We start from the raw sequence: 277,551 nt of genomic DNA on the forward strand, positions 1-277,551 counted from the left end.
GGGCCATGGACCATGGCCGTGGGACCAGAAAACGACGAGACAAGACGCTTCTCTTCTCCTAGGTCACTTCACGCCGTGCAGTGCATGCGCAGTTCGTTCTTTCCCCGGCCCGGTCCTCGAGTCGCCAACAACTCTACGCCGCCCGGGGAAATTCGTGGCCCGGCCCCGGCCCCGGCCGGACCGGCAGACAGGGTCACAGCATTCGTTTTCCATGCACGGACGTACTTTTTGAATAAATCATGCATGGACGGACGTACACGTACTTGGAAGATAGAACTTGGAATTCCGACGACGACCGGCAAGAGTAGTTCTCTGGGGGAAAAAAATGGTTCGTGGCGACCTTCGAGTGTGTGTAGCTGTTCTTTTTCTCTTAGTTATTGTGGATTTAAATTTTCTTACTTGAAAATATTACTAGTATATAATTTTGTTTCTTTGTTTGATTGTATCGGTTCTCTATCTACGAACTCTGATAGTATCCATTCACTATCAACCCTTAAAAGGAAATTTTCTTTATATCAAAGTAGATACCTATAATTTCCTAGCTAAATATTTTTGTACAATAAAAATTACCCGAACTCCTAAAAACTTCTGGCTCCGCTAATGTATCCATTGCCACAAATTTAATATAGTTACCGTCGATAGATGTATCTATTGGCACAAATTTAATATAGTTACCATCGATGAATTTCTTAGCTTTGAACCTATTAATATTTATTTCATCTTTTTTTTCCCACAACTACATCATGGTTGAGCAATTTCTAATAATGGCAAATTAAGGTAGCCTTAATTTCAGCTCCATTACTCAATAAAACTATTGTACAAATCTCCCATGGATTGGTCCAAGTCCCTCACAAACTGTTTATTAGTTCCTTGGCCCTCTTCTAAATTGAATTTTTAGATCACCTTGTACATTTTTTTAATGTGGACCTATATCTGCCCCCCCCCAACCCCCCCCCCCCCCCCCTCGCCGAAAAACATTGTGGGAATTACATCACGATGTTATTCTTGTCTATCGGAGCAACTACTACATCCAAAGTAGTGTTATTTGGATCCCATGTGCTTCAATGATTTTTTTTTTTGAACTAAAAAAAACATGCAAAGACATTGGTGATAAGTGATAGCTATGTAATCCTCCCATAGAAGATCATGTGATTTCCTTGTTTTTTAATTACTATGTCAAAATCCAATCGGAACGACTGTTGAATTCTACACAACTACTATGCTGTCTTTTCATGTATGTCCTATCTATATTGACTTTTTGTCTACATATTTTTTTCAAATACAAATTTGTATGGTCACGTGATAGTTTTTAGCCCTCGAGAGTGAAAATGATTTTTTTCTAAACTTTGTTTCAACTCAATAGTACATTAATCATTTATCTAGGTACTTTTTTCAACATATGGAAATCATTGCCTTTATGTAAATTTTAATTCTGAATTTAACCATTTAATATTTATAATTTATATGAACTACTTATTTAGTTCTTTTTACATTCTCGTGGAGACCAAACTCAGTTTTTTATGAAATGTTTTTAAAACGAATCAAGCAGAAGAGCTGCCGATTATATTGATAAAGAAGAAACCCTAGACTAGATACAACAAAAACAACAATAATTGTAACAACTACAAACGCCTAAGATGACTTTACCAACAACAACAATGGCAACAAAACCAAACGACTAACTAAGACAACTCTACCAACAACCCACTTGCAACATGAGCAAACAATGCTGAAGATAAACACCTAGAGAAAGGACATAGGAAACCTCTGCCACCATGTCTCAAAAGGCACGACCTTTTAACTCCATTAGCGACTTGAGGAGATCAGGTGGCACCAAATTCTTTAGACACTCTGCATAGATTTGTATTACATCCTCGTTGAGCTTTCCATCATTTCTAATTATACCCAAATCTTTTAACACACCATGTTGTGCAAGACGGGCACTTCAACGAAGTGATGATCTATTATAGGACTTAAGTCGATGTCTTGTTCTTGTGCTCAATGGTGAAGGGGGATGCATAGAAGAACATGCAAGGTCCTCATCCTTCCTAGGTGTAGTGATCGGAGGAGACATTGCCTCTATTTGGGGTTCCCTCGACTGCATAATATGCAGATATTTAGCTATTTTGCTTTTCCAACTTGGGTGGAAATCAAACCGTTATTTTTCATATTACATTTTCTAACTTCATTCATTGTCTAATATTTGTATTGGGTATTCCGGTTAATCTAAGCCTATACTTCATCATAAATCCAATAACCTAGGTTTTTTTTTTGATAATCTCGTAATTGTATTGGGCATGGACCTCTCATAATTGTATTAAACATGCCCTTTGGTTTAATCAAAGCCGTCAAATCATCATAAAATTCAATAGCGTACTCCCTCCGTCCCACAAAAAATTGCCATTTTATTTTTTCCCCGATTAATCTCACAATTGTATTAGGTATGGACTCCTTTGCATAATAAACCAATAGATTATTATAAAATTAACAGTGTAGTGTTTTATTAATCTGTATTTTTAGAACTTCTCAACGAACGAGGTTAATCTCACAACTATAATAGGTATGGACTATTTTGTTTATTATGAAATCTAATGGTGTAGTTTTTATTAATTTTGTAATTTGTTGAGTTCTTTTGTTGGCTAAATACTATACTGAAATAATAAATAGATGCATGGTATAGTGGTCCAGTAGAACAACCAAACACTGATAAAATTCATGGTTTCACTTACAATTTCTGTAAGAGTGAAGCACAGTACTGAACCCACAAAATAACAAGGCACGATTGGACCAAGCCACAAGCTTGTGGCGCAAAGGCCAAGATAAAACAAAAAAGTTCTGCGCCTCTGATGCCACCCCCAAATTTAGCAAGTACTGCCTCGAAAGCAGCTCGATCAACATTTACAGGCAAACAGAAAGCACTCGATCAACATTTACAGGCAAACAGAAAGCAGCACGATCAACAATTACAGGCAAGAGTTGGATACCACTAGTATAATACATTGTACGCCAACACCATCTAAAAAGCCTAAATTTATATGTAATCTTTACACATTTACAGGGTCGACAGTTAAAGGTCTATACATTTTGCAATCGAGATACATTGCTGGAGCGCACCAATTCAGGGTGTGGGCACAAATTGATAGCGCCTAGCCCCCTTAAGTTGAGAGGAAGGAAGACATTGTTCTCCTGAAATCAAACGACTTTAGAGCTGATTCTGGTAATGGGCTGCCTCCGGGCACCCACAAACCACCTCTGTGCGGCAGCACAATCTGTTTGTTGATACTCTTGTTATTGCCATCAGTCATCTCTGCTGTAGGAGATTCCTTCTTTTTCTTCACAAATTCAAAGAACTCCGCAACTTGCCGAGCATATCTTCAAGGAAAATATAAAAAAAAATACTTGAATGTAGGATTTTAAAAGCACATGGGGTGTTCAGATAAAGATGCATCAAGTTGTGAGATGGAAAAATAAAATCAAGACAAAGAAAAGTTTGTCATCACAACAATAACTGCAAGAGGAATCAGACGCCAACACGAATTCATTGCACACAGGACTTGGTCTTGAAAAACAGTTCAGATTAATAAATGGAGCAAAGCAGCATTTCAAAGACTTCTAGATTGTTTATGAAGTGAGAATCAGTATATGTTCATTTATTCATGGTCAAGAAAAGAAACCACACAGGCACACCTAGACTTCAATCAATTAGTTAGTAAAGCTTTAGCAGTCAGGACGCCAAGAAGCTAGAACTTGCAAATTAGGCCACATAAGATGGTCAAGGAACAGGAGCCACAAAATAAGCTACATTTATAACGTCACATAGAAACTTGTTGAATGTATTACAAAAATTTTCTTGTGTAAACCAAAAACAGATATCCAAAAATACGATAAGCTTAAAATTAACACATGAAACCCACTGTTAAACCACTGCGCTAGCAAATCACAGCTAGTCCTCACTACTTGTATCAGATCGTTCAATTCAAAATACAATACTTGAGTTCATTATTTTACAATTGCTTAGTAAACCACTATCTACAACAGGACAAAGAAGTTGCCAATTCAAATGCCTTAGGGCAAGGTCAATGTCTATAGCCTGACTGCAGTTTAAGGTGGGGCCCAGATAAATAGGCAATAATTATTGCATATTGGGTCTTAAGTGGGTCCCATGCTATATATAATTAAAAATCCCACAAATCTCCAATCAACTCCATCTGCACCCCATCGTCCCTTCCATTCCATCCCTTCCGTCTGTTGGCCAAGCTCGTTTCCCTCCATGGCTTGTTCCCAATCCTCTCTCCACAGCAGTGCAGTGTGCACGCGGCTATTCTTAGCTGGAATAGTGGAATCGGAGCCATTGGCTATCAAGACAGAGCCATTGATCTTCACAGCCTCGTACTAGTCCCTGCTCTGCTTACCACGCCTGTGTCTGGGCCTCGTGGAGACTAAAGGTCGCAGGCCGAGTTCGCACATCTAGCAGAGGAGGTCCTCCCCGATTTGCCGTTGGCAAACCTTTCTAGAGCTCCTCTGTCCCATCTGACCAAATCAAGTTCTCGTCCAGAGCCCTCCCTTGAGCTTGCAGAGGCGCATGGGATCAGATCTGGTGAGCTCAAGGTGGTGGCGCCAAGCCACCAGAACCAACTGCCGTACTTGAGATAGGGCGAGAGTGAGAGAAGAAAGAAATTATTTTGTATTCCTTGTGCCCGAGCAGTAAGCTTACAGTGCACCTTAAAGATTTTTCCCCTTACGGTGCAGTTCTACAATGTTTATTTCCTAGGAACAGTGCTGCATTTATTACTTTAAGTTAGATTTTGCAGGACATTGTGGATGCCCTAGACAACCTTCCAGCAAAAATTGTTTCAAAAAACCTTCCAGCTATAATGACTGGTTAACAGTAATGGAAAAATGAATAGAACATTAGCACTTATGAAGTATAGAACTTACTGCTGTTTGGCTTCAATGTCCTTGTTAAAATCAATGTCATGTTCGCAGTCCAGGACAAGAGCAGGAACCTATCCAGAAAGAGCCTCAGTGCCTCATCCATGTGACCAAATAACTACTTACTAGATCACTATAAAAACATGAAAAAGATAGGAGAAAGTTACCTTCTGAATGCTTGAATGCATATGATCTCCTTCCAAGTAGAATACCCTATCTCGTATATCCGCAGGCAGGGAGCCCTCCATATGAACTGGAAGCTGACTGACGGACAACACGCCGGAACCTCCTCCCTTGGATGGAAGTAACCAGCTCTCATGTTTCTCATGCAAACCTCGAAGGTAATCAAGAGTAACACCACCCTCCTCTGATCTTTTTCGCACCATCATTCTTTTGTGGCAAGTATCAGGGCTAGCTCTTAGATAAATAAAAGCATCAGGGATAAGACCTGGGAGTGATGACACAACTGGGTCAAACCAAGAGTCATAAATGCTGATCTCCATCTCATTCATCCAGTTTGCTTCATGCACGGCACGAACAAAAACCTGAAAAAAATATTAAATAAAACATTCCTTAAAATAGGAAGAGAAAATTACAAAATAAATAGACCAAAAGTTGAAATGTAAATTACATCAAAGCATTTGATCCGTCATCAAGGTAGTTTTTACAACAAAGGTAAACCTACCATTCGATCACTGAAAACGCTTCTTTCCATTAGCCGAAGAGGTTTTATTCCACATGCAGATTCCTTCTCTTGCATGACCCTTGTCACAAATACATAATTCTGGAAGGTGTATGCATACCTCTGTGGCTCCGCATAGAAAGCATCAAGTATATTGAAGTGTTCAGGGCCAACATCCTGCCACTTAGCAATAGGCTCAGGTACAATTTCTACAAGGTCACGTAGTTCAATAGTTTCACTGGCTATTCTTTGAAGGAAGGTAGTTTTCCCAACACTGATATTCCCTTCTACACAGAAGGTCAGCCTCCTATTTTTAGGAAGGTTAGATGTATCAGTGCCTTTCAGCTCTTCATCAACACTCTCTTTAATGAACAAAGTTATACTCTCAGCATGGTTCTTGTGAATGATGCCAACTGAATTTTGCAAGAACTCAACCATCTTCTCATTAGACTTGCCAAAGAACTGCAAAGTACTCACAAAATGTTAGCAGTTAGCACGAATCACATTGACCTTAGATTGAGTAACAAAGCAGGTTTGGCAAAATAAACCAAGAGCAAAAGATAAGCCACAAAATGAACCACCAAATTAATTTGTTCTTGCTGTTTTCTCATTCGAATTTAACCATTATACAATTAGTCAGATTTAGAAAGTTGCACCGATGAGAAAGTGCAATTCCAACATACATTCAACAAATCAATCTGTAATGCTTTTGACAGAAAAAATAAGAACACAAGAAATTAGAATATTCTAGTTTTATCTCATATACATATACTAAACATGGGAACAAACTGATTGGAAGAAAAAAAACACAGCATTTAAACCATGACAATATGGGGATGGCCTCACAAAATATAGTGTGAGTGTTGAGCCACATGAAATAAGTTTATCCCGTGATTGCTCACCATGTTGAAGGCTGGATTTGAAGCTAAAAGTAAATTGAGAGATATAATCAGGACGTGATGTAAACTTCTGGAAACTATATAATAAGAGTATAACAACTCACAAACCACATAAGGTAGTATAATGTAACATAATTCATATTCCATATAAAACAGAGCACAGAAATAGCTCAACGCACACCTTATCCCTGTAGAACTGCTTGAGCTGCGCCACGTCATCGAATCCCTTGTCCACGAGCTTCCTCAGGTTCCGTGGCCCGACTCCGGGAATGGCAAGCAGCTCCCCACTTCCCACCAGCGCATCACTCCGACCTCTCTGCTTCCTCTGCGGCGCCGCGCCACCCCCGCCACCCTTCTCCCTCTCCTCCGTATCGCCCCCGCGCCTGGCCGCCTCGGCGGAGCAGAGTCCCCGCCTCCTCCCAGCGTCACAGCGCAGCCACGGCGGCGAGCGGATGCGGCCAGAGTTTGCGCCAGAGCACGCGGGTACGAACGGGCTACCAACCAGGCACAGCGTGGGCATGCGTGGGGAGGAGAGCAGCACGGGGGCCGCGGCGTCGAGGAAGGAGGCGGCGCGTGGGAGGAGCTTGTGCATCGCTGGCTGCGGCGACGGCAGGCTCTGGGCTCATCAATGGCGCTTCGGCTCCGGTTGAGGCCGCTGGGCCGGCCCACGCGGGTGCGGCTGTGACGGCGAGTGGCGCGGGGTTAGGGTTTTGGGGATGTCATCCGTCCCGCCATGAGTCAGGTAATCAGGTTGTTGCTGCTGCCTTGTCGGGGAGCAGGAGGGGGAGGAGGAATTGGCGCACGAGTGGTCTACGACGCCAACGTGAGTCGTGGTCCACGAGAAATCGAATCGCTTATGCTATCTCCAACAATCAACATTCAAAATACAAAAAACTTTCATACCTATTTTTAGTCTTCTCCAACAACAAGACCTAAAAGACAACACTCCCTGCAAATGGATCTCGAGGAGAGAGGATAACCAAATTTAGGTGATGCCTCTCCTAATACCTAAAATGGGTTTTCTGTATGAGTACTCTGTTAGAGGCTATAGGTATTGTATTAGAGATCCATTTTAGGTTTGGGTTCTCAAATGAGTCTCCTGTTGGAGACAGCCTTAGGCCTTATTTGGATGTAGTCGGATTCACATTAATTCATGTGTGTTAGTGTGGATTATAGTGGAATTTAAATTAAATTCTACCCCAATCCACACCAACACATAGATTGAAATAAATACGACAACATCCAAACAAAGCCTTAGGCCTTGTTTAGTTCCCAGAAAATTTTACAAAATTTTTTATATTCCTCATCACATCGAATCTTTAGACGCATGCATGAAGTATTAAATATAAACGAAAATAAAAACTAATTGCATAGTTTGGTCGGAATTGACGAGACGAATCTTTTGAGCCTAGTTAGTCTATGATTGAACAATATTTGTCAAATACAAACGAAAGTGCTACAGTGTCGATTTCCTAAAATTTTTCGGAACTAAGGCCTTGTTTAGTTCATCCCGAAATCCAAAAAGTTTTCAAGATTCCCTGTCACATCGAATTTTTCGACACATGCATGAAACATTAAATATAGATGAAAATAAAAATTAGTCACACAGTTTGACTGTAAATCGCGAGACCAATCTTTTGACCTTAGTTAGTCTATGATTGGATAATATTTACCACAAACAAACGAAAGTGCTACAGTTCCGAAAACTTTTTAGTTTTGAGAACTAAACAAGGCCTAAAACAATGCCTTAGACGATACGGCCCGGCGCGTCGTTGTTTCGCCGCCCCTGGCTTCGGCCCTGCACCCGGTGCATCCGTGCATGGACTGGATCGACGATGACAGATGAGGTGGTGGTGATCGCCCTGTTGGTGTCGTGGATCGCGTCGGTAATTTCGGCCCAGGCCTCTTTGCTTGCCCTGGGCTGTAAGACTTGTCATATGGGCCACACGTCTCCGAGTCTCTGTCCTGGGAAAGCTTGGCTTCTGATGGTTAACGAAACATTTGCAACGACTTTTCAGCTGCTGAGCCTTTTTTTTTAGAAAATAGGAGGGGTTTGCTCCCTACTGGAAATTTATTAAAATAAAACTAGAGAGTCTTACAACAAATCACGAAACAAAAAAGAGACAAAAAACCAATGGAATTACACAAAAGTTTCTAGCCATTGACTGATAAGAGACTCAAATTTCTGTTTTGCTCAGCATCTCCAACAGTTATGCAATTGGACTTTGCATTCTTAAAATTTGCTAAAAACCTTAAAAATTGCTTTCCAACAGTTTTGCATTTGACTTATGTATTTTTGCAAACTTGGCATTTGATGGACCAAACTTGGTATTTTTGCATAGGCACAATGGCTTGGCAATTTTGATATCCGAGAATCTTGGACTCCTTGTCGTGCCCGTACTCCCCACGTCGCAGTAGTTTTCCGCGATACGAGTCCTCGTGCGCGACTATTCTCTTTCCCTCGCGCGCCGCCTCCTTTTTTCTGCGCGTCGCCTCCACCCTGGGACTGTTGCCTCGATCGGATCTCGACGACCTAGACCAAGCGGCGACGTGGACTTGCGGGACGACACAGACGCGCGAGAAAATTTCCCACGAAGATGAAAGATTTCCAGACAAAAATGGTTGGGTCCACTATTTTGGGAAATGCCAAGTCAAAAATGCCAAACACTTGGAGATGAATTTATATTTTCTTTGGCAAAACGTTTAGGGACTTGGCAAACTTCAACAAATGGCAAATTCCAATTACATAACTGTTGGAGATACTCAGCGTCTCCAAAGGCTTTGGCAAATTGACTTGTCATTTGTTGCTATTTGCAAACTCTAATAACAAAATGCAAAGGATAAAAATAGGTCATCTTCAAGACAATTGGCATTTGGACTTGGCAAAGGATAAAAATAGAAGGTCTTCAGGCGCGTGCGCTTTCCTCGCGCGTTACTTTGCTCGCGCGATCGGGTTTGCAAAGTCGTCCACAGCTTGGCATTTTTGCCAAGTTTGCTCTCTCATTTGCCAAGTTGTCCAAATTGCAAACTCCAAATACAAAACCGTTGGATACCTCTTTTGAAGCTTTTTGACAAATTACTCAAATGCAAACCTCAAATGCAAAAACCTTAGAGCATCTCCAAGGGTTTTGCATATTAGAGTTGGCATTTGTTGTTATTTGTAAACTCCCAAAACAAAATGCAAAGTCTAAAAATATGTCATCTCTAAAGGTTTTGCATAAATTGAGTTGGCAATTAGCCAAATAGGACCTAGCCACATTTTTTTTGCTTCGCGCGACTTTGTTTTGCGCCGCCGCGAGTTCCTGCGCGCCGCCAGACAATTGGTGTCTGTGTGTTTCATTGGTATCGTACGTAGACCTGGCCCACTATTCATACGTGAAAGAAAGCGTCGATGATCTTGACTAGTGTCTATACGTATCTTGCTACGAGAGGGATCGATTGATCGATACACATACCTGATGCTTCGTCATTCATCTGCCTAGACGGCATCCTTGAACTCTTGAACTCAGGCGACGGTTTTCTCTTCTGCAGCGGACGGCGGCGACGGAGTTCCTCACGGTCGTGATATATGGCGCGAGAAGAGTGTCCGTGCCGCGCGGGAGACCGAGACATGCGAGGAATCGGCTTTTGCCAAACCGTGAGAGACTTGGCATATATGCCAGGTTTGGTCTCTCAATTGCCAAGTTGTCCAAAATGCAAACTCCAAATGCAAAACCATTGGATACTCCTTTTTATGAATTTTGGCAAAATACATGAATGCAAAGTCTAAATGCAAAACCCTTGGAGATGAGATGCTCTAAGGATGTCCTGAGCAAACTCTTTCCTGAAGATCGTTTTGCAGTGCTGAATAGAATGCTGAACTTGAAGAATGGAGGCTTTATGTTCCCTTGCTGACATAGCAGGACTTGAAGAATTCTCGATAAGAACGTGAAGAATGGAGAACTCGCGAAAAAAACTGCACACATCTAACACGACTGCGTGACTCAGCGTGTGTTTCAAGACTGTAAATCTGCTGATTTTCTAGTGTATCAACTTCAGTATGTAGTCTGTACCTTTGCCTTGCAGTCTGGTGATCCGGTCAAGTAGGATGATGCTTCCCAGTAGCAAAGATTGGATATAGTATAGAGTAGTGGGGCTGCTAAGTGAAACCCGGAACCTTTCGTTCCCCGACTTCTCCCAATCTGACCGTATTGACCAGGGTCGTGAAACTGGGCAAAACGACTGCAGGATATACAAATGCGCAGCAGAATTGACCCTGGATGGATCATGCACGGTAATGTCCAGCTCTTTCATTCAGGCCGTGGCCTCGATCGCTGAAACGGTCAGCCCGGTTAGGCGGGCTCTGACGACTATCATCACTGTGCAGGTCATTCAGCTGCATGCGCCTGCTGCAGTGTCCTGAAATCGCAGTCGCGCGCACGTAGGATCCGGAAACTCGCACGGCTCGCTCGGCGGATGCAATAACAAACAATTTTAAGCATACCTGCGCACGTTATCTGTTCTTGGGAGAGTCTTAACAAACGCGTCCGTCGTCAGTGGTGGCGCGAAAGCCATGCATATGGCCGAACTGTAACAACTTCGACGACGCGAATATGCGCCGAAAGCAACGTCAGTGCAGCAGTTGAGAAAGTCAAAATGGCTGCAAACAGGAGATGACAGATGAGCAGATTACAGTCTAGTTTTAATTTTGATTTAGGATGGAAGTCAACTGTTGCTTATTCTGTGTTGCTTATTTACAGGAGTCAGGCAGGACTTGTTCTGCATCCATGCAGAGTTGAGTCATGTGTGGGTCATTATTTACCAAGCGTCAATGATGATGGAACAGAAACAAGAGAAACTTGGGAATATTTTAGTTAGATACCGCGTGACTTGATTTCGATTGGACAGTAAACTACTCGCGCATGTGTTTTGCAGCAGGAATCAAAGGTGCGGCCACGTTTTAATATGTTATGCAGAAAAATTTGGTCTCCTGAAGCAAAGCCGAGAGGTGGTTATGGGCTTCCCATTCCCCATATACCTACTGATGGAATCTACATTCTCCTCTCATCACGGACATCGGTCGCTTACGGTTGGATTAACAGATTAGGACATGTTGCCGATTAAAAACTCCACAAAGAAAGTTTCCTGAAATGAGAAGTCGTTCACCAAATTGTACTGCACGTTCTTTTTCTTTTGTGTATGCAAAAAGAACAATTCCATTGTATCTTAAAAATGTGAATTTTTCTTTGAAAAGCGATGCTACATTGCCTCTAAAAAGCAGCTTACTTTATGATGAACTATTTATTTAAGATGTGGAGTAGTAGCTTATAAAGAATCCCAGTTACCTATTTGAGCCAATAGAAACAAACAAACGCAGACACCATCATTTTGCAAATAAATAAAGATGGGCATAGCACTTTTAGGAGAGAAAGCATAAGGGGGGTGTTTGGTTTAAGGCAACAAAATTTAATAGGGAGTGTAGCATTTTTTTTGAAAGTCAACCGGGGGCAACGTTCCCCACCTGATTTCATATATTGGCTCAAAACGGCATGTTATATAATTTCAGTTTTACAAGACAATTTGTACAAAAGGCTGCAAAACCAAAGATACACCGAAAGAGAGAGAAACGAACAACACTAAGGCACAAGAGCTCTTCAACGATGCCTCCAGAGAGGTGAATGACGCCGCAACGTAATCATCGTCACCTAAGCCTAAGGAGGAGACTCCGCAGGGGTTTGGCAAAGCTTTCGCCCGATCCTTATGCCGAGGTGTTGAGCAGATCAAACTAGGAGACGACGGCAACAGGTTCTTCAAGGACGCCTTCAGGAAAGAGACTCGTCACTGGCCCAGACGGATCTGAGCTAGGCTTTCGGCCTGAACACTTTGTCAAAGCTCTTGTTGACCCACAGGGAATGGAGGGAGGCACACCAACTATTTTGTCCACACCTGGACCGAAGAGGGTGGGGCGCTTGCCGGGTGCCGCCACACAGCGCGGAGCCGTTCCCGGACTCGCCCGCAACAGTGTTAAGCACGCACCAGCAGTCATCCACGCCTGGACGCTGGAGGTAGTGGGGCCTTGCCGGCCGCCGCCACACCACGCGGAGCCGTTCCCGGACTCGCCCGCGACAGTGGGAGGCGCGCGCCGCCAAGCGATAACACCAGATGAAGGGAGGTTGCTGGTCGCCTCCACACTGCGTGGAGCCATTCTCGGACTCGCCCGCGATAGTGGGAGGCGCGCACCAGCCAGCATGTGACGGTTGCCGCCACACCGTGCGGAGCCGTTCCCGGACTCGCCCGCAACAGTGGGAGGCGCGCACCGGCACGATGCCCACGGACGCAGCCCCACCGCCGGCAAGCCCGCGGCCAAACAAAACGCACCGTGCTGCTGTTGGTTCCTACAAAAAAGAGCGAAGAAGAGTGGGCATGCTGCCCCGCCGCCAGCTTGCCCGCGGCCAAACAGCGAGCCCCGCTCACTAAAGGGCCAACCCCAAATCTAGTCACCGCCGCTACAAGTCTGCGTCGACAGTCAGTGCGCGAATCCGGCCTCCGAGAACAGGGAGAGGACGGCGCATGACTGCCCACACCAGCACGGTCACGACCGCATCAGTCGCCATGGCCGACCATGGTCAGGCAGCTCGTGTGCCTGGCCATCCATGGCCGATGGCCCCTGACCAAGGCGGGCGGAGTTGGAGGCGGCAGCAGCTCGATCCAGGTCCGGGACAACCTGATCTGGCCGCCGACCGCCGGTTGCGCCGCCAGCCAGCATCCCGGCGACGATGGGAGTCCGGCGTGCAGGAGCTTCAAGGGAGAGAGGAAGGGAGGAGGAGAAACCCAGCCCTGCCGCCGCCATCCTCGCCTCCAGTCGGGCATCCCGGGGCTGGCTCAGGCAGAGGCAGAGCGGAGGACGCGCGCCTTACGGCTCTTGGCGGCGGCACGGTGGGTCGCCGCCCGAGTCGCTAAAGGAGCGACGCGGGGGCTCGGGCCGATACCTGCCCTTCCTCAGGATTCTTAGTTTACTGCTCGAGTGTAGCATTTTTGTTTTATTGAACAAATTAGTGTTCAATTTTATACTAATTAGGCTCAAACTATGTTTTAAGTTTTTATAAATAGTATATATTTAGTATTCTATGTATGTATACAAACATTCAATATGATGAGTAATAAAAAATTAAGAGAAACCAAACAGACCTAGTGTATATCTGCAGTGCGTTACTGGTGCAGAAAAGATTCTTGACAGATGCCAAACTTGTTTTTATATTCAGTAGGGAGGCCAATCAGAAGCACAAAACATTATCTTCGACAAACTACTGACACTGTCCCGTACTACTAATCCGCAAATTAAGCTAAATATTTTTTCCAACTTCTCCTGAACCTAAACAACAGCATATCATCGGAGCAGAGTTTAGGTAATCGCTCGATTGATTGAATGTAGTGCCGCAAGTTGTGAAGGCGCATAGTCAGGTAGGTTGAGGCGAGGTGTACTGGTGGCGAAAATGCGAGATATAAACAAAGACAGCATTTGGCAACAACCGCCACGGTTGGGTAGGCCTTAACATCCACCTGTGTCCTCACATGACATATGATCACAAAAACTGTAGCGGCGTCGTCTCCACGCGTACATTTCTAAAGGCACATGGTGCGGTTGAGACTTGCCATTCAGAATACGTGTATGCATCTGCTGCTTTATAAACGTGACGTATGCTGTTCAGTAGTACAGCACGAAAGTGTTGTTATTTTGGTGTTCTAACAACTGTAGCGTCGTGCCTATAGCTAGTAGGCAGGGTATCCGGCCAACCGTGTCTAGGTGCAAGCATAGCTCACTCACTGTACTGCAAGGTCAATAATGGTAGTGATTTCTTTCCAGTAACTAAACAGTGGCAAAGTCAAAATGGGAACAAGTCCAAGATTCTCCTACTTCCATCTATGAGTTGATCAATTACTAGGAGCATGCATTCTTACTAGGAGTATTACACTGTCATTAGCTACTAGCTCACTATGACCCGTGCGTCATTCGCTAGCGTTTTCTATTACAGTAACCGCTGTTTGCTTCCAACTTGTAGAATTGAACGAGTAAACAACTTGACTCACTGGACTCAACCCACTATATCGATGGTCCACCAGATTCTGAACTTACTCCGTCCCCGTACGTATAGAATTTAGAAGTCGTTTAGAACAATGATATTGTCTCTAAAACACAATTTTGACCTCTTATTTTTATAAAAAAAATTAAAAAAATAATATATTTATATTTTTATGGAAGTATTTTTAAACAAATGTATTTATATAATTTTTATATTTACAAACTCAACAACTTAAAAGTTATTAATGATTTATATCCTTAAAGTTTGACTCAAATCTTGTCGCATCTAAGAGCATCTCCAAGAAATTATCTAAAATGAAACTCTAAAAATTAAGATTTAGAGGGTTTCTAAAATAGATAGCCCCTCAAAACACTAGAGCACAACAGCAGCTATTGTAAATTAGCCATTCTCCATATTTTGAAAAGTGACACGTCGTCCACCGCTCTCTCCCCCACTAGTGTCATCGTGTGCTGCAGCTGCAGAGCCTAGGCAGCAGGGGTAACGCGAGGACTCAGCCATGCAACTTTTGCTCGTCCACTGACGCAGCGCTGGAGTCGCGTCCCGTTTTGCCGCCGCCATAGCCATGCTGCCTCCTGCTTGTGCACGCAACTCGAATGAGATCGATGAGTGGCACCGCGGCTGCGGCGGCTACTGCATGCTGCTTCAAAAGGAGTATCGTGGAGGAGCTGGTGTGTTGTGCTGAGTTTCGGGCTTCCGGCAGACGACCGGCGGAGGTGAATGCGGCGAAGCGAAGAGAAGGTGCACGCTCGAAAATGGCGCTCACGGGAGAGGGCGCGGGAAACGTGTGTGGGGCCATGCATGGCGAGCGACGATGGCTCGCTTATTCTGGCGAGCGAAAATGCCGGAATAGCTGTGTAGGAAAAAAGAAAAACGAAATAGAGTGGCTGTTGGAGTCAATTTTTGCTCTAGAATTACTAAATCGTCTTTTGCGGGAGAGGATAGCTAGACTGTAGGAGATGCTCTAAGTTCTATATAGAGGGAGTATGTCTCCATTGTCCATTCTCCGCAGTACATTGGACGAGTTCACTCGGTTGATTACAAAACACCGAGACTCCAAACAAAGACTCGGTTCGATCACTGGTGCAGTGCACGTATTAATTGTTTTCACTTCAAGTTTCAGTGAGGCCTTGTTTAGATGTAAAAATATTTTAGATTTTGACATTGTTGTAGTTTCATTTTTATTTTACAAACATGATCCAATTGTGAAGTAATTAGGCTTAAAAATAAAAATATAAACATTGTCTATTCGATCAGTAGCACTTGGCCACTGACAGAAAATATGTATTCCTGGGATTTACTGGCCTTAAGGAAGCCAGTTTGCCCGAGTCGGCGATTTGCGGAAAACCGGTAAATAGCTGCTCATGTTCATGCTCACCTGGCTTCTAACTGATATCTGACCAGACACTGATCCTCCCCTGATTCGGAACGAAACGGTCGGCAGTGTCCAGCCGGCACCACGGCAATCAGCATGCGATGTGCCGTTGACTTGGGCGGAGTCTCCCTGCGCTGCCATCCCCGTGCTATGCACGCACGGACCGGGCAAGTGGGGGACAAATAAAAGGAATGAATAGTCCAGAGGCCATTTCTTAAACACGCTTTCCGTTCCAAACCCTGCTGTTTGTTCGACGGCAGGACACTTCGAGCGAGAAAACTTTATGTCGCACGGCGTACGTTAACCTGAATCCCATTCGTCGAACTGAAAAAGGGGAAGGAAATGCAGCCGTAGCGGTGTACCACTGGCGTCGTAATACCTCTGTCCTGCGTGGAGGACTTTACAGCCGGATACCTCTGTCCTCACTGTAGCGTAGGTCGAGCTCGCGAGGTCTCAAGCACAGATGCACTGAACCCGAGTGGTAAATGCGAAGACGATCAGCGCGCACGTATAGGTATAGGTGCGGTACAAACCCATGGTTGCACTAGTAATGTCACCATTGATCGGCCCTTGCTGGGGTCTGAACCGAACCACAACCATGCACGGACCATTCTGCCTTCTTCATAGGATCCGGTACCGATCAATGTAGTGTAGCAGTAGGAGGCCTTGGTACCTGTACGCGTGCATCCACGCACGTCGTCGACGAACGTACGTACGTACCCAGGACATGGCACCAACCAACCAACCAACCTAATCACGACAGCAAATTCTACGGGGAGTGCAGCCAAGTACTGGAGACTCCGCACCAACCCCCCCAGCTACGTACGTCCAGTTCCGGCACCGCGGCAGCTAGCTGCGCGAGGGCCCAACGCAGTCAGTGCACACAAACTGGAATTCCCAAGGCGCGCGGTTGGTACGCGCGTCGCGGTCCGCGCGCAGTGTGATCCAGGCGAGCGAGGGCGAGAGCCGACTAGCCGAGAGGCGAGAGCACGGGCGCGAGCGCGACGCGCGTCTGCTCCCTTGTTGGGACGCTCGCGCCCACGGCCCACCGGTCGCGCGCGTGGTGGTGGGCGGGAGACGGGGCCCGGCGCGTCACGGGCCGGCGAAGCCGCGCTTGCGAGGCCTTGACCCCGTACCAACCCGGAGCGCCGCGTGCGCCCCGGGCACCAGGGGCAGGCAGGTCAGGCACCTCGCACCAACCGATCGTCGTGCTCTGCCGCCTGGTAGGCGGATGGAATGGAGCTGGAGCTGGAGCGGATGGGACGGTCGCGTCGCACTTGCATGCAGTGCCGGGGGCGGTGCATTTGCAATCGTCGGATACGGCGGTGGTTCGTGATTTAATTGGGACATCCTTGCTGCCTTTTGGCATGCACTTAGCTGAAAGCTACGGGCGCCCGACCGCTCCGATCCCGGCGAATCCACTACAGTCGGGGCGGCCCCTAAATTCACTGTTCGTTTCCTCCAAGCCCGTGTCGGTTCCGCAGGACTGATGGCGATCGCACATCCCATGGAACGAACACAAGAACCGACACTAAATTACACAGGCAAAGATGCCAAACCTACTATTTAACTTCATCGAGATTAATCAACGCCAGGTTTATTTTGTTTACACCTTTTTAACATTTGGTCGCGACCTCATACCATCGCTTATCTACGGTCTACACAAGATGACAAAAAGGGAAGACCGGTTGGCTCCGTTCCTTCCTGAAGCCAGGCGCCGATCCAGCTGATGCGACAAGCATTCACTGCATCCTGCCTACCCAGTCGGTCCGACGACACGATCCCGACCGAATCCCTCTGCACTCTGGTAAAGCACGCCGCAGCCTGCAACTGGCAACTGCATGCCTGCAGGCGGCACGCGCTGACTTCACTGCCAAAGTGCCGGCATTCAATGCATACGGGAGATTCGCCACTGTTCCGAGCCCCAGCTGACGGCGCCTCGCCGCGGACTTTTGGAGCCGAGAGTATGCGACTGCTTTCACTGGCGGGTCGAGGCGAGCTCGCATGCTCGCCCGCCCAATCGACCTCAACTGGCTCGCAATCCTTTCAGTCGTTTTCCTCCGTAGTTAGTGCTAGTACTCTTACTAACCACCTCTGCCTATTGCATTTCCAGTTACGGATCTTCAAATGCACGCGCGAATCTGCGCAAAGATTTCCAGTTTCTAGCGATGGATTGAGGGCCTAGATACCAAATCTAGATACCAAATCTTTACATATCAAAATTTTTGGCTGTAAACTTTACATTAAAATAGGTGTTTAGATGCTTTCTAAATTTTTTTAGTGTGCAACACAAAAGACACGGATCCCTAAGCAAGTTTACACAGTTTCGGAGGAGCTCCAAGAACTCAAATTCTAAATCTTTACAGCCAAGTTTTACAAGCCCCTGTTTAGATCCATTCTTCCAAAAAATACTCATTTCTCCAAAAATTTTGACTATTTTGCTGCATCTAAACAGGGCCTGGGTTAGTTGTTAGCCCGTAGCTGACTCTCAATTTACTCCGTCCCGGGACGCCTTCTAGAAGTGTAGTAGGGCCGTGTTTAGTTCCTCAACCGAAACATTTCGTTACACTGTACCTTTTTCGTTTGTTTGTGGTAATTATTGTCCAACTATGGACTAAATAGGCTCAAAAGATTCGTCTTGTCAATTTCGACCAAACTGTGTAATTAGTCTTTATTTTCATCTATATTTAATACTCTATGTATACGTGTAAAGATTCGATGTGACGGGAAATCTTGAAAAATTTTGGGTTTTGGGGAGGAAGTAAACAAGGCCCAGGGGTAAACATGAGCTCAGAAAATATGTTATTAGCAGCCCCCCTTTTCTGGTCGCGATCAGCAATTCGACGGATCGCCAGAAGTTATTAGGGCGGTTGACAGCCAAACAGTAAGTACTGTTGGCACAGTGTACGTCTCCTACCATCGAGCAGTTCTATGTATCAAATCGCCGTCAACGTTGGTGTATCTCACGCCGGCCACGGGCGTTGGGCCGTTGAGCGAGCTGTCTACTGTAATGGCCAATGCACGAATGGAGTTTGCCTTGCTTTGCCGTGTCGCCTTTTCTAATTTCGACCCGCGTACAGTAGTACGGTGGCGCTCCGCTTTTTCAACCTGTCTGCGGTCACAGTGTCGTCACAGTCGTGTCCACTCGCTCCCTCGTAATGCTGACAGGTGAAAATGACTCGGATCAGAGAGCCCGTGGACGGATAACCTCTCTCAGCCCCAGCCATAATGCATGGGGTACAGTATAGTATGGCTCATCATATACCGCGCGGTCCACCGCGCGCGTACCCTGCTGCGTGCCGGCGATCGGACGGACGGCGGCCGTGCCGGGCCCAACCGTCCACCCGAGCAGTTCCCAACGGAAAGGGGCAACCGGGCATGTTCGTTTTGACCCGGAGGGGCACGCTGGCTGGCCTGGACCCTCTAGTTTACGCGATCCGAGCCCACCAACGCTACCAAACTCCGCAACCTACACGGCTAACTGGCGCGCGAACTACCTAATCAGGACTACTAAATTATTGGCTCTCCGTCCGCTCCGGTCCACCACAGCCCACAGGAGGAGAGATAGCCACACCACACATGACGAAACGCTACGAGCAACAGGCAGCACAGCTCATGGGGTAGCTAGCCAATCGGTGGCGGTTGCTCCACCAGAATTTGGAAACAGGTACCAAACTGATTCCCCGCCTTCTCGCGTCGCGTCGGCCTTTTTCTAATCATGAACTGAGTTTATGGCTTTCCCGCTGCTCTGCTGGGTTAGCTAACCACCGGGAGAAAAAAAGGTCTCCTGCACTAGCGGGAGAGGTAAAGTATGAAAAGAGGAGCTAGTGATGGTACAAGTGTGATGAGAGGAGTTGTGTAACTAACAAACTACTCCACCGAGGATGATGCACGGATTGGCCTAATACAATACAATACTACTACGTAGGACGGTAGAAGTAGCATGTGTAAAGTTGGCTGGAATATAGAGCCAACCCTGATTTTGGCAATGTCTAAACTTTAGCGTGCCTTCTTTGCTTCCAAAAAGAAACACACACCTTTTTAGCCGCTCACCGCTACCCATGAAGAAACGCACACGGGCGAGGTCGGCGGATCAAGCACAAGGCCCGGGCCAGCGCGGTCAACTGACACGCCTAGCCTCCTCTAGGGTCCAGTCAATGGGAGGGAGAAATCACGGGAAGATTTAAAATAAAATCCACGGTTCCTCTCCCTAGCGTCTACCAACACGCACTGCCCCCCCGCTGGCCGGCTCCCATATATACGCGCCCTCCTGCCCTGGCTATCTGGCTATCCCCTCCCGCCTCCCCTGTTGTAAACAACCAAACCAGAGCTCAGGACCGAGCTCCAGGCAAACTCGACTCGAGCTCAGAGGGCCAGAGGCGCCAGGCAGCCAAGAAACACCTGCGTTCGGCGTCGGCGGCGAGCGCAGAGGAACAGAAGGGAGCGAGCAGCAGGCATGGGGAGGTCTCCGTGCTGCGAGAAGGCGCACACGAACAAGGGCGCGTGGACCAAGGAGGAGGACCAGCGCCTGATCGCCTACATCAAGGCGCACGGCGAGGGTTGCTGGCGCTCGCTGCCCAAGGCCGCGGGCCTCCTCCGCTGCGGCAAGAGCTGCAGGCTGCGCTGGATGAACTACCTCCGCCCGGACCTCAAGCGCGGCAACTTCACCGACGACGACGACGAGATCATCATCAAGCTCCACGCCCTGCTCGGCAACAAGTAAGCGCCGCCGTTCGCCACCCGTCCGTATATATTCCCATAATGGGAATCCCATTCGCTCTGGACTCCTCTTGTCCTAGTAGTACTACTTCGATGACTGATCCCCAGTCCACGATGCATCGCGCAGGTGGTCGCTCATCGCGGGGCAGCTGCCCGGCCGGACGGACAACGAGATCAAGAACTACTGGAACACGCACATCAAGCGCAAGCTGCTGAGCCGGGGCATCGACCCGCAGACGCACCGCCCGCTCAGCGGTGGCGCCGCCGCGGGAAGCGGGCTCACCACGTCCAGCACCGCCGGCTTCCCGGCGCAGGCGCCGGCACCCACCAGGCCCGCGCGCCCGGTCATCATCATCCCGCCCAATGTGATGTTCGCGCGCCCGGCGCCGTCGGAGGACGGCCACAGCAGCAGCGGCGGGAGCACGGACGCGCCGCGGTGCCCCGACCTCAACCTGGACCTGGACCTGTCCGTGGGCCCGCCGTGCTCGCCGCCCAAGACGCCGGCGGCCGCCGTGACGACGCCCACGTCGCAGCAGCAGGAGATGCAGCGGGCGACCATCTGCCTGTGCTACCACCTCGGTGTCCGCAGCGGTGACGCCTGCAGCTGCAAGACAGCTGCGTCGCCGGCGGGGTTCCGGTTTCTCCGGCCGCTAGAAGAGGGACAGTACATATAGGTGTCGTAAAATCGCAGTAGACATGCAGACGCAAAACCTGTAAAAACAACAAGAACAGAGAGTTTCTAATGGAGATGATGACTGATGTGGATGATGAGAGCACCATTTCTCCTGTTTCCCTTTCTTCAAATCCGATTTGTTCTTCTTTCCGTTTTTTGAGTTTGTTGTACGGTTGATCGGTTGTTGTGAATTTGTGCATCCGATTCGGGCGCCTGCGTGACATTTGTGCCATGTCACCCATGTGGGATATACTAGTGCGAGAATCCGTCATGCGGTGTGCTGTTGGTAGGTACACTTTTTTTTTTATCTGGGTGCTGTGCTCCCAGGAAATAAGAAACACACAAAGCAAAATTGTATCTGGGCGCTGCTCCCTGGAAATAAAGAAAACACAAAGCTAACATACAGTATGTGTGGCAAGTTAGGCACCGGTGAATTTTGGAGAAACTGACATGGGTTTGTTTTTCCGGAAAAGTTTCTTCGTTGTTTAACCGTGACGGTGACATCAACGAAATTGTTTTTTTGTAAGAAGCATGGATGGAATCGTGAATGTGATGCCGTAGTGGTAGTTAGCCAACCAACCCAGGTAGGTCAGCTAGTAAAAGGACAGTGGGAACACAAGTAAACACACACAAAAGATAAGTGCCGGCCGCTTGCTGGATTCGAAGTAATCCTCCACGTTTGCAGTAATTTTTAATAGCATTGTCAAGTACTAAAAATGAATTTTAAATCCCTTCTCGGTGCACTCTGTTTTGGATATGGGATACAGATAGTTTGGCCAAACTCTACCACCAGTGTGGAAAATGTTCAGAGCTCTTGTTTAGTTGTTAAACTTTTTAAGGCCTTGTTTTGTTCATCCAAAAAGCAAAAAGTTTTCAAGATTCTCTGTCACATCGAATCTTGCGGCACATGCATGAAGCATTAAATATAGACGAAAGCAAAAACTAATTACACAGTTTAGCTGGAAATCGCGAGACGAATCTTTTGATCCTAGTTAGTCCATAATTAGATAATATTTGTCACAAACAAACGAAAGTGCTGCAGTACCGAAATCCGAAATTTTTTCGGAACTAAACAAGGCCTAAATTTCGCTACTATAGTACTTTCAAATGTATTTGGCAAATATTGTTTAATTATGTATTAACAAAGCTTAAAAAATTCGTTTCGCGATTTACAGGTAAACTGTATAATTAATTATTTTTTATCTACATTTAGTGCTCTATGCATGTGCGACAAGATTTGATGTGACAGGAAATTTTGAAAACTTTTTGAATTTTGGTGGAAACTAAACAAGGCCAGAGTTCGAATGGAGTTTTTGTATGGTTTGATACATGAACTTCATGCAATAAATTAGAGCAGTTCATATGGCTTGATGGAGGTTGGTGGTTTTGTGTCGTACATCACATAGGGTTCTTTCAGATGGACACGTGTGCACATTGCCACACTGCCGCAGTAACTGTTGGGAACTGTTGGCTAGAGCTCATGGGACATATTAATTTTCCAGTGAAAAGGAGATGAATCCCCCATCGGAATCTTCCTTTTACTTTTGAGCTTTCCAACTAGCAACTTGTGAGACTGGAAACTGGAGTAAGTTCTTATCCTCTTGTCACATGAACAAGAGTTTCTTGCAGGTAAGTTCGACGTGGACATGGATAAATTTTGCAAAGACTAAGGCCTTGTTTAGTTACGAAAAGTTTTTTGGAGTTTGGCACTACAGTAGTTTTATTTGTTTGTGGTAAATATTGTCCAATCATGACCTAATTAGGATCAAAAAATTCGTCTTACTATTTACAGATAAACTGTTAAATTAGTTTTTGTTTTCGTCTATATATAATGCTTCATGTATGTACCGCAAGATTTGATGTGGCGGAGAATCTTGAAAAGTTTTTGGTTTTTAAGGTGAAGGCCTAACTTAAATTAAACTTTCCCTGATAAGCTTTGTTTACTCAGCGTTTTCGCTAACAATTTTCAAAGCTTTTGACATTTTGGTCCGTATCACGTAGTACTGCCGTAGTGCTTGCAGCATACCGGTGTTTCTGTACCGAAGCATCTGGGAAGGTTGGTTAACGGGTCCCCATCCTTATCATTCCATGGGCATGTGCAAGGTCAAAAATCGATACATCGGCCATCATATTTGGAACAGGAATATTTGAAGTCCGACACCAGTTTCATTACTCGCATATCGGAAGAGGTCAGAACATAAATTATGACTCGCGTGCCTACCGCACGTACTCCGTTGATCTTGTGATTTGACCAGCAAGTTGTGCCATGTTGTCATTACAACTATCGTTGGAGTACCTCGATGTACGCAGACAACCCAGATGATTTGCCAAACTCTAGTACGTACTCTCCATGTTATTGACGGCTAGCTAGAATGTGAACTCTTCGGGTGGAATGTACCACGGGTTTCCTTTCTAATCATTGGATTTCTTTGTTTAAGTAATTTCGTTGACGAGCGTTTACACCTCTGTCATTCTCCCCTTTTTTAAGGCCTTGTTTAGTTTGGGAAAAATTTTGGATTTCGCTACTGTAGCACTTTCGTTTGTTTGTGACAAATATTATCCAATCATAGACTAACTAGGATCAAAAGATTCGTCTCGCGATTTACAGGTAAACTGCGTAATTAGTTTTTGTTTTCGTCTATATTTAATGCTTCATGCATGTGCCGCAAGATTCGATGTGACGGGAAATCTTGAAAAATTTTGGAAACTAAACAAGACCTAATTAAAAAAATTAAAAAGAAACAGGTGTTTACATGGAGGGCTTGCTTGCAACAGAGATACTGGCGCAGTGGCGCAGGACCTATCGGATTTCATTCATTTATAGCCGCCGTGGAGTTCTTTCCCTCTCTGGGGGGTTCCGTACCTTGCACACCGGAACACAGGTTGCTTCGCAGTCACCGATTAATTGGGGCGAAGCCGTTCCTTTCATCTTGCCAGGTTTTTTCATACGTTTTTCCACGGTCTATCATCCCCGTGGGGAGAGAGATACTTGTGGCAGCGACAGATTCCGTTACCTGTAACTTCGCGGACAAGTGCCCCTACCAAACCGCTTTTCCCCCCTCCTCGTCCGCGGGGTGCGGATCATTGCCACGAAGCTCACGCTTCCAAGCCCGGGTTGCTATGCGCGGCGGCCTCCCCTTTGCCGCCACCACCACAAGCTCGACAGCAAGTTGGGCGGAGGCTTTCCGTCCCGCTTGTCCACAGTGCATGCCGTCATCGCGTACAGCGAGCCATGCGCGTGCGGACACGCGCGTGCTGGTCAGCTGGGTCGGGCAGCAACGTGACGGCAGCAGGGCTGCGACGGTGCCGGGTGCCCCCGAGGCTTTTCTCGCGATGGTGAGCCGTGACGTCCGCGGGATTGATCCGTGTACCCACCCGAAACTGCCTCCACGTTCCCACCGGTAGCCACGCATCTATCTATCTCGAATGTTGAATCTCTACGCTCCACGCCCGCCGCCGAAAAGCTTGTCAGCTGTCTTCAACGGGAGATTCATTTAAAAACCCAAACATAATATATTTGCAGAGAGAGTTGCTTTTTAGATTTTTGTTGTTGAGAAGATTAAAAATAAATATAAAAAATTATAATTAAATGGATTTTGTATTCTGTGTGACGATGGTCGAAGATAATCTCACGGCGGCGCGAGGGGTTCACCACCTCAGCATGTCACTCAGCTGCAGCGGTGTCGCAGAACGCGTCGCCTCCCGTACATCTGCGAGAGCAGGGAGCGCTGCCGCCGCCGTGAATGCGTGTCACAGATTCACAGGATCTATCCTGCAAGGTATGCGGAACCCAAGCGAAAAAGCGACACATCGGCACATCGCATAGGGGGTAGTATATATATCTCATCAACCTGGCCACGCCGGTCCGAGGTGTGCTTTTGGGCTGCGTGGCCCGTCTAGCCCCCACGAAAAAATCGTTCAATCATGCTGGGGCCCCCGGGGAGCCCGTCCGGGAGGTTTGGATGAGGACAAGTCAAGTGGGCAGCATTTGCCAAGCCACGGAAGCGAGCGCGGGGGAAGAAGTTGGCGGAGAACAACGTGCGATGCGGTGGTAGTTGCTGGTTGGTGAGCGGATGATATCACCGACGACCGCCGCACCTGACCCGGACCCGGGGGGGACCTCACCACCGCTCACCGGCGCGCGCGAGCTCATTTCCGCCGTGCGCCCGCGCGTTTATGGGCGGCGATCGGCGCGAGATTTCCGGGTCGCGTTTGCCTCCCTCGTAGATGTTCCCGAAACCGCGGCGATGCTGTATAAAAAACCACGCCGTTTTTTTTACCTGACGAGCTTTAAAAAAACCGCAGCCAAACTGTTCGGGTGCTCAGGCGAACCGTTGCTGATTCGGCAAAGAAAGCTGGCCCGAATGATGTTGCTTCCGGAAAGGTACCACCACACCACAACTGTGAGGGAGCCATCGTGCACTTGGAAAGGCAGCTGTCCGATTTTGCAGTATCGCTTCCCTGATGGGTAGATCTCACCAGTACACGGCAGCAGCCTTAGCAGAAAATGAAAGCAGCTGGTTTCAAGGGTAGTATTTGTTTCTAGAATATACTCTTTACATATCTGTAGCTGTAGATGGAGTTGCCATGACGCTTTTTGGAAGCAGTCCCCATTATTGCAAGCTGGCCGGGTTAGCAGTCTTTTCTGTCGTAATTCAGGGACTATCGCTGTCGTGATAGAATCATCCAGTGGAAAACAAGGGTTAGAAAAAATTCAAGTTGACGTAGGGGGTTTGAACAGATTAATGATTAATGATAACCCGCTGTGCTGGTTGGCTCGGCCATAAATTTTAGTCCGGTGGTCTTAGGCCTTGTTTAGTTCGCAAAAACTTTGGTTTTTGCTACTGTAGCACTTTCGTTTTTATTTGACAAACATTGTCCAATCACGGAGTAACTAGGCTTAAAAGATTCATCTCACAAATTACCGATAAACTGTATAATTAGTTTTTATTTTTATCTTTATTTAATGCTCTATGCATGTGACCAAAGATTCGATATGACAGGAAATCTTGAAAATTTTTACGAACTAAACAGGGCCTTACCTACCATGTTGTCCAAACAGAGAGCGTGAGCCGTGGCATTCTGTCCAGCAGCGTGTCCCTAGCTAGCACTCTAGCAGGGCATGTGACTACCTTCGCCCAGAAGTTGCAGGATGCTGTAGTGGTTGCCACCAGTGTAGTAATGTGAGCAAACGCCAAACAGCAACAGACAGAATACTGGCCACACCTACGTACTCCACGTTGAAGAATTTGGTGCCTCTACTATTTGGATTGATGGATAGGTTAGTACGTTAGGTGTTGTGTTTCAATACTTGATGAAGAAGTTAGGGATCCAGGCTAATCGATCTGCACTTATTCATGGGCCATTGATTCTAGTACTTGCCTGCAATAGTGCAATTCATATTCTCAAAGAAGGGAAACAGTAGTAACTGGTTAGCCTGTTCGCTTGAGCCATGGCTAAAAATATCGTTTGTTAATTTGTTGTGAAAGAATAATACTGTTGAATGGCTGACAAATTCGATAGAGATTGTAATTAGGTTCTTGTTTGTTTTCCCTTTTCACGTCTAATAAAAATCCGATAAATCTCTTATCTTCTTTCTAAAAAAACAACACGGGAGATCATGCTCTCTGAATTGCTCCATTTTCTAACAATGACATGTTGGGAGAATGTAGTGATGCAAAATCTACTGTATTGTAGCCATCACTCGGTACAATTGAAGTATATGCAAAATCTAATGTATTGTAGCCATCACTCACGCAAGGATACGTCTGGGCGTTCGGTCTGACCGAACCGAACCGATCGGTTCCTCGGTCATTTTGAAAGTTCGGTCATCAAAAAACAAGGATCGATCGGTTAGTTGAAAAAATAAAGACCGAGCAATTTCGGTCTCGGTCAGTTCGGTTCGGTCTCGGTCATGACCGAACTAACCGGACTAGCAGATTTGTATCAAATTTCAGCAGCATGTTTGTATAAAATAATACAAATATTTTGGTTCTCCTTATTCAAATACTAACTACAGCAACATCTCACAACTCACAAGTCACAAATTCACTATGACACAACAAAAACAACACACAATCAAGTCTAAAAAAAAGATAAAAAAAATAGTTTAGGACTCTCAACAGAGAATTTCGGTTCTAAAAAAAGATAAAAAAAATAGTTTAGGACTCCCAACAGAAAATTTCGGTTAGTTCGGTTAGTTCGGTTAACAGACACTTATACCCGAACTAACCGTATAAAGTTCGGTTAGTTGGAAGTAGAGACCGAATCTATGACTGAAAAGTTCGGTTCGGTCTTCGGTTAATTATGCCCAGAGTGACGCAAGGAAACGACTGCATTGTAGCCACCTGGGCAGAACATGAAGGAAGCAAACGCGGAGCAGTAGTAGTTGCAAGTGGCGATGCAAAGTCGACGGTCATCTCGTCGTGGCAATCAATGAAGTAGATGCAGCACATGTTTAGATGTGAATTTTTTTTGATTTCGCTAGTGTAGCATTTTCGTTTGTTTGTGGTAAATATTGTCCAATCATAAACTAAATAAGGTCAAAAGATTCATATCGCGATTTATAGTCAAACTATATGATTAGTTTTTATTTTCGTCTATATTTAATACTTTATGCATTTGTCGTAAGATTCGATGTGACAGAGAATCTTTAAAACTTTTTTGATTTCGGAGTGAACTAAACAAGACCTAACTTTTGATGGCCGCAAGAACGTCAGGTGTGGGGAGATCGACCGTCAGGGAGACAGGAGACTGTCAGATAGTCGGCGACCTCCGCTCTCCCAGCGGCAGTGCCTTTCATGAAGAACTACAGTACCTGGCCTTGACAAAGTGCAGAAAAAGGGGATGAACGCGTCGGCCTTCTGTTTCCAATCGTTCGACTCGTGGAACGACCGCCGGCGCCTAGAACCCGTGACGAGCGTCTTCTCCGTGTGTCTGATTGGCTGATGCATCACACTCTCTCTGACGATGCTCAAGTCTGGGGAAACAAGCAACCTGTTTCACGTCCACGTCGGCTTACTACTCCATACCGCGCGGCTCGCTTCCAGTGGATCCTAACCAATCCAATCCGGCCGGCCGGCTGATCCGTGCGACGAGTCTTTGCCGTCACAGGAATTCACGGCACAGCGACGGGCCTCGCTCTCGTACGTACAGTCCTCCTGGCGGTTGTTCGAACCGCGGCTGCTAATGAAAAAACTGCCGCTGAAAGTCACCGCCAATCACCAGCTCGGTCGCCGTTGTCGTGGTCAGGTTTCCGTATAAACCGCGTGAGGTCGCCTTTGAGTTTGAGTTCGGGATTTGTGCAGTGCAAGTGTGTTCTCACTTGCCTGATTGATCGATCACGGGCTCACGGCCGTTTTCCATGTCTGTACGTACACGGTACACCAGCTCCGTCCTTGACTTCCTGGGCTGCCTCGGCCTCGGCGGCCTGGGCTCCTTTCTGCCCTTGCCGGGCCTTATTTAGTTTCAATTTTTTTAAATAGATACTGTAATATTTTTATTTGTATTTAATAATTATTGTTCGATTATGAATTAATTAGGTTTAAAATATTCGTCTCATTAATTATAAGTAAATTATATAATTAATTATTTTTTATTTATATTTAATGCTTTATGTATGAACTGTAAGATTCGATATTACGAGAAATCTAAAAATTTTTGTAAAATTTTTAGGGGAACCACGGAAGATGCTATGAAACTTTGGCCTTGTTTAGATCCGAAAATATTTCGGATTTCGACACGGTAGCAGTTTCGTTTTTATTTGACAAACATTGTTCAATCATAGAGTAACTAGGCTTAAAAAATTCATCTCACGATTTAAGGACAAACTGTGCAATTAGTTTTTGTTTTCATCTATATTTAATGATTCATGTATATGCTGCAAGATTTGATGTGACAAGAAATCTTGAAAAAATTTTGGATTTCGGTGTGAACTAAAAAAAAGCCTTTGACGTGAAACCAGTAGCTTGTGGGCTTGCCTGACGAGCTGTGTGCCTGCAGGCCGCCATACGTCGTACCGCTGCAGCGCTTTCGTCAAATGGCCCGCATTGACTGCTGTGGCTGGCAGTGAGCCCGTGACATTTTGCAGTGGTGGTTGCCCTGCTCGCTGGCTCGCTGCGGTTCTCAGGTGCGGATGCGTGCGTTGCATAACGCTGATGCTGCGACTGGGATAGAGCTGGCTTTGATCACCATTCAGAAATGACGCGGAGCTCTCTCAAAAAAACAAGGCAGAGAAAAGAAAAGGCAGAAGGCCGCCCGAAAGGGACGTGATGTTGGAAAGCACGGCTGAATGGCCAGGGTTGATCATCCGGTCCATGGCCCAAATGTACCCGTGGGCCATCATGGCCCGGGTTCCCAGCATTGTTTGACTTCCGACTGGAACTGGGCCGCCACACAAAATTCCGTTTCGATGTTCCCTGTTCGCAAAGTTTATCCTCCCACAATAGGGCCCGTTCGTTTGAAGGGGAATCTTTAAAAGACGAAATTTGCACCATTGAATTTGGCCTCTCATCGTGCCACGTCTCCAGCTCCTTAACCTGCCACGCGTCCTTCAAAACTTCGAGTACTCACGATCGTATAGTCCTGTACCATTCCAGAGAGTTCATCCTCATACTGCGAATTAGCTTCTCCTGCTGTCATTAAATATATATATAATGATTATTTATATACGAGACGAATCTTTTAAACCTAATAATAAGATAATAATTATCAATTACAAACGAAGTGCTAAAGTAGTATTTTGCAAAAATTTTCACCAACTAAACAGCCTTGAGGCCTTGTTTAGTTATACTCAAAATCTAAAAACTTTTTCAAGATTTCCCATCACAGCATATGCATAGAGCATTAAATATAGATTAAAAAATAATTAATTATATAATTTATTTGTAATTTATTAGACGAATCTTTTAAGCTTAATTAATCTATGGTTAGATAATAATTACCAAATATAAACAAAAGTGCTACGATACCCACCTCCAAAAAGTTTTTGAATATAAACACTGCCTGAGTTTGCTGCCGCCATCTCCTCATCATTGTGGGCACCAATTGTATGGAAAATGGTGGAGAGGCGGTTGCTCTTCTGAGAATACGCTCTATTTTGTAGTTTAAACTTCCAATAGCCATATGAGTCCTCGAGTACAAACTAGGTAAATGACGGTGAATCGTCTGCCACAGGCTCATTTCGATCTTACAATATGAATCGTGCTTCCGGCTCACTCTAATTAGCAACGGAAAGTGTGCTCACAAGTAGCAAAAATGGTGGCTTCAGATTCACCATAACAAACAAGTCAACAATCTAACCGGTCCAGGGAGGCACGTCTTAGAACGTAGGAGATGTGCATTGGGCACATGCTAGAGCCGTCGAGCCTGACACCCATGTCCCAGTTTTGCTCTCTCAATATTTCCGGATCATAGCTTAGGCCTTGTTTAGTTCACCTGAAAACCAGAAAGTTTTCAAAATTCTCCGTCACATCGAATCTTGTGGCACATGCATGAAACATTAAATATAGACGAAAACAAAAACTAATTGCACAGTTTAGCTGTAAATCACGAGACGAATCTTTTGATCTTAGTCCATGATTGGATAATATTTATCACAAACAAACGAAAGTGCTATAGTTCCAAAAAGTTTTCACTTTTCGAAACTAAACAAGGCCTTAGTGAATGGCATCTATGTCAATTTTGTACGGATGGACCATAGACTCTTCAGTCCTCACCATTGGCTTCTCCGAGCTTCCACGCTACAAGTCGAATCAGTCTATCACATTCACCCTATACAATTATGCTTTATATGGTGATGAACAATGAATTGGTAATGGAGTATCACAATTTAGTAAAAAAAAAACTGTCTACCTTATCAACGAAAAAAGATTCCATACATCAAACTGGAAAATATACCAATTAGACTGATACAGATAAATGATGAGATCAGGCGAGCTAAGTAATGTACCTATCTTTAACCATTATATATTTTTGTTCTTCCTTGAATTGATTCTCCAGATAGATTGTATATTATATACATTTCAGATAACATTCATGAGCTTTTGAATTTGACATATGTTTCTTATCCATTGGATGCATAAGCTGCCTCTGATCTTTATCTATAATTTTTCTCTAGCAAAACAGAGTATATGATCTCCATTATACCGCCTACTTTTTATTGTTAATAGAACCAATTAATACTACATAGTTGGACCATAAAACTGGCTTGATGACCAGATCCACGTCTTTATCTACAATTTTTCTCTAGCAAAACAGAGTATATGATCTCCATTATACCGGCTGCTTACTTTTTATTGTTGATAGAACCAATTAATACTACATAGTTGGACCATAAAACTGGCTTGATGACCAGATCCACGGTGAGCGCGGCTTTTGATGACCAGATCCACGGTGAGCGCGGCTAGTCGAGTCCTGAACTCATTTCTGGACGGATTGTTTGTTACATTTACATAAGCTATCAGCAGCTGGAACGATTCCTGGGTCAATACTTGCCTAAACGAACGGGCCCTTAGGCAGCCCAGCAGGATTCACTTGGGCTTGAGACGACCGAGCCCTGCTCCGACAAGGCACTGTGCACAAATCACTTGCATCGTCTGTCCAAAAAAGAAAGAAAGAAAGAAAGATTTGCATTGCATCCTCATGGGAAATGCGAACCCCCCTATCGCAAAGACTATTATTGTTTCTTCTCGTGCCTATCCCGAGCTCACTAATCTAAAATATGTGATGTCTTTTAAAATATGTGACGTTCTTGTCTTGTTCGTTTAACTGATAAGCCATAAAAAAAGCATTGTTGGTTGATTTTTTGTGAGAGAAAAATACTGCTGAATGGCTGAAAAATTCGGCTGATAAACTCAAACGAACAAGTTGACACGTGTCTATCATTTGCACCATTGCATTCCTGCGATAAGAGATCCATAAAAGCAGTAAGTCCATGATGCTATGATTATAAATATAATTTGTATAGTGGCAACTTAAGTTCTTCGTCCATTTCAAATTATAAATTATTTTGGTTTTTTTTAACATACATTGCTTTTACTATGTTTCTCCATATAGTGATATGTAAGTGCATAACAAAAACCATGAACCTAGAAAACTCTAAAACCGTTTTATAATTTAGAATGAATGGAGTAGTAGTTAATTACGTTCATTGTGCATCATGGAATACACTTAACCGGGGATATTTTAGAATGCTATTTTTTTATGCCCCAATAATAACATGGATTTGGACCAAAGAAGTCAAAGCACTCTGCCACTACATGTTAGTTGAATGATGCCTCTTAATTCATCATCAAACTCATATATAGTGTCCTCATTGTTTTATGCTGGTTGTTAGAAGTCTAAGATGTCCTTGGCTAATTGCCTTTCATGGTCGCTCTTAACTTATCTAGATTCTCAATTATGCTGCTCTCTTTTGTTTTATGTTGCTAAATGTCTAAAATATCATGTGACTATTGATGTACTTATATTTTTCGTAACAAGGAATTTAGCTAAAGCATATGGACGCCTATCACTGCATTTGGAGAAGGCTTACACGTCTAATATTTTGGTTGATGTAGATGTTGATAATTAATACTACTCAGTCTTCTCCCACCCATTCATCTTGTTCGTGTGATTTTTCTTGGAGATATGCTGATCTTATTAAGTTCTCTGATGGTTCGACTACTTCCAGCTTCGCCACTCCTTGTGTATGCCATTACCTATACACTACCAAAACAACAAAAATATTCAACCAAAACACTTTTTCTTCGAATGAGATTGGTGAAACAAACCACTAATTTTTATTCCGTTTTGGGTATTATATTGCGGGTGCACTGAATTGAAAACAAGACTATTTAAATGAAGCACGCTCCACCAACTACACTGGAACCAATAGATGACAACGAGTGGAACAAAAAGTACTGAATGATGATTATAATTCCAACATAGCAGCCATGTTCCGATCACCGTTTTTGGGAACGGAAACAGAAACGAGAACCTACGATACATTTTATAATGTGGAAACGAGAATATTCACGTTTCCGCAACGTAGACGCGACAGGAACGTGGAATATGGGAACCGAAACGTGAGTCATATTTCCGCTCCCAGACTGCTAAGTCCAACATATGAAACTTCTTATTCATGCACTAATATATATAAAAGAAATCACTTGGTTATAAATCCAAGGCCATGAGAGCATGTTAAAAGATAAAAAAAGGATGTTAGCAAATATGGCCCACGAGGCCCAGACCACGAGCCTTCGTTGACATGAGGGCCTGGCTAGAGATTTCACCAGTCTGGAAAAAGTCAGCTCGACTCGACCCAGGGGTGGGCAGGAATTTTCGGCCCGAAGCAGGTGGGCCTTTTTTCAGCGTAACACACGCCCGGCCTAGCTCCAAAAAAATGCCCCAGCTCGGGATCTGCTCCCTCCCAGACTGGCAGGTGCTTGCCGGTGACGCGCAATCAGCGCCCCAGCCGTCCACATTGCCACACCAGACAGGCAGACACCACAGGTACCTGTAGGCGACGAACGAGAAAAAAAGAACACGAGGAGAGGAGATACCCGTCATGTGCCGGCCGTATGTATCACCTCTCCGCTCCAACGAAACACGACAGATCGCCGTCAGCCATTGCGTTACAAGGCTCCATGCGTTCACGTTCCCCGATCTGGAACCCCAATCTGGGCTGGCGCCGGCTCCGGCCACCGCTGCGTGCCCAGTGGTAGTGGATCCGTGAAGGCCACATTTCAAATTCTCCAGTCTCTTCAACCTCCGTCCACTTGGCACCACCTTCTGTTCTGGCTGGTTTAAGGTAGCTAACTGCTAAACCAGCCAAAACGATTCGCTAAACTTGTTTTTGAATTTCGAGGATTCGCTAATCCCGGTTGGTATAGGTGGAAGGAAGAGTGTGCGCAGGATAGACATCATAGACATAGACACATGCAGTGCAGGCACGAACACGAGGGGGATGCGATACGACGACAGTCTGGTCAGGTTGGTTGGCTGCCCTGCCGCTCCCACCCGAAACGCCCAGCAGCCATCCAGTCCAGGAGCGAGCTGTACGTGGACGATGTCACGGCCTCTAATCACCTACCGCCACCAATTAACGCCGGCTGAAATTCAATCGTCGCTGTCTGTCGCGATCAATAATCATCCTGTCGACCACCAGCGCGCATTGGCTGCTCTGCTTGCCAGTCTGCCTGGATCAATCATTGCCTCTCCTCCTTGGGTTTCTCTTTAGAGCCTGTTTAGATTGGGAACGAAATTTTTTGGGGTATCACATCGAATGTGTCGGAAGGATGTCGGGAGGGGTTTTTAGAAACTAATAAAAAAACAAATTACATAGCTCGTCAGGAAACTGCAAGACAAATTTATTAAGCATAATTAATCTGTCATTAGCATATGTGGGTTACTGTAGCACTTAAGGCTAATCATGGAGTAACTAGGCTTAAAAGATTCGTCTCACAATTCTTAACTAAACTGTGTAATTAGTTTATTTTTTTTATCTACATTTAATGTTCTATACATGTGTCCAAAGATTCGATGGGATGGATGAAAAAATTTTGGGTGGGAAACTAAACAGGCCCTTAATTGTTACAATAGGATAGGAGTTGGGACCTAACCAACCATGTATCGTACCAGCATTCCATTGCAGACTTTGGTGCCTCCCTCGCGTGCACTGATAGAGAAACAATGATGGATTACCTTGCCTGTTGGATTGTCGTACACTTCCATGGGACGAGACGAGCAGGGGCCAATGCATGCCTCAGCAGTGGTGGCATCATGGAGATCGGGACACTCGGTTCTTTTTGCTCCGACTACTCGGACCAATGGCTGTGCACCGTTGCCGGAGATTAGCCAGCTGATTAGGTGCTTTTCGTTTTGCCTGTGCTTTGTGTGGGATATGCTTGCTACATGCCTTGCCTTGCCGATGCAGCAGCCAGCGGACTGCATTGTGGAGTCGTGGGCTATCGGTTAGTGGGATGCATGCATATGTCATGGAAATTTCGGTATGATGAAATGAATGAATGGTGTCTAGTTGTCATCAGCCAGCAGATGGCTGGCTGCTTCTGAGGTCAGATGAGAGAGTGTTCGTGGTGCGCCTCAACCTGGATGCGCTGTCCAACGGCAAGGATTCCTTTCAGTTCAGCGTTCCCAAATGGAGTGCTCAAACGTAGTATACTCAGTAGTAATCTCCTATGTTACACGGATACTCCAAGGGAGATGACGTATCCGTATCCGATACTCGTCGGATACGCGGATACGGATACTCAGATACACTATTTTAGTGGATTTTCTTTTGAGAAAGTATGTATCCGCGTATCCGATACGTATTGTATCGGATACTCGTACCCGTATTCGTGTAACGTAGGTAATCTCCACCAACATTATTCCTCCTCCCGGTTGGTGTAACGCCACACACAAAAAAAAAAAACAGCGCCTCAACGTTCCTGCGTGCCTGTCTGTCAACCTCTGTGTTTCAGAAACGCAATCATGCTGATGCCTTCAGTTTTGTGGCCGTTGATGCATAATAGGCAAGTGTATCAGCCGTAATACGGTCAGTAGTAGGAGGATCGATCAAGCGTTGATGGGTTCACCGGGACCGACCGTAGAAAGAAAGTGACAACCTAAGACACGGCGCGACCACCGATGATCCTTCCAACGTCTACTAGATGCTTTTGTAGGAGATTTTGGAGCGGTCCTGCATTGGATTCTTGCAGCGGCAGCAGGCAACATCACATAGGATCCGTTCCGTGCATGCCTGCCCGCGTTTGACTCGTGCCGTTGCGATGCGTGGATCCGTTGCGTCCGTATCTGAGGACAGCAGCTGCGTGCTGTGCAGTGCTGCGTCTCTGAAGAACTAGCGAGCTAGCTGCCAATCGGTCCGAAGAGAGCTAGCTGCCGAACCCGAACGAACGGCCGGGACACCTGATCAGATCTCATGGTTAATTACCGAGCCTTCACCACGCTGTTATCGCTAACCTCATGACCAACTCGCAGGTCGCAGACGTGAGCAAATCGGTGACATTTTTTTTCCTCCCCTTCGAGTGCCTCTCAAGTCAGCATTTGCAGCTGGTGGTTTGGTTTGGGTTAAAATATATGTCTGTCATCTTATCCGGACGACACCTGTTCCGAAGCGAAGGCCTTGCTGTTAGCGGCTGATTCGAAGACGCTAAACATAAGAAAACAACCGTGCTTTGTAGAAATTGTCATCTCTTGTTTTTTTTCTCTCTCTCTTTTTTTCGAGAAGGAAATCCGATGGATGGAGTGAGCACGGAGTTTGTGATGTGACACCCTGACCTGGAATGGTGCTGCTGGCAAAAGGCCAAGGACAGCTTTAGCTGCACTTAGTACTGACAGAACAATGCTTACTGGGAGCACTTAATACTAGTAGAAGTCACGCACGTTCACGTCTCTTGGTGTTTGATGCCAAAAATATCACCGTTCTGTGTTGCGACAGAGACAGAAAATCTACATTACAAACAAATTGCATGATTAACTGAATGTGATTTCTGAAATTTTCCGCTACCTAACTCTCTGCATTTTCTTTAGGCCAGTCTCAATGCATGTTTCATGAGAGTGTCATGCACATTAAATATAGCGCCATATAAGCAAAACTGCTGACTTGGCAGGATCATTAAATGAAGGAGTTTCATCAGATGAGAGAGTAGTTTCATCCCCATGAAACTATTGTGGCTCGGTTACCTAGTTTATAGTCTTGGTAACTGTGTCATGAAACTATGCATTGAGACTGGCCTTATATCTACCACGTCACCGCAGATTATCGTGCCATTTTTATTTACACTGAAACTAACACTAACTTTTTCTTTTATATAAAAGGACATCGACAAACAATAACCAATAAAAATACAAAGAAACCCCTTGAGACCGTATTTTTTCTAAAAATACAAACCTCTTTTCGGATTTTGGAAAACACACTGCAGAGATAGTAGTATGTAAATTTTCCCTCTACAATCTATTGACCCCAGTAGTTAGTCTGTTGACGATAAGATTTTAAAAACCTTTAGAAGAGAATCGGCTGGATCTTGAAAAAAAAATCTCTCACCATTTTAAAAAAATGTTGCTATAAGACTAGCTTAATTTTGATCAAATTTATAATAAATAATTTAAATACTTATGTCCCCATCCTCCATAAAAAATATTTATGTCTTCAATTAAATTGACTACAATAATATAATTTATAATTTGTATAATGTATCTTGTATCATAAAGATTAGTTTTCAAATAAATTTGACTAACCTTTAGATCATTGACTCTTTAAAAATGAGAATTGTATCTGCTGCCACCCCCAGTCCGGACTTTTGCTGAAATCGAAAGAGAAGCACAAGAAGCATCACTAAGCCTCGTACAGTTTATTCCTTACTACAAAAAAAATCTTTCTACGAATTCCTTGCAGTCTTTTTTGTTGAAATTTATAGCGGCAAATGTCCCTAGAAGCATTGGAACAAAAGGTCTCGTAACCAGAATCAGAAACAAAAAAAAAACCGTACCTTTTGCCACACTAAAGTGCCCAACATCAAGTTTTATCATTTCAATTTTTCTTGTGACCATGAATTTCCGCACAGAATTTTACCCGGGCCAAAAGGGTGGACTCTTTTTTTTTTAAAAAAAAGCCCCGCTTAATCCGTCACTAATCGAGACTAATCCGCCGCCTGGTGCGGGGCCCACCACGGCGAGCATTTCCGCCTTCCTCCGCCCCTGCCCGCTGCAGCTGCTCTGGTTTTGGTTCTCTTCCAGCCAGCCACCGCAAAGCGCGCAGCAAAGCTGGCCTCACTCTGACAGCTCAGCTCCTCCCAAGCTCCCTATATCTCTCCTCCGATCCCCCAAACCCTAATCACCGGCATAACACAACAATCTCTGTCTCTCTCTTCCCCTCACTCTCTCTCTCTGCAGCGCGCAGCTTTCAAAGCGTTGGGAGAGATGGCAGAGGAGACGCAGCCAGAGGCCGCCGCCGCCGCCGCCGCCGCCGCGCCCCCCGCGGCCGAGGTGGTCGTGACCGAGGCGGTGGCGGCGGAGGTGGAGGTGCCTGCGGCGGCGGAAGCCGAAGCCGAGCCCGAGACGGAGAAGAAAGCTGATGAGGCGGCGGTCACCGCCGATGACGCGGGGGAGGGGACCGGCTCGTTCAAGGAGGAGAGCAACCTGGTGGAGGACCTGCCCGACCCGGAGAAGAAGGCGCTCGACGAGTTCAAGCAGCTGATCGCTGCTGCCCTCGCCGCCGGTGAGTTCAACCTGCCTCCCCCGCCGCCGCCGCCGAAGGCCAAGGAGGAACCCAAGGCCGAGGAGACGAAGACGGAGGAAGCCAAGACCGAGGAGACGAAGACGGAGGAAGCCAAGACCGAGGAGCCGGTCAAAGAAGAGCCCAAGGCCGAGGCCGAGGCTGCGGCGGAGGAGCCCAAGGCCGAGGTGGCTGCGGATGCCCCGGCTGAGGAGGTCAAGACGGAGGTGCCGCCGCCAGAGGAGGCCAAGGCTGAGACAGTGGCTGAGGAAGCCAAGCCTGCCGAGCCCGAGCCGCAGGAGAAGACCGTCGTGGTCGCTGAGGAGGAGACCGCCACCAAGACGGTGGAAACAATCGAGGAAACCGTCGTGTCCGCCCCCGCCGCCACCTCGGAGGAGGCAGTGGCGCCGGAGGCGGCGGCCGAGAGTGATGCGGCCGCGCCTGAGCCCGTGCTGATCTGGGGCGTGCCGCTGGTGGGCGACGACGAGTGCACGGATACGGTTCTGCTCAAGTTCCTGCGAGCGCGGGAGTTCAAGGTGAAGGAGGCCATGGCGATGCTCAAGTCCGCGGTGCTGTGGCGCAAGCGCTTCGGCATCACCTCGCTCCTCGACGCCGACCTCGGCCTGCCGGAGTTGGAGAACGTGGTGTTCTACCGCGGCGCCGACCGCGAGGGCCACCCCGTGTGCTACAACGTCTACGGCGAGTTCCAGGACAAGGATCTCTACGAGAAGGCCTTCGGCGACGATGAGAAGAGGGAGCGCTTCCTCAAGTGGCGAATCCAGCTGCTGGAGCGCGGCATCCTGTCGAAGCTGGACTTCTCGCCCAGCGGCATCTGCTCCATGGTGCAGGTTACCGACCTCAAGAACTCGCCGCCCATGCTCGGCAAGCACCGCGCCGTCACCCGCCAGGCCGTCACGCTGCTCCAGGACAACTACCCCGAGTTCATTGCCAAGAAGGTAACTGTTCGGTTCTCATCGTTAGTTCAATTGTTGATTTGGAATTTTATAGCTGCATGATTAGGATTCAACGTTGCCATAGTGATTCGAAAATTTAGTTGGGTACTCTGAAAGATTCCGATTTCGCGCGATTGCAGTTTAACGTTTTGGCAGTGAATGATTGGGCCAAAGCTTATTCATTGGGTGCAGCGCTAAAGGCTGGACCTTTATGGTGTCATGGACTTTTTTACTCTGATCCGGCTGGTTTGAGTTGACTGTTGTCTTTTGGTGTGCGTGCTTTGTGTTAATCATAGTGCAGGTTGGGACTTTTTCACATGATCAGGCTTGCCAACTAGTGTGCTGTTGTTTTGTTTATTGTTACTGTACCGAAGAAGAGCAGACAACTTGATGTTGATTACATCTTCAGAAGTTTCTTCAAATGTGGAATGTAACTGTAAATTTGTTTGGTTCATCTTGTACAGGTGTTCATCAATGTGCCGTGGTGGTATCTCGCTGCAAACAAGATGATGAGCCCATTCCTCACACAGCGCACCAAGAGCAAGTTCGTTTTTGCTAGCCCAGCCAAGTCAGCAGAAACTCTATTCAGGTTTGACGACGAAAATTTTATGCTTGCTTTCCTTATTCAGATTTCAATCATTATGTTCATAATGTCTTGTTGATCTTATCTATCAAACTTCAGGTACATCGCACCGGAGCAAGTTCCTGTCCAATTTGGAGGCCTCTTCAAGGTGGACGACCCTGAGTTCACCACCTCCGACATTGTCACTGAGCTCACTATCAAACCATCGTCAAAAGAAACCATTGAGATCCCTGTCACCGAGGTGGTCCTTGCTGAACATCCTAATTCACTTCTCATGAACCTTGCAGAGTGCTCTTAGATCGTTGTTACTAATTATCTTTTACAACGTGCAATATTTGCAGAACTCCACAATTGTATGGGAACTCCGGGTGCTCGGTTGGGAGGTGAGCTATGGCGCTGAGTTCACCCCCGACGCTGAGGGTGGGTACACTGTCATTGTACAGAAATCAAGGAAGGTGCCCGCTAACGAGGAACCAATCATGAAGGGAAGCTTCAAGGTAGGCGAGCCCGGCAAACTTGTGCTAACTGTGAACAACCCTGCATCCAAGAAGAAGAAGCTCCTTTACAGATCAAAGGTGAAGAGCACCAGTGAATGAGTGTGAGGTCGCTGCTAGCTGCCGGGGTCCTACAGTTAAACGATCTACCACAGTTCATCTCAGCATGATAGAAGAGAGGAGAAACCTTTTGGTTTGGTTCGTTAATTTATTGGGTTTTGCTGGTTTTGGTGCACATTCTACATTTTGTTTTAAACCAAAGTGAGCTTGTTTTTGTGATAGTAGATGGGAGAAGTATAATGCCATTGTGACAGGATGGTTGTTGATGAGGGCAGGGGAGGCCAAAATGTGGGAAGGAAAGGCTGGAGAATGTCTGCTCCTCTGTAGATGTGTCTGTACATTGCATCTCTTGGATTCTCGTTGATATGTTACTTGTCGCATCATTATTCAATCCATGTTACTCTGCATGTTCCTCAACTCTCGGTGGTGTCCTTTCCCTTGTTAATGGAACGCTGTCTGCTGTCCATGGATATCAGGATCTGCCTGCTCCCACCATTTATGTGCTCATTTCCAGCAACAAGGGGGTGTGGGATGTCCTCAGAACCAGTTGCAGAAAAGAGATAATAATGGCCGTGTCATGGGCTCACAGAAACTACTATACTTTGATCATGTTCTGATGACTGACACTTGGGATGAAACTGTCTGCCTGCCATACCCTGCTTACTGACAGCAACACCTAACATCTCATTAGGGAAAGCATTAGATTAGAAAGGAAAACATGTTTCAGTCGAGTCTCCTTTGCATTAAGGAAAGCATTAGATTAGAAAGGAAAAACATGTTTCAACCTCCTTTGCATAGAGGATTACGCCACGGGTACCTGGGGCTGCCTTCAGAAAACAAGCAGCAAAATGACAAGGCTGCAGAGCAAACAGAAAAGGGCGGAGCGCTTGTGCTGCTAATGATGGGCATAAACTAGGCGTGGATGGAACATCCAGAGTCGCCGCCGCTCCTTCCAAGGTTGTCATCGTGTTTCTCAAACGACAAGCATGCAAAGTGGGAAAAAAACCAAAGTGCCAAAGTGACAAAAGGCAGGGCTGGAACAGCTGTTGCAAATAAAAGAACATGGGCTCCTGTGCAGCGGTTGCAAGGGCAAGGCAGGCAGAACTGCTGAAGACTGAAGACAGCTCCCATGTCTCATGCAATACAAAGCCCTTTGACTCCAACAGGCAACAAGCACCAGCAAGAGGCCAGTACAATACTGCACATTTCCAGAGTGGCCATGTGCTTGGACCTTGGAGGCGCCTTTAAATGGCCAAATCGCGAGAGCTTTCGTTCTGTCTCAGATAAGCTGGGACGCGGATGGACCGGGGGGCCGCCCGGTCGAGGCGGCGGGTCCAGGGCACCCGGTTTATCGGTGGACAGCTCGCATGTGCGTAGGCCGCATTTCTCTGGTGTTTTTTACCCCGTCTTTGCGCAAAGGCAGGACCGGTTTACATATCGCGGGAAAGAGAACGGGCTCATGATTAGCGGCGTGGACATGCGCCTCTATCATGTTTGACGTCTGCGCTATCCTTTATTCATCTATACTGAAACTCTGAAAGAAGAGCACATGCAATGCAACGGGCATAGAAAACTGTCGATCACGCAGAGCTGAACGACAGAGCTGTGGATGTGCAGTCTGACGACGCGGACTGGGACTGGCCTAACTACCTGTTAGATTACAAAACACGCACAAGCATTTCGCTGACAGTTGGGTTGTATTGGGTTTTAACAGCACGCGGGCTTTGCTTCGTTGCCCGAACAATGTGCCTAAATGCCGCTTGAGCTCCTTTGAACTAATATAGTGTTATGGGCGTGTTAAGACGTGAAAGTATGGTTATGTTGTACTGATTCAAAAAATATTTCGTCCCCCGTGTATTCCTGTTCCGTATCTGGTTCCACGCCGAGCTGGCTGGGAGAGCTGGGAACGTGTAGCCCGGACCGTGGCGGCGTGCGGCGCAGTGCAGGGGATCAGCCGAGGCATCCGTCCGGTCAGTGCAAGTACCATGTCCGTTGTTGGCTCACGAATCACGATCTAGCCCGACAGTAGGATCTGGACACTCGTACTCGTACACACAGCTCTCGTTCGTGCACGGCTCGCGCAACAACCGAGTTGTTCCTCCTGCGCAATTGTCTGCGTTCTCGCCGATCAATCTCAAGTCCCACAACCAGCTTGGGCGCGACGAGGGCCCTGGTCCCTGTCACGCACCACGACATCGGCGAACTGACGCAGGTCCGCCCATCCGAGGACTTCTAGTCTACTAGGGACAGGCGCCTTGTTTGGCCCGGATCCATTCTAGTGAACGAAACTAATTCAGCGAACGATCTCAGCGTCTTCCACTCCGCTGATGTCCCACTGACGTCATCTCAAAATTGATATAACTTCCAAACGGTTTATCTAATTTTCATTCTGTTTGCACCAATGTATTCTTCATGACGAGATGAACAAAACTAGATCCCACTTACATATATTTCAAAGATTTTTTTACGTAGAAATTTATATGTGTTAAATTATAATAACATATAACTTTACCACTTATGCACATAAATTATATTGATTAACTTATATACATAAGTTACATGGAATAACTTGCGTACATAAGTTAGATCTCATGACTTTTTTGTTTGTAAGTTTTGATATAAGTTATAAGTTAATTTGTTCCTTTGTATGTTAATAACTTTTGTGTTTGCAAGTTTTGTCATAAGGTATAATTTAGTTCATTCCTTTGTGTTTAATAACTTTTTATAAATAAAATATGTTTCATAACTCTTGTGTTTTCAAGGTTTCGTATAATTTATAAGTTATACATTATAAATTATATATTCTAAGTTATACTTTCTAAGTTATATCTGATTATTTGGTACACATAAGCTATTACATGTAAATGGTGTGTTCTAACTTATATGTTCTAAATTATATATGCTAGTTAGTACATATAAGTTATTTATAGAACAAAATTCTTCGAAACATATGTAAGTGGGGTCTAGTTTTATTCGTCTCATCGTGTAGAACACATTAGTGCCATCAAAATTAAAAATGGACACACCGTATATAAGTTATAGCATTTTAAAAAATGGCTTTTGTAGGTTATGTCAATGCTGACATCATAGCCAGAGAAAGAGAATGAAGCGAGAGATGCAATGGGGTTATGTCAGTGCTGTCGGAAATTGACCGTTGCTTTTGTTTCCATTGAACGTTCGTGAAATAGTGACGTCGTTGTTTGGGTCCGAGGCGTGACAGGACCAAAACCGTGTCCGTGTGCGCGGGTAAACCTGACAAAGGTTTGGGTTAAAACCGGGTTTTTTGGTTTGGTTTTACTTTTAGGTTGTATTGGTTTGGATTGAAACAGGCTGAAAAGGTTGTTGGGCCAGTTTGGTTTAGGCCCTATTAAAGTGGGTTGAACTGGTTTGGCTGTAAATAATAATGTTTACAATGATTTTTTATTCTATCTATCTATTTTTTGCTTTTGTTTATGGCTAAATATAAACAACAGCATTAGATGCTGGTGAAATGGTGGGTTGGAAATGTATTTTAATGGGTCTAACGCATAAGTGGTATGGTTTTGTGTGGATGATTGAAGTCACGGTCTAATTTGGTTTGGATTTGAGTTTCACATCTATATGTTTTGGATTGATGTGGGTTTGGTTTGGATCTCAGCCCACTTCAGGTTTATGAGCGGGCCAAGGTTCTCAAAATCCCAGCAGGTCCGTCTCGTAAACGAAATCTCCCGCCAACAGGAGCCGAGTCCGAAGGCACGACGGGCAGCTTCCAATTCCAGGGCCATAAAACGCGAGCCCCCGCCGCGGCGAGAGAGAGATACACATCACAAGACACGACGAATCCAGCACACGCTTCACGATCACGAGACTGTGAGAGTGCACGTAGAACGACGAATATATCCATCCCGAGGAAGAGCTAGTTGAACGACGTACAGGCACAGCATGGGTGGGCAGCGGCTCAATCTGACGACGTCGTCGCTCCTCGCCGTCGTCGTCCTAGCGCTTCTCGCCGCGCCGAGTGCCGCCGCCGCGCAGGTCAAGACGACCGACACGCGGTGGAGCTTCCGCCTCCCTCTACCCAGCGGCGTCAGCGGCGCCGAGAGCCTCGCGTTCGACGGCAAGGGCGAGGGTCCCTACGCCGGCGTGTCGGACGGTCGCGTCCTCAAGTGGGGCGGCAGCTCCGTCGGCTGGACCACGTACGCGCACAGCGCGAACTACAGGAAGATCCCGCTATGCACGGCGGGTGTGCTACCGTCGACAGAGACCGAGAGCCTGTGCGGCCGGCCCCTGGGCCTGCAGTTCCACGCCAAGACCGGCGACCTCTACATCGCCGACGCCTACCTGGGGCTCATGAGGGTCGGGCCGGGCGGCGGCGAGGCGGAGGTGCTGGCGACCGGCTCGGACGACGGCGTCCCGTTCAACTTCGTCAACGGCCTCGACGTCGACCAGGCCACGGGCGACGTCTACTTCACCGACTCGAGCGCGACGTACCCGAGGAGGTTCAACACGGAGATCATGATGAACGCGGACGCGACGGGGCGGCTGCTCAGGTACGACGCGCGGACGGGGGGTGTCACCGTGCTCAGGTCCGGCCTGCCGTACCCGAACGGCGTGGCGGTCAGCCGCGACGGCGCGCAGGTCGTGGTCGCGCACACCGTTCCGTGCCAGGCGTTCAGGTACTTCCTCCGCGGCGCTCGGGCGGGACAGTACGAGCTGCTGGCGGACCTGCCGGGGTACCCGGACAACGTGAGGCGGGACGGTAAGGGTGGCTACTGGGTGGCGCTGAACCAGGAGAAGCAGCGCCTGGACGCGACGTCGGAGACGGCTCCCGTGAAGCACCTGGTCGGGGTCCGCTTGGACGCTCAAGGGGTGGAGGTCGAGGAGCTCACGGCGGCCAAGGGTGTCACGCTGAGCGACGTGGCGGAGAGGAGGGGGAAACTGTGGCTGGGCTCCGTCGAGCTCGAGTACGTCGGACTCGTTGCTTGAGCGGCTGCGTGCCAAACCGCCAACGTTGGCTAGGTCATGTTAGAGTTAGGAATTATTGGATTAGCAAGTACGAGTAGCTCTGTTAGTTTCATGTCTCTCTTGTGATCTTGTGATGACAAAGTAGTATACCAACATTGTTATCGTATTGTTTGATTATCCGTTGGCTACTTGAATTCTTTGTTTGTTGATGAATCCGTCTCGTGGCACCGTTTTGCACAAGTTATTTTCCTGATGAAGAAAATAATAGTGCTTCAGGGTACGTACGTATGCCCTGTCCGTTCTCGGGTCCACGTCCATCCCTCCGAAGTTTCGATCGCGATCCCGGTGACGTGAGCAGCGGTGGTACACGCGCCGTCGCAGCAGTAAAGCAAACAGTGTGCGGCTAGTATCTGATATGGGTTTCACGGTTGACGCACATGCATATGCTCGTCACAGAGACACTGCCTCGGGTCGGGCCGGTGCTGTTGGCTGTTGCACGCATGGGGCGGCCTGGCGCCACTGTTCCTGCCGTCGGAACTCAGATGGACGTCAGGGGCGTACGTACTGTGCGACCTAGCAGGTATGTAATGTACTACGTACACGAGTACGTACATGCATGTATGCGTCATGTGGTCAGAAGAGTGAGCTCTGCCTGTGTTCAACTGAGAGCAGAGTAGCAGACACTGCTCTAATCGTAGTGTTGACTACGGAGAAGATGAACAACCGAACAGCAATGGGGAAAAAAAGGGCTGGTGATGAATAATGATCTGTAGTTTGTTTAAAAAATGAATAATGATCTGTACAGTAGTGGAGATGTTGAGTTACCATTGGCGTTCATCAGAGCAGGACAGTTACAGTAGCATCGTACATGATGTTCGCATACGCGCCCCTCCTTTGCTTAGGTTTTCTCTCCACTATGCGCTGATCAAGCACTACAAGTCTACAACTGCGTTGGAGATGCCATGTTTGTAATTGTAACGGAAATGAAAGATGGACATTTTTGTGTCTCCAATGCAATTGCATACTCAAAAGTAGCAATTGGGCTCCAGTTGGTGATGAAAGAAAGGAGCAAAAGGTAGGAACTTAAAAGGGGGCCTCCATGCTTTGGGAACAGGGAAAGCTCTGCATATTTGCCCCAAATCCTTCCTTGTCCCATGCAGGTCACAGATTACATGACCGGTAAAAGCGGCACTACACCGTTTTCAGGGTGAGTGAGATCATCAGACCACCAGATCCTCATACTCTGCTTGAAAAATAGTAGGGCGGTTCCAATTACAGTTACAGCAGACCAGAAAAGGGTCGGGGCCTTGGATTCCATTTGCAAACCAATTTCCACAGTTCGATATGCTGTACGGGATGTTTTTGGCAAGAGGCTCCCGTGATGCTCATTGCTGAATTTCAGTATCGACTACCCAGATTAGAAGCAGAACAAAGAAATCGTTCTGAATGACAGTTTAAACTACAAGGTCATATATATGTATTGCACCGAGTAAATAAAATTTTAGTAGTACAAGCAGTATCCGATGATAGCACATCATATAAGCTTCCTGTATCCTGACAAAAACGTTGGGACATCATACAAGCAGTAAATAAAATTTTAGTAGTACAAGCAGTATCCGATGTATATGTCTTAGTACAAGCTTACGATAAACTGCATATACATCAACGAGCTGCTACCAGTACAATGTACTCCATCTGTAATCTCCTGGCAACATAATTGTGGATTTTACAGGCTACGGCACAGTAGTAGTACCACTGCAGCTTGGTCCTGGTCTCCTGGATATTCTTAAGCTTATCCCGGACACCATGTAGCCACCAAGACACCTTCTATTTTACACGGCTACTCCAGTTCCACACATCACAAGCGAGAATGTGTGATGACTATTTCTTTGGAGCAAGGGTATACAGCATACGCAGTTTTTTCAGCAGCTGGCTCCTTCAACCTTTATGCATCCCTCTGTTCTGGTTAGATCATGTGGTTGGTGACTGGTGACGAACAAGTCCAGCTTGTACAAATGTTTTACTGTACCAGCTATTTAGCTTCTGCCTTGGCCATTAAATTTAAGAATGAAGTCAGCTAGAACATTGGTGTCATTGCTTGTGTTCCTCGTGGATAACCAATTATCATCAAACTGAACACTTACATCCCTGAGGCCGGAAAAAGGAATAAGTTGAGCTGTTCAGATCTATGCAGCATCATTGCCAAATACAAACCTATCCGTATCTCCAGTGAATATTTTCGTACTATTGCTTGGTGAGTGATGACAAAATGCGGCTAAGCATAGTTCAGTGTTAGACTACCAGGAATGACTTGAGCATGCAGAGATAGCACACATTAACCAAAGCACAAGCGTAGTACATGAATGATTGAATTTTTGCATATTTGTTACCATTGCAAATTGGAAATTTCGTACCTCTTCAGACTAAGAACTTCGTAATTTTTCCGTAAGTAATCTGCATGCTTAGTGAGAGCATCCTGGGCATAATCTTTGCCAACAGTTCTAGTTGCAGCTGTGTTTAGCAAGTTTTCTAATGAACCATGTTTTTGCAGTAGTTTCACTGCAGTCTTTCGACCAAATCCTGGAACCAAGTGCTGGATTCCTGGAACACCATCTGTTTCATCACCCATGAAGCACCCTGTGCAACATAGCTGGCAGTTCATTAGTTGTTCAAATATAACAGAGTCCCAATGGTTACAGAAATCATGGATCAATAACAAAGAAATATACTCACTAAGGCTTAAGTCTGCAGTTGGATCACACTTGTATTGAGCGACATAATGCCTTAATGTATAGAAAGACCATCGGCCAATCTCAGGAATGGGCATGACTAGCTGAACATCATCAGATATCAGCTGCTTGAAGTCTTTATCTGGTGAGGCAATGACAACTCTGTAACCTTTCTGTAAAACCTGTTCTGTCAAGGTAGCCACCACATCATCAGCCTCATATCCATCGACTCTTACAACCTGAATTCGCCGTTTCCAAATTGTCAGGCTCAATAATTTGACCTGAGAACAATTGAGTGACTGTACTAGTTTAAACATAGTGTTGGTTCACCCACCGGGACATTGCATTCGCGGAGAACGTTAACGACGCGCGTGTCAGCGCCAGTGCCGACTCCGCGAGCTCTATGCGCCTTGTACGAAGGCAGCAACCGCCTCCGGTACTCGTTTCCTCCTTCCCCGTCCAAAACCTAAGGCCAGAGAGAAAATCTTCAGAAAGAAGTCATCTAACGATCGATGATTCCTCCTGTGTAGAGCTGAAACAGCGAGCGTGTGCTCACAGCGACGACAGGGTCACGGAGGCTGACGTGTGCGAAGAAGAGCGCCAGCCAGCGCGCGAAGGCGCCGAGGCTGCGCTGGGAGCCGCGGAAGCATAAAGGATTGACGTCGAGGAAGAACACCCGGGGCTTGGTGGGCTTCGACGGGGAGCCGTCCCTGACCGACAGGTGCTTGCGGGAATGCCCCGCTGGTGACGCGCTGGATATGGCCGAGGTGGAAGCAGAGGGAGAAGAAGGGGTAGTGGCGGCTCGAGTCGCGACGAGGCGGAGCGGACGAGACCTGAGGGGTGCCGCTACCCCTGCGGCGGTGACCGGCGACGCGGCGCCCGCCCCCACGGTGGGCAGTGGCAACATCACCGGTACACGACGCTGGATGTTCGAGTTTGTGGATAGAGTGCCGAACGAAAGTACGAAACAGAGGAAGGATTTTGATGGGCTTCTGGGGAAGCCCATATTTGTTATTGGGTCAAAAGCCCGCACAATTTCTGACTAAATTAAGTGTGTAAGGCTCATCACAATTTCGAATTGAATCCAATTGCATTGTCATTGGCTTTGTTGCATCATCCATTGACGTGGTACTTCTTTTTTTTGTTGGTCTTGTTTAAGAGTCTCAAGCTTGTATCTCACGCGGACATCTTTTTTCCATCTATTGACCTGGCGCACTTTGGAGAAATCAGAATACTAATTCCAATCCAATTTTGTTGACACGGTTTTGGAATAAAATTCGGATATGACAGGAATATTTTTAACCACTTTATACAAATATATAATAAATTGAAGGTTTCTTGGAAATCTCTGGACTGATTCCCAATAAGAGGTTGCTTACAGTAAAGTGGCGCCAATTGTCATCCGGTGACAAGGACCCGAAGTAGATTAATGGGGATACCAATTCATGGTACGCAGGGCACATGTGTTGAGCAAAGCAACGCATATTCCAATTCCACGCCCAAATGAATATGATTGATTGGTTCCTCTGTCCAAATCAGACCCCATTATAAATCCGATAAGAAAGTGAAAGCTTTTGCAAAATTAATAAGTAAATGTAAAAGAAAACGAAAGAGGAGAAAGTGTAAGACTGAAGAAGCTCGTCTTTGTTTTTCTAAAAAACCTGTGTTGTGCATAACCAGTGCTCGGTGGCTCGGTCTGAACATCAGCATGACCCAAGCGTACTACAGGCCAATAGCTCCGTCAGAGAAGACTCTGAACGTCCGCACATGTTCATAACAAACGACCGCACAAGGAATGACCAAAGGCTCTCTGAACGCCGATTGATTACTCCGAAAGATCACCGTCGAGTATAGAGTTTCTTTCCACTTTTGGCTGGCAGCTAAAAGTTTTGCAACAGAAGATAAGATGATGCAACTGCCTGCCATCCCTGTGGAAGTCACCCAACAGCCTCGCAGGTGGTGGCGGTGCGACGACGGTGCCTCACCGTCACCGGTCACCGCACCATGTGATGCTGCCAACCGTCTCGTCGCGTTCTGCACTACTACACTATCTAGGACTAGGAAGGAAACTCAGCACATGCGTCAGGCAATCTCGCATCACACGGCACACAAGCAGCCGAAAGGCAGGCCTAAACAAATGGCGCGCGCACTTGCTCAAGCCCGGTGTCGTCGGTCCAACTCCAGCAGGGAGAATGTTCTGCCTGCCCCTTTTGCTTTGCGCTCCAGCTTTTCCATCCTGGAATCGTGCTGGACGGCCGCCGCGCCCGCACGCGCGGCATCCGCCGTGCGTTCCGCGGCCCGCCCACTACACGGGAGCTGCCAGCCGCCAGATAATCCCGCGTCGCCACCCGACGTGAAGGTGAGACGGGCGGCCGGACGTCCCGGTGGTGGCGGCGTCCGGTGGTGGGTTATGGTTTTGGTCACACAACCGTCACATACACGTACGCGCACGCGCCGGGTCGGGACAGTTGCCACTTGCCAGTTGGGGACCGGATTAAGAAAAACGTACGCCGGCGGGGGAGCGGCGGCGCGGCTAGAGAGCGCATGGCATGCACACGCGATCTTGCCGATGCTAGCTTGTCGTCGGCTACCGACTGGGCGGCGTGCCGGTGTGTGCAACCGCGATGTAGCTGCCGTACGTCGCGGTCCGACTTGATAGGTTAGCTAAGGCCTTGTTTAGGCCTTGTTCAGGTGAGGAAAACTTTTGGCTTCGGCTACTGTAGCACTTTTGTTTGTTTATGACAAATACTCCCTCCGTCCCAAATTATAAGTCATTCCAAGAATCTTTGAGAGTCAAAGTTTTTCAAGTTTGACCAAATTTATATAGCAAAATAATAACATTTTTGGTACCAACCAAGTATCATTAGATTCTTCATAAATCTTTATATTTTTCTCTATATTTTTTGTCAAACTTAAAAATGCTTTGACTCTCCAAGATTCTTGGAATGACTTATAATTTGGAACGGAGGGAGTATTATTCAATCATGGAATAACTAGACTCAAAAGATTCAGCTCGCGAATTACAGGTAAACTGTGTAATCAGTATTTGGTTTTGTCTACATTTAATACTCCATGCATGTGCCACAAGATTCGATGTGACGGAAAATTTTGAAATTTTTTGGAAACTAAACAAGGCCTTAGTTCCCAAAAAATTTTGCAAAATTTTTCAGATTCCCCGTCACATCGAATCTTTAGACACATGCATGAAGTACTAAATATAGACAAAAATAAAAACTAATTGCACAGTTTGGTCGGAATTGACGAGACAAATCTTTTGAACCTAGTTAGTCCATGATTGGACAATATTTGTCAAATACAAACGAAAGAGCTACAGTGTCCATTTTGCAAAATACTCAATTCATCCCAAATTGTAAGTCGTTTGACTTTTTTAATATCAAGTTTGACCACTCGTCTTATTCAAAGTTTTGTATAAAATATCACTTTTTTGTTTTGTATTGGTTTATTAATAAAAGTTCTTCAATAATGACTTAAATTTGACTATATTTGCATAATTTTTTTGAACAAGACGAGTGGTCAAGCTTGGGATAAAAAAAATCAAACGACTTACGATTTTGGATGGAGGTAGTATTTTGGAACTAAACAAGGCCTAAGCCACAGAAGTGGAAACGCGGCTGCAGCAATGCGTTACGTATGGGGCGGCGGCGGCCAGTTTTGGGATCTCTCGTTGTAGAGACGAGGCATTTGGGTTGTCCGTTTGCAGGGCGTTTTAATTTCCTTCTGGTCCAAGGAACCTATTGCCTTGCTAACGGCTAGTCTCTCCTATAATCCTCCCCTGCGAGCGTGTTGGTTGGTTAGCAATGCACAATAAACAATCAAAGTATTTCGTCAGAAACACATGATGAGAATTCCATTACATAAGGATTAGACCAAATTAGAAGCATACGGATAAACCATGTGAACTAATCCTCAAAATTTAAACACAAATAAACTAAACTCTATATTGATTCATTTTTCACTTAGGGGCAAAATCATCATGTCATCCTCAAAATTTAAACACAAATAAACTAAACTCTATACGTGTGTGGGCAACTCAAGGAGATTGCTTGAGTGCGGTGAATCCCTGTTCATATCTATGGCCAAGAAATTCTCGAAGACATAAGCCAATCAAATGTAGAAAGGAGCTCGATTGTACTATTGAAGTGTGACAATGATGATTCTATGCCATCGTCATAGCCGCTTCTCTATTCATGGTCGAAGACCCCACGAAGATAATAACATTTGTGTCTACTTCAGGTAAACTGTGAATACTAATATCTAGATCACCCTTCCCCCTTATTATCGAGCGTATTTACACGGGTCACTATGTAGACTCTTTAGTCGTAATAAGAAGCTATATTTTTTGTAACAAAAAAATCTCTAAATTTTATACCCTGCTTTGGCTATTTTAGGATAATAAAGTCATATACCTTTGGGAAGCACTCTTAGGCCTTCTTTGGCAGCCCAGAATCCCGCAGGGATCCCGGCCTTTTCCATGGGCTAATCAGGCCCGTGCCAGCCTCCCCCGGGCCAAAATTATGCACCATTTGGCAGCCCACGAAGTCGAGGAATGCGGCCCGCTTCCCTGTATTTTACTCGGGGAACAAATCCACGACCCTTTTGTCCGGGAGAGTTTCCCCGTGCACTCGCGAGCCGCCCGACTCCTTCCTCTCGCAACACCGCCGCCGCTCGCCCAGGCTCCACCGCGGCTTGCCCAGGCTCCGCCGCGGCTCGCCCAAGCTCCGCCGCCGGTCTCCATCCGGGAGAGCTTCACGTCGAGTCGCATCCACCCCATCATCCCTTCAACGACGCCCCGACATCCCATTTCCTCCTTCCGTCCGTTCTCCGCCGGCGACCTCCCTCCCTCCATCCTTCCGTCCGTTCCGTCTCGGGTGAGTAGTCTACACGCACCGCACCGGATCCATTTCCGGCCGGATCCGCCATCCATTTTGGTTGGTCCCGCGCCAGTCAATCGGCGGATGCGATTTGAATCTCATCATGGCCGGATCTACGCCACCTTGCCGCTGCTTTGTTTGTCTTCCCCGACGGCAGCTCAGACCCTCCTTACCTGACCCTCTCCTTTCTCCTTTTCAGTCAGGCCTTCCTCTGTATCACCAGTGAAGCAAAGGATCGGAGGCTACTCCATCCAGGGCAGCAAGGTAACCCAGCTTCTTCTGTATCTGTCTATGCTATATGCTATGCTCTAGGTTGGGATTAGTTCCGAGCTATCTCGAATGAAATCAAAAGAAAGGGATACACTGAGAAGTATATATCTAGTTTATGTAAAAAGGCGTGTATTAGAAACCCTTTCTTATTTCTAGACAGAGACTCTAGCCCTGATATTCTTGCAATCAAGTAAACATGCCTGTTGTCTTTCTTTTTTGATGAATGAATGCATGGATACACATAAGCTACTTGCTACCCTCCAAGATTCAGACTCTTGTCCCATGTATGCTTGCTGCTGTTCTGAAATTGCTACTAGTTCAACTGTTCGAAATCTGAACCTTGTGAACCATTCAAAACCAACAAGTGGTCTAAGTTTTTATAATACTTGTGTCTTTCATCGATGGTATTAGTCAGTCCCAGATGCAGCAGCAGACATAGGTTTTAGAAGTCCCAAAATCTCATGGATATTGTTTTTGCCTCTGCTTCTATTTTCAAGGAAAGATGTTGTCATTAGGATTTTTTGTAAAAAAGGCCAAACTAGTTGAGACATGCCCAGCTACTGCCACTTACTGTTGTTCATGCAAAATAATACTAGTGATGCTCTTCACAGTAGATGACGAGTTTATTTTTGTCTAGTCTTTCATTCAGAAAAAGTCTCTTTCAGTTAGATATATGCTATCTTTCAGTCAGAAAATTATGTTGGTTTTGTTTTGTGTGTCTTAGCTGCTAATGTTTGTCCTTTGTTTATTTGCAGTGCTCTTTGTGGAGGAAGTGTTGTATGATTTGAGAAGAAAAATGTTTTGCTAGCTGTAGTGCCTATGTGAGAAGCTCATGGAAAGGAGTTTTTTTTTTCTCAAACACTACCCATGAAAAAGAGTTAAACCATATATTTTTTAATTATGTCTTAGATATCTAGATGGTGACCATCTGTGATCTGGTGAAGAATGGATTGGCTGAGTTAAGTTTGCCACTTGGAACTAATTTTATATGTATTGGACTACGTCAAATAATTAGTATTGTGATTTTCCATGCATTATGCTCATGAAAAGTGCTCGGCATTGATATGAGGTTATTTCTCTATATTATTAAAAAATTTCAGTTTTTTCTTTATTTTCAAGACATTGTTTTCAGTTTTATTGCCGTACTTTGGCAGAAGTTCTCAGTTTTTTTAAAAGAAACAGTGCATACTTTCATACAAGTGTTGCTGTGCAGACAGTTCACGTTTTACTTGCTCAGGGCAATCTATTGCCAAACAACGTCAGGGAAAACCCCGCACCTGTGGAAGTCTGCCCTAGGAAGATGGGGGAATGAGGTGTTCAAAATATTTCCACGCGTAGGACTAGATTCCCAGGGAAAACTCCCCTGTGCTGCCAAAGTAGGCCTTATGGTTAATGATTTCACCTTGTCTTTGCTACTTTAGGATAATAGAGCCATATACCTTCGGGAAGCACTCATGTGGTTAATGATTTAAAAAACACAAAGAATGGCATGTCTGAGACTGGCTTTACATTTGCGAAAGGACAAACTTATAATGCAAGTTCTTCAAGATGTGGGTATAAGTCATGTTGAGATCCACTAGTAGCTATAGTTCATAGCTAATATAGCTATCTATTTTGAATATACGGGCTAAAAGGTGGATGTATTGGTGGTTTTGTCTATAATGCCCTTTATTTTCTATTTGCTATTGCGAGTCATGTGGATAGAGATAGAAAATGCAATTTTCTAATATATTAGTTGTTATTAGCTAGATTGGGATAGCTAGAGAAAGAGTTCTTAGCTTGGTGTGTCCAGCTAATAATCATCTGACTTATTAGCTATAGGTCCATTTAAATCGACCTAACTATCTTTTAGCAGTTAACTATAAATTGTGGTTCCAAACAGAACCATGGTCGTAAATGATGAGCACAATGACGCTGCACATTATTAACTTGTTAGCACAATTACCAAGGAGAGAGATGTTCATTTTATTTGAGTATATGATTCAAGCAAGTTTCCACTTTATTGCCCAATTGTGGTGACATTTCTCAATCAAAAGCCCATGTCTAAAAAAACTACTAAAAAACATTCGTGCTCAGTGAAAAATATATTAAGCAGACATATATAATTTTGTAAGAACTTTTTGGCATGTCTTGCGACTTATGAGAATATACCCACTAGTATGAAATAAAATTCTTCAGGATCGTATGAACTCAATCTCAATGTGTTAGAAACTTAGGGCTTGTTTGACACAGCTCAACATTACTAGTAAAGCTGTTTTTTTAGAAAATAGCTTCATGAGTGACTTTCTAGATGAAGCTAAGCTGTTTTGAAAAAAGTGTTTGGCAAAATAGCTTCACCAACTACTTCATGCATAGTTGAGAGAGAGAAATGAGGGAGAAGCTACAATAAGCTATTTTTTTCAGCTTCATCCAACTTTGTGAGAGGAGGGAAAAAACAGCTTCACCCATGAAGCTGTTTTGGAAATAAGTGTTTGGCAAAAAAACAGCTCACAACAGCTCATGAAGCTGTTGTGAGCTGTACCAAACAGACCCTTAGAATGAAGGTCGAATAGAATCTACCACACCCGATTATGATATTTCAGATTTACGTTTACTGGATGAAATGCACTAATCTTGCCGAGAGAGACGAGCCGCGATTTTATTCGGAAAGCCGTGACCCATGCTGACTCTCACGACAACATTGGTCCGCGCCTGCCATGTCACGCAAGCATTAACTGGACCGTATATATGCAGGCTACAGCTCATCCAAGCCACTCCTCCCATATTTGGCTGTTTCCGTCCCCATTTCTCCTGTTCTTCCCGTTTCAAAAGCGCGTCCAATTTTATCACAAAAATCCCAGACATCGAGCCTTCGAATCCAGCGGCTTTTGGATTCATTCATTCATCCCTTCCCTTCCGTCTTGCTCTCCGCCATTTCGGAATCGGGGGGCAGCGAGCACCCGCCCGCGTGTGTCGAGGCTTTCGGTGGGCGTATTCACCCCCGGTGGATTTGGAATCGTGCCTTCTCGGCACGCACAAGTAAGTTTTGATGCTTTGCCCTTCGTCTCAAATCGCGTTGTTTCCCGGGTTGGTTATTTGACGATGCGAGACAATCGGGGAAACCTGTCAAAATTCTCGAGAGGCGGCGGCGGCGGCGATCGCGAGGCATTTGGCCATCTGCGTGTTTTTTTTGGGCGCTGTTTTGGTTGTCACCGCTTCCTCCGCCGTAGCCGCGCGGCGTTGCCTGCTTGCCGCCGCATCGTCCTCCATCCTCAGCCGTAGCCTGTAGGCTCCCTCGTAGCGCGCGCCGCTAGACTTATCGTCGCCTGCCGCCGCCGGAGCGTCGCTGTAGGCGGAGGCTGCTGCCCGCCCTCCTCCCATCAATAGGTGAAATACAAGTGAATCTAGTGTTTGTTACTGCATAAATTGGGAGGCATTTGGCGTTAGCTGCATAATCTTAGTTGTTCAGCAAACATTTATTATTTCCATCTTGTATATTATCTCCGTAATTCTCATGATGTCTCCGAGTGAACTTGTGATGTCAAATCCCTGGTTCACCGTAATTTTTAAGTGTTTTTCCTGTCATCATTACAGTTTCAGTTTGATCCTCTTCAGTGCGGCTTTTTAGAATTTTACTAGAATGTGTGCAATAAGCTCAGAACTTAACATCATGACATATGAGTATAATATAACAAATAATTCTCGTCCCCATGTGGTGGAACCTTTGTAATAGCTTAGGCAGTCATGATGTTTACTTGGCATTTAGCGATTATTCTCTCAGGTTATGGTTTACCAGAGTGGATGGCTCCAATGTTATTTTTATGTGCAGGTGGCATGCTAGCATAATGCAGTGAAGTTGTGTCATGAGTAAAATGTGTCACGCATGTGCATCAGAAGAGACAACCATGGATGAAGCTAATATCGACCTGACCTGCAGTACATCTTGCTGCAAGATGTGTGACCATGGTGAGGGATCATCAATTGTTACTGGTGAGATCAACTGGTTGACCATAGACTCGAGCCCTTGCAGCACTCCTTATGGCACCCCTATTTTTACCCGAGAAAATTCTTTCTCAAGCTTTGCCAGTTGCTTTTCAAGCCTTGGTGAGTGTTGGAGCACTCCTCTCTTAAATTAGTGATATGATTATTTGTATCATTTAACACCATTTTCTTAGATAACCATAATTTCTCTATGGTTTTTATCTTCATCAACAGATTCTGATTCTGAAGAGGAGATTGACCTCCAAGATACTGGTCAATTTCATCATGATAACCTGTTAAGCAATGATTTTATGGAGCAAGAAGGGAGTTCAGTACGAGTGGAAGAATGTCAATTCAAGGATATTGCTGATGACTGTGCTATTTTTTCCATTCCAGTAAAACAATATATTTCATCTGCTGAACAACAGTTGGAGAGACATGAAGACTCCACCAAGGGAAATTTTGATGCCATTAATATTTCATTGGATTCGGATGTATCTTCTGAGGACAGAAAAGATATCCAATCCGATGATCAACTGGTAAGAACGGAATGTGGTGTACCAGTGGAAGATATTAATCATAAACAATCAGGTGTGATAGTTGTTGAACAGATCACTAGCCTTCCCATGCCAGGTGGTGATATTTTTCCATTGAATGAACAAGTTATGGATGAACCTGGCAGTACTGCAGAAAATGCAATAGTTTATAACAATATATCGAATACCGAACCTGAAATGAAACATGGTACTCACTTTGAAAATGAAAATGAATGCCTGTACCCGCTATTATTGCCCAGTTTTGATGCAGATCCTTTCATTTGGTTACCACCAGAACCAGAAAATAAGGAAGATGACTTTGATACTGTTTCTAATGATGATGACGAGAGTGGCACTAACAGCACTGGGTGGGGTAGGTCAAGTTTCAAGGTTAACTTAGCAGAGAGAAACAAGGAAAGCCGTGAAGACCAATTGCAGAAAGTAATGTCAGAAGTCATGAATGGGCAATTCAAGATCCTAGTAGGTCGCTTCTTGGCTGCTGAAGGGCTCTCTTTATCTGATGGAGGCACCGATAAAAACTGGCTTGATATTCTTGCGTCATTGTCATGGGATGCTGCATTACTTGTCAAACCTGATGCCAATTCCGGAAATGCAATGGATCCTGGTTCGTATGTGAAGGTGAAATGCATAGCTTCAGGATATTACCAGCAGAGGTAACAAATTCATATTGTAGTGTTCTTTTCTTATCCTTACATTGTCTCTCAATTTGGTTCCCTTTCTTGTTCCTTTGATAGTGAAGTGATCAAGGGTCTTGTTTTTAAGAAGAGTGCTGCACATAAACAGATGCGTGCCAATGTAAAGCATCCAAAACTGTTACTTCTTCAGGGTGCCCTTGGTCATTCGTCAACAGGACTATCATCAATAAATTCGATGAAACAGGTCTGCATTCATACGTTTAGGTTCTTATCCAAAGTTTTTTTTCATTGCATAGATAAAACAACACATAGTAGGTGAGTTTTACAAAATTCTTCTTTGTCTACATTGACCAGGAAAATGATCAGCTGGAGAGAACTCTTTATGAAGTGATAGTCAAATGCCAGCCTGATGTTATATTGGTCGAGAAAGCAGTTTCCCGTAACGTAAATGAATATATTCAGAAACAAGGAGTTACGGTTGTAAGTGACATGAATACTCGTCGGCTGGAAAGAATTGCTCGTTGCATTGGCTCTCCAATTGTATCGTTGCAGAGTGTTCTTACGAAACCCAGTCTTATTAAGCAGTGTGAGTCTCTCCATTTTGAAAAGTTTGTTGAAGAGCATAATATTACTGGAGAAGATGGAAGGAAATCATGCAAAACATTTTTATTTCTAGAGGGTTTTCCAAGACCTCTGGGATGCACGGTATGCTCTCTTTCTTACTTATTTGTGTGTAGTCTTTTCGATTTATGTAGTCTGGGATTTTTTATTGCTCGAGTGCATGGATTGGACATATCTTTTAGTGGTCCCCTCGGGCTGCATTTGGTTTACAGATTTGGTTTTTTCCACTGCATGGGTTGTTTTTTAAAGAAGGTTCGCTGGTTTGCTTGAGATATTTTCTGAAAAGTTGCTTATGTTTCATTTTTGCTTGTTTGGTGATAGTGAAAGAAGCTACCCATAGTCGTCAGCCTCCACTTGATATAATCATGCTCACACATCAGGGTAAGGATAAAAGATGATTTCAGCTGGGGTTTTAATAAAATTTTCCATCAAAACAAACTTTGTTTCATGTTTTCCAGATAGCCCAGCAAACTAGTGCTATCCCAGATGTGTGTACTTTGCTCCTATTAGGTAACCAATTCTTAACCCAAACCCAGCATTGCGCAAGGTCCGTTGGTATGTTGTTAGCACCAAAACAATGTGCAACAACACTCCACACCATCTTTGCCACTGGACATTCAAAGAAGAGGTGAAATTGTTTCATCTTGATCACAACATTAACAGGAAGGCTCCTTTCATTCTGGTTTCTTTTAATCATGCTATCTTTGGTGAAAATTGCATTATTCTCCATCAACCAGATATATTTGATTCTGAATGGAAAGTTTCTCACTTTCTCACACACAGCATCCCACTGTGACCTGAACTATTCAGAGAGCCATCTCCTGGAAGATAGATGCATATCCCTTGAAAAACAACATTCTATGCTGATATCCTGTTGGTCACACAATTGTTACATGGTTTGAAATTTTACACATAAATGCTCAGGATAGAGCAAGGTGTCTTTCTAAAACAGAGTGTTTTGGCCATTTCAGTAGCAATTGTCCTCCCCTGGAGGTGCAGCTCCCTTACTTTGAGCAGGTCTGCCCACACAGGGGACTCCTGCCTGTGTTTCACAGTGCATATGGACTGCCCCTGGAGGTATTTAATTTTGATAATGTCCTGCCAAGTTTCTTCTCCATTTTCAAGTCTCCACCATCATTTGCAGACTGTCATTCAATTTCCCAAATCTTTCACACCCAGATCCCCTTTTTCTTATTATTACAAATTTTAGTCGATTTAGCCAGATGTTGTTTTCTTTTTGTGCTACCACTTTGCCTGATCATACATGTGGCAAATAGGGGTGTGTGATTCTTACCTTGGCATTTATTGATGTTCTATGACTTAGTGAGATGGGACAAACTAATTTGCTGTGTGTATTATATCTAGAAGAAGCTGTTCTGGAGTAGAATATGGAGAAAAAAAAATCACTGTTAGGTACGAGTTGACAAGAGCTCACCCATCTGTCCTGACACCTATTTCTTTTTTTTTTTTGGGGGGGGGGGGGTCTCTCGAATCTCTCGATGGCTATGCTATAAGCTAACAGACCAAAATTCACTGTTGGCTAACACCATTCAGTTGCACTCATTTTACTCTATTTGGAGCTTTATAGGTTGTGCTAGTGCAAATCATATCATCTTTTGTCCATTGTATATGTTTTTTCCCCATTTTGCTCATGACTCATCGTGTTTATTGTGCTCCTTCTGTTTTGCTAATTCTGATTAGTTTGACTTGTTCTGTAGATATTGCTGAAAGGAGCAACAAGGGAAGAACTTAAGAAGATTAAGCGTGTGCTTCATTTCACTGTCTTTGCAGCTTACCATTTGATCCTTGAAACTTCATTCTTTGCCGATCAAAAGTTGTTTACAACAGACAAAACTACCACAGGGAAAGAGAAGTGCTTTAACACTAATCCACAACTGCTTGGTCCCAGTTATGATAGTTCAAAAAACAGTGACACCATGAATAACACTCCAACTTGTGATGATCAGTATCCTAATCAGGAAAAGCTCATTCATACTGAAAAATCAATACCATTGCATCTTCATGTTTCCAAAACTATGACATCTGAAGATCCTGCTGGTGAAGAACATATTGACAGCAAAGGTATTCAGTCGTATTCGTCCCTGCCTGTTTCAGATCTCTCGACAAATTTTATGCAGGACATGTCATCACCAGATTGTGCCGAGCCAAACACATCTGATGGTTTTGATGGCTCACCATTCACTGATACTTCCAAAGAGGTGCAGAAGAAGCAATTGTCTAGTGACAATTTTCAGGGAACTTTTGATGTAATTCGTGCTGAGAGTGGAGCTGCTTTGAACACTCAGGACATCTTGATTTCAATGTCTAGCCAACATATCAGGAACCAAGCTGTTTGTGAGCAGAGTCACCTTTCGCGGATAACTTATTATGGGTATTTTGATACATCTCTTGGACGATATTTGCAAGATACTTTACTTAATGAGGTCATACATCTTAACTATTTGTTAATTAGTTTAAGATTCCTTCATTTTACTTGCCGTGTCTTCCAATAATAACTAAACTGTTTACAGAAACACAATTGCCTATCATGCGGTGAATCTCCAGAATCTCACATGTACTCTTATACCCACCATAATGGTACTCTCACTGTTCTTGTGAAAAGACTTCCCTTGGAGTTGACACTTTCTGGTGAAACTCAAGGAAGAATTTGGATGTGGACCAGATGCTTGAGATGCAATGCTAAGCCGACCCATAGGGTTATAATATCTTCCTCTGCTCGGAATCTGTCGTTTGGGAAGTTCTTGGAACTCAGCTTCTCAACCCAATCTGCTGCCAAGAAGCTACCAACATGTGGGCATTTGCTTCATAGAGACTGCCTACGTTTCTTTGGGTAAATGTCTCCTATGCTCCTATACATATGAACATGGATTTTTTTAGATGAAACAGGTTTTTTTTCATGGTTTCACTGATATTCTTCATCATTTTATGCCTTGCAGATTTGGATCCAAAGTTGCTATGTTCAGATACTCATCTGTAGAAATATATTCTGCTTGTAAGCCTCCATTGAGTTTGGAGTTCAATAACCAAAACAAAAAGGATTGGCTTGATGTCGAAGTGAATAATGTATGCTTCTGCAACATATTTGCTGCTGCTGCTGTTTATTTTCCTTTAGCCATTGCATCCTAACATCATTCTATTCTTTAAGGTTATTCTTAAATGGAAGCAACTCTTCACAGAAATTGAAAATGTAATACAAGACTTAAGATCAAGATACTCTAGTCAAGCCATGGGGGAAGCAACCAACGTTTCAGTAGATGAGGGATTACTTTTGGAGGTGTCTAGGATTCTCACACAAGAGAAAAATGAAGTTGAGGTAATCGTCCTGCATCAATTCTATTTTTCTGTCTATTAGCTGATTTCCTTATGCAAAATATTTCAGATTATTTTTTGGTATGTTAACATATCCTCTGTATACAAGGTTTCTCTGAGGGAGTTTAGCCAGATTGCCGTATCCGAGAGTTTTGCTCATGGGATCCTTGGTTTGAACTGGCTGTACCAGCAACTTCTTCTTGGGTTCCACATTTGGGATCTTCGGTTGCTTCATATTCTGCAGTACACTAAAGTTAATACTGCATCTTCAGACAATTCCATTCATGACAGCACAGCAAAGAATGAGCTGAAGAGTTTGGGAAGTATTGCAATCCAGGACACACCGTCAGTGAAGAAAATTGGAACAGAAAGAAAGGAAACAATTATAAATTCTTCTGACGGCTCTGAAGATCCATTTGGTGATACAGTTTTGGATAAGGTTCATCTTACTGATAAACTAATAACCAAAGAGCACGATTTGCCCATTTATCAAGATCATGATGTAAGATCAGACCTTTCCTCTGTAGGCGAAGCTGCTGATAAGTTCGAAACCTCTGTGGAGATTGCTAATGATAATTGTTCAGAGAAATTAAACACTATACCATTTACAAATGATGAACAACCTGCAGCATCCAATGTAAATGAAATGCATCATGTTGTCATTCCAAGTGATGATGCAGGAAAATGGATCTGGAATCAATTTAATCAATTGGAAATGGAATACAAGAAAGAACTTCAAGGTGGTTCTTTGTATAAATTCTACCTCATCAACAAATACACCCCATGTTCTTCATCATTGGCACAATTAAAGCATCAGATGGACTTGGGGCATTTTATAGCTGGCCGTGGTGGTAATATTTTTTCAATTTCTGAGGAAGAGGTTTCTAGCATTATTGCTTACGCTCTAATTATATCTGAACAACAAGGGTTCTATTCTGAAGCTGCATCTAGCAACTTGGATGGAAATGCTTCTATGCTGTCATCCATGTTGTCTCCAAATGAGTCGTTAGAAAACAACCATAAATTTTCAAGGTTTGCATCTCTAGTATCACCTGAGGAAGCAACATCAGGGTTTTATGATTCATTTCTGTCATCTTTAAAAGATCTGCATCACGAAATTGATCTGAATAATGAAAAGATAGCTCTGAGAAACACATATACTGTCGTTTGTATATATGCAAAACAATTCCATGATCTTCGGAAGATATGTTGCCCATCAGAACTTGCATATATTTCATCAATAAGCCGCTGCAAAAACTGGAATGCGCAGGGTGGAAAGAGTAAGGTTTTCTTTGCGAAGTCAATGGATGACAGATTTATCATAAAACAAATCAAGAAGACTGAGTTTGACTCGTTCTTAAAGTTTGGTCTTGAGTACTTCAAGCATTTTGGTGTATCTCAGGTTTCAAGCAATCCTACATGTCTTGCGAAAATTCTGGGAATATATCAGGTACGTCAAATCTTCCATGAACTCCGTGGGATAAACTGCTCCTAGCATATTATGATGTATTTCTTTCTGATACTATGTAAGGTTAAGGAAACTAGGAACGGCAAGGAGACAAGGGTTAACTTCATGGTTATGGAAAATCTTTTGTTTGGACATAATATAATACGCAAATATGACCTGAAGGGTGCTCTTTTCTCACGGTATATTCCTGATTCAGAAAATCCTGAAAAGGTGCTGTTGGATCAAAATTTTATTGAAGACATGCGTACCATGCCAATCTACATTGAAGGAAAAACCAAAAACTTCATGGAACGCGCTATTTGGAATGACACATCTTTCTTAAGTGTATGTGTGCCTATTGCCATGAAATAATTTTCATTGAGTTTATATACTTCATTTTATAGGACTATCTATAATTTTGCCCTCAAACTTATATTTTGTATTTCCTTGTGCTTGCAGCGCATGACTGTCATGGATTACTCCCTGCTTGTTGGAGTTGACAAAGAGAAGAAAGAGCTTGTATTTGGAATTATAGATTATTTGAGACAATATACCTGGGACAAACAGCTGGAATCTTGGGTGAAGACATCTCTTTTTGTTCCAAAGAACCTATCCCCAACTGTAATTTCCCCTAGGGAGTACAAAATAAGATTCAGGGCGTTTATGTCACAATACTTTCTGTCAGTTCCAGATGCTTGAGTCTTGAGGCTCAATCATTTTCTGGCACTGGTGGCAGAACTTATCTTGAGTTAGGAGATCATGTTGCCGATGGTTATTTCCATATCCAGTAAGCAGTACGGCATGTCGATCAGCATCATATGTTCTGAGCATTAGATTTCCCTTAGTTTCATTGCTTTATTTTTGTGTTGTGTGTGTTTATCCTTGTCCATTTTCCTTCTCAGCAGTAGTGTACATAGTAGCAGCTAGGACACCAGGAAAGTGCAAATTTTAAGCAAATGAACGGTTATTGACACACAAATAACCTAGGTTTTATTCTTTATTGATGATAATTAGGGTGGAGATAAAGGTTTGTAGGGCTGAGGAGCATGTAATGTACTCCCGTTTGTGTTTATTGGAATATATTGCTGAAACTTAAAGTTAGTTTAAAGATTCAGCTTTTTTGTTACTTTATAATAAAATTAGTGGCAAGGTTTATCATAGCAGCATTTGTGCGTTGAGCATTACCGTGGCATGACAGGCATAGACACTATCACTGCCCAGCATAGGTACAATACTGTTGTCCATCACTTCGTCAGGTGAAGATATGTCAATTATAGGGGCACCTGTCTTCTACCTCATCAAAATGATTTTATTACTTTTATGACTGTTTTGCATGGAGTCTGATATACACTATACAGTCATTTTGAAGAGAAATATGAGAGAAGATGAATTATGCATAAACTTATCATGGTTTTTTAAAGATCTGAAATGAGTGTTATACTCTTGTTTGTTTTTGTGGCTCTGTTCTGTCCGGTTACACAATGAGATTTTGGTAGATTGGGCATGGCTTCTCTTCATGAACTACCGAAGAGCCAAATGTGATCGGTTTTTTCTCTGTCTGTATGCCGTATGAGGCAGTTGGTATGTACGCCAAATTTCAAGCCATCAAGCGAAACTCTTAACATCCAGGTTTTGCCTTATTTAGGCCTTGTTTAGTTCGCAAAAATTTTCAAGATTTTCCGTCACATCGAATCTTTGGTCGTATGCATGGAGCATTAAACAAAGACAAAAATAAAAACTAATTACACAGTTTACCTGAAATTTGTGAGATGAATCTTTTGAGCCTAGTTACTCCGTGATTGGACAATGTTTGTCAAATAAAAACGAAAGTGCTACAGTAGCTAAAAAGACAAAATTTTGCGAACTAAACAAGGCCTTATTCTGCGTGTGTGTTGTTGGGGTGGGGGGGGGGGGGTTGTTTAATCTTTTTAATTCAATTTCACTGATCATTTCTCATGTATGTTCTTGTTTACTACACAAACAGGTAGCTTCCAACTTCCAAGCATCCTGAAATATTCTTGGTTTGTGGATCATTCGTTTCTATATTGAATATGGTTGGTTATTTGCTTATGCGCTTCTGTTATCCAAATGATGAGGTAGTAGTAGCAACAGCATCCAAGCTACTACTACCTTATTATTGTTTAGGACAAGATCTGGTCAAACTTTGAAGACTATAAACATCGAATTAATAACTATTTTATTCTATACATTCTAAACAATCCTTTTGATGAAATTTTATGTTGTCACGGTAGTAGTACTACAGTGGATGATGCGATCATGCGATCCCTGCATGCCTGAACTTTTCTCATTTTTTCTATTCCGGAGTTGCCGCGTTGGCATGAAATGAAAGCATCATGTACCGGAGGTCGGAACTCTGAGATATCCGCAGTTTGGTGGCGTAGGTTCATTGAACCTGGCCTAGACTGTCTGGCCGTAAGGTCGTAAGGATGGGGAGATTCAACGTACTACGTACTCTGTGACGTCTGTTGCGAAGCCAGACTTGAGAGTTGAGACAGATTTGTGGTAAAATACTTTTAGTACTCCGTAAGTTGCGAGTCTCTTTCTCTGTGGGCACGAACCATGACTGGTGTGTATTGATGTTACTGCTACTGTGTGTACTAGCACGAACCATGAGTCCATGACTGTTTAGTTCATCCAAAAACTAAATTTTTTTCAAAATTTTCTGTCACACTAAATTTTATGGCACATACATGAAGCATTAAATATAGTCAAAAGCAAAAACTAACTACACAGTTTGCCTGTAAATCGCGAGATTAGTTAGTCCATAATTGGACTATATTTGCCACAAACAAACGAAAGTGCTACAGTGTTCGAAAACTTTTCATTTTGCCAACTAAACAAGGCATCCACCCGCAAAAATAATGTACTCCACTCCTCTACTCGGGCCTTGTTTAATACACACAATTTTTTAGCATTGACTACCGTAGCACTTTCGTTTGTATTTAACAATTATTATCTGATTATAAATTAACTAAGCTTAAAAAAACTCGACCAGAGGGAGCGACATCCCCCTGATTTTGTCTTAAGAAGATGGTGTCGTGACTCGAACCCGGGCTGGCTCAGCCAACCGCTTCTTCGGCGTGTTGTGCTGACCAGTTACACCGTGAGAGTGTTGGCAACTAAGCTTAAAAGATTTTTCTTATAAATTATAGATAAATCGTGCAATCAATTTTTATTTTTTACTTATATTTAATGCTTCATACATGTATTTAAAAATTTAATGTGACACGGAATCTTAAAAAATTTTGTGAACTAAGCCAGACCTCAGATGCTAGTTGTACGCTAGCTATGGAGCTGGAATCCTGCAACAGGAGTTGAGAGATGGAGCCAAAATGATAGCTTATTTTAACTCTCCACTTACTTTGATAGGCCATGCATGAGATTTTATAAGAAACATGTTTTAAGAACTTCACAATTTGAGAAAAAATAATTTTATTAGTGAAATAGAGCGGTGTCAGATACGGTACAAGTGATGGGATGAGACGAGGTTCTATAAATATACACTCTGAATCTAGTTAGATGCCACAGTTCAAATCAGAAGCTAGCCTTCCAACTCAAAACTCCCCTTCGAGATTACTCAAAAGCACTCCAATGATGTCTGAGCGTTCTAGCCCAATTTTATAAGTATTACGACCACACTGACATTGTGATGCACTAGTAGCCTAGTACTAGTGCGTGGACTGTTTCACAACTGATTCCTCAAAAAAACTGTTTTACAACTTTACCGTGCTCTCTTCGCGCAACTGTTTCACCTTAAAGCCGTGAATTTCCCATTTGAGAGGAGACAAAAAAGAGAGAAATTTTTTTTTAAAAAAAAAGAGAAGTAGCTTCATCTGGCTTTGCATGCTAGCTCCCATAAGACCCTTTGCGTGAGGATGGATGGATTTGCCTATGTGAGGAATAGAAGGATTAGATAAGATGGAGAGAGAAAAGAAAGAGAAGAAAAACAAAAAGAGGAAAAATAGAGAGAAAAGGAAAAAAAAAAGGAAAGAGTATTATAAACATTTTGTTCCATTCAACAAGAGAAGTAGTTTTATGAAATACTGTTCTAAAACAACAACAATTTTACTGGCAGAGCTGTTGATGCAACCAAAGTCGACAAAAGTTGTTAGATCATTAAACATTATTCTAAAAGAGTAACGGCCTCACTTTCAAAGCCGCTCATGCAATCGAAGCCCACAAAAATGTTAGACCATCGCGAAACGTTGTTCTAAAACAGTAACAACTTCAATGTCAGATCCGCTCATGCAATGGAAGGCGACAAAAATTGTTAGATCATTACGAAACGTTATTTAAAACAATAGCGACTTCACTAGTAAAGCCGCGCATGTAACCGAAGCCGACAAAAATTGTTAGGTCATTATGAAACGTTATTCTAAACAATAGCAACTTCACTGCGCAAAGCTGCTTATGTAACCAAAGCGATAAAAAATGTTAGACCATTATGAAACGTTGTTCTAAAACAGTAGCAACTTCTCTGGCAGAGCCGCTCGTGCAACCGAAGTCGACAAAAATTGTTAGACTATTATGAAACGTTGTTCTAAAACAGTAGCAACTTCACTGGCAGACCAGCTCATATAATAGAAGTCGACAAAAATTGGTAGCCCTCTCAGGCTGTCTCCAACGGCAGACTTATTTGGGAACCCAAACCTAAAATGGGCCTCCAACACAATACCTATAGCCTCCAACAGAGTACCCATACAGAAGACCCATTTTAGGTATCAGAAGAGGCATAACCCAAATTTGGGTATCCTCTCTCCTCGAGACCCATTTGCAGAGAGTGTTGTCTTTTAAGTCTTGTTGTTTGGAGAAGACTAAAAATAGGTATGGAACCTTTTACCTGTAGCGCTACCCAAAGGACAAATGAGTCTTGTATTTTGGGTGATGATTGTTGGAGATAGTCTCATTAGGCAACTAGAAATTCACGGTTACCGACTGGTTGGGCCCACTTACAGTCGCCCACGCCTGCTCGGGTTTGGGTCCAGTCGGCCAGAGGACATGCCCAGCCGGCCCTCGCGGGCACGTGCCCGTCCTCCCGTACCGATGGCAACAGCACCCACCGGCCACCGTCTCGGGCCGGTTCCCCGTCCAGGTTCTTCCTCCTTACCCTGATGACCCGATCCCCCCCTATTCCCGTCGACCACATCTGCATACGACCACACCACACCACGCCACACCACCACCAACCCTTCCCTTCATCAATTGGAGCACGGCGCCCATTCATTCCCCTCTCCTCCGCTGCGTGCCTCCGACTCCACCGATTCCACCGCGTCATCTCGTGCTTCCCAATTCCCATAGCCCCCGGTTGATCCCCGTCCATGGTTTCCTCCGCCGCCGCGTCGCCTCTCGTAGCCACCGCCGCTGACTCTGCTTCCTCCTGCGTCGCCCACCTCCGCTGCTGCTCCTGTCGCGTTGGTTGTTGCTGTTGTTGTTGTTGTTGAAGACGCGTAGCTCTCTAGGGTTCGTTATTTCTCGCCGATCGATTCGGGAATTGGTAAGCTATGGATCTCTCGCGGCCCGCATCGTCGGACCTCTCGCTCGGGCTCCACTCTCACGGTCACGCCCGCGGCCACGCCCACGCCGCTCGCGTGCACGCGGTAGCCGCGCCGCTGCGCCTGTTCGACGGCGCGGAGGACGCGAAGCCGGAGCGCGTCGTGGCAGGGGAGGCCGACGCGGAGAGGGATGACGAGGACGGGGGCGACCAGCACTTCTCCCTCCTCGGGCACTCCCTCTGCGTCAAGCGCCCGCGTCGCGTCGTCAACGGCGGTGGGTGCGGGGGCGGAGACACGTCATCCTGCTCGTCCACGTCCGCGGCGCTGCGCCCCGCCAAGCGGCAGGCGACGGGGGAGGGCAGCGGCGCGGATCTGGAGACCCGCCGCGCCGCGGTCCGCGCCTGGGGCAACCAGTCGCTGGCGGAGGCCGACCCGGCTGTGCACGCGCTGATGGAGCAGGAGCTTGACCGCCAGGTGCGAGGCATCGAGCTCATAGCCTCGGAGAACTTCGTCTGCCGCGCGGTGCTCGACGCGCTCGGCAGCCACCTCACCAACAAGTACTCCGAGGGGGCCCCGGGTGCTCGCTACTACGGCGGGAATCAGCACATCGACGCCATCGAGCGGCTCTGCCATGAGCGAGCCCTCATTGCCTTCGGTCTCGACCCTGCCTGCTGGGGCGTCAACGTGCAGCCCTACTCGTGCACGTCTGCCAATTTGGCTGTCTACACTGGGCTCCTTCAACCCAAGGACCGCATCATGGGGCTGGAGCCACCGTCGGGTGGCCATGTTAGCCATGGTTACTACACGCCCAGTGGTAAGAAGGTGTCAGGTGCCTCTATTTTCTTCGAGAGCATGTCGTACAAGGTGAACCCACAGACTGGGTATATTGATTACGACAAGCTCGAGGAGAGAGCAATGGATTTCCACCCGAAAATTCTCATCTGTGGTGGGAGCTCTTACCCCAGAGAGTGGGACTTTGCACGGATGAGATTGATTGCTGATAAATGTGGTGCAGTGCTTCTTTGCGACATGGCACATATCAGTGGGCTTGTCGCAGCAAAGGTACATGTCTACGTTGAAGCATTTATTTTTATCTTACAGTTAGCTTATTCTATCCTGCTTAACAATGTGCGCAAGAGTAATACGAGTACATCCTAGGTCTACATTTTGATCTTACAGTTACTATGACTGTATACTGCTTAGCATCGAACGGAATTGTACCTCTTAGTGTTGTATACTTGTATGGGCTAGGATTGCAGTTACCAGCTACCCTTGTGTTCTTATTTCCAAAGGTTAGAAGGCTTTTGTTGCCATTTAGGTTACCATTTCATGCATTTAATTTGACTGTATCTTGCTAAACAATTTGGTTGAATGGTAGTCTGACGAGCTGTTTGGTTTAGTAACTGTAACGTAAATGGCAACGGTAATGATTCACACTCGAGTGGGAGCGGTAACGAGTTTGAATAGATCGGTATCAGTTCCCAACGTGATCTGGTGTGACGGCTGGACTTAAACAAACATTATTTAGGGGGTGTTTGGTTACGGGTCACGGCCAGCCACGCCGTAGGTTCGGCAGCGCCACACCTGTGTGGCGAGAAGAATGGCCGCCACATGCCACACCTTTGCCACAGACAAAACGACAAACTAGGGAGGAAAACGACAGCTGTGGTAGCCAAAGTTTACACAGCAACCAAGCAGCTGCCAAAGTTGCCGAACTTTTGGCATGGCAAGTTGCGGCGTGCAACCAAACACACCCTTAATGCCATCTGTTACCCATGTAATCGAGTCACGTTACAAATACATCAACCAAACAGCACCTTAGAGATACCTCTCATCCTAGTACTTTATTACCCTAGAGGATTTTTGTCAAAACCTAGAGTTTGTTGTGTTGATTATTTTGACTAGAAGTAAATCCTACTGTTAAAACCTTGAAGCTTGATAAAGATCGCAGAGCACAACATTCATTTTCTTTTGGTCCATAAATTTATTCTTTGAACTACCTTGGAAGATTCAAAACAAAAACTTCCTCTGTTGAATGGAAGTTACTATATTGGTCTTTCACCCTGGCAAAATTTAAGTCACTGTGATGGAAGGGAATAAAATTGGGTGGACACCAAGCCATGGTGTACCCCGTGCGACCCCAACCCAATGTATGACACGTGTACATTATAATTTATAAATGATCGTATGTCTGTTAGGAGCTGAGAGCTGCACGTGCACAACCGTGCTTATCCAAACTCCCGTGCTGTGGCGGAGGCGCCTCTCCTGGGTGGGCGCATGATTAGGTTTTTCTGCCATGCGACATGCATCCAAGGTAGGGGCGCACAGGAGTGAGTTTGCACCCAGGTCCACCCAATTTTATTCCGATGGAAGTTAGTAGTGATTCTAGGACTTCATTTTTCCCCCTTGTCCTAGTTTGCTGCTAGCCTGCTACCTTGTTCATCAGGAAATTTAAACCACTAAATGCATGATCGATCATGACACCTGGTCAATTGGTTATGTTGGCACTGTAGCCTGAATTTGATGTTTGAGTGCATAAAGTAACATTTCCATTTGAATTTGGTCCTGGGTTTGGTTTTAGTACCTATGTCAGTTGAATGTGAATTAAGGCATTGTGATTGGCCAATCCTCAGTTTACCTGAACGATGAAGATGCTTTATATGGCTAGTGTCCATTGTTGTGTTCTGTCTATGATGGAAACTAACTTGTAATTGTAAATGATAATCTAAGGTGTTTTTGAATTTGCTTACCATAGTGATGAATCATGATTCACATGCTTGTTACTTCTCAGTGCAATGAGAAATCTAACCAAATTCTTTGCGCCTCAGTAAGTTAATAGAGTCACATTTTGTTTTGCAACTTCCTTTTATAACTAAGAATGTTGCAGCTGAAATAAGCATTTTGTTTTGCTTTAGCATATCAGATACTAGAAGGATACCCGTACATTGCTGCGGGGATCATGGATGATTTGGAATGAAACTAGATGACTTAAAAGGGATGCATTATTATAAATGAATTTTAGTGGATGGTGTGGTATGCTGTCATTGGCAAATAAATGCATCTTTGTGGATGTTGTGGCTTGTTGGCATGGATAGTTTGCATGAATAGATAGATGTCATAATTGCATGTGCTGGTGGGCTCTTGATGTGGATGGCTTTCATGTTAAGAACTTAAGATAGAAGGCTAGTGGGATTCATGATTATAAAATATATAGAAATAGATATAGATATATAGATTGCTTATATTTTTATTATTCTTATTTCTTGTAGTTGTAGCTCCAAACAAGTTTGAGAAATACCACATGTGGTTATTCAAATATCTGGATCTTGATAATCTCCTTAGTCTGCAAGAATCATCGTCCAGTGAAACTAATTGAATCGAACTCCTCCCTCTTAAGACACACTTGAGTACTTAACCTCTCTCAACCATTCTTGCATGTTCCTGAAAGAGCTTAAGTGTGCATAAGTGAAAAGTGTTCCCTTGTTGACTATAGCATGTCATTTGTGGTTGTTCGAGGTGATGTAAGTCGTTTTCACTTGAAGAAACCATTCAACTTGTGTATTATGTCCTTCACTTGTACACCATGTTGATTTTAAACTTTTATTGCAGCATCCTAAATTTCATGCTTGGTTGGGTGATATATACACTCTAGCCTAATGCTTTCCTTCATATGGTATATAGATTGTTTGCCCTTTCTTTTTTTTGTATGGTTGTATTAGAGACCATAGACTGATCATTTGAGGATAACTGTCTGCTGATACTGGAGTACTGTGCCTTTGTAGGAATGCCGTAGCCCTTTTGACTACTGTGATGTTGTTACGTCAACTACTCACAAGAATCTTAGGGGCCCTAGAGGTGGTATAATATTCTTCAGGAAAGGGAAAAATTTAAGGAAACGAGCTGGATCTTTTTCTCAAGGAGATGACAATGAATATGACTTTGAGGATAGGATAAATTTTGGTGTTTTTCCTTCAATGCAAGGAGGACCCCATAATAATCATATTGCTGCCTTGGCTATAACTCTCAAGCAGGTAGCAACTCCTGAATATAAAGCATACATTCAACAAGTCAAGAAAAATGCTCAGGCTTTGGCATCAGCTTTGCTCAGAAGAAAATGTAGATTGGTTACTGGGGGCACAGATAATCACTTAGTACTTTGGGACCTCAGAACTCTTGGCTTGACAGGTATAATTCTGCTTCCTTTGTGTGAGCCCATTGCCCATTCACATGTTTACTTTCGTATAAATGTTTCTACCTTTTATCTTGTGCACTTTTAGTTTATATTTTAGGTTATATATCATATGCGAAGTGCTGGTGCGTATTGGTTATGATGTTATTCTTTAATTTTGGACAGGCAAGATCTTCGAGAAGGTTTGCGAGGCATGCCACATATCTATCAACAAGACACCAATTTATGGGGATAACGGCTCGATATCGCCTGGTGGTGTGCGGATTGGTTAGTTCTTTCAACTCGATATCTCTATTCTTTTTAGCCTTTTGTTCCTCTCCTTATATAAATGCAGAACTGGCAGTACTGATCAGCTTGATATCATGTTGCTATAGGAACACCTGCAATGACTACTAGAGGTTGCTTAGAAGAGGACTTTGACGTGATTGCAGACTTCCTCATAAGGGCTACTCATATTGCTAGCAATGTTCTGAAAGAACATGGGAAAGTGCAAAAGGAGTTTCTAAGAGGCCTACAGAACAATAGGGATATTATAGAACTCCGAAATCAGGTTGAGGCATTTGCGTCACAGTTTGCGATGCCAGGTTTTGATGTATGAATGTGCATATATACTGTAGTCAGCAGTTATCCAGATTCACAGCAACATTGCCATCCCTTCAGTTCCTCCAATACTAGCAACTATTGCTTCCAACTGCACAATGTCTAGGAGAGTTTTTTTTATTAGCTGTTGATTCAAACAATTATGTACAGCAGGTTGTGTTGAGTTATAATGTAGTGAACCTTGGTATGACGGGTTACTATAGGAGATATTTTCTTGTCACTACAACAGAACCTTTTGTTGCCTTTGGAGACCTGTTGTTGCCGAGGCTGAAAAAGCTTTAACCATATGATTTCTGGCTAACTATTAGACGATGGGATGTGGTAAATTGTACCGGGCCGTACAACCAGTTTCGGAAGTTTGCAAACCCACTTAAGTGCTCATGGCTTGTCGCATCAATTATTATGATGCGACACTGTTCAGATTTTTCTGCCTCTATTATTCTTTGTTTCATGGCCTTGTTGGATGCTCTGCACAGGGACGGTTTGTTTACTGACGGCAAAGTCCACACTGAATGAACCATGAACTACGTGTTGGAGTATAGGAGTGAGTATTAGCCCATGTGGCTAGGCCTATGTATGCTATACTATATTGCTACCCTCCTAGGGTTAGTCTAATCAAGGGAAATTAGCAGTTTAGCACTACGTCGCGGCATGAAGCCATGAAGAGTTCACAAACATAGCGCTTGAGGAAAGAAAGGGCCATTGGGGTAGTCAAGCTTACCGAGGGCTTAGTGTTAGGGGTAAGAGATTAGACAGAGGGAGAAGAGAATGGAGAGAAGGCGAGGATGGGTTGAAAGAGAGAGGATGAGATAGACAGAGGGAAAAAAGATTTGAGAGAATATGAGGATGGAAATGAGGGAGAAAAAAAATAATGTTATATCAACCACTGCACAGGCGGCTTACTAGGTATAAAAGATTCTATTTATACTGATGACTTAACATACCGTTAATATTTGATGGTAACTAAAGTTGAAACCATGCCTATATTGTCACCTGCTTTTATGTACCGCCGGTAGGAAAATACAGTTGAAACCATGATGGATAGAAACCATTTGTGTTCTACAACTGGTGTACATTTGGGCAGCAGATTATTGTTGACTTACTTCTTGATGTTGTCAACATTATCTTATGCGTCTTGACTATGGCCTAGCTAGGAGAAGACAAATTTTGGTGGCCTAAGTACCGACACAGTGTCACGGACATCATCAGTTTTTTAGCCGCTGACATCATGAGGCTCGTTGTCTGTGAGGAGAAAAAGAAAAACATGATGAAACTTTGGTGCCTAGCTGCCTAATTCCGGCTTCAACCCAGACCGACGCGCCACCTCGTTCGTTCTCCGTGACCTGACCGCGACACCAAGCTCCTCGTTTTTCTTCTGGCAATGATCCGACTCAGTTGCCGCCGATCGATGGATCCATGGGCAACCTTCCACTCCCATCTGCTTCTCGTTCCTCCAAGGAAATGATGGCCCGGCATGGATCCATGGACCGACGCCGACCGACGGGGGCCGGGCAAGGGCGAGGGCGAGCGACGACACAGGCGGCAACGGAGGTCCTTTTCTTGAATGCGCAGCAGAAAGCCGCGCTGCTCCCCGGGTCAGTCCAGTTCCAGTCCCCGCTGCTGCCGTTCCAGAAAACGCTTTAATCATTGCGATCGACCGTCCACTGCACTGCAGCTTCCCCGGCCCGGGACACCGCCGGTCGGTCCAGCCAGCCCGACAAGCAGCGTAGTACGGGGCGGAAGCCAGCCGCCGGCCGCGCACATCCACAGTTTTTTTCGCGCCCGTCATGTGTTGCGCTGCCTTCCCATCCGTCCATGTCCATCCATCGCCTCGGCAGGCCGGCCGGCGCTCGGCGTCCTCGGGAGGGAGGGGTACAAGGAATCTGACGGCGAGCGCGGCCTCGCTTTTCGACACCCCCCCTATTCTTGCGATGGTGGAGGCCGTCATGATGGGCGAGACGGAAGTGAGGTCGCCACTAGCAGAAGTAAACAAGTGGCGAGATCCTCGGCGTTTCACACATTGCTTTCTTTCAGGTTTTTTCCTAACGAGAAGGAGGAGGAGGAAACAGTGCTTGGACCCCCCCGAAGCGGAAACGCGGTGGATATGAAATGGCGCTAAGCCCTACTAATAATGCGCACGCCGGCCGCTCGCTCGGCTTTTGTTTCCTACCATACCGGTAGCTTGATTGAGCGAGAGCACCTGGCCGTGGGAAAGGAGGCCATGATGGCTCGCCTTTTGCCGGCGAGGCGAGGGATAATGGATCCATATATGTCGTGTCGCCGATGATCGAGGAGGTTGTTAGGCTCTCTGTCAAGATGACGAACCCAAAGGCGTGCCGTGTCGAGGAATGGCTTGGCTGCCGTGGTGTGGACACGGCATCGAGCTGCTACTGATTGCTAGGTTAAAGTAATGTCTTGATTAAGCAGTGTAGTTTTCGTATAGATGCCGTGCCAGGCAGACAAGAGCCGCTGGGTTGGACTCTTGAGGCTGAAGCTGAGAGCTTTGAGAAAGCGAGTGAGTGAACGGGAAGAAGTGTAAGGAGGACAGAAGCAACCAAAGTTTTCCGCGGGGTCGGTCCAACTCCAACCTAGGCCAGCTTTCTGCGCGCCCAGCCCAGACGAAGGCGAACAAACAAAAAGCCACCTTTCGATTCGCAGCTGCGAGTGTGCCGCCGATTCCTCCTGAGCAAAGATCTCTTGGCTCTTCCTGTGGGTAAATGTGATCGATGGATCGGTTGCCTACTTGCCTCTCCTCCTCTTCGTTCCAAAACTCCAGTACTCATCCCCATCATGCCTCCTCCTTTCATGGCAGAGGCCGCAGACGCAACAACGAGACAGGAACAGCATCATGGCCAACCAAAATGCTGCTGCGACACCACAGGAGGCTCCATCATCCATCACTCTCTCCATCCCTAAACACGACAGAGATGGAGATTGAGCAGAGGGACAACAACAGGCTATTGCTAGCTAGGGACACTGCTAGTACGTACGTATTTGACTTTGCTTGTACTACCATGCAAGCAACGCAACGCAAGCAACGAGCATCATTCATTCGTTCATGTGATGAATTTGTGATGATGGTGGTGATGACGATCTTTATGCTGGGACTGGTGGAGCTCCGAGGCTGGCTCGATCGGGGGGCACGAGGAGGTGTGTGTGTGTGTGTGTGTGATCGATCCATCAATGGCTGCACAGGTCGGAGAGCTCCTTCCTGCCCTCGACAATGTCGTCCAGGAAGTCGTCCAGCTGGCACACCAGGCTATCGGTGCCGGTCCGGAGCACGTCCACCCACGCCTTGAGCTCCTCCACCTTGTCCTTGACGACGCCGCCGGTGGCGCCCTCGCACTTGCGGCCCGTCGCGGCGACGCGTTCCACCTCCTCCCGCGCCGCCTCCACGGCGGCGCGCGCGCACCGGAACTCGCACATCCTGATCCCCGCCGCGCCGTCGGACTCGGCCTCCTCCGCCATCCTCTGCTGCAGCATTGCGATGGACGCCATGAAGCCGGCACCGGCGTCCACGCCGCCGCCGGCGGTGTCGTCCGCGGCGCACGGTCCGCCGGCCGCCGCGGCCGCGCAGGAGACGGCACCGCTGGCGAGGATGAGCAGGAGGAGCGAGCTCGCGTTGTGCAGCGCGTACAGGAGCCCCCGGAAGCCGTTGAAGCCCGTGAGCCTCGCGGCGTCCGTGGCGCGCAGCAGCAGCCGCTCGTCCAGCTGCAGCGACAGCGGCGCGATCCTCGCGTCCGACAGCGCGCGGTTCTCCTCCTCCGCGGCCATGGCCTCCCTCCTCGACACGGAGATCGCCCGCAGCACCTGCGCGGGAAGCGCCAATCAAACCATTAACCATAGGCATGGATGATGATTGATGAACGAAGATGATGCGCACCACAAACAGAGCCACGAGCGTTTCGGAGAGAAAGAAAGAAACAGAGCAGAGGCATCAAGGAAACGATCGATAGCTTCATGAGACACGAAGAAGCGATCGATCGCAGGACGTTTCAACAGAAGGTAGAAAGGAAGGAAGACGAAGAACCAACCTGGCGAGTGGAGAGAGGAGAGGGATCCTGGAGCCAGTCATCGAGCGCGGCGGCGGCGCAGGCGGCCGCGGCGCAATACCGCTCGACGGAGGCGAGGCCGAGCTTGACGGCGAGGCAGGCGTCCCAGAGGCGGGCGGTCTCGTCCATGTACTCGTCGAGCCAGCGGCCGCCAGGCGGCAGGTGGAGCTGGCCGACCATGAGCGTGAGCTGCGAGTGCAGGCCCCTGAGCAGCGCCGCCGCCCGCAGCAGCGCCGGCAGCGACGACAACCCGCCGGCACGGCCCAAGTCGTCGAGCCCGCGCGCCAGGGACGAGAAGAAGGCGTTCATCGCGTCGTCTGCCTCTGCCTCTGCCTCTGCCGCCGTCGTCGCCGCAAACGCCGCTGCACTGTTTGAATTGGGAAAGGAAAGCCTGCTCGGCTGGCTATATATAGCTAGGCAGCAAGCAAGCTAGCTAGCAAGAGCGCGGTGCACCGGCACGGCAAGCAAGAAGAGAAGGAGAGGGGGAGCAGCGGCCAGCGAGGGAGGAGAGAGCGGAGCACGAGAGGGGCAGCCGAGGCGACAGCAGACACGGGAGGGAGGGAGGGAGGAGTGCAGCGCGGAGTAGCGCAATGATGCGTGTCTAGACGGGAGGGGGAAGGGTGATGATGATGAGGAAGGGGAGGGGCGGAGGCAGTAGCAGCGGCAGCGGCAGCAGAGCCATGGTCGCGGTCGCGGCTGGCTGCTCGACTCGATCACTGCCGCTCGCTCTTGTTCGCTGCTGCTGCCTCGTGCTCGCTAATTAACCCCGTCCGTAACCGCAGTCATCGGTTTGTTTGACCGCACCGCGACGCAGCTGTTTACCACCAGAAAAGCGGTGGTGGCTCCTCTCCTTTTCAGCCAATTGGGTCCCTTGGAGGTTTCCTGCTGGCGCCACTCGTTGAATTTCCCTGTCCTCTTTCCTGCTTATTCAGGTCTCTGTCTCTGAATCTTTTGAACTTTTCACTATTATTTATCGTCAGGTTTTTTTCTTTTTCTTTTCATTGGAAAAAAGGGATTTCACTTTCTTAAACTGGATTTAGGAGGACAACAGGTCATGTTTATCATAAGAACTATTGTCCTTCTGAAATGATGTAAAATATAGGTCTCTCCTGCACTTCACCGATTCCTGAAGCTCCTTGGATAGGTAGCTAGGTTTCTCTGGACCAGACTTGTCCAGCAAGGTTTATTACATTAAGCAATGCGATATTTAGTACCATCAGTCCAATCAGTCCCCCAAACCTTGCGTTATTCGATTCTATCTCTAATCTTATACATACTACCACCCCTTTATTCCCTTAACCCCCTTTCCAACTCAGAGATGCAAATCTTATCCTGCCAATGCCACCACCACCACCAAAATTCCTCCACGGTTCATTACGGCTCCTGTTGGCAAGGAGCTATACTACTTGTAGAGATGTAGTGATCTCCAGAAATGCCGGGGATGCCGATCGGATTAGCCCAAATAAATCATGCTTATCGTCGAAGTTTTCTTTTTCTTTTTTCCTCTTACTGAAAGACTATCTTCGAAGCTGCCTTTCACAAAGGGACTTGCATGCAGTGCCAATTTATCAGCCAATTCTCTCTTCTTCCGCATCAAAACATGACGGATCAGTCTTGTAGGAAAAAGAAGGCAACAAAAAAGGAGGGGTGGTAAAGCTCACTGGCAGAGGGATGCCAATGGCTTGGCATGGTAGTGTTAGGTGCCATTGAATTCACTGGGATTTGGTCGTCAGTGTTTGTTGCGGCCACGGCCAGAGCACTAGCAGCTGCAGCTCTCCCTGTCTCCCCCGGACTGGAGGAGGAGCAGTAGCCCGACATGCATGGGATTAGCATGCTACTCTGGTCTCTGATGTGAGCAGCCCCAAGAGTTTTCGTGATGCGGCAGCTGCGCTCCGTGTTCCCGTCCCGTCAGGCGCGTCACACGCGCCTGCTTCTATGCAGTTGCAGTGGTAGTGAACACTCGTAGGTACTCCTCCTAGACCGGAGCAGCGGACACGCATGATCACGGCGCACGCCATGGCAGGGCAGGGCACGGCAGCGGAGCTCCCGAGCTTGAGGACCGGGACTGGACGGAAGGTTTTCTTGTCCAGGACCGTACACCTTGTCTGTGCCCGGCTCCCGTATCTTGTAGGCAAGGCAATCGATCATCACCGCCCTAGTTTGCGGCCAATTTATTTGATCATTTCTATATAGGTTTGTTTGATACCAGGACTAAACTTAGTAAACTTTAGTCCTGAAGAACCATCCAAACAGTTGAACTATTTAGCTATGCACCGTTTGTCTACGAGGAGGCCGGTTATATATAGGAGTATACAAATTGCTCTGCTCGCATCAGCTGAATGGATGACGTGATTTGCTCTTCTCTTGAGATAAAAGATCTGGAGGCCGAGAGAGACCAGAGGATCAAAGATCGGTGCAATGGTCAATAGGTATCGAAGCCTGAGGTCCCCCAGATCCACGCTTTTGACTAATAAGAGCGGCATCGGAGCAAATCCATCTTTCCACTTGATATATTCCTCTTTTATACTTTATAGTCAATCAACGCTTCCCTTTGTCATTTGATAAACAAACATACAAGAACCGTGGTGTTATCATTCATATCAGCAAGCAGGCAAACAGATGGACGGACACACATGTAATCGCACACCACATGGATAAATCTTGGCAAAAGCAGGAGAATTTTCATTTGGGTGTGGTTAGGTTAGGGCGCTAGCTATGGATGATCTTTGATCTGCCCGTGGGATCTCGGGGAATGTGGTGCTTGGGGGATCAGCGAAATTCTTAAACAACAGCGTGCATGCTCCTCCCCATAAACAAACCACCTTTTGAGTGGTGGACATATGCTCAATTGCTCATAGGGCAAACAGCCTGATAAACCGTGATCTCGCGTAATCTAATAGAAAATTATGGCAATGCTAACATGTGATAGGTGTCTTGTGTCTAGACTCTAGAAGCTTGCATTTTTAAAATCAGGGGGAGATTGAGTTGTCTGTGCCAATGTGATCCAAACACGAGAATATACGGTTTGTATTTTTCCTATAATTTTAGTGCATTTGATACGCCAACGAGTAATGAGCGAGGCGCTTGTGCTTAATTGATAGCCAAAATGACATCCGTGTGTTGCCAATATGATCCGCTGCAAGCTAGATCAATGTTTCTTTTCTTTTTTTAAAAAAAAAAACAAAACGCATGAGCAGATCAGCGTGTATGTATGTATACAATGCGTCCTTTCTCTTTTTGGCTCTAGGGTGAGATTATGAGAAGATGCATGGTGCCGAGTGGAGCCCTAAGATTTGGTCATCTGCACCCAGCTAGCAGCCACATGGATGAAGCGACAAAGTCTGCTGCTCGCTCAAGTGAGTCCCATCATGGTCACTCATGGCAGTAATTATAGCCGCAATTATGCCTGCCCAAAAGCCCAAAGCAGGCAAAAGTCCTTTTCGAAAGAAAACGTTAATGGAGGCCATATCTATCGTCCACAATTATTAACTCCTGTCCAAAATATACATGTGCGGTTAAATTTAATAAACGAAAAAACATGAGAAATAAGAAAATTTTGTTATGTGCAAATAAAGGATCATAAATAATGACTGGCAATCCAATGTGTGTTCGTAGAAATAAAAAAAACATGGTGTAAATTTTTTTTTAAAAAAACACACCTTTTTTATTCGAGGCAAAGTAAAGGAAAGGAAAGGAGTGCATGATTAATTTCAGTTTTCAGATACAACACCACACAGTCTAAATTAAAATCTACTAGCGGTCCGATCAGGCTCTTAAAAATTCATAGGCAGGCAGCAACAGCAATAATGCGCTCATCCAAGTCTCGAGTCTTGACCGGTAATCAGCACTAATCAGAGAGCTAGCGCGGGAGTGGAGTGGCGGTACGAGGCGCTCATGATGGTGCTGCGCTCGTAGGGCGCTCGTCCTAGACAGCTGCCCCAAAAGGCTGCCGCCTGATTATTTGCTCTGATCCTTTTTGGACATGGCATGATGGCTAATGCCCCGGCTTAACTCAGCCGGCCCCGATTTTAATACGCCCCCCTGTCCCTGTACCTGTCCCGCTCGGTGGGGTGGCCAACACGATCTCAGAATCAGTAGTACTAATGATCTGCGCCGGTCGCCAGACGCCAGGGGCAGCGAGAGCAAGCTGCTGCGACTCGCTCGCCGGCTCGCCCTTGGTCGCAGACAGTCGCGGGCAGGCAGCTGCATGCATGGCTAGGCTGTAAAGATCGATCACGGAGCACGAGTAGGCCGGAGACGCGACGCTTCTGCGTGTCAGGTGGATCATGGACGGAACGGCCGGGTGCAGCAGCCGCAGCTTGCCGGCCGGGCCATGATGCGGTTCGGTATTGGGGCGAGCGAAATCTACCTTCTGTCGGAGCCGGAGGGGGTGCTGGCAGGAGCAGGACGGGGACGGGGACGGGGACGGACACGACACGCCAGGATGCCTGCGTGGACGTTGCCGCAGCGTCCGACGACGGCGGGGTTGGGACGAACCGGGATCGGATGGAAGGCGCCGCGTGATCGGTTCGCTGCGTGCTCCGGTGCGGCGGGGATACGCGGCCATGATGCCGGTCGCCGCTGGCTGCCGTTGCATTGCACTGGCGAATTTGGCGTTAGCGCACCGCATCCCCCCGCGCGGCGCGGTAGCGCGCATCGTTCGTGGTCGCCGCGTTGGTCTGGCGCTTGTGCGGCGTGACTGCTGAGAAAGTGTCACGCCGCACGCAGCGCATGCTTTGCCAACTGCCAACCTTCAACTCCTGTGCAAAGATCCTGATGCAAAGCACTTGACGACGACGACTACTGCTACTACTTGAGTGTGTTGGTGACTAGCCTTGTTCAGTTCGTGAAATTTTTTGGCTTTGGCTACTGTAGCATTTTCGTTTGTATATGATAATTATTGTCCAATTACGAACGATTCGTCTCGCAAGTTACACGTAAATTGTGTAATTAGTTTTTATTTTAATCTACATTTAATACTCCATGCATACGTACAAAGATTCGATGTGATAGAGAATCTAAAAAATTTCTAGAAACTAAACAAGGCCTTGGTAGTTGGTACTACTCTCTCCGGTTTGACCACCGTTCGCATCTCTCGATTGACAATCCTACCTGCAACACGCTGCAGTGGTTTGCTTGCAAGATTCCGATGCTCCGGTTCAGTGAACAGCGACACGAAGAATAAAGGACGAACAAGCAGTGCAGCAGACAGCAGGCCAAGTCGTAAAAGTTTATGGGCCAACATGGCCAGGCCCAGAGATGATGATCCGCGTTTCTTTTCCTTTCCTCCATGGCACCGCACAGCGGCCCGTATGATAGACGGACGGCGGAGTGGCATGGGCCGACCCTGTCGCCTGTGCTACCCCGCTCCACGCAAGCCTGTGGTGGTGGGCTGGGACGTTGCGGCCCAGAACGGACCGACCAAAAGAAAGCAATGGGAGGGGCCTGCCGCACTGCAGGCCCGTCGTTCCCTTTTTTTAACACACAAAGCGAATCCAATCCTTACTGGCACGCACGAGCACATCACTCCCTAGACTAGACATGTCGGTTTCACTCGCCATTTTCTGGACTGCACATTGAAGGATTTTTGTTTGTTTTCCGTTCGTCGCGTTGAACTGTTAACTGAGGCGCACAGAAGAGAGAGAAACAAAACGATGGCGTTGTTTAATTCTGAAAAAATTTCGGATTTCAGCATTATAGCATTTTTATTTTTATTTAACAAATATTATTCAATCATGGATTAACTAGATTTAAAAAATTCATCAAATTATTTACAGATAAAATATGTAATTAGTTTTTATTTTCGTCTGTATCTAATACTTAATGCATATGCTCCAAGATTTAATAAAACGAAAAATCTTGAAAAGTTTTTAATTTTTAAAATGAACTAAACAAGGCCGATGTTGTACCTGCACTTTCTGCTTCCCCGCTGTCAGGCATTTGAAAACAAAACCCACGGTACACGTACTAGCGCGGTACAGCTTGCCAGCTCGCACCGTGACGCGCCGGACGTAACCAACAGTGGACGCAGCCTGCAGTATGGGGCAAAGCTGCAGGTCGAAACAGTGGTGAACTCGAGTACCATTGCCCGTGACAGGGCCACGAGGAGTCGAGAACCAGCACCCATCGATGGGCTCCGGATGAGCGGCCGGGATGCCTGGCGCCGGGACCCTAGGCAAGGCTGCGCGATCCGGGACCGGTACTGGTAGTCAGGACCGGAGTAGCGAAATACCCGGGGTGCATTCAAGTCCGCTGCTCACCCTGTCAGGCCCTGCCGCCGTCGCAGGCTCCGCTCCGCTGGCCGCTGGCGGCCGCACGCTTCCCTTCCTCATCGGCTCCTCCTATCATACCCCCGTTCCGTCTGTTTCTGATAATCTGATCTGAGGACGTGCATGCGGCGATGGTCCCCCGCCGTCCGGGGTCCGGCCCCCCGCTGCCGGAGCACGGCGACGTCGAACGGGGGGCTCTTCCGCTGGTACGCTGCGGCGCACGGACGCGCGATGAGGGGAGGGGAGGCGAGACGCGGCTGTCGGTTTCCCCTGGACGTGATGGAACGCATCGGGTGCTTCTTGTCGCGCGCCGGCACGCTGTCGGTGGGGGTGAAACCGAGCGTATTCACCGTTTCACGCCTCGAGTATTTGTATTTCCGACCTGCCATTGTTTCCGTACGCACTACAATGGCATGACAAAAAACCATGCTGATAACTGTGTATTTCCGCGGTTCAAACCACGGCCTTGTTTAGTTCCTAAAAAGTTTTCGATACCATAGCACTTTTGTTTGTTTGTGACAAATATTATCTAACCATAGACTAACTAGAATCAAAAAATTCGTCTCGTGATTTACAGTTAAACTGTATAATTAGTTTTTATTTTCGTCTATATTTAATGTTTAATGCATGTGCCACAAGATTCGATTTGACGGGAAATCTTGAATTTTTTTTGATTTTCAGGTGAACAAACAAAGCCCACGTACGTATAGTAGTAGTACACGGTTTACGTACTGGCGCGGCCACGCCCGCACTGGCGCTGTGGCGCACACGCTGCATGTAGCGTTGGTCGCAGAAAAGCTGACCTCAAAATCATTATTACCGCCAGTGGTGTTTGTACGATGCGAGTAGAAAATCAGCAAGACGACAACAGCCTTTCAGGCGCAAAACGCGATGCGTGCGGATTCAATCCTCCAGGACACACGCCCCTTAACCTGGGGAATTTGCCGATCAAGGTCAGACGATTAGTTTAATCAAAGTGCAAGGGGAGTAGTTAGCATACAGCACCGCCTCTCACGGCCGGGCGTGTCAGCGTGTGGTTTCTGGCGTGGCGCGACGCCGGGAGCTTGGCACACAAACACGGGCCCTTGAAATGATTGCTTGTGCCGGTAGAAAATTCATAAATTAAAAAGCAAAAATCTAAATTAAATTGGGCCACGGGGTAGCACTGTTACTTAGGCTATCTCGAATAGAAGAGGCATTTGGAACCCAAACCCAAAATAGGTTTCCAACACAATACCTATAGCCTCCAACAGAGTACCTATACAGAAGACCCATTTTAGATATTAGGAGAGGCATAACCCAAATTTAGGTATCCTCTCTCTTCGAGACCTATTTGCAGAGAGTGTTGTCTTTTAGGTCTTGTTGTTGGAGAAGACTAAAAATAGGTATGGAACCTTTTACCTGTAGCGCTACCCAAAGGACAAATGGGTCTTGTATTTTGGGTAACCATTGTTGGAGACAGTCTTACTGTATGTTGTGGCCGTCTGTCAATATGCATATAAAATTTCAGAAGTTTATAAGATTTTTCATCGTATCGAATAGTTGATGTATTCATGAAACATTAATTATAAATAAAAAGTAATTAATTATATAGTTTGTTTATAATTTTCGAGACGAATTTTTAAGTTTAGTTAGTTCATACAATAATTATTAAATACAATAAAAGTGTTTAAATAAAAAAACAGATCTAAACGGGCCATACCTATCCAGTCCTCCTCCTGATTTGACATATGATTCGTAGGCTTCAGATCTTCCATTATTAATGCCAGTATATACAGTACTCCACCGTACTGTTACGCACATGTACACGCCACACCCGCACGGTCCCGGCCCTTTGGCTGCACGCAGGCACGCAGGAATCGTTTAGAGTCTAGTACTCCGTAAGAGAGATGCTCCAAAAGCTCCTGCAATATACCGAAAGAATCGTCTAGATAGATACACCATCTCAGCCATTGTAATTGTAATCATGAGACAATAATACACCATCTTGATTTCTACTCGAGGCCTTGTTTAGTTCTAAAAAATTGCAAAAAATTTTTAATTTCTTTTCACATCGAATTATGTAGCACACCTATTGAACAATAAAAAAAGAAAAAAAACTAAATATATAGTTTATATATAATCTATGAGACGATTTTTTTTTTAATTTAGTTAGTTTATGATTAGATAATATTTATTAAATACAAACGAAATTGTTGTATTATTTATTTTGAAGAAAAAATTAGAACTAAACAAGGCTTCGAATCACAGGATTTGTGAAGGTGGAACCCCGACGATATAGTAGAATCCAAGTCACGGTCACGGAGATGTGGCATTAACGAGCGAGTGTCGTCAGCTCTCGCTGCAGTCCGATCCGTGCACCCACCGCCACCGGTACACCACCGCATTGCCCGCGCCGTCCCGTCAGTTTCCACAGGAAACGCACAATGCCCTGACGCATCGACGGGGACGGGTCCTGGTTCGCGCACACGTGATCGCTCGCGCCCGATCTCTGGACGGCCTCCATTTCTGGTCTCCCTCTTGGTGCTCTTTCTGAGGGCCCCAGAACCAGAAAAAGGACCGGCCGGTAGGCCGTACCGTAGCCACACTCTGGAAATAGTATGGAATAGGCCGTAGCTCGTCACGAGCAGATCAACGGAGCATTGTGAAATGTAAACCCCAGCGTACAATCGTAGGCCTCGCTCGCAATAGCCTACTATTGCATGGAATAGATGCCCGCTGGCCGCTGCACCCCCGCATCCGCATCCACATGCATGCGCTGTGCGCAGCACCGGGGGGCACGTCTCGGGCGCTAGCTTTTCCGGCGCCATTCGCGATGGATGATGATGCTCTGCCCGGCGGATGTGGCCGTCCATGGCGCGCCGCCCATCTTTTGCAGGTGGCGCGGAAACATCATGTCACGCTCGGCAAATGATGAAACAATGCAATGCTCCTCACTCCCAGAAAGTAATAAAAAAAATGGTGAGAGGAACTTGAGAATCCGCGCTGTGCCACACGCTGTGAAAGCCATGCATGGCCTGCTGCTGCCACAGCGGGGGAGGCATCCGGCCGTGCCACGTTCGTCCATGGGAATAGAAAATAGAATAATAGAATAGATGCGCGTCGTGTGCATGCAGCTGCAGCATCGTGCGAGAAATGTCACTGACGTTAATCTTGCGTAGGCTGGTCCCTCCAAAATCTAGCGAGGGCCGAGGAGGGTTATCTCTAGGCAATTTCGATCTGTTGAGAACAGGGTCTATTCTTCAATCCTCTGCTAACCTGGCCTGAAATTCCTGAAACGCATACGTAGCCGGTAGCCATGTAGGTTGTGTAGCTAGCTAGCTGCTACCACATGCACATAGAGTAGAACTGTATTTATCTGGAGTACTAAGACTGTAGAGTAGTATATCCCAGTAGTAAAATGACATTTTGGAACGCATACATACGTGTGGAGATACGGCCAAGAATCCCGCACATTGCGAGCCAGAGCGAGCGATTGATGCCGTATTGACCAATCCATCACCGTTTTGGAGCTAACAATACTTACGAAACCTGCCGTATTCCCTCGGCAGGCACCGATCGAAAACATCCGTACGCATGTGAAATTGGTAGGCCAGGAAGAATCTACCCTCAAACACGTCGGTTTTGTTCAGTTCACCCCGAAAACAAAAAATTTTCAAGATTTTTCGTCACATCAAATTTTTTATCACATGTATGAAACATTAAATGTAGACAAAAATAAAAACTAATTGCACAATTTACCTGTAAATCGCGAGACGAATCTTTTGATCCTAGTTAGTCCATGATTGAACAAAATATTTGCCACAAACAAACGAAAGTGCTACAGTAGCAAAATTTAAAATCTTTTCGCATCTAAACAAGGCCGAAGCACAATTTATGCATTGTTATTGAAAGTAAATATAGAAAGACACAGATATAATTCACAAGTGTCATTTTTTTAGATAAAGGATAGAAACTATCCGGCTTCATCTACCCATAGGTAGAATCAGGCCAAATTACGCCTTGTTTAGTTCGCAAAATTTTTTCGTTTTTGGGTTCTGTAGTATTTCGTTTTTATTTGACAAACATTGTCCAATCACGGAGTAACTAGGCTCAAAAGATTCATCTTGCAAATTACAGGTAAACTGTGCAATTAGTTTTTATTTTCGTCTATATTTAATACTCCATGCATGCGGCCAAAGATTCGATGTGACGGAAAATCTTGAAAAATTTTGCGAACTAAACAAGACCTTAATACAATGGGAGAAAAAAAAGAAGATAAATAATGGAAAAATTACATCCCCAACAAGGACTTAAGTAGTCCTATGCAACAAACCGCCTTGATTCAAGATGTCAACTCCTCTGAAATAGGATCACCAGCGTCAAGATAGTCGTCGAAACACGTTTGTCACACCTTAAAAAAGATAGTGAAAACGTTGGACACCGACCACCATTGAAGATTGGATGCTTCTTCTAAGGCAACAGCACAAAGAACTTAGAACAGACATAGACCTGCCATCCAAACTCCGAGCAGTTATGCCAACAAACACCTCCTTCGACGAGAACTGCACATGTCTATAACAAGGTATTCCATCGTAATTACTCTACCAGCGAAAGCGAGATTCTGCGATCTGTCCCTCGTTCTACTAAATTTTACTGCGTCAGCTGCAGTAAATAAACAATAAAATAAATCAAGCCAGGACTGAGAAATCACAGCTGATGGGTCAATTGAAAATGCAAATAGTACGATAATATGCCAGTACGACGAGTAGTGCTTTGCATTTCTTCTGCTTACCCATGCTTTCTCGGCTGATACTACCTCCTCATTCTCGGGAAATAAAAATCTTTATTCTACTTAGAGTTGTACATTTTGATATTATATATATATCCAATAAATTCAATCAAACTTACAGGCGGTTTGATTTTGATTAGACTTAAAACTGCATTACTCCTTCTATCCAAAAAATAATAATCTAAATTCTAGATCCAGAACAAGCTAAACTATATCTTAAATTTAACTAAATTTATAGAAAACATTATCAACATTTTATGTTCCTAAATAGGTTTACTACAAATATTTAGTATAATGCTGTTTATTTGGAATTGTAATTGTCATTGCCTTTTATATAAATCTTAATTGAATTTAAAATTATTTGACTGCTCGAAGGTGAGATTTTTGTGACAGTTTTATTTTTGAAGCACTGACAGAGTATTTTTTAGACGGAGGCACTTTTTGTTCACCGCCAACTTTCTCTTAGTTCAAACTTTTTAAGATTTTTTATCACATTAAATCTTACGGCACATGTGTGAAACACTAAATGTAGATAAAAATAAAAATTAATTATACAATTTACTTATAAATTGCGAGATAAATCTTTTAAGACAATAATTACCAAATAAAAATGAAAATTCCACCATACCAAAAACCAAAAAAAAATCGTAACTAAGGCCTTGTTTAGTTCCGAAAAGATTTCGGATTTCGGTACTGTAGCACTTTCGTTTGTTTGTGACAAATATTATTCAATTATAGACTAACTAAGATCAAAAGATTCGTCTCGCGATTTCCAGTTAAACTGTGTAATTAGTTTTTGCTTTCGTCTATATTTAATGCTTCATGCATGTGCCGTAAGATTCGATGTGACGGGGAATCTTGAAAATTTTTTGCTTTTTGGGGTGAACTAAACAAGGCCTAAACGAGGTCTAAGGTGAGGTGACTAGCATATATACCGTGTCTGTATGTAGCTTGGAGTACTACTAGTATTTAATAAGGTTGCAGTGGCGCTGCTAGTCCAATACGCTCGTGACCACCTCTGCTTTACGCGGCCTTGTCCTTTGCTCCACCTTGCCATCCATCCATCCATATAGCTAGCTCTCCACGATGCGCTCTCCCCTGTGCTCTGCACGTAGCCATATCACACCGCACACGGTACTCGTCCTCCTCCTCGCAGAGCTTGCACCAGCACGCCACCTTAGCTTGCTGTGCTCGCACTCGCACAGTTGCGAGCGCATTGCATTTGCGCAGCACGCAGCTAGGCGGCCGGGAAGCATAGCTGGCAGATGGCGAGCAGCGCGGGGGACCGGTTCCTGAGGCAGCTGAGCGCGAGCAACGGCGGCGACGACGAAGGGGTCTGCGGCGGCCTGCAGCTGGACCAGCAGGAGTACGGCGGCGCCGGCGCGGGGAGGAGGGGCTCCCGGCGGTGGTCCAAGAAGCGGGCCGCCGCCGCCGCCGCCGCGAGGGGCTACGGCGCCGGCGCCGGCGGGTACGGCGTGAAGCAGCAGGCGGAGGCCGCCGCAACTGCCGCGAGGAAGCGGGTGATGGTGGTGGTGGATGAGACCTCGGGCTCCAAGCACGCCATGATGTGGGCGCTCACCCACGTCGCCAACAAGGGGGACTTCCTCACGCTGCTCCACGTCCTGCCGCACTCCGGCAGCGGCCGGGGCGAGGAGGCCTCCTCCCTCGCCAACTCACTCGGCACGCTCTGCAAGGCCTCCAGGCCAGAGGTGCGCATCTGCAACACCTGCATTTGCATTTGCTAGCTGATTAGTGAAGCTTAGTTATAATTAGCTACTACCCTGTAACATGTTACTCGTAAGCAGTGCACATTTGAACCAACTTTGGTTACAGTACAGCTAGCCTTCTTTTGGTAGCATGTGCTTGGAGCCATGCACAAGAGAATTACTAGTAGTTAATTAACTACTGGAAAAAACTACACCAACAAGAGAATACTAGGAGTTAATTAAAAACAATGACACCAACAAAGGGATTCATGGGTTCATGACAGTTCTTGTTAAAAAAAGGGATTCTGTCCTGGTTCCTCGTCAAAAAGAAAAAAAAGGATTCTGGTTGTTAGGTAATCTGGAGAAGTCACTCATCACCTGACGTTTTAAGATTGCCTTTTTAGACTTGTAACCAGTTGGGGAGATCATAGAAGAGATCAGAATCCACTTTTGTGTCTGCATGGATCAGGATCTAGATCCCAGACAGATAAAAAAAGGCCAGGGCACCATATATATCAATCGACCTGGGTCTCCATTTCTACTACAAAGGAAGTAAGCAACAGACTGGGGGGCTCTGGTCCCCTAAAATCTGAAATCATAAATCAGGGCATTATGAAATGCAATCTCATCATGTCTGGTTTTTGTTTGCTTCAATCCAAAGCCTTAGTTATTTCGTTGTCTCTGCACTTGCCTGCTTAAGTGTGACAGTAGAGGTGCATCAACTATTCCTTTGTCTTTGTTGTGTTGTGGCCTGTAAATCAGTAAATGTAAATAAGGTCATGATGGCTCACGAAGAGAAATGTGAATGATGGTGGTAGGTGGAGGTTGAAGCCCTTGTGATCCAAGGGCCCAAGCTGGGCACCGTGCTCAGCCAGGTGAAGAAGCTGGAGGCCTCCGTGCTGGTGCTCAGCCAATGCAAGCCATCTCCTTACTGCTGGCTAAGCTGGTAAGGCACTCCGCACCATACCCCTTATCCATTCTGCATATGTCTTGGAAATGTGAAGCTCTCAGAGGTCAACTATGGACAGTGAAATTGTGGTAAGAGAATCTCTCATGATGCCAATCCGTGGTGTTTCGTTTAAAAATGAAAAACTAAGCTTAGACTTCATAACTACTCCAGTAATTTATATATCTATACATGCCAGCAGAATATTCGACTGTTCTCAGGTTTAGCTTATCCTCTTAGGTAAACAATTCAAAAAACGCTAGGTCAAGGTTGTGGAGTGAGCTGATTGGCACTTGGTTAGTTGGCTTCAGTCTCAATGTATACTCTCTGTAAGATACTACCATTAAAAAGAAGGTAAAAAAAAACGTAATTATGAGAGGCCCTACTCACAAGTGGTGGCCAAACTATTTGTAAAAGAATCGTTGCTCACCACCGTTCAATACTAGGGTCCATGCCTTTGGGTGAAAACAACGCTTTATGATGCAGCGGCCATGTGCAATCCATAAATCGCAGATGCCATGCTTGTCCTTCTAGATACACCTCTCCTAAATAAAGCAAGAATCATACACACAGCTACCAGCAATACTATAGTACTACCCTTTTGCTGCAATGTCACATCACATGTGGCGTGGCATCTGAATCTCGGTAGTTAAGGTTGGATTAGGGAAAATGTACTCGTTCACCTCAGTGATAACCAGCCGTCGTTTGAGCAAATTCCAATGCTGTAATTCTTTTTTTTTTCAGTTTGCTACGGAGCAGCAGCGAGGAGTTTGTGGAGCAATGCATCAACCAGGCGGAGTGCCTGACGCTGGCGGTGAGGAAGCAGAGCAAGGGCGTCGGTGGGTACCTCGTCAGCACCCGGTGGCAGAAGAACTTCTGGCTGCTGGCTTGACGACCATTTTACCTAGTTGCGGCTGCTACTACTCCACGATCATGTTTTGTGTAACCATAGAGTGTCTGCTGTCATTTCGTGTAACCAAGTGCATCACCAAAAAAAAACTTCTGCCTCTCTCTCTCGATCTGTATTCTGTGGCATGTCGTGTATGCGTCCGTGGATCGTCCTGCCTCCTTCCTGTTGTAAAGCCAAATAGCCCCCCAAATCTGACCACCCTCTCCTACAAACCTGTATCTTCCGTCCCTGCGAGTCTTCAGCGTTCGTGTAATCTGTACTGGACAATCATGTAAGGCTGCATAAATGACCAATTCTGTTGTACGGTGCTTCTTGTTTGCTGGAATTGACTTAAGGTTGAGGCTGCCTGACTGGCTCTTTGTTTGCAGATTACGCTACCGGACGAGTCTGATTGCGTAACCACGACAGAAGAACAGCGCAAAATCGGGATGAAAACATCGGCAAGACCATGGCGACGTTTCCAATGCAGTAGCTCGAAATTGGAAATACGACTCGCGCTCAAGCTCGGGCCTTGTTTAGTTCTTGAAATTTTTTTTCAGATTCCCCGTCACATCGAATATTTAAACGTATACATGGAGTATTAAATATAGATAAAAATAAAAACTAATTGCACAGTTTGGTCGAAATTGACGAGACGAATCTTTTAAGCCTAGTTAGTCTATAATTGGACAATATTTGTCAAATACAAACGAAAGTACTATTATTTTTATTTTATAAAAAATTTTGGAAGTAAACAAGGCCTTGGGTGCGACAAGGGAAGTTCAGTGACATTTGGTATTTCATATTTGGGTCCCGTTCCGCCTGCCACTAATATCCTCTGAAGCACAAGTGAAACCAGTGGGCACCGCTTTGATGGTCGCAGGGTTGGGAAGCAACGGGGCAAAGAATTAAAACGGTTATTATTACCGATGGCAGGTGACGACGCAGATGGCAGTGCTGAGTGCTGCGACATCATGGATCATCCACCAAAAATAAAAATAAAAATGCAGCGTCTCATGCAAGAATTCAGGCCTTGTTTAGTTGGCAAAATGAAAAGTTTTCAGACGCTGTAGCACTTTCATTTGTTTATGACAACTATTATCTAATTATAGACTAACTATACTTAAAAGATTTATCTCACGATTTACAGACAAACTGTGTTGTTAGTTTTTGTTTTTGATTATATTTAATGCTCCATACATGTGCCGCAAGATTCGATGTAACAGGGAATCTTGAATTTTTTTTTGTTTTTAGAGTGAACTAAACAAGGCCTGAGGGTGCTGAAATTTTTCAATACTAGCAATGTCCAATAGCGTTGTTCATCCCTCCCAAAGTCCAAGTACTGATGATGCTACCATTGCGAGTACGACGTGTTCCCAGACATGTTACCTTGGGCAGGCCTCTATCTAACAAAATTCATGTTTCAGAGTTGCTTGGTTGTTACTCTCACAAACTTTACTGTGGAGCAGCTCCACAAAAAACTGAAGTTTGTAGAGTATCTCTTTAGGTGCTCTCACAACTCCATTTTTCTTCGAACTGAGTATGTGGAGCTGAAACCATTTGGCTGAAAAACGTGGAGCAAAGCTGAAAAACAGGGAGCAGAACAGTCCCAAACAAAGAGGTGCTCTCACAACTCATTTTTCTTCGAACTGAGTGTGTGGAGCTGAAACCATTTGGCTGAAAAACGTGAAGCAAAGCTGAAAATTTTCAGGAAACAGAACAGTCCCAAACACCCCCTTAAATGGCCACAGATGGTTCAGCACCGAAGCTCTAAAGCGGGCATATGTTGCTAATAAGAATATGGCATTTGATACGAGTATTAAACCCCAACTACCCCCACTTTGATACACACACTTTGATACAGTTGTCACACCAAATACTACCAGAGGTCTGCCTCTGCCCAGTAAATACTACCAGACTCCAGTACAGCTGCCCCTATCAGCATAGCAAGCAACGAGTATTTATCAAGGCGGTCCTCGCGGCTACGGACACGCTGAATTATGAACAGACAGCGGCACGCGCTAGACCGGGACCATAACGTTCACTGTTTCCTACACACATGTCATATAGCCTGCAGCATCAGCACCATCATCAGATATTATGGCCTTACAAGAGCCAGAAGCAGCTAGTCTCATCAGAAGAAGACCCCTACTACTAAGTACACCCAATTCAGCCCAGTCAAGGCCCCCATCATAATCCAACAAGGACCATGCTGATAAATGGCTCAGCAGCCTAATAATTGTTGCAGACAACTGCAGAGGCAAGCTGGAATGGAAGTCAGCGTGGGGCACAAAGATGGGCAAAAATCAGCGTAAGATTCAGGTTTAACTGAGCAGAGAAAATGTTCTAAGTAAATACTGGGGTTGTCCCGGTCATTCCGTTACTCTAATCTGAGTGCTATCCGTGGCACTGAAAACAAAACAAAATAGGCGTTCTGTTTTTCTTTCTGAAAGTCACTATACCGAAGGAAGCTAAGAGCGCTTGCGTCTCTTTGCGCTCTCATCTACAAAGGACTCCCATTTACCGTGGTCCAGCTTGCTGAGATCTTCTAGGTCTCCTATCGAAAGCAGGTAGTGTGTAAGCTTCACCAGCTCATGATCATCATGCCTGTTCGAGTGCGCTTTCCTGAATGGCTTGATCACAAGACCATTCTGTGGATTCATGACAAAATTCCTTCTCAGATCATCAAACATGATGGTGTTCTTTTCGTTGTAGTACTGCATATGGAGAAGACACAATAGAAGTGGATGAGAACCCAACACAGTTTCACATTAAATTGGTAATACAAGAAGCACAGAAATAGAATACTAACCTCAGGAAATTGAGCCCAAATGACACCAAGAGGCTTGCAGTCAAAAGTTTTCTTCCTACTTTGATTTTCGGATTGCACAGTTATCATAGCCAAGTGATCCATAAGAGCAGTAATTTTGTAGTCAGGGTTGCCAAGAACTCCAAGTTGTTCCATTTTCAACTCCACCCATTTCATACTGCGTCCAAGGGTCAAGGTATTATTATTATTATTACTAGTACCTTGCCTTAGCAGTTTCAAATCAGAATTATAACCAATTAGTTGATAGACGAGGGTGCCAAAAAGCTTACCTAGTTGCTGACCATATCATGATGTCATATTTTGAATATGCAGCTGTGAGGAACTGGTGAAGATCTGTAAAGAGGATTATGGCACACAATTTAAATGACAGCACACTAGAGGAAACGTAGCAGATTAACAGCGGTGCTGAAACATCCCCTTACATGGGCGCATGAGTTCCATAGGATTCTCAGCTGTTGACTTATGGTCAAACAGAGTATAGTCAATGTCAAGGACAAGCAGCTTCTTTCCTTTGCGGCATGGATTCAAGAGCTTGATCTATAAGAATATACACCAAAAAGCATATCAATCACTGCCTAACTTTTTTTTTGTTTTGAAAGAATGGCAGGAGCTCTGCCTCTCAATTAAGGAAGGAAAGAAACAAGGGTTTATAAGGCGGGAGCTCTGCCTCTCAATCACTGCCTAACTTTAACATTGTAGTAACTAGTAAGAGCTCAACAAGCAACAGCGTCAACACAAAAGCAACATCACGCACTCCTAACTGTTCCTTCATGTTGTTGTCAACACCAGTAAAGTAGGTAGAGAAAACAAGAGAAACTTAGTTCCGGCTAAGTAATCATTGCTCAGATAACATAGTGAATATATTCTTTAAAATAGGTAAAAAAATGTAAACCACGTAGCATTAACCTGAGAAATAATAAAATGTACCTTATATTGACTTGCACGCCGCTTTAATTTTTGCTTGTAGACATCTTTATCCTTAATGGCTGTAGCTTCATTCTGCTCAAAGTCAAAATCATCAAGTAACTCCGGATCATCTTCTTGTCCGACAAATATTTCTTCTTCAATAGTACTGAAATTTAGAAAAGGCAACTTTAAATACATACAAAATACTATGAGGAAACAATGACAACCTTCAAAATATAGGGAGGAAACCAAATAGTATAAAATTTGATATTTCAAACATAAGTACATTGTTTGAGATATATGGTCACAGTAAAGGAATGATTAAAAAGCTTTAAATGAATTATATCACCCTGCTGGGTGTTGAGTAAAGATAAGACAACTAGACAACTGGTCCGTTGTGCACAACAAATACTTCACTATGACAGGATGACCACTTAATTGATTATTACTGTTCAGAGAGACTCTTTAGGCATCAATATGATTCACTAAAAGGCATAGGAATAACTACAAATCAGATATTTTAAAAATTAAAAAGGATCTCAAAATCGAATTTGGGAGTGGTATTCAAGTGAAAATTATGCATTATCTTACCAAATTAGCAGGCATGAAACCTAGCTGCTACACATATGAAGGTTTTCACCCAATAGTAATGCACACTTATGTGAGCAAATATCTCACTGCCATGAACTCAAGATGCATCTTTATCCTCAAACTGTCTCATCCCACCCACTATACACTAAGAGTCTAAGATAGCGATGAACTCATGGTCCACCTCTGTCATAGAAAACTCAAAAACAAATTTACCACAAGACAGTCCAAACAGAAAACAAAAGCTTCATAGGATAACTGTACAAATTAGGCATAAGGTGCAGAGCACAGATGCATCTTAACAAAATTCAATGGGCAATGGTCTAAATTTGGGAGATTTGATGAAACTCTGTGACTTAGTAAGTTACACATGTAAACAGAATCTGTATAGGGAGTGACCAAAATAAAATTTGTTTGTTTGAGAAGTTTCTACTTTTTAATAGGAAGTGCCAAATTATTTTTGAGATTAGGATGTCCAACGCCATCTATCAAATTTTAAACAGATTAGATTTCTCTGAAATAAGAAATCAGATCATATTATCTATGTAACATGACAACTGAAGACAAACATTACTATAAGCCTCAGATAACCACCAATATGGTATGTAAACTAAAATCCAGAAAGTTCTAACTAAGATTTGTAGGATTTGGAGAATTGTTCATCATCAAAAAGTAGTAACATCAAATACTACACAAATGGTTTGATCATTGGTGCAGTCAAGCTAATCCAAAGCAAAAATGAACTGCTCGTCAGTCATCACATTAGAGCAAAATGTAATGTGAATATGTAATCAAACTGCAATTTTTTATGCCAAACGAACAAGGCGTTAACATCTCATTCCCATCTCTGTAAGACCAAAATGAACCTAGCATATGCTTCTGCCATCATCACCGATCCACTTGAACAACCCACGAAAAAGGTTCCCAAATCACAAACACAAAAAATGGAAGTAGGGGACTGGAGGTTTCCATAAATCTCCAAAAAAAAACAGAAAATTCCACTTCACTATCTCAATTCACAGACCTAACCAGGCACCACAATTAGATAACGAACACCACGACGAAGACAAATCAACCAAGGAGTCCAAACAAGCTAGGGTTTAGCGATCGGGTATTCTAGCCCCAGCCGTCACCACTCCCGTCTCAAAATAAGAGCACTTGCCCACGATCCACACCAAGTGTACCTCTCCGAACTCCGATCCATTCGGCAACCGGTACCCAGCAGCCCGGCAGATATTCACAGACCAACCCTCCAATTCCACGCCAAGCACAAGTTGAACCAAAAATCACGCAAGCGAGGAGATGGGGGAGAATCGCATCGCTTACCCGATCATGCTGATCTTCCCGTTGGGCTTGAATGGGATGGAGGAGAGGAGGGTGGAGTCGTCGATGTCCTTGAGTATGAGCTTGGGGTAGAGCAGCGTCTGACGCTTGGGGAGCACCCCGGTGACCTCGCAGATGCGCAGTTTGAGCTCACCCAGCGTATCGTCCCCCACCATCCGCACCGTCTGCTCCTGCCCGCGCCACTTCACCACCAGCGTCATCTCCTCCGGCGGCGCCGCCTCCGCCACCGCGGCGAGAGAGGCCGCGTCTACCGGCGAGGGTCCCGCTGCTGATGAGGACGAGGCCGTGTCCGCCATGGCCTTCGAATAGGAGAGGAACGAAGGGTTTCGATTCGTCCCCCGACCCGTTCCAGGAGAGGAAGGAAATGGGGAAGGAGAACCGACAGACTCGAGCCCCAATTGGATAGCCAGGAGCCCAGGACCAGACCAGAAGGAAGCAGGTTTAGGTCCGTCCATGAAAGAATTAATAACCATAACAACTGCTCGGTCCGTCCATGAAAGAATTAATAACCATAACAAATTGATAGTAACAATTAAAATACAAATTACGAATCTAATAGCATTGTTGCAGTATCTCTAATAATTTAGAAAGATTACAATAGTAAATGATATTACAATATAACTCTACGATTCTCTTTTTGGAATAGAGTTGATGATAACCTCATCTTTCTTTTGATTGAAGAACTCTCTCAATAAATATAACCAAGCAATTGTTCAAATAGCCATTACCCATTTTATTCCTTTATTTATTCTCCATATAATTCACCGTAGAAAAACACTTTCAACACTAGCAGTGGCTATAGGAAGAATTAGCACCAACTTAAGAAGCTTGCAAACATAGCATTGTTCATGTTTTTTGTTGACAAGCATAATTGAAAGCTCATCATCCAGGTTCTTCAAATTTTTAAACCTTTTAGCTCTACGCACATGAGAAATTTGATTATCCCTATGGCTGCACTTGTGAATTAAGGTGCATCACTCTATAATCAGTGGCACAGTAGCGATTTCAAAAATAGCCCCTAAAATCAAGACTACCTCTGATTGTTTATGAGGTAGCGAAGTTGGCTTACATTGTCTTTTCTCAACAGAAGCTGCCATATGTGAATCCTTTTGGTTGCAAATATACAATTGAGATCTAGCACATATGAAACCAAATAACGATGCTTAAGTTCAATTCAACCCGTTCTAGTCAAGAATACTTTAGTTATATGTTGTTCATAAAAGAACATTTGGTCGAACCAAGTGTAGCTGAGGTTAGATTCTTTATGATGAAACTTAGCTACTTACTTTCAAGTTCTCAACTTGATGGTGCTCCTCTAGTAAGCACACCTGCAACCTAAGATGTTGTGGTACTATGTGCGGCATGCACACTTTGCAAAAAAAAAAAAGTTCTCAACTTGATGTGAATCCTCACATTAAATCCAAGATTTAACAACATTGTTCTTTTAGTGATAAACGATGTGTCCTCGACAACGTGTGACTTAGAGCAAGGCTAATAATACAGGATACTATTGGTTGTAAGGTTATTACAGCCTTCTCTCAGTCCACCGTTATAGTAATTAGTTCTTCATTATTAAATATTACTACATGTCTCACTTATCTTTCTCATAAAATTTCGGTGTCTAAGTCAGCTGTAAACTTATAGCCTATTTCTCTTCTCTCTCCTTCACCTTAGTATTTAATTTATCGGCCTTGTTTAGTTCCAAAATATTTTGGGCCAGATGTAAATTTTTTTGCTATTTTGCATTTTGGAAGTAAACATGTCCAAAATATTTTGGCCCTAAATTTTTTGAAAAATTGAATAGGGACATTAAGGCCTTGTTTAGTTCCAATTTTTTTTTTGCAAAATAGACATTATAGTACTTTCGTTTTATTTGATAAATATTGTCTAATAATGGAATAACTAGGCTCAAAAGATTCGTCTTGCAAATTACATATAAAATGTGCAATTAGTTGTTTTTTATCTATATTTAATGCTCTATACATGTGCCACAAGATTCGATGCGACAAAGAATCTGAAAAAGTTTGCAATTTTTTTTTAGAAAGTAAACACCAAAACAAAAAAAAATGGTGTTAGAATTTTGGTGGGCTGCTCAAGGTTTTAGGTTTTTGGAGTTTTTTTTTTCAAAAAACTTTAGGAACTAAACAAGGCCTAAGATAACTTTTGTATCGTCAAGATCAGTTCTGAGTTTTTTTATTTAAGATCATTAAGATGCTTAAAAAAATTAATTACATATTTAGGCTTGGGATATTTTTGACTTTTTACACTCGTAGTTTGACATCGTTAGAGCTAAATCTAACAGTAGTGGTGTGAGTGGCAAAAGAGTTTAGAGCAGTGGAATATATAAAAACTTAATTTTTTTAATGACTTATGAGTAAATATCAATTTTTATAATGACACATGAGTAAAAAAGCCTCAAGAAATTAGAACGGTGGATGTGGACGGACGTCTCAGAATCGGAAATTAACAGACCGGATGCCAGAACAGAACTATAATTGTACCAGAGCGGAATACCAGATACCGGGAACAGAAAATCGAGATAAAAAAATTGACGGACGAAGGACCAAAAAACTACTCTTGGTGTATTTTTTTTAAAAGAAGATTAAAATCTCTACTTTTAAGAAAGCAAAGTAGGTGCATCGATTTGCTGGGGTTACCAGCTACTCCAGAACACAGCGTTACCAAGACGTGCATCCAAAATATAGATTTACAGTCTTATAACTGTGTTTTCTGTGTAGATAATCATGAGGAAATCTGCAGTCATTTATTCCTGCAGTGCCCATTCGCCAGGCAATGCTGGCAGTTTATACAAGTACAAACTCCAGACAATGGTGCCTTCCCTGAAGTGGTGGAAGCTCTAAAGGCCCAGATTAGCTCAAGGTTCTTCATGTCAGCCATTATATTAATCAGTTGGACGATTTGGACTTCGAAAAATAAGCTCATTTTTGAAGGAATTCAGCCTTCTATCCCACGAGCAAAGGTCATCTTCAAAAATGAAATGCTTTTATTAAAGCATAGAGTTAAGCAAGAACTCTCTCTTCAGTTCTTCTGATTTGGTTACTACTTATGGTGTTTTTTTGTTTTCTTTTTTGTTCCCTAGTTAGCCTTAGCCTTAGCTGTTAGGCTTTAGGCTTTTGTGTTCTCTTCCTGTTCTTGGCTTTGTATTTGTAAACTTTACTCTTCTTCTTCGATAAAATCACCTGTAGGGGCCTCGGCCCCTCCAGTTTCATCAAAAAAAATAGAAGGCTAGAATGCAGGAAACAACTAGCGCAGCTAAAGAAGAGGACTAAAAAGCTTTAAACTCCAGAAGCCTTGTCCTGGTCAGTTGACTGTACTCTTTCAGTTCCAAAATAAGTGATAAAAATTTAGAGTAGGATGAACAATCAAATAAAATGTCTGACAAATCAAAAACACTATTTACTTCAGGATGGAGAGAGTACACCATCTTCATCTCCCAATAAGTTCCACCATTGGTCTCAGATTTCAAAAACATCAAAGTGCTTCATCGAGTTAGGCCTTGTTTAGTTCCAAAATCTTTTGGGAAATTGGCACTGTAGTACTTTCGTTTGTATTTGATAAATATTTGTCTAGTCATGGACTAACTAGGCTCAAAAGATTCGTCTCGTCAATTTCGACCAAACTATGCAATTGGTTTTTATTTTCATCTATATTTAATACTCCATGCATGTGTCTAAAGATTCGATGTGACGGAAAATCTGAAAAACTTTGCAAAAATTTTTAGAACTAAACAAGGCCTAAGATGTCGTCCCAAGGCATTGAACACCACATGAGTTGAGGCATTGGAGAATTTCTTGTCAATGGCCATCTTATTTATGGAAACTCTGGATATGATTTGTCTTTCTTCTTTAGCATTAGGTTCTACTTCAGCGACAATGACAAAGCATTGAACACTACATCAGTTGGAGCATTGGGAATTTCTTTTTATTAGCCATCTTATTTCTAGAAACTCTTGGTGTGATTTGTCTTTCTTAGACTCCACTTCTGCAACAATGACAAGGCATTGAACACCACATGAGTTAGGACATTGGGGAATTTTTTCTCTTAGGCCTTGTTTAGTTCCCAAAAAAATTTGCAAAATTTTTCAGATTTCCCGTCACATCAAATCTTTAGACGCATGCATGGAGTATTAAATATAGACAAAAATAAAAACTAATTGCACAGTTTGGTCGGAATTGACGAGACGAATCTTTTGAGCCTAGTTAGTTCATGATTGAACAATATTTGTCAAATACAAACGAAAGTGCTACTATTCCTATTTTGCAAAAAAATTTGAAACTAAACAAGGCCTTAATGGTCATCTTATTTCTAAAACCTCTATAGGTTTGATTTGTCTTTATCCTTTAGCATTTAGACTCCACTTCTGTAACAATGACAAGACATTGAACACCACGTTAGTTGGAGCATTGGGAAATTTCTTCTCAATGGCTATCTTATTTCTGAAACTCTGGATGTGATCTGTCTTTCTTTTTTAGTATTAGACTCCAGTTCTGCAACAATGACAAGTCATCGAACATCATATTAGTTGAAGCATTGGAAATTTCTTTTCAATGACCATCTTATTTCTAGAAACTGTGGGTGATTTTGACGGATGAAGGACCAAGAAACTACTCTTGGTGTAATGGTGTAATACGAGAAGGTAAAAGGTAAGATACGATAAGATTAGATAAGAATAGACTACCGATAGAGTTCTCCGATCATTTGGAACAGTAGTATAGTATACTAGTAGCTGTGTACGGCAGCGTCGTTTTTCCTTCATCGAGCACGAGCAGTGACGGCACGCCACGCGTGGACGGGACGAGGACTAGCGCCGAAGCCGTGGTCCGTGGGGCACTGCCGCACTGGGGCCAGGAACATGGGTCCGCTGGCGCTTTGCTCTGACTAGCCCAGACCAAGGTCACATGGCGCCGCGACGCCGAGTCGCTCCACGGTTTGCCCTTTCCCTCGCCGTGCGCGGCGTGCCCGTGTGGCCGTGTCACAGTCACTCATCCCCCCTCATCCGCTGCGCCCGTCCAAACCAAACGCGACGCCCTGTGGCCGGCCGCGCCCTGACTTTTCCTCGCAACGTTCCGCCACCAGAAACGTGGGATCCTGTCGTGTGCTCGGCGCGGGAACCGGCGGGCCACCTCGTCGTGCCCGGGCGGCTGCTCTTCGTGACGGAATCCACGTCGTCACGGACACAGGCTGCTCTCACTTTTGGCCGAACGGCGCCGGCGGGTGGCGGTCCACGACGCTGCCGCGCACGCTTGGCACGGCACACCGAGAGAGAGACGCAGCCAATCCCACGGCACGGCACGGCACGGCACGCCCAAAATCGCCAGTCCCATGCAATAATTCTGCCTCGGCCGCCCATCGCTGTTCCCCACCGAAACACTCCGGACGCGTCGTCGCTTCCCAAAAGCCAGTCAGTCTCCATCTCCACACTTCGCTCTCACTCCACGCCGCGTACCGCTACTTAAGTACTACCACCGCCGCCGCCTGACGACGCCCTGACCACCTCCGCCACCATCGTGCTCCGTACACGCTCCGGCCATGGCCGCCGCCGCGGCCTCCTTCTCGGCCCTTCCGTTCCTTCTGCTGTTGCTGCTGGTGCCGTCGCTAGACGCCGCCTCCAATGTGACGTACGACCACCGCTCCCTCATCATCTCCGGCCGCCGCCGCCTCATCATCTCCACCTCCATCCACTACCCCCGCAGCGTCCCCGAGGTACGTACGGCAACTCTACAACAAGCCTCCGTCTCCGTGCACGCGCGCCCTCGTTGTACCAGCAGCACTTGAACTCAACTTTATTTGCGCCACCGCCACCCCGTGCCCGCAGATGTGGCCCAAGCTGGTGGCTGAAGCCAAGGACGGCGGCGCCGACTGCATCGAAACCTACGTCTTCTGGAACGGCCATGAGATCGCCCCAGGCCAGGTTCGCAGGCCGCTCCACAACAGAATGCTGTTCTGCAGTTATTTTATACTTCTGAAGAATGGGGTTTTCTTTTCTATATGCTTGGTGAATGAATTTCGCTGGATTGCAGTACTACTTCGAGGACCGGTTCGACCTGGTGCGGTTCGTGAAGGTCGTTAAAGACGCTGGGCTGCTCTTGATCCTGCGCATCGGTCCCTTTGTCGCCGCCGAGTGGAATTTTGGGTCAGCTTTTCTTTGTTCACTACTAGGTTAATGCCCGTGCGTTGCTACGGGTTCTAAAAATTAGAATAAAGCAATGCAATTAAAAAGCTTTTACATGTTAAGTATCTTTGTCTGATGAATGCCACAACCAAGCAAACTATTCAGTGACTTATATGATCTATGATGGTACACAATTCAATATCAGTTCTGTAAAGCTAGTATTATCACTAAACATTGACCATTACCATGTGGTCAAGCCTTCGACTGTACAAGTGGACCAAGCATGTGGCAGAACCACTAAACTACTCCAGCTTATCCTAATTCAATATAATCAAATCAAAGCTGTAATCATGGGAACTAATCTGGTCCATCAATCCATCACAATATTTATTATCAAAGGCACGATAGTAACAATAATAAAGGTGACTCCTCTAGTACATGCCGGAAAGAAAGATTGGTTACTGGATCCTGCAGAGCTGACCTCAGTAATGTTCCATAAACATACTTAAATAGGACTGCAAACATATACAAATAAAAATAATTATAGATAATACCCTCTGTGAAAGGAATAGGGCTAAGAAATTACTTAGTTCCTTACCAAAGTGAAGAAATTTATCACAATAAAATCTCCACTAATGTTTGGGTCATTTCCAAGAACTTCTTCCACAAAAGATAATCATTGTTTTCTGTGTTCCTTCTGAATGGCCTTTTTCCACATTGAAAAGGACTCATGCTCATGACTTGATTGAATAGAATCTGCTAAGAAAGATGATTGCGTGAATATCTTTTTTTTTCAGGAAATAACTGAACCACATGTCATCTGAATAGTCTCCTGGCAGTGGCACTTGAGATATTCTCTACCTGTTCGGTGGCGAGGACAGGCAGGCTTGACAAAGGCATGTAACATTGCTGGCCGCTAGATGTGCTGGCAAACTCACCAAGTTCATTACATTATGGCCAATGAAATAAACTGAAGTATGAAAACTGTTCCCCTTTAGCAAGCCTTCTTATCCAGTGCATTGAATAAGCGATGAACACCACAGTATACTCCTATTAGTTACACGAAAAAGTTGTAGCAAGCACTTACATAATGAATGCGGAAGGAATCAAATTGAAAGCACAGCCCTTCCAGCCTCCGAGCCTGTTGAGCTTGTGCACCTTAAAGAACTCTTATTAGATCATAGTTGAGGTAGCTTCAATCTTAAATCATCTACAAAAAATGAATACCTGAAATACCAGGTTTGGATCGAGCGCCAAGTCAAAAATCATGATCCAAACAAGCAGTAAGAACTACAAAAATATCAATACAAAAAGATTTACAATTCATATGGTCGCAGAAAAAGACGCACAAAAATCTCCATAGCTCAGTCAAATCAAATAAGTAATAGAACAGGTCCCAAATGAGCCACAAGAGGGCTTGCCCAACACTTGCTAGCTGAAAATGATCAAGTATAAAAAACAACATGTTACTGACAACAGGGGCGTGGTGGATGCGGAGCCTGGGTTTGTTTTCTTTTTTTGAGGGATCAAACCATGGCTGCTCGGGCGTGGTGTGGGGCTGGTACGGGAACGGGAGCGAGCGCGTGGGCGATGCCGGGCGGGCATGCAAGCCAGCTAGGGATCGCCTCGCCTGTGAACAATTATTTTCGACATGTTTTAGAGGTAACTGCTCGTACATTGCAACGAGAATAAAAATAATGTATGACCACCTCAGTAGGCCGACATCATGTTTTAAGGGTGACATATTTATATGATGCTACTAAAGAATCATCTTAACCATTCATGATTATCGATCATGATTCCAATGCCCTTACAAGGGTGATACGAGCATTTTCCCATGGACTGAACATTCAGACAGTACTAATTGATCTATCACTGCATACTGCTAAATCTTTTTTACACAATGCAAAAAATTTTGACCATTTTAGGATCCTACATTTAGGGAAGTTTGCATCAATCAAAATTCAGAACGAACCATAAGATGCAACATGAAAATTCAGAGATGCGGCAAAACCCTAACGAATTCCAACTCCTAGGTGGTTTGCAAAGCAAAACAATGCAATTCGGGTAGGCTCGAACATACTACTCCTTGTACTATGACCTCAGATACACCTTTGAATATTCTGAAAGTTAACAGACAACTTTCAACACCAAAAAGATGCATTTGAGTAGAGGCTGGGATTCAGGGATGTAGGCAAATTATTAATTTGGAGAATAATGGGTTATGATATCACCAAATACATAATTCAGGATTAGAGTAGAGATATGTGACTGTATATATAACTCCTTGAAAAATCACATGTGGCTGCTAGGCACCTATTACCTGAAAATAGTGAGATCGTTCTGACTCCTTGAAAAATCTCATGTGGCTGCTAGGCACCTATTGCCATATACTGTACAGGAAATGTGGCATGAGACAAAGAAGAGAAAAAATATAGCATTAGTGCATTGTTTGTCAACACTAAAGTATCTATATGTAACTACAATAAAAATGTGGTAGTACCTGAACTGTTCGTCAGTCATCACCCAAGAGCCAGCAGAGATAACTGAGATTAATCAGAATGATCACCAAGATTAATCAGAATTGAGAGACTGGAAGTCTGGGAGGCATAAGGACTGCAAACAATAAGAATGTATTGTATATAAGCAAACATTCAAATCTGAAAATGTAGGAAAACAGAGTATGCTATTCAGTGTGAGGACTTCAGAAACAATAATGTTTTGTTCCTTTTATGCCACTGGTTACCTAAGGCCAGGTGTTTAACTAAAAGATTATTACTGATTATTATTCATTAGTTCAGCATGAGTATATTGCAAATAAATTGTCTTACGTAGACTGATAGAAATTAGTTCGGCATTCAAGTTCCAGGACATGTAAGAAATACATTTTTCAGATATTGTTTGGCTGCACAGAAAATCAAGATGCCAGTGCTGCATTACTGATTCTACCTTGATGGCATGAATGTTTGTTTCTGGACGTTCAATCCCAACTCCGGAGTGCTCGAGCTCGACTCAAACCAAGGATCTGAAGATTAATTAAAGGAAACACAAAAAGAATTAATTTCAGAAATTACCTCATCTATGAATATGACATCTTAGTATATCACCTCGTCAATGAAGTATTACTTGATTGGCGGCAGTGATATGAGCTATCTAAGTATCCATGAGTATCCGACCTTGGGAGATGCAAGCCAGGAACGATGCAAGGCATGGGAGGACGCAGTCATATGAGCAGGTTCCAATAGCACCTCGTTCACACAGGAACATGATTAAACAAATTTGCATGATCTTAAATATGCATTGATCATCTTATAATAGTGTTTCTCATGCTTATCCGATTAACATGAAATCATTCGCTAAGTAAGAAAATTAAAGAAAAAAAAAGTCTATCATCCATAATAGGATGAAATCATAAACCACACCTAATAAAGCAGCTGCAGTCGGCTTGACTTTTAGCATGGCATCATTGAGGGCCTCTTCGCACTCTGCCTCCGGGTGTCCGGCGGTAGGCATTGATGGCCTGGCTGTTGGATGAGGACGACGAAAACAAATCATTGGACCTCTAAATGTCAACTCCCTTAAACTCTGAACCTCGGAATGTTGTACTATCTAAATTGAGGTCTTGAACAGGGAGGTTACCTGGGAAACTGCATGACCAGAAGAGATCTTGCTAACAGGAAGAGAATGGAGGGGAGAACAGAGGGGAACTCACGAGGTGTTGGGGCCACGACAGTCTGGGACACCGATCTCCAAAGATGAGGCGATTGACCTAGGAACCGCCGGGGCTGGGGCAAGGGAGCCGACTGGGACCTTGCCTCTCGCTGTTGATCGTGGAAGGCGTCTCCCCGCCGTGGTCGAGGTGGAAGACCACGGGCGCCGCCTCCACCTCTTCGCTGCTCGATGACGACTTCCAGACGGCATCTCGGTCGTAGATCCAGTGGAGGTACCATGGGTAGGTGTGGCCAGGTCGTTGTCATCCATAGGCGGCAGCTGGCCTAGGGCTCCCACGGCGGGAGGCGCGACGTCGGTGGCCGGCCGCAGGAGGGAGATGGAGGACAGCGAGAGGGGATGCGGCGTGGGAGAGGGGATGCGGCGTGGGAGTTTAGCTGGAGGCCACGACGGTTGCGTGTGGGGGGAGGGCGATGGGTCGCGAGAGGGGGGGCGATTAGCGCGAGCATTAGCGGGAGGGGGGGCGATAACCGCTGGAGACGATGACCTTCGGGTCTTTTTAGTTGTAGAGATTACGCGATTAGTTTTTCTTTTCTCCATGGCGATTAATATGACTCTTGTGTTTGGAGTTTCAGAGGTGTGCCGGTGTGGTTGCACTACGTGCCAGGAACGGTTTTCAGGACGGACAATGAACCATTCAAGGTGTGGTGGACATATGGATTTCATCGAGTGCCTCTGCTAATTATTCTTGGTGCTAACTATAGTGATTTTTCTGGGTGCAGAGCCATATGAAGAGTTTCACGACATACATCGTGAATATGATGAAGAAAGAGCAGCTCTTCGCTTCCCAGGGAGGGAACATTATCCTAGCTCAGGTCATAATTGTATTTCAAAATTCAGTTTTCATGTGTTCACGACAGACAAGCTTTGTGATTGAATGTTGTCAATTTTACATCGCAGATAGAGAATGAATATGGAGATTATTATGAACAAGCGTATGCACCTGGCGGCAAGCCATACGCGATGTGGGCAGCTAGTATGGCTGTTGCTCAAAACACTGGTGTCCCTTGGATTATGTGCCAGGAGTCTGATGCTCCTGATCCTGTGGTTAGTTTTTTATACCGGAAGCCTGGCTGTTTTATTAAGAGACTAACAGTCAAAACATGAATTGCTTCATTAATCTAACTGTGGTAGCAAGCTCTTGGACCAACACAAGTGACATATTTATTTGCTGATAACAATATGTTTGATGACATGTTTTTTTTTAAAAAAAAATTTGTTTGATGACATGCCCCTGAAATCGACTTTGAAAAATGAGACGCTATGGTAGGGGAAAAAAAGGTTGAATGGAAGATAATTTCTGGTCCTTGGAGGTTTTAGTTCTGCTATTCATCACATAAAAATTATTTGACAGTTGGGACTAGAAAGGAATACTTCTGCAGATATTTTCATCATAACTATGTGATTAGTGCTTTGAGCGATTTAACTCTTTACTATGCATTTTTTGGCAGATTCGTTCATGCATGTAAATTTATATTTGCAGATAAACTCTTGTAATGGTTTCTACTGTGATGGATTCCAGCCAAATTCACCAACCAAGCCAAAACTTTGGACTGAGAATTGGCCAGGCTGGTAATGCATTTTGCATACTCCTGTTACTAACAGATATGTTGCAGCGTTGACAATGTAGTATTTTTGAAGCAAATTATGTGCAAATTTTTGAATTTTCCCGCTTCCAAATTTGAAGTTTTATGATCCTACTTTTTGTCTCTTTTAATTTATGTGTAGGTTCCAGACTTTTGGTGAAAGTAATCCCCACAGACCACCTGAAGATGTTGCATTCGCTGTTGCACGTTTTTTCGAGAAAGGTGGCAGCGTTCAGAATTACTATGTGGTAATGCCTTTGCATTACTCATACATTACTTGACTATATAAGATATGTGCATCAGGGCATCTCCGATAATGCCACCTCAGCTGGCTAGTTTCTGATTTGTCAAAAACACTATTAGCTGTTAGCCACGGTCGTGTATCTGGAATAATCAAATCATAAATAGTCAGTACTACTGGGGGACCAAAAGCTGATAATTTTCAAAATTTTAACTTACCAAAAGCTGATAATTTTCCATTGTCCTTTTGAAGTATCATGGTGGCACAAATTTTGGTCGCACTACTGGGGGACCATTCATTACAACTAGCTATGACTATGATGCACCAATTGATGAATATGGTTTGGCTCTATTGCTCTCCTATGGATCCAATCAATGATCTTTGTACTTAAGCCGTACTAATGTTGTTAATTTGCCTGAAACTCAGGCCTCAGGAGATTTCCAAAGTGGGCACATCTGAGGGATCTTCACAAATCCATAAGATTGTGTGAGCACACCCTGCTTTATGGAAACACAACATTTCTTTCTCTGGGGCCTAAACAAGAGGCAAGTTTTATTCTCCTGGTGTTATAACTTGCGTGCTAATAGTAATCCGGTTAAATGCAACATTTTTAGCCCAGTTACATATCAAAATAAGTTAAACATTTCTAAATTTTTAATTGTTAGTGTTGTATATGGTATCTAATATATACTTGATTAATGCTGCTATATTAGATCGATATGAAGCCATCTGTTTAATCTCAGCATACTATAATTCAGCAATGTGTTACTTCATATCACAATTCCATTTCCCTAAATCACACGTTTTCATAATCCTACTGACTATTGAGATTAATAGTTAATATTCATTTACAGGCTGATATTTACAGTGATCAGTCTGGAGGATGTGTTGCATTCCTGGCAAATATTGATTCAGCCAATGACAAAGTTGTCACTTTCCGTAACAGGCAATATGATCTTCCTGCTTGGTCAGTTAGTATTCTTCCTGACTGCAGGAATGTGGTGTTCAACACTGCAAAGGTATTTGATCTTTTAGTGCTTTTCGATTTTCAGAATAGGAACAAATTAAGCTTTGTTAGATAAAATAGATAACATTCTTCTGATCTTCTCAGGTAAATAAATAATGAATAACTAAAAAGAGACACAAAGGATTGCAGGCTCGTAACCAGTTTACATACTTTAACATTAATGAGCTCATGGAGAAACACTGTAGTTGTGTTTTTTCATCACAAGAAATAAGGCCTGCAACTTTTGTTTCTTGATGATTTATGATATTTAGGTGCAATCTCAAACTTCGATGGTGGCCATGGTTCCAGAAAGTTTGCAAGCATCAAAACCTGAGCGATGGAACATTTTCAGGGAGAGAACTGGGATTTGGGGTAAAAATGACTTTGTCCGAAATGGATTTGTGGACCATATTAATACAACAAAGGACTCCACTGACTACCTATGGTACACAACAAGGTTGGTTTACTTTCAGCCTCTTTCATTAAGTTTACTGCGACTGCCTAGTGAATGAATACCCAGGTACGGACCAGATAGGAAAGACCTGGGTATCCATTAATCCTATAAGTTGATTTTGCTCTGAACCGTCCTTTGTAATTTCCAGTCCTGCCTGTGACTAAGTTCGTTTTTTATGTCATCTGCAGTTTTAGTGTGGATGAAAGTTACTCGAAAGGGAGCCATGTTGTCCTCAATATAGACTCCAAAGGCCATGGTGTCCATGCTTTCCTGAATAATGAGTTTATAGGTTTGTTCTTTATTGTTACTTTCTAGCTAAAAATATCATGTAGCATAAATCTTTGAGTTGGTTTTCACTGGGAGGTTTCCTTAGGTCCTAGTTAGCCCATATGAACTTTCAGAGTATCCATATATTCCCATGTGGTCAGAAGGTATCCTTGAGTAGAGTTCATGTTTCTACCAGCATCACTGATTACTGCTCAACCGTTAATTTCTGTCATGCCTCTGATTTTAGATACTAGCTCCTTAGTTTCACAGTTCACTCCTAATTATTAAGCTCTACCATCATTACTAGCTGTGGATCTCTCTTTCCTCCAGGCAGTGCATATGGTAATGGCTCACAATCAAGTTTCAGTGTGAAATTGCCTATCAACTTGAGGACTGGGAAGAATGAGCTTGCCCTTCTAAGTATGACTGTTGGTTTACAAGTAAGCACTTGCTACTAAACATTATTATCATTGAGTTATCTGTGTGAAATCTTTGTACATTGATTCTTTGTGCATGCAAATGTCACCTATAGTGAGCCGCACTCCTGTGAAAGAAGGGGAGAAACATAGACCTTCTTTAAGTACAAAGTACCATATTGATTAAGACTTTATGCACTCTATAAGAATGCAGGATTCTCTTATGAATGGATAGGAGCGGGCTTTACAAACGTGAACATCTCTGGTGTGAGAAATGGAACCATAAACTTATCTTCAAATAATTGGGCATACAAGGTATTGTCACCAATATTCCTCAAATTTTTGAGGCAATTTTATATTCTCGAATTTATCTGAAATTGCATGATGAATTTGATATAATTGATCCAACTTTATTTACAGACTATGATATTTCTCTTGCCCCTGCTGATATATCCAGAAATTGAGATGAAAGTTTGTTTTTTCTTTTTAATTTATAGATTGGACTGGAAGGGGAATATTATAGTTTGTTCAAGCCCGATCAGAGAAATAATCAACGGTGGATACCACAATCTGAGCCACCGAAAAACCAACCTTTGACATGGTATAAGGTAAGCTTCTATGATTTTCATTCTTGAGATGAGCTTCTCCACAACCTGCTACTTTTAGTTACTAATGAAACATGCTTTTAGGTAAATGTTGATGTTCCACAAGGAGATGACCCAGTTGGGATAGACATGCAGTCTATGGGGAAAGGCTTGGTTTGGTTGAACGGAAATGCCATCGGGAGGTATTGGCCCAGGACTAGTTCTATTGATGATAGGTGCACTCCCAGTTGTGACTACAGGGGAGAATTTAATCCAAACAAGTGCAGGACAGGTTGTGGACAACCAACTCAGAGATGGTAATGAAACATAATTTGGCAAAGTTCACGGTAGTAATTTTGTTATTATCTTGTATTTCACAATCTGATTTGTTTGGTCCAGGTACCATATCCCACGGTCATGGTTTCACCCCTCAGGGAACATCCTTGTGATCTTTGAGGAAAAGGGTGGGGATCCCACGAAGATCACATTCTCAAGAAGAGCTGTGACAAGCGTGTGCTCCTTTGTGTCAGAGCACTTTCCTTCCATAGACTTGGAGTCCTGGGATGGAAGTGCCACAAACGAAGGCACATCCCCAGCCAAAGCACAGCTGTCTTGCCCCATTGGTAAAAATATATCTTCCTTGAAGTTTGCGAGCTTGGGAACCCCTAGTGGAACTTGTAGATCATACCAAAAGGGGAGCTGCCACCACCCGAACTCCTTATCTGTTGTTGAGAAGGTAAAATTCAAACAAAATTCTCGATTCCTGACACAAATACTCACATGAAGTAGATTTCAGTATAGATAACCAATGGACCAGATATTAGTTCTGACTTTTTGAGATTTGTTGATGCATGTGGACTTGGATCGATGCACATGAACTTAGTCTTGGAATTCGTTCGGTGTCAGTCCTGAGTTCGTACTATGCAGTGTTGCAACTGGGATTAAAGTATGGTTTACAGTTGCATACCCATGAGGTTTTCCTTTTAGGGCCATTTGGGGGTGGGGGTGGGGGGGTGAGGTTAAAGATATACAAGGGTAATTCTATATTTCAAAGTAAATATGAGGTTCATATGAGCTGTCTGATAATACTTTTTCAACTATGATTACATTGAGATCCACATACTACCGTTGACCATATCCCATATCAAGCTTCGTAACAGTAACAGCTCTTTTCTTGGCAGGCCTGTCTGAACACCAATAGCTGTACAGTCTCCCTATCAGACGAGAGCTTCGGGAAGGATTTATGCCCTGGAGTCACCAAAACACTCGCCATCGAAGCGGACTGTTCTTAGTGGCCTGCTAAGTATCTGTGTCCATACCAGGCTCCACTACAACTGTGCCCATCAAAATTCTCAAAATTGTAGTGCTTGTTGCGTGACATATTATTGTAACCTGGATTTGAATATCTACCTGAGCTAGGTTCCACGAGCTTTCGCTTTTCTGAAACTTGAAAGTTGTTGCTGAACAGTGACCCAAAGCTGAGTCCTGAAAGGCGACAGTTAAAGATAGCGATTGATACTGATCATCTGTGCTAGCAATTGCATCATGTATTGGGGGATCTCTATGTGAACTGTTTGATTGAGAACCGTGAACGAACCTGTCATGACGCATGGACACTCGATGCACACATGAAACTGTTGAGAATTGGCATCCCCTTTGTTATTATGGATATCAGATCGCACTAAATACAGCACATCTAAATGCTCCCCTTCACGTTGCGTCGCGTCATGAACTTTCTGGATTAGCCAATGACAATGATGCAGGGCTATGCATAAATTGTACTAGGTCGGAAAGATGGCCTGTCGTTTCTGAACTATTGGGAGACACAGATGAGCTTCCCACTGTGATACCACCATGGTTACAGTGTGGGACTGTAGGTTGAGGGAGACGAAACCTCCAGCACAGATCCCCTTTTGCCGTAGCTTCTGGATTATGAGATTGGAAGCGTCCGTGCTGTTCGGTACGGGCATTAGAGTGTGCACTGTGCAGTGGTAAATTTTCATTCAGCTCTTACGAGTCGCTCTGACGATATGAATGCTAGCGATCTTTTGTGGACTACAGTGCAAATTTGCAGTTCAGTCTTGCGCTTTGCTGCATGTGTGTTCCTTATCAGAGTTGCTCCGATTTTATTTGAGCCGGTGCCGCAACTGTCATCGTTGACGCCATGACGGCTACCATCACAAGCAGGCGACATCTCAGCTAACGGAATCAATTCTTCCAGTTCTGGCGCGTAGTATGAAGGGTTTCACGGATAATCCTGGCCGTTTTTTGAAATGGTGCTACTCACAAGCGCGTTTGTTTCTGCATGCCTTACCTGTTACTCCCTCTCTTCTGCATACTCTGTATGAATGTGTTTGATAGTATGCCCAAATGCATGAATTGCGAACTTACTGATTCTCTTTGAGTAAATCTGGAATGCTTTTACACTCTGCCTTCTTTTGGGGAAAAAAATATATCAACTGGCAACCAGATTTTGTCTGCATGTTTTTCAAAGGATTTAGCGTTGAAAGTGCATTTTGGAAGGCTGCCTTTAGTAGTTGGTACAGATAAGATAGCCTAGCCAGGGTTGTTCAGCTCCTATCCATGTCTTAAACTCCATACAACAAGCAGAGTATTAGTATAATCTAAGATAGCGAGTATATTGTAAGCGTCCAGCTTAGATGGGCATGGCAGGCCCAGCCATCTTCTTGTTTCTGAGCATTAGCAGGCAATACAAACCAAGCTTCTTGCGTATATAAAACACTAGCCAATGTTGGATTACTCTGCATACATAAGCAGGACCCAGAGTCCCAGACACATGATTGCTCTCTGCTATCCACTGACCTGTGAAGGAAAGGATAAGGCTGATGACATTGCAGCAAAGGAAAAATTGACACTTGACACTTTTCCTACAGCAACGTCTTTACAGAGTATGAGAAAATAAAAATATTTTCCTTTTCTTTTCAGAATTATTATTAGCATCAATCAACTGTTGCTGTCTCTATTCAGTCCAACATCAGAAAGTCCACATCTGAAACTTTTTTTTATTGAAAAATAGAGCGTCTACATAAATTGGTGGATCTAGGCAGAACGACCCATAGATATCTTTCCCCATCTGCCGACACTCGAGTGATAGAATTCTCTGCTACTACGACTACGTTGTCGTATACTGAGGCTACATCAGGTTGTTTCACTGGTTGCAACAATGACATGAATGAGAAGCAAAACAAGAAATTGAAAGAAATGATTGTGCTGGTTTACCTAATTACCTTGGACCTGATGGGGAGGATTTGATTTGGACAACAGCAAAGCGCATGGCAAACTGTCAGCAGTCATCACAGTGTTCTGATCTTATAATTTTTTGCGGTAATGACGTAGCCGGGAATCTAATAATGGTACCCTCTTATCTCCCAACATGCAATATCATTGTCAATTGACAATTTTCTAAGTAGCATCCAGCTCCATCAGGAAAGAAAAGGAGAAGATCAAGGACACCAACCGAGCAGGCACATCGTAATTTGGAATCAAGGAAAGGCAAGAGTGAAGAGAAATAAAATACCACACACTCTAAGCAAATAGGCCCCCAAGTGCTTTCTTTTAATTTTTTTTTAAAAAAACGGGTGGTAGTAGGATCCAAGAACTTGAAAGCAATATACATGCCAATAATTCGTTAATTGTCTATTTTATGATCATGTCGTCAACTTCACATCGCTTTTGCAGAGATGGTGAATTGGAGGGCCCTCTCCCTAGCTATACCTAGAGCTGCCTATATATCCACACACCGCAAAAGTTGATTAAAAAAGTCCATTTCCCTTACTTTTTTCCAATCATTTCGTGCCAAATTAGACAAGTATAGGCGAATGTACTGCCACGAGATGTTGCAATGATTACCTGAAGATCAGAGCGTATTTCATTTCACACTATTTCAGTGTCAACTCAAGCATGAAAGAACATAGCTAGCTTTCCTGTGCAATAATTATATTTTCTTCGAAATAAATAAAATCCTACTACTTAAATAGCAAAATGAGAAATTCGAGAGAATGGCTATGGTACGCAAATTATTGGATTATCTTGTTTCAGCTAATCTTTGATTCATTAGAATCCATCCTTATTGCTTCAGCTTTACCGTAAGTTTTTCTCTCAATAACTAACAAAAACTATATATGTGGTTCTCAATTTTGGCATCTGATTTTTTTTTCTACCGCCAAAATTACCAAAATTCTTTAAATTTCATCAATTTTTTAGAGACTTCAACAAGAGGTGTGATTTTCTTTAAAAAAATATTTAAACAAAATATTATCATAATTTATTACATTACATCCATTGAAGAGAAGAATATGCAACATGAACAATAGAAAATATATAAATATAAATATAGAAGTATAGAACTATACAAAATTTTGGATTTTTCTTTTATCCATTACCAAATTTTTGAACCCCGTCTACGTGTATTGCCTTGTTGCAAACATCGGATCCTTCTTCTAAAAAGCTACCCCCTTCGTCCTAAATTATAAGTCATTCTAAGAATATTGGAGAGTCAAAGCATCTCAAGTTGACCAAATTTATATAATAAAATAATAACATTTATCATTACCCCGTTCGTAGTTTTTTGGTCGCACAATCAAGTTATAATGTAGTCCCTAACAATGGTCCTAGTAGCTAGGTGTTTTTCAGGGTACACTGGTGGGTTACTCGCCATCCAATGTGCGCTTCTCTGTGTATGTTTGTTTCCCTCTTAATGAAATACGGGTAAAGTCCTGATCGTGAAAACAAAAAGTATCATTAATTTTTTTTATTAATTATATTTTCATAATATATCCACTTGATCTCATAAATCTTTATAATTCTTTCTATAATTTTAGTCAAACTTAAAATGTTTTGACTCTCCAATAATTCTTGAAGTGTCTTATAATTTGGGATGGAGGGTGTAACAAAGAACTAAAGGCAGAAAAAGTTGCGACCTGTTTAGTTTGGCGGAGTCAGGTTTTTTCAGGTTTGAGCCGTTGCAGAGGGGTGACAAGGTAATTCTCTCTAAAATAAGTTGGTTATAAACTGCGGTACAATGTTACTAATTTGATCATGTTATGACTCCAACCCGAACAAAATGTTCTTGTGCAAAACTAATTTTTGGTTGAAGCGTCAAGATCAAGTAGCACGAGAGACCTGACGTGGACGCTGAATAAGGTCAAACCAGTCCACCTTTCATGTTCCGCTCAACCACTCTACACTGTTGGATTTCCCATTTTTCTTGCCGCCGCTGCTATTCGTTAGCTAGCTACCCCTTTTCTGGTACGAGTGTCAGTGGTACTAATCCCTCAAGGTTTGGTGCGAACACTTGGTCCTCCGAGACATGGTCCAGTGGCGTGTGAGGTGACTAATGTCCATGGCTTGGGATCAGGGACGCGAGAGCTGAGAGCTAGTAGCATCGAATTCTTGCGCATTAATATGGTTTCGATTTGGCAGCGTTGTCGGCCAAAAGTGACCCCCTAACCGCAAGCAGTAGTCCAGCTTGGCCCTTCCTGCTCCCTCTCCTTGCGCCTATCTCTTTCAAAGGTGAAGATTCAGGGAACAATAGTAAACTAGAACCATTTTGCACTGAGCAAATATCGGCGTATCAGAGTCTAAACTAGAACCAAGCAGTGATAGTCCACTGTCCAGTTTCTTCTTCGAGAGCCGCAGTGTGGCCTAGGAAGTGTAACCGTGAAAGAAAAAGAAAAAAATGCAAGCGAACCCCACCGAATCCGCCGAAACCGAGGCAAACCCACCGTGCCGAGAATTGGCCGACCGACAGATCCCGACCGCTGCTAGCGTACCCGTGCGTCGTCCAACACGAGAGGCGCGCATGGTTCCCTCGCCTCGCCTTGCCCAACCACGCCGCGCGCGGCGCCGGGGCGACGGCGGGCCGTTTCGCGGGGCCAAGCCAAACCAATCGAGAAGGCGCGTGCGCGACACGTAAAAGTTTGCCCGCGGGCAAGAGTAGCCAACAGCCGCGCGGGCCTCTCCGGCCGGTCTCGTCCGCGGCCGTGTAACGCAAGTGTGCGACGTACGTAACGTGCGCGGCATGTGACGGACATCTTCGGCTCCCGGACGGGCGATCCGGGCGCGGCCCCTAGCCTCATCCGCGGGCTGTCGGTACGCTACCTAGAGCCGGCCACCGTTCTGCTATGCTACTTCTCTATATGCGTGGCCGCACCGCCGATCGAGAAGAGTCCACCACCGAAACCAAATTCGATCGATCGATCAGCTCGGCTCTGGAAACGTGAAATTATTTGTGGCAAATTGCCGAATCATCCGATTTTCTTATGGCACGTGTTGGTGGGCAGCCTAGTAGTATATATACACCTAGGCGTACGGGCCGGCCAATTCAACTCATCGAGAGCCGTATTTTTTTTTTTTTTTTGCGTGGCCTGGCTTGTGGCTGTCCAAAGGACTGGTAGCGTAAGAACCTCTAGCAGTACGACGAAAGATCGCATCACACTGTTTCTTCATTTATGCTCCCGATCTGCGACGGATCGAAGCTGCCACTACGACGACTATAGCTAATAGATCGAGGGCCATTATTCATCGCCTTGACTAAAAGTTGTGTACACGTCGTCTCACGTCGCTGGCCCCTTGTTGGTACTACTGGTACCCACGCACGCTGTGTCGACGTGCCACTCCACTGTTGCCCAGATCCAAAGCAGCTAGCGGTACGTACTGCGTCGAGTACGCCAGTACTACGTGGGCATTGGCATCTCATCTGCGATGCGACGACGAGATGCATGGGCCAGGTGGCCATGGCCAGCAACGGCAGCAGGTGCGTTCGCTTCTGCTACCTGGCGACCTTCCCAGTCACTCCCGCACATGCGCGAGGGCGTGCTCGCAAGGAAGAATCCAAGGAGAGTAGGGCGTGTCGATGACTGGTCCGCCGGTGGATCTGCTCTGCTCTGCTGCTGCTCTCCATGCACGCATGCATGCATACGGAACGGTACGCGGCCCGCCCACTGGACTGGCAGTATAAAATTTTGTGAAATGGACGATCTCAATGCGTGCGGGTGCAGCGGCTCCATCTGCGCCAGTGAAGTTATCGCGCCGGGGAATTTTGTATGGGGAAGAGCCATCATCGCTAGCGAGACGGACGCCAGCACAGTGGAAAAACTAGCCGATCGATGATTGATCTGGATCGGGCGGTAGCGGCTGGCGGACAGCACGTAGAGGCCGCTGCTGCTGGTGCTGGTTAAGCTGCCGGTACGGACAATTATTGCGGCAAACCCCGACCGTACTTATTATTCCACGATCAATCATTCATTCACCTGCTGCACTGCACTGCAGGCGATCGAATCGTTCTTCGTCAATGGGATGCGCTCTGGTTAGTGATTAGAGGTGAGGTGGACTAGCTTGGCCGGTAATCCAATTTTTAACCAGAGAGAGAGAGAGAGAGAACAGCATGGCACGATCAATCCCGTTCTCGGGCTCGGGCGCGCTGTGCCCACGAGGCCACGAGTGGTCTGCTCTGTTGCTACTACAGTACTATCACCAGGGCAGGAGCAGCTGATTTGGTCAAAAGATGGATAGATCAGCTCGTTTCGCCTCCGATGCTTCAGAAAGTAACAGTACGTCATCATATAAAAGGGAACGAGATAGTATTGCAAAGCTGGCTCTGACCAGCACGTACATCTGTCGGGCACGTATATCATGTACAGTACGCACAAGGCCTCGTGCACGTGGGAATAAAGGGCAACATAATGTATGTAAGGCATTTAATTCCATCAGGGGTAATTTTTATCTTTGCATTGCTTAATTGCTGAGCAGGGTACAAAATTTGTTTTAACAAAGAAGATGCTATAATTATGATATATCTGTTCACGGACATTGGCACAATAAATGGACGGGTATGGTACAAAACAATAATTTGCAAGGGAAAAAACTACTCTACGACACTCGATAGAAGCATGTTGTCTATATGTTTAAACTTTTCTACTTATTACAATGATATGCAAATTTTTTGTGTATTTGAGAAAACAAAAGGAAGTTGCTAAATCACAGGTGCCTGATTTTTTGCTTTTCTTTCAAACAATAAACATCACACATCTAATCTAAATCTAACCATCAATACTCATTCTCAACCATGGGATAAACCACCTTCTCCCTTATTGCTAGTTTATCTTCACTTTCAGGCACCTGTAGGATAGGAAATGTGAAAAAAAAATGTATTCTTCTTTTGCGGTAAATATCGAGATTAACAAAAATATTATAGACACCACTTATCCCAATCTTAGGAGATTGACAGAGTTACCATAATCCTTCCCTATTGTCACAATGTCTGCCCTTGAAAAGATTAGCGCCATTAATTCTTATAATAACCGAGAAGGATTGCGATCATCTATGCCATGTTGAAGACTTGAACTCTAGTTAATAGACTCCACCATAGAAAACCTAACCAACTAAGGTACGTTCAATTCATGTATGTCCATTAAATGCAGCAATATTAAACAACATTTGTATCTATATTAAGAAATTTAGGCACAATAAATGGGATGGTATAGTATAACACAATAATTGCATCCGTATAGGATTTAGATGTCGTTTAAGACAGTGACATGGTCTCCAAAACACAACTCTGACCTCTTATTTTTATAAAAAAATATTTAGAAAAAATGTTATACGTATACTTCTATGAAAGTATTTTTCAACACAAACCTATTCATATAATTTTCACATTTGCAAACTCAGTAATATAAAAGTTATTGATGATTTATATTCTCAATGTTTGATCCTTGTTTAAAACGACATCTAAATCTATACGGAGGGAGTACTTATCTATAAGAAAATATAATTATATTCATATATATTAGCTGCATCAATCTAAAATGTATCTATATTAAGAAACAAAGGGACAATAAAAAGGACATATATAACATAAATAATAGGTACAAGAAATTAAAACGATGTCTATATCTGTTAGCTACAAAATAAAAAGTGTACAATAAACAAATACATATCTACATATATCGGTTGCAAAAGATAGATATCTATTATCAGCAGCTAAGTGCATTTAGAACATCTCCAAAAAACTCTTTATATCCTTTTTCACTATTAGGAATCAAGATTTTTTAAAGAAAAAATGGCCTCCAAATTTTTAAATTGTTTATTAAATATATAGCCTTCTATCATGAATTTCTCGCTAGACAAATATAGAAAAAAAACGACTTTTTAGAGTGTGCACAACATATAGAAAAATATTAGAGAATAAAAAGATTTTTTTTATATAAAAATGACTTTCTAAGTAACGATTTAGAGAGTGAGCTTCCACAATGCTCTCATTTTAAAATTTTAACTTCTAGGGCGTGGCGCGCTAGTGCGAAACGCAAAGCAACAAATCTGAAACGATCACATCGTTGGGCCTCTTGTTTCTCCTCCTTGCCCCTTTCAATCCTTCTCCATGTCCATTGCCAGGTCTTGTTTACTTACAAAAAATTTTGCAAAATGTGAACAATATCATTTTCGTTTATATTTAACAAATATTGTTTGATCATAGGCTAACTAGATTTAAAAGATTCGTCTCATAAATTACATGTAAACTATATAATTAGTTATTTTTATAATCTATATTTAATGATTCATGCATGTGTCGCAAAATTTAATATGACAAGAAATCTGAAATATTTTATAAAATATATAGAAAAGTAAACAAGGCCCAATTCACCCCCATGACCTCCATGGCCCCCAAGCGTACGATGGCTAGTACGAGTAGGGCCTTGTTTAGTTTCGAAAACTGAAAAGTTTTCGGAACTGTAGCATTTTCGTTTTTATTTGACAAACATTATTCAATCATAGAGTAACTAGGCTTAAAAGATTCATTTTGTGATTTACAGATAAACTGTGCAATTAGTTTTTATTTTCGTCTATGGCCTTGTTTAGTTCCTAAAAAATTTTGCAAAATTTTTCAGATTCCCCGTCACATCGAATCTTTAGACGTATGCATGGAGTATTAAATATAAACGAAAATAAAAACTAATTGCATAGTTTGGTCGGAATTGATGAGATGAATCTTTTGAGCCTAGTTAGTCTATGATTAGACAATATTTGTCACAAACAAACGAAAGTGCTACCGTACCTGTTTTTGCAAAAAAAATTTGGAACTAAACAAGGCCAGTTTAATATTTCATGCATGTGGCACAAAATTCGATGTGACGGAGAATTTTAAAAAGATTTTGGTTTTGGGGTGAAAAAAACAAGGCGTAGGAGTACCTCCATTTCACGATGGCATCCATTTCCATTGTTGCTCCATCTCTCTATTTATTTAAAATTTAAAACCGGTTCGAACAGACGAGTAGACGACCCTATACTCTACTCCTCCTGCATAAAAGCCACTCCTCTCTCGCTCACTCTTCTATCTCTGCTCTCCCCATCTCCCTCCTCTGTTCGCCACTTTATACCGCCCGCCCACCACACCACTCCTCGCTCCTCTCTGCTTCGTCCTTTGCTTTCCCCTGCGCCAGGCCAGAACGACATCCTCCATCCCCAGTCCCCTCCGATGGGGAACCCGCCGGAGCTGTACCACAAGATCCTCAACATCCCCAAGGACACCTCGCCGCAGGAAATCCGCGCCGCGTACAAGAACCTCGTCAAGAAATGGCACCCCGACAAGCACCCGCCGTCGTCCAAGCCCGAGGCCGAGGCGCGCTTCAAGGCCATCAGCGAGGCCTACGAGGTGAGCGCCAGCGTGCCGCCGACGGCGCCTCCCTCCCTTGCCGTGCCGTGCGCGCGTTCCTGTGAATTGTGCATTGCCGTGTCGTGACGTACGTGTTCCTTCCTCGCGCAGGCGCTCCTGGACCAGCAGGAGAACAGGGCCGTGTTCGGGCTGTGCAACGACGGCCGGGCCGGTGAGAGGGCCGGCGGCGCGTTTGGCGGTGGTGGGGGCCTCGGCGCCGGCGTCGGGCCGCGCATGGAGAGGACGCGCAGCGACGATTTCTGCACGAGGAGCGCGCCCGGCACGCCGGCGAGGGAGTTCAAGAAGGTGTACAGCTCCGGCAACACCGGCGGGCGCCGCGCGTTCGCCGAGTTCTCCAGCTCCATCATGCGCAAGGCGCCGCCGCTGGAGCGCAAGCTCGAGTGCACCCTCGAGGAGCTCTGCCGCGGCTGCAAGAAGGAGGTCAAGTTCACCCGCGACGTCGTCACCAAGAATGGGTAACTTGCGTCTCTTCTCTGTCAGTTTTCCTCTGCCTATTGAACAAGATCGATGCAAAACCTTGCTAGAAATGAAATCCGGTGAGGCATCGCTTGCCAGTAGATTGTTTTTTCTTTTCAAAACAACAAAGTGGAGAATTTAATCGAAGAAGGGGCTTGTGTCGATATGGATTCAGATTTCAACAGTGAATCGATGCTTGGAAACTTGAGGTTAGGCAAGAATTCAGAGCTCGCTCTGATGGCGACAGACATTCCACTTCGTGTTATATGCCCCCCAACCCCCAATTCGCCGCACTGTTCGGTAGCTCTCGATGAACAGTGCACTGGCACAATCACTTTCTGCTTTTTTGTTCAAGGTTATATGGCGCGCGCACTTGTGTTTTTACAGTGGGGGTCGGGTCGGGTCACTGCTTTTTGTACCACCACCTTGCATTTGTCAGTGGAATATCAAGCTAGCTTTGGAACATAGGGCGTGAAACCTTTTTACGCGAGTGGCCCTTTGGTGTGTGTGACCCCCTCTTTCCCCTTGGAGGTATCTATGCTATTCTTGCAAGATTATCCTACCTAACACAAGCTCACGATAACAATGTTTCCCAACGCGGTTAGTACAGCTAGGGATCCTATCTCCACAAGATAATCCTGAGGTCTCAAGATGCTTCCTTCGCCACATATGCGTGTGCATGTTTGTTGGAGCCTTTTAAATACCCCCATTTTGGATGTATCATCGAGCAGAGAGAGGAGTGGTCCTTTTGAGCGATGGGCGGGGTATTCATAACTCTTTTACATGTGAGGGTGGTGGCCTAGGTGGTTTTCAGGGACAGTGACTCATGAGCATCCTTCCTCCTTGTACTCACTCTTGGACGTTTACTAGAGACTAGACTAGAGTATTGCATATTTGGTGGCACTTCTCGAGCTATGTATAGACTAATGGCTGGAAGTGGTTTAAATATTTGGGCAGGTCAATCGTCAAGAAGGAGGTGACGCAGATGGTGCTGGTGAAGCCAGGGTGGAAGAAAGGGAAGCAGATCGTGTTCGAAGGCATGGGTGACGAGCGGCCCGGGTGCCTCCCCGCCGACGCCGTCTTCACGGTGTCGGAGAAGAAGCACCCGACGTTCAAGCGGGTGGGCAACGACCTGGTGCTCAAGGCGGAGGTGCCGCTGGTGAGCGCGCTCACGGGCTGGTCCTGCTCGTTCCGGCTCCTGAGCGGCAAGAAGGTGAGCTGCGCGTTCCACGACGAGATCATCTGCCCCGGGTACGAGAAGGTGATCGCCGGCGAAGGCATGCCGATCCCCGAGCAGAAAGGCGCGCGCGGCGACCTGAAGGTGAAGTTCGAGATCGTCTTCCCCAAGGAGCTCACCGACGAGCAGCGCGCCGGCCTGGCCGAGATCCTCAAAGGGTCCTGCTGATCGTGATCGTGATCGATCGGTGGAGCAGACAGCAGAGCTCGTGGTGGCGGTCCGGCGCCGGGTCGGTCCAAGGTAGCCCAAGCGTATCAAGTTTTCTTGGCCGTGTCCGTCAGTCCGTGTGTTAATATACTCATAGCGCGTGAGTGAGTACATAAAGAGAGAGAGAGAGAGAGGGGCATCGTTGTACATACAGGTCGTTTAAATATATGATGATAAATATATAGTATATGGAACGTGAGCCAAGCTTTTTGTGTACTAGTTGTGTGCCTGCATACCCTACACGCTCGTGGCATGAGCTGGATGTGTTTGTTGCGATGAGAATCAGAGATCTTCTCGCACCCTTTTCTTTGTCTGTCCTGACAGACCTGCCGTCTGGTCTGATTAACAACAATCTCGAAATGCATTGTGGTACTACTTGCCTTACCAAATGCCACCTTCACCTGCTGGCTGCTGCTAATCAGCTAATGCCACCATGCCTTTTCTCTCTCTCTCTCTCTCTCTCTCTCTCTCTCTTGCAGCTTGGCAGGAAGCCGGCCGGTGCAGTGCAGATACAATACTCTGCCGAACTGCCGGTTGTCGCACCGATCACCTGCCCGATCCAGATGTTTTCGCCAAGAAGTGTACTGTATGACACCTTTGCGTAGTCCCTTACTTGGCCGAGTCCGCTTTGTGCCTTTTTTTGGGCGGCTTTTGTGCTAATTACAGGTTCCTGCTGATGGTATGGTACCCCCAAGGGATTCAGCAAGGAGGATTACCCGCGGGAGTCGAGTCCATCGCAGTCGCAGGCAGCTAGCACCGCTGCGTGCGCTGATGGGCCATGCATGCATGTCCTGGGCCAGCGGGCCAGCGAGCGAGGCCTGCCGGCGCCGGATGCGGAGCAGCAGAAGGAGATCCGATTACCTGGACCACGCCACGCACAAACGACCTGGAATGGAACCCGCTCGCGTACTCGAGTGCAAGTGCGGGAATTGAATGCAATGATCCCTCAGTTGTTGGATCGCGAAGCGGAGGAGGAGGAGGAGCTGGAAGTAGTTGGGGTGCCGCCGAGGGTGTGCTTGGGCCCCCGCTGTTCCTTGATGAGAAAGCACAACCAAACCGATCCTGGTGCGCGCAGGGGGCCGTCGTAGTTCCAGTACGTGGTGGTTCCATCCATGCCAATTGGCGTTTGGTAGTGTAATAGGCGGCAAAGCAACTTGCTGTTGGTGCGCTGCTGCAACAGCAAAGTGAGTGGGCTCTGCTGCTGCCTCTGCCTGCCTGCAGCACCAATGGCAGCAGGTCTCTCTCTGCTGCTGTACACGAATCTCAGTGCAAAACCAACGTTCGCAATGTGAGGGCAAACTATACTTTCCCGGCAATCCACCAGTTTCAGCAGGATGGATGCACGCATGATCAATTCATTCAGCCGCGTGACTGCTTGTCTGTATGTAAGAGCGTTACAGAGCTACTTACAGCAGATCGATGCCTAACGTGTAATTAATCAGATTATATATCTGATTAAGTTACAAACGATTCATCAAAAAAAAATTAAGTTACAAACTCTTGTTTTGTGTCCGTCAAACGCCGCCTCGACGGCCAAAAAAAATTTGTGTTAGTAGTGCATGACCGTGGACGACATGTTGAGCAGCGGCGCGAGCGCGTCGGGCGCGAACTTCCTGGCGAACAGGTAGCAGGTGGACGTCGGGCGCGAGTTGTACGCGCAGGGCTCGGCGCTGGTCCGGATGCTCCGGACGAGCTCCGGCGTGGCGTCCCTGGCGCCGTACGTCACCGGGTGGGATTCCCCGGGCTGCCACTCCACGCGCGTGACGGTGCGGTTCGAGTTGCGCGCGCCGTGCCGCAGCGTCACGTACGTCTGCACGTAGTGCTCGTCGGGGTAGCACGACGGCCGGCAGTGCCGCCGGAACAGCGGGTAGTACCTGGTGTCCGTCAGCACGCTCGTGGCGAGGTCGCGGCTCAGCTCCAGCCACTGGGACCCCTTCCGCCACTGCCGCAGCGTGATGTCCGGTAGCATGCTCCGGCTGTACCGGTTCCGGACACCCCGGTCGTTCCGGTAGTAGGACTCCACGAAGCTGTGCCGTGACCCCACCAGGTAGTCGTACACCGTCGTGAAGTTGTGCACCGGGATGCAGCTCTCCGAGAGGAGCACGAACCGCTCGTTGGAGAAGTCGAGCAGCGCGTTCGCCAACAGACGCTTCTCCGCGTCCACCAGCGTCACGGAGCCCCATTCGGTTTTCTGAAAATCCGCAGGACAGATAGCTAGCGTTTATCAGACGACGAAGCGATCGATCGTGAGCTAAAAGAAGTGTCTCGATCGATCAATCGAGCAAGCATAGCATCTATCAGCTCATGCAGCATGCGAGCGACAATCACGAACCTGGCTGGGGATCTGCCTGCCGTAGAACGGCGAGTCCTCGGAGACATTGATCGCCACCCCGGGCGGCGCGTGGACGTAGATGGAGAAGCGGTCCTCGTGGCCGCCGCGGAAGAAGCGCTCCCAGAGCGGCGCCAGCGGCAGGACGCCGTGGCCGGCGAGGAACATGAAGGCCACCTTGGGCACGCGCTCGAACGGGTACCTGGCGGCGGCCGGCACCAGCGTGGCGCGCCAGAACAGCTCCTCGTCCGTCATGTCGTGCATGAGCCGCGTCGGGGCCACGAATTCTTCGAACTCGGGGTCCAGGTCGGGCCGGCAGCAGATGCCGCCGCCGCCACCGCCACCGCCACCGCCACCGCCGCCCTGAAACCCGATGCTCCTCGGGACGATGCTTTCCTGGGACAGGCGGACCCCGGCACCGGCAGACACCCAGAGGCCGGCGACGACGCCGAGCGTGAAGATCACAAGGAACGCGACCACCTTGGCGAGGCCGGTGATGGGCTCGTTCCTCGTGAGCATCACTTTGAAATCGTCAAGCCCGCCCTTCATGCCCTTGTCGTGGACGAACACAACAAGCGCATACGTCCGTCCGTCCGTAGTTGTACGACGACGAGTTGTTGTTACAGCTGCTAAACGGCAAACAACGGTACTACGGACACGAGCGCATGCAGCTGGGGTGACATGGACGAGGGAGAAGGGAGATTTTTAAGCTCTGCGCAGACGATGGCCGCGATTCATGGCTTGCGAGATTGGCCAACATATGATACCAGGATGAACGAGCACTCCAGCCTATAGTTTCTGATTCTCTGAGCGTCCCCTTCTTCACGAGGAAGGCATGCATGCATGAAGAGGGCAGCAGAAAAGTATAGTCCGATCGATATCTCAGGTAAATGGAAAAAAGTGGAGATATATTATTCAGTTATGATCAGATCGAGGAAACGTAGAGGAATATAGGAATAAAACAAGCCGGGAAGAAAGATATCGAAAGAGAGAGATCAAGGAAAAGGAGATGAGTCCGGCGCATGTCCGAGCCCAAGAAATACGCTGGAAAGTACCAAATAAAAGATGGATGCAACGGCGGCGATCGATGTTATGATAAGCGTGAGAGATATGAAGCAGGCAGATAGCGTTCTTGGGAATGTCAGCCTTGATCGGGTATGTACAACAAGCTGTCCAACAACTCAGGGGATAAAAGTTAATACCGAGGTGAGACATAGGAATCTACCACCGGCCAGATCGGATCGTCAATGTTGAAGACTTGTAGTCGCAATCCACAAACCAAAAGGAATTTTGTTATAAAGGAGTCCATGCCACACATGGATTGTTCTAGATTTCAAACACTTTCATCCATCCAATTGTAAGATCTATGGCTTAGATTAGATATAGTCTTGTGATAAAAAAGTCAAGTGATATGGTCGATTGGTTTATAGTATCTCCCCTACATGATCTGTTTGGATTCTCTTGTCTAAAATTTAGTTGGCTAAAATTGAGCACTAAGGATCTATTTGGCATGGCCTTGGCTCTAGCTCCAGCAATAGCTTTTGTGCAAGAGTAATAAAAGCTCTACCAAACACTTAGAATGAGAAGACATTTTGTGGTAAACAATAGAGAAGTCAGAGTTGTTTTTAGGAGTGCTCCGGCTCCTTCAACAGAGTACTTAAGGAGGAGGCTCGCCAAACATGTCCTAAAACTTTAGACTACTTTAACTCACTTGTATGGTCTAAAGTTTTTATGAGGTTAGCTAAATTTTAGATAACACTTTAAACCTCTTGTTTGGAGTTAGGAGAGCTAAAGCGATCCAAGACCATGAAATTCAAACAAAACCTTAAAAAGTATGTGATACATCTCGATCTCCTAATCTGTCATTCATTTTAGTTCCCACACAACGCGTCTACCAGAGCCCATAGCACACCACCCCTCCATGTTTGGCCTCTCTAAAATGATCAAAGGTGTCTAAAGGGGAGGAGGAGAGTACAATAGGCTAAACTTAAAAAATCTCACTTCGCAACGTGTAGTCACTAGTCAATGGAAGTTCTTATCTAGCTTGATATTTCCAACCCCAATCGAAAGTTTTGGCTTGGACCTCAAATTCCAATCCTGAGAAACAAGAAATTAACCAATCTACAAATTTAGCCAATGGAAGCTTAGATCTATGTGTGTATCATAACTATATACAAATTAAGCCAATGGAAACTTAGATCTATCTAATATCTATGTGTACCGTAAATGTAGAGGAGTGTATTAAGCGTATTCCATAAGATGAAATTCTCTTAAAATTTCACAAGTATATAGATCAAGCGGGAACAATTAAAGGACAAGAGAATAAACACAAGAACATGCAAAGTTTGGCTACACCACCACGAAACAACACATATGTTTGTTAGAGAATCAACAACACATGCTCTCACCCGCGACGTATCGTCTGGATCGAATGTCAGGTAGCTTCCCACGTACTCCCTCCTTTTCAAATTGTAAGTTGCTTTGAATTTTTTTTGATATATTAATTTTGCTTTGTATCTAGACATATGTTATGTTTAGATACATAGCAAAATCTATGTATCAAAAAGTCAAAATAGCTTATAATTTGAATCAGAGAGAATACATGGTTCAAACGGTTGTAAACCGTATGCCAATAAACAACAAAACACTCGGTTGCCTGCTAGCTTTCCCCGAAAACAAATAAGAGAATACTAGGTTATTATGCCCTACATTGAAGAGGGAGACATATTTCCACGAGAGCCATTTTTTTCAGTGTGATAAGAAAAGCAAGATATTTGAGTTTGCCAGCAACATGCTGTTAAGCCACATAATGTTATATAGGCATGATTTACACAATAGTATTAAAAGCAAAGCTTGTACAAACAAGAGTAAAACACAATTCAAGTACATGTTCTAAATCAAAGGAAGGAAATTCAGATGATGATAGCTAAGTTCATCATAAATCACTCTTTCAAATTGCTTTGCCTTGTGATGCGGTGCATTGCAAGTGTAGTCATCAAGTACCCATTTAATGTGGGTTGGACATCAGCAAGTCATCCCTACAAAATCTGTACTGTACACACTTGATGTCATGAGCTCCTCACAGACTAATAAAAACTAAAATTAAACATAGAAGGAAACAAATCAGCATGGAAAAATAAAAGGAGGCATAAAAAGGTACAGCTTCTCAAATTCCAAGAATATGATAAAACATAAGGTTTTTCTTTTTTTTGAAACACTTTTAGTTCAGTTTGGTAGAACGCGCGGGTCTCTAAAACCTGTAAGCTTATGCAATAGCTTGTCAAATTCAGCAACCACAAAAGAGGGCAGTTTCAGGGATAGAGAGTAACAGATTTTATAGTTTAATATTCTTCACGTTCTAAAGCTTGAAATGCAGATTCTCAAATCAGCAACTGAGCTTCATATTTCCAAATCCATCTATGCCTGCACAAATTGATGATACTTTGGCAAATCCGTCCCGGTATGCTTAGCAGACAAGGTGATTTAATTAAGGTACGAAAATGACAAATCAATAGCATTGTTTTGTCTCACTTTAGCAATTTATTAAAAATTAATTACAACAAACACCGCACTCACCTTTGCCACACCATGGAAACTTGATTATCAGACTGTCTCCAACAAAGACAACCTAAACGCGAGACGCATTCAGCAGTATAGGTTCCGTACAGTAAAAGAGTACACACCCAAATTTTGTCCTTCTCCAACAAAGCCTGGGACCAAGCCCCAAATCCAGCCGTACACGCAGCACAGCGACGCCCCACCGCCCACCGCTTTCCTCCCCGTCGAAGCGCCGAGCACCGAGCCAAGGTCGCCGGCGACTCCATCCGCGGGATGGAGCCGCGCCTCGCTGGAGTCGCGCCCCTGTCTGTGGGCCTGCCTCCGCGCCCTGCCGGAGTCGCGCCTCGCCGGAGACGCGCCCCGCCGGAGTCGCGCCGGAGCCACGCCGGTCGCACGCTGTCGGCGCCACGCTTGAGCCGCGGTCCCGCCACGCCATCTTCGTCCGCACGCTCCCACTGCGGCCGGCCGAGCTCGACTCACTCCTCTTCTCTCTCCACTCCGATCTCGTCCACGAACGGTTGAAGGAGATAGAGAGGCCGGAGATTTGCGTCTGCAGGAGAGAGGAGACGCTTTTTCGCGTTCCGCATCGCTAGCTATGCAAAATGAGTACTCTCTTTGTGTCCTTTTTGTTGGAGGCGTTTTTTTAGTCTAAAAATATTGTAGACGATGCATTTTGGGTATGCGTTTGCCAACTCTGTTGGAGTTAGCCTCAGAGCCAGCAGGTCACACCACAGAAGTTCAAGCGGAAGCACCTAGGCTACAACCACCCTTCACTTCACTGTACTCTGCAACTGTTCCAGGATAGAATGGTAGTCACTAGCGTCATCTTTGGGCTCATCCTTCTTGGCAATGGTGTGCACTTGAACTCTCTGATCCTCATCACCACAAAATTCATTCCAACCAATGAACCAAAGTAATTAATTAAAGCAGCCTTCTTGACAAGGTTCTCAGCATCTACAGAGCCTTCGACTTTGCTTTCTTAGTCTGACCTGCTAACACTTGAGCAACTTCTCCTGAGTCCTGACAATCACCACTGGATTGATCTACCTTCCCGGTGCCTCACGTGCCTGCATCCTTGGTTCCTGACACCGTTGATCGAGCAACTTCTGCCCCGTTGATCGAGCAATGAGGAAGAGACTGCTCTGCAGCGAGCAAGTCGGGCGCGGTGGACACCGATCGGGCCGGTTGCCGCATGCACTTTGCCTCCTCCTCCTCCTCCTCCTCCTCCTCCTCCTCCTCCTCCTCCTCCTCCTCCTCCTCTCAGACTGTTGCAGCAGCATGGGGGCCTGCCTCTGGCAGCCTGAGGGAGCTATGCCGGGCGGCGCGGCCGGGTGGGGACGAGGAAGTGGGGGGGCCGGGGGCAGTTGCCAGGCAGCCGAACGGCGCGGCGGTGTGGCGGAGCAGGGTGGCGATGGCGACCGGTCGAGACGGGGAGGGGCGGGTGCATGGCGGCCAGGCGGCGTGGCGGAGCGGTGCGTGAGGCCGAGGCACGCAAAGGACCACGCTTGACATCTATCTATTCGTATATGATCTATCTACTCCGTTCATCTATCCCTATGTATCCGTTCACGCGTGCATGGCGTGGGTAGGACGGGACGGTTTTCTCGGCGGGATCCAACGGCATGCAGGACGGGACAGACACGGAGTCCCTGGCTCATGGCACGCGCAGACCCCCTTGGTATTTAAAGGGTGGCAAGAGGAGCCAGGGCCAGGCCGCCGCTAACTTGCCGCCGCCAACTCCTCCGCGCCTCTTCCACCACCAAATTACCTGCTTCTCTCACCGCGTACGTCGGTGGCCTATTCTTCTCTCGCTCGCTCGCTCGCTCGTCGTCTTGGGCAAGTGTTGAGGCGCCCGGGTGGTCCGGATGGATAATGATGCTGATCCGTCAGATTCTCACCGTTTGGCTGTGACTGTGAGATCGATCGAGCTCGCGAGGCGCGCGTCCCGGTAGGACCAAACGACGGCGAAGAGATCGACTAGGATCGGATGCTGCGACGTGCGACGACCAGACGACGGCGAGCAGGAGACTAGGAATCTAGGATTGGATGCTGCGGAGGTGTATCGGTGAGTTTCTATCCATTCATCGCGGATACATAATCCACATACGCACATTGGTATCAGATTTCGTATTAGTAGATATTAGATTGGTTGTCGATACAGAAACGCGTTTCTCAGAGTGGCCAGCACAAATACGCAGTTTCAGTCACAAAACTGATACGATGAGAGACTCGCGTTACATTGCCATCTGAAAACTGCATGCGTGAAGAATCTTAGACGGGGAGGGGGGAAGATCAGGCGAGAACAGGTCCTTCTTTTCTTGTTTATTTTCTGAAAAAAACATGTTTTGCATGATTCCAATGAGACGCCGAAACGCTGTTTCTGAAGAAAAACATAACATCCCAATATACCACATATCATGTTTCAGCACTTATCTTCTTTTTTTAATCACAGTATGAAGAACTTCTTCTTCTTTTTTCATCACAGTATGAAGAACACATGACCTACTTGACTACAAGAAGAGGTAGATAACAAAGGAAATTGCTTCGATAAAGTGGAGGTGAGAATCCATGGCACCTACAAATGGAAAAGAGACTGGGTTGGACGGGGCCGAGAGCTCCTGCACGACGCCCTTGGCGACGCCAGCGGCGACACCGATTGCAACTCCGATGTCAACTAGGTCGGTGAAGTGGGAGAAGGACATCGAGGATGCGGCTGGCGCTCTGCACCGGCCACTGCTTTACCATGGCACCAACACGACGTCGCAGATGGCCATCGTCGGCGCCAACACCTGCCCCATTGAGAGCCTCGATTACGAGTATGCATGCATGCCCCTTGTGTTTCCACATACTCTATTTCTCAGATATCCTTACAGCTACAGTGCTACTTAATTACTACTTCGAGTACTATTGATGTCATCGTTTGAGCTTTATTAACCGTGGACGTTTCAGCCCCTTGACATATCATTGTGAATTTGATGTTTGATGACAGTAACATAAATGTACTGTAATTACCATTTTAATTAACCAAGGACTTGGTATGTCATTGTGAATTTGATGTCTGACTGTATTTGCAGTTGTTGCAAAAGAAAGTTCTGCTCTTTGTAGGTTTCCTGAATTTTTCTTGCATGGAAATCTTTTTTGTTGTATGCTACTTGATTGGTTGTTGATCCAATCCAATTCATGAAAAAAAGCGTTATGCTTATAACAGAAAAGATGTTACCATGAACTTAGTCAGCAACTCAGCATACAGTCAGCCGTCAGCAGTTTTGGACCAATCTTATTTATGCATTTCCTCACGCCATTTTCACTGTTGATTTCAGAATTGTGGAGAATGAAGTGTACAACCAAGACTGGAGATCAAGAGGGAAACTTCAGATCTTCCAATACCAGGTCCTTAAATGGGTCCTGGCACTTTTTGTAGGTGTAGTCGTTGGCCTAGCTGGATTCTTCAGCAACATTGCTGTCGAAAACATCGCTGGGTTCAAGTTGCTTCTAACGGGCGATCTCATGCTCGAGAACCGGTACGGATCTCGCTTACTAAGTTACAATGCCAAACTCTTGCTACTTTCTTCTTCGTTTTGCTTAACTGACATTTGCTTTTGGCCCTTCAGGTACCTGGCAGCTTTTGTGCTATACATCGGTTGCAATGCAATCTTGGCTACTGCGGCTGCAGCGTTGTGCGCTTACATTGCCCCGGCAGCAGCCGGTTCTGGCATCCCTGAGGTGAAGGCGTATCTGAATGGCGTCGATGCGCACTCGATTTTAGCGCCTAGTACCCTCTTAGTGAAGGTAGCACCCTGAAACTTTCAAAGCTGGCTCCAAGTTGTTTTGACATTGCTGTCTTGATGTGCATCTGATAATGTTACTACTGCAAAAATGCAGATTTTAGGCTCGATATTAGGGGTGTCTGCTGGATTTGTGCTGGGCAAGGAAGGCCCTATGGTGCACACCGGTGCTTGTGTTGCCTCCTTGCTCGCGCAAGGGGGGTCACGGAAGTATGGCCTCACTTGGAACTGGATCAGGTACTTCAAGAATGATCTGGACCGAAGGGATCTCATCACCTGCGGAGCTGCAGCTGGTGTGGCGGCGGCCTTCCGTGCCCCAGTTGGAGGCGTGCTCTTTGCGCTCGAAGAAGTTACATCATGGTAATCTATATATATTCCTGCCTCTAAACTGAAACCGACATGGAGTGCCATCGTCTTTCATGGTTTGCCCTTGCAATCGATCTCTCGTCAGGTGGCGGAGCGCGCTTCTTTGGAGGACCTTCTCCACGACAGCAGTGGTGACAATGGTGCTGCACGCGCTGATCACCTACTGCCGTGGTGGCCACTGTGGCTTGTTTGGCAAAGGAGGGCTGATCATGTTCGATCTCGGCTCACGGCAAGTGACCTACACCGTAACGGACCTTGCCGTGGTCATGTTGCTCGGCGTCCTCGGCGGTCTGCTTGGTGCTCTTTTCAACTTCCTCGTCGACCGGGTCCTTCGCGTATATAGCCTCGTCAACGCGTAAGTGCCATCTGATGGTGAGCGTCCCACTCTACGGCAGTTTCATATAGGACACTGACCACTGGCCGCGTTCAAATTTGCAGGAAGGGCGCGTGCTACAAGATCGTCCTGACGGTGACCATCTCGGTGATCACTTCGTGCTGCACCTTCGGCCTGCCATGGCTGACGACGTGCACCCCCTGCCCGCCCGAGCTCGCCAAGACCAAGTGCCCGACCATCGGCCGGTCTGGCAATTTCAAGAACTTCCAGTGCCCGCCGGGGCACTACAACGCGCTGGCGTCGCTCTTCTTCAACACCAACGACGACGCCATCCGCAACCTCTTGAGCGCCGGGCGGTACGACTACAGGGAGTTCGGCGTGTCGACGCTGCTCACCTTCTTCACCACGGTGTACACCCTGGGCCTGCTCACCTACGGCGTGGCCGTGCCGTCGGGCCTCTTCATCCCCGTCATCCTGGCGGGCGCCTCGTTCGGCCGCCTGGTGAGCACGCTGCTGGGCTCGGTCAGCGGCCTCGACTCGGGGCTCTTCGCGCTGCTCGGCGCCGCGTCTTTCCTCGGCGGGACGATGCGGATGACGGTGTCGGTGTGCGTCATCCTGCTGGAGCTCACCAACGACCTGCTCCTGCTGCCGCTCATCATGCTCGTGCTGCTCATCTCCAAGACGGTGGCGGACTGCTTCAACAAGGGGGTGTACGAGCAGATCGTGCGCATGAAGGGGCTCCCTTACCTGGAGGTGCACGCCTCGGCGTGCACGCGCAGCCTGGTGGCCGGCGACGTGGTGTCCGGCCCGCTCGTCACTTTCTCCAGCGTCGAGCGCGTGGGCGCCGTCGTCGAGACGCTGAAGTGCACGGGCCACAACGGGTTCCCCGTGATCGAGGACCCGCCGTTGGCGCCGGCGCCGGAGCTGTGCGGCCTCGTCCTGCGCTCCCACCTGCTGGTGCTGCTGCAGGGGCGGATCTTCACGGGAGCCCGCGTCAAGACCGGCGCCGCCGAGGTGTTCCGCACGCTCGCGCCGTTCGACTTCGCCAAGGCCGGCTCCGGCAAGGGCCTCAAGGTGGAGGACCTGGAGCTCACCGAGGAGGAGATGGACATGTACGTGGACCTCCACCCCATCACCAACCGGTCGCCGTACACCGTCGTGGAGACCATGTCGCTGGCCAAGGCCGCCTCGCTGTTCCGCGGACTCGGCCTCCGCCACATGTGCGTCGTGCCGAGGACGCAGGGGGTAAGTATGCCAGCCGACACCTCCATTTCCTCTGTGGTTTTTTCGCATGCGACGTGACACGAACTGCGATTCTTTTGTGTTGTGCAGAGGCCGCCGGTGGTGGGGATCCTGACGCGGCACGACTTCATGCCGCAGTACATCCGCGGGCTGTACCCGAACGTGCTCCCCCACTAGAACCACAAAGCACGGCCGGCACGCGAATGCCATTTCATTGCATTGCACTGCATCTGTATAGGTTGTTAGTTTAGGCTTTCAATATGTTTCGAACAAAAAGCCAAGGCTCTCAGTCAGCACCCTGTCCCCTGCGATAAAAGTGGTGTGCCTGAATGTTTTCTCAGAACTGACAAACCTGAGATTTTAGACATTGTATAGCATATCTCACAGATAATTATTGACGATTGTTTCAAATATTCGAACCAATTTTGTTGATAGTGTCATTGTTGATAGTGTCATTCATTGAACTAGAGAGCTTACAGTTTGACAGACAGCAAGATCCTTCATATAAATTCTACTAGGGCCAATGTGCCATGCTTGCATGGAGAAGTAGCTTACAGTTTGACAAACATCAATAACCAGCATATAACTCTAGTCTAGAGCCAAATATGCCAGGTTTAATGAACATAAAATCGACCAAATCACAGATGGAACAAACGGTTTGCAGCCCCATAGTTCATGAAGGTAGTACTTTGAAGTAGTCATATTATATTTATTGGCAGACTTGCAAAGCAAGACTCAGAATATGAAACCCGTACCATCATCCACCTCCATGGCTGGTTGAATTGTCTTCACTGCTCATCTACTTCTGCATTTCTGCTCCCATTGCTTCTGCTCCCGTTATTCACTTGGGTCTTGGACTCAAAGCACCTCAGCTGCACTGACCACCTCACCAGCTTCATCATTACATTTTCATCATCCATATCATCCTGATTTGGTGAGTTGACGTTGAACTGTCAACTAATGACACTTGTCCCAGGGCCATGTGCTGGATAAAAGCAAGAATGCATATGCTGGGAGATCCATTATCACTGTAAAAGCAGGAATGCCATTATGCTTATGCAGCCTGCGTCCGATACATCAACTGAAACAGCGTGGGCATGGGCAACTACACGAACCAGTCACAGATGCCTCATTGCCTACAGGCAATGGCAAGAACAAGTGCAGCCAACTGGCATGGGATGCCTACCAGCTGCAGAACACCATCAAAATTACCCTGATAATGGCTTCCAATGCACTGAGAACAACTATTTGGAGGTCTTGCATATGGATGATACAGGGCTAACCAATGCCAATGCCTGCCCTAAAACAAACAATGCCAATGCGGCAATGCCCACGACGGCTTTGGCACTGACTCGTGTGCATACGGAGCACTTCACCATGGGCATCAGCAATAACTTCACCAGTGCACAAACCATTGATTTGGAGGATAGCTTCAATGATGCAGATGACCACGAGTGAGAGATGCTTGGACGATTTCTTCCAGAGCCCATACTCACAATGAATTTCGAAGAGCCATTGCATTATCTTAGTGATGTGACCGATATCATTCATTTCTGATCTCGATGCAGACAGTCCGTAACTATAGGAGACCTCAACTTTTGCTCACAGCTGCATGACATCATGAGTCCAGTAATTTTGGATGGTGGAAGAGTGCAAGCCTCCAGATTCAACTGATGTCGCCTCTGACAACCACATGCCTGAGCTGGCAAATTAGAGCAGTGAGGTTTCATTTGCCAGGAAAGAAGACATGAAAAAAATTGTAACCAAGCAGCTCAGCTTGGAGAAGATCTGGAAGTTCTGTACAGAGAACAGAATGTATATCAATAGAATTATTGCATTAAAAAATTTACCCAATCATTGGAATCAAAAGTCTTTTTTTTTTTGTGTGTGTGTGTGGGGTGGGGGGGGGGGGCTTGAACTAAAAACTGCTGTAATTTTTCTTTCACTGACAGAATTTAATATGGAAGGAGCTCTTAACAACTTCAAATGAAAAATAAGCATATGACCATCATGTTTCTCTTGCCATCAATATCACCCTTATCATTTGTGTGTCATTTTACCGGAAGAGTGATAACTTTAAGGTTTACAAATAACAATTTTGACATTTTGTATAACCACGCAGGTGCCCCAGATCTGCCTAAAAATCCTATGCCTCTGCATCAGGTTTGTAGCAAATATAAAACAGACAACAAATGACTATTCATAACCCTGCAACAGCTGCTCCTAGAAATTACTTCATAAACATGTCACACAGTTTGAATATGACAAATTGAAATTACTCCAAATTCTCTCATAATCTTGTTTGTTTTTCGCTGCAGTGAAATACTAATAGATCTCATAGACACAGCTATGCCACAAATATGTCTGCAACTCATCAAGTTCAACTGTTGTAGAACATCTTACCTTTGCTCAAAAGATCTTCGAAACAGCGCCATAATAATATAAAGTCTGATTCCTTCAACTGCTATTCCTCTGTTCATAAGAAACAAAAAAAAAATGAAGCACAGAGGATTCAGCCTATAACTCAGAACGATAACATCTCTGGCTTTTTAGTTGTAGGATAGAGATTGCTCCTATATAACTACAACACCCTTTCATCCCAGATATACTACTTTTTCTCTTAGAAACGACATGCCTTTGAATTTTAGTGTAAGATGCATTTGGTGATTTAAAGCTGTGTTCTTGGTACTGAGAGTAGATGAAATCATGAAACCACAGCCATTTCGTTCTACATACATAAATAGAAGAGTGCCTTACACTCATTATTGGTGTACTTGTGGTTTCAAGAGTTTCCTAGGATGAATCCCACCTCTTGTACAGTTACAACCTAAGCTTTCTCCAGTAGTCCAGCTCCTAAAGCTTCAAACTGGGAGATACAAACCACTGAGACTAAGGATGACCAAACACGGATGTTTGGTGTTTCTCCATGATCGATCATCTCCTCTAGCCACAGCAATGCATCATATATTCTGCCAGCAGAACATAAACCTTCAATAACACTGTTGAATGCACTTCTGTCAGGCCGATGATGTCCCTTCACCATTCTCTCCATTAACTTTGAAGCATCAATAAACTTGGTTTCTGAGCACAAACCATGGACCAAGATTGAGAAAGTGTCCTTTTGAGCAACACAACCAAGCTGCTTATCCATCTTTTTGAGGTATTCTAGTGCCCTCATTGATTGCATCGTGTCACAAAGACCCTTCATGAGCAAGTTATATGTTGTCACTGTTGGAACAAGGTCATTCTTTGGCAGCTCCTTCTCCATCACTTCCACAGCATCATCCACGTTCCCTTCCCTGCATAAAGCAGCTATCTTTGCCTCATACATGCAGATTGTTGGCTTGAAATTCTTCTTGGCCATGTCCTCGAGCAATTTGTCCGCCTGATCAAACCGACACTCTTCATAGAGGTCAATAATCATGGACTCAAAGCTGCATACAGTGCGGCCACCTCGAACAGCCAACGCCTGGTCAATGGATTCCCGAGCATCCTCGAGGTTAAGCACAGCAAGCATTGGCACACGAAGAGACCGACGACTGCCTGGTGACCTCAGACCCTTCCTGAGCACCTTATCCAGAACCAGCTCAGCCTGTTCGCCCCGGCCAGCTGCACAGAGTGCGACCAGCAATGCCCGATACACCACAACATCTGCGTCACAGCCCCTCTGCGACACCCGCCACAGCATGGAATAGACGACATGTGTGGCCTCATCAAGCATGCCAGCGTCACAGAGAGCAGGCACAATTGTGCGGTAGGCATCCCTCTCCGGTGCGAGGCATAGGTTCGGCATTTCGTCGAGCACCTGCAGCGCGAGGTCAGGGCGCCGCACGTGGCAGAGACCAGCGATGAGAGGAGTAAGATCCGCGGATGCTACTGAGACTTCCGGGCGCCCGGCGAAGTCGGCGAAGAGGCGGGCAGCCTCGGGGAGTAGAGCTTGGGAGACGAGGCGCCTGAGGAGGGCAGAGAAGGAGAGGGACCAAGACGGCGACGGGGAGGAGGGGAGCGACGAGCGGAAGATGGACACTGCGGCTGCGGGAGAGAGGTTGGGGATCGAAGCGGCAAGGAGGGAATCGGCGGATGGGGAGGATGGGAGGACCCGGCGGAGGAGGGACGGGAGGACGGGGGAGCCGGCCGCAGCGCCGAGGAGGGTGGAGCGGACGTCGTCGTTGTGGCGGTAGCAGGACGGTGGGTAGCCGCGAGGCGCTTCCCAGTACAGGTGGGCAGCTTCGAGCGGGTTCTTCTGCCGGCGTATGGCTCCGGCGAGCTGCGCCGGGGTCAGCACACGCGGCCACCGCACCGGCGTGGCGCCCATTTGCCGTTACTGCTGCGTCGCCTCGACGGCGTCCGCGTGCGCGGCGGCACCGCGGACGGACGCGAGGGTGAGGAGGAGGTTGGAGAGGCGCAGCGGGGAGGCGGCGAGATGGCCCGAGGTGAGGAGAGGGCGGGCGTGGCACTGGAGCGCGTGGGAGCCGGGAGATGAGCGTCGGCAGTCCGCGAGACGGGAAGGTCGCATCGATCAGGCGTGGCCGCTTCAAACTCTAACGATGCCAGTATTACAGGCCCGAGAGATTCCTTGGTGGGCTATCAATTGGTGGGCTTGGGAGAGCCCATTGCTACCACAGCACCGACGCCTGGTGACCGAAGAGAGCGCGGCGTGCCTGCGCGGAGGGCGCTGCTCGTTTAGTCCCAACTCGGCTGCTTTGTGCGAGCGCAGGCAGTGGAAGACTATAAAAGAAGACCCTGGGCAACAGAGCAACTCATACCTTTCTCGGCCTTTTGGCTAAGCCCTTGTTTAGTTCTAAAATTGCACTTTCGTTTGTTTGTGACAAATATTGTCTAATTATAGACTAACTAGGTTTAAAAGATTCGTCTCATCAATACTCTATGCATGGCATGTGTCTAAAGATTTGATGTGACGGGGAATCTGAAAAATTTTGCAAAATTTTTTGGAAACTTAATAAGGTCTGAAAAATTTTGTAAAATTTTTTAGGAACTAAACAAGACCTAAGATCAAGTGTAGTATTTGTTCTTATCAGTTTAATATCTGATATGTGGGCCATGTGTCCACTTTGATATTAAATTTATTTTTTGTGGGGGAGGGCTCATTACAGTAGCTCGCTACTGGGGCCCTCACGCGTCGCTTGGGCGTTGCACTACTGCCCTAGCCTGGCGCGCCCCAACCAATTCAAAATAAAAAATATTTTGAGCTGGCCTTCCGAGCTCAACTAAATGGGCCTCAGAATTTTCAACCGTGGGCTTTGAGCGTCCGTTACCCAACGGACTCAGAATAAATTCGTTTTAGTGGGTCTTCTTGGTCACCGTTTTGAATAAATCAATTCTCGATACCTTATTGTCTTATTAAGTCAACATCAATTTGTTTCGGTTGTCTTTACGTGTTTACTCTGCTCTTAAATAAACCGATGCTTAAAGTTATATAATAAGCTACTTTTTAAAATGTTTGATAGAGTTTATAGCAAAAACTATCAAAGGTTTATGACACAAAATTTATATCATTAGATTCACTAAACTATATCTTTATAATGTGGGTGCCCATTTGGTGTTAAAAAAAATGTATATTTTCTTTTTTATAAATTTGATCAACATAAAAAAAAGGTTAACTTTAGACGATTCTAGAAATTTATTTATCCATAAAGTAGTCTATATGACTAAAATATTCTCCATGAGCTAGACAAATCGTTGTGGAAGTACTGAAATAGCCTATATAGTAGTCCAAAGCAAAATATACTAATAGGCGTATGGACTCCACATAAGAAATAAAGAAACACTAATTGTTCTCTCCTCCCTCTCCCAATTGGTTCCTACAATAATGATCGATTGTTGGCAAAGTCGCCGTGCTCAAGCAAGGTCACAACCCTACCAGCCGGGCCTCTCTGAGGTCGTCACTCTAGTTGTTCGTGTATGTCTAATTTCCTTTGCCCTAACCATTTTGCCTACGTCGTCCTTTGTGGCGGCCATATATCAAGGTGAGCTCAATTTGTATCAATGAACCTTCAATTTGGAGGTGTTTACTACAATGAGCCCCATTAAGTCATGGGAAGGTCGATCCTATAAGTTGTGCTACCAATTTAGGTGTAGTCAGACCCATGCAATCATAGGGGACACGTTAGGCGGAAAAAGACGACGGTTCAAGGAGGAAGTGGAGCGAGCAGAGGATGGTTTAAGTGCCGTTTTTATTTATTAGTGGACCCAATGGAATTAGTCTTTCCATTTTAAAAAGATTGTCCATACGTATATAGATATATTTGACACTTAGTCCAAATACATTGAGTTGCTCTAGAAACAATCTCATTATAAGCTAAGCTTCCAATATGTTACCCTCTAGGGATGCATCGCAACCTTAGACTACCCACAACGTTGGTTTTTTGTGATGCTGAAAGAGGGGAAAGAGAGAGTATTGGTCTATTGGAGCATTGGGCAGCATCCTTGTAGCTATCGATGCCGAGATTAAAATTTGTTGACTCAAGGCATGTTCTTTCCTCGGTGCTCAAAAAATAAAGAAGTAGTATATTCAAACCGGCAGTTCAGAGTCTCGTGCGAGGGAATTCCAGAGGGAAGGAGGATTCGGGTCCCTTCCACACAATAAAACATCGATGCAACACTGTGAACATAAATGATTCTTGGCATCGGCATGAGGTGCGTACGGACATTTGTTTTTCAGCACCGGTAACGCTGTCTTTGCGGTCAAAGACTTTTCTTTGATGTGCCTCAGGCTTAACCAACTAAAGTATGCAACACATTCTAAGTTAATGGCATCCACAACCTGAATAGCTTGGACAATTAGCCGAAAACGAAATGAGTGGCATGATTTCAACTCAAGCGTTCTATAATACGATTACAATAAGAGTACACGTGGTAAGCTGTCATATCGCATCAGTTGATAACTTGATATCTCCACTGCCACTTGCCTGAGTCGCTACCAACATTCAAAGTAACTTGAACCACATATATTCTTAAACATTACTAGAAAATTAACGACACAACCAGTACCACGCTTACACACCGTTACAGACGAATAGTCCCTATACAAGTAATCATGATTTAAGCAGAACAACATGTCGTGTAATGTATTACATGTATTTTCAGTTTCATTACTTTTTTTTTGCGACGAATACTGTCTTTGACTCTTGTTTTCTATTTTGACATTTTTATCAATCTTTTAGTAGCAACCAAAGCATTGTGGATAGGCAACGAACACTTGGGCGCCATACCATTTTCGGCTCGTCGGCAAGCCCAATCAGGCCAGCGCGTTGGCCAAATGGCGCGAGAATGGAAACAGCCAAACCTGTATGAGATGCGTGCCATCTTTCTCCGATCCAAACACCCACTCCTCCTCGACGCGCCTCTCGACCACGTCGAACGCCAGCAGCTTCCACGGCGACCACAGGTACACCAGCTCCCGCTCGGGGTGGAACGCCATGAACAAGAACGTGATGGACTGGGACGCGCCGCCGGGGACGACGTCGCTGACCCCGATCTCGTTCTTCAGCGCCCACTCGCCTCCGGCGGCGTCCTTGAGCTCCCAGATCCTGAGGCGCGCGCCGTCACTGGACGCGAACCGCAGGCGGCCGCGGCAGTGCCCGGCGCGCGCCCGGCAGCTGACGGGGGCCGGAAGCGCGGTGACCGCGCACGCCATGGTGTCCAGGTCGACGCGGACGACGTGGCCCGAGTAGGCCAGCACGTGGAGCGCGCCGCCGGAGTAGTGCATGGTGGCCGACATGGCGTCGGTGTCGAGGCCGAAGTCGACCTCGTGGTCCCGCCACGCGCCGCGCTCGGAGTCGAACACCTCGATGGTGGCGCCCCGGGGAAGCCACCCGGTGAAGCACACCACCCTGTAGTGCTGCGACGCGCAGGGGTCGAACGCCAGCACGGAGAGCAGCGTCCTGGCGCGCGGCGGCGGCAGCTCCGCCCACCGCCGCGTGGTTGGGTTCACGACGTGGAACGCCGTCGGGCGGGAGGAGTAGTAGAGCAGCAGGCCGTTGCAGCCGTCGATGATGGTGGACGTGTCGTGGCGCGGGAAGAAGCCCATGTCCGGGGCCTCCGCCGTGCCGCCACCGCTGCCGACGCCGCCTGACGCGCACGCGTACGTGTACGCCTGCCGCTGCCTCCTGCCGCTGTCCGCGTCGCCGCCGCGGTGCGTGTCGTCGTGGTAGAGCACCCCTGACGTGATGAGCGGCAGCCGGCGGCGGAGGTAGTCGCTGGAGATGATGCGCCGCCACGACGTGGAGACGCACTGGAACCGCGCCAGCGACCTGCACGGCAGCCTCGCGAGGATCTCCGTCAGCACGTCCTCGTCCACCTCACCCGCCATCTTCTTTGGACCTTCCTCGAGAGCAGAGAGCTCCTCCTGAACCTGCACCCTTCTGCTGATTCTACTCATCAAGACACTGCTATATATATAGAATTTTAGATAGAACGATGTATATAAAACCTTTGGGCTATGCTTTGGTTTCTCCACCGGGTGAAGCAAGCTTGGATGTCCACGCCACGCAGAGATTTCGGTCGATGCACATCACAAGAAGTGCATGATAATACCTGATACTCCTACAGTCCGACTGAAGTACTCAAGGAGAGGTGACGTGTCATTTTCGAGTGATAGCAAAAACCTGAAATGAATTCAGTGAACGTTCGTGCGTGTGAGTCGTGACCGTTGCCCACTGGTCACTGGATATATGTCTACACACGCTTTTGATCGCTGTTGCACTTTTTGCGCTGGAACTGATACAATACAAGCAGTGGACTCTGGCGCCTGCCATTTTGGCAACATGGATTGTTGCTGGGTTTGGGCGGGTAAACCAGCTTTGGACGCGAGGTTTGCAGCGTGTTTTCCGCGTTGGCCCTACATACACATACCACAAGGAAAAGGAGTCTGGTCTCTGTGAGACTGAGAGTGAGGGAGATTGGGTTACCAGGAAAAGGAGTCTGGTCTCTGTGAGACTGAGACTGAGAGTGAGAAAAAGAAGATGATGATGCTCTCCTGAATAGGACTGGGCGAGATGGAGCTAGCGAGTTTCCGAGGTTGTTGCAGGATATTCATTTGGATGGGCAAGATGATCCGGTTTTGTTATTTGGAACCGCAGAGTCCGTTTGAAGATTATACAATGTTTATTTGGCAAATGTCCAATTACAGACTGCAAACTGCAGCCTCTATCAAGAAAAGAGGCTACAGAGACAGTAGCTCTTGCTACTTTTGTTTGGACTGCTTTAAGGAACTTTTTTATTTATTTTAATTGGGAGCATAGTCGATTTATGACGAAATTGGTAACCATGCAAAATTGGGGTTTGTGGGAAACCTGGAACAACAACAATCCTTATGAAAAAACGAGACCCAACCTAGGAAAAACTAGGTAGTTTTTTTATTAAAAAGAGAAATAAACATCCAAATTCAATCTAAGAGAGGACTTGAACCTGTGTGGTTAGATGTATGGCCACACCTTCCACCCAACTAGTTGAGCTAGGCTCACTTCCTACAACAATCCTTCTCAAACTTTGTTCCTTTCTCCTTTTTTCCCCTGAATCTATCAAATCTTGTTCCTGGGGTTATCTTCTGTGCAGAAATGGTGACCAGTACTCAAGGTGCAAGATAAGGCATGGGTGGATACGTGGTCGAGCGCACACTTGCCTGGCTTGCATGATTTTAGATCTTCGGGGGCATTGGTGAAATCGGCCTTGTTCATTTGCCAATTTTTTTTTTGCTTTTGGGTACTATAACACTTTCGTTTGTATTTGATAAAAATTGTCTAATTATGAACTTACTAGGCTTAAAAGATTCGTCTCGCAAATTACAGTCAAACTGTATAATTAGTTTTTGTTTTCGTCTATATTTAATATTTCATACAGTTACTTAAGATTCGATTTGATGGGAAATCTTGAAAAAATTTAGATAATTTTTGGAAGCTAAACAAAGATTAATCTGTTGTACGGCGGAATCTCTGCGTCTGCTTTGAAAACTATGGTGTTAGCAGCTGGTGTCGTCTGTTTTGTTTGCGAACAAAAAATTTGCTTTCAATGTGAATGCTTATTTGCTTTCAATAAAACAAAGGTACTCTCTTTTCTACAGAAGAAAAGGATTGACCTGTGACACTTCACTGTTGTATGTGTTGTGAACTCACTCCATCCCTAAATAACTATTATTATTGGTGTGCATGTCACAAATTTACTCGATTCGTAGAAAACACGTGCAACATTTGTATCTCCAATAGAGGCTCCTTGCCCCTCTTGTTTTCTTAAAAAAATATTTGTATCTCCAAATAAATTTATTAAAAAAATAGTTTCAAAGATCTTTCCAATAATACTAATTATATACCATAAATAATAATATTTTTAATATATATTTAGTTAAAGTTGTTCCTCGGAAAATATAAATGATAGATATTTAGAGATAGAGGGAGTATATCTATAAAGAAAGCGATTTCCTGTGACTATACCAAGAATAAGGAAGAGAATACCATGAGAAAATGATGTATTTTTTAATAGAAACATTTTTAGAGACAATTTACTTTCTCAAACACACAAGAGAGCTATGTATCTTTTATATTAAAAAGAAACCATAATGACCACATCTAAATTGTATGAATATTCATGCTGCTTCATTTTAGATAAAAAAGGTCATGCGTTTTTATGTGTTTAGCATTCGAACCAAAGGCGTCGAATCATAGATCATGGTTAGTTTTCTTTAGTGGAACTTGTCCACCTGGATTCAAGTTCTCGACTTGACACGAGTGCTCATATTTCTATGGATCTATTTTAGGATTTAACGACGCTATACTTTCAGTGGTAGGCATTATCCCCGTTGATAACGAGTCGTCTGTGATGACTTCATGAATCTCATGATCTGTCGAGTCAGTTCTTCGAATGTGCTCATAAGGTGTATGCGTATGTTGTAAGTGTTTGCGTTGTACTGTATAATTCTTTAAAAAAATCATATGCTTAAAGAGGGGTTCAACACTGTTCTTTTGCTACACCCATTTTACCTTGAAATTACACAAAAAAAATCATAGCAACTGACTAAGTAATATAACTTAATTACAAATTAAGAAAAAATATAAATAGAAGGTAACTAGAAAATTAGGTGCCAAATGCCTTAAATATATTTAGATTATATTTTTTCCATGCATGTCACAATCCCAATAAAGAAGAAGACATGAAAAAAAATACCGATACTGATTTGTTATAAGAGAAAAATACTATTCCATAGTTCAACAGTGCGGATAAATTCAAACAAATAGACACTGGAATTCCGATGTTCTGAAGAGAAGCCAACGGTGCGAAGGATGCCATATTGCCATATACCCCTTTCATACTTCTTGTCGAAGACAGCAAGGTTCTCTATTGTTTAAAAGTTAAAAGAAACATAGCTGCCTCACCGGTACAAATACCCGAATTTTATTTATTCTCGAAGTCACTACCCCATTTTAAAAATAAACAAGTTCACCTATCTTTGTTTTCTTTGCTAGGAACAAGTACTGCTATCTGATCTGCAAATAATGGAAGATCTTTGAAACCCTAAATATTTTTTTAATAAGGGAACAACGTTCTAGCCTATGCCACCTGTGAGTGGTACACAGCTGTCCTCCCTAAACAATCGAGGATAAGAAATCGTATGGTAGTAGATTTAGACGGTTTTCAATACTTAAACTACTTGGTTTTCCAGATGAGATGATGAAATAGACAAACATAAATAGTCAAGAGGTTAAGTAGTCTTTTTTTAATTTTTATATGTGTTTTATTTAGTACGTGAACCATATGTTGTTGTAAAAATAAGCTGTTTTATAGGTCATAAACACCTGTATTTTTTGATACATCAACTTTACCTAGAAACTATGAAAAATACCACTTCAACTATAATATAACTTAATTACAGAGGCGCTCTTGTGTTCTTAAACATGTTTTGAATTCTAATTGTGTTTTGTCCACATTTATTTAACTTTGTGATTTTGCCCCAGCTCTTTCAAAACAAAGGCAGAGTTTACCCGTCCCATTTAGATGAGGTAACGTTATCAGTTTAGCTTAAAAAACTATATTTCCCATATGAAATTTGCACCTAGGTTTTTTAAACAGAGTTTATTAACAAGTTGCACATGCTCATCGGTAAAAGCTGGGAGGGTCGGAATAAGGCAAGGGGTTAGCATCGTTGTTACTATATATTATTGTTATTGCTATTATTGTTATCATCATCGGCCTTTAGCTATCTGAGACTAGAATATGGATAAATGGTGGCTTCGGGCTTAAAAAAAAAAGAAGGCAAAATCATAAAGTTGAACGAGGATAAAATCACAATTGTCCATTTAAAATTTGTACCGAAGCTAGAAATTTAGGTGTCAGATACTAACACGTCTGTCTCACAAAAAAAAAAGATACCAACACGTCTATGACTTTATTTCGTTTCCATTCCATGCATGCTAACCATAAAGGAGCAAGAAGAAGAAAAGAGAATTAGAGGCTATTGGCAAGAGAAGCCAGGAGCCGAATGCCATATAGCAGTCCACCTTTTTTATATCTTGTTGAAGCCGGCAACAAAAATCTCTTCATCTTTTTTAACTTTTAAGAGAACAAGCAAAGGTACCCCATTTTGTAACAAATAAACAAGCACAGCTATCCTTCTTTTTTTTTTCTTTTTCTTTTTTTTGGCAAGGAGCAATTACAGGTATCTGATGTGCAAATGACGGTAAAGTCTTTCTGCTTTAAACAATTGAGGAGAAGATAGAGATCGTGCGGTGCAAGATTTTTGAATCGATCCCCCCACTAGGCCACTATGTCGTCCCTGGCAATGATGCAAAAGGCACTCCTCTTGGCCTTGCCTCCAAGCAACAGACGACCAGGACGATAGGTAGATGCCAGGGCGTCATCGTGCGTGCCTGGCCGCGCCGGCACGCACTCCTGCACGTTGAGGCGTCCACGTAAAGAGTTGGGCTGGGACCAAGCTGCCATTTGTACTAACGTGCGTGCATATCTCGTCACGTATCGCCACGATCCTGGTTTTGTTTGGCACAAAGAAACAAGAAGCGTCAGGATAAGGCCTTGTTTAGTTTCAAAAACTTTTGGAAAAAACGATACTGTAGCACTTTCATTTTTATTTGAGAAAACATTATCCAATCATGAAATAACTAGGCTTAAAAGATTCGTCTCGCGATTTACAGACAAACTGTATAATTAGTTTTTATTTTCATCTATATTTAATGCTCCATGCGTGTGCCGTAAGATTCGATGTGACGATGAATCTTGAAAAGTTTTGGGTTTTTGGGGTGAACTAAACAAGACCTTGTTTAGTTATTGAAGGAAAAAATTCCGCGACACTGTAACACTTTCGTTTATTTGTGGTAATTATTGTCTAACCATGGACTAACTAGGCTCAAAAGATTTGCTTCGTCAATTCCTACTAAACTGTGTAATTAGTTTTTATTTTTATCTATATTTAATACTTCATGTATGCGCGTCTAAAGATTTGATGTGACGGAAAATCTTAAAAAATTTTATGTTTTTGGACAGAAGTAAACAAAGCCTAAGCAAGTCGACTAGGCGTGCTTGGCTATACTATACGCCTACGCACGCCGGCCTATACCGTCCTGTGCCGCTGTGCTGCTTATTGCTTCAAGGTTGAGACGAGACGTCTAGTTGTTCATCGTCATCATTCAAAAAAAAAAAAAAGTAGTTCTGTTGCTTGGACGCATGTCACACTTTTCCTCGCGGCAATCTCGGCTCATCGCCGAATCTGGCGCACCTCCCGGGCACGCGCGCCCACCGCTGTCTCTGAACATTCTTACACCAGACTCTGACGGTGAGACGGCGATGCGTTTTCGGCGCGGTTGCCCGGTCACGGAAGCAAGGACGTTCGGCGACGGCGCCCCGTTCTCGCCGCATCATGTGGATGGCACTCAAAAGTTTCCTCTGCTGGTGGCTGGTGCCCACCTGAATTTTGGTGGGAGACGAGTGGGACTGACCTAATAATCTGATGGACTGACGCCGACGTGCGTGCCAAAAGACAGAATGTCTCGGCGTTCCTTGGAGTGTGCAACTTCTCCGGCCGGCCGGCCGGTCCGCGTTGCCGGATCAGCTTGCCATTGGCACAGCACGGAGCGTTTCGCGCACCGCCCGCTACAGATGGCGGAAGGAGACGTGCCGGCTGGAGGAAACGTACACGCGGGCGGAACTGCCGATAGCAGGGGTAAAGCTACGTGTCCACCGATAATAAAAAAAAAAAGTACAGACTCAAACCAATTTAAAATTCATGCTAAATTTATACTTGAAAAATCACTGAAGGCCGTATAGCTTCATGCTGTCAAGCAGTTGCATTATTCAATTTTAAAACGAAAGGGAGAAGTAATAACAACGTCTTCCTCCTTGGGCTGACAGGGCCGGAAACGGAAGGCTGGCTCGTGCTTCGGTGAGTGGGCCCGCTTGTCAGAGATCACCTTCGGACATGCAGTCAACAGTGTAGCCACAAATTCTGGTCCTGCTCCAGATTCTCCGCGGCAAAAACGCATCTCCAACCTACTCCGCTGGTCTGGTCAATCCAGGAGATACAAGTCCTGTACGGGTTTTGCATGAATCACAGAAGCGAACAAGGAGAAAGCTACTGCTGTGATAGCTCTAGGTAATCAGATTTTCGATGATACCCTAGAGTTCTTTCCAAGTTCCAACATGCTTTACCGTTAATACAAGTAAACCACAGTCGAACAAAAGCTATACATTTAGATGGAAAACAGACTGTAATTCGTATCAAATACTGCTTTGCTGAAGTTGACACTTGGCGCAATGGAATCATCTTCCTTGTGGAACCATGGATATCCATCATTCGAGAACACTTCATGGTTCATGCATAAAAAAAACACATGCTAAGACAGAGCCAGAGCCAAGCAGCTGGATTCTAGACACCTAATCAGCTGACCAGTGATCACATTCACGGTTTGCATACAACTCACATCTTCTGTACATATTATATGTAATAAATTTTGGCAACCATCATGAATGGGCATTTCTGAATTTGTTTGGAGAAGTCTCCATCAGGAAAACTGGAAGGAAACCAACAAAACCACAGCAACCTACTGCAAACCAACCACGGGCCAACGGCCTCAACCAACAACCAACTCAAAGAGCTCCAGGTTCGGGTAGGAGTAGATTTCACTTCACACAATTGTGTAATATTTTCGGCATTGACTTTGCTGAGTGCTGACTGAAGTTATCAGCGATGCCTTTCCTGCTGGAAACCAACGGAACACTGCCTTTTAAGCAGTCCAGGGCTCCAGGCCATGTGCACAAGACAAGGAGCCAGCTGAAGAACATGGACAGCACAATGCTCATGGAAGGAGGATACTAGTAGTATATTAACCCATCTCCCCATGCCAATCATACATGGTAACATGAAAGCCATACGGGGACCATGCTCTGGACCTCTGGTTCCTTGAACAAATAAAGAAGCACACCGATCCAGCAGTATGCCAGCATACACATGCTTTCCAGGTAGATCTGCTTTACATTCCCCAGGACCGGGAGTGGAACAAGGACAAAATATTCTACTGCCAGTAGTCTGGTCTGCTGCTGCTTTAAAAGGACCACCAAACTGAGACAACTGATGGCGCCAAACAACTGCACTGTAAATTTGCATAAGATCTGTGATGATAGTTGATTCTGAATCAGAAACCTCATGCAACTGCAATGTACAGCCGTGACCATGTGAAGTTGAATGCTTGTATTACTGTATTATCAAAATGGTGGATATGATGCAACTGCTAAGCAGCAACACAACCCACCCGGATCTTACATTATGGATCTTTTCAAAGTCATAGAATCTACAAAATTTGGACATAATGCCTATAGACAGCTTAGCAAGAGCTAAGCAAGCGAAAACAAAACTGAGAAATATAACAGCAAGACTCCTGTTCTCCATGTCAGTTTGTTTTTGTCGAAATGTTTCAAATTCCGATCTGCAGAAGCATAACAGAGTGATTAGCAAAGTAATATGTATCAAATATAATTTTATGAACACATGCTGAAGCAACTCAAGTTGTGTGTGCATCATGATCATGAATTGGGAGAGAAAAAAAGGAATACGATAATATTAATATACAAACCTGAGTAGAGCATTATCCAGGACCAGCTGGTTTAGTTGCGAGGAAGCAACTAACTTCCATGAGAGGATACCTTCAATTTCATTCGTCTGAAACCAAGAAATTATATCAATAAATACCAAATTATCGGGTACCAATAGACAAGGAAAATTTGAGTATAGAAAAATGCATACAATGCTATCTTTGCTGCTCTCAAGATTCTTCAGCTCTGATTTGATCCTCTCTAACAAGACATCTTTGCTATCAATATCGGCATCGAAATCCTTAAATATTTGCCCATATCTGCTGTTCAACTCCACTAGGTACTTCTCCAAGACAGAGAAGCTCACATCAAGAGATTGAACTTTCTGCATTAGCATCTTAAGAACTGTATCTCCAGGAATCCTGCCAGCCTGAAGTGTCCTTGTCTCTGAAACTTGATCATTAGCGCCATTCTTCGTTGAATCACTGTTTGGTTTAACATCTTCTATTTCAAATTCATCTTCATCGAGGGGTTCCTGTGAGGATTCTTTTCCTCCAGAAGACTCCTTCAAAGGCATTTGTTCAACAGGCTCCTTCGTTTTGTCATCAGGTTCCGTTTTCTTATTCTCAACTGGAATCAAGTTTTCAAGCATCTTTTCTACAGCATCCATTCCATACACTTCAAGCATACTGAGCGTACAGTAGAACTCAGAACCATAATGGCTGACCAAGTTCAGTTTCAAATATCTAGCCCACTTTGGCTCGAGAAAAGTGAAATTCTGAGAAACTTTTGCATTTGCAGCAGTGAATCTTCCAAGAGTCTCCCAGTTTTCTGTGGGATATGTCAGACTGCTCAGCAATTCAAATTCTTTCGGATTAGAAGAATAATGCTCAAAATTTGCAATTGCGATTGTATCTACTAAGGTTTCTTCAGAAAGCTCTATGATGACAAACTTTCCCTCTGCTGAACAAGGATTACGGAGGTACTTGTCTTTGTCTTTATCTAAGATATTGGAAGCACCCTTAGCCTCCTTGTTGAAATCCAGGACCTTAGCCCCTTTAGATGCTGCTGCATAATTATACAACTTCCCACTAGGCTCCCTTCGGTGGATGACATGACCAGGTTGACTAGAAACACCAGGTCCCCTTTCAGCAATTGCTCTTGTCTTGAATTCATCAAGATCAGGAGGAGCAACCCGTGATAGTCTTGGTGGTCTTGGCAAATCTTCACTCTCCACCTTCTCCCCTGGCTGAACTCCAGAATCAACATCCGACTGAGGAAGATACCCACCCTGATCTCCTGAAAGCTCAACCTGACTGTCTTTGGTAAGAGCTTCTGTGTTCTCACTCAGCACCTCATCATTGGAGCACAACTGATCTGCTTGCACCAGTGTGTCCTCTGAAAGCACAGCATTTTCGACAGAATTAACACAGGGATCGCCTGGCACTGCCAAATTCTCTCCATGCTCTACCTGTACAACCGGATTAAAAGGACCAACATTCAAGGCAGGCTCAACAACAGTAAGATCGACAGCATAGCCTCCTCCATCTGCAGAAACCACAACACAGATGTAATTTCCATTATTTTAAAACATAAGAGAAATTAGCAGCTCGAGGACACAAGGACGTGGGAGTTCATCAGCTAGTCGAACAACCATCGACATGTATTTAGAAAGAACGCAACAAGGCACCCGGATCTACCAAGTTGTGACGGACTTCGATGGCGCCGCGCAGTATGATCGGCTGCGTAGAACAGCCGGGGCATCGGTTCGCGTGTCGCGATCACCAACACGAGAGCAGCCACGCGGCTGACCCTTCAAGACGGATTGAGAAATGGTAGGGCGAGATACAGCGGAAGAGAAGAGGGCAGTTGGCCATACCTCGTTGACTGTCGCCGTGTCCGACGAGGGAGTGGAGGAGGAGCACGGCGACCCAGGAGGCGACGACGAGGGAGGCGGAGAAGCCATACAGCCGCCTCTTCCTCCCGTTAGCGGCAGCCTCCGCCTCCGCCACCGCGCTCTGCTCCTGCGCCGCCGCCGTCCTCCGCAGAAGGGCCCTCCGCGACCTCTGCATTCCTTCCCTGCCCCTCCCGGCCTTCCCTCACATCCGCGCCAGGAAACCGCACCTTCCCGCACGACAAGGAGTCAAGGACTAGGGGAATCCGGCGGGCGCCAAGTAGGAACGGTCGGAAATCAGAAGCGCGGCGTCCGGCGTGACGCGACGCGGGCCGGGGACCGAGGCTGCGGAGACGCGGCCGCGTGGCACCGGGCGCGGGGTGGGGGGTTTTGAAACGGCCGGAGCTCCATCAGGGGGAGAGGAAGAGGGAGGCGTTTATGGCTTTTGTGCTGCTCTTCAGCGCGAGATCTTGTCTGCTTCGTCTTCCCGTTGGGCGTTGGCAGTGTGAATCGTCGCGCGGCCTGTCCGTCCGTGTCCGTCCAGCCTGTGCTGAGATGGATCTCCTCGATTGCTTGGATTCTCCGAGTTGTTTATTCTCTCCAATCCAACATGGACACTTCTTGTGGTTTCGAAATTCAAATCCCCAACTAAGACTCCGTATTTAGGGCCTAATAAAAATTATAGATTACAAGGTCCATTTAAGTCATTTTTGCAAGTGGTTTTCAAATGTAGATTGTTTTGTTTTTTAAACACGTTCAAAGGGATTAAGGAAATGCTAGACCAAATGACCCTAATACAATCTATTCTGTGAGAGTGATAGTGATAGTACTACTGTTTATTAATTTGGAATGACGAAAGAAAATGAGAAGTGGTTGAGAAAGTAAAAACAACCTACACATTGATGAATCGGATTGGAGTACGGTGACGTAGCTTGATAGTAGTACTTCAAATGGTACCTTAGATAGATTAAAATTAGATTGTCATAGTATTGGGTAAAGAACCTTGGGTTCAAATGATACCTTTAAGTCTAAGCATCAATCATTTGGTGGTATGATTATAGATTAGATATGATCTAAATGATACCATACTTTAGAGCAACTACAATATATGTAACGTAACAGAGAGCAGTTCATATATGATTAAAATATTTTATACCAACTAGTTAAAATATTGTGAAATATGTTAATAGAGTACCCCAACAAAGACTACTCATAATATTATCATGGACTACTCATACAAGGCAATAATAATATTATCATTTCCTACTTTTCTCTTTGTCCGGAAGGATTACCCTACAATACTATTTTAATAGTATTTTTAATATTTTTCTTTCACAACAAATTAGTATCAGCTTAGCCTTCTAGTGAGACTCATTATAGATGGTCAGACATTATGAGAAATTACAAACTAGTCATGTGAGCCTCATGTATATCACTATTTAGTTACATAATATCGGTTGCCCTTGAATTCTATTTTCTCGTTTTTTTGAGAGATAAATTCAAAATGATTCATAAATTCTTGACAGTTATATTCGGGTTTTAAATTTCAAATTAGGCCTTGTTTAGTTTCCTAAAAATTTTGTAAAATTTTTCAGATTCTCCGTCACATCGAATCTTTAGACGTATGCATGAAGTATTAAATATAGATAAAAATAAAAACTAATTGCACAGTTTGATCGGAATTGACGAGACGAATCTTTTGAGCCTAGTTAGTCCATAATTGGACAATATTTGTCAAATACAAACGAAATTGCTACCGTGCTCATTTTGCTAAAAATTTTGGAACTAAACAAGGCGTTAGTAATTGTAGCGGTTTCAAGGTAACGCATACATAGTCGTACGCGTCAGAGGATGTGTCTCGGACTCTCGGTTGGTGCACGAGAGCAGACGCCACGCGTACCCGCCAATCCGAAGCTCACACGCGTACCCGCCACGTCATCCATGACCCGACGCGACGAGGTTCCTTCACGCGGCTCCTGTGTACCCGATGGGTGTCGGTTAACACCAGCCACTGACGTGCGGGACCAGCATGCACCACGCCGACCCCACTCCTCCGTCTCCGCGTCGGTTGTCGCGCCGTTTTTCCGAATCTCCAGGCAAATATAGCCACCCGCCGCGGCGCCGCCTACGGAGATCCCGTGCGCCTTCCGCTTCTGCCTCGCGGCAACGGCCTGCCCTATACGCCGCCACCTGATTTGCTCGTCCGGTCGTGCCCACGACCCCACCCACCCCCGCGTCCGTCCCGCCGTCGGCGACTCGGCGTCCTGCTGATTGCAGCGTGGCCGCGCAAGGAGTGCTCGTAGCAGCCCCCGCGCCCTGATTCAGTCGCCCATGGCGAGGAACCCAGGCTGCACCGTCTTCATAGGTGAGAGCTCTCTTCACGCTCGCGATTCCCTTCCGTCGTTTATGGGTGGGTTGTACTCGTAGGATCCCATGGGGTTTTAGGATTATTCTAGTTCGAGCCAGCTGCGTGATCCAATCAAGTTGTTGTGTCTGCGTTTGTTTTGGTTAGAGTCTTAGAGATTGGTTGATTTTGTTCGATCTGATTGCATGAGCAATTCAGTGTATGTTGCGTGATTTGCTTGTTCTGCCCTCTCGCCCAGCAAGCGTATACACGTCTGCTTCTATTGTTTTGGGTTAAATAGAACCCTCTTTGGGGTGATTTGTGATTTAATCTTTGGTGTGCCGCTGATTATGCATTTTGATGCCGGTGTCACTGACTCACACTGGTTAGTGTTGATTACGCATTTCTGATGCCAAATGTCGGTGTGACTCACTAGCTAGTGTTATCTAGCCACGACTTCTGATTTGCCTAATTTCTGCTGTTTTGAGGTATTAGGCATTATAATTGTAATTTATCCGCTTGAAGACTCCTGGTTTTGCCACCGTTGCTGCTATGTCTGTAGATTAAAGTTTCCGATTCTCTGTTTTAATGCAGTTGTCATACCTTCCTAATTGATTTGTTCTAATTTTTTTTATTCCTATAAACATTTGGCAATGCTCCTGCTTTTCTTAAAAAGAGCTGTGATATCCTGTTAGGTTGCTTGCCATTTTGATTGCCCGCTGATGACTAATGTCCACATAATCAAACTGTCAGCAACTACAGGACTATGTTCTTTTCTAGGTACATAGCTTTTGCTAGGCACCTAGATATACATTGTGGCTAGATACATACTAGTAAAAACTATGTACTAGAAAAGCCAGAATAACTTATAATTTGGAATGGAGGGAGTAAATATTAGTGTGATATAATGACATCATATATATGTATATTTGGACAATTGTTGTTTCAAATTATACGTGTTACTGAACTAGTCTGTTATGGACATATGGAGCTCTCCTTTTGCGCTTTTATTTAAATTTAAAACTGAGTGTCTCTGTGTTGGGTGGCTTTGCTACTTATTAGAACATTATAGCCAAGATTGTATTTCTGTTTGAAAGATATGTTGCCATGTTCTCTGGACCATCTGGGCAGCTGTGTTGGCCCAATTAGTATTTAGTATGCTTTATTAATTCTTCAACTGTTTATTTTCTTAATAGGTAACTTGGATGAAAAATTATCTGAAAGGGTCTTGTATGAGATTCTTATTCAGGCAGGCCATGTAGTAGACCTACATGTACCTAGTGACAAGGAGAGTAACAGTCGCAAAGGTTACGCCTTTGCTGAGTATGAAACCGAGGAAATCGCGCAATACGCTGTTAGGCTTTTCTCAGGACTTGTTCGGATCAATGGTAAAACGCTTAAGTTCGTGGTAGGTTTTCATTTCTATCTAGGTACATTACTTGTGTATAATATTCTGTCTACATGCATCATTTGTGTAATACGTGCATTATTTGTGTATAATATACATGCATTATTTGTGTATAACACTCTGTCCACATACATTACTTGTCTATATAATCGCAGGACCACTGCTTTTACCTAGGCACGCTATTGTATAATGACAGTTTTAAGTTATCTGTCATACTATTTGCAGAAATATTAAAATTTCCCTCAAATCCCTAGTTTATCCATCTCCTTCAAATCACGTGTAACTTGTTACATAGTTATCTTTATGTCTTAAAATATTACCAGGCTCAGATATCTATCTTCTTGTTATGTTTTTGCAGATTGCTGGTCATGACAAACCGTCTTCAAATGACAATAACTCAGTAATGCTCAATCCTGTACCCTCTTCAAATGGCAATAACCCAGTAATGCCTAAGCTCAACCCTATACCGTTACCAAAACAGACTCAAATCTTGCATTGTTGTGATATGCCTGTGTCTCGTACCCCAGCATATCCGGTGGTAAACGGGAGGATTGGAGGTTATGGTTTTTCTCCCATTCCTTATCCATATGGTTTTCACCCACAAGGTGAGATACTTTCCTGAGCCTTGTTAATGCATGTTCCAAACTGCACAGCTATTAATGTAAACTTGATCATCGTATCTCTCCTCTTTATGACCAGCTTTATCAGGTGGACCAGTACACAGCCATGGCCAGGTAAGCAACAGTATGTATGATTACAGTAGGCAATTTGGTTCTGTTCTGAACATTGCCCATAGGGGTCCTGTTATGAATGCCTTTGTCCATGGACCTGCGAATCAGCCAATTATGTACCCATCCTAGGTGCAGAAGAATGCAGTATGTTGAGAGTACGCAGGTTCCACATAGGTTCTTGACACCTCCATGTTTTGGTAACTCCTAGATTGTAGTACCTCGTAGTCGTGCTCAAGCATGTAAATATGGTTATCATATCCTCTAGATATTCAGAAGAACGCTGGCAAAAATCCTGTCCTGTTGTGTTCTCCATTGTCACAACTCTGAAGCCAGCTGATGTTACTTACAAAAGAGAGTCAAGTACTCTGTTATGTTCGTGCCAGCCACACTAGTGAATCTAACTCGTGCGGGTTGGATTGCTGGAACAACAGAAAGTTCCTGAATATAGACATGTCCAATTAGTTTTTGTGTTGACATTGCAGACTGAGAGCGTACTAAATGACAACAAAACTCAGTTGTTGCACTAGTTATCATGCAATGGTTCTGTGTGTCATCTTTCACTGCTAGCAAGATCTTAGTTAGCATTTGGCCTTTATTTTTTGAGTTAGGTGAGGAGAATTGATGAGATTGCCCGGTGCCTGAATATATAGCCTGTCTTTATGTTTGACGAGTCTGATAGTTTCTTTTATTAGTGCAGTTCCACCTTTCGTCTTATGTGTAACACTCGTAAGTCGTACTACCTTTCATCTTATGAGCAAGTGTCAAGGTCATTGTCCGAACTACCACCAACTAAGCTTGTGCTAAGTGGTGACAAGCAACCTGTCTTCTCACCGTTGCTTCACTAACAATAGCATTCCATTACTTTTGGAACCTACTAGCGTAGCAGTATCCTCGTAAGAGGAAAAAAAAGATGGTTGCTGAGGGCATACCACTTTTTTAAGGACGTGTATCGCACTGAGGAACTTGTTTCTAACTCACCTGACCCAAAATTGTTTTATTCTGGAATGAGAACCGCCTACAGCAGAATTAAACTCTTATCGTCGTTCTGTGCACCTTGGAGGCTTCTCCAAGGTCAGAACCACACTTCAAGCCATGAATCAGAATGGTATTCCTATCAAGTAAGTTTACTTGTGATGCACCCCAGCTCCTCTACTGACCCAGCACCTAGGGCTTCTTTCCTTCTCTCCTTGTATATTCCTTGGCCACCAAAGCACATATCATCTCTGTCGATCTAACCTATACTTCTTTCCGGTGCGGCTGAAACCATTTCTGCATAAGTACTGCAACTCCCGGTTGCAGCAGCTTTCTTCTGCACCGTTTCGTTCTGCCCCTCAAACCTTTTTGCGTCGCAGCAGCAGCAGCCTTTGCACCTTGGACCGATTTGAAGATGTCCTCTTTACAGCCTCATTAATCGATGGCGTAGCGGCACATGCACGAACAAGAACAAGAGCACTTGTTCCGTTGTTCGTCGGCCTCGAACAAGCGTGCACGACCTCGCGCCGATCAGGGCCCTCACACGCGTCGTGTGCCGATGGAGGTGGAGGGCGACGGCACCGCAGGCGCAGGAGACGGCGGCGTGGACGACGTCTTCTTCTGTGTCGCCGCGACGACCAGGGGCAACAGGAACAACATCTCCTACTTCCATACCAACGCGGTCGGCGAGGACGCCGAGTCGGCGCTCACGCTCGCCGCGCTCTGCCTCGACCACGCCCCCGAGCACCACCGGTGGCACCACCACACCGTCGACGGGGCCAGGACGTTCGCGTTCCTCTCGGCCGACGACGGCCGCACCTACTTCGCCGCCGCCGACCCGACTCCCGGCGCCGCGGAGGTGGTCCGGTTCCTGGAGCGCGTCCGCGACGCGTGCGACGCCGCGCCCAGGAAACGCCTGCGCGAGGAAGCGGTGGCCCCCGTCGCGCGCCAGTTCGCGAGGACGCTGCGGGGCGTGGCGGGTCCGAGCTCCGGCGTGGCTGACGCGGAGCTTCCGGAAGCCTCGCTGCAAGCGCAGGAGCCGTCGACGCCGCTGCAGGCCCTGGCCAGCGAGAAAGGCGAGGAGCGCCAGAGGGCCGGAGAGCGACGTCGCGCCTTGCAACCGGGGGAAAGCGCGCTTCCGGGGTGGCGCTCGTGGTCGCGCCACGCAACGGTCGTGATCGTCGTGGATGTGGTGCTGTGCCTGGTGCTGTTCGCCGTGTGGATGGGGGTGTGCAAAGGATTCAGGTGTCTGACGCGATGAATCGCTCAAGCGTATGCAATTGTAATCACTTATTTGTGTTTGCTTCAAATATCTCATCTACAAGTTGTAAAAGATCTATTTAGAAACGACGAGTCATGCCTTCAACAATGCATGCATTCATCACTCGAGCGGGGATTCAGCCTTTTGCAAAATGCAGAAAAGTTGCAAGTACATGCTTGGCAAACGTCACATGTTCTTTGACAAAATCCGATGTACGCGTGTGAAGTAACTCCAAAACAGAGATGTGGTAAATCTCATACCTTACGGTTCAAGGAGATTTGTCTTAAATGAAATTATTTCAACTTCGGCATAAACAATGTCTAAAAAGCAGCAACCTACACACAACTACGTAAAGAAGGTTGACAATAAAAAATTATTATGAAAGAAAACTATGTTCAAAATATATTTCTCACCTTAGATAATATATTTCCATACATATTATTAGTAGTCCAAGTAATTAGAACTGACTTTAGGGCAAACTTTTATCAAGGCCTTGTTTAGTTCGTGTAGAGAAAAATTTTGCGACACTGTATCACTTTCGTTTGTTTGTGGTAATTATTGTTCAACCATAGACTAACTAGTCTTAAAAGATTTGTCTCGTCAATTTCGACCAAACTGTGCGATTAGTTTTTATTTTTATCTATATTTAATACTCCATGTATGCGTCTAAAGATTCGATGTGACGGAGAATCTTGAAAAAAAATTTAAAATTTTGGGTGGAAGTAAACGAGGTCCAACTTATTTTCAATAGGGGAAAGTACGTAGAGATAAGCAGCCATGTGTAGTTGTTTATTACAGTATGCTAGGAGTATTACTTCTTGGCACAGGAACTACTCCCTTCACACCAAATTATAAGGTATTCCAAAAATTTTGAAAAGTCAAATAATCTCAAGTTTGACCAAAATTATAGAAAGAATTATAAAGATTTATGTAATCAAGTAGATATATTATGAAAATATAATTAACAATGAATCTAATGATACTTAGTTGCTATCATAAATATTATTATTTTATCATATAAATTTAATACTTTGACTCTCCAAAATTTTTGGAATAACTTATAATTTAGGATGGAGGGAGTATTTTGTTTCTTAGGACAATGTCAAGTGGGGGTGTATGACCGTTACTCTTTGTTAGGGTATGTGTGAGTATGACAAGTCCTATAAGAGCACTCCCAATGCAGAAATTATCATGGTTTCTATAGATATTAATTGTAGTGTCACATAAGCATTTTGCTGATGTGGCAAGGTAGTTATTGAAGAGAGAGCAAAAATCATAGAAACTTAGTCTAAGTTAGAAACCATGTCTACACGAAATCCAAGACATGAAGTGATATTATTGGCTAATAATGGAGAGAGAATGAATGTGATTGGATAAAAAAATATTCTATAGAAACTATCCATTGGAACCATAGTTTTTATAGATAGTATCTATAAAAATTAATAGGTATAGAAAATATGTGTAGTTTCTAGCATTGGGAGTGTCCTAAGTCATTTTTAAGGCAAAGTCCTATTTCGTATTAGTCATTAGCGTCTTAAATATGCATATTGAAAAATAACAAATGTTTGGGGTGCATGATTAGGATGGTCCTTAGGTTAGTCTCAATGCATGTTTCATGAGAGTGTCATGCACATTAAATAGAGTGCCACATAAGCAAAATTGCTGATTTGGCAGGGTTATTAAATGAAGGAGTTTCATCGGATGAGAGAGGAGTTTCATCCCTATGAAACTCATGTGGCTCGGTTAGCTAGTTTACAGTCTTGGTAACTGTGCATGAAACTATGCATTGAGACTGGCCTTATGAAGCTTTGCCCCTAGGACTTGCCGCGATGGTGTAGATAGCTGTGACACAATAGACTAAGTGTCCTCCAAAAGATTAGAGCATGACTAATAACAAAGATCATTGTTGGTTGTATATAAATTTGAATCCTAGAATTGCACTTGCGTTGGACGGAGCCACGGAGGGAGTAATGTGGAATCACTATGGAGAGCTGACATGGCACCGTTGAGGGTGCCCTTAGTATTACATGTTTATCAAGATTTAACAAAGCTATAATGTCTCATCAATTCTCTAATATTGACGTTGGTTACTTATTTTGAACTCCAAACATACTCAAATATTAATGTCTTTCTGGGATGATCAAACATAATACAGTTGTGTTATCTATGATGATCCTCAAAGTTTTCTTAAAGCCTAAGCGCATGCGTTCATGCTGACCACAGTCGCATTGGGACAGCCACGCGCATGGAATGATGCAACTGCTCACACTGATGTGAGCATGCCTTGTGGTACATTTGCAAAGCTCCGGAGAAACAGAGATACAGCGGGCCAAACAGCAGCCTGAGATTGCCCTGTCTATTGGTCTTCAGATTTCAACCCGACAGTGGTATCTGAAATACGCAGAAACATTGATATGGAATTATGGATAGAGGCCTTGTTTAGTTCCGAAAAATTTTGGGAAATGGACACTGTAGCATTTTCGTTTGTATTTGACAAATATTGTCTAATCATGAACCAAGTAGGCTCAAAAGATTCGTCTCGTCAATTTCGACCAAACTGTGCAATTAGTTTTTATTTTCGTCTATATTTAATACTCCATGCATGCGTCTAAAGATTCAATGTGACGGGAATGTGAAAAATTTTGTAAAATTTTCAGGGAAGTAAACAAGGCCAGAGCTGGCGTCTCTGCCGCTGCTGCTTGCTTCAATTTAAGCACGGTCATCAGTAGCTAGGACAGTGTGTCCTTGTGCAGTTGTGCAGCTGTGCAACCGCAGACTCTTTCTAGCGCTTTTAGGTATTGCAGGATTGCAGAAGCAGCGTCAGCATAGGAGTTAGTTAGTCAGTAGAGCTCCTGCTTTATTACCTAGTAAGTAAAATCTTTCTCGGTTAGGACACTTGATAGTGCACCAGCACAGAAACAACATGGCCCAGTTTGATGGCGTTCGTCTAGAAACAGAGGAACTCTGAAAAACCTCTTTGACTGACACTATTTTTTGTTGTAACGCAGTACTATGATAACTAACATCTAGAGTACAATACAATCAGCTGCTCCTGTGTTGCAGTAGGAGAATTTGCTTGGGCCATAGTGATGGTTAGTACTGTAAGTTTGGTTGGGCCACTTGCGGCCTATCAGGCCCAGATGCAGACAACCTTTTCCAAGGCAGTTTCAGTGGTTGGAATCAGGCAGAGCGGTGGTTGACGAATGGCGATCAGTCCAGTCGAATTCCGATCCAAGGCTCGCAGTCACACCAGTCCAAACCAAAAGAAAGAAAGGTGGTAGAAAAATATCTCCCTCTTTTTACATTAATTAACAAACGAAAAGAAACAACAAAACCCTAGGGGCCTAATCTAATGGCCTACTACGTGTATGACCCCGACAGGAGATCGGAATCCACTTTGCTGTCCTTGGTGCCAGCAGCAGCTCGTCTTTCCTGGAAAAAGACAGAGAAAAAAAAAGATAAAGAACGCAGTAGTACTACTCTCTTTCTGCTGCCAAACTCGTAGCAATATATATATATATAAGTAATGGCTGATTAGTCACCTAAGCATACAATTAATTAGCACTAGCGAGTTGCTGCTGTCGTCACTTTGCAGCATCAGGGTCAAATTACTTCACCTAAGCATACAAGTAGCATCTTCACTTCATGTTGCTTTACTACTACCATACCATGGTCCATGGCAGTCAGCAGGCAGAGAGCAAGAGAGCATGGCATGGCAGCATGCAGGAGTTTGGAACTTTGGATCCCTTCCCGGGTGCAATGCAAGCAAGCAGAGCAACGTCGCTGCAAAAGGCTGGCCGTTCCAGGCCCCCCGTTTCGGCACGGGGCACGGACACGGGCACCGCCTTTTGTCCGGGGGCGTCGGGGCTTCCTCCGTCACATGCACATGCACTCATCATAATCCGGTAGCGGCTGCTTCACCTTCAATGCCGGCACCGGGGCAGGCGGCAGCTAGCGACGTCACGGGGACTCGTGGTGCTTCGGGCCACTTGGCAGGAGGACGGCCGCCTCCTGAATGCTGATCGATGTCGCCGCTGAAAGTCTTTGCCTCTTTGGTCGGTGTGAGAGCACGGCCGGGCTGCGTGCACCCAGCACCCCTGCAGCTGCGCAGTGCAGCGTGGTGTGCTGCTGACGCTTTTAACTGCATGTTCGCTCGCTGCTGCCCCGACCGGTGAGCTGCTGGTGAGAGCAGTGCCGTGCTGGTGCTGCTGGTCAAAGTCACAGTTGGAGCCAGCTGCCACCGACTATTTTTCTACACACTCCTAGCCGCCCACAGTGCTTGGGACTTGTGCCCATGCCTCCGTGGCGTGCAACTGCTTGTGCTGTTTGAGCATTCTTCTAAGGATTGACACCATGCAGGAGGGGCAAAACACCTTTTAACCAAAGGCTTTGTTTAGTTCATCCCGAAATCCAAAAAGTTTTCAAAATTTTCTGTCACGTCGAATCTTACGGCACATCCATAAAGCATTAAATATAGACAAAAATAAAAACTAATTACACGGTTTAACTGTAAATCACGAGACGAATCTTTTGACCCTAGCTAGTCTATGATTTGACAATATTTACCACAAACAAACGAAAGTGCTACAGTTTTCGGAACTAAACAAGGCCTAAGCTATCATGCTGTTGTTGGTCACGAACAAGTAACACAAGCTTCGTATTACCATGCATCTATATACGATGCACGGGTTCATCGATGGCAACGCAATTTGCTGAGAATATATATGTGACGTGCAATCTGTGACGATCCACTTACGTAGTACAGTAGTACCCATTATTCTTTGGTCCGTCCCACCGGCAGCGCGCGCCGGAGAAAAAAAAGGTGGTAGTAGTTGTTTGTTGATATTTCGCGGTTGCCCATTTGGGACGCAAGATGCACCGAGCCGGCGCACTGTTGGTGACGCCGGAGGCCCCAAGCCCAAGCGATCGATCGAGCATGGCCCCGGCGATGATGCGCTCACGCGCTGCCACGACGGGGGGGATCGGTCTCTGAGCTGTCGCGTTCGATTCGATTCGATACCCGCCGTCTCTTTTGTTTGTTTAGCTCCGGCCGATCCAGACCTGCAGCTGACGGATCGAGATCAGGTTAGGCACGACGGAGGGCCGGCCGGGAGCCATGCTTGCATGGGAATGGGATCCATGCATGCATGCATGTGTTTGTCCTTATGGTTATAGACGACGTATTGTTTGCACCTGTCGTCTAGTCGCGGAAAGCTTGCGAACTTGACCGTAGCAGCGAGCAGCAGTAGCCGATCGATTCTTGACCATCGGTCTTGTCTCGCCTCGTCGTCGGCCACCTGCAGACTCTGCGGACGACGGCGGGGCAGTCCCGGAGGTGGCGTTCCACAATGGGTGCCACGCCAGCGATACCCTCTCTGGCAGGAGGATCTCTCGTTAGGTAACGAACCGCGCTGGCTGTGGCTGGGGCTGTGCCGCTGTACCTGTACGGAGCGGACGGGAACAAAGCAGCAGTCTTCGCTGGTGGTGGACTGGTGGTGGACGACGAGGTCGGATCTTGTTTAGTTCCGAAAAGTGAAAAGTTTTCTGTACTATAGTATGTTCGTTTGTTTGTGATAAATATTATCTAATCATGGACTAACTAGAATCAAAAGATTTGTTTCGTGATTTACAACTAAACTGTGTAATTAGTTTTTGTTTTCGTTTATATTTAATGTTTTATACATGTGCCACAAGATTCGATAAGATAGGGAATCAGTTTTCAGGTGAACTAAACAAGGCCATGCCTGCCTGTGCCTGTTGCATGCACTGGCACTGCTGCACCAGCGGACGCCACTGCCGGGACCGGGAGAGGCGGCAGCCTCAGAATCTGCGAGGCTTTGGCCCACGCCCACATGCCTCGATATCCGCACCCCCCGGCCGGCCCGCAATGATTTGACCGCCGCGGGGCCCCGCCCCGCACTGGCGCCGTGCCGCCGTATCACGAATTGCTGCGGGGCACCGCCGCCGGCGCCACCTCCCACCAGCGTGTTGCTCGCTGCACTTGCTCTCGCCCCTGCCGGCCTGCACTGCGCAAATTGTCTACCCGTTCAATTACGCACAACAGGTTCCATTAATAAGGGCGTACCGGAGGTTTTTTTTTTGAAAGCTCTGGAGGGGTTTACACCCCTACCGTACCGGAGGTTTTACTTCCTCATCCTTGCAAAATTGCTGTTTTTTCTCGTTCTTTTTTTTCTTCGACACACCACGGGCATCCCAGCTGGCCAGCTCTTTGTACTTGTCTTGCGAATTTTGTTGATTCCTGCCAGTTGCCTAAAAAAGAAGAAACATAAAAACATTCAGATTGCTTGTATTACTAGCTAGTACAATCGTATAAGTGTTACTGTCCAACTAATATATCATAACATACATAATCTATATATCTCTAACCGTCTTAGAAAGGATATAATTTTAGAATAATACTACGTCATATATAATCTTAAAATTTGACTGAATTGATAAAAAAAGATACTAATATCTATCATACTAAATAAGTACTATTAAATTCGTCAATGAAATATATCTTCTTCATAGTATACCTATTGAGGTCATACATATATGTTGCTATTTCCTATATATTTAGCTAAACTCTGAAAAAAATAACATTAACCAGAGTTGGAATTGTGTCTTTTCTAGACAACTGTGGTCCTAGTCTAGGGCCTTGTTTAGTTCCGAAAAGATTTCGGATTTCAGTACTGTAGCATTTTCGTTTGTTTGTGACAAATATTATCCAATCAAGGACTAGATAGGATCAAAACATTCGTCTCGCGATTTACAGCTAAACTGTATAATTAGTTTTGTTTTTGCCTATATTTAATGCTTTATGCATGTGCCGCAAGATTCGATGTGACGGAGAATCTTAAAAAACTTTTTGGTTTTCGGGTGAACTAAACAAGGCCTAGGCCATTAGGGATTTAGGGGAGTACATTGCCTGCAGAAAAAAGGTTGGCATCCAAGAACATCATCTCCAGTTACCCCAGCGGTCGTGTCCTTCTCTGAGAGGAATTACCAGAGGAGTGCAGGGTAAATTTCCTGTTGCGCCGGTACACAACAGTACGCACGGGAGTCGGGAGCCTGAGGTTGGGGAGGCATTCAGCAGTCTGTGAGCTCCTCGTTTAGACGTGAAAATTTTTTAGATTTCGCTACTGTAGCACTTTCGTTTGTTTATGTCAAATATTGTTCAATTATATACTAACTAGAGTAAAAAGATTTGTCTCGCGATTTAGATGTAAACTGTGTAATTAGTTTTTATTTTCGTCTATATTTAATGCTTCATTCATGTGACGTAAGATTTGATGTGACAGAGAATCTTGAAAATTTTTTGGTTTTTGTGTGAACTAAACAAGGCCTAGGAAAGGCTCTCAGCAGCAGTGATCACGCGGGCCGTACCTGGGCCGCACGTGCCGCCGAGCCCGGGGCAGAGGGGGCAATGGACGGTGGCTTTTTGGGCGCAAGTGGGGGGACCTCGATGGCCACCCAGTAGGCCGGGCCCGCTTTACAGCTGGTCTCGTTCCTCTCGGGGGGGACACTCTGTCCACTCACGTGGGACAGCCCCCTCACACCTCAGTGGGTGTGCGTCGCGCCAATTATTTCCAGCATTATTGCGCCCAAACGGCGCCCTTGGCCCCACCCGCAGCCGCTGATGCATGCATGCATGGATACAAATACAGCGGCGGGAAGATGCTAGTCCTACTTCTATTACGTTACGTGTGACGGGACGGGAACGCGCAGCCCCTGACACGTCATACCTGAACCGTTCAGCAAGAAAACTAGTACACATGGACGGAGGTGTGCTGCTGCTTACAATATTGAGCTGGGGTTTTCTAGTGCTTCCATTGCATATGATAGGACGTATTCGGGGCTTATTGCATTGTTCATTCGACTCAAATCACGGGATTAGTGTTCACAATAATAATAATAATGCAGGTGAAATCGGCCAGCACTCGAGGACAACACACGTTCGGGGGATCGCGTGGACCAGACGGTGACGGGTTCTCTAGGCCCCGGTGTCGTCTATCCACTACATCTCGGCTGCTTCCTGAGGATGGGGTTTGGATAAGTGGCAGCCGGCCGGGTTTAGCCAATGGATAAACAAACAAACAAACACAGTACGTACGCATCAGTAGTCATGCGCTGCGAGCCACGGGAAGGACAGGAAGGACGTTTTTACCTGCACAATCTCGTCCTTGCTCGTGGTAACTTCTGTTGAGTTGAGCGTGGATTGAACGGAGCACGTTTCCAAGATGCACCCTGTGCTTCAACGTATTTGCGCAAGCCACATGCACAAATAAACGAAGACGACAACAAACGGGCAGTCAGTTAACTTGGGTACAATTATAAAATGTACTACAACTACGTAAGTGAAAAATTTGCAGGTTCTTGTTGAGCAAAAGCGGCTGTGAAAGTAACGGCTGCAGCAGAATTCAACGCTGTACCAATAGAAAACGGTGATGATTTTCTTTGGGGCAACATTTTCTTGCAAAGGAAAAAGGCAAGCAAAGCCCTTTTGCAACGTCACTGGCACCGCCCAAACGTCGCCCTGCAAGAAGAGATTGAAAATTGGGGAGTGGAATCCAAAATGCTGCGCAGTTCGGCACCAGTCGCCGACGACCTTTTGCATACCAATCGGCTTCATTGCCGCCATTCTTTTCGCTGTTTCCAGTGTGGATAGTGTGCAGCTACATGGGTGTATATATATAATCCCTTATTACTCACAAAAAAGATTAATGAAAATAGCATTTCCCGAGAAATCAAATAAACCCAAGTTTAATTAGGATGCCAAAAAATAAGAAGTTAAAAGCACAACCAAAAGGTAGAATGACCATTTCAGAGTCGTGGTTCAGATTTTTGATTCATCAAAAGAAATGGCTAAGAATTGTAAGGATCAACACTGATGTCTAAAATGAACAGACCAGAGCAGGTGTGCTTGCCCTACATGTATGGTATATAACTACAGTACATCGAGCACATTAATTTAGGCATAATTAGGGATAAAGAGGCTGGCCCCTAACATGCAAAATTACTTTGGCACCCTTGTTCCAAGGTCAGTCAAACAGTCAACGGACACAAACTGGGGAAATAAATCTAGGATACAGATACATACGTCAGACGATACTGGACCAGGGGCTTTGATTCCTTCCTTGTTCAGAGAGGAAATACTGGACCAGAATATAATAAAAGATTCCCTTTTGCGATGAAGTAGGTAGCCAAATGATTAGAGCAAGAACAGCAGAATTGACGGGAGAGAAGAACAGCAGACGAAATAAAACAGTACTCAGAGTTTATTCTTAATGACAAATACTACACTTCTATATTAACACGAATCTATCACTACAGAGCATTCTAGGGATGATAACTTTGGTAAGTTAATCACCACCTATAAGAAAAATGCATAATTGGGACCACATCTCTGGAGAAAATCACAAGACATACACGTTCGGTGAAACGAAGCATTCACGGGAATTCTCAGAGCACACATAGCAAAATCGTGCACTTTGTCCAAAATGGAAGCTAATGGACTTGAACCGCATTCACACCTCCGCCTGCTAAATTAGCAGCCCATAGCCCCCACACAGTGATACTATCCATCGTCTGTGAACTTTCAACAGATGAGACCAGGACATTCCATCCTTCTTGATTTACAATTTTCTCTAACAACACCAACAAAACTAAAATTCTTGTAACTTAACTTCTTTGTCCCCAATATGTTAATTAAAAAAATATGGTAAATAATTTTATGTGTGTTCACCCATTAGTAATATAAATCAAATAAATTTTATGTGACATATACCTTAGTCGTCAGGGAGAAGAAAGGGGCACCTATTAGTCGGCAGCAAGACCTTGCATGGATAGGTACATACACACGGGCAGCATGGCATTGCATGGATAGGTACGTACACACGGCCACGCCGTCAAAGGTTGTATGGAGGCTGTGACCTTGCTGTTTGAGGGACGATCGAGCTGTGGAGGCTGTTGTTATCAGAGATGGCTTATAAACCACGAGAGATCTAGAGTTAGGAGCTAGGAGGCAAAAGCTTTGGCGCTGGGTCCTTGTCGAGCGACGGAGCAGATCCCGACCACACCAACTGGGCAGGCATCTCCAGCCGTCCATCTCCAGACCAGACCTGATGGCACATCATCATATATTCCTTTCAGTTTGCCAGTGCTAGGCAACCCATATCATCAAATATCTTCACTCGTGGAGAATGCCTTTGTGCATGCTTGATGATGTATACTATGCAAAAGTCTCCGGCCTCCACCAAAAAGCTTGTTGCCCTCTCACTCAATTGGACTGCTAGATCACAAGCGCTCACAATAACATCAGAGTATTGCTTTAGCCTTCACTGTTTCTTTAGGGCTGTACTAAGTGGCTTCAAATCAAAACACTCAAAGTTTCACAGATGGGCCATGGTATTTTTCTAGGTTATTGCAGCTGATAGGAAACATGGGAATATGGGTGAAATTTAATCAACTAATCGGCAAACTTTTGGCACAGTAAGTACATACAGACTATTAACCACCTAGAGATATGGGTTACTAACAGTATATAGTGTCCTAAAATATACCGCAACCCAAGCTTGTCAAACTTCCAAGAAAATCAAGTTTAAAAAATATCTACACTGTTAAGTTGAAATTAATAACCAAGTACATACCCAAGGCGATGTTGCTATAACTGACTTCACAAGTGTCCAATTGCCAAAGAACTCATGCACAGTAGCACTTGTGCATACTATATGTGCGGTTACCAACTATGTGCTCCTACAACAGCAATAAAAATAAGAACCATGTTAATATGTAAGAATTCATTAATTTTTTTTCCTCGTGTTATAAAGCCATAGAACTGAACAATTAGCAAAGCTCCGATAACAATCAAAATCCAAACACCAAAAGAATAGCACATGTTAAGATCCAGATAAGTTCGGAAAGAATCCACCTAAGCTCCCTAATCCCGTTGGAATAATCCCCATCATCCGTTCCGTTTCTGCCACTCTCCAGACAAGGACAGCCCAACGCCACCCTGTAACTACTGTTCACTCTGATAGGGGCAGTCCGGTCATTTTTACCTACTATTGGCGGGGGTGGGTGTCTCCCGGTGCATGGTATTTTTTATATGAGCGTGCTTTGGACCAAAAGGACCTGGCTGGTGCATTATAGCAAACACTAGTATATATTGCTGTTTCTGTACCCTACCCGCTCTCTCTCTCTCTCCTCTACCCCTTTTCCTCTAACCTTTAGCTTTCCTTCCTTCCTCCCTCTCCTCTCCTCTCCTCTTCCCCTCCTCTAACAAGAACTAGTTCCAGCCATTCAGATCCTAAGTTGCTGACCTTGCTGCTGCTTGTTGGAGGTAGATTTGTTGGATCTAAGTTGAAAGTACCATGAGTCCACCGAGTGTGATGGGGCAGTTTGGGGACACAACCTACACCAAGGTTTTTGTTGGTGGACTCGCGTGGGAAACCCAGAAGGAGACCATGAGGAAGTACTTCGAGCAGTTTGGGGAGATCCTGGAGGCTGTTGTCATCACTGACAAGAACACTGGCAGATCCAAGGGCTACGGATTTGTATGATTCTACACAATTCATCTCCTTTATATGCATTTAATTTCAGTAGACTTTATAAACATTTCGCCCCCCTGTTCATGTGTCACTTTTCTTTCTTTTCTGATGCAACATGTAGTGTTTGCTTAATTTCAGTTAATCATGCACCACGAATTCACATTGTAGGTTACCTTCCGGGACCCGGATGCGGCGATGAGAGCTTGCGTTGATCCCGCACCGGTGATTGACGGGAGGAGGGCTAACTGTAATCTTGCTTCCCTTGGGGTTCAAAGATCTAGGCCTCCTACTCCCCAGCATGGTTAGATATTTATCACAATTTCAGAGCAGTACGTACAAGGCAGTATAGAAGAAACAATTAGCTTGCTTGCTTAATTGAAAGCTTTTTATGAGAAGTTATCTTGAGTTGAATAGAGCATATCACCTATAAGCTTTTGAAAAAGAACAATCATAATAGTTATTATAGATGCACTACCTCTTCGAAATTGCTAGAAATTTTATATGCACTTTCACGCATGACCACAAACTAACAACCATGATTTTATGCACTAAAGGTTCCTTCATGCCATTAGAATCAGCAAAGAGCTTAAAGAGATGGCAATAGATTTGCCTAATTTCAATGAATGGCCAGCCTTAAGTGCGCAATGAGGGTATTGTGTAGGCATTCAGTAGAGAACAAAATGCTTAAATGTCTAGCTTTAACATGGTGCTACTTTAGTGTCCTAAAAACAGTGGTTTCTCTAAAACAGTTCATGTTAATTGGAATTGCTTTCAGTTAGAACAATAAATATATATTGACTTAGAAGGATATGCTGTTGGCCTTACTTGCGGGAAAAGGTAGAACTGAAGGAACATCAATAGTACAAAGATGTTAGTTATCCTCGAGCTAGGTGCCTTGTTTCAGATAATGTAGTATACTATTCCTAGGAGTGGATTATAAAACCTTCCAATGAAAACATAATCATATATTAATAAGGGGTAGCAACCAGAATCTTTTACTTCTATTATGTCGCCTTGCTTGCAACTGATAGACTGAAGACAGAAAGATGCAACTGCCTGTTTTTTAATTAGTGCCTTCTCATGATAATATTAGCAAGCAATGTGGGTAAATTTGCTTATGTTTCGCTGATGATGTTGCTACAGGAGGGGCTAGGAACTTTAGAGTGATGAAATCTTTCAGCCAGCAGGCAGGAATCCAAGGTGGACTGGGCGCAGCTTTTCCTTCTCATGCCACCTTCCCTCATTATGCCATCCCACAAGGCCTCCCCTACCATGTCTATGGGTACCCCTCTCTCTCTCTCTCTCTCTCTCTCTCTCTCTCTCTCTCTCTCTCCACACACACACATGTGGTCAGGATCGGGGCCCTGTGAAACTTGAAAGTCATGAGGGGGTGGGGCCGTGGGGGTATCACATGCATGACATGTGCATTGTGACATGCCACCTTGGTCAATGGTGAATGGGCATGAGGCTTTTATCTTGCACGCGCCTTACTCTCTCTTACAGACATATCCTCAGTCCCTCACACACGCATAAAGTAGCATGCGTGCTAGTGGCACATGATGGCAGCACTGTCATATGCTCACTCCCGTGAACAAGTAGCTCGCTCTCTCCAGCACATTAGAATGGAACAAATTTTCATAATTAATTTGTAAGGAAAAAACTAATATCCGATCCCCTTCTATCCTTCACTCTGCAGGTACTCTCCATATACCCCAGACGGTTATCCAACAGTAAGTACCTAATTATATTGCTAATAAGCTCTATTTACTTCACCAATGGTTGCTTTTATTTATTTACCATGAATTAATAGTGCAGTACCATGCATGCCACTGAGTGCATCAAAAGTATCTTTGCATTATGTATCATCAAAATTATGATATGATAAACAATGCATGGAAAATTGCAGTGTAACTTTTATGGCTAAAATATATGATTATGTAACACAATGTTCCACAGAAGAAAAATAAGTGCATATGGCACACAATAAGAAAATAATGTATGAATTACCCGGCTTTTTTTCCCTGATGAAGCCAGAATTACCGATCATTTTAGCTTCAGCAACTTTTCAGACCAAAACTTGAGGGTTGGCATTCAGATCTTGTGTGCTTAATGTACGATTCCTTTATGCTGGAAACAAGTTTTAAAAAGACTGACAGTTAGCATTCACCTTTTCTTAAAAGGTAACTGCAGTAGTATGTATAGCCCATCAAAGAAAAACATCAAATGATGAAATATTCAGCCAAAAGCCGTTTTGCTTGAACATGATAAAAAAAAGTTTTGGTCACTTTTTATCATCAAGAAATATAACATGAAGATGCAAAGAATACAATGTTACCATCTGAAAAATCTAAAGCAAGATGAACTGCCACATGACTTCATATAAAAACTAAAGGAACATACATTAGAGCACTGCTAAAGAGCTGCTCCTAAAAAGATTCACCTTCTGCCTACCTTTCCTGCATAATGACAATAATATGAGCTAAATCATCTAAACTATCCTTTCAAAACCATTTCCTTTCTTCAAGTTTGAGAGGAAAGAGGTAACTATCATTTAGAGTGGAATATCTGCTCGTGGATAGCCAATTGCTTTCCAGTGTTCCTCGAAACAATTATTCTAGATGATCAAGGGCCCAGAGTCTCTACTATTGCCATGTCCACTACAAAAACATGTACTCTCTATATTGAGCAATGACATAAGGAATACATAGTGGTTTCTGGTCCTAGCAACTTTTATCTTTCCCAGCCACACATGGCACGGGGCCTTAGTCTGTGAATCTCTAGTCAGTAGACACACTGTCAACCAAATAAGCTATAAAAACCAAAGGCAGACCCCAACCTGGACTGCTGGAGTACTGTAACAAAGCATATCTTTTAAAGTTGATCAAGGGGAGAGACATCCTTTTGATTTTAGTCTTAAGAAGGGCACCCCACCAAACCCGGGGAAACAGGCAGGAACCTCAAGCGCGCACACTTCTTTGGCAGCCGTGGAACCATCTGCGCTGTGTCAACCAGGGAGGTGGGCACATAACCATGCAGCACCAGGGATGGAACCCTGGTGAGGACACTGAGGAGCTCCGCACCTCATGTGCTCAACCACTGTCCTATCAGCGTCTGAACCATACCAAGTACTAGATAATACTAAGCTTTCTAATATATCAGATACTTACAAATGGAAAGAGTGGTAGATAACAGATTTTTTTTATCATGAGCATAATATAAAATATATAAATACTTAAATTGGATTCTCTTGTCTGTTAAATAGAACTTCTACAGTATATATGGAGGAGCTCAGTACCCATTTTATGGAGGAGCAGCAGCTGGCATGGTGACAGGAACAAGTCCCTTTTATCCATATTTCCAGTTTGGGCAATCAGGAAACACTACTACCAACTATACAAGTGGACAAGGCTACAACTTGCAATATCCACAAATGTTCCAGTTCTCGACTGTATCTTCTACAGCTGCAGCTGTCACCGGCTTTGCTCAGCAGTATGGAGGACCATTGTCACTAGCAGCAAGCCCTCAAGCCCAAGCAGGTATTTCTAGCTTCATTCTTCTTTATACCTAATTAGAAACATTATAAAAGGGATTCAAAAGTCATCGAATTGTGCATTTGTCATCCTAGCTTAATGTAGCACTTGATGCAAATTCTAAACTCATATATTGTTCTAATAACCTACCAGCATTCATCTTTCAATCTGTCAAGTTACAATGCAAGAATGTAAACTATTGTGCATGCATTGAAAACAGTAGAAAGTGTGATAAAAAAAAATATGCCTGCATTGGTTTGATAAGAAACTCAGTTCCCATGTTCTCAGAATTATTTGAACAATTTCTTTCTGCTAAGTTGTGATACTAATATCTTGACAGTCTGTATCCCCATTAAACAGGCATGACTATGGCACTCGCAGCTCCAACCCTGCCAACTCCAACACAGGCTGCTCATCCTTACCGGTTGATTCCCTCGCACTTCGCAGTGTCCGCTGCTCCAGAGCAACCCTTGGCCTAACCATGGTCTAAAACTGTCTCGTTTCCAATGCGTCGAGTCCATGCATCCATCTCTAACACCAAAAGGCACTATTGTAGATCATGTTTATCAGCCAAAGTGCTCACCTCCATATCCCACATGGTCATGTGGTGACTGGATATTAGCTTTAGCCCCAGGATGGGCACAAAGCTTCATGCCCCAAGGATGGGGTGTTCTAACAGACAAGTACAAACCCCAACCATTCTAACAATAGTCCAAGGAAGGACTTTTATCAGGGAGAGTTAATTTCAGACGTACCAAGACAAGGCTGTAGCTAAAAGAAACTAACAGTCAAGCATGACCCAGGGAGGGTTCATGCTGATACTTGTCAAATTGGACAACAATGACAGCTAAATAACTGATTTAACTAGCATGCCACTCCCACATTTCATCAGTAGAATCTCAACTGTACCTAGCTTAGGCATGGCATTTCTTGTTGAAGCATGAACCATTTAGCAAAACCTACCCTTCTATAGTCCTGCTGTTACCTAGACCAAATGCATTTGATATATGACCAGCGACTACTTGTGTAACAAACTCATCTTTTCTTTGCAAATGATTAGATGCACCAACTAACATTTTATTTGATCTTTCAGTTGATAGCTTGCATCTAGGTGGTCAAGGCTCTAAGGAGAGCCTGTGCCCCTAATCAGACACAGGTTCAGAGTAGTGCTAATGTTTGTTTTTAGCACTTGGCACTACCTCCTGTCACTCCAAACACAGTATTGGGGACTCCAAAGAAGGCTTTGGAGTAACCAAGCAATGCTGTGTAACTCATTAACACAATGGACCCATAGATAAATTTTTATTGTCTTGGGTCACCCCACTCATGTAGATGTCATTACTTCTCAGTGTCACTACCATGGTTAGGTCCAGGCCCCACCTCCCCAACCCCTTTTCCTCCCCCTCCCCCTTCTCTCTCTCTCTCTCTCTCTCTCTCTCTCTCTCTGCACAGCCAGAGACCTTAGTTCTCTTTAATCTACCAGGCATGGTGGTTGTAATAATGAAGTAGCACTATGCTACTCGTAGGACATGAAGAACTATTTGTTATTCCACCCTTCATATGTACTTAATATCCTGTCCATTTCAGTTCAGTAGTTGGTACTTATTTCCAACCATTGTTGTGCACCATATAATGTTGTGTAATATATGTCCTCTGTGCTGCACATTTCTTAGTCATATGGCCTTGTTCCAGTTGAATGTATTATTACATCTGTGAAAGTATGCATTTGAAAGCATTTACTTCATATAATAGGATAACACTATGAAGGCTTAGAATCTTAAGGTAACACCCTTGCCTAATAGCATTTTAGTTGAATAAATTCCAATGGTTGCGGAAGCTAGCATTTTCATAATACATACTACTGAACAAAACAAAACACTATTGTTGCCTTATAGTAATGTCTAGAGATTCTAGTATTAGGCTGCTAGTAGTACAAGCAACATCCTCTAGAGTTTTAGGTGTTCTACAATAAGCCATGCCTCTAGGTCGTCATGTTCATACTGCTATGATCATTAAATATGCATGTTTAACTGAAAAAAAAATACAAACAAACAGTTTACCTGGTCTCTGCAGTTCTATATGCAGAATTGAAGATGAAGATAATGAACAGTTTACGATAACTACATTCCAAGCAAACATGCCATGACATTTTAGAATGATGTCCTTGCCAAATATTGAAATAGGACATCATCAGTGTGAAACTACAGAAGAATTTTATCCCTTTTTGTTTTTGGAAGGGACAGTGAACAATAGATTCAGTTTACAATTAAGAAAAATGTATAAAAACAATATAGCATTTGACCTAATAATCCTGCAAAGGCATTGTAATTTCCCATAATAAAAGATATCCTGGAAAAACTTACCCAGTGATCTTGCAGTTGAAAAAAAAAAACATTAGTATGGGAGCAATGACTAGCATGAAAACATTTCGTCCAATGTGCTACCTACTAACACGTATACGAAAATATCCAGTTAAAGAATATCAAAAAAAAAAGCTATCAAGCTTTCATGAACATGTACTCAGGAATTTAGACATTGGAACAAGCTGCTTCATAACAAGCAAACAGCTCAGAACAGTAGTTGCATTGGTACTCTGGTAGCTTACATATAGCACGACAGCCTAAACTTCAAACACTTGCACATCCATATCACATTTAAGAAAAAGAAGCATGTCTAGTGCAAATGGGTAGCCCATTAAGGGACAATAGTCCGCGACAAACTGGAAGTATGCAAAAGCTCATGCCACAAACACTAACATTAGTCATCTATGACACATCTTCATGGTAGAGATGAAGTCCAAGACCAAGACGTGCACAAGCACGACGAAAAGCCATAGCTTCTGCCTTCTGTACGGGATCACCATAGCTTGTATCATCAACAGAAGCAGTTCCAGTGGCCTCTCTATAGATCTGATAGAGAGAACAGAGAGAGCAGGCAACATTGTCAATACACTCTTTATGTTACACTCTCCAACAACTTGGGTTTGTTTACTGATGTTTCAATTATATACTATCGTTAAAAAAAAAATCATGTACAATAAGACTATATCTACTGAAATAAAGTAGCCAGCACCAAATGAATCCATTTCTTCAAATGAGGAGGCCTCGGTTTGCATCTTTCATTACCAAAAGAGCAGAATGCTCTTTGGCATAGACAAACAGGACAGGCATGGCCAGCTTGCAGAAGTACCATAATAATTAACAAGCAGCAACAAAGTCAATTTGTCCAGAAAACAAATATCTGCCAACAGAGAGGAAACTAAATGGATCCAAATAATAACATGCTATGCAATACAAAACTTGCAAAATTAAAACTTCAAAACTTATGATAAATAAACCCACAATTCATCATCAATTAAATTAAGCATCAACAGATGAGGATTGGTAGACACTGGCATACAGAAAAGAAAGTTTCACAATAACAAGCTGGGAACTGGCAAATCCAACTGATAAACAAAAATTTCAATAGTCACGGTTAACCAGAACATTGTCGAAAACAAATGAAAGCAGACTTATTATTTGCCAAAACCTAAATGTAAGCCATAAGACCATACAAATTTTAAGGCCTCAGAATAACCTTTAGTTATAGAGATCAATCATGTATGTAAAAAAGCATTTTTCCGGAAGAGAAGAGGTACCTCTGCATCAATCCCATGAAGAGTCACTCGATAGACAACAGATACTGATTTCCCATCAGATGAGTAAACAATGCTGCGGACCTCGCCAGACCACTCTGTAATGGATTACAAAATGGTAGAAGTAGAACAAGAAAAGTAACTCCCTAACAGTGACAGTTCAACCTTTCTGAACTTATGCCATCAAAAAAGAGCACAAACAAATATCCTAATGATGACGAGAAGTTTACCTGGAGCATGTATGTTAAGAATTTTGTTCACAATGTGCCTGCAAGAGGTATCTGAAGTGAGATCACAAGGATATTATATTTATATATATATATATATATTAAAGTAATAAAAACAAAATGGGATCAAATGATCCACATATTGCTGAATCCAGCATTCTTTCCTCTAAATAAAATGTTCATGGTGTAAAAACATAAAGTAGTTATTAAACATAAACCATAAAGAACGTTTGACTCTCATATTGCAAAGGAGGGCCTATTGTCAATAGCTAAAAATGCCAAAACTGTGAAATTTTCTTTAATAAATCTGATTAGAGATACGGTTTATTTTATGTTTGTCAAATGCTCAGTCCATGACAGCTCCCACAGAATTGTGCTGCAGGAGCAACCTCTTAAATTAGAAAGCCCATAACTCAAGTTTATATTCTATAGGAGTGCGACAACTTTCGTCCTAACTACCTCTTGCAGGCACATTGTGAACAAAATTCTCAACATACATGCTGCAGGTAAACTTCTCGTCATATCATTAGGATATTTGTTTGCCCTATTTTTTTATGGCATAAGTTCAGCGAGGTTGAACTGTCAGGGAGTTATTTTTCTTGTTCTACTTCTATCATTTTGCACTCCATTACAGAGTGGTCGGGTGAGGTCCGCAGCATTGTTTACTCATCTGATGGGAAATCAGTATCTGTTGTCTATCGAGTGACTCTTCATTGATCAATCAGAGGAGTATTTACTAATATCTCACTTCAGAGAACTGCAAAAAAAATTTAAGAACCTACCCATCGACTCTCTCTCTCCTTAAAATATTTTGATTATCGAAACCAAGAAACCTACTCATAAACCCACTCATGGACTTACTCAAACGTAACCTAACATTTACACATAAATCTGCAAGACATAATCTGGTTAAATGAGCACAAATGTCCGAACTGTTCCAATCGTTCGCAGCATTGCAAGATAGAAGTAAAGGTTGGTTCCTTGGGTGATCGCTACCGATCGTGTGAGTGACTTACCATGGGATGTACTTGATGGCGAAGCCATTATCCTCGACGCGGGTCTTCACGAGGGAGTCCGGAACCCTCTTCCCGAGCTCCTTGAGCACCTCGGCGAGCGGCCTGCCGATGCCCTCGGTGGGTGCGGCAACCTCGCCGCCAGCGAAGTCGTTGTCGTCCTCCGACGGAAGCTCCGGTTCCTGCGGCCGACGAGACGCGCGGGCCTTTGCGGCGAAGGGGCGCGCAAGGCGAGGGGTGGGCGCGAGGCGGAGGAGGCGGGCTAGGGCACCTGGAGCCATGGCGGGGAGCGGGCAGAGTCTCGGGGCCTTGGGGGAAAACGAAGGGGAGGGTTTTGGTTGGGTTTTGCAATTGGAGAGTCGCCGTCGCGTCCGTCCCAAGCACGATGACAATGGGCACCTCGACAGTGGTGCGGCACTGCGGCCCAGCCGTTCAGGTTCATCCATCCATTCCAATCTTAGAAGTCTGTCGCAACTAAGGCGGTTTAGATGGAAAAAGTTTTTAGATTTTGACACGGTAGTATTTTCGTTTTTATTTGACAAATATTATTTAATTATAGAGTAACTAGACTTAAAAAATTTGTCTCGTGATTTATAGGTAAACTGTGTAATTAGTTATTCTTTGTTTCTCGTAGCAACGCACGAACATGCTACCTAGTAGTATATAAAACGGGGAATTTTCAATTATTTGTTGGGCGAGGCAAGAAATTTGAATTGTTTCTTTAGTTATTCTCAACTATAAAAAAGAAAATTTCAATTGTGAACTACTCCTTTCATATATAATATTCTTTTTATTATATATATAATAAGTCTACTTTGGAATGATAAAATGCTAAATTTTTTAAGGTTATGTTTAGTTTTATCCAAAATAAAAAATTTATTATCCTAGTAAGGACATCTTGAGGCCTTTTTGGGCTTTTTGGCATCTTAAGATTAAAATTCAAAATATAGAATAACTACTTTTTTACCAAAAAATTTACATAATGTTTAGTTCTATTATGCAAAAATGATGGATTAAAACTTAATTTTTTTTGGAACTAGGTAAATTCCCCTCGCGTTACTGCGGGATTTTCTTAAACATAAATTATTATATACATAGCATTATATTTAGTCTATTATGTATCTCCATATATGAATTTGACTTGCATGTATTTTATTGTATTAGATCTAGTAAAAAATTGCTAAACTAATAAAACAAAAACTAATATTTGGTTACATTATAGAGAAATTAATTGGTGATGAAACAAATAGTGTATGTACATGACTTGTATGTGAATATATTAAACATTTAAAGTATTTCACATGATATAGATGACATGGTTATTTTTATAATTAATATGGAATGAAATGGACTTAGTGGGGAATGATGTGGACATCTTACATGAAGAGATAAAAGATTTAGTGGGTCACTTAGTAGGGAATGATGTGGACACCTTGCATTAAGAGAGAATTCATCTAGTGGAGTTTAGCTTTATAAGAGTTATAGATACATAGTAGGGAACTAAACACCTCTATAAAAAAACATGGCATTTGGAAACACACACAATAAATCTAAGAGCAACTCCAACTCAAGTCCCTAAATTAAGCCCTTAAATTTTTATTTACATGCTATAATAAAAAAAGTAGGAGCTCAAATTAAGACTCAACTTCAACCCACCTCCTAAACAAGTAGGATAGGGGTTCTAGATGTGAGGGGTTGAAACTATAATTTAGAAGGGCATGAAAAATGAGAGCCCAAATAGGAGGTGGGTTGAAGTTGATTTTTTTAATCAAGTCCCTATATTTAGAATAGGGACTTGTTTAGGAGGTGGGTTAGAGTTGCTCTAAGTCCACTATTATTCACCCATATTAAAACCTCCCCAAACATCTCTCTCATTTACATACACGAGATAGATTTCAACGGACTCGCCATTATGCACGTGTGAACCATGCCTATGTATTAAATGAATACATTCATTTAGAATAGTGACAGGGTTTTTAAAGTCTAACACCTTATTTTTATAAAAATATTTATCAAAAAATAATATATTATAAAATATATTTTTTAAAAACAGATCTGTTCATATAATTTCAAACTCTATAGCTTATAAAAGTTTTGTCAAAAACAACTTTACTGCCCATCTTTCATTCTCTCCTGGATCTCCACCGCTTGATTTTCAAATCGAATCGCTCAATCTCTCCTTCCCCACCGCCTCCACCTCCATCCCCGCTCCCCTCCCCACACTGCTCCGGCCTCCCCTCCAGAAGTCCAAAACCCTAGCAACCAGCTGTAAGCTTCCAGAATCCCAGGGGCGGGAACAAGGCGGCGAGATGATTCTCCGGACTCCACCACAGAGGAAGCGCCGCGCTGGCTCTAGCGCTGGCGACGACGCCGACCTTGCTCTTGTCAAATCCGTGGGCGGCGCGAGCGCGACCGGCCGTAGTCCGGTCTCCGATCGCCGCCTGGTTCTCTACGACCGCCCCACCGCCCTCGTGCCTGCCGACGCCCCCGGGGAGCCGTTCGACGACATGGTCTGCACGTACCACTGCCGCCAGATGGTGAGATCGCTTCGACCCTTCCTCGTACTCCTATGGGTTTTTAGCTCGCATTAGCATTTCGTTACAGCGATTGGGAGCTGTCTATTACTTTCCAAACATGTGGTTGATGACTTGATGTCGGTTTTGGTCACGCGCGTCAGAATCGAAGCTATTCAAACCATTTTCAGTTCACACATGATTAGTTGTTTGGATCAAGGAGATCCTTGATATTGTAAAACTAATTGCGTGTTCTGTTGTGATATACATATTGATGTTTTTTTGTCATGCGTGCATTTCTGAATTCTGAAAGGTGAAATCGGAGTTCATGGTGGCACTGGACACTGCAGAGAAGCAAGTTCAGGAGTATCAAACAAAACTTGTTGCATTGGAGGAGCAATTAACTAAGAGTGGTATGTTTGGTCTGCCATGATTTCTTATGCATACTGTGTGAATAGGGTTGGTTTCAGTTAAGTGTTAATTAGCTATATGGATTACGACTGTCATTTCAAGATATATCAAACATGACCACTCTCAAAGTTATATGTACAACAAGTTCTTTACGTCTAGGAGTTAGGAAACTAGGGAAAACAAGTAGTATTGAATTTGTCTTTTGTTCTAAGCAACCTGAATTCAGGTGTTAGTATTATTTTGCTAGAAGTGGAATCAACAAACTACAATTTATTGCCTTCAAAAAAAAACTACAATTTATTGCTGTAGAGGATGAAAGGATGCAGTTCCTGGATAAACTCAACTATGTGGAGCAAGAATTAGCAGCAACAAAAGGGCGGGAGAGTTCATTACAGGAACGGCTACTAAAGGAGTTGAGTGAATATCAGGAGCGGTATCGTGGTCAAGTAATGAAAATTAATGAACTTGAGGTTATCTTCTTACCCTTTGTCATATTTTTTTTTGGGGGAAATCCCCTTTTGACACATGATCTGCATCTTTTCATTTGTTGTATCCCTGTGTTTCTTGCAAGGAACTTCAGTGCAGGAGTGCCTTGACGGCCTCGTGTATACCATATTTACTATTGCATCATATGTAGCATTGAAATTGCTTTGGGCTGATACAATGAGTATCGTGCTTCATGTTTGCTAGAGTGTTGTTTCTTGTCAGTGCATTTTGTCCCTTTCTCGGGGTGGAGGGAGCATGAAACATGTGTTTTATTATAATATGGCATGGTGGTAATCCTATGTCAGATTTATGAATTAGTGTTTATGGCCATATTTAAACTACATTGTGGCATATATTTGTTTTATCAGTGGACATGAATAGTGCCATGCTTCATGGTAATGTAGGCACGACTCAATAAAGAGACTGGTTCTAGGATCAGTGCAGAATCATCAGTATCATCTGCGAAGGAATTGATCAAAGACTTGGAAGGGAATTTGCATCGATTATCTGAAAGTTCAGAAAGGGAGAAGAAAACCCTTAAGAAGGAACTTTCATATGTGAAAGAAGACCTATCCTTATCTGCTTCCAAAAATAATGCTGAGGTTTGTATGGTTAAACTGTTGCAATATTTATTTGTGGTTGCCTGTTGACTTAACTATTTCAAACCTTTGGGATAGCTTGAGAAAACAAGACTCAGAGCAGAAAACTATGAGAGTGAGGCAAAGTTGTTGAACGAGCAGTTGACCAACTTGAAAAAGCAACTTGACGAGGTCAGTACTCAGTATTGATCTGATTTACACAATTATATTGTCTATACTGTTTCCAGTTCTTGTCCTTCTGAAAATGGAGCCCCTAACAAAAATATCCGCACTTATATCTATTGGTTCTTCATTTGGTTCCACAGTCACACACTGCCATTAATTTATATTTTATATGGTCTTGATCAGTGTCTCCGTGAGAAGAATGAAATGGAGCTCAAGCTATTGAACTCTAGTGCTTTGCTTAATCAAAATGCCTCAACGGATGACCAGAAGTTGATCAAGCTCTTGCAAGAGGAGCTCCGGAATTATGTAAGCATTTCACAAATTTGATGTCTCCTTGATGTTTGATGGTCGCCATGTAGATACTTGATGTAAATTTATTTCATTCAGTTTGTCTTGTGACATTCTTCTTTTTTATATATGGCTATCCAGTTATTTCTGGCCAGAATAAAAGTTCTCAATTTAACATTGTTATTCAACATGTATACCTTCTCAATGATATAGTTTAGTTCAAGGACCTCTCTAAGCGGTGGGGCATTCAAGTTATGTTACCTATATCTTGGAAGTTCAAATATTGATACAATGTACTCCCTCCGTCCCAAATTATAAGTCATTCCAAGAATCTTGGAAAGTCAAAGCATCTCAAGTTTGACCAAATTTATATGATGAAATAATAACATTTATGATACCAACTAAGTATCATTAGGTTCTTCATTAATTATATTTTCATAGTACCTATTTAATTTCATAATCTATAACTTTGGTCAACTTTGAGATACTTTGACTCTCCAAGATTCTTGGAATGCCTTATAATTTGGGATGGAGGGAGTAGTTGATTGGATAGTTTCTTCTTGAAGCAAACTCTGCTACTTTACAATACTCTGACATTGCTATCTTGTTTTTTCTCCTATCTATAATTTCCTGTTTTTCCATTCAACACAACATGTAAAATTGTAAATGCAGTACTGTCACAAGGGATAACAGATGTGGCTAGCTAGATCACTCAATGTCAAAGTCAACAGCAGATGTTTTCAAAGTTTTGGTACAGAACTCAGAAATAAGAAAAAAAAACTGAGCAAGTGTGTAACTCCATTTATTATGGCACCCTTTTACCATGCGGTGCATTTAGTTACATGATGCTGTATCGGTTTTGCATGATGAAGTGTGACTCTCTTTTATTTTGTTATAGATTCCTGTATCCCTTAGTTTGAGACATGTCTGTTCTTTCAGTAACGACCTGCTATGCAGTTTCCTAAACCAAATAATACTGTTCAAGGACTTGCTAGGCATTTTCTGAAATTACACTGTTAATCCATATGATTATATCTTTTTATGTAGGAAAAAGAAGTGCATGAAGCTAAAAGGTTGAAGTCTTCCCACACGAATGTTGAGTTGCTGAAAGAAAAGCTATTGGAGGAGCAGGGGCGCAGGGAAAGAGCAGAGCTTGAATTATCAAAACTGCAGGAAATTGATGCCAAAGCACATAAGTTGGAGCTTGAATTAGCATCTTGTACAGCACTGCTCAGCAACATACCTGATGTGTCTTCTTATGCTGACATACCTCAAAAGATCGCAGATCTGCAAAAGTGTGCATACTCAATTTTTCTTTGATATTTCATTGCCATTTACACTATCCAGCGTATTATGTTCTTACAATGTAATCATGCAAAACTGCCAGTACATATTGCAACTTATAAAACATGATATATAGATTTGTTTTGCATGAAGGTTATTATTTTTAGTTTGTTGCTGCTCATCTTTTCTTCATATGAAATTCACATGGTCATCTGAATGATTTGACAGGCAAGCATTGACAAATTTGAACAAAGTTGGTGAGGTAACATCAAGGTTGAAAGAATTAGAGGTTGCACTAGAATTTGCTGATCTCAGCAAGCAACGTGCAGAAGGTGAAGCCACCCTTGCTAAAGAGAGGGCTGAAACTGCTACTAGGGAGGTCAAGCGCCTTGAGCTTATGGTACCGTCTACCTGCTACACTAGTAATTTTCTATTTTCTATTTTCTATCCCTATGTACATTACCTGTGTAGATTTATATGCAGTATGAAAAAACATATCTTCATGTGGCGTATATGCTTAGACTTCTGTTCATTATTGCCTGATTCTTGTGGTCAGCTTGCTGCAATCAGTGAAGAAAGAGATAAGCTGAGAAAGGAACATCCTACAGAGTCGGATCAGTCTGGGATGGAAAAAACAATAAGAGAGCTGGAGAGCATTATACACGAGCTGAAAGAACTGATTAGTCACAAGGACACTGAACTCAATATAATGAATGAAAGATTAAGCCTTGAAACAAGGAAAGTGAAGTCTTTGGAGAGAGAGGGAGATCAGCTACGCTCTCAGGTGGCCTTACTAGAGTCCAAGGTAAGGACACCCGAGATCACCTGTTAAATTTTTTCCTTGATAATCCTACTCTGTTATTTTGAACAGTTGTAGAAAAAAAGGTCAGCCTCATATGGCCCAATATAATTCTTGAAATATGTTTTTGTTGGATATACTGCCTAAATCTCAGATGTCACAAAGTTAGATTAATTGTTGCTAGGCAGGTTAACAAAAATGTTCGTGTCCACAATTTTTTCTTTAAATGGCAGACATTAGGTTGTCTCTCGACAGTTCTACGATATGACAAAGTCTTTCTGCTTGCTTCCTTGCTCATGTACACACTCATTCCACTATGCCAGTCTTCCTTTTTTTTCCTGATGAAACCTATGTCAGTCTTCCTGACCAATTAAAAATAAGGAATTGTTCACATGATTGTTGGCTTGTCGCACAACCGCGTTACAACAGAATCTTCTGCTGGTTGCCTGACTCAAGCACATATTTGTTACACCATGCCAGTTGTAATGTGGTTCTATATATATCAGTGTTAAAATATTATTCTTGACTTTCGCTCTTTGCACATTTAGGGCAGGTTCTTATTTGCCAATCTCTTATTGGTGTAGATTTACCAGTTTCAGTGGAGTATCCATGCTTTATTCCTGCTGGTACAATGACTCAGTGAGCATTTCCCATCTTTCTTGTCATATCGTTAGCATCCCTGAACCACTACGTATAGGAACTTCTGCTATAATTCCCAGGCCTGTGAGCTGAAGCATAAAAAACTAAGGGTGGTTGTGCTGTTCTGCTTCCAATGAAACTTTGGTGGATGCTTTTATGCTGAAGATGTCTGTTTTGTTGATGTCTCATGGTTATCCTTTGTCTACTGGCGTTGTCTTGTGAAACTTAGCACATGTATAAATCCTGCGTCTTTAAAATACAGTTAGTTGAGTGTGCAGCTATTGATATGTACTCTGTGAATTCTACTAATTTAACTTGCAACATTTCTCCTGTTCTCCATGCTTCTGCTAGCTTCAAAGTTCTTGTCATATTTGACAGTTAGGTCATGGAGATTACTCTGCCTCGAGCACAAAAGTACTGCGCATGGTAAATACTCTTGGAGTCGACAATGAAGCCAAGCAGACAATAGAAGCACTACAAGCTGAACTAAAGAAAACAAAAGAGAGGCTGCAGGCAGTTGAGGAACTGAAAGGACAAGCTGGTATGCAGTCACATCTCACATTATTTGTACTGTTCATTATCCTATGGATTCCTATTTTAATTTATTGTCGTATGCAAAAACTTGTTTACTGCTTCTGCTTACTCTAGTCTACAATGTGTTTGCTAAGTGGTTTGTGTTTGGAGTAGTTACTTAGTCTAACAAAAGATACATCTAATCTGTATTTAAATGGAGTGAACTGTCTTTGGATAGCTTGTACCTTTTATGCTCAATTCCTTGTTTTTTTTTCTTTGAGTGCACTTATAAATGGAACATTGACATGCAGATGCTGGAACTGTGGTAGACGCTAATATTGCTGAAAAGTTGGCACAACTTAAGAATCAAATTGCAACACTTGAAAAACGTGAAGAAAGGTGTGCACCCTATTATTTCTCCTCTAGAATCTGTTATACATTTTGTTTGTTATAGCATCGTACTTTGTTCAAAACAGATACAAGGCGGTGTTTGCGGAGAGGATCTCAGTCTTCCGGAAAGCCTGCTGCTCCCTTTTTGGTTACAAGGTAATGATAATGTAACACACACCATATGAGGGCAGCTTTTTGCTAAACAACCCCCAACCCCTTCTCTCTCCATTTAACTGTTTTAGCCACCTGTAGAAATTCTGTATGCATTTTTCTTAGCTGCTATCAATTGAAATACAACTAGCATGAAACGTAGCTGTAGATCATGTTGTTCAATGTTGAGTTTAACAGAGTTATGTGTTGAGCAATTAATGCCCAACAGCAGGGCTCAAGCTAAAAAGCAATATGCACCTTGTTACTGGAGGTCAACATATTTTATTATAATGATAATCTTGAGCTTGTCTTTTGGAGGCAAAATTTCGAGGTTCGCATATGTGATGTCCATTTCAGTAAACATCATGTATTCATGTACATTTTTTTCCTCTGTTACTATATTTTTCTTGAATTTTCCTTCTTGCATGCTTTTAACTCTATCCAGCTATTCAACATAAATGATCTGTGCATAACCTTTCTTTTTTCATGGTTTTAGATAGTGATGAATGATCAGCAGCAGTCAAATGGGATCCCTGTAACACGCTTTATTCTGCAGTCAGTTTACGCCCAAAGCGATGATGAAAAGCTTGAGTTTGACTATGAATCAGGAAGCACTAATATCGTGGTAAGACTATCACACTGTTGAAATTATCTTTTATATATTTTACTGGAACATCATTTGATGTTACTGATATATACAGGTCAATGACTACACGTCCCAACACGAAATTGCTCAGCAGGTATTAAGCTGGTTAATTTCATTTTACTAGCAAACAGCAAGTACTCGTGCATCCTAGCTGTTTGAAGTCCCCAGTTTCTACCTTAAAACTATACATTTGTTTTTCTTTGGAACTTGATTCCTGAGCTGGTATGTGTTTAAATTGCAAACCGATATATGACATGTTCAAGGTTCTGAAGCTCTGATACTGAATCAGGCTGGAACAGACTAATCTACGTGATTACATAAAATCACATTTGCTATTGAGGGTTGCACTTGTGTTGATTGTCTAATTGGTCTGTTGACCATAGGAAGTCAACTGTTTGTAACAGTGGAGTTCCCCATTAGTAGTTTGTCCATAAATACATTTGTTATGGATCTGACCTAACCTCTGTACACTTATGGTTGGCATTGTTAGAACAGTTAGCTCCAAGACGGTTTTAAATTTGTATCGAATTGGAAGTGGAATTTACTGCCGCAGAAGATCTAACCAGTACTTTTCAGGTCGACATCTTCATAAGGAGGATGAACTCCATACCAGCCTTCACTGCCAACCTGACAATGGAGTCTTTCAACAAAAGAAGTATATGCTGAAGACATGAAACTAGTGTCAGGGCACATTGCTGGATGTTTGTTTGTTTAGAATGATCCTCCATTGATGTGAAAAGTATATATATGAGCACTCACATGGATGGGTGAAAACTGCTTCTACCAATTGAAATTGATGCTGGGGTTTTGGTTCTTTATCCCATGTATCCTGTCTTAACAAGGCGTACATGAGTATTACGGGGCATGGCGACATAATGTTGAAGCTTATGGGTTGTCTATAGTGTAGCTACCAGTTAACTAGGAATGCTTTACTTGATTCGCGCCAATCATGACTAATGTTATTCCTCTGAGAGAACGTGAGTTTTGCTGCAGATGGGCTTCTCTGATCAGTCTCGGATGGCTGAAATTCCGCCATACGTTGTCATATTTGTATATATGTCGTTATTACAACTTGCAGTTACAGGTATGCCAACCATTTGTAGCTGAATTCAAGAGCAACGGCTTCAGTGAAACTTCACCCGGGAAATCAGTAAACTGCCATCAGCTGGCTTTACTTGTATAGGCACCCAACGATAAATGTCGGAGACGCATCAGAACTGAACGATCTAGTATCTCCACCATAACTGAAAAGGGGAACGCGTTGCCTCCCATTTCTCCATCCTTTTCCGGCCAGGCCAACCGTTGATCAGTCCATCCCGCCAGAGATCGACGGCTCTCGTGCTCCCGCGCTGCGACTCGGCTGCGACTACGAGCCTCACACGGTCGGCGTGAGAGTTGGGACGCCTCACACGAAATGGCTCCCCGAACCGAACCCTCCCGCGGTGCAGGCGGCCCGGGCAGATAGCAGGCGTGTTGCTCGCGCCTCGGCACATAAATCGTCTCCGATCTCCAAGTGCCCGGCCACCCTGGTCGTAGCGGCCTACGGGCTCTTGGGCAGAGAGAAGTTGCATAGCCAGTAGCTCCTGCCCCAGCTGCTGCGCCAAAGCAATGATGGTATGTGTGTGTGTGTGCATTCAGACGATGTCAGCTCGTCATGCATGTCCATGAGTCTCTGAGATTTCTTCCTGCTAGCTGCAAATGAACGAAGTGACGGTGTTTTCCGTGCCTTTTTTGGTGTAGGCACTGACGGAGCGGCAGCCGCAGCTGGAGAAGAAGCCGCCGAGGGGGAAGGCGCCGCTGTCGGGGAAGGCTGTCGTGGCGCTGTGCGTGACGAGCTTCGTTGTGGGGCTGCTGCTCAGCGGCAATGTGTCGCTCATGTCGGCCTCGGCGTCGGTGTCCTCGAGCAGGGACAGTGCCGAGAACGAGAAGAGCATTCGTGTTTCCGGCTGCGACAACAAGCGTGTAAGTCTGCTGAGAACCCTTTTTTTCCCCTGATGGTAGCCTGTGGTAGTAATTATCTATACTACGTACTAATTTTGTTACGGGCTCACTGAGCCTTGCACCGTTACTGCACGCATCCTCGCATCTGATCGAACTCTGAATAATCTCTGATCAGAAACTCGGAGAGAACCACCCCAACGATCTCCTGAACGAGGTGTCGAGGACTCATGAAGCAATCCAGTAAGCACTCCGCCTCGAACAACTAACTTGCCAGCAGGAGCAGGCACATACGTGCAGTACTGCAGTGCATGCCTTTTGTCTTGGCAATCACATTCATTCCACAGTGTACGCTATACGGCGAGGTCATATGGAGACTCATGTGTCGTGGACTCGTGGTGCCCTGCTGAACTTCTTGTAGGTCGCTGGACAAGGCAGTGTCCACCCTGGAGATGGAGATGGCCGTGGAGCGCGCGAGGAGCGGCGGCGGCAGCGGCGCGGCCGTGGCATCCGGCGGCAGGACTCCCCAGAAGGCCTTCGTCGTGGTCGGCATCAACACGGCCTTCACCAGCAAGAAGCGGCGCGACTCGCTCCGCGACACCTGGGTGCCCAGAGGTACACAAAAGGACCTTTCCCTACCGGCCGGCCGGCCAATAAGCCATTCGTAACACGCGGGACGGCGGCGCATCATGCAGGGGATAAGCTGAGGAAGCTGGAGCAGGAGAAGGGGATCGTGATCCGGTTCGTGATCGGGCACAGCGGCACGCCCGGCGGCGGCGCGCTGGACCGCGCCCTGGACGCGGAGGAGGCCGAGACCAGGGACTTCCTGCGGCTGGACCACGCCGAGGGCTACCACGAGCTGTCGTCCAAGACCAGGACCTACTTCACCACCGCCGTCGCCACCTGGGACGCCGACTTCTACGTCAAGGTCGACGACGACATCCACCTCAACCTCGGTACGTTCGTTAATTACGTGCTGCCATTCATAATTCATTGCAATTTCCAGCGATTCGTGTCAAGTTGTTATGTAAATCTCAAGGATTTCGTTTCCAACTGCAGGGATGCTGTCGAGCAGGCTGGCCAAACACAGAACGCGGCCGAGGGTGTACGTCGGCTGCATGAAGTCCGGGCCTGTCCTGTCACAGAAGTGAGCTAAATATCTATAAGAACACAGGAGCAAGAGCATTTTTGGTTCTGTCGAGTGAGACCTGTAGTATGTTTGTATATGTGTTGCAGAGGAGTGAAGTACCACGAGCCAGAGTACTGGAAGTTCGGTGACGAGGGCAACAAGTACTTCCGCCACGCCACCGGCCAGATCTACGCCATCTCCAAGGATCTCGCCGCCTACATCTCCATCAACCAGTTATTATTTCCTGACGGCCATATATGTATACTCTATCTTGCATTGTGTCATGTGTGGCCGCGTTCCTCTGTGCCTAATGACGTACGTACGTGTATGGTTTCCAGGCCCATCCTGCACAGGTTCGCGAACGAGGACGTCTCGCTGGGCGCGTGGCTGATCGGGCTCGAGGTCGAGCACGTCGACGACCGGAGCATGTGCTGCGCGACGCCTCCAGGTACAGCACCACCTCCGCTCTCCGCCTGAATAGTTCACCAGCACCTAGTGCTCAGCTCAGCTGTAACGGCGCGAGCCTGCGGCTGCGTCTCTGTGTGTGCGCAGACTGCGAGTGGAAGAAGCGAGCTGGGAACGTGTGCGTGGCGTCCTTCGACTGGTCGTGCAGCGGCGTCTGCAAGTCGGTGGACAGGATGCGGCACATCCACAAGGCGTGCGGCGAAGGCGAAGGGGCCGTCTGGAACGCCGCCACATGAGATTGGCTATCTCGCCGGAACCGTTGATGTATGTGTGGAGCTTCACTTATTGGCGTCCAATTTTCTGAAAATGCGAAGGCGAGAGGGAAGAGCTCTTGAACCACTGTTTACCATGAACATTCCGCATGGCGAGTATGGTCGTTTCACTTGAGACGTCATGTTGCGATCCACGTAAAAGCGCATGGATTGGTGTGTGTGAATGTGATTGTAGAAACAGAGGGGGAAATGGTACTTGATCGACCAACTGCAGTAAAGCTGCTGCTTACTAATCATGATTTTATTTTGGCCCTTTCTGATCCAACAATATTGCACTGTGGCCCATGAATATGGTAAAACTATTACTAGTACTAGGGCCTCGTTTAGTTCCGAAAAGATTTCAGATTTCGGTACTGTAGCATTTTCGTTTTTTTGGCAAATATTATCTAATTATAGACTAACTAGGATCAAAAGATTTGTCTCGTGATTTACAGATAAACTGTGCGATTAGTTTTTATTTTTGTTTATATTTAATGTTTCATGCATGTGCCGAAATATTTGATGTGACGAAGAATCTTGAAAACTTTTTGGTTTTCGGGGTGAACTAAACAAGGCCTAGTACTCCTTTGCCCCCCCCCCAACCCCCCCAAAAAATACACGTCTACTCAGGAGTCGATTAATTCTAAAATTAACAAAATTCATTAAAAAAGTATTAACATTGTATCTTCTTACAGGTTCGTTATGAAACTGCATAACTAATCTAGTGATACTTATCGGTATCAACATTTGTATTTTTTATATATGATTTGATTAAGTTTGAGAGATTAGTTGATTACTCAAAATCACTCTTTTTTTGGATAGGGGGAGTATAAATACCCGTGCTCATAAAGAGAAAGATTGTCATACACATGTTCATATCCATCCTAGCCCGTGTTTCTCTTTCGGAGAATGGTAGATTGACCAAAAAAAGTCATAACAAATAAATAATAAATATGTTGTTGTTAATGTACATGTCGCCTATATCACTAAAATATAATTAATAAAATTGTGAGCATCAATCTATGCTCAAGCAGACTATTGAGTTGACCATTGTAACTAACAATCGATCAAAGATGGGAGCTACTTGTAGCATAAATTGCTTGGTTGTTAGTCAAATTTTAAGTTGCTTTGTTTTTTTATCCTAATACACCATTTGAAAATAAACATAGAATTATGTGTGATAGTACAATGTAATGGATTGGTTTATTTTCTTAAAACAATATAATAAATTGGATTTTCATCACTAGGCTTGTAAACTTATCAAGAAAAATGGTTATCTTGTTGTTTAAACAAACTAAGTAATTGGTTAAACTCTTCGTTGGCGAACCTATCTCACAAATTTACGTCTAAGAGCATTTACAAGAGTCTTTCTATATTTCATTATCTAAATCATCATTTAGAGAGTCATTTGTATAAAATAGTTTTATTTATCTTTCCACACTCTAACAGTTTTTCTATATCTTGTTTGTACTCTCAAGTCATTCTAGTTTTTTATCTTTGACTAGCTAGAAATCCGGAATAGAAGATAATTATATTTAAATAACCAATTAAAGAAGCTACTACGGAGCTTTTTTTTTCTCACCACAATATCTATTCTAACAATTAGATATGATATATATGGATGCCCTAAACTTTGACACAACAAGCGGTCTTTGGCGAAACTTAGGCCTTGTTTAGTTCTAAAAAAATTCAAGATTTCCCGTCACATAAAATATTGAGACGTATGCATGAAGTATTAAATATATGTATAAAAAATAATTAATTGCACAATTCATCTGTAATTTATGAGATGAATCTTTTGAGCCTAGTTAGTCCATAGTTGGACAACAATTGTCAAGTATAAATAAAAGTGCTACGGTGCCTAAAACCAAAAAAAAATTGCCAACTAAACAAGACCTAAGGGTAAAGTGTGTATGTCGATCTACTATGGTAAAGCTACATATACTATTCATGGTTCTTGGACTGAACAATATTGTGGGGGCATGGATGTGGGTGAACTTAGCTAGTATGTTCAAAGCCTCCTCTAAACCCAGTTCAGCTCTGGTCTCCATCAATAAACAATTGCAGTATTTGATCCTTCTCCTAAAATAATACATCCGTTTATCTGATCCCTTTTAAATTAGCAAGTCGTTGCGCTCGAACGGTCCAACCAGCATGCTTGAGCCACGAGTCCCACTAAATTTAGGCGCGAGGGAGAGGAGCCCGGACGGCCAGAAGTCCTGGGCGTTTCGTCTGGGCGCCCGGCGATGCCGCAGGAAACTGGAGACGGGGTAGCTTTTCATACTTTGACGGGCATTTTCGTCCATCAACGGACCAATGATTTCGGTCGGTTTGGGTTTCCACATATGCCCTCCCGTGCTGAACACCCTCACCTCCTCCTCTGTGGCAGCTTTTTACTCCCTTCTGAGTGCTGCAGCTTTAATTCCCTTCACGTCTGTGCTAGCATGAATTTCAGTGCTTTTTTCTGTATAAGAATAATATAAAAATATGCAGTAAAATATTCATGATATATAACTAGTAGAATATATTTTCATAATAGGTACATACAGTTATTTTGAAACAAAAAAAGTAGTAAAAGAAAGTCTCGTTTTTAAAGAGTTCATGAATCTCAAATTTAATTAGATATTTAAAATACTACGCAATAAATATTGTAAGATGAGTCATAAAATATGTTTTTACAATAAATTTATCTTATATAAATGTAAATATCTATAAACCTATCAAAAGGTAAGAATCTATTTTTTTAGACTGAAGGCAGTGATATTTTATTAATAGGATCATAAGTTTCGGCACCAAATGCATTTTCACTACATGTGCCACTGTTCATCACCCCCGTTAGCTTCACCTATGTACTCTCGTACGTAGTTGCGTTAAGTCAACGATTTAAATCCGAGTAGGCAAATTTTAGGTTTGCTAGCAAGAATTTCGGTTGCTTGCATAAGAGAGGAATTTTAGCTCACCTAGGCTAGCAAGTCAAGGCTTGCTCGCACCAGCGAGGCGAGGCTGTGCATGCCTAGGAACTGAACATGAACAACTGAGTTATGTTCAATTCATAATTAGCAGCCTTTACGATCTGGCTTGTAAAAGTTGTAGGCGATAAAATAGCCCTTTTAAACATGAGCTTATTACCTAGACTAGAATCAGCAACTACTTCAATATTGTTTTACTCTCAAAATAAATCAACATCAGCATCAGCATCAGTCACAGAAACCATCCAGTGAACAGAGAAGAACATGAAGTTCATATAAAATTGTTTATTTTCATAGGAAAAATGCATTCGATATGGGAAATCCCATGTTCCAATGGAGACTATGTTCCAGGTTTCAAATCTATAATTATCTCACTCTCTAGTTTTTATCCGATTGAGTCCAATAAATGTTCCAACCAATACAGACAGTGCTGCCTTTGCTCTAGTTTTTAGAATCCACGAGCAACATGCTAGCTTTTATTAATATCTGCCTAATTTAAATGGACCTAACCGTGTAATTAAACTAGCCACTATTCCCTTTGTTTATGTTTATTTATCTTTCTTTACCACGTTCTGTCATTCTAACAACATATATACAATTTGACGTGGTACAATGTTTAGAATATGCATGTCCATAATATGAGATGGCGACTCATTATTCCCTATTTACCAACCACATTCTTCTCCATCTACTAACCGCATGGAGAGCGATGCTATAAATAATTCGGCTAATCTATTCATCTCCTAAAAGAAATTGGTTAAATAGTTCAAAGTTAGCTATATGCTAGGATGTTTGGATCAGCTAGAGCTTTTTCAACTGCTAGTAATTTATTTTAGTCTATATAAGTGGAGACAAGGTTAAACAAACTCTGTTTTTTTTCTTTAACATTAAATTTAACAGCAGAAATTGCAAAAAAAAAAACACTTTGCTTGTTAGTTTAGTTACAACCAACTAGATCAATAGCTGAGATGATTGGATATTTTGATGTGTGCCTGTTCGTTCGAACTTATCAACACTACATTTCAACCGTGGAACAATATATTTCTCTCACAACAAATCAACATCAACAACAACAACAACTTTGATATTTCTAGATTCATAGTTTTTACTATGTATATAGACATAACATATATCTAAATACATAGCAAAAGTCATGAATTTAGAAATACAAAAATGTCTTATAATTTAGAACATATGGAGTACTAGATTAAAAAAAAGTATGACTTGTATATCTAACATGGTTATTATAAAAAATACTGATTTCTAAAAATAGCGAAGTGAGCCATGGACGAGAGGAATCTATATTGCAGCATTATGGAAATATCAACTACTTCTCCATTCTAAAATAAATGGAATTCTAGAATATATATTTGGTGAGATCAATGCTACTATAGTCTATAGATTATATAAACATGCCTTTTACAAAAGTTGTACTAGTATGCAATATTTGTATTTTAGAAATAGATAAAATATGAAAATCTACTAATGCTAGATGCCATGACTCAAAAATACATTTATTAATAAGACAATGTTGTTTATCATAGTGTGCGTCTCAACTCTACGTGTGTCCTGTATCATGGTACCAAGGCCTTGTTTAGTTTTATTTTTTTATTTTGATATCATAGTATTTTTGTTTGTATTTAATAATTATTAACTAACTATAAATTAATTAGATTCAAAAGATTCGTCTCGTAAATTACAGAGAAACTTTACAATTAGTTTTTATTTTCATCTATATTTAGCACTTCATACATATACCGTAAAATTTTGATGTGATGAAAAATCTAAAATTTTTTATAAAATTTTTTGGAAGTAAACAAGGCACAAGTAGCCGACGGATGAAAAAAAAAGCTCTGCGGACGATGGGGCAGTTGCGTAATTTGACATACACAAGGGTACGTTGATGTGACGTACTCGACCTCCCGTCGAGCCATGCGTTCGAAATGACGATACTGCCCCCGAGGCTTTATTCCCTCCCATTTCTCGCGCTCTCTTTTCGGAAAGGTCTCGAACCCAACCACCAACCCCACCCCACCCACGATTAACCCTGGTTAGCGCTCTGCCACGACCTGACGAGCCCATCCCACCATAACATGCATAGACCCACTCCACTGTACGCCCTGCACGTTTACGTGGACCCGAAATTTATTCCGTCCCTCTGGTGCACAAAGACCAGGCGTACCTGATCGTGCTTCACCTCGAAGGAATCGACCCCATCACCTTCCTCCTCGTTATCTCGCAGCCGCCGCCGCCGCAAACCCTAACCTGAGTTCCGATCCGGTTAATCGACGACGAGGAAGACGACGGTGGGTTGCAGATCTGAGGGGATCCGACGGCGGCGGAGGGGGAGATGGTGGTGAACGGCCGGCCGCTGAAGAGGGCGAGGGCGCGGGTCGAGGCCACGGACTTCGCTAGGTTCCCGGCGGCCGGAGACTGCGGGGCGGCCGGTACGTTCAGGGAGGCGGTGAGGGGGTTCCTCGCAAAGCATGCGAGGCTGCTCCCGTTGCCGTCCATCTTCTCCCCGGCGGCCGCGGCCGCCCCGCCGCGCCTGCTGATCTGGAGGGTGTCCCTAAGGGTCGGGGAGGCGGGGGAGGAAGAGAGCGGCGGCAGGGTGGAGCTCAACGTCGTTGAGGAGGATGTGCTCCGATCCCGATCCGTGTATTGCGACCAGTGCAGAGTCGTGGGTGAGTTGCTTTCCTCTCTTTTTCGTCCTTTTTTTCTCTGATTTTTTCCTCTGAATTCAATGGACCAAGCCATTCGTTTTTTTAATTTGTCCATCTGCTCTCTTTTTTCTTGTCGGTCGATCTAATTGAAATCTAACGACTCTCTGTTGTCTTTGAAATTTTATTGATTTTTTGCGGAGGGGATAAAACCACATTCTTTCAGTTTGTTTTCATTGAAATTTCTAATTTCTGCTAGCTTTTCGTCTTTTGTCAGCCAATCGTTAGGCTGTTGCTTTCAGTGCGCAACACCCATTAGAATGATTGATTGAATTGTCACATACTCGCATACTGTTACATACAGCAACACGGCATCTGCAATGGAATCTGGCGTCTGATTTGTTTGTTTGGTTGCAGGTTGGAGTGGGCACCCAGTCTGCGTGAAGCGGTACCATTTCATCATCGAGAATGATAGCCTTTCTGATCGCCGGCGCACCTGCTGCCTCCGCTGCGGAACACCCATGGCAGCTGGAGAATCAAGGTGGGAGGCAAATTTCAGATAAATATATACATACTTACATAACAGCGAAGGAAATGGATCATGCATGTGCGTGCGTTCGATGCCTATAATGCCCAATGTTAATACATGACCAGCTTTGTGCCAACGTGCTGTGCGATTGATGTCTACATGCATCCAATCTGAATGTAGGGAACTTCATATAGGTTTGTGTTCGGGTGGGGTACCGGGCTCGTTTGCATTTGTAATGTAAGATGAGAGTGCAGAATTGTTTCTATTACTATTCATAGGCAGCATAGAAAATTCCTCAGAATGAAGGATTCACCAAGTAACCTTGTGATTGTGATGCTCCAAATATGCAACATACTCTTACTCTGAATGCACTGTCTTCTCCAGGTGTGCTCTGTGCAATTTCGATATGGATGGTGAGGAGGTCGAAGAGTGTGCATATCTGCATCTGGATGACTCATCTCACTTGCTGCACGCTGTAGTGCATGCAAATGGTTATGGGCACCTTCTCAGGGTAAATGGGCGTGAAGGTGGCTCAAGATTCCTCACTGGCCGTGACATAATGAGCTTGTGGGATCGCTTGTGCAAGGTGTTACATGTGAGGTAAATGGATTTTTCGCGGGACCAAAGAGCTGAACAGTTGCTTGATTGGGAGTGATCTCTTCCCATGATGCTTTCTTCAACCTAATTTAATTTAAACTATCATTTCTATGGCTGCAGGAAGGTAACTGTCATGGACATATCCAAGAAACATGGAATGGACTACAGACTTCTACATGCAGTCACAAACGGACACCCTTGGTATGGCCAATGGGGATACAAGTTTGGTGCTGGCAGCTTTGCTCTCACCTCAGACACCTACCAAAATGCAGTAGACATGCTTTCCAACATAAACCTGGCGCTGTACTACTCACACCGTAGCCCAATTAGGACTGCATTGCAGAACACAATTGCTCTTTATTGGGCGCTCTCTAATCGGCAGCTAGTGACCCTCCGGGATCTTTTCCGCTTCATTATGCACCTCCTTCATCAAGGTCAAAAGATGTCAAAACCCTCAACTGACAAGCACAAGGAGCTTACATCTAATGAGCTATGTGCATGGACTAAAGAAGATCTACATCGAGCAGAAGGTGCAATGCTCAAGGTTCTCCAGGTTGTCCAAACTGGACAGTGGGTATCTTGGCGCGCACTTAGGGGTGCTGCGTCGAAGGCTGTTGATTCGCAGGAGCTGCTTGATTATTCTCTCCGAGAACTGGGTGGGAAACAACTGGATAATGGCCTTTCTGTTGCTGTCCGCTGCAATGCTGAGACTAGTGCAATTGAGTACAGGTGAGCACTGTTTGCTTTCTCTTTATAAAATTGCTGAACTTGATCCAGATACTTAACTAAATTGTTTCATGACAAGCAGGCTGGAATCTTCATCCACTCGGTCTCCAGCAAATGCAGCTACATTTGGACCTTCTGTTGAACAACTGCTGCATGATCTTAGGTTCCTCTACGATGCTTTGCTGAACCCAGAGTCCATGTTGTCTTCACAACCAGAGGTGGTTGGTGCATCAGCTCACAGCGCAGCAGCAAAGATTATTGATTGCAAGCAGTTCATCAAACATTATGATGAGCATGCGCTGCGGACTCCTTCAAACCCATACCTGCTCTGTGTGAGGTGCTCCATTGAACTGCTTGATCACCCAAAAGATTACACAACACCTCCAGAGGAACTTGTACTTCTACCAGCAAGTGCTACCCTAGGTGACCTGAAAGTACAGGCTTCAAAGGCTTTCCAAGAAACGTACCTGATGTTCCAAAGCTTCCAGACTGAACAGCTCCCTGACTTCCCAAACTTCAGTGACACAACCCCCGTGAATCATGTGCTTGGATCAGGCCAGTTGCTTCGAGTAAGGGGACGTTGCACTGGAGATTACAGGAGGATTGTACAGTTCAGGATGGAGAGGGGTTTGGAGAACTGGACGGTGGACTGCTCATGTGGTGCCAAGGATGATGATGGGGAACGGATGCTAGCATGTGACATATGTGGAGTCTGGCAGCATACCAGGTGCTCGGGTATAAGTGATTTTGAGGAAGTCCCTGAAAATTTCATCTGCAGGAAGTGTGCTACACGCAAAGGAAAAGGACGTGGGGGTGGGGGTAGCAACGGTGATGGAACAATGGAGGTTAGTGCGGCTGGGAGGTGCAAGGATGAGATTGGATCATCTGTTGGTGGTGCAGGCAAGTTTGGGCGCATGGCAACAGTTGGATGACTGTACATAATGTAGTGAAATGTAAATAGTGAGATGGAGAGTAGTAAACTGCACCTAAAGGCTTTTGTGGACCTTGAGTGGTTAATGGATCTTGTCGCTGACCACTGATGTGATGTTAATCTATTCTCCTTGCAGTTGCACCCATTGCCTGATGTCCATCTCTTGTGATGTTAATCGATTCTCCTTGCAGTTGCACCCAATGTCTGATGTCCATCTCCTGTTCTGCGTTGCACCATTACATAATTACATCAGATCAAAACATGAAGCTGAAGCTGCAATACATAAACAAAACAAACCATACATCAAGGTTTTCTAACATGATTCTCTGGACAGCATTGCTAGCTTGTGTCGATGGCCCATTTATTCTAGGTGGAAACGCAATTAGGTAATTTCATCACAGTTATGGCTGACTAGATGGCCCCGTAACCCCGTTTTAAATAGAAACTAATGGATTTGATGGACAACCCTATATTGGCCAAGAATGACACCTCACTTTAGTGCGAATAACAAGAAGCTTCCATAGATTCATACAGGAAAAAAAACATATGCTATAAAGATAATGGTTATCTTGCAGAAAAAAATATCATATTATCAATTCAAAATTATACCACGAATAGGGATAAAAGGCTGCCTATTCAGTTTGCTCGGACCTGTCGTTTGGATGTAAAAAACGAACCAAGACCCAATTGAACTAATATGAAAAACAGAACTTATGAAGTGTATCAAAACAAGTAATTAATAATGTTCATACTTCCATTTCAAGTATGCAAGGTTAAGACTTACTAATTAGTATACAAGGTTAGACTTAATTACCGAAGCATATCAGACTTCCTTTTCATGGCTGCCTACTAAATACCATAACAAAATCCAAGCAAATGGTGCCTGCAAATATCAATCAAAAACCTTTTATCGTAAGAAGCATATGGAAATACAAGTGAGACATCAAGCTGAAAAGCGGAGTTGATGAGTGAATGACTAGTGCAAATATGTCAGCAAAATCACCATAAAAACTATTTCCCCCTGTGATCTGTTAATGAGGCTCCATGAACAAATAGGAGATCTTACCAAATATTTATGTAGATTAAAACCATGTGTACAAGAGTATCTGGAGCATGATTTAAGTAGGCCATTTTATGATCTAGAGGCATTAGAGCTAGTTCAACTTATCTGGTGCACATTATGCTTTTGAAATGTAGCCCAAACATTTCCAAACCCAAATCACGCCACAAAGTTTAAGGCTCCTCTCATAAAAGGTATAGAAACTCAAGACCAACTGTTCTAAAATTGGCAGAGAAGATAGCTGCTCTAAATATCAATACCAATATATTCATAAACTATAGTGACCCATTAATCTTGGATAGTAAGCAGTACACTGCACCAGACTTTGCAAAGATCACGTGAACTCCGGTGCCTCTTATATTATTTTGTTGTTAAAAGAAGAAATTTAATAAAATCAACCAATTTGGTAGCAAAATATGCTCTTCTGATCATAGTAGGTTAATTAGTCATACACGGTGCAAGCATCAATGACAGAATAAGACTATGAAAGCTGGTAATACACATGCTATGAGAAACTGGCGTCATGTTAGACATCAAGAACTTCAATAAATGTATATACTATTTTGCAAAGTGTGATTTTTAAATAGCCTACACATCTTTGACACTGGGGCTTTCAAAGACAAGTTGATTTGATGGTTTACTCTTTGTTGCTCTGCTTTTAGTTGCAGCTATATATCCTTTGTAACTCTGCTTGAACTGTGACCTGGCATTTTTGGATACAGTTGAAGTTCATCATATACAACTGCTCTGTAAAGCTAGTAATTTTGAGTACAAACCCCAGTCAAGACATATAGCTAGATAAAATCTTATCTAAAAATATTTTTGGGATCTGTACCATAACATGCTTCCTAATGTTTAGTCTCATTGTAGCTATATCGCTAATCTATGAATTTTGAAATTCATAGAACCATTGTATCATCCTTCCAGATAAAGTTTAATAAGAGATAGAAATAAGAAATGGCCCCAAGGATTTGACAAGCAGAAACTGGAACATAAGAAGTCCTTTTGTCCAGCATAACTTGAACATAATTACCAGAACAGAGGAGCTGGCTTCAGATATATCCAAAGCATATTATAGAGGACATACTCCTCGCCTTTCCAGCACCTGTCACAAGAAAACTGCAAAATATTAGGTTCTGAAGCAGTCTTGACAAAATAAACAAGTAAAATCTTTGAGCTATGATGCTAGCAAGAACCACAGCTGAAGCTTTAGAAACTCAAAATTCCCATTAAGCCCAATGTAGCTATCCATCAGGAATATCAGCACAAGTGATTCAAAATGAAATGCTATAGACTGAGTTCTACTATTCAAAATACAGTCAGCAAAAGAAAATCTTTGAGCTATGATGCTAGCAAGAACCACCAGGAGCCTTCAATTCAACCAATCTAAGCATGAAAACACAAAATTCAGTACCAGATTTATAGGTAACCTGAGTTAGGAGATCAGACCATGCTCAAAATTCGACAGTGAAGAAAAGATCTATCACTCTAGATAACAGAAACAAGCAAACCACATAAAAATAACCTACTAAAGCAATAGATAGGCATATTTAGCCACGCTGCCAATTGGAGCCGGGAGCCCTATCGCTAGCGCCAAAGCAATCAATACAAGCTGCAAACCAGAAACTGAAAGAATCGCGTATTGAATCCAAATCAAGCCCATGTATGGAGGCACAAATAAAAGGAAACCACCAGGTTAGGATAACCCAGTTCCTAAACAAAATGCTTCAGATGCAGCACAAATCAAAGCACCCAAGTTACCTAAATGCGATCGGGATGAGCCATGAAGGTCGGACGCGATGGATTCCCAATTTGCGGCGCCTAACCCAATCGCCCTAAACCTAAGCAGATAACTCCCCAAATTTCAGCAAGGCCGCAACCAAAACAGCTCAATCGTGAGCAAATTCGATCCGGATTCAGCTCAATTCGCAGGCTCAAGCGCCGGAAAATGGGAACCGAGAGAGAGGGTACGCTCCAACTTCGCACAAGTCTACCATCGAACCAAGCAAACCTAAATTGGACCCCAGCAAAGCATTCCACCCTGAGAAAACCAGAGTCCCTAAGCACCAGCCCCACCATACACGAAGCAGGAACAGAACGGGATTAAACCTGAGCAGCGATTAGGGCTGCAGCCACCAGGGCGCCGAGGACCCCAGCCACCGACCTTGCGGCAGCCGCGAGCTCGAGCTAGCGCCAGCCTCGGGCCCTAATCCGCACCGCTCGCCGGACCCGATCAGCGCGATTGCTTCCTGGGATCCAATGAGGCGTGGAGAGCATCGGGATGGCGTCGCGCATGGAGCTGCTCGAGGAAGGGAGAGAGAGAGAGAGAGAGAAGAGGGAGGTGGGGGACGAGAGAGAGAGGGGGGGCAAGCCCGGTGCGAGAAGAATCACCCGTAACGGAAGGGGGAAACCAGTTGTGGTTTGCAGTAATAAAAACGATGGGCTCGGACCTCGTTGTCCCGTGTCTAGGGTTCTCGCCCCGCGCGGCGGCTGCGTCGCTGCACGTGGGACCCGCCTCCACGTTGGCCTCTTGGTACCCTTGCCCAGCAAGCTGCATGCGCCGGGTTGGCGCCGCGCGGGTCAACACGCAGTCCCCGCTTGCGGAAAGACGGGTCAACGTGCCTGCTGATATGGCGGCGCTGTACCTCCGCCTCAACGTGCGCGGCCGCGGCGTCGACCGTCGTCCGTCGAAACGTCTGCGCTTGCACGCCAATAGTTTGGCACGTTTTGGAGACCAGGAGGCGTGCATACAGCTACGACCAGTAGCCGACTACTACTACTGGAGGTGGCCTAACATTCCATTCCCGTGCAACGTCGCACAAGGCCCTTTTGGCATGTCAAAGTGTCTCTTTTGGTACCTTGACGCATGCAACTTTTTTGTGCGCGTAGACGGAGCTCGTCAATCACGTTATGCGCAGATGCTTTTTTTTCCATATTTGTGCAAGGAGTGCGTGGGCGTACGGGCCACGGGGACGCTGCCGTGCACAACTGCCGTCTGCCGAACAAGAGGCAGGTGGGCGCGAACGAGCGAGTGCGTTGATATGACGAGCCTGGTGCTGGTGCGGTCCTGGTCCCCTCGTCAAGCGTCATGCGGTATTGCTGTGCGCCCTGCCGCTCTAAAAGTGTCCCTTCTTTCTTCATTCATGCAATCTACCTCGCCCCCACAGAGAGAGAGAGTGCGCGTAGGCAAGTAGGCAGTGAACCGTTCATGAACGAAATGGAAGATCAGTATATGTATTAGTCGTAAAAAAACATGATTAGCAGCAAGTAGTAACGATGGCGACACAATGGACTGGCAAGCTTTCCTGACCACGTACGGTATTACAGTGCCATCTCTTTGCCACGTTACGGAAGCTACTGTCCAGAAGACCATTGCGATCTTGGGCCACATTCTACGAGGCGACGATTTTTTTTTTTTTGGTTGACACGGGCGAGCGAGGAAACGGGCACGAACCGCATGGGCGTGCTCTGTTTAGGGACCAAGGCCTTGTTCAGTTCGTAAAAAAAATAGATTTCGATACTGTAGTAGTTTTATTTTTATTTGACAAACATTGTTTAATCATGGAGTAACTAGTCTTAAAAGATTCGTCTCGCGATTTACAGATGATTTGTGCAATTAATTTTTATTTTTATATATATTTAATGTAACATACATGTGCCGTAAGATTCAATGTAATGGAGAATCTTAAAAAAAATTTGGAACTAAACAAGGCCCAAGATTTGCGCGGACCCGTCCTGATGTCCATTGCGTGACCGCCACGGCGCCAGCCAACACCAAACTACGCGAGCGCCGAAACAAGCGGAACGAGCGTGCGGGCAGAGCTAATGACGAGGCGTGGGCGCGTGGCGCGGGCGACCACCGCGATGCATGCGAACGCGCGCACGTACCCCGCCGCGCCGTCTCGCGTGCGCTGGTCGGCCTGCCGGAGCACCGCGCAACCGAGCAGCGTGGCGAAACGAAGGGGTCCAGCCGTCCAGGTCCAACGCTGCGCACCAGGCGAGGCCGGACGCCGGGTAAAGCGGAGGACGCGAGGCCGGACGGGAAGAAGGGGTCGCGGCGCGGGCCGGAGGGCGGGAGGCCGCTGTTGCCCGTCCCGCTGTCCGGTCGGCGGTCACCAATGGACACCCATGACGCGCGTCGCGCGGGCGAACGGGACGGGACGACCCCGTTGGTCGGTGCCCATCCGCTTGGTGGGCGTCCCGCGTCCAGGTCTGTGTCCGGTGGCGGCTTCGGGGCTGGTAGATGACAGGATGGTGGTGCTGGCGGTCGGAGACGTCCGAGGCGGGGTAGGCTGTCCCGTGCTGTGGCCTGTGGCTAAAGCGTTTGGGCCCGTGAACTGGCCTATGTTGACGTGCTTACACGGAGTATGCATTGGAGTCTCCAATTTGGATAGTTTCATTAAAATTGCTACCATGGCGTGTTTATGAACAAATGACTATCGAAAGCTGTATCCGCACTTCGCAGCTCTATTTAACTATATGTTTTTTTCAGACTGTTTGATTATCTTGAAGAGATATTCTGTTCTGGTAAAAAAGATGGAGTGGTCCAAGAACCTTACGCACTTTGGAACGAAGGAGAAACAAGGGAAAATAGGATTTCTTCTATGAACCCGGTTTTTTGGTGCCTACCTGCTCAGCAGGCACTATCCTAGCCATCCAACTCAACCTCGAGATGTACAACGACAGTGACAAGCTCTCTTCTCTGTGTACATTGTATTTACATACGTATATACATTACGTATACTACTTCTTTACTATATATAAAGTGGTCTCTGTTTCTATCTCTTTTCCTTTATTTTTTTATACAGTGTTTTGTGATAAGATATTGTTTGTAATATAAATTTAGAATATCAAGGTTGAACCAACATACTGTGCACGCTGAAAAATAAAGCTGAAATATTTATATAGAAGTAAGCTATTAAAAAGGCATATTGTAAATGATGTGGCAATAAGGAGAAAATAACACAAAAAACTACATCAAATGAAAAAATAAAAATAGAATAAAAGATCAGTGTGTGAACAAAAAATTAAAAATAAAATAAAAGATCTGTGCACGATTAGTAATAGAAGAATAGGAATATTTCTATTTAGATGTGTTGTTACCAAAGAAACACAGTTAAAAAATATTTGGAAAGAGAGGAGTGAATGGGTGGCAAGTTGACACAACTGTGCGGCCGTACATGAGTGGGTGAGTATGCCAGCAGCACATGCAAATGGGCTGCAGCACAAACGTTGAAAAAGGAAAATATAATACGGTGGAAAAAAATATTGACACATGTGAATAAGAGGAGAGAGGAAGGTGTCACAGATCTCGAGAATTGCTTTTGACGGAGAGGATAGTGGCCGCTCATCATGTACATGCTAAGAGACATTTTCGTTCTTCTATCCATAGGATTAAAGCTCCTGTAGCAGCCTTTGATTTTTAAAAATAGGTCGTAGGAAAACTATAAAAGGAAAAGTTATTTCCCTCCAATTTCATAGAAAATAGGACCTTTTGGTAGAGTTCCTCTTCAAGGTCTCTCCGGAAGCTATTTTGGAGAAGTTATTCCTTCTTTTTACTCAAAAAACGACTCCAATCAAAGTTATTACGACCGGACCGAACATTGAACCGGTGACGCCATCGGTTTGATGATTCAGTGGTCCAACCGTTAAGAACCGGTTGAACCGTCGGTTCAATTGTTTTGGACCGGATAAATTGAACAGCTCACAAATACTTTAACCGGTATAATAGAATAATATATGATAAATATTTTTTAGAAAAAATATAATAAATAATTAACAACATATATTTGATCACATATTCACATACATAAATAAGATGATAAAATACAATTATGTAACTTGCTTCCCACTAATCTATATACGTACTCTAAGGCATCGGTGCTCTAGAGTCAGTTTACCAGATATTTAAAAATATGTATAAATAATAAATGGAGCACTTACAAATTGGTTGCAAATGACTAGAATAATAATTAAAATATTTATTGTTCAAAAACAATCTCAAATGCTAAAATAGAATACACCATTGCAAAGAGCTCATTAAAATAATAAAAATAGATATATTATTTATTTAATTTAGAACTCATTTGAAATAATTATAAAAATTCAAAATTTAAAAGGCACGTCATCCAACACGAGCGTTACCAAAGTCAAAGACCCAGGTGCAAGCCAGTAGCACCTGCACGCATGCAACATTCAATTTCTGAGCAGCAACCATGCGGGCCCGCCGATGGCAGGTGCACACGCTCCACCAGCTTGGATAGGCCACGCATCCACGGTTCCACGCTGCACAGCAAAACTACAACGCTTAATCAGGACGGGGCGGTTCACAAAGAACCGGCCGGTTCACCGGTTCTAGAAAAAACCGCCCGGTTCATCTAGTTTTTACCAGTTCAATTTCATATGCGGTCTTTTAAGCGAACCGAACCGGTGTAAGCTCTGGTTCGGTCTTTTACCGGTCGAACCGCCGGTCCAGTCCGGTCCTAATAACTATGCTCCAAATAGCTTTTTCTTCTATAAGCCAGAGAGGAGCCCTGCCAAACGGGACCTAGAATCCAATTATGCATCATGAAAATTTTTGTAAGCACAAGAAACAACGGCAAGCAATGAGCTAATAGCTGCAGTTGGTGCCTAATCAAGCAATTGCTTTCCACCAGTATTTTATTATGATAGAATACCTAAGTTAGAGTGAAGTAGCATGAATTTGTTCTTAAGATTCCTTTAGAATTGCTTAGTTTTTCTTGTACCCAGCTAAATGCATAATACTACAAGATTCTGATGTTATGGGTTCCTTTGGATTGCATATACATTCCCACATTATTCGTATATTTTTCTGCTCCTTTGATTTATCTCATTCATGCGTTCTAAAGTGGATCTTATAGCGTGTGTTTTGGTTCGGAAATAAAGTGGAATCGGTTGGTTCCATCATATTTTGCTTAGGCCTTGTTTAGATGCACCCAAAAACCCAAAAACTTTACAAGATTCTCCATCACATCAAATCTTACGGCACATGCATGGAGTATTAAATATAGATAAAAATAAAAACTAATTACACAGTTTGTCTGTAAATCGCGAAACGAATCTTTTAAGCCTAGCTACTCCATGATTAGACAATGTTTATCAAATAAAAACGAAAGTGCTAAATTGTTGAAATTCAAAAAAAATTTGGATCTAAACAAGCCCTTATTGAGATGGGGTTGTCGAGCTCTGCCGCATCCCAAGGCGCTCAGACAGAGCTCCACCACCGTGCCCCCAGCTCTGCTCACTTGAGCACTGTCGTGCCACAAGGCTTTTAGCTCGGGAGCTGTGTTGTGCATCTAGTTTACCCCCCGAGGTCGGCCTAGCGGAGCTCGTCACGTCCTCAAGGTCCTCTCGCCGAAGCGAGTTGCTAAGCGTCGTCAGAGTATTGCCCACTCGAGTACCCCCGATTGTCTTCGATCACATACGCGAAGTGGGTTCGTCCAATTTAAACCTGTATCTAGAGGGAATATTCTTTTTGCGGTATGAACCCAAATCTATAAGGAATATTTATTTTGCGGATGAATCCAATCCATTTGGCACCAAACCAAACAACTCTAAAAATGCGTGCAACCCACTCTAGATCCTGAACTAGATGCACACTTAGTAGATAGTGCAGAAAGAGCTCGAATTAGATGTGATAATACCCACAATCTGTATTCGACACATGCACAACATCTTCTTCATGAAGGTCTACAATTAGGGGTAGGTGGCGGGGCGGGGGCGTAGGGTTGCTGGGAGACAAGCAGACCTGGGCAGTGGCATGATTGTCACTACCCCCGAGTGGCACTGTGGCCAAGACATGTTTAAAGTTAAGATTTAAACTTTGGACAAATCTTCGATGTCCTCCGGCCTTAGGGCACTCACATTGTAGACTCTATCATAGAGTCTAAAGTTATTTATTACCTCGAACAATGTGGACTTAGAGTCTAAATAAGACTTGGAGTCTTATTTTTTCTACTTCTTTCTTTAATAAATATGTTGCCAGATAAACAAAATACCATAAATAATATGTAATTAATTGTCTTGGACTTTCTGATAGAGTTTTGCATTGTGAGTGCTCTTAGAGGGGTGGCGTGTGGAGGAAGACGAATTGTGAACTGTGAACTTGTGAAGTCGTCGGTGTGGTCGCGAGTGGCCTAGGAGGTGGGGGAGGTCGGCGGGGAAATGGACAGTTTGCAAAGATGAGTGGAGAGAAAAACGTGAAGAAGAAGGTGATGCGACGAAGAGGAGCGCAAGTAACTGAAGTGCGCATGTTAAATAAAATGCCCGGGTAATACCGGTGGCTTAAGCTTTTCCTCTTGCTATTAACCGGCTCGTGCTAAATCAATTTGTATTTTTGCGTTTAAATCGAAATAACTAACCGTGCGCTAAATACTCAGACGGCTAGCAGTTACAGATTGCTCTTTGACTCGTTAACTTGGATCTCGCATTGCAAATGCGCAAGGCCCGAGTCCCTGGGACCTTGTTGCTTTCACATCCAACAGCCTCCGGAGCCCTGTATTGGCCTAGGAGCCTAGGAGGTCACACCTGGCACAAAATTTTTCCTTTGATCTCACACCTTGCCTGATGGGCAGGGCATCCCAGAGTATTGTGTCATCGAGCCTACGTTGTGAACTGTACCAGCACATTTTCTCTCAAAAAAACTGTATCAGCACATGGCATGCACGGTGTACTTGTCGTTGTGGAACACTTTATGCACACGTTCCAGTCATGCTACAAACTTGAGTAGCCAAAGTCCCCTGGTGGCATCAGTGGTTACATGCTATAGATGCAAAAGGCATAAGCAAGCTAGCGACTGCTGGCTGTATGCCATAACGATGTGCAATGGAGGCCTTGTTTAGTTCCGAAAAGTGAAAAGATTTCGGTACTGTAGCACTTTCGTTTATTTGTGACAAATATTATCCAATTATGGACTAACTAAGATTAAAAGATTCGTCTCGTGATTTACAGCTAAACTGTGTAATTAGTTTTTGTTTTCGTTTATATTTAATGTCTAATGCATGTGACACAAGATTCGATGTGACGGAGAATCTTGAAAACTTTTTGTTTTTCAGGTTGAACTAAACAAGGCCGGAGTTTCTTGGACCATCCTCTCGATGACCAGTATTGCTCTGTTAGCGACGGAACAGCTGCATAATCTCGGCCCTGATTGCCGGTTAACCTGGACGGTTGCGCCTGGACTTTGGCGAATTCGGCATCCTAGAGGACAGTGGCACAGTGCATACGGACAAGAACAGAACGAAGGCAGCAAGGACAGGACGTCCATATCGGATTCGCGACCACCTGCATTTACAACCTCTTCTCCACTATAGTACAACGCAGTGAACGAGCACGGTGGACACAGCGTGTGTGCCGTGTGCGTCAAAATAAACATGCTCTCGTGGCCGTGGAGGATGAGATCAGGGTGGCATGTAGGAGTTGTGGTGGTCGTGCGGCGGCCAATGCACACCTTCCCTGGGGCACGACGGCGGCAGCGGCGCCGGCTGTGCCAGGTACGTCGGGTACCGCTGCCCCGGCATCAGCACCGACAGGTCCGCCGCCTGCAGCACCGCCTCCACCTGAAAAAAAAAAAAGCATGCCAGGAATTTCGCATCAGAAAGAGCCAAAGCATGCCAAGATTACACCCAGTGCCAGTGGGACAGTGGGTGTGGGTATCGTATCGCAGTCCCTCCCAGCAAGTAACATGCACCGCAAATCCGCAATGCGTGGTACGCGACAACGGGTGATTGCCTGATTGGCAAGCTTGCTTGGGTGATCTTACCATGGGCGTCCCCCGGAGCTTGCCGGGCGAGCGGCGGCCATGCCGGTGGCGGACAGCAGCGTGCGGACGCCTGCCGTCGTCGTCGGCGGAGTCCGGCGGGAAGGCCCGGGGCTTGATGAGGTGCTCGAAGATGGCCATGAGGAGGAAGAGCGAGATGAGGATGGCCGTGGCCGCGAACCCGAAGGAGATGGCGTCCATGGACGTGCCGAAGTCCCTGAGCGTGGACGCCTCGCCCCGCGCGTCCGCGGCCGCGGCCACCGCGGCGGCTGGCTCTGACGGCGTGGACGCGGGGTCCCCCGGCCATGGCCGCGACGACCTCTGCCCGATCCCGCTCATGTCTGTCGTCTCAGCGATCTTGGCGCTCACGTCTTCGTATATTTGCGATCAGGCGTCGCGTCGTCGATCTCTCTGCACGCCGTGTAACATTCACTCACTTTGTTGACCAACCTCTCCAGGGCAAGCGACTGAATGCTTGACTTCTTTCTGGAACTATGACTAGCCCACTCTAGGATCAATTATGAAGTCTCAAAGAATCATGGATCACATGTTCCAACTCATTCGAACCATGCATTCACCCTAAAACATCATCAGAAAAGAGAAAAAAAATGAAAATCAGAAAGAGGAGTTGTGAAAGCCTGTGATACCACCCATCCAGGATTCAGAATTATGTTCATTGTTATTGCAGACATACAAAACAGATTATATATCACATACATACCTTCAGGGGTTCTGGAAGCGGAGAGGCTTCAGTACTAGCACCCTGAGCTCCTCCTCTCTGAACCGAAGAAGACAAGAATGAGCTAGCGATCGACGGCCTATAACTCTATGCATGCTTTGGCTGTGTTCATGGGGATGGGACTGAGATCACGAAAGGCCAGTGGTGAACGCCAAATGCCAAGGGGAACCTACAAGGAGAGGTCCAGCTCGGCTGCCCCTCTACTTAAAGCCAGTGACTGGGCTGAGTCGAAAGTGAGATCTCAGCTGATCTGGTGGTGGCAATGTGGAGAGAGAGAGAGTAAAGTCTCGGAGGAACAAAAAGAGTGCCGCGAGAAAGGCTGCCACACTCGCTCGTCTTCAACAGTTGATGCGATGGCAAGGCTGCGAGACTGATACAAAAAATAATCCCAGAATCATGTTGGAGATGGAGCTCCAAGGAAGGAGTGGCTGGCCGGCTCCCCAGTCGTCCTCGTCCCCACTCCCATGCACGCACTCTGTAGCAGCAGGCCACATGATCCGCCTATAAAGACTAGTGTCCGTATAGCCGAGGAGGGAGGAAATGATTCATCAAAGGTAAGGAAGGGGACGGTGTAGTAGTCTGTAGCTGTATGAGCTATTGAGCTGACGGCAAAGCGCAACGAAAGCGAAAGGAGTGGAATGGCCGGCCGGCGGGGCGACGACGCAGGGAAAAGCAGCTCGTGGAAAGAAGGGAGGTGCCTTCTTTGTGCAGGGGACCAATCCGGCCGGCCTCTGATGCGCGCGGCATCATGGGTGCACGTCAGGTAACTTGCGTGTGCAGGATTTATCACCTCACCTCTAGTGGCACACACAGCACAGCCAGAAGACCTTCACATGTCAATTTGCCATGCATGTGTATGGTGTATCTGTGCTGCAAGTGTGTTAGTTGTTACGATGATTAGGATTGATGGGGATATAATTACTAGTAGACAGACAGTGAGCCGATGCGTGAGAGCAGCTAAAGGGCCTGTGTGTGAGTCTGTGACTCTCTTTGCATTGCTTCCAAGGGAGAGAATTCATGGAAGTTCACTTCTGTTGGTGTGGATGGGGAAGACGCTTATTATCATTTGAAAGCTGTGGGGGGTTTGAGGAGGTACCCGTGGCCATCTGATTTTCTGAGGCTCAAAGGCACCCTACCAACAGATATCTCTCTGTGGACGAGTGGATGATCATGTGCAGCCACACGACACGACATCTTTACGAGCACAACTTTGCCTTCATATCAGCAGGGCTATATGGCTGTGACTTCTCCTGGCTCCTGCTCCTTGCATTGAAGAGTCAGAGCCACACAAATATAGTTTCCCTCAGCTCCTCACAAACTTAATACAAATTATTACAAAGTTGCCACTGAAAACGTTTTTGACAAATATTTTATAAAATGGTTTCAGCTTCAACAGAAAAAGTGCTCTAGATGAGGAGCCAGAGTTAGAGCCGAAGCCTTTTTATTAGGAGAAACGGGAACCCTTTTACTGGTTCGTTAGCTTTGACTGGGTTGGTGTAAATTACTGAGACACTTAACATAAGAGAATTCTTTGTAAAACAGAAACAAAGAGAGAGACTGATGAGAACATCTTTTTGCGAAGAGAGGGGAAAGAGAGGCTGAATATACAAGCCGTTTTCTTCCCATTGTGGATTTAACTAGTACGTACTTGGATATGATTCATTTATAAGGAACGGTTATTATCATCCGTGCAACTGTCACACACAGACTTGGTATCTCTTGATAATATGATGTGACAAACGCTTTATTTGAGGATAATATAAGGCTATAAAATTGGTTTGTCTGTGATGGGTAATGCTATGGGTGGGCTGTCACCAGTGGCCGAAAAAGAAGGAGCATCCAATCCAGCAACACGCCAATACCAAATGTCTGTGGATGCAGCGCAGAGCTATTCTCAATTTGTATGTCTGTCGTTTGAAGGTGACTAGTCCTTCAACTACTGATGGGCCTTTTTGATTTTTACTTCCTCCGCTCCGAAAAGAATAACATTCTAATTAACCACCTATGTGTAAGATTCGGATCCCTGCAGGTGCACATTCCTATGTGATCATTCGTGCAGTAAAATCTTGCTTAGGTGCCGCTAGTATCCTCTTAGGAAAGAGTAGCGAAGATAACTAATTAATTAACCACCCAAAAGCTGCTGTCAATGTCATCGTCAGTAGGCTGACCAATTTGAGAGCGAGCCTGCATCAATCAATCAGTAGTATAATCTATCCAGCAAAGGTATTCATATGTATACAGTATGCGATGACAGTACGAAACCGAATGGTATTCACAAGTATATAATGCTTGACCTTTTTTTTTGTGATTTAATGCATGGCCTTTTTAGCTGGGCAGTGCTGGTAAATGAGTAGCCGCAACTGATGATTACATGCAAATACTCATATAAATTAGCCCCTTTTATCAGGTAGTCCTCGACACTTGTGTGCTTATATATTCACAAACCAAGTTCATCCCCAAATCATCCTGTCTCCCTCCCTTGAACAAGCATCCATCTAAACTAAAGAGAGGAGGGTATTAAAAATCGCCAATGCTTGCTTCCAAAGTTAGGGCCTGGTACTTGTGAGCTGGGAGACAACTAATAAAGCGCGGCTGCATGCATTAGTTAACCTTGATGAGAGCCTTCTGCACCAGTGGCTAGCTGTCATGGAAGAGAGCATCAACAAGGGTCATGCTTATATATGTATGTGTTACTCATTTTGTATTCGTACAAAATTCATCGCCGGAACATGCATATAATTCTGTGCGTTATATATATATGGTTAGATTAGAACCGCTGCTATAGAAATCAGAAGCATTCCAACTTGAGTGCTGGAGAGGCAAATTAAAGCAAATGGATCGGAGGGCAAGGCCAAGAAGGCAAATGAGGTTAATTATGAAAGCATATCTTAGTTTGGACTTCATGCTCCTTCTTTATGCTGCAGCGGTGCCCTCGCTGCGCCCCAACTGAAGCCACATCCCAAGGAAAACAAAGGGATCGACGCAAATAAAGCATGAAGTAGTACGTATACTCCAGAATAAAGCCAAACCAAGGTGAAGAAAACAAATCACCTAGTAGACCGCATTATCGTCCATCAGAAAAAAGAAACAGAGTGCGCGAGATCCATCTGTAATGACTGTATGCAGATGCAGTGCACGGAAGAAATATGTGTAGGTGCTGGGAAAAGCCTAGACCGGATGGAACCTGCATGGAAAACGGGGAAACCGTAGGGAGAATTCAGAAACGCAGAGACGATAGGCAAGGCAATATCAATATGCATGTCCTGGCACTGCAGTAGGAGTTGTATATGTGGGAAAGATAATTGGGGGCGTGTATCTAGCGAGGTCTATGATTGTAAAGCGTAGTAGATCGAGATCAGGAGGAGGAGGAGGAGGAGGAGGAGCAGGTATGGTGATGATAGCTAGCGCGACCTAGAAAGGAGAAACGCGAAAGGGGGAAAGGCCTTTTCCCGAGCCGAAGACCACATGCATGCGGATGGGGCTCACATGTCTCCATCCTCTCCTCTCCTCGGCACGCAGAAAAGCGGAAATGAGACGGGGGGGGGGGGGGGGGGGGGGAAGGGGATAAAGAAAGGAATTGGTTCGGTTCCACGGCAAGCGAGCACGCGAGAGACTCTCTGGTGGTGGTGCAAGTGCCCGAGTGAGATCAACCTTGCCTATTGGTCACGTAAGTACAGAACGAACTCGAGTTGTATGTAGCGGATTTTTGCAGAGAGAACAAAAATGGCGGCCATGCATAGGAGTAGTATTTTTGTTCCAGACTGTAATCCGGGCCGGGCCGAAAGTTAAGGTGTCCCAGACATTCCACGTAGACCGGGTCACCGGGAGGCAAGGCAAGGCCTGTGACTGTGCGAGGCAATAGCAAGCAGCAGCTGGAGTAGGCAGAGCCCATGCTCGTGCCGTCGTGCGAATGTGCCCACCCGACCGATGGCCGAGTAGTGGTTGGCTGCTTGCCTGTTTGGATCGCCTTTTGCTCGGTCCTAGTAGTATGCCCGTTGCCCGTGCTCTGTAGTATTTTGTATCTTGAATGCCCGTGCTCTGGTGGACAGAGATTAGCCCTCGTGGCAAGGTTAACCAAACAGTGCATGGTTGATTACCATAGTAGAAGTGTTGCTGCAATTGGAAGGTTGAGTTGGAAGCCGGATCATGTGTATCAAATCTCCACCAGTAGAAAGTAATAATCTTCACCTGGCGAAAGATTGAGTACCTCATTCCTCTCACTGTCTCGTTGCCCATAGGCAAAACGCTATACTTTGATGTATGCAATTTGCCAAATAGAAGCACTTGATAAGCACGGAGCCACCCAAAGTATTGGAATGTCGTGAGTTGTGACCGTAGGTGTTGATGTTGTCGTGTTGACGCTCCGTAAGATGACTTGCAAGTTGCAACCAACGAACTCAAATCATTCCTTTACAAGCTCAAGCTTCAAGTGTCATACACTTTACCTTGGCCTCATGGAATACAACAAGGTCGCGGAGCTTAAATTCGAGAGATGCTGAATTGACAAAAATGAGAAACTCAAAGATTCAGACCTGGATTACAGTCTGGAACGAAATCAAGCACCTCACTAGCGTGAATTTCTCGATCGTAAAAAAAATACTGGGCGTCAATTTGTCAAGTCTCTTCTTGTCATATAAGAGTGCCAGTGGTTTGTAGAGTAGGAGGAAAAACATTCAACAACCTTCATGAATTCCGTGCCATGGCACGTTCAAGAAAAATGTTATCTCCTTTATTCTAAATTATAAGTCAGTTTTAATTTTTTTATACGTCAACTTTGCTATGTATCTAAACATATGTTATATGTAGATACGTAATAAAATGGATATATATTAAAAGAGTCAAAACAACTTATATTTTGAAACGGAGGAAATATTATTCATCATCCTATCAAATATTTCTTGCCGCTTTTCTTCTCTTTTGATGAAAGACCGCATGAACTTAAAGTTAAGGTATCCCAGTGAGAAACGAACAAATAGCAGCCCATCTTCTTTCGTAAGGCTTGGGCGGCCGACAGCCCATCCTTCGAATGTTAGGCCCGTGCATGCGCCTTGGCCTTGTGGGCTACTCGCGTGGCAGGGTGAAGCCGGCGGCGGTGCGACGGAAGCCCGCGCCGGGCATCATCAATACGCGTTCGTCGGCAGCCCAGCCCAGCGCTCCGCTCCCGGCGTGGTTCCCGTCCACCAACCTTCCTTCCACGGCCCGTCCTTTTTGGCACGTCTCCGGCTCGGTATCATAGCTCGCCATCGGCCAATTTTATTCGTATCCAAAGCGTCAGCGTTTCTCCCTACGTCGTTTGTGTCAAGTTGCTGTTTCGATATCACTAAACGTGGTAAGCACGTGGACGTCCATGTCCTCCGTCGACGAACATGGTAGTACAAGATGAGATATGCATTAACCCTAATTACATTGCACACCAGGCGCAGTGACGTCGACTCATCGGATTGCTGCTCGTCTTTTCGCCAATGATGCGAGAGGAGGAGGATACCACCTGCACCGGAAGAGATTCCGCCGAGAGATGGACACCCTGCCCCGTGGTCCGTGGAAAAGGGCATCAACAGGCACAAGAAGTGGATCGCCGCGCAACGGCAAACGGCAAAACGGCACCGGGAGGGGGACGACGACTGATCGCGCGAGCCACGCCCTCCCGGTGCAGCTGCAGCTGCAGCCTGCAGGCCCGCTAGTGCTAGTGGCCTAGTGCCATGCTAGTGGAGGACCAAGCGCCGATGCTTTCGTTCGCGGGCCGTGCCGTGCGTGGCCTCGTGGTCATGGCATGGGCGCAGCAACGGCGAACGGCGACAGGGCAGGTCGGTCCTCCACTCCACTCCTGGGTCATTTCCCTGTCTGCACCGTAGGTGTGCAGCAGGCTTGACAGCGGAATACAAGGTCTCATCTGGCACTGTTGCCCGTTCGCGACGTCGCGGGGCTAGCGCACTTTTGCTTTTTAGATCCTACTCCAGCTATCCTACACGGCACCGGAAGGAAGTGTTTGGCCAATTCATCGACCCGACGGCACTTTGCATTGGGTGAGTGGCAGAGACCAAATTATTGACGTGAAATGGATCATCATAGGAATCTGAATGGAGTTACATATCCATCGTCCATGATGATGGATCTATGGACCAGGACCAATAATTTAAGCAGTGGCCGTCATGGATACGGAGACCGGATGTTAACTTGTTTCAATCACGAATCCTACACCCGGTTTTTATTAAAAACAATTCATTGTGGCTTGCCGCCCAAAGACTCTCGTTTGTCCGTTCGCCTCTCCCTTCGCTGATAAATTACTCAGAATCCATTTTTCTTTCATATATATATATATATATATATATAAAACTTAGGAGTATTACAGTCATATATACGCTGTCAAAGAAATGCAGGTCGCAGTCAAGCTAAACATACTGTAGCTAGCTGCCTATCTCACATCTCCGGCGTGCCTGGAGTTCGACCAGAGACAACCATAGGTCATAGCTTTCATCCTTTATTTGTTTTGGAAGAGAAGACTGATCTTTTTTTTTAGAATACAACTTTACGTATATTTCATTAAGAGTACAGTTAACAACTAGCCGAAAGAGAGGTGCCTCAAAGCAAACAAAGTACAAGACCACTAAGGTGGATGAATCTAAACGCTCTACACGGCGAACAACGATGCAACTAATAGGCAAGGAACCATACAGTGCTGTACCTGTGCGTAGGGGCAAAGCTACACAATGAAAAGGGGTTGCAAAGACACCCTCTAGAAATTGTAAAAATAATAGAATTGATTAAAATTTCATCATATATACATCCCCTAAAACATATGTATATACACCAACAAAGCCATGTGCATCTCTTTTAGTTTTTTACTCTAGGTTCGCCACTGCCAGCGCGGCTGCTAACAATAGTGGGAGAGTCGAGTACCCCGCAGCGATCCACTCCTCAGCTTCGTCGAGCACCTGCCTTTGTAATTGTTGCATGCTAAAGTGCTCGCAGAATCATCGCGAGTTGGACCTCTGAAGATCCCCACAGAATGATCCGATATTCCGGTAGCTGTTGAGACGCTGACTGCACGGCAAATGATTAGGATCATCTACAAGGCGAGGTACATTTCTCTGAGCCTGAGCCTGAGCCTGAGCCTGAGCCTGAGTTGTAGAGCGCACACTGTATGCTCACTATCTGACCACGCCTGCACTCCGTGTCCACACACACCTCGTCTTTCAGCTTGCCGGTTCTTAAAGAATGAAGAAGAAGCCAAGAAGATTTCTCAACAGACAACATCGTTGTCCTAGTCCTAGGCTCCTAGCCCTTCGGCTTCACACAATTTGTAGTGGGCTGCAGTGACAGGTGATAGCCCAAACATGGTGCGGCAAGCAATGTGCAACGCCACCAAAAGCCGATGTCTGCTCGATCAGTCCCCCTTGTGCGTGCTGGTCAAAAGAGGCTAGCTGCATGCTATGAGATCGTGTCTGTGACAAGAACATGAGACTTAGATTCCCCCGTCAGTTCAGGCCTTGTTTAGATACACTCAAAAACTCAAAACTTTACAAGATTTCCAGTCACATCGAATCTTGCGGCACATGCATGAAGTATTAAATATAGATAAAAAGAATAGCTAATTGTACAGTTTACCTGTGAATCACGAGACAAATCTTTTAAGCCTAATTACTCCATAATTAAACAATGTTTGTCAAATAAAAACGAAAATGTTACAGTGTCAAAATCCAAAAACTTTTTACATCTAAACAAGGCCTCAGTCGAGCACGAGCCAACGTTCTCACGAGTCACGACACCTAGTGCAATCATGAAGCAGTACCGTAATAGCTAGGTTCACAAAACTAAAGGGTTTTTTTTCTGGTCAGTATTACTGTCGCGTGAAAAATATATGTTCAGATTATATGTACCTAGAGATGGACAGATTCTCTGTAAGCTACTACAGTATTCATCAACAGCCGAAACACTTGCCGATCATTTTGCCTAGTCCTTGATGCATAGACTGATAGGCAGGATCGAGATAATTCCATGACTGTCCACCTCACTGCTGCAATATTTTAGGTTTGCTTCAAGAACAGATCAGCACTTTTTATCGTCGCACTGTTGGCGACATGAGCTGATGTAATGGCGGTTTATTGATCCTTTGTTGTTTAATAGCAGTGCGATGCACCTCCAAGGCAGCTAGTGCTTTTCAATCCTGCAGGGGGTCACTGGCTGACTGCAGCTTTGTTCATAGCCTGCTCCTGTGAATGGTGGAACCCTCTAGCGGTCGCTCCTACCACTTCACGGGGCTCATGTTCAGCACAGAACATCGCAATCCAATCAGACATGTAGATACAAATCAGTATTCTCTGGTCGTGTACAAAAGTACTACCACTGTAGAGTAGACAGTACGTATTCTAAAAATGTCAAATCACTTCTCTGCTTCTGAATTCTTTAGAGCCATGTGTGCACCAAGAGGAAGAAGAGCTTATCTGACAGATCGTTTTGCAGCGGCCGGAGTGCGTGGTCGAAAGAAGTTTCGATGGCCTTGGCCGTACTACTGGGTCCGGTCCAGCAGCTTTCGGTTTGTTCGTTTGCTACGTCAAGTAGGCCATTCACGGGGCTGAATCAGCAGATCTTTGACTCGAATATCGGCTGGAATTTTTGTCCTACGTTCTTGTCTGTCAGATCCGATGATTGATCCAATTCTTCTTGCAACCATGTCGTTAACACCCGATCGACACTTGGGCTTGATGTTCGAACCCTGATGTTACTCGGCAGAAATGAAACGAAACGTCTATCCGATCCGACTGCCCCGTCCGACCTGCGTACGACGCTGTGCACAAGGAAGAAGGGTCAAGCAATATGGTGCCGCTTTATAAATGCGATAAATATATATAAAATGTCTCAGTATCGTTTTCAATACTTTACATATATTTAGTATTTATAACGAAAAATCATAATATTATAAATAAATAGGTGAAATGATAGATTTTTTGTGCTGTATAATTGATCAGGATATTAAAAAGTTTCACTTTTTTCTTGGGAGGGCACGACCCCTAGCAGCTCCCCTAGTTCCACCACTGCACAGTTGAACTTCAATACTAGTTGCATACTTAAACTTTAATACAAGTGACTATGTTGTTTACATAGCTGATGGAGTTACCAATCTTCTAGAGAGAATACATTTTGGGTAATACCCTCATGTTCTCCGTGGATAAGGTTTTTTAGAAAGGCGATAAGAGTTTTGCTAGATTGTTATTAGACGAGCAAAAGAAAAATCAGGACAAAGAATCACAAAGATCATTAAAGCCCCATTCGTTTAGCAATAAACACCCTAGGAACAATTCCAGTCTAGGATTTCTATTAAATTTTATGTAAGATTTTGTTTGCAGGAATGATTTTGGGCTAGGATTTCCCTAATCGAACGGGGCCTAAGGGAGGGGGCCGTCACACTGCAGTGTCTACCCCAAAACCAATTCAAACTCAATAAAAGAAAACAAAAAACTCGAAGAGGCCCCTGGAAAACAACCAAACAGGGAAAACAAAAAGGGGAAAACTAAACATCTGAACTTGCTTCGCATTAGATCTCGTTGCCAATTAGTATTGTTGTATGTCCTCCTTGCATAAAAGGGCTACTTGCCTTGGCTGTAACGATTTGTTTTGAAAAGTTCTATTCCGCTCTAATCACCCGATCTAGAAAAAAATATTCCACCAAAGATAAATTATAACAGCGTCGAATGCTTCTCGCTGTCTTTTGTCGAACTTTGCTCGGTACTTTCACCACTATTTGCGAAGCGACCCTGCCATTCCCACTATGTCAATCACATACATAGCCACTGCTTTAAAATGGACCATATTTTATTAGCAAAGGTGGATGATAAATAATAACTTTATATATCCAAAGAGTGGCATGTGCAGTGGCTGAGTTAGAAACTATACATAAGCGTGTCAGTCAAAAAAAAAACGATATATATGAACTCATGTACCTCATCTATTTAGTTTTTTGTAAGATGAGTTTTTCTTTTGCACTTAGAGCTTTGATTGTTATTACTAGTTAAGTATGAGTTCAGTAAAATATAAGTACACGCTTAGTAAAACCTAAATATTGGAGCTTCATACCGTCTGCGATAAGTACACGCGTAGTCGATCGGATCGTCTGCGACGAAGTTAATTTGCGATAGGAGAATGCGCGACCGTCGTCTATTTTGTTTGAACGAAGTTAGGCCATAAAAGAGAAATGTGCCATCTTCTTCCCCCATCCCTTCAAGGTGCTTGATCACATGACTCTTCTCCTATAACTATCTCTCTCTCTCTCTCTCTCTCTCTCTCTCTCTCGGCAAGACGATGACTCCCCTTAGCCAGGCGGGCGAGTTGGCTAGCAGGTCATATGCTTACCGTTGCTGGCCGGGTGCGAGCTAGCTGCCGCGCGCTGCCATGCCCTGGACGGGAGAGGGTCGGTGGGAGAGGAAGATGGTCGCGTCGTCCGCACTCCGCACGACGGTCACGTGATTGCTTTTCCGATTATGCTGTGGGAGAAACCACAACACGGACCGCCACATACTTGCGGATTATGATGATTTTGGCAAGCACGAATATTTATGTATGGCACGTAAAAAACTGCTCGTGCAAACCAAAGAGCCAAAAAGATGCGCTCCCAAGCTCGTACGGATATGGATGTCGGGATTCGGCTCTGGAAGATTAGATGAGGCAGACGACACGACCTACGAGACAACCAAGATCCTCCGATCCAGACCCACGGGCGTCGCGGCGTCGGTGTACCATCATCATCCAGAACAAGTGGACGCGTCGAAAATATCGTACAGCTAGGCAGCCGCTGGATTGAAAAAGTATCTCTCCGCACGCCCACGCCGACGTCGCCCCAGGCGTGCGTCCTGCCCTGTATATACCGTAATAATAGCACGCCGGCGAAAAATGAGGGGCGACATCGAGAAATAACCAGCGGAATGAATCTCCGCGTTCCGGTGGTACTCGACTACTGGTACCCGCGCGCGCGCGATCCCGCTTCCGCGGGCGTGCGGGCACCGGCGCACGGCCGAGGTCGCCGAGCGCGGCCGTCGCTTTCCGGTGCGGGGCCAAGTGGCGCACGCCGTCCACAGAATGGAAAAGATTCCGGCGTGCTCGGCGCGTGCGTACGTTTTTTTTTGCCCTCTCGGTCTCGTCAAATCCGCCTTGTTGCCTTGCGCCCCCGCCCGCCTCCGCGCCGCATGCGAATCACGAGACGCGCCGGGCGGGTCGGGGCGCGGCGCGGGCGGTGGCGAGACAAGAGGCGCCTGCGCCTCCCGCCCGCGTGGCCCGCCGATCCCGCCACGCTGCGCACCACTACTTGCTCTGCTCCACTGGTCGCCCGCTCCCTCCCTCCCTCCAGCTCTATATCTACCCGTCCTCGCCGCCCCACATGGCCTTGTCTCCAGCAGAGGCTAAGGAGTGTTCTAGAACCTAGACTGGCCTAGCGCAGGTAGCACTGCTTGCCTTGGTCCGGCCTTGTCTCTGGTTGCATCCTTCCTGCTAGCTACCTGGCCGTGCGCTAACATTTCTCTGTTCCTGGCCTGTGTCCCTGATCAACTCAGATTTGCTGGACGCTTGGGATTCTGCCGTCTTTTTTTTGTCTGTAAGTATGATATCTGCTTCATCAGCAGTTCAGCACTGGATGTCTTCAATTCTGCAGTCTCCATTGTACTTTAGCTTTGTGCATTTCTTGATTCAGTCAGAGTAGCATTTGCTAAACTGTAAGTTTCGGTGTTCTATGGGACTAGTACTACTAGGGCCTTGTTTAGTTCCGGAACAGTAGCACTTTCGTTTTTATTTGACAAATATTATTCAATCATGAAGTAACTAGGTTTAAAAAATTTATCTCGTGATTTACAGGTAAACTGTTCAATTATTTTTTATTTTCGTCTATATTTAATACTCCATGCATGTGCCGTAAGATTCAATGTGACGGGAAATCTTGAAAAGATTTTGGTTTTTGGGGTGAACTAAACAAGGCCTAGGCTCGGAAATCTTGTCAGAAAATGAACTGGAGAATAGAAACAAGTGTTCTTCAGTTAGTTTCCATGGCTAAATTATACAGTAGTATTGGAACTGATTTCACATGTGCGTAGGTTACTAAGCTGTGATTTTGAGTTTGTCTTCGGTAGGAAATGGAGGCTCAATGTTTAATTCTATGGTTCATGACATTGATATGTTGGTGCAGAACCTTAGATTAGCCATGTTAACTGGATGAATGACAAAAGTGTTAAAATTAATGCATCATATAACCTCCTGCAGTTCGTATAGTGGACTGTAATTTCACATTTTCTTTACCGGTTCATTGTATGTGGACGTGTGGTCCACAGAGATAATTGGAAGTGCAGAACTTGCACATCATCCTCATGAGCTACAAAAAGTTCCACTAGACAGCGGCTTTACATGCTAGAGACTGCTCTGATAAGTACGTTTGTGTTGATCCTGAATATGATCAGTCAGTCATCCCCTTGCTGGTTCATTGCTGATATGATCTAAGGACACATACTGACATACAAGACCTTAACCTTATGTTCTATCTTCTAACTGAGGAGCAGAGAAAGGTGACGTGTATATCACAGTATCTACTAAATATCTGACTAGTTATGCATGAGGCTGATGGTTAGCAATGAATTTGATCGTCTCAAGTAACTCTTTCTGAAAAGGAAGAATCAGTGTACAACTTAGTTCTATTTGAAAGTACAGTGTTTCAGAAACCATAGTCACAAATTAGTGACGAGGGAAGCAGGTAGTTTAGATGAAAATAATATCTAATTGATTATGTTTTTATTACCTGGTCCCCATGATCATTGAGTGGATCGCTTTCAATAGAATGGATCTTTTTGATCTTTTCACACTTCAATTTCCATCAATTCCTTTCAATGGCCACCGCGATACAAGTGAACTGCATATCATTTTCATTTGTTTGTTTCTTCAACGTAAAACACTGTACACTTTTGTAAAATATCAAGGTAATTATTACTGTCATCAAATCCAGTATGCCAGTGCACTTATGTCAGGATCCCTTATTTTCAGGTAAACGCTGCTAAGAGTGTAATGTCCACCTCATATTTTAAAATATATTTCTGGTTAATTCTTGTGCTCTGCAATTTCGGAATATCAAAATCCCTACCTCTGGATAGAGATATACTTTTGGACATTAAAGGCTATCTGAAAGATCCACAGAATTACCTACACAACTGGGATGAATCCCATTCACCATGCCAATTTTACGGTGTTACATGTGACCGCAATTCTGGTGATGTCATTGGGATATCACTCTCAAATATCTCACTATCAGGCACAATATCATCTTCATTTTCTCTTCTTGAACAATTACGCAATCTGGAGCTTGGGGCAAACTCCATCTCAGGAAGTATTCCTGCTGCGCTCGCCAATTGCTCAAATCTGCAGGTTCTTAATCTGTCAATGAACAGTTTAACAGGCCAATTGCCTGATCTTTCAGCATTGGTCAACCTACAAGTTCTTGACTTGTCGACCAATAATTTTAATGGGGCATTCCCAACATGGGCCAGCAAATTATCAGGCCTGACTGAATTAGGTCTAGGAGAGAATAGCTTCGATGAAGGTGATGTTCCGGAAAGCATTGGAGACCTGAAGAACTTAACATGGCTATTCCTGGGACAATGCAATCTTAGGGGAGAGATACCAGCTTCAGTCTTTGATTTAGTATCACTCGGGACATTGGACTTCTCACGCAATCAAATTACTGGTGTATTCCCGAAGGCAATATCCAAACTGAGGAACCTATGGAAGATTGAGCTCTACCAAAACAACTTGACTGGTGAAATTCCTCAAGAGCTTGCAACTCTAACCTTGTTATCTGAATTTGATGTTTCACGGAATCAGCTGACTGGCATGCTGCCTAAGGAGATTGGCGGCCTGAAGAAGCTGAGGATATTCCATATATACCACAACAACTTCTTTGGCGAACTTCCTGAAGAGCTGGGGAACCTGCAGTTTCTTGAGTCATTCTCAACCTATGAAAATCAGTTCTCAGGAAAGTTCCCTGCCAACCTGGGTCGGTTCTCGCCGCTCAACACAATCGACATATCAGAGAATTTCTTTTCTGGTGAATTTCCAAGATTCTTGTGCCAAAACAACAAGCTTCAGTTCTTACTGGCTTTGACCAACAACTTTTCAGGTGAATTCCCCGGCTCTTACTCTTCCTGCAAGACACTTCAGAGGTTCAGAATAAGTCAAAATCAATTCAGTGGGAGTATTCCTGCTGGCTTGTGGGGATTGCCTAATGCTGTGATAATTGATGTTGCTGATAATGGATTTATTGGGGGCCTATCTTCTGATATAGGCTTTTCAGTTACTCTGAACCAGCTGTATGTTCAGAACAACAACTTCATTGGTGAGCTTCCGGTAGAGCTGGGGAGGCTTACCCTGCTTCAGAAGTTGGTTGCTTCCAACAACAGACTCTCTGGCCAAATACCTAAACAAATTGGAAGTCTCAAGCAGCTGACTTACCTGCATTTGGAACATAATGCACTGGAAGGGTCAATACCGCCAGATATTGGTATGTGCAGTAGCATGGTTGACCTGAATCTTGCAGAGAATTCTTTGACTGGAGACATTCCGGACACACTGGCCTCCCTTGTCACTCTAAATTCACTCAATATATCCCATAACATGATCTCTGGTGACATTCCTGAAGGTTTGCAGTCACTGAAGCTGAGTGATATTGATTTCTCCCACAATGAGTTGTCTGGACCAGTCCCTCCCCAACTCTTGATGATAGCTGGAGATTATGCATTTTCTGAAAATGCTGGCCTTTGTGTTGCAGACACTTCAGAAGGCTGGAAACAAAGTATCACTAATCTAAAACCTTGCCAGTGGTCCGATAACCGTGACAACTTGTCAAGGAGACGGCTTCTTCTTGTTCTGGTAACTGTGATATCTTTAGTTGTTCTCCTGTTTGGCTTGGCATGTCTGAGCTATGAAAATTATAAGCTAGAAGAGTTCAACAGAAAAGGGGATATTGAGAGTGGCAGTGACACTGATTTGAAGTGGGTTCTTGAGACCTTCCAACCCCCAGAACTTGATCCTGAGGAGATATGCAACTTGGATGCAGAGAATTTGATTGGCTGTGGAGGCACTGGCAAAGTTTACAGGCTAGAATTGAGCAAGGGAAGGGGAACTGTGGCTGTGAAGGAGTTGTGGAAGCGTGATGATGCAAAACTCTTGGAGGCTGAGATAAATACCCTTGGGAAGATACGCCATCGGAACATTTTGAAACTCAATGCATTTTTGACTGGAGCATCAAACTTTCTGGTCTATGAGTATGTGGTGAATGGCAATCTGTATGATGCTATTCGCCGTGAGTTCAAAGCTGGGCAGCCGGAGCTTGACTGGGATAAGAGGTGCCGGATTGCTGTTGGGGTTGCAAAGGGCATCATGTACCTTCACCATGATTGCTCCCCGGCCATAATTCATCGGGACATAAAGTCAACCAATATTCTGCTGGACGAGAAGTATGAAGCTAAGCTTGCAGATTTCGGTATTGCTAAATTGGTGGAAGGTTCGACGCTTAGCTGTTTCGCTGGTACGCATGGCTACATGGCTCCTGGTAAGGTTCTCAAATAAATTCTCCTGCATATTTATATTTTTCCACAGTTGTGGTTACTGAACATTTCTCTGCACGATTACTGTTTTTTTGTCAGTATAACTCGTGCTCTAGAATCCATTTTGACTTGTCTTACAAATTGCTGGGTACTTTAATTGCTGTTTGTGAAATAAAGATGGCTGAAAGGCTCTTAGTTGTTTTTGAATTTTCTTAATGATTTTGGTGTCAGTTATTAATAATATATCCATTTCAAAAGTAATGTGTTCCATGCTATTCTTGCAATAACTACCATTTATTCCTATAAGTATAGAAATATCAGATGCATGCAACTCAACAATATTAGTATGAAGATATCAGTCTCATGCCATCTTAAATTGATATGCAGAGCTTGCGTATTCTCTAAAGGCGACTGAGAAGAGCGATGTTTACAGCTTCGGTGTCGTACTGCTAGAGTTGCTTACTGGACGTAGCCCAACTGATCAACAATTTGACGGTGAAACAGACATTGTCTCCTGGGTTTCATTTCATTTGGCCAAGCAAAACCCTGCAGCTGTTCTTGATCCAAAAGTAAACAATGATGCATCAGATTACATGATAAAGGCGTTGAATATTGCTATTGTGTGTACCACTCAGCTTCCATCAGAACGGCCGACAATGAGAGAAGTCGTGAAAATGCTCATTGACATTGATCCTAGTTCCACAGCTAGGAGGGCAAAGAACAAGAATGATAAGTAACAGCGACAGGCTGTCTTAGTAGGATATACTAGTAATAATCACAATATCAGGGCCTCTAAGCACCCTGTAGGAAATCATGGGGGAAGCTTATTAGGTCGTCAAAATGCCTGACTTGTGAACAGCGACTACCAGGCTGGTAAAATAATGTGGAGGTATAGCCTCTGCAATACCTGTCTATAGATTATGTACATACTAGTATTGTACTCCGAAAGTTTCTGTAGATATGTCATGTGCATAAGTATGACTAGAGATTGCTAGCAATTGTTTGTGACAGAATGATGGCAAGACATCCATAGACCATAGGGTCGATTTTTATCAGAGCAGAACAGGACATTGTGACAGCCTGACGGAGGGAGTACTGATTATTCAATACTCTCTGAAATTCTGACTTCCAGTCTTTTTTGTGCTTCATCTTAGCCATCCTTTTCAATTTATTCAGAGTATGAACAACCTAAGAGGTTATTACAGCCGATTTGCACTACTGATATGTGTGAGAAAACAGAGCACACACAATCAGCTCAGAGCATGCCTACATTCTTCTTCGACTTAGAGAAGATTTTTACATATTGTACACGACTACAATAACCTTTAGCTTACAGTTTGAAAGGGTTGGAAGAGACCTTCAGGCTACTGACAATGTCAGTTACAGAGCCTATTCCCACCGCCACTGAAATCATCAAACAAATCATGCTCAAAGCCTGCAGAAGGTACCACTTCGTCCCCTTGGTGATCTTGCCCTGGGCAATGTGCATGCTTATGGGGAAGTAAACCGTCAGCGGCCAGAAGCTGAATGCGCCGAGGAGCCCCAGCACAGCGTTGAAGAATGGTATCATCAGTGCCACTAGAGTCGTCGCGGTGACTATAACAGTCCTTAGGACAAGCTTGTATGGTGCAACGGTCACCGATCCTCTCTGCATGAGGGGGATGCTGACGGTGTAGGCGCTGTTGATGAACTTGGCTTCCGGCCACCGGGAGGCTGCCCACCTCTCAACTGAAGCAAAGATAGGCTGAGCATATACCTGCGTCGTTGAGATATTAGCTTTAGCTTATAAGCTACAGAGTTCAGCTCTGACTGAATGTGGCAACTGAAATTCTTCTAGTGAGGTGTACATCAAGTGAGATGTGCTGACCTGGTATGCACCGATCAGGTGGAGAATGAGGCACATGTTGGCAATGTCAACCAGCCAGAAGGGACCCAACCCGCCTGCCGTCAGGATGTTGCCTGGAGCATTTGAACCAAATGCAGCATACCCAGCGCAGCCAACAGAGATGTAGAAGATGGTGGTGGCTCCAATCCCATACATTGCTGCCTTCTTCATCGTCTTGTTCTCCGGTGGTGGTGACTTGAGTGTATCCTAGGGGAAATCAGAACAGATCAGAACGGCACTTTACTGACAGGGACGTACGTTGTTATTACCTGGCCTAATATCTGAACATATTTTCCACTTGAAGTTACTGCAAAATCATGCATACCTGGATCTCAATTAGCACTTCCGCAAAGGTGTAAGCGAAGGCAATGTTCCCCAGGGCAAGGAGCACATTCCAGAGCTTCTTGGTGGAGGACGCCGCGGTAGCACCTGCGATCCTGCCCCCGAGGCCGCCACCGTGAGACACCCACTGCCCCACCGAGAGGCCGAGGCCGATGAAGGAGTAGGCGAACGACATGACCGCCGCGACGACGGACAGCCAGGTGATGTGCTCCAGGCCAGGGAACTGGGACAGCACCACCTGGACCACGCTGAACGCCAGCATGAGCACGGTCCCTGACGCGTCGCAGCGCGCGCCGGCGCCGTTCCGGTGGAAGCAGTCGGACTGCCTGATCGCGCTGTTTTGCAGCACATAAACAGATCGGCAGAAAAGGGAAACAAAAATCAGCACATCGTGTTTCTTTTTCCCTGCCTGTACGGAGATTCGGAGGAAAATAGGATTTGGTTACTCACGCCATGCTTATGGTTGCAGTGATGGTGTAGCCGACCATGGTGCCCCACAGGTTCACGTACTGCGCGATCCCGCACATGAGCACCTCTCTGGGACCTGCGATGCGATGCGATGCATGTTTAGGCGATGCGTTCCAGTTAAACGAGACGAGATGACGGGAGGTGGTGGTGGTGCGCGGGACGCGTACTGAGGTAGGATCTGACGGCGTCCATGTAGGTGCGGTTCCTGTCGCCGGTGACGGGGTGTGGCGCGCGGTAGGCGTTGGCGAGCAGGGTGGAGGTGTAGTAGGTGACGCACGCGAAGCCGGCGAGCGCGAGGGGCCCCGCGACCCAGCCCAGCTGCGCCACACTCCAGGCCAGCGCCAGAACGCCGGAGCCGATCACCGCCGTCACAATGTGCGCCGTCGCCGTCCATACCGTCCCTGGAACGAACAAGGAGCCGAGAGAGAGAGAGAGAGATGAGGGGTTCAACGAATCCGCGAGAACTAATCGCAGAGGCCCTTGATAGGATCTCCCGAAACATGGGGATAACATAACCCCAGTACGCAGGGCAGGAAGGCACCTCTCCTGTCGTGCTCCTGCTCGTAGTCGCCCCGCTCGACGTCGTCGGCTGCCGCCCCGCTCTTGTCCATCCTCCCGGGTGTCCCGTGACAAAGTGCCAGGGAAAAGAGAGGGGATCCGGGCAAGCAGCCGCGGGACGAAGCTGGACGGGGTTTGGCTGCTTTATATATAGGGCTCCAACTCTGAAAGCAAATCCAATCCAACACGGGGCTCGCTGTGGTAGAACCCCCGCCTGACAGTCCAGCGCCAACGGACTATTCACTCTAGTAGTCCATTGGGTGGGTGGAGTTTTCTTCCACTAGGACTAGTAATAATTACAATTAGATATTGTTTAGTTTCGAAAAAAAATTTCCATTGGGTGGGTGGAGTTTTCTTCCACTAGGACTAGTAATAATTACAATTAGATATTGTTTAGTTTCGAAAAAATTTTGGTTTTTAATATTACAGTATTTTTATTTTTATTTGGTAATCATCATCCAATTAAGGCTTAACTATGCTTAAAAGATACATTTCGCGATCTACAGGCAAATTGTACAATTAGTTTTTGTTTTCGACTATATTTAATGCTCTATGCTTGTGCCGCAAGATTCGATGTGACGAAGAATTTTGAATTTTCTTTTTGTTTTTTGGGGTGAACTAAACAAGACCTTAGTTGGTTAACTAAAAAATGTAAGTACTCTCTCCATTCCAAATTATAAGACGTTTGACTTTTTTATTCTAAGTTTAACCGTTCGTCTTATTTAAAAATTTATGCAAACATAGTCAAATTTAAGTTATTTGCGAAAGAAATTTTATAAATAAACCAAGCCATGACAAAAGAAGTGATATTTTACACAAATTTTTGAATAAAACGAGTTATCAAACTTGGTGTCAAAAAAGTTAAACGTCTTATAATTTAGGATAGATTGAGTACCTTATTGGCAACGTGCTTAATAATAACTATGAAAGCACGCTAAAAAAACAAGAAGACAGCACCTAATTTTTTACGAACTTGCATTCCTCTAGTAAAGGATCGAACAAAATATCTTGCGTAGGACGTTGGGCGTTTCTGGTCAGCCCGAGCCGAACTGTCGTTTCAGTAGCGCCAGCTTTGCCGAGATTAAAACGTGTGCTGGCGTAGGTGCCAGCCCAACCATCCACCCGGAGCAACCGAGCAAAGCAGGTGCCGGTGCCAGGTGGTCGAGCTCGACCTGCTTGGCAACAGTAGGTCATAGATCTGGGAAGTATTGTTGGCTGCGTGTTGCATCTCTTGTTGTCCGGGACGAATCGGGCGTGGCGGCAACCGCTTAGATCAGGGATTTCCTTCATCTCATACGCAAAAGGCACAGGTGAGATCCATGCATACTACTCTAGTGGAGTATTACTTCGTTACTATAAAGTACTACTAGCTAATCCAACCCAACGTCCACTAATTAGAGGGTCGATCTGATCTGTGTACATATTAAAGGCTGGGCATATCGGCACGTAACCCATATTCAAATGCTTTTCGGAGAGTCCTGTTTTACAGCATTACTACTTTAGCAGAGATCAATGTGTTCCTCTTGCAACATCAGCAACATCAGCCAAATTTCCACAAACTAACAAATGTTTTAAGTTTAGATAGAGTACACTAGGGCGGCTCGATCGATCCCAACCCCCTAGGATGCTTAGATGAGCATGTCGGTGTAACTTAAAACTCCTTCCATCTTAAAATGATGCACAAACCTTTTGCATCTTTGAGAAAAGAAAACTTTGAAGTTCAATACATAACTGGAAAGTTGAACACACTCAGATTGTCTTCACTGTGGTGCGAAGAAGTTTCAGTATAAACCACGTGGGTTTTGTTGTGGTGGTGGAAAGGTCGATCTTAATGCACTAGATACACCTAGAAGATAGGATAAACCTTTGATCAGGTGCCGACGCGGATGCTAGGTACTTTTGTAACAAGATCAGATTTTCCGGTGGTCATTTTCTTTTTCACTTTTTTATACTACTGTCTCGATAGCGTTGCTGCAAGCATGAAAAATAGTGGTAGATCCACATTTCATGCACACGAACAATATATGATTATTTGGGAGAGAAGGTGGTAAGGAGATAAGACATCTTTGAGGTTTATTTCTATGATGACGATCCGAGTCTGGATCATCAATATCAAAGGTGTCGTGAAAAGTAGTGTCAAAATGACATAGAAATCATTGGAAGGCTGGTGACAATCCTTAGTGACAACCCGTACTCGTTGAAAGCAAGCGAGAGAAATTTTTATATCTAATGCAAAAGCTCAGAAGTTGACAGATGTTACGATTGAAGCCAAAAGCCTGCTGGCGGAGTTCTCTTCCATGAAAAGCATATCAGGAGGGGAAAATGGTTTTCGATTTAAGTTTTCTGGGAAGGAGAGTCTCAATTGAGTTTTTCCAAACGCATTAGAAAGATGTTATCCTTTGAAAAACTTAGATATCTAAATATTATCACCCTTTATTCTAATTAAATTTCTCGCGATAAAAAGTGAGGTTAGATATCTAGAATACGGGCGCAAGATAGAAAATTAGTGGTGAAAAAAAATATAAACTGCGAATTTTCTCTAAATGATGATGTAGGAAGTGAGTTTAAGAAATAGTACTTTTGAATTGAAGATGCTCTTTAAGCACCTATGCATGCTATAGACTTTTGGTCTTTATGAATATGCTAATACCATACCAGGGCTATGTCCTAATAATTAAAACTTTAAAAAAGGAGCCCATATTTATGCATGCAGAGCCAAGCGGACAACAATCATACAACACTGCACTGCACCCACAAAAAACCGCTCGAAGAAAAGGCGAAGTCATACGGTTTTGCAGCGCGTCACGGCCACAACACCCACACAGGCTCACAAAAGCAGGCAAACATCGGCGTCGCGCCGTCGTGATTCGACTGCAGAGCCGTATCCAGGCAGATCGACGGATGGCCGCCGGGCCCCGCCGGCCGGGGCAGGCAAAAGCCGTGGAGGTCCATGCGGAGCGCATGCAACTTCCTTTCGGCACTGGCCGGCCCCCAGCAGCACAATCACAAAACCACGTTGATGCTCGTGGCTGCACGGCACGACCTGTCAAACTCGACCGAAACGAAGCATGCACATGCATGCGTGCATGCATGACAGATCGATGCCACCGCGCGCCCGACACTATGACGACTCGGCAACCGAAACGCTAGCCGAGCTGTGAAGCGAGAGCACAGAGCAGTGACGGCTGACGAGTGCTACTCGTTGCGTCGTCGTTGTGGTTGTACGCCGTGCGTAGGCAGATCGAGGCCAGGTCGAACACTCGAGCGGCGGCTGTACATATCGCGTACTGCATCGCCGCCGCACCAGGAATTGAACCAGAATGGTGCGGGCAGCAGAGTCCCGACACTGGTTGTTGCGCGCGGATCGATGCCTTTTTTTCACGGTCGGCATCTGATCGATCGCCACACCACATCCCCGTCCGGACGTTTTGCGTCGTCAGCTTCAACCGATCAGTCGGTGTTCAGAAGCTACCCCATGATAGCACCGCGGCCTTGGCGAGATGATTGATCGGCAGATGAACACGGCCGGCAAGCGACTGAGGAGCTAGGGCTGAGGATGTATATATCCTTCACCGTAGTGGGCACCAAGTCAGTGAGCTGGAAATTGACGCAACGGCGACCTTTGCTACTGATACTGAGCTTCTGTTGATAAGATCACTGAAGACGACTGAAGCTAGCAAACCCTTTTTGCAGTGGGCTGCAGTGGCCAGTGGGCCACTGTCCACTGGGCACTTTGGCTAAATTCTATTTTTTCTTAAAATAACACGCAATAATAGTAGTTATTTAAGAAATGCTTATTCATATCCGTAAGTGGTTGTTAGGGAATCTGCATATAACCTGCTGAGAACAATGTCAAATCGCCACATATGAGATGTTGGTTATGTAATTAGCCACGGACATTAGTTTAAGGTTTGTCAAAAAAAAAACTGTTGTGAGCTTTGGAAAATTTATTGTGAGAGAACGTTCTACAATATTTGGTTGTAACAAACTATCAAACATACCATCTTTCTTTATCTTGCTTGAAATAGCTGTCAAATGTCCAGAGAAAGCAAAAGTTGAAAGCCAAAAATAGGATCCAGTATGCTGTAAAAATTGTACTACACGAAAGCTTCTAGTTCTACCCGTGTGGTTAGCGCTCCGTTCTTTAGCAAAAGAAGCACTTGTCAGATGCTAAGCCAAGCATAGTCTTAACATTCAAAAATAATAGAAAAAGACATGGGTACTACGATTCGTTCACACCTAGAAAATTGTTACAAAACTAAAAATTTTTGGGCATTGTCGCTAGGACTTAGCATGGTCGGCCCTCGATCACCCTCGGCCCACCAACCGACCGGGAGCCAGTCTTAGGGAGCACAATCGGCTACCTTAAGGCCTTGTTTAGTTCCCAAAAAATTTTGCAAGAAATTTCAGATTTCCCGTCATATCAAATCTTTAGACACATACATGGAGTATTAAATATAGACGAAAATAAAAACTAATTGCACAGTTTGGTCAGAATTGACGGAACGAATCTTTTGAGTCTGGTTAGTCTATGATTAGACAATATTTGTTAAATACAAACAAAAATGCTACAGTGTCGATTTTCTAAAATTTTTTAGAACTAAACAAGGCCTAAGTGGCTAAAATGTCATAGGAGTTTTCGTCCGACAAGTAGATTAACGTTTTGTACCTAGGAAATACAGATATACTGATTACAGAGGCCGTGCACTCAGGTTACTAAGGCACTGATGATGTTTGTCGATAAATTCTTCTCGAACGATCTTGGGATAACCGATTTGGGGCTCGATCTCTGCCCCTTCTTATATAGTTCCGGGGGAGGGGTATATAGAGTCTTGATTGGTTTACACATAGGTTTTCTAGTTTGTTTTTAAGTACATCTTGTAGTATAGAGTTGGTTTTAAGTATATTTTGTCGAGCCTTGTCCACCAAGTAAACGAGGTACCCCATCCGATTTAGGTGTTTGTGTAGCCTGCTTGGTGCTCCTCGTCCCATTGAGTGTTTTTTCTTGCAGCGAGGGTACCCGGGGCCCAACACAATAACACTAAATGTAGAGTTATGACGACCCATGATGTGCGATGTGTGTCATTGTTTGCCTACACCATGAGTTTTAGTTGTTCTTGGTTTTATTTTTCTTTTATCCTTTTTTGATACTTTCTTTTATCCTTTTCTATATACAACCTATCGTGTCTTATATCAATAGAGATAGGGAAAAACAAATCTCTCACCAAAAAAGGAAGATTAATTGACGACTATTTAAATGAAATGTGCAGATTTCTGTATGCAAAGAATTAGAATATAATCCACTCCCCCCCCACTCCCCCACCCACCAAAAAATAACAAAAGAATAAAGTTTTACCTTTTATGTAAATGTGTGTAGAAATAGAATATATTCATTCAACGAGTTAATATAACGTTATGTCACCGACCACCTGCTTTGCTTAGTGTACGGCCGGACATGATCCTCTTGTCACAGTATGCATGGTTTCTCAAGCAAAAGTTAGTAACCCGTAATATTCGCACAATGATGGTAAAGCATAGAACATACTCAAAATGGTCACAGTATAATTTACCCACATTACCATTATGAAAGATAATTTAAAATACCCTCTAATAATTTTATAACTTATCCATGTTTGTCACTATAAAAAAATTTGCAAAGTAACCTCATAAGTTTGCGTTCAACTTATACATGTCATTATAAAAGATATTATAAAATATTACTTTTATATTTGTATATACTGTTATAAAAAGTAAACAAAATATCTCTCAAATTCACATGCAAATACTAGTATATGTTATTATTGAAAATAAAATACTAATAAAGTATGATATGTATATATATTTGTGAGTTATAGACTTTCTGCAACCATGAGACTAAATAACCATAATACTAAGTCTGGACATATATACCAAGTAAACACACACATTAGGATAAATATTTCTTTTAGTGGCTAAAATTGTTCATTTAACAAACCATGTAGCGATAACATTGACAATTTACTTTAATATATAGTAATACTTCCTGATAATATATTTTATATGTTATTATTTTTGAATAAAATTATAAATTTTGAATGAAACATTAGGCCATATCAATGTTGATAATTTAATTTTATGCACTGTATGGCATACAAAACAATACTACACACATAAAATTATGTGGTTTCATGGTGCAAACTGAGTTTCAATTAACATGTGGAAGATAATACTACTAAGACCTAAGCTCTTTTTAATAATAATATAAATTTTGAATAAAAGATAAAAAACACTAGAGTTACTTTCTTCTTAATATGCATGTGGAAAAAATTACAACAACTCCATTAAAAGTAGAAAGCCAAGCTATAAATTCATGAAGTCATGGAAAAGGCTGCACCAAGAGTTTATACACATATATATGTTAAGATTAGGTCCCAAATATAAATTCTGGCCTGCGCAAAAGCACGGGTTGATGTACTAATATATATAGTGAGAAGCACAAGTCAAGTAATGTTTTTTTAAAAAAAATCACGGAATATAATCGAAACTGATTATGCGGTATCTTTTGAGCATGTATCATGTTCTGATGTTATTCTGCTGATCAGCGTCCATATATCCATATGCTTTTATGACTACTTGAGAGGATTGGGAATTCGGGATAGAGGGTAATCATATACTCTTTTAAAGATAAACATCACTAGATGATTTCTCTCTTCATACAAGGTGTCTATATTATTTCTTCATGCAAGGTGTCCATATTATTTCTTCATGCAAGGTGTCCACATCATTCTCCACTAAGCCCATGTCATCTCTTAATTACAAAAAATATCTATGTCATCTCTATCATGTGAAGTACTTTAAAATCTTTAATCTATTAACATACAAGTCATTTACATACGCTATTTGTTTCATCACCTATTCCTCTATTATGTAAATATTCTATTGTTGATTTTTCTTCTATTAGCTTAGCAATTTTTTATCAAATCTAATATAATAAAATAACATGTAAGTCAAATATATTGTAATGGTATGTATATAACAAATTTATTTTTTTAAAAAAAAAATCTCGTGGCAACGTGCAAGGTATATACACTCGTAGTCACGCATGCATCTTCATCACCAGGTGGTAATAATCAAGTAAAAGTCAATGGCTGACATATACTCATCCTTAGCAAAATCCTTTATTCACAAAGGTGAAGACAACGCGTGGACAAAATAAATATAGCATTGGGTAAAGTCACTGGCGGAGCTAGGTTAAGGCAAAACTAGGCGGTGCCTCCCCCCGGTAATCCTGCATGGATGCATGCAAATAAACTGCTAACCTGCAATTCTGTACATGGCTACAAGCTGCACGCACGTTTGCTCTCTGAACTGCGGCAACTGACATGTGCACTCGCTCGTTTGTTTACAGACTCAAAATCATAATATACAAATGCATACTAAAATTAGCCTCTCCTTAATTTTTTCCCACGCTCCGCGCCACTGGGTAAAGTTCTGTTATACAACAACGATTTATAGTTTGTATGTATACCTTGCTCTTGCAGGACGTAAATATATGGCATAGTACACAAGGATTCAATGCATCTAGACACGCGCTTCGTGCCACACGTCCCATAAAAAAAACATTAATTCGTGTCGCACCATAGATCTGCATTCCACTAGCAAGTGCCTATATCGTGTAAGCGCATTAGGTCGGGTAAAGTGATGGTACTGGGTAACGCTGGGATGGACACCCCATCGAAAGCTGCTATGTTTTCCTTCCTCTCCTGTGCTTTGCTTTCCTTGTATTGATCTTACAGTAAATCATGTACGTAATAAACAACCGTAAGAACTCGCATTATCCCCTTTTTAAAGTGACAGCAGTGCTCCTGCCGAAATTTCCAAAAAAAAAAAATCTGTGGCAAGAAAGAGAAATCAGTTTTATCTTTGCTGCTTTTGTTATGTATACTGCGGTACACCGGTCTACCTAGCTAGTCCACGATACTCCACTAGTGTCAAGTCATCATACTGCTTTATTCTCTTATATTCTAGTAAAATCTTATGCTTTTGATAACCAATGTTTCCTACCAAATTCCATACCAAGTGCTGAAAGAATAATATGTACTATAGAAGTGTGCCATTAGGGGGGGGGGGGGGGGGTGAACAAAAGGAAGTAGACTTTGTTAAGGCACGTACATCATATTTCGGTAGCTTAAATGTGTTCGTATATATAAAAAAATGGTAATATTTGAATTGGCTACCAACTGTTGATAAACAGTTTATAAAAAAAAAAAAGATGTTGGGCACACAAAAAAAAACTAGGTGCTCCTTAACCTAGGTGGTTATATCAAAAAAAATGTGATCGCTCACATTCAGTTAAAATTTTGAATCTAGATATGGCTATGTGGACAAGTTTCACCATAATTTGGGGTGTTCAAACTATTTGAGCCCAGCTAACTAGGTACGTAGCGCACTCATTCTAGGTACCAGCACAATTTTTAATTGAAATCTTTTTTAATAATTCAAGTGGGATTGCAACATTTATAGAGTTTAAAGAGTTTGATGTTGGGTTTTAGAGTTAAAAAAATCAGATAACAATAACAGTTCACAAAGGTAAAATACTAGATTTTTTCTAATACTAGCAAATATGCATGCGCGACATGCACGAATTTATGAAAATCATAAATGCAATGGGAATATAAATTTAATTCTCGATATGTCAATTTAGATATATCATCACTGTTTTCTAAAAATACAAAATAGGTTAATGAATTGTTTATTGGATCCATAGAACACTAAATACGTCTAGATTATGTATATTATAAAAGAATAGCCGTGAATTATACATGGATAGTTTGCTAACACATGACAAATTCTTCGGTAAGATCATACCGGTACCTATGCTACTGGATCCCATGAAGATAAAGCGTAATGTGCTGTTGTACATAGCATATTAGCATTGTGCCCAGCATCAGACCAATGTTTGCAAAGCCACGTACACACCGCAGAAAAGGTATGCTAAAGCAAGCGAGCGAGTACGTCCTTAGAGCAACTCCCTCTCTAATTCATATTTTGGTGAAAAGTTATCCTCCAATGGCTTGTCTAAATGGTTATATAAATATAGCAATTTTCTATTCCGGATTTTTCGCTAGCAAAAAATAGAAGACACGAATGATTCTCTAGAGTGCGCATGAAAGATAGATAAGTTGTTAGAGAGTGAAGAAATATAGAATGTGGTTTTTACGGAAACGGTTCTCTAAATGATGATTTAGATAGTGAGATTTACAAACACTCTTGGGAATGCTCTTAGCTACCGGAAACAGAGCTTGTTCGCTTGTCTGAAAAATTACGACAAAGTACAATTCGCTGATTTATTGTGAGAGAAAAACACTGCTACATGGCTAATAGATTCGGGGCCGTCGAACATAGTCCACGTTCCCGATTTGGAAATATTTATGTTCGCATGTAAAATAATACTCCAAATTCCTATTTCACATTGGTTCCGTTTTCTTATGGGCTGCTAAGAGCAATTCCAAAAAGAATAGAGGGTTTGGTGAAATACTATCCTTCAACAACTTTTCTAGTTAAATAGAGGGTTTGGTGAAATATTTTACAAGATTGTGTATCATTATATCATCTACATGTGTGATTTTTTTGGTGAATTTAGACGACTTTTTTGTCATGGTTTGCACGAGTTTTCACGGAGGTGTTGATTTGCACTAGATATATTCCCTATCTAAGGGCTTGTTTGGCATAGCTCAACTTCACTAGTAAAGCTGTTTTTTTAGAAAATAGCTTCATGAGTGACTTTCTAGATGAAAACGAGCTGTTTTGGAGAAAGTGTTTGGCAAAATAGCTTCACCAACTACTTCATGCATAGTTGAGAGCGAGAAATGAGGGAGAAGCTACAATAAGCTACTTTTTTCCAGCTTGATCCCAACTTATGTCTTTGTGAGAGGAGGAGAAAAACAGCTTCACCCATGAAGCTGTTTTGGAAATAAGTGTTTGGCAAAAAAAAAACAGCTCACAACAGCTCCCTAAATATAGTCATCTTTTATTTTAGATTTCTTATTAGATAGAAATAAAAGACAAGAATAACTTTTTAGAGTCAGCATAAGATTAAGACAGAGCGTGAGCAGCGGTGTCAGTTGCTCATGTTGTTACGGCCATCTACCACTGATGGCCAGGCCCAAACATTGCCACTTCTCAAGGCCCAACGTAAGATTAAAAATTAAATGTCAGCGGTGGCAGTTGCACATGATGTTGATAAGGCCATCTACCACTGATGGCCAGGCCCAACGTTTCCTTTTCTTTTTGAGTGCTCTGTTGACAGGTCCAAGGAAGACATTGCCATTCCTCAAGGCCCAACGTAAGGTTAAAAATTAAAGGCCCAACGTAAGGTTAAAAATTTAATGTCCATTCTCAAGGCCCAACAAAAAATTAAATGGCTTCGCCCGGACTCGAACCGGAGACCTTCAGTGTGTTAGACTGACGTGATAACCAACTACACCACGAAACCGAAGTGATCAAATTGAAGAAAAAGGATACTTCAAACAAAACCCAACGCTTAGCTGGGCTTGTGCTGTCTGCTATTTCACCCCTAAAAGCACACTTGCGATGCACGAAATCTAGCTGGAATGACTTACCATCTTACATGCTCCATATTTTTAGTTGTTCCCAAACCAATATACTAATAATATCACAGGTGAGTATACGGTACAGGCATGTATGATGTATGCCTGCAAGCGCGTTCCCATAAGTTCTGAATCCTTGATTCAGAGTCAGAGCTGCGTCTGGAAGATGGTGACATGGCCCAGGCGCTGCACCATGTCGGCCACGGAGCCCACGGCGGCGAGCAGCGAGACCACGAGCGCGCCCACGTTGAGCGCCTGCAGCGCCACCCACTTGCGGCTGCCGGGCGCCACCTTGGCCTGCGCGATGTACATGGTCACCGGGAAGTACACCGTCAGCGGCCAGAACGCGATGGCGCCCAGCAGCCCCAGCACGGCGTTGAAGAAGGGCAGCATCAGCGACACCACCGTCGTGGCCGCCACGAACGCCGTGCGCAGCACCAGCTTGCACATCGTGAACCGCACCGCGCGGCCGCCGCCGACCAGGGGCAGGCGCACCGCGTACTCGCGGTGGACGAAGGCCGAGTCCGGCCACCGGGCACCCAGCCACTTCTCGTAGCACGCGAAGATCGGCTGCGCGTACACCTGCACGGTTGCAGTTGCGTTACACGCGTTGCACTTGCACGGTTGCGGTTGCGTATGATTTGAAGATTACCTGATATGCTCCAACCAAGTGGATGACCACGGCGACGTTGGCGACGTCGACGAGCCAGAACGGCTCGTCGAAGCCGGTGAGCACGTTCCCCGGCGCGGCGTTGCCGAAGGCCGCGTACCCGATGCACCCGAGCGACACGTAGAAGATGGTCGTCACGCCAATGCCGTAGAAGCTGGCCCTCTTCATCGTCACGTTCTCCGATGGCGGTGCCTTCACAGTGTCCTGAAGATCACGCACAGTTCATGGGCAATGTCAATGTCCGTACTGTGTACGCTAGCTAGCTGCAACGTGCACAGGAATGTACATACCTGGATTTCTATGAGAAGCATTGAGTAGGTGTAGGCGAAGGCAATGTTGCCGAGTGCCTGCAGGGCGTGCCACGTCTTGGTGGACGCGGAGACGCCCGCGGCGGCGCCGATCTTGACGCCGAGGAGGGTGCCGCGTGCCCCGTGGTTGGACGCGAGCTTGGCGGCGCTCAAGAACAGCCCGACGAAGGAGTAGGTGCACGACATGACGGCGGCGACCACGGAGATGATGGTGAGCTTCTCCAGGCTCGGGAACTGGGACAGGACCACCTCGACGAGGCCGAACGCCACCATGTACATCGTCCCGGACGAGACGCACGCCGCGTCGTGGCCGCTGTAGTGGTGGCAGTCCGTGCGCGCGACGGCCCTGCCATTAATTCACACACGCGGCGCGCCCAACAAAATTCTTTTTTTTTAGCCCAGATCTGCTATAACGTGAGTTGTGCTCCACTGAACTGGAATTCTCAGAGATTTCAACCAAGGTTTAGGTTATGGGTAGTTTACATGATGCTTGTGGCGGTGGTGATTGTGTAGCCCACCATTGTACCCCAGAGGATCGCATACTGTGCAAGTCCACACACCACCACATTCCTAGGCCCTACACGCACACGATCAGGAAATATTCTCGTCAGTGTCAGTCACAATCAGAACATGCTACTACCGTTGCCCATGACGAAATTCAGAAAAGCCACATGGTGTGGTTACCGAGGCATGAGCGGACGACGTCCATGTAGGTGTGGTTCCGTTTGCCGTGGACGGGGTCCGGCGTGCGGTAGCAGTCGGACAGGAGGACGGCGGTGTAGTAGGTGATGTAGGCGCAGCCGATGAGGGCGATGGGGCCGAGCACCCAACCCATCTGCGCGACGCTCCAGGGCAGGGCGAGCACGCCGGAACCTATCACGGCGGTGATGGCGTGCGTCGTCGCCGTCCATACCGTCCCTGTCAAACAGAAGTATTCAGGTCAGCTAACCACCTGCTCGCCGCCAGACAGCATTAGACAGAACGCCATGAAGTATTCAGATTTTCAGTAGTATAGAATATTGGATTCACCACTGAAGTCATCATTATACTTTCATGTGTTCTTTTTTTTTTCGGGATCGTGCACGGCACGTATTTCATTAAGCAGAAGCCTTCATGTGCTCTTTAGCTAGTCAACTCATGACTTCTTTTTCCCACTTGGTAATTCGTCATCACTTTGGACCAGTTTTCGTAAACAAGTTGAGAAAAGTTAGCCCATTCATCTACTGCCCATGCGCTGGATACCATTATATAAAGCAAAGCCAACTGAACAGGACTTGAACTGCCAGTGTTATATAAGCATAGCCCATTGGTATCGTCATGCAGCGCCAACTCCATTGGCTTGTCTAAGCACTACTAAAGTAGTAGCAATTATACAACTAAAGCATGCTTAGCAAAGTTGTCTCGGCTAGGAAAGCAAGATTTGGTGTGTTACACGTGCGATGTTGGTCCAATTGGAGCTGCATAAACGCACCCTATTCACCAACGTGTAAGCATGAGAGTCCTTTCTGGAAACACTGCATCAGGTTGCCTATACATGTGGAGTGTGATGTGGCATCCAACAGCCATGCGACAGTTGAGAATTCAGGTACTACTTGCTTTCAGTCATTATTAACTAGTCAAACTCATAAGCCAATAAGGAAATAAGACACCCTGTTGGCAAGGTTGTGATGAATCATCTCAACAACACTAAACAGTCCCATCCATATAGATCCTTGCACTACTTCAATTCATCAGTCAGTGTTCAGGATTGCTCAACTGTCGACTCATACTCACCGAAGCCTTGTTCAGGGCCACAAGTCCACAATTGTGCACCCAATATGCAGTTAGTTATGTACTATTTTTGATGCCATGAAAAAGAACTCTCTAGTCTAGAATTATGGTTGCTGATGGAAGTGGAGAGCGCACAGCTTGCAGGTTTGCAGCCATCCATTCATATACAAACCATTGGCCCACAGGGGCCACACTAAACACTTTCTGATAGACTATTACTGATTCGAGATGAATAATGCTCTCCATTCTTTTAGGGATTCCTATAAATCTATAGGAGAATCATTGCAAGAACCATCTAATGGCATGATCTCACACGCAACTCAACTATGCCTGAACATAATTCTGGAGGACTAGTATTGGACAACTGCAGCTTTTCAGGAGTAGAATTATAGAAAGTCACATAAAACTTCTTGTTTCTTTCTATGTTAAAGGTAGTGGCTGCCAAGTCACTGGCATTTTGGATCTTGCGAGTAGCCCAGTGGCTGCAACGAACTCGGAGCAGACACAGGACCCAGTTCCTGCATCAATACTATATGCCACTTACGCTAGCTTCCTATCTTCACGAAGATGTGGCAAAAGAAGCTTTACACTCTATGTATGGCACATTTTTCAGGTGTGACTAGCTCATGCTTCATTCAGTTATACACTATGTCACATGTCCAGGCGCTAGCTTTATTCAGTTATGCTTATGGAAAGGTGTCTGTTTTTAGATAATGATGCAAATGTATCTATCTGTATATTTGTATTTCTCTTAATTTGACGGATGCTGTTTCAAAGGAAATTGATACGCTCAAGAAACATTAAACCTCGATGAATGACGCATGCAAAAGCATGCCAAGTGAAGGGAAATCTCGCCTAAGACGTTTGTGGTCTTTAGATGGTGCCAACTCTGATCATCAGAAGCAAAGTTGGCTTTGTTTCGCCTGGGATTCATGTTCGAATAGATCTATTGATCGTATATAGATATTCGATTTTACTTAAAATTTACTTTTCTGCACTAATAAAAAGGGATAGGCTGTAACTTCTACATTTAGAAAGATGTTCGCGTCAGGTCTAACGTCTAAGTAGGCTTCTAAATATGCCTTATATCTTTTATATTACATACAAAATCTTATACTCTTATAAAGCAAAACTCCACTACCTATTTCTCTCAACATGTAAGCTATCTAACTAGACAATTCCTATCACACCCCACTACCTATTTCTCTTAAAATGCAAGCTATCTAACTAGAAAATCACAATTAAAATGCACTAGCTCATTTAATTGTAATGTCCACGTCAGTAAGTCACTTATTTCTCTAAACGTATAAACTGTCTAACTATGTAATACACATTCTAACCTATTTATATTCCTTCTTCATACTCGTGGAAATACGTGGAGAATTCTTCTAGGATTAAAGAAACAAAATGTTGTGTTGCCACCATTTTATTTGTTTTATCTTTATGAATTCTAGTTTAATTGGTGACATGGGACCCACTCTGAATTGAATACCATTCCTTATTCGCAAGCTTTGCAGCCTTTCAGGTAACAAGCATCAAGAGAGTATATATATGAAGGAATTTTGAATGATGGATGTGCATGTGTGTCAGTCTTAGAACGAGCTACTAAATGGGAACTCGATTCATTAAATTACATGTGTATGTCCATGCTCCATCAACCATCATCTTCACCTTGCTAGCTAGCACCAAAAGCTACAAGGTGCGGCGTAAAGATATGTCTAAAATGGCAAGAAAGAAACGAGAAGGGTCTGAATGTCTGATGTCTGAAAGACATGCAAGAGAAGACGAGAAGTGCATGCTTTCCTCTATGCTGGCAGCTGAAATCCCCACGTCTCCCCTGTGGAAACGGAGAAAGACGGCCTGCACGGCTTCACCAGCTCACGTCCCTATCCAGAGTAAAGCAACGCCATGTTGCCATGGACGTGTAGAGATCAACTGCGGCGCATAATTGGACATGGCAGAGGCCAGGGGATATGGTGACGGTCTTGCTAGGGAACTAGCCTCTGCATGAAACATGAAGTGTTCTTCTACAGCCTGTTATATATTCCTACCACTTCCTATGGATCTATCCATTCAAAAAAAAAAACTTCCTATGGATCTGAGGCATGGAGGAATCTACGTCTCGTCAGTACGAGGACATGGCGAACTTCGACTACGAAAGCATGGACGGCAGACAAATGGTGAATACACGGAGACCAAAAATCAGAGGCTACAGATCGAGCTCGATGAGATGATGTACTGTATAGTATGGAGGTAGAAGACTAGAAGAGGGAGCAAGTGCAGAGTCCACAGACGACTGTCTAGTACGTACCTGTTCTGACGCGGCCGTCGTCGTCCACCTCCACCTCCTTCCTCTCCACCTTCTCCATGTCCATCTCTGTCACTCTGCTACTGCCTCTCCCTCTCCGTATAGCTCAAGGCTGTATGCGGCAGGGTCGATGGGGGATGATTGGGCTCGGTGCGCTGCAGCTATATATAGAGCCATAGAGGTGGCGAGCGTTGCACCTGACCTGCCTTTCACTGTACATTCATTCTTTTAATGCAGGGGAGGGGTGTTCTCAATTAATTTCCCTCACGAAATCTCATATGTATCTTATGGAAATATCTGTTCACCTTTTCCCCTCCATTTATGTGACCTGAGCATTGTTAATACTCTCTCTGTCTCTGAAGCTGCAATTTCTAGAGTTGTGCTAAGTCAAATTTTTAAAATTTTGATTAAATTTATAGAAGAGAACGCTAAGATTTATATTACTAAATTAATATCATTAGATTTATCATAGAATATATATTTTTATAAGATACTTATTTTATGTCATAGATATTGATGCTCTTTTTTATAAAGTTGGTCAAAGTTAAAAAAATTTGACCACCACGGATTCTAGGAGCTGAAGCTTTTAGAGATAGGAAGTATACTACTTTCTCCATTTCCAAATAAATCACTTTCTAAAATCCATACAAGTCAAATTATCTTAAGTTTGATAACATCTATAATATAAAATAAGCATATTATAAAAATATATTCTATGGTATATATTAGTATATATATATCTAATGATACTAATTTGATATCATAAATCTCAATGGATTTTTCTAGAAATTTGGTCAAAATTTGATTTTGTTGACTTAAGACAACTTTATAAATCTATTTAAGGTAACTTTAGAAATCTATTTATTAGACAGAGAGAGTATTATTATTAGGGTATTACTGAACTCTAGCTAGTCAAGATTCCTTTCGTTATGTGTTTATTAAGAGTGCTGTAGTGCACTTTCAAAACTATACTCTCCTTTTTTAAATTATGAGGCTTATTGTGTTTCATTAAGACAACACATTAATCAACAACCACACAAATTTGCATAGGGAAACAAGATACTTTCAGCAAATTTTATAATAGATAGATCTGATCATTTAACATTTGGTTTTTTTCCTTGCTTACTGTAACTCCTCCTGTTTTCTAAAAAGAAATACACAACTTTTGTGACACGAAGTTAATGTAAAATACGTGCAAAAAATATTGTTTGTGATTATAATTTAATGTCACAGAAACAAAATATTAATAAAGTAATTGTTAGTCAAAGTATTACTCTAGCGATTTTTTTTCATGCCTCCATAAATGGGTTTGTTGCACCTCCGGAAAACTCAAAGTCTCTTGCATTCCAGTCTGGTTGCATAATAGTTTTCTAGATGTAGATGATACTAGATAATTTTTAGTTTGATTACATTCTTGGTCCCTATTATGGAGATTAAACTATTTTTCTGAAATATTTTTAAAATTCATGAGGTCCAAACGTATTATCATAGAAATAAAAGTTTACTTCTAGGATTTTTTAACCTTACATTCTCACATCTTATGTAAGCACCTATCTTTTATTAAAAAAATAACGATTTTCACATTGACAACTCGTATTTAGGCTTTTTGAACTATCAAAATCATTTAAATAAGGCCCCGCTTGGTATGGCTCTTCTTCGGCTTCAGTTTCTGCAGAGGAGCCCTACCAAATGGTTGCCATCTCCCTAGCTCCACCAGGAGGATTCAAGCAAGACCTTAACCAATAGAGACAGAGAGAGAGGGGGGGGGGGGGGGGGGGAGGGAGGGAGAAGAGAGCAGCACTCTGCAGGCATACATGCATGAGTTTCCAAAAAGGGAAATATATCTTTTTTTAGTTGAAGTCGCTGTACGTCACGGGAGCCGTTTGGTGTATCATCGTGAGATCACCCATGTCTTAACGCCACTGAAAGTGTTTTAGGTCTAATTAGCACTAAGCACAAAATGGCCTCCTTTATTGGTCAAGTGGTCTTTCTCAATTAAGGCTAGTCTGTCGATGGTGGATCACTTAAGCCAGTCTTAATAGAGTTTCATAAGAGTTTCATGCACATTAAATATGTTGATGTGGTGCTGTAGTAATAAAGAGAAAGATGATAAAAGTTTCAAGGGAGTAGAGAAAGTTTCATCCCCATTCCAAAATATGGATGCGTTGAAAATTGAGTCATAAAACTCTCATTGAGGGTAGCCTTAGGGCACTCTCAATGTAGAAACCATCATAGTTTCTATAGACATTAGTTGTAGTGTCACCTAAGCATTTTGCTGATTTGACAAGTAGTTATTGGAGAGAGAGAGAGAGGGAGAGCAAAAATCACAGAAACTGGATCTAAGTTAGAAACCTTGTCGATCTACACGAGACCGAAGACATGAAGTGATACGATTGATTGAGAATAGAGATAAATGAATATGATTGGATTAAAAAACTATTATGTAAAAACTATCTATTGGGATCATGGTTTGTATTTATAGAAATTAGTGGATATAGAAACTATATGTAATTTTTATCATTGATACTTCCTTATAATCAGGCCTTGTTTACTTCCAAAAAATTTTGCAAAATAGAAATAGTAACAGATTCGTTTGTATTTGACAAATATGTCAAATCATGGACGAATTAGCCTCAAAAGATTTGTCTCGCAAATTATAGGTAAACTGTGTAATTAATTATTTCTTTTATCTATATTTAGTGCTTCATACATGTGCTATAAGATTTGATGTGATGAGGAATATGAAAAATTGTGCAAAATATTTTGGGAACTAAACAAGGCCCTAGTTAAAAACTAAGTATTGGAAAGGCAAAGACGATCTCTTCGAAATTGTGCTTAGTCCTAGGTTTCTTACGAGTGTTGCTGGTAATAAAATGGTCATACACCCTACATGGCTCAAACTCTGCCAAAGTTTTTAACCCCGCCGCCGTTCATCCGTGCTGTCAAAGTTGAAAGACATCACCTGATGTAAAGATCTGTCTGCGACCATGCTTTGCTGAGCAGAGGTCAGAGTGCGGACATGTCGCTGGACGCTGGTATTCCGAAACCGTCGAATTGGTGACGTGCACGCCGTGTATCCGTTGGAGAGAAGAAGAACACGACAGCCGCAGCCTGGCCGTGATGTGTGGTGGATAAACCCAGCATTACCCATAGATAGACTTCCAGGAACCACCTCGTCAGTCGTCAGCTTGCAGGATACATCGAACAAAACAGCTACGCTCTAGCTCACATCATGGTACCCTGGCACGCGTCAACGTGAGCAATGCAAGGTGCTCACGTAACTGAATCGATGGCGACCAGCTCTGAAACGGCACAACCGCACAAGTATAAATGCAACGGCACGGCCGCACCGCACGATGTCAATGCACGAGCACGATACCACTGGGCACATGCATGCGACATGCTTTTCGCGGGCCGCTCAAGGGACGAAGGCTTTGCCTCAGCTGGGAGAAGCTAAGGGCGAGAGAAGCCAAGCGACTTTTGCTGGTTGCAGGTTGCATGTTTCATGGCCGGATGGCCCAACCCAAATGCGCAATAGCAGCTCGTGGAAGCTTCTGAGTGCTGAGGGCTGAGTGCAGCGGCAAGTGATGAGCAGATGTTGGCAAGCTAGGCAAACCAATCTGTTCCTTTCTTGTGTCACATGCTGCCATGCCGGATGACGGCACGGCATCAGGCAATGTTCAATTGGGCTGGATCGGTCTTTCGGAAAGTATATGGCCCAGTTGAGGTGATGGGTGCAGAGAAGATCACAATTCACGAAGCAAGCACAAGGGTGGAAAAGGCAAAAAAGACACGTGACATGATGCACCACTTCGAGACCGACAATGCTGATGAAATGATACTGGGGATTAGGAACTCTTGAAAAAAATGACGATGGAATAAGCTGCTGCGCTGAACAATGCAAAGCATCGACAAACACATATCTACTGCGAACGGAACGGCACACGGGGCTTTATTAGGGATACAGTTTTTACAATTACAAGCGTGCTTGTATATGGGCTATATGCTGCCACGCACGCCGACGACGGATGCTTCCCACGAAATTCAGCAGGTGGCGGGGCGGTGGCCGGCGTTCATCTAGTTCCACCGACAGCAGAGCAGGAGCGCGTCAGCTGTTGGTGGTGAACCTGTAGGACGCGTAGGAGAGCGTGGCGTTGGTCCAGCAGTGGTGGATCTGCTCCGCCTTGGCGGCGTCCCCGGCGGCGCCGAGCGCGACGTGCAGCGGGTAGAAGTGGTCCGGCCACGGGTGCGCCGCCCTCCCGTGCGGCGCCTTCTCCTCGTACCGGTTCACGTCCTCGTACCGTCCGCCCAGGAGCGAGTCCTTGAGCCAGGTGTCGAACTCGGCGACCCACCGCGGCACGGGCGCGTCGAACGGGCCCATCTTGCGCAGGTTGTGGGTGGCGCTGCCGGAGCCGACGATGAGGATGCCTTCCTCCCGCAGCGGCGCCAGCGCCTTGCCGAGGTTGTAGTGGTACGTGCCGTCGCGGTCGCTCTGTACCGATAGCTGGCACACGGGGATGTTGGCGTCCGGGTACATGAGCATCAGCGGCACCCACGCGCCGTGGTCCAGCCCGCGGCTGTGGTCCTCCTTCACGGGGCCGAACCCGGCTTGCTCCAGGAGCTCCTTGGTCCGCAGGGCCAAGTCCGGGGCGCCAGGAGCCGGGTACTTGAGCTGATCAGTGGGACAAAGGAGTTTCTTTATTCAGGATCATCAGCAGGGAAACTTCAGAATTCAGAGCAATTCAATTCAAGCATGATGTCGAGAAGACCGAATGATGAGCTAGAACAAACATCATCGACCACAACCAGTGTTTCATTAGCTGCTGCATTCGATCTTTTTTGCAGCAGCTGCCAACATTTTTGTTTGCAAATTTACACATTGTGTTTAGACAAGCATAAAAAGTTTAGCAATTTCATTCATTCAGAGATGTGATATGATAGCAAATCAGCTAATCAGCACTAGTGCTGCAGAAATTATAGAACTTTATACATTTTAGGGGGGGAAAAAACGGCAGCTGCTTATGATCTGGTATGTGAGTCCCATTCCCATGTGTCACCAATTAAAGAATAAACATCGAGGAGATTTGCAATGACACGCGACATGTTATTCCAAATAAAGTATTGTAATACGGAGTAGCTACCAACCAAGTACGTGTTCATTGAGCCTACGTTATCTAGAAGCATAGGCTACCAATCAGTAGTAAACCCTAAAGATACAAGTTGGTGGATGTCGTTTAGTCTAACAAAAAAAAGTTGGTGGATGTGTCAAACTGGAATGGAAACTTGGAGCCTAAACAAGCCAAGCACCTAAAAATCATGAAAAATTATTTCAACTGAACTAAGCTTGCACAATATAAAATATGAAACCACAAATTTCAGTTGACATCAGACCAAACAAGCCTGGGGACCTAGAGGGCACCTAATTCTTAATCCTGGATGCATATATGATACCTCAAGTCTCAACCATATCCATGATATATTGTTATGCAACTCAGATAATAATGTAACAGGGGTGGCGAGGGACTCTAAATCTGAGTCCCAGGCAAAACCGATGAGGGGTAGCTTGTGTCATATATGACATTTGTAACTACGCTTCTCTCTTATATCAACAAAAGTTGGTAACGGATCTTTCGAAGAAAAAAACTCAGATGATAAAGTATAGTAGTAACAGTAGATAACTGCGATCTGCTTATGACAGACTTCACTAGGCATATAGATAGATAAAGTATATCTTGAATTCAGATTTAAATATGGATAGTATCAGCTGTCAGATAGGATACGAATGAATATAAACATCATAAATTTGTTATTTAAGTATTCGGATATGGATATGGTATCGAATGTTAAATATATTGAACTAAACAGTTTCTGACTCGAATAATGTCACAAAAATATTCGTACCATTTGTACACCTTATAATTCAGTCAATTATAGGTAAAGGCTAGTGGCAAGCGCACCTTACCTACTTCGATGTGCACGAGCCATCAAACATCACTGGCTCTTGCTTGTGACAAGCGAGCCTATTACGAGATGGGACACCAGGGTTGGTGAAATTCAGGTCAGCTAGATGTCTGCATCTGCAGCTTCCATTTTTCTAGAACTACCGTAAGCTCTAGTGATCCTTGTTGGTTTCACCAACTGCCTATCAATCTATGATACTGCATTTTTGAAACCTAAGTTTCATGTTGATTTCACCAGAACATTGGTCACTGGCTCTAGTGATCCTTGTTTCAGATAAGATAAGCACATGATCTCATGATTCAAGACAAGAATCCCCATTTCTGCACCTGCATAGATCATATGAACTGATGGGGTAACTCAAAAGCACTCCATCGATCATCTTGTCTACGCCTACCCAAGAAGCATTTCAACAACGAACTATAACGATCAACTGGTAAGACCATAAAATCCAAAGTAATTGGGGAGACGAACTCTAACGAACAACTGTATCGGCCAATTTTGACCTTTCCCCCTTCGCAGAGGAAGACAGGAACTCGCCCATAAATCCAGATGGCTCGCAATGTTGCCTGTCCTAACCCCAATTTTGAAGCTCTGTGTCATCTTAAACGTGAGGCTTCCCAACGGATTCGCGGGGAATTGAAGACAGAGACGGGTGGTAGGTGGGCATCGAGCGGACCTGGTACATGGGCTTGGGAAAGCCATAGAAGTCGTAGATGGTGTCGTTGCTGCCTCGGATGACGTTGACCGCCGGCGTGGCCGTCTCCCAGTGCCCCGACACGACGAGGATGGCGCGCGGTGCCTGGTCGCCCGCGACCTTCGCCGGCACCCACGACTTGAAGAAGTGCCGCGCCGGGATCTTGTCGTCGATGGAGAGCGTGGGCGAGCCGTGCGATAGGAAGAAGGTGTCCATGGTGGTGGCCGGGACTCCCGGCGGTCGACTCTGCCCCTTCTCTTCGGCTGTTGCGTCTGGCCTCGCGATGTCGCCGCGCTGCTGATGCTGCTCCTCTTCCTCCTCGCCCTCCCGCGTCGCGTGCCGCGTCTCTGGTTTGGTTCTTCCTCTGCCCTGGCTCTGCCCCATTATGATGTCGTCGCGCTCGCTTCGCAGGATTTTGCGCGCGTGCGTCGCGTTTGGTTTGTGGTGGCGCCCCGTGGTCCGTGGGGAGCAGAGCAGCGCCGAGGGCGCCTGAAAAACATTGGGGTCTTGTTTAGATCTGAAAAAAATTCGGATTTCGACACTGTAGTACTTTCGTTTTTATTTGACAAACATTGTTCAATTATAGAGTAACTAGACTTAAAAGATTTATCTTACGATTTACAGACAAACCGTGTAGTTAGTTTTTATTTTTATCTATATTTAATGCTCCATACATGTGCCGCAAGATTTGATGTGACAGGAAATCTTGAAAATTTTTTAGGTTGGTCGCACGGGGACGGGGTGTCGGGGTCCAAAGTCTAGAGTCTAGACGCGCAGCAATACGAATCTTCCGGCCCCCGCCGGAATCGATTCGGTTTGCCGGCCCGCGTCTGCACTCTGCACTGCGGTCACTGGCGTGTAAGCAATGACGCACGACGGCGTATTTTCGGGTGGGGTCGCTAACATTGAGAGAAAGCGGATTTCGTGAGATGGGCGTCTTGGAATCTTGGTCTTGGATCGGGCCGGTCTTCCATTATGGGCTTCCTAGGCCATACACAGGCACAGACGAAAGTTTCTGTTGGTCTCCAGCAAGGCCACAGCCCACAAGGCTGCTTGGGTCTAGGAAAAGAGCTCCTCTCACTGTTCTAACAAGGGGGGGAAAACCTCCTGTCACCAAAAAGAGAGAATTTGCTCAAAAAAAAAACCAAAAAGAGAGAGAAGATGAAAAGAAAGAGTTCGAACGCCCTGGCATATACGCCACGGCAGTCCGGTGGCAAGTGCATCAGACCGCAGTTGAGGTGTGGACTCAGGACGTCGATCAGGTCACGGGTCTTCAGAGTTCAGACAGAGAAAGAACGATCTTCCACCGAAAGTCTGTCATCAGGTTTACTCCGACGGCGACCGAATGTCCAGTGTCTCGATCCGTCAACTTTTCTTTAAGACCAACCTTTAATTCGTCAATATCAGCTGTTTGAGAATAGCTCGCTAGTCCATCCTGGCTGCCAGGCTGCAGTGTATAAAGCTCCAAACTCCACGATAAGCTAAGTCAGGTAGCAATATATCTTTCGATCGTTTTGCCATGGCAGCTACAACGAGCTTGCTGCTCTGCCTGTTGCTCGCCTTTCTTCACGGCCTCCAGTTTCATATCCCTCCTGTAGCAGCTGCGACGACGTCGACGTCGCACAACAAGACCGAGAGCCGACGAGATGCGCGCGGGAAGACGCTGAGCTTCACGCTGTACCAGCACGAGACCATCAACAAGACCGGCTACATCGTGGTGGACGGCGTCGCGGGCGCGGGCGTCAGCCAGACCACCACGCCCTTCGGCACCATCTACGTCTTCCGCGACGACCTGACGGTGCACGCGGACAGGAAGTCCCCGGTGGCCGGCGTCGCGGAGGGGAGCTCCATCACCACCAGCCTCGACGGGCTGCAGAGCCTGTCGCTGGCCAAGATCACGGTCCACCACCGCGGCCACCGGGGCTCCGTCTCCGTCCTCGGCGGCACCTACAACACCAAGCCATCAGACTACCCGGTGGTCGGTGGCACCGGCGACTTCGCGTACGCGCTAGGATACGTCCGGTCGTCGCCGTTGGACTTGCGGGGACGGACGGTGACGTACAAGATGGAGCTTCACTTGTACTGGCCTCCGTACGCTCACTACGCTCCGGTTCCGCATAAAGCGTGAATTGTATAGCTATTTGCAACGGCCTACCTGTATGGCCATTTTTATTCTTTTTCGAACATGGCGTGAATCTTTCTCTAATCTTAGAGTATAATAAAAAGTTGAACAATAATTTGATCACTTTTTCTTATATATACAAGCATACATAGTTTGCATTGGTGATTTACTGATTTATTGGCGCTAGCTAGAGACGCTCAATTTGTCATAAACTTAGGTGTTTGACTCAGTCGGTGTACCCGCTGGTGGGTGGCACCGGCGATTTTCTGTACACGGAGGGATACGTCCAGACGTTCAGTCGTCGCGGGTGGACTCGGATGGGCCATCCGGCCAAGGGACATGCACAAGTTGGAGATTCATGATTCATCAAAAAAAAAAGTTGGAGATTCATTTGTACTGGCATGCAGCCGTATCATCTTTGCAGGCTTGCAGCTTTCAATCTCTGGTCTTATTATATTTTTGGAGTATACAGTGAAGTTGTAGGATTACAATTTTGACAGCGGCAGTGTGGCACTATACAGCGGTGTACTGTATTTTTGTCCCTATCAGAAGAGGGGCTTTTACTGGTGCGGAGGTGCAATCTGCAATCAGAGAGCAGCACGCGCGAAACTCCTATCATTATCAGTTTTTGGTGGCAAAGCGATAGGACGCGTACGATAGCGTGGCGTTGGACCAGCCATGGTGGACGAGCTCGGCCTCGCACCCTTCCCCAGCGGCGCCGAGCGCGACGTGCAGCGGGTAGAAGTGGTCGGGCCGCGGGTGCGCCACCTCCGCGTACGGCGCCTTCTCCTGGTAGCGCTTCACGTCGTCGTGCCTGCCGCCGAGGAGGGACTCCTTGAGCCAGGCGTCGAACTCGGCCGCCCACCGCGGCGCCGGCTCGTGGCTGGTCGGGGCGAAGCTGCGCAGGATCCGGCGCAGGTTGTGCGTGGCGCTGCCGGAGCCGACGATGAGCACGCCGCCGTCCTCCCGCAGCGGCGCCAGCGCCTTGCCGAGGTCGTAGTGGTACGTGGCGTCGCGGTCGGTCTGCACCGAGAGCTGGCACACCGGGACGTTGGCCTCCGGGTACATGAGCATCAGCGGCACCCACGCGCCGTGGTCCAGCCCGCGGCGGCGGTCCTCGGCCACCGGCCCGAACCCGGCGTCCTCGAGGAGCTGCTTGGCCCTCTTGGCCACGTCCGGCGCGCCCGGCGCTGGGTAGGTCAGCTGTACGTACGTGTATCGTCAAATTGTCACGTGATCGATCTCGGTTTCCAACTTCGAATTGTACCTTGTACATTTGGTCGGGGAAGCCGTAGAAGTCGTAGATGGTGTCGTTGGTTCCGTGGACGACGTTGACGGCGGGGGCGGCGGTCTCCCAGTGGCCGGACACGACGAGGATGGCGCGCGGCGGCTGCGGCCCGGCGAGACCGGCGGGCACCCATGACTTGAGGAAGTGGCGCGCCGGCAGCGAGTCGTCGATGGAGAGCGTGTGGGAGAGCCGTGGGAGATGAAGAACGTGTCCATTGGAAAGCAAGAATGGTAGTGCACCGTCACGGGCAGGGACGCTATTATAGCCTACTCCACCTAGAGGTTCCGGGGTTGCTGCGTTGTGTCGCGACTCGCGACTCAGAAGAGGGGCTTTTACTGAATGTGATTCTCTTGCGACAGGATATATTTTGTGCTACATGAAAAGTGTTACGCTCATGTTTATGGTTCGCAGTGTGACATCTGACCTGACCAGAGCTTGTTGGTTGGTCAGGCGGTAGTCCTGTTTACTTCCAAAATTTTTTGCAAAATAGAAATAGTAGTACTTTCATTTATATTTGACAAATATTGTCCAATTATGGACTAACTAGGCTCAAAAGATTCGTCTCGTCAATTCTGACCAAACTGTGCAATTAGTTTTAATTTTCATCTATATTTAATACTCCATGCATACGTCTAAAGATTCGATGTGACGGGGAATCCGAAAAATTTTGCAAAATTTTTCAGGAACTAAACAAGGCCCTTGTGGCGTGTAGTTTCGTAAGCTATGACGCAGGCAATGAACCTATATTTTGCTTCGCACGAGGAACGGTAACTCGTTTGGTAGGCGGATCGATATACGGAATGTTAACAATAATCCCTAAAATCTTATCGCTACTAAAGTTTACTCCTGGTTTAGGTGACTCAAGTTTAGGAAAACAGTAGCATCTATAGGTCGTCCCATGTAAACTGTAGGGGTATTTGGTTGGAGGTAATAAAGTTTAATCGATATTGCAGTATATTTGAATTAGTGTCTAATCATGAATTAATTAAGCTTAAAAATCATCTCGCAAACTATTCTCTAGCTATGTTTTTAATTTCATAAATAGTCTATATTTAGTACTTTATGCATGTGTTCAAACATTTGATAGATAGTCGTTAAAAAAAGATAGGCCGAACCATACACAAAAGTGAACACACTATCAGAATTCAAACGAGTCTAGATACTTCATCATATAAGAAGAGCTACAAATTACCGTGGTATCTGTTGCGCAACAACGTGTCCACATCAACGACTCAATATTAGTGATGGAGTCACAACTGTAGACAGGTAACAACATAACTGAAATCATTCCATGTGGCAATGCAACGGAGGCCCAATTTGCTGGCTGCAGCTTCTCTGTCTCCTTCTCGTGTCCATGCTCCAGGAGACCACTTGTGCCCTTAATTTTTTCACAAACACCCCCACATGGTGATTAAAAAAAGTGCGCGACAAAAACAGGATGACGACTGATAAATAGATTATTGTGTGGTTGTAAAAAACGAGGGCCCATGATCCGACTAGGTGCTAGAGCGTGGAGACACAGACGGAGACACAAGAAGCAAATTAGAGAAGAGTTAATTATTCGCATTTTTTAAGCAATCCTTAATACGATTTAAATCCTCGATCGGTACAAGAATAATAGATAATTCATACCTTACCTAAACAATATAGAAATGGGTTTAAGTACACATGGCAGGTAGAGGGGCACTCATTGTTATTAACATTATTACTCACCGGTCATTTTTAGAAATAAAAAAGATTTGCAGTTTGCCATTCACAAGCACCTGTACTCATAAATACACTCTCATTCTCGACTAGCATTAAAGGCGGGAGGAGGAGGCCGGGTGTTGGGTTCCACGATTGTGGAGTGTTGGCACAAGCTGACAGAGTCAGGCCAGTCTCAATGCATGTTTCATGAGAGTGTCATGCACATTAAATAGAGTGTCACATAAGCAAAATTGCTGACTTGGCAGGGTCATTAAATAAAGGAGTTTCATCAGATGAGAGAGGAGTTTCATTCCCATAAAACTCTTGTGGCTCGGTTAACTAGTTTATAGTCTTGGTAACTGTGCCATGAAACTATACATTGAGACTAGCCTTATTGCGACCTTTGCGAGTGGCGACAGACCCGCATCACTAGCATTTTGCAGGCTTTGCGATAGCTTGCATGAGCGCAACAAATTCCGAAGTCACACACAGTAGCCTTGTCACAACAAAGGCACACCTTAATGTCATGAACCCCGATAAGTCAAGCAATGTGGTGGGCACTTAGGCACACAATCCGCACACGAACACTAATCTAGAGTCACAACTCAAGTGTCATTGTCATTGTGCATAGAAACATCACACACATGCCGCACCATCTCATGGACTCCTTTGGCTTCCTAATATCCGACCATGTCTTTCATGGGTGGTGCACGCAAATTCCTATGCCACCTAGAGGTGCTTGTGTTCCTTGACACGTTTAACGAGAAGTCTAGTGTTGCCACACACATCAAGCTCTACTTTGAGAGGTGTTTGACTATGTGTTATTTAGAACTGTTTCTATATCAACTTCTCACTAAAAAGCCCTACTGCCCAAGCGAAACCAAATGCAAAACTTCTTGCAAGCTTATTCTACAAGCGCTTCTACCCCACAACTACCAAAGTGAAATGCTAAGAAGATCATATTGAGTAGTTTCTCGTGCCTATCTTGTCTCCCTGCCTCCTACCCACGCCACTCACACAGGCCTGACCCCATCAGCGGTTGCTTTCATCGCCCCCATTCACATCGTCATCGCGTGCCCACATCCATACACGCCACTATGTCACTGTTGCTCTGCCACCATCACTTATGATCAGTGCTGACTAGAGTTCTTGAGACATTGTTTCTCCGTTGAGCTAGATTCTCTACCTGCTTCTTTAGCCATCGAGCTCACCTCTTGCATCTAGTGTAGGGAGGGCCCCAGAGCCATCGAACTAGCCTCCGATGGCCCTCTCTCTCATGCGACCTGTGCATAGAGGGGGCAGCGAGGTTGTCTCCTTTGGAACCTTCCAATGAACCGACGCTCCTCCAACGGCCTCTTGACCTTCGATGGGATAAGTAGGCATGCCAAACACCTTAGCTTGATTTTTTTCTTAAAAAAACTCATTAAGAAGGAGGTAAAAACCTTATGTAGAAAACCTTAAAAATAAGTGAATTCAAATATGACCCCAAGTACTACAACGGCACTGTCACGGTGAGGTTTATTTTAAAATTTGTTGGCTTCCGGTAACTTGAGGAAGAGAGTAGACTTTTATGGGGTTTGGAGCTAGTCTAAGAGCATCTCCAAGTTTCTTTTTTAACCTCTCTTTCTAAATAGCTTCGTTGTATCTTGTGCATAAACTAGAAAGCCAACCTCACTTTATTATATCTTTAGTTAGCAAGAAATTTGAAATAAAGGATGAGTATATTTAGATATCTAATTAAAGGAGTTGTTGAACTTTTTTTTCACTAAAATATCTGTTTATTATAAATTAGCAAGGATATAAATAGACCTTTGAAGTTGATCTGATCCATGAAATAATGACTCCTATCGTAAAATAATTGCTCATATCATATTTCGAGAAGCCAACTAATTATAAATCTAACTAGATTTATAGAAACTAGTAATCTCTAAATAAGTTTATTATAAAAATATATGATGTAATTAATCTAATAATACTAACTCACTCTTTGTACCCAAAAGATTATAGTTCTAGCTTGGACCTGGACAACATTTGTCCAGGTTTGTAGTTAGAACTGCAGTTATTTTGAGACAGGAAGCATTCCGTATATAATAGTTTTTTTATATTTTAATATATAAATTTGAGATTAGAAGACAGTCTAAGGCCTTGTTTAGATGCACCTAAAAACCCAAAACTTTACAAGATTCTCCATCACATCGAGTCTTGTGGTACTTGCATGGAAAATTAAATATAGATAAAAAAGATAAGTAATTGTATAGTTTACATGTAAATCACGATACGGATTTTTTAAACCTAATTAATTCATAATTGGACAATATTTGTCAAATAAAAATGAAAGTTCTACAGTATCAAAATACAAAAAGTTTTTGCATCTTGTTACCTAAAATGCGAGATGCGTGTACCCTCCCGGCCTCCCGCCCCGCCTACCGACTACCGTGCCTGGCGGCTGCTGTGGACTTGTTGTGGTCTCGCGCCTCGCGGACGGCGGACATACCCCGTCTCGGTTCCCAAACACGGCCGGGCGCCCCGGCCGCCGTTCTCCCGACATCTCCGTTCGGGTCATTGGGTCAACCACTATCCTTCATCTTCACGGCTTCACCTGCTTCTCCACTCCGCGCCCCGTCCCGCCCCGCCCCGCCCGCCGTGCGTCCTCCTCAGATCCGTCGCACGGCGCTTCCCGCACCACTGCGCCAAGCCCAAGGTAAGGCACACCTCGTCTACTCCGGTGCAAGGTTCGTGGGAAATGAGATGAGGGAGCGCTTTGCCGCTCACCGACACTGCATCTCCGCCCTCACGGTCGATTACGTGGGTTGTGTAGCCTGGAAGCGGATTGCTCGCAGCTGCTGGCCTTTCTCGATACTAATGCTTTGCCGTTTGCCGTTTGGTTTGGTGCTGTGTTTGAAGGTGAGCGGGCGGCGGCGCGTGCGCAGATCATGCACCGGTAGGATTAACTTGCAGGATCTTGGACTGGGATGATCCGCCTGTTAGGTATGTTCTGTTTACCCGTTTTTGTTCTTCACTTGTGTTCAACTAATCTCGTTAGTTTTGAGTGTGTGAAAATTATGTCATGGTTATAGTGAACCATATGTTTGTCATACTTGGAGTTAAACTGCAACAGTCACTCCCTAGTGAATTAGGAAATTCTGTTCAACTGCTGTCCAGTTATGATGATTGATAGCCTAATTCAGTTACTCTCTGTTTTACATTCCTGTTCCAACTTCCTAGCAGTATGGTAAAGCAGCTTTGTGAAACTCATTGAATCCTTAACTTATCAAAGGAAAAAAAAAGATAACAAGCAGTCAGGAACGGATTTTTTATCTAGTTTTGGGCTAAGTGCATCGTCAACCATACCTCACATCAATACCAGTTAATAGAATTACAAGAAAACTAGTGTGGAGTGTTCCAATCTGGCAGGAAAGTTGTTATGCAGTACAGTATCAAATAACATGTATGTTTTGTTAGTGTTGATAAATGCGCCTCCAATACAACTCCATGTCTTATTAGTTTCTTTCTATCACAATCTCATTTTTTTGGGTGGGGGCAGAGAGGGGCTATTTTTGTGCAGGTAAACTAGTCTGTCATTATTGTTTGGCAGCTAGCCAAAATTTCACTGTATTTGTTTCAGAGGTCAAATAACTTCCTCACTCTTGTATTCCAAATTCTTCCCATGATTATTTCTCCCAATATTGTTGATGCTCCTGTTATATTTATTCGTTTATTTTGAATTACTTCGTATGGCATTTTCATATGGATTAAAACCATAGTGGATTTATTACTGCAGTTGTCTTATGAAGATTAGTAAGGGGAGAAAGAAGATGAGGAACAAACAGAGAAAATCATCTGCCCTCGGTTCTGATGCAGGATGTGGATCTTCTTTATCTTGTATTGTATGGAGCTTGGTGGGTTTTGGTCTTGTTGTGTGCTTCCTTTCCCTTAAACATCAAGCAGACAGTGGGCAGAGCCATGTTTACTTCAGTCCTCTACACGCGACTAGAGAATTAGAGGACATCGAGGAGGATCATTTCCGCTTGCCACCTCCTCACAAGGTGAATCCTCGTGCAGTGAAAAGGAGGGGACCTCGTAAGCTACCAAAGATTATAGATGATTATCTGGAGGAGTCTTCAGCAGTACATGCACTGTTCTTTCCTGATCAAAGGACTGCTGTGGATCCAACAAAAGGGGGAAATGATAGCATGTATTTTTATCCTGGTAGAGTGTGGCTGGACACTGATGGAAACTCCATTCAAGCCCATGGTGGTGGGATTATGTATGATCACAAGCATGCGAAATTCTATTGGTATGGAGAAAACAAAGATGGACCAACATACCAAGCTCGCCCCAAAGGGCCACAGAGGGTCAGTAGATACTTCCTTTGGTTTAATTTTGTAGTTTGAGCATTCGTTGTCAGCCACAAAGATTCACTGCAGTTGCTTTATGTTACTTGTAGTTTTGTGCTAATCAGTAGTTTTCGATCTAGTTACAAATAGGTCATTTGTTGCCCTTCAATTATTCCAATGAAAATGCTGAATAATGAACATGATAAGTTGATAACATTTATTTAGCTAGACACAAGTGGAATAAAAGAGCAGCAGAATAAAAAAAACACATGGAATAAGCAGTATTCTAGACAGGAGTTGACAAATCAAATTAGATTTAGCAGTATTTTGGAGAAGGTCAGTAGATAGACATGCAGTGATGATTGGCTGTGTTTCCAATTTACCAGGTTGACATCATTGGGGTAAGCTGCTACTCATCGAAAGACCTGTGGTCGTGGACTCATGAAGGAATCGTGCTTCCTGGCGAGCCTACTAATGTCACCCATGACCTTCACAGATCAAAGGTGCTTGAGAGACCTAAGGTGATATATAATGATCACACTGAAAAATATATCATGTGGATGCACATCGATGATGCTAACTACACCAAAGCATCTGTTGGTGTGGCTGTGAGCAACTCTCCGACTGGACCTTTTACTTACCTTTACAGCTTCCGTCCACATGGTTTTGAGAGTAGAGACATGACAGTCTTCAAAGATGATGATGGAACGGCTTACCTCTTCTATTCTTCTCGTGACAATACTGAGCTCCACGTTAGCCCATTGACAGAAGACTATATTCAGATCACATCAGCAATGAAGAGAATACTAATAAGGCGACATCGTGAGGCTCCGGCTGTCTTCAAGCATCAAGGGACCTACTACATGATCACTTCTGGTTGCTCAGGCTGGGCTCCCAACAGGGCATTGGCACATGCTGCAGAGTCTATCATGGGCCCATGGGAGACACTGGGAAACCCTTGCGTTGGAGGCAACAGGTTTTACCGCCTAACAACATTCTTATCTCAAAGCACATTTGTGCTTCCCCTCCCTGGTTTGCCTGGTACCTTTATCTTCATGGCGGATAGGTGGAGTCCGTCAAACTTGAGAGACTCCCGGTATGTTTGGCTTCCACTGTTCATTGGAGGGCTGGCAGATGAACCTGTAGACTACAGTTTTGGTTTCCCTTTGTGGTCAAGGGTGTCAATTTATTGGCACAAGAAATGGCGCCTCCCAGAAGATTGGAAGGTGGGCTATGACTGATACTCATTGCAAGCGCAGCGACTACATAAGATAGCCAGTTACACTTCAACTGATAGATCGTTCAGGAATTTGCTTGAGGATTCTAATCACTTGTTCCTCAAGCTTTTGTACAAAACAGGCATCCTAAACATACTTCAATGATACATTTTTTTTTCTTTGCGTGTATATGTGCGTGACTTTTAACTTCTGTTGGGAAAAAAAAGTGTTTCAGACAACTGTATTGATAATAATTGGGTATGACCATACTCTACCGTTTATGCCATGACAACAAGTTGCATCTTGTCATCTTTTCTATTTACCAACAAACAAACATCAATAGAGGTTTCCCTTTGTCCAACATTGTTTCATCTGCCATATCACATTTGTTTGAAAACTAAACTTATCAGAACCCAGTGAGCGATTTATGCATGTAACCTCTCCATAAAGTTTACATTACCATTTGTTTGAAAACTGAACTTCTCTGAATCCATTGAGTGATTTATGCAACCTCTCCAGAAAGTTTACATTACCAGCAGACAAAATATACACGCAAACCAACATATAATGTCTCCCACGTCATAAAATCTCAAGTATATAATCTCCTAAAGAAAACAAAGCATGCCCGTATGCAGTTTTTGTTCCTCAAAAATGCTATTCCATTACAAAGAGCAGCAGAATTGCAGAAAGGTATCATCGATTACATGTTAAAACGGTACAGAACATGAAATCGCTCATGGACACGCATCCACAATTTTAGTACCTCACCTCAACATCTAACTAAACATATCTTTATTGGGCAAAAAACACTGTCTAGTCATCGCAAAAGGTAAACGTTACAAGCTGCGTGGTGTCCAGGAATATCAAGCCTGACCCGCAGAATATGGCTTAAACACTAGGGATGCTTCCTCTTCTTGGCCTTTGACCCACTAGAGGCAAATTTCCTCAATCTATGAAGTATCCTTCTCTCGCTCACCCGCAGAACAAGAGAATGATAGACCTTCCTTTCATTGACAATGCGGCATGCTTGAAGTTCTTTCTCGTCATCTTCCAAAGTGCTTGAACCATAGAGACTCTCCCTCATGTCAGCAAGTGATAGAAGTGCTGAACAAATGCTCTCACTGTGCAATGACTTCTTCACATCAGGCAGTTTCTCAAGACCATTGACTTCAAAATTTTGGTTGGAACTTGTTGCTTTGACAAACTTGACCACATTACAAATAGCAGCATGCTCTTCGTCACTAACAAAATCATGAGCCACGCAGATCAACTTGTCATAAACATCAGGTTTCAAACTGATGATATAAAGGAGGATTAAGAGTTCAAGCTGGGGCTCTCCATCATATGCAATCTCAAAGTACTCAGTATCTTGGCTAGTGCAACCAGAATAACCCAAATTGCGCCATAGCGATACCCTTGCTCTTGTATGTCGACTGGAGAATATGGATGTGCACCACTTAGTAACCAATGCTAAATCAATGTTGACAATGTCGTATTGATTGTCAAGTTCTGTGAAACCATATCTATGAAGCAAAGCAGCATTCCCCATCGTTCCATATGTATTATACACCTAGAATAGAAGATGAGAAGAAACACAGACACATTACTAGTCGGAAGAACAACAGAGATTTAGTATAAGTACAGCTAGTGAACCTTTGCAGTTTGCACCTCAACCTCTAATCAATGGAATGATGACAACAGAGAATTACCTCCTCCCCTTCATTGACATCTCTAACAATAATCATTTCCAAATCTTCATCTTTAGAACCTTTACAATAATACAAAGTATAAAAATAATGAGTGAAGCTGTCCATTAGTCAATTACATATCTAGATAAGAGATATAAACATGCATATGTTTGTGAATATATAACCTGGAGAACTACTTGTGGGATTTTCTATAGTCGATTCGTCATCAGCAGAAGCATCGCTTTGATCATCATCAGCATCTTCACCATCTGAATCTGAGGCATCTGATGCAGACGTGAAATGCACGTGTTCACAATCAGTCTTGTGATTGAAACTGGGAGGAGGATGGAAAGATAATTTTCATAAATAGCAGGACCTTATACAAATATACTATAGGATAAAGGATATGTAAAGTTACTAAGATTTTAGCCACCTAAGTTTATACTACACAGAAATAGTTGCTGAAATACATGCTGCCGTGATGTATCATTTGCAATACAACAAAGTAAATAAAATATTTATTTAATTACAGAATTAGCAAGAAACTTACAGGTCAGCCAATGGAACCATTCCAAATCCATGATAGCTATCTATCTGGAAGGACCTTGAAGAAACAAGAGTTTTTGCAGAGAAATATTTCTCCAAGCTAAAATCATCTGGGTCAACATCCAGCTCTCCAGATAACAAGAGGGGCTCGATGCATTCTTTCCAATCCTCACAAAGGAATTCCCTGTCTTGCTTCACTATCTGCCTACAAATATGTCGTTCTTAGAGTAGTTCTATGCTTAGTCAAGGAAAGCATCATAAAAATGACATCAAATATGGTATGCATAATGCATTGCATCAGAAGGCACAACCTTGGAGCAAGTAAAAAACATTGCAGCTCTAACGGGAACACGGTAATGTTTCTTGCATCAAAAAATTAGCAGGCGAAGGCAGGATAGACTCGCTTTCTGATCATCAAAGCACTAGAATTTACTATATCACAGATACAAAAAAATATTACCATACACCTTATGTATATAGTAAAATAAAAGAAAATGTGTCACCTTGTCTAGCTCGGTGCCGGCGAGTAGGCACTCTGCCTCGTCAGCGGGCCACACGAGCGGCACGGACTCGCGGTCGGGAAGCAGTTGGAGATAGGCATCCCACGGCGAGTCGGTGCCGCGTGCGCGCTCGTACATGACGGCGACCGCGAGCGCGAGGCATCCGCCGAGCTCGGCTGCCTCGATGGCTGCCGCGGCACCGGTGGTGCGCGGGGTGAGGCACGCCCCGCGCGGGATGGTGGCGACAAGGTCTCCGTCGCGTAGCGGCGTGACCGCGCGCACGTGGACGCCGAGGGGATCGGAGACGTCGAGGCTGAGCGCGTCGCTGCAGACGACGCCGTGCGCGCGCATCCACCGCTTGAAGGCGCGGAGGCGGCTGCGAGGGGAGCGCGGGTGTGGAACACCGTTAGAGGGGATAGGGCGAACGAATGAATCGATTGTGTAGGAGAATAGGACTGGGAGAGGGGATCTTACCGTGCTGCTGCGGCGTCGGCCATGGCGGCGGCGGCGGCGCGGGTGTCCGTCAGTCACGCCGTCCTGGGTGTGGTTTGCCTGTTTTTGTTTCGCAAGAAGGGTGGCCTGAAAAGTGGGCCCAACACACCGCTGGGCTGAAAAGTGGCTCGGGATCGGGCCTCCCCTACAACTCGCGACCCACTACACCCAAGTACCCAACAGATTCTAGGGCACCAATTTCAGCCCAACACGTACGGCAGGAGAGTTAGTTTAAACCATGGCTTATAAGTTACACATTGCGATTGCCCTTATGACTTTTCCACTATTAAAATAAAAAAAATAATTAGAACTAACTTATAAGTTACACATTGCGATTACACTTATGACTTTTCGACGGCACATAGCTCGTAACACTGTTTCCATAGCTCACAACTCATCACAACCATTAATCCCCTTGATTATTTGCTACTCAGATTCTGGATTAGTTGCGGACTTCCGGTGAGCACAGGTAGTACCCACTACCGAGGAGGTGAAGAATACTATTGCCAGCACTATTTGCATAGCGTCTGAAACTGCAAAAGTTAGTACATCTCCTGTGGAGAGAAATTAAGTATCAGCGAGAATAAAGGGGGAGAGAATCGAATGGATCGCCAACTTTTCCAACCCGCTTTTGCGCAGCGGCTCTGCAGGGAAATTTATACGCCCTGTACAACAGGTAGCTGCTCATGCATTTACCCCTCCAGTTCAGAGAAGACAAGCGCTAGCGGAGCGCCCTATCAACTCTCGAGCACAACACCACAATGCAAGGACGCCGCGCCGGTTCATCGATCGGGTTATACTGGCAGTAGCAGCTAGCGTGAATTAGTGTAGTGGGCGCCTGAACTTGAATGAAAGGCTGGAGGACAAGGTTTTTACTGCCTGAATTATGGGACGCAGCTGTACAGTTCAGAGTTTCAGACATCATCACACCAGGCTGTGTTGTGTGCGTGCGTGTGTGTTCGGCAGAATTTCATGTGCTGATCTGGTGGCGCTCCACCACACACCAACTTCGTTGATTATTCCTGTAGTGGAACTGTGGAAGGAGAACTATAGTAGACATATAGTAGAATAATCATGCTAGCTGCTAAAGCTATCATATCGTCGTTGCTGGGTTTATTTGAGACAAGCAGCTAGCGCGTGCAACTGGAGCCTTCGCATTGATGCGAAACCTGCATCCCCTATCGCTGCGTTCATGATCATGCCCGGGACATGCAGCGTTCTCCTTTGCGGTTCCGAATTAGCATGCTACTCCAAAAGCGACGCGTGATATCGGGCTGAATATTCCCGGTGAATCTATTCCCCGCGCTCTACACAAACACAAACGATAGCTGGGCTATAGCTAGCGCTATGCAGCTGCTGCATCTCTCGCAGCACAGCTCACTGACCAGTGACCACACATCTTATCACTCATCACTCGCAAGTGTCCGTCACAGTACCGAGTCACATCCCATAAAATTTTCTCCCCGGCCGGCCGGTCGCCGGTAGACGAGACCTCTCCCTCGTCCATGCAGTTGCTCTACCCATAACTCACATCACATTCATATACTCCACTCCACTGCTTTTTTTTTTTCCAGAAGATTAACGTGGATGTAGTAGTAGTACACTCCATCCGCCACTAGATAAAAAGTCAAGAGGGGAGCCTCTCTCCACCATTGCTGAGCTCAAGAACTGGGCTTGCTTCATTCCGGAAGCAGGATCATGAGCAGTTCGGACCACAGTCTGCTGCCCAGTCTCGAAGAAGTGGACGAGTGTGTGTTCCAGATGGACTCCGAGCCACCATCAGCACCACAAGCCATCGCCATGCATCACCGAAGTCCATACCACATCTTGCAGGTTTGATTGGTCCATCTCATGCATCATCTGCTCCTACAATCTCTAATTATGTGTTCCAGATGGACTCCGAGCCACCATCAGCGCCACAAGCCATCGCCATGCATCACCAAAGTCCATACCACATCTTGCAGGTTTGATTGGTCCATCTCATGCATCATCTGCTCCTACAATCTCTAATTATGGGGGTTTTAATGTTTCGCCATTGCTGACTCAAACCTTTGTTGCATTACTCTATTTGCATCTGCTACATACATATCGTCAGGGTATCGTTGAGCCTAGCACACAGGTGGAGATTGAGCTACATGAGAGGGCCATGAAGCACGTGAGAGAGATCGGGGAGGAGAGGACGAAGAGGAGCAGCTTGAAGAGGAGGCTGATGATGAGGCTCAGGAAAGACGGCTACCATGCATCCCTCTGCAGGTCTTCTTGGGTTGCCACCACTGAGCACCCGGGAGGTAATGTGATGTGATCATCAGTTCATCACTCTTACTACACGTCTACTCCACCCTTACAAGTTTCAGCTGAATGAACTGATGGTAGTTTGCTTAATTTCTCTGGCGCTAATACAGCACCCACAGCATATATGTGCTCCTCTCTTCTTCTTCTCCCTCTCTTTTTTTTTACCATTTTTGTCCTTGCCTGCTCTTATAAACTTCTAAAACTGGGGCTGGGCTGCCTGCAGAAAATGCTGCCATGGAGCAGCATGTTTCTTCTTTTGGTATGAAAACACTCCCCAAATTTACCATTCTCTGCATAAAGTCCGTGTGATACATCTGACTGAACTATTCAGTTCCTTTCTTTTTTTTGTTCCTCCCTCTCTCTCTCTTTTTTCATATTCCTTTTCCTTTTATCCACTGTTTACTGTGTCTGTGTGCGTACACATCATACCATGACACTGCAGGGTCTGCGACTGATCAATGCCACCATTATAAGGATTCGTCCTTCCTTGTCAGCATGCACTCGATTACTCCTAGTTAATCCACCGTCGTGATTATATCATCTGAAAGGAAATAAAAACGTCCGCTGCAAATGATCAATGCCGTTTGCTGCAGGCGATTACGAGTACATCGACGTCGTCGTGGCGGGCGAGCACGGCGCCGGCGCCGCCTCCAGCAGCTCCAGGCTCGTCGTGGACATCGATTTCAGGTCCCAGTTCCAGCTCGCCAGGCCGGCCGCATGGTACGCGCAGCTCTGGGCCCGGCTGCCGGCGGTGTTCGTGGGCCCCCGCGCGAAGCTCCGGAAGGCGGTGTCCCTGCTCTGCGCGCAGGCGCAGCGGTCGCTGCGGGAGAGCGGCCTGCACGTCCCGCCGTGGCGGAGGTCTGGGTACATGCAGGCCAAGTGGCTCCCCGGCGACGTGTCGACGCTGCACGGCGGGGCCCCGGAGGTGTGGTCGGTGGCGGTGTCGATGGCGAGGGAGCCGCGCGGCGGGGCCCGGAGGCCAGGCGCGGGCGGCCTCTCGACGGCGCTGTCCGGCTCCGGCTCCGGCGGCCGGCGCTGAGAGGCAAGTCAACGGCTGCTAAGGCCAAGCTGAGGGCTCCAAAGTGGGCGTAGTGCTTTTTTTTTTTAAACGTCCGAATCAGCCGCAGAAACTAGCTACAGCATTTTGTACATTGTTAGGTTAGCAGTGGTCGTAAGAACTGCTAGTAGCAGCAGCATTTTGGGATGAGCCACAGCCATGTCATGTGGTCTGTGTTTTTTTCGGTTGCGTTTTGCGAGTTGATCAAGCCAGCCATGCAGGCGGGCTTTGCTGCGGCGGGCCAGTTTCTGAGAGTATGAGTGTTTGGTCCCAAAGTGTTAAAGTTTAATAGATCCTATGACATTTTTATTTTATTTGATAATTAGTGTTTAATTATAAACTAATTAAATTTCAAAAATTCGTCTTATAAATTATTCTCTAATTATGTTTTTAATTTCGTAAATAATTAGTCTGCTGGTCTGTAGCCGACTAGCAGTTCGTATCCTCCGTGTGTGGTTTGATCGCTGCTCGCCGGCTCACTGTCATCGTTGCGACGCTGCCCAAACTAGATCACTGGATCGGCGAAGTCCCGTGGTTACCGAGCGCCGGCTTGCCGTCGTTATGGCCTTGTTTAGATCAAATTCTTTTTGAATTTTAATATTATAACATTTTTTATTTGATAAACATCGTCTAATTATAAAGTAATTAAATTTAAAAGAATTATCTCGTGATTTACAGACAAACTACGTAATTAATTTTTATTTACATTTATATTTAATGATTCATATATGTAGCACAAGATTCGATGTGATAAAAAGATTTAAAAAGTTTTTGGTTTTTGAGTCAACTAAAGTCACAAACTCGCCCTCGCGATAAGGAAATTTGGAGGCGTGATCGTCAGGCGGCCGCCGGCCGTGTTGCGTGCGCTGCAAAACGAAACAGCAACAGATGCAGTCCAGTTCATGGACACGATGTAAGGCAAGGCAAGGTTCAATGGCTAGTAACGGTTAAGACTTCTCTAGGCCATGTTTAGTTCCCAAAATATTTTACAAAATTTCTTAGATTTCCTATCACATCGAATTTTGCGGTACATATATAAAACACTAAATATAGATAAAATAAATAACTAATTACACAGTTTACCTGTAATTTGCGAGACAAATCTCTTGAGTCTAGTTAGTTTATAATTAGACAATATTTGTTAAATATAAACGAAAATACTACTATTCATATTTTATATAAAAAATTTTAAAACTAAACAAGGCCCAAGTGTATCTTATTCTCCCTACAGACAGTTCAGGCTTGAACAGCAGCGACCTTCGAGTCTTCGACCTTGCAACAACGGCTACACGAGGAACTCAGGGCGGGTATCCGAGGAGGTAGGGCGGCGTCCTACCTTGCCCGAGCCTTTTACTTCTGTAAAATAGTTTATATTAAATAGTTTATATATATCTTTAAATATTTAATGTGATAAATGTTTAAAAAAAATAGGGGGAACCAAACACACGGCCTACTAAAATCTGATCGCGACGCGTGTACATGGGAAGATTGCCTGAAATTTGTCGATTTGGGCCTTGTTTAGTTGTGAAAAATTTTAGGAAATCAACACTGTAGCACTTTCGTTTGTATTTAACAAATATTGTCCAATTATAAACTAACTAGACTCAAAAGATTCGTCTCGTCAATTTCGACCAAACTGTGTAATTAGTTTTTATTTTTGTCTATATTTAATACTTCATACATACGTCTAAAGATTCGATGTGATGGAGAATGTGAAATATTTTGCAAAATTTTCTGGGAACTAAACAAGGGCCTTGTTCAGTTTGCAAAAACCTTTGAAAAACGGCACTGTAGCACTTTCGTTTTTATTTGACAAACATTGTCCAATTATAGAGTAACTAGGCTCAAAAGATTCATCTCGCGGTTTACAGATGAACTGTGCAAATAGTTTTTGTTTTCATGTATATTTAATGCTTCATGCATTCACCGCAAGATTCGATATGATGAGAATCTTGAAAATTTTTGGGAAGGCCAAGGCCTTGATCATTAGAGAGTGCGACGAGGCCCTGCCTCTGGAAGACTGGGACGGACGCCTGTGTCGACTGGTGTGGTGTTGCCTTGCTGTTTGCCTGTTCCAAAAAAGGACGCCTGAGCGGTGGCACAGTCGCCGTATCTGCGATCTGTACGGGGTCGGGCAGGCAATGACAAATGACTCCCTGACGTGACCCGTAACAGTGCGTGTGTACTGGCACTGCAGCTCTGACCTATGAGTGCTATACGTACTCCGTAGTATACCACTAGTACACGGGAGCGACCCTGACACGTAACTACGTTCTGTCATTACTACGCTCGTCGGGAGTCCGCGGAGGAAGGGCGCCATAATTGTAACCGCGATGTCGCCGCCGGCCGCTTGTTGTGTCGCCGGAGGCCGGACGCCGCACTGAACTGCTGGTGCGCATCCGGCGCACTCTGCTACAGGGAGATGGAGACGGAGGATTTGAAGTTTAACCGATCCATCATCATCCGAGTAAAAGTGAGGCCTTGTTTAGTTTTTTAAAAAAATTTAAGATTCTCAGTTACATTAAATCTTTACGATACATACATAAAGTATTAAATATAACTAAAAAAGATAACTAATTTCATAATTTATCTATAATTTACAAGACGAATTTTTAATCCTAGTTAGTATATGATTAGACAATAATTATAAAATAAAAATGAAAGTGCTACAACATTGAAATCCAAAAATTTTAGTGAACTAAACAAGGCCTTAGTTTCCAAAATTTTCTAAGATTCCACGTCAAATCGAATCTTACGGCACATGCATAAAGTTTTAAATATAGATAAAAAATAACTAATTACACAAATTACTTATAATTTGTGAGATAAATCTTTTAAACTTAATTAGTCTATAATTAAATAATAATTGTCAAATAAAACAAAAAATGATACGGTAACAAAATCCAAAATTTTTGGCCAGCTAATGCTGGTGCTGAACTGGCTTGAACAAGGCCTGAACTGCATGCCTGCCTGTCAGCCCCCTCTCTTCAACTGGGCTTGTGCTGGTGCTGCAGCCTGCAACTGCAACTGCAAGTACAGGATGGATGGGTGAGTTTCTGTCAGCAACAGAGATCAATATATAGGTAGGCGTCTGGCGTGGACTTTTGGACATCTATAGGCTCCAGCCTCCAGGTCTATAGGCTCGTCAACTGAACAAGCGGTCCGACGCAACTTCGTTGACAAAAAAACAAGAGCTCTGCTTCGCTAGTTAACGAGCAAAATAGTAGCTCCAGTGCCCGGCAGCAATGGTTGATAGAATTCTCAATGTCCATTGGGATATAATCAACCAGATTTTGGATACATTTTTGGGCCTTGTTTAGTTCTAAAAAAATTTGCAAAATTTTTCAAATTTCTCGTCACATCAAATCTTTAGATGTATGTATAGAGTATTAAATATAAATGAAAATAAAAACTAATTACACAGTTTGATCAGAATTGACGAAACGAATCTTTTGAACCTAGTTAATTTATGATTTGATAATATTTGTCAAATACAAACGAAAGTACTACTATTTTTATTTTGCAAAAAAAAAATAAACTAAACAAGGCCTTGGTAAATTTTTTCTGAAAATAAAAACACGCAACCACACCTCCTCTTTCCACCATTTTTTTCGAAGCATTGGCGAGGGCCGAGGCATTTTATTAGAAAGCGACAAGTTTCTGGATCATATGTGCTTGATCATTATGATGGTTAACCATAGATGTCATACTGTTATGGTGATGTGTTGAGCAACTTGTCTCTTAGCTTGTGATATGTAAGTGTTGGATGTGCCGAGGTGGTCACAAGCGATAGAAAAAGTCAAGATACTTGTCCATACACAGTTGATTCAGAGCGGTGAAGGACGGATGAAAAGTTTGCACTACAGGCCCAAGAGCTCAAGGTCAGACCATGGACGGCTCACATTGAGCACATCGAGAGCAAGAGTACATGGATAATGACGTGGCATCGATGAAAAACGTGGTTGGACCAAGTCAAAACAAAAGACATCGAGAGCACTTGGTGGACTACCAGAGTGTGGACATGGAGGACGGACACGCGTCAACATCGATGAGTCACACCTAGCAAGGTGTGCATGAGGATTTGCTGACTTGGTTCTTGAAACTAAGGATGTACAATTTGGTGGTATAGACCTAAAACCGTAGAAGTGGTGGATTAGCGGACACACATGTGGTGGCATCTTGAAGCTTGTGTTGGATCAATAAAGGAAAAACCTAGATTATTTTATCGTTATGGTATTTGGGTTGCGTGCTTCATGTAAGAGAAACTTGAAAAAATAACCAAGTGCCAAATGTATCCCAGAGATTGTTGGTTGTTAGTAACAACCGAGACGAGTAGGCTCTCATTTGTGAGAATAAGAGTTTTGCATAGACATAGAAATATGAAGAGGAGAGGCTCTTTTGATTTGAGCTTTTGTTGCATCTAAGATTTTAGATCTGCCAAGAGTGGTTTGTGATCATACATTTTGAGCAATTTTAAGGATTGATTTATTGTTTATTCTCCTCTCCCAAATCTGAAGTATGAACTCAACCATCCGTGGTTATAGTATTAATTCTAGAACTCTTTAAAAAAAATATTATCACTAATCATCAAATATATCACCACGAAGCAACTTTAGGGTGTAAATCTTTCATGTATCATCTTATTACAAGATGTCATTGTAATGC

At 44.6% G+C, this 277,551-nt stretch overlaps 35 protein-coding genes, 1 non-coding gene and 2 pseudogenes across 63 annotated transcripts; 21 read left to right on the forward strand and 17 right to left on the reverse strand.

Annotated features, from left to right (window-relative positions):
- Window positions 2,705-7,338, reverse strand: LOC8061000. The gene is made up of 5 exons (XM_002458802.2): window positions 6,695-7,338; window positions 5,618-6,076; window positions 5,100-5,477; window positions 4,939-5,006; window positions 2,705-3,372 (listed from the first exon to the last, which is right to left on the reverse strand). The coding sequence occupies exons 1-5, from the start codon at window positions 7,103-7,105 to the stop codon at window positions 3,156-3,158; spliced, it is 1,533 nt and encodes a 510-aa protein (XP_002458847.1). The 5' UTR covers window positions 7,106-7,338; the 3' UTR covers window positions 2,705-3,155.
- LOC8061001 (myb-related protein 308) lies at window positions 20,198-21,513 on the forward strand. The gene is made up of 2 exons (XM_002456674.2): window positions 20,198-20,685; window positions 20,813-21,513. Exons 1-2 carry the CDS (start codon window positions 20,423-20,425, stop codon window positions 21,357-21,359), a joined length of 810 nt encoding a protein of 269 aa, XP_002456719.1. The 5' UTR covers window positions 20,198-20,422; the 3' UTR covers window positions 21,360-21,513.
- Window positions 38,073-41,080, forward strand: LOC8063113 (patellin-3). The gene is made up of 4 exons (XM_002456675.2): window positions 38,073-39,529; window positions 39,991-40,115; window positions 40,209-40,350; window positions 40,451-41,080. Exons 1-4 carry the CDS (start codon window positions 38,279-38,281, stop codon window positions 40,703-40,705), a joined length of 1,773 nt encoding a protein of 590 aa, XP_002456720.2. The 5' UTR covers window positions 38,073-38,278; the 3' UTR covers window positions 40,706-41,080.
- LOC8063114 (protein STRICTOSIDINE SYNTHASE-LIKE 10) lies at window positions 44,585-45,811 on the forward strand. Its single transcript, XM_002456676.2, has one exon. It carries the CDS (start codon window positions 44,585-44,587, stop codon window positions 45,626-45,628), a length of 1,044 nt encoding a protein of 347 aa, XP_002456721.1. The 3' UTR covers window positions 45,629-45,811.
- Window positions 47,135-49,381, reverse strand: LOC8063115 (5'-3' exonuclease). Its single transcript, XM_002458803.2, has 5 exons — window positions 48,893-49,381; window positions 48,671-48,802; window positions 48,341-48,575; window positions 48,022-48,244; window positions 47,135-47,755 (listed from the first exon to the last, which is right to left on the reverse strand). The coding sequence occupies exons 1-5, from the start codon at window positions 49,340-49,342 to the stop codon at window positions 47,644-47,646; spliced, it is 1,152 nt and encodes a 383-aa protein (XP_002458848.2). The 5' UTR covers window positions 49,343-49,381; the 3' UTR covers window positions 47,135-47,643.
- On the forward strand, window positions 52,791-54,541 carry LOC110433337. Its single transcript, XM_021455222.1, has 3 exons — window positions 52,791-53,225; window positions 53,428-53,492; window positions 54,254-54,541. Exons 1-3 carry the CDS (start codon window positions 52,904-52,906, stop codon window positions 54,284-54,286), a joined length of 420 nt encoding a protein of 139 aa, XP_021310897.1. The 5' UTR covers window positions 52,791-52,903; the 3' UTR covers window positions 54,287-54,541.
- On the forward strand, window positions 56,245-65,208 carry LOC8061002 (putative 1-phosphatidylinositol-3-phosphate 5-kinase FAB1D). The gene is made up of 12 exons (XM_021455989.1): window positions 56,245-56,516; window positions 57,307-57,581; window positions 57,693-58,668; window positions 58,750-58,894; window positions 59,005-59,355; window positions 60,990-61,715; window positions 61,803-62,122; window positions 62,229-62,355; window positions 62,438-62,605; window positions 62,711-64,051; window positions 64,133-64,393; window positions 64,508-65,208. Exons 2-12 carry the CDS (start codon window positions 57,341-57,343, stop codon window positions 64,745-64,747), a joined length of 4,896 nt encoding a protein of 1,631 aa, XP_021311664.1. The 5' UTR covers window positions 56,245-56,516; window positions 57,307-57,340; the 3' UTR covers window positions 64,748-65,208.
- LOC8063116 (serine hydroxymethyltransferase 7) lies at window positions 69,207-74,719 on the forward strand. Its single transcript, XM_002456678.2, has 4 exons — window positions 69,207-70,623; window positions 73,344-73,746; window positions 73,916-74,017; window positions 74,125-74,719. The coding sequence occupies exons 1-4, from the start codon at window positions 69,571-69,573 to the stop codon at window positions 74,346-74,348; spliced, it is 1,782 nt and encodes a 593-aa protein (XP_002456723.1). The 5' UTR covers window positions 69,207-69,570; the 3' UTR covers window positions 74,349-74,719.
- LOC8063117 lies at window positions 77,086-79,423 on the reverse strand. Its single transcript, XM_021455461.1, has 2 exons — window positions 78,385-79,423; window positions 77,086-78,160 (listed from the first exon to the last, which is right to left on the reverse strand). The coding sequence occupies exons 1-2, from the start codon at window positions 78,709-78,711 to the stop codon at window positions 77,531-77,533; spliced, it is 957 nt and encodes a 318-aa protein (XP_021311136.1). The 5' UTR covers window positions 78,712-79,423; the 3' UTR covers window positions 77,086-77,530.
- LOC8061003 lies at window positions 90,474-93,314 on the forward strand. The gene is made up of 3 exons (XM_002456679.2): window positions 90,474-91,151; window positions 91,967-92,094; window positions 92,839-93,314. Exons 1-3 carry the CDS (start codon window positions 90,708-90,710, stop codon window positions 92,984-92,986), a joined length of 720 nt encoding a protein of 239 aa, XP_002456724.1. The 5' UTR covers window positions 90,474-90,707; the 3' UTR covers window positions 92,987-93,314.
- LOC8063118 (ubiquitin-like domain-containing CTD phosphatase) lies at window positions 95,063-99,073 on the reverse strand. The gene is made up of 6 exons (XM_002458805.2): window positions 98,634-99,073; window positions 96,741-96,885; window positions 96,236-96,350; window positions 96,083-96,146; window positions 95,796-95,970; window positions 95,063-95,700 (listed from the first exon to the last, which is right to left on the reverse strand). Exons 1-6 carry the CDS (start codon window positions 98,945-98,947, stop codon window positions 95,455-95,457), a joined length of 1,059 nt encoding a protein of 352 aa, XP_002458850.1. The 5' UTR covers window positions 98,948-99,073; the 3' UTR covers window positions 95,063-95,454.
- On the forward strand, window positions 104,039-114,677 carry LOC8061004 (beta-galactosidase 3). The gene is made up of 19 exons (XM_002456680.2): window positions 104,039-104,375; window positions 104,488-104,583; window positions 104,693-104,805; window positions 109,089-109,155; window positions 109,236-109,328; window positions 109,414-109,560; window positions 109,997-110,085; window positions 110,242-110,347; window positions 110,593-110,680; window positions 110,767-110,885; window positions 111,195-111,359; window positions 111,619-111,803; window positions 111,989-112,089; window positions 112,398-112,507; window positions 112,691-112,798; window positions 112,981-113,091; window positions 113,173-113,384; window positions 113,467-113,803; window positions 114,249-114,677. The coding sequence occupies exons 1-19, from the start codon at window positions 104,202-104,204 to the stop codon at window positions 114,357-114,359; spliced, it is 2,532 nt and encodes an 843-aa protein (XP_002456725.1). The 5' UTR covers window positions 104,039-104,201; the 3' UTR covers window positions 114,360-114,677.
- Window positions 104,917-108,028, reverse strand: LOC110433870. 17 transcript variants are annotated; one of them, XR_002451257.1, is made up of 10 exons: window positions 107,892-108,028; window positions 107,734-107,809; window positions 107,288-107,400; window positions 107,108-107,177; window positions 106,259-106,414; window positions 106,012-106,074; window positions 105,872-105,942; window positions 105,646-105,754; window positions 105,383-105,540; window positions 104,917-105,299 (listed from the first exon to the last, which is right to left on the reverse strand). XR_002451257.1 is itself a non-coding variant. In XM_021456751.1 (10 exons), the coding sequence occupies exons 4-9, from the start codon at window positions 107,147-107,149 to the stop codon at window positions 105,400-105,402; spliced, it is 537 nt and encodes a 178-aa protein (XP_021312426.1). In that variant the 5' UTR covers window positions 107,150-107,177; window positions 107,288-107,330; window positions 107,734-107,809; window positions 107,892-108,028; the 3' UTR covers window positions 104,917-105,299; window positions 105,383-105,399. The 17 variants fall into 17 exon arrangements, 5 of the variants coding, with proteins under 5 accessions (XP_021312426.1, XP_021312423.1, XP_021312425.1 ...); XM_021456751.1 differs by having other exon boundaries at window positions 105,646-105,709; window positions 107,288-107,330; XM_021456748.1 differs by having other exon boundaries at window positions 105,646-105,709.
- LOC8063119 (dnaJ protein homolog 1) lies at window positions 123,367-125,876 on the forward strand. Its single transcript, XM_002456681.2, has 3 exons — window positions 123,367-123,739; window positions 123,851-124,215; window positions 125,174-125,876. Exons 1-3 carry the CDS (start codon window positions 123,563-123,565, stop codon window positions 125,619-125,621), a joined length of 990 nt encoding a protein of 329 aa, XP_002456726.1. The 5' UTR covers window positions 123,367-123,562; the 3' UTR covers window positions 125,622-125,876.
- Window positions 127,070-128,763, reverse strand: LOC8063120. The gene is made up of 2 exons (XM_002458806.2): window positions 127,993-128,763; window positions 127,070-127,851 (listed from the first exon to the last, which is right to left on the reverse strand). Exons 1-2 carry the CDS (start codon window positions 128,536-128,538, stop codon window positions 127,210-127,212), a joined length of 1,188 nt encoding a protein of 395 aa, XP_002458851.1. The 5' UTR covers window positions 128,539-128,763; the 3' UTR covers window positions 127,070-127,209.
- On the forward strand, window positions 133,273-137,685 carry LOC8061005 (chloride channel protein CLC-c). The gene is made up of 8 exons (XM_002456682.2): window positions 133,273-133,612; window positions 134,033-134,363; window positions 134,868-135,068; window positions 135,159-135,336; window positions 135,430-135,692; window positions 135,784-136,053; window positions 136,137-137,277; window positions 137,365-137,685. Exons 2-8 carry the CDS (start codon window positions 134,116-134,118, stop codon window positions 137,449-137,451), a joined length of 2,388 nt encoding a protein of 795 aa, XP_002456727.1. The 5' UTR covers window positions 133,273-133,612; window positions 134,033-134,115; the 3' UTR covers window positions 137,452-137,685.
- Window positions 137,712-141,809, reverse strand: LOC8063121 (pentatricopeptide repeat-containing protein At1g05600). 8 transcript variants are annotated; one of them, XM_021457633.1, is made up of 3 exons: window positions 140,084-141,809; window positions 139,678-139,746; window positions 137,712-138,971 (listed from the first exon to the last, which is right to left on the reverse strand). In XM_021457633.1, exon 1 carries the CDS (start codon window positions 141,587-141,589, stop codon window positions 140,102-140,104), a length of 1,488 nt encoding a protein of 495 aa, XP_021313308.1. In that variant the 5' UTR covers window positions 141,590-141,809; the 3' UTR covers window positions 137,712-138,971; window positions 139,678-139,746; window positions 140,084-140,101. The 8 variants fall into 8 exon arrangements, with proteins under 8 accessions (XP_021313308.1, XP_021313309.1, XP_002458852.1 ...); XM_021457634.1 differs by having other exon boundaries at window positions 137,712-138,976; XM_002458807.2 differs by having other exon boundaries at window positions 137,712-139,071.
- LOC8061006 (putative F-box/kelch-repeat protein At1g15680) lies at window positions 144,083-146,226 on the reverse strand. 2 transcript variants are annotated; one of them, XM_021458096.1, is made up of 2 exons: window positions 145,727-146,225; window positions 144,083-145,658 (listed from the first exon to the last, which is right to left on the reverse strand). In XM_021458096.1, the coding sequence occupies exon 2, from the start codon at window positions 145,604-145,606 to the stop codon at window positions 144,533-144,535; it is 1,074 nt and encodes a 357-aa protein (XP_021313771.1). In that variant the 5' UTR covers window positions 145,607-145,658; window positions 145,727-146,225; the 3' UTR covers window positions 144,083-144,532. The 2 variants fall into 2 exon arrangements, with proteins under 2 accessions (XP_021313771.1, XP_021313770.1); XM_021458095.1 differs by having other exon boundaries at window positions 144,083-146,226.
- On the reverse strand, window positions 152,051-155,727 carry LOC8061007 (uncharacterized protein SLP1). Its single transcript, XM_002458809.2, has 4 exons — window positions 155,204-155,727; window positions 153,536-154,872; window positions 153,366-153,451; window positions 152,051-153,218 (listed from the first exon to the last, which is right to left on the reverse strand). Exons 1-4 carry the CDS (start codon window positions 155,394-155,396, stop codon window positions 152,987-152,989), a joined length of 1,848 nt encoding a protein of 615 aa, XP_002458854.1. The 5' UTR covers window positions 155,397-155,727; the 3' UTR covers window positions 152,051-152,986.
- Window positions 157,362-162,057, forward strand: LOC8061008 (phytolongin Phyl1.1). 2 transcript variants are annotated; one of them, XM_021457409.1, is made up of 6 exons: window positions 157,362-157,583; window positions 158,759-158,970; window positions 159,329-159,412; window positions 159,498-159,575; window positions 159,670-159,704; window positions 161,104-162,057. In XM_021457409.1, the coding sequence occupies exon 6, from the start codon at window positions 161,131-161,133 to the stop codon at window positions 161,932-161,934; it is 804 nt and encodes a 267-aa protein (XP_021313084.1). In that variant the 5' UTR covers window positions 157,362-157,583; window positions 158,759-158,970; window positions 159,329-159,412; window positions 159,498-159,575; window positions 159,670-159,704; window positions 161,104-161,130; the 3' UTR covers window positions 161,935-162,057. The 2 variants fall into 2 exon arrangements, with proteins under 2 accessions (XP_021313084.1, XP_021313085.1); XM_021457410.1 differs by lacking the exon at window positions 158,759-158,970.
- Window positions 157,550-160,199, forward strand: LOC110433766 (spliceosome-associated protein 49-like). Its single transcript, XM_021456335.1, has 5 exons — window positions 157,550-157,583; window positions 158,759-158,970; window positions 159,329-159,412; window positions 159,670-159,704; window positions 160,184-160,199. The coding sequence occupies exons 1-5, from the start codon at window positions 157,550-157,552 to the stop codon at window positions 160,197-160,199; spliced, it is 381 nt and encodes a 126-aa protein (XP_021312010.1).
- Window positions 173,099-178,704, forward strand: LOC8063122 (RNA-binding protein 24-B). Of its 2 annotated transcripts, none has more exons than XM_002456684.2 (6): window positions 173,099-173,489; window positions 173,652-173,784; window positions 174,627-174,765; window positions 175,180-175,213; window positions 176,746-177,019; window positions 177,354-178,704. In XM_002456684.2, exons 1-6 carry the CDS (start codon window positions 173,307-173,309, stop codon window positions 177,377-177,379), a joined length of 789 nt encoding a protein of 262 aa, XP_002456729.1. In that variant the 5' UTR covers window positions 173,099-173,306; the 3' UTR covers window positions 177,380-178,704. The 2 variants fall into 2 exon arrangements, with proteins under 2 accessions (XP_002456729.1, XP_021312717.1); XM_021457042.1 differs by having other exon boundaries at window positions 173,100-173,489; window positions 177,374-178,704.
- LOC110433921 (DNA repair RAD52-like protein 1, mitochondrial) lies at window positions 179,536-182,291 on the reverse strand. Its single transcript, XM_021457043.1, has 4 exons — window positions 181,891-182,291; window positions 180,878-180,915; window positions 180,651-180,745; window positions 179,536-179,922 (listed from the first exon to the last, which is right to left on the reverse strand). The coding sequence occupies exons 1-4, from the start codon at window positions 182,166-182,168 to the stop codon at window positions 179,779-179,781; spliced, it is 555 nt and encodes a 184-aa protein (XP_021312718.1). The 5' UTR covers window positions 182,169-182,291; the 3' UTR covers window positions 179,536-179,778.
- Window positions 184,006-191,762, forward strand: LOC8063123 (mitotic spindle checkpoint protein MAD1). The gene is made up of 15 exons (XM_021457115.1): window positions 184,006-184,424; window positions 184,714-184,813; window positions 185,121-185,281; window positions 185,702-185,899; window positions 185,975-186,067; window positions 186,245-186,367; window positions 187,397-187,644; window positions 187,862-188,033; window positions 188,190-188,438; window positions 189,450-189,612; window positions 189,896-189,983; window positions 190,061-190,130; window positions 190,621-190,749; window positions 190,826-190,864; window positions 191,347-191,762. The coding sequence occupies exons 1-15, from the start codon at window positions 184,197-184,199 to the stop codon at window positions 191,434-191,436; spliced, it is 2,151 nt and encodes a 716-aa protein (XP_021312790.1). The 5' UTR covers window positions 184,006-184,196; the 3' UTR covers window positions 191,437-191,762.
- On the forward strand, window positions 192,280-194,839 carry LOC110433937 (probable beta-1,3-galactosyltransferase 8). Its single transcript, XM_021457116.1, has 9 exons — window positions 192,280-192,384; window positions 192,511-192,732; window positions 192,887-192,951; window positions 193,130-193,323; window positions 193,404-193,664; window positions 193,768-193,855; window positions 193,945-194,070; window positions 194,176-194,285; window positions 194,390-194,839. The coding sequence occupies exons 1-9, from the start codon at window positions 192,379-192,381 to the stop codon at window positions 194,536-194,538; spliced, it is 1,221 nt and encodes a 406-aa protein (XP_021312791.1). The 5' UTR covers window positions 192,280-192,378; the 3' UTR covers window positions 194,539-194,839.
- LOC8063124 (PHD finger protein At1g33420) lies at window positions 199,283-203,161 on the forward strand. Its single transcript, XM_002456686.2, has 5 exons — window positions 199,283-200,206; window positions 200,600-200,723; window positions 201,096-201,311; window positions 201,429-202,037; window positions 202,117-203,161. Exons 1-5 carry the CDS (start codon window positions 199,873-199,875, stop codon window positions 202,964-202,966), a joined length of 2,133 nt encoding a protein of 710 aa, XP_002456731.1. The 5' UTR covers window positions 199,283-199,872; the 3' UTR covers window positions 202,967-203,161.
- LOC110433767 lies at window positions 203,381-206,216 on the forward strand (annotated as a pseudogene).
- On the reverse strand, window positions 213,165-215,543 carry LOC8063125. The gene is made up of 3 exons (XM_002458810.2): window positions 214,525-215,543; window positions 213,807-214,382; window positions 213,165-213,603 (listed from the first exon to the last, which is right to left on the reverse strand). Exons 2-3 carry the CDS (start codon window positions 214,140-214,142, stop codon window positions 213,445-213,447), a joined length of 495 nt encoding a protein of 164 aa, XP_002458855.1. The 5' UTR covers window positions 214,143-214,382; window positions 214,525-215,543; the 3' UTR covers window positions 213,165-213,444.
- LOC8061009 (receptor protein-tyrosine kinase CEPR2) lies at window positions 225,739-231,106 on the forward strand. Of its 2 annotated transcripts, XM_021456874.1 has the most exons (4): window positions 225,739-225,970; window positions 226,083-226,123; window positions 227,554-230,113; window positions 230,496-231,106. In XM_021456874.1, the coding sequence occupies exons 3-4, from the start codon at window positions 227,575-227,577 to the stop codon at window positions 230,843-230,845; spliced, it is 2,889 nt and encodes a 962-aa protein (XP_021312549.1). In that variant the 5' UTR covers window positions 225,739-225,970; window positions 226,083-226,123; window positions 227,554-227,574; the 3' UTR covers window positions 230,846-231,106. The 2 variants fall into 2 exon arrangements, with proteins under 2 accessions (XP_021312549.1, XP_002456732.1); XM_002456687.2 differs by having other exon boundaries at window positions 225,739-226,123.
- LOC8063126 (amino acid permease 8) lies at window positions 231,257-233,492 on the reverse strand. The gene is made up of 6 exons (XM_002458811.2): window positions 233,345-233,492; window positions 232,971-233,204; window positions 232,786-232,879; window positions 232,319-232,670; window positions 231,976-232,200; window positions 231,257-231,864 (listed from the first exon to the last, which is right to left on the reverse strand). The coding sequence occupies exons 1-6, from the start codon at window positions 233,412-233,414 to the stop codon at window positions 231,439-231,441; spliced, it is 1,401 nt and encodes a 466-aa protein (XP_002458856.1). The 5' UTR covers window positions 233,415-233,492; the 3' UTR covers window positions 231,257-231,438.
- TRNAV-AAC lies at window positions 243,762-243,835 on the reverse strand. Its single transcript has one exon. It is a non-coding gene; the product is annotated as a tRNA-Val (tRNA).
- On the reverse strand, window positions 243,766-249,186 carry LOC8061010 (amino acid permease 4). The gene is made up of 6 exons (XM_002458812.2): window positions 249,010-249,186; window positions 245,613-245,846; window positions 245,412-245,505; window positions 244,911-245,274; window positions 244,603-244,824; window positions 243,766-244,532 (listed from the first exon to the last, which is right to left on the reverse strand). The coding sequence occupies exons 1-6, from the start codon at window positions 249,071-249,073 to the stop codon at window positions 244,098-244,100; spliced, it is 1,413 nt and encodes a 470-aa protein (XP_002458857.2). The 5' UTR covers window positions 249,074-249,186; the 3' UTR covers window positions 243,766-244,097.
- On the reverse strand, window positions 252,855-256,142 carry LOC8061011 (extradiol ring-cleavage dioxygenase). The gene is made up of 2 exons (XM_002458813.2): window positions 255,644-256,142; window positions 252,855-253,678 (listed from the first exon to the last, which is right to left on the reverse strand). The coding sequence occupies exons 1-2, from the start codon at window positions 256,043-256,045 to the stop codon at window positions 253,115-253,117; spliced, it is 966 nt and encodes a 321-aa protein (XP_002458858.1). The 5' UTR covers window positions 256,046-256,142; the 3' UTR covers window positions 252,855-253,114.
- On the forward strand, window positions 257,091-257,952 carry LOC8061012. Its single transcript, XM_002456688.2, has one exon. The coding sequence runs from the start codon at window positions 257,181-257,183 to the stop codon at window positions 257,787-257,789; it is 609 nt and encodes a 202-aa protein (XP_002456733.1). The 5' UTR covers window positions 257,091-257,180; the 3' UTR covers window positions 257,790-257,952.
- On the reverse strand, window positions 258,174-259,375 carry LOC8063127 (annotated as a pseudogene).
- On the forward strand, window positions 263,171-266,615 carry LOC8061013. Its single transcript, XM_002456689.2, has 4 exons — window positions 263,171-263,458; window positions 263,662-263,745; window positions 264,539-265,112; window positions 265,481-266,615. Exons 3-4 carry the CDS (start codon window positions 264,546-264,548, stop codon window positions 266,333-266,335), a joined length of 1,422 nt encoding a protein of 473 aa, XP_002456734.1. The 5' UTR covers window positions 263,171-263,458; window positions 263,662-263,745; window positions 264,539-264,545; the 3' UTR covers window positions 266,336-266,615.
- LOC8063128 (ribosomal lysine N-methyltransferase 3) lies at window positions 266,891-269,623 on the reverse strand. The gene is made up of 6 exons (XM_002458815.2): window positions 269,520-269,623; window positions 269,049-269,421; window positions 268,550-268,746; window positions 268,185-268,333; window positions 268,021-268,079; window positions 266,891-267,881 (listed from the first exon to the last, which is right to left on the reverse strand). Exons 1-6 carry the CDS (start codon window positions 269,540-269,542, stop codon window positions 267,207-267,209), a joined length of 1,476 nt encoding a protein of 491 aa, XP_002458860.1. The 5' UTR covers window positions 269,543-269,623; the 3' UTR covers window positions 266,891-267,206.
- On the forward strand, window positions 271,126-273,200 carry LOC8061014. Its single transcript, XM_002456690.2, has 4 exons — window positions 271,126-271,370; window positions 271,430-271,501; window positions 271,633-271,825; window positions 272,423-273,200. The coding sequence occupies exons 1-4, from the start codon at window positions 271,236-271,238 to the stop codon at window positions 272,866-272,868; spliced, it is 846 nt and encodes a 281-aa protein (XP_002456735.2). The 5' UTR covers window positions 271,126-271,235; the 3' UTR covers window positions 272,869-273,200.

The sequence above is a fragment of the Sorghum bicolor genome, chromosome 3, assembly GCF_000003195.3.
Source record: "Sorghum bicolor cultivar BTx623 chromosome 3, Sorghum_bicolor_NCBIv3, whole genome shotgun sequence".
Classification (NCBI taxonomy): Eukaryota; Viridiplantae; Streptophyta; class Magnoliopsida; order Poales; family Poaceae; genus Sorghum; species Sorghum bicolor.

Coding starts and splice junctions, on each gene's coding strand:
- LOC8061000 (XM_002458802.2), bottom strand. CDS start 7,105: ATGCACAAGCTCCTCCCACGCGCCGCCTCCTTCCTCGACGCCGCGGCC. Junction 6,077..6,694: donor AGCAGTTCTACAGGGATAAG/GTGTGCGTTGAG, acceptor AGTACTTTGCAG/TTCTTTGGCAAGTCTAATGA. Junction 5,478..5,617: donor GCGTTTTCAGTGATCGAATG/GTAGGTTTACCT, acceptor TATTTTTTTCAG/GTTTTTGTTCGTGCCGTGCA.
- LOC8061001 (XM_002456674.2), top strand. CDS start 20,423: ATGGGGAGGTCTCCGTGCTGCGAGAAGGCGCACACGAACAAGGGCGCG. Junction 20,686..20,812: donor CACGCCCTGCTCGGCAACAA/GTAAGCGCCGCC, acceptor TGCATCGCGCAG/GTGGTCGCTCATCGCGGGGC.
- LOC8063113 (XM_002456675.2), top strand. CDS start 38,279: ATGGCAGAGGAGACGCAGCCAGAGGCCGCCGCCGCCGCCGCCGCCGCC. Junction 40,116..40,208: donor TCAGCAGAAACTCTATTCAG/GTTTGACGACGA, acceptor ATCAAACTTCAG/GTACATCGCACCGGAGCAAG. Junction 40,351..40,450: donor TTGAGATCCCTGTCACCGAG/GTGGTCCTTGCT, acceptor CAATATTTGCAG/AACTCCACAATTGTATGGGA.
- LOC8063114 (XM_002456676.2), top strand. CDS start 44,585: ATGGGTGGGCAGCGGCTCAATCTGACGACGTCGTCGCTCCTCGCCGTC.
- LOC8063115 (XM_002458803.2), bottom strand. CDS start 49,342: ATGGGCTTCCCCAGAAGCCCATCAAAATCCTTCCTCTGTTTCGTACTT. Junction 48,576..48,670: donor TCCGCGAATGCAATGTCCCG/GTGGGTGAACCA, acceptor CGGCGAATTCAG/GTTGTAAGAGTCGATGGATA. Junction 48,245..48,340: donor AACTGCAGACTTAAGCCTTA/GTGAGTATATTT, acceptor TATGTTGCACAG/GGTGCTTCATGGGTGATGAA.
- LOC110433337 (XM_021455222.1), top strand. CDS start 52,904: ATGCGGCCCGCTTCCCTGTATTTTACTCGGGGAACAAATCCACGACCC. Junction 53,226..53,427: donor TTCCGTCCGTTCCGTCTCGG/GTGAGTAGTCTA, acceptor TCTCCTTTTCAG/TCAGGCCTTCCTCTGTATCA. Junction 53,493..54,253: donor ACTCCATCCAGGGCAGCAAG/GTAACCCAGCTT, acceptor GTTTATTTGCAG/TGCTCTTTGTGGAGGAAGTG.
- LOC8061002 (XM_021455989.1), top strand. CDS start 57,341: ATGAGTAAAATGTGTCACGCATGTGCATCAGAAGAGACAACCATGGAT. Junction 57,582..57,692: donor CAGTTGCTTTTCAAGCCTTG/GTGAGTGTTGGA, acceptor CTTCATCAACAG/ATTCTGATTCTGAAGAGGAG. Junction 64,394..64,507: donor ATGACACATCTTTCTTAAGT/GTATGTGTGCCT, acceptor TTGTGCTTGCAG/CGCATGACTGTCATGGATTA.
- LOC8063116 (XM_002456678.2), top strand. CDS start 69,571: ATGGATCTCTCGCGGCCCGCATCGTCGGACCTCTCGCTCGGGCTCCAC. Junction 73,747..73,915: donor CAGAACTCTTGGCTTGACAG/GTATAATTCTGC, acceptor AATTTTGGACAG/GCAAGATCTTCGAGAAGGTT. Junction 74,018..74,124: donor GCCTGGTGGTGTGCGGATTG/GTTAGTTCTTTC, acceptor ATGTTGCTATAG/GAACACCTGCAATGACTACT.
- LOC8063117 (XM_021455461.1), bottom strand. CDS start 78,711: ATGAACGCCTTCTTCTCGTCCCTGGCGCGCGGGCTCGACGACTTGGGC. Junction 78,161..78,384: donor CTCCTCTCTCCACTCGCCAG/GTTGGTTCTTCG, acceptor CTTCCCGCGCAG/GTGCTGCGGGCGATCTCCGT.
- LOC8061003 (XM_002456679.2), top strand. CDS start 90,708: ATGGCGAGCAGCGCGGGGGACCGGTTCCTGAGGCAGCTGAGCGCGAGC. Junction 91,152..91,966: donor GCAAGGCCTCCAGGCCAGAG/GTGCGCATCTGC, acceptor TGATGGTGGTAG/GTGGAGGTTGAAGCCCTTGT. Junction 92,095..92,838: donor CCTTACTGCTGGCTAAGCTG/GTAAGGCACTCC, acceptor TTTTTTTTTCAG/TTTGCTACGGAGCAGCAGCG.
- LOC8063118 (XM_002458805.2), bottom strand. CDS start 98,947: ATGGCGGACACGGCCTCGTCCTCATCAGCAGCGGGACCCTCGCCGGTA. Junction 96,351..96,740: donor GGCGTGCAAGTCAATATAAG/GTACATTTTATT, acceptor ATATTCTTATAG/ATCAAGCTCTTGAATCCATG. Junction 95,971..96,082: donor ATGATATGGTCAGCAACTAG/GTAAGCTTTTTG, acceptor CCTTGGACGCAG/TATGAAATGGGTGGAGTTGA.
- LOC8061004 (XM_002456680.2), top strand. CDS start 104,202: ATGGCCGCCGCCGCGGCCTCCTTCTCGGCCCTTCCGTTCCTTCTGCTG. Junction 109,561..109,996: donor CTGATGCTCCTGATCCTGTG/GTTAGTTTTTTA, acceptor TTATATTTGCAG/ATAAACTCTTGTAATGGTTT. Junction 112,508..112,690: donor GTATGACTGTTGGTTTACAA/GTAAGCACTTGC, acceptor GCACTCTATAAG/AATGCAGGATTCTCTTATGA.
- LOC110433870 (XM_021456747.1), bottom strand. CDS start 106,528: ATGTCACCCTTAAAACATGATGTCGGCCTACTGAGGTGGTCATACATT. Junction 105,710..105,871: donor ATTCCTTCCGCATTCATTAT/GTAAGTGCTTGC, acceptor TGAGTTTGCCAG/CACATCTAGCGGCCAGCAAT. Junction 105,541..105,645: donor CTGTCCTCGCCACCGAACAG/GTAGAGAATATC, acceptor CTTTCTTAGCAG/ATTCTATTCAATCAAGTCAT.
- LOC8063119 (XM_002456681.2), top strand. CDS start 123,563: ATGGGGAACCCGCCGGAGCTGTACCACAAGATCCTCAACATCCCCAAG. Junction 123,740..123,850: donor CCATCAGCGAGGCCTACGAG/GTGAGCGCCAGC, acceptor TTCCTCGCGCAG/GCGCTCCTGGACCAGCAGGA. Junction 124,216..125,173: donor GACGTCGTCACCAAGAATGG/GTAACTTGCGTC, acceptor ATATTTGGGCAG/GTCAATCGTCAAGAAGGAGG.
- LOC8063120 (XM_002458806.2), bottom strand. CDS start 128,538: ATGAAGGGCGGGCTTGACGATTTCAAAGTGATGCTCACGAGGAACGAG. Junction 127,852..127,992: donor GCAGGCAGATCCCCAGCCAG/GTTCGTGATTGT, acceptor GCGGATTTTCAG/AAAACCGAATGGGGCTCCGT.
- LOC8061005 (XM_002456682.2), top strand. CDS start 134,116: ATGGCACCTACAAATGGAAAAGAGACTGGGTTGGACGGGGCCGAGAGC. Junction 135,069..135,158: donor GATCTCATGCTCGAGAACCG/GTACGGATCTCG, acceptor TTGGCCCTTCAG/GTACCTGGCAGCTTTTGTGC. Junction 136,054..136,136: donor GTATATAGCCTCGTCAACGC/GTAAGTGCCATC, acceptor TCAAATTTGCAG/GAAGGGCGCGTGCTACAAGA.
- LOC8063121 (XM_021457633.1), bottom strand. CDS start 141,589: ATGGGCGCCACGCCGGTGCGGTGGCCGCGTGTGCTGACCCCGGCGCAG.
- LOC8061006 (XM_021458095.1), bottom strand. CDS start 145,675: ATGAGTAGAATCAGCAGAAGGGTGCAGGTTCAGGAGGAGCTCTCTGCT.
- LOC8061007 (XM_002458809.2), bottom strand. CDS start 155,396: ATGCAGAGGTCGCGGAGGGCCCTTCTGCGGAGGACGGCGGCGGCGCAG. Junction 153,452..153,535: donor AGAGCAGCAAAGATAGCATT/GTATGCATTTTT, acceptor TCTTGGTTTCAG/ACGAATGAAATTGAAGGTAT. Junction 153,219..153,365: donor CTGGATAATGCTCTACTCAG/GTTTGTATATTA, acceptor ATGCTTCTGCAG/ATCGGAATTTGAAACATTTC.
- LOC110433766 (XM_021456335.1), top strand. CDS start 157,550: ATGGCGAGGAACCCAGGCTGCACCGTCTTCATAG. Junction 157,584..158,758: donor AGGCTGCACCGTCTTCATAG/GTGAGAGCTCTC, acceptor TTTTCTTAATAG/GTAACTTGGATGAAAAATTA. Junction 159,413..159,669: donor CTTCAAATGGCAATAACCCA/GTAATGCCTAAG, acceptor CTTTATGACCAG/CTTTATCAGGTGGACCAGTA.
- LOC8061008 (XM_021457409.1), top strand. CDS start 161,131: ATGCACGAACAAGAACAAGAGCACTTGTTCCGTTGTTCGTCGGCCTCG.
- LOC8063122 (XM_021457042.1), top strand. CDS start 173,307: ATGAGTCCACCGAGTGTGATGGGGCAGTTTGGGGACACAACCTACACC. Junction 174,766..175,179: donor CTCCCCTACCATGTCTATGG/GTACCCCTCTCT, acceptor TTCACTCTGCAG/GTACTCTCCATATACCCCAG. Junction 177,020..177,373: donor AAGCCCTCAAGCCCAAGCAG/GTATTTCTAGCT, acceptor CCCATTAAACAG/GCATGACTATGGCACTCGCA.
- LOC110433921 (XM_021457043.1), bottom strand. CDS start 182,168: ATGGCTCCAGGTGCCCTAGCCCGCCTCCTCCGCCTCGCGCCCACCCCT. Junction 180,916..181,890: donor GCCATCAAGTACATCCCATG/GTAAGTCACTCA, acceptor TACCTCTTGCAG/GCACATTGTGAACAAAATTC. Junction 179,923..180,650: donor TTCATGGGATTGATGCAGAG/GTACCTCTTCTC, acceptor TCTCTCTATCAG/ATCTATAGAGAGGCCACTGG.
- LOC8063123 (XM_021457115.1), top strand. CDS start 184,197: ATGATTCTCCGGACTCCACCACAGAGGAAGCGCCGCGCTGGCTCTAGC. Junction 190,131..190,620: donor GCTCCCTTTTTGGTTACAAG/GTAATGATAATG, acceptor TCATGGTTTTAG/ATAGTGATGAATGATCAGCA. Junction 190,865..191,346: donor AACACGAAATTGCTCAGCAG/GTATTAAGCTGG, acceptor AGTACTTTTCAG/GTCGACATCTTCATAAGGAG.
- LOC110433937 (XM_021457116.1), top strand. Junction 192,952..193,129: donor AGGACTCATGAAGCAATCCA/GTAAGCACTCCG, acceptor AACTTCTTGTAG/GTCGCTGGACAAGGCAGTGT. Junction 193,324..193,403: donor CGACACCTGGGTGCCCAGAG/GTACACAAAAGG, acceptor CGCATCATGCAG/GGGATAAGCTGAGGAAGCTG.
- LOC8063124 (XM_002456686.2), top strand. CDS start 199,873: ATGGTGGTGAACGGCCGGCCGCTGAAGAGGGCGAGGGCGCGGGTCGAG. Junction 200,207..200,599: donor CGACCAGTGCAGAGTCGTGG/GTGAGTTGCTTT, acceptor GTTTGGTTGCAG/GTTGGAGTGGGCACCCAGTC. Junction 200,724..201,095: donor ATGGCAGCTGGAGAATCAAG/GTGGGAGGCAAA, acceptor TGTCTTCTCCAG/GTGTGCTCTGTGCAATTTCG.
- LOC8063125 (XM_002458810.2), bottom strand. CDS start 214,142: ATGAGCGGGATCGGGCAGAGGTCGTCGCGGCCATGGCCGGGGGACCCC. Junction 213,604..213,806: donor AGCTCCGGGGGACGCCCATG/GTAAGATCACCC, acceptor TTTTTTTTTCAG/GTGGAGGCGGTGCTGCAGGC.
- LOC8061009 (XM_002456687.2), top strand. CDS start 227,575: ATGTCCACCTCATATTTTAAAATATATTTCTGGTTAATTCTTGTGCTC. Junction 230,114..230,495: donor GCATGGCTACATGGCTCCTG/GTAAGGTTCTCA, acceptor ATTGATATGCAG/AGCTTGCGTATTCTCTAAAG.
- LOC8063126 (XM_002458811.2), bottom strand. CDS start 233,414: ATGGACAAGAGCGGGGCGGCAGCCGACGACGTCGAGCGGGGCGACTAC. Junction 232,201..232,318: donor AAGTGCTAATTGAGATCCAG/GTATGCATGATT, acceptor GATTTCCCCTAG/GATACACTCAAGTCACCACC. Junction 231,865..231,975: donor ACCTGATCGGTGCATACCAG/GTCAGCACATCT, acceptor TCAACGACGCAG/GTATATGCTCAGCCTATCTT.
- LOC8061010 (XM_002458812.2), bottom strand. CDS start 249,073: ATGGACATGGAGAAGGTGGAGAGGAAGGAGGTGGAGGTGGACGACGAC. Junction 245,506..245,612: donor CGTCGTCCGCTCATGCCTCG/GTAACCACACCA, acceptor GTGTGCGTGTAG/GGCCTAGGAATGTGGTGGTG. Junction 245,275..245,411: donor ACCACCGCCACAAGCATCAT/GTAAACTACCCA, acceptor AATTAATGGCAG/GGCCGTCGCGCGCACGGACT.
- LOC8061011 (XM_002458813.2), bottom strand. CDS start 256,045: ATGGGGCAGAGCCAGGGCAGAGGAAGAACCAAACCAGAGACGCGGCAC. Junction 253,679..255,643: donor TTCCCAAGCCCATGTACCAG/GTCCGCTCGATG, acceptor CCCACTGATCAG/CTCAAGTACCCGGCTCCTGG.
- LOC8061012 (XM_002456688.2), top strand. CDS start 257,181: ATGGCAGCTACAACGAGCTTGCTGCTCTGCCTGTTGCTCGCCTTTCTT.
- LOC8061013 (XM_002456689.2), top strand. CDS start 264,546: ATGAAGATTAGTAAGGGGAGAAAGAAGATGAGGAACAAACAGAGAAAA. Junction 265,113..265,480: donor GCCCCAAAGGGCCACAGAGG/GTCAGTAGATAC, acceptor CCAATTTACCAG/GTTGACATCATTGGGGTAAG.
- LOC8063128 (XM_002458815.2), bottom strand. CDS start 269,542: ATGGCCGACGCCGCAGCAGCACG. Junction 268,747..269,048: donor CCGGCACCGAGCTAGACAAG/GTGACACATTTT, acceptor ATTTGTAGGCAG/ATAGTGAAGCAAGACAGGGA. Junction 268,080..268,184: donor TCCCACAAGTAGTTCTCCAG/GTTATATATTCA, acceptor ATTATTGTAAAG/GTTCTAAAGATGAAGATTTG.
- LOC8061014 (XM_002456690.2), top strand. CDS start 271,236: ATGAGCAGTTCGGACCACAGTCTGCTGCCCAGTCTCGAAGAAGTGGAC. Junction 271,371..271,429: donor GTCCATACCACATCTTGCAG/GTTTGATTGGTC, acceptor TATGTGTTCCAG/ATGGACTCCGAGCCACCATC. Junction 271,826..272,422: donor CACCACTGAGCACCCGGGAG/GTAATGTGATGT, acceptor CGTTTGCTGCAG/GCGATTACGAGTACATCGAC.